The sequence below is a fragment of the Bos taurus genome, chromosome 4 (genome assembly GCF_002263795.3).
Source record: "Bos taurus isolate L1 Dominette 01449 registration number 42190680 breed Hereford chromosome 4, ARS-UCD2.0, whole genome shotgun sequence".
Taxonomy (NCBI): Eukaryota; Metazoa; Chordata; class Mammalia; order Artiodactyla; family Bovidae; genus Bos; species Bos taurus.
In genome coordinates this window covers 100,516,790-100,760,582 of record NC_037331.1, presented here as the reverse complement: position 1 = coordinate 100,760,582, position 243,793 = coordinate 100,516,790, and the positions used below count along the sequence as shown (strand labels likewise).

The 243,793-nt window shown below is 38.6% G+C and overlaps 1 protein-coding gene and 2 non-coding genes across 4 annotated transcripts; all 3 read right to left on the bottom strand.

Moving 5' to 3' along the window:
• Nucleotides 1-2,300: 2,300 nt before the first annotated feature.
• On the bottom strand, nucleotides 2,301-166,032 carry CHRM2 (cholinergic receptor muscarinic 2). Of its 2 annotated transcripts, XM_005205852.5 has the most exons (2): nucleotides 165,869-166,032; nucleotides 2,301-7,686 (listed from the first exon to the last, which is right to left on the bottom strand). In XM_005205852.5, exon 2 carries the CDS (start codon nucleotides 7,638-7,640, stop codon nucleotides 6,243-6,245), a length of 1,398 nt encoding a protein of 465 aa, XP_005205909.1. In that variant the 5' UTR covers nucleotides 7,641-7,686; nucleotides 165,869-166,032; the 3' UTR covers nucleotides 2,301-6,242.
• On the bottom strand, nucleotides 23,785-23,856 carry TRNAC-GCA (transfer RNA cysteine (anticodon GCA)). Its single transcript has one exon. It is a non-coding gene; the product is annotated as a tRNA-Cys (tRNA).
• Nucleotides 123,785-123,911, bottom strand: MIR490 (microRNA mir-490). Its single transcript, NR_031157.1, has one exon. It is a non-coding gene; the product is annotated as a microRNA mir-490 (primary transcript).
• Nucleotides 166,033-243,793: the final 77,761 nt, after the last annotated feature.

Below are 243,793 nucleotides of genomic sequence, written 5' to 3'. Positions count from 1 at the left end.
TTCGCTGTTTTTATCTTTAAAGATTTGATATGTTAGTTTATCTTTATGTGAATATATCAATATTATTATTTTAAAACTCTGATGTTAAGATCATGGCAAAGTTTCTCAAGAGATAGAAAACATGAAGAATCTATTTATAAGTAGGCAATAGACTTTATGTCCAATAAAAACTTTCCTTCCATGTGGATAATGTTTTAAATGTAAATTTTTGCCATAAATAATGGCAAACTTTGCTAGTTATCATAATGCTTTGGTAAAACTTTTAATTAGACTCAAAAGTCAGTTGTTCTAAAAGTGCAGTCGTCATCAGGATCAGCTGGGAATTTATTAGAAACCCAGATTTGCATATCACACCTCAGAGGGCTCAACGATCTGCAGGTGATTCTATTGCAGGCTAAAGTTTGAGAACTGCTGACATGAGGCATAATATAATACAGCCCTAGTAAAGATACTCATACCATCACAAATGTTAAGTACCCGCTCTACATACAAGAGCAGTAAGAAAAGCAAGACTTACTGTGCTGAAGATAATTAAGGATAAAGTGAATCATAACTTTTTAATATATAAATCATCCAACTATTATCCAGATTTAAATCATCCACCTCAGCAATCCATAATAATTCTTTCTGGACACAAACACAATCTATTCACTAACACCAGACTTCCCTGGCAGTTCAGGGATTAAGATTCCATGCTCCCAATGTAGAGGGCATAGGTTTGATCCTTGGTCAGGGAACTAAGATCCTGTATACTAAATAGCATGGCCAAAAAAAGTGGATGAGCTATTCAGTAACACCATCTCTTATATTATAGTACTAACTTGAAAACAATACTCATTAAAAAAAATCCTTCAAGATGACTTTCAAACCTATCCACATTATCAGTAAATGTATAGTTTAAGTATTCAGATGAGCTTCTGGGGAAATGGTGCAAGTATCCTTTTGTCTTCATGGTTTCCCATGACTTACTGTGCGTGTGTGTGTTTAAGAAGTCAAAGAATAGACATTCTAGAATGTCACTACTTAATAAATATCTATCTATATTCTACAACTTACCACATTATGCTTCTTCCATTTTTGGCTGAAAAAGACATATATGCTATAAAGTGGAAGTTTCTTCATTATGATGGCAAGATGTTTTTCTCCTCTCAGTATTTTCAACCACCTAGTCAGGAAGAGCATTTGACAATTCATCAATACAGTATTCAATTCTAATTCTAAAAAGTTAAATGAGAATGTTTCACTGGAACAATAATAAGTTAATGAGAATTGATAGAAAACATCATTTTTCTTTTTTTCTAGAAATTATTTTGGTTTACATAAGAAACAGTAATTCACAAGGGTGGACACTGTGAGACAGAAGGTAAAATTTCAGAGTGGGTAGCCATCCAATAATGCCATGAAATTCAAAGAAAACTAGAGTTCAGTGAAAAATGTATTTCTCATTTTATGCCTTGGTATATAAAGGCTAATACGAATCTTTCAAATATTCAGTGTTTATGCTTTTTATATTAAAATACAAGTGCCTCTTGAGACTTCATGTCCACTAACTATCACTTAATGTCATAAAATTTGCTAAGTATGGACTCGTGCTAATGGACCAAAGAAAACGTTCTGTGGAATGTGGGTAGGTAGTTGAGTGGGCGCCAAGGGAAGGATGAGAATTGCTATGGAGAAGATGTAGGTCACTTAGAGAGAAACCATATGTTTTGTCATTTCTTAGAGACACTTTCAACATCATACTACATCACAACTTTTTGGCATTAATGTATGGAATGCTGTATTGCCCCCAGACTGAAATGAGTGGTTTGTAACAAACAATGCTTGTGCAATTCTTTCTTGTTTTTCAAAGTGTAAAACGTTTTGAAGGTCATCCTTTCCTCCCAGGATGATTATTTTTTATTTCACAAAAATCAGTTAATTTGGAGGAGAGCAAAGCTGTATGTCAATGAACTGGTTGCAATCTCATCAGGCAATCAGACGTGAGATCAACACAGCTGTTGGAACCAAAACAGCCAGGAAGATGATAGTTAGAGGACTCTCAGGAACACAGAGGCAAAAAGCATTGTTGTCATATGGGGTGACACCAGCACAGATTTATTAATATAGTCCTCCAAGAGATATTTAAAATAAGTGCTATGTTTTCAAAAGTTATAAAACAGTACAGTAGTAATATGGGTAGAGTTTGGTTGTTGTTTAATGTCTCCCTTCAAAAGCAAATACTACTTTCTGTTAAAATTAGGTGTATAAACTCTACCTTCGTCACTCTGAAGCCACAAACACCATATTACACGCTCAGATTTTGTGTATAATATATTTATTTGCATACAGAAATATGTATTTCTATTATACATTTTATTACTTTATTTATAGAATATGTATATTAAGCGTACAGCATATTCCAGGAAGATACATTAAATATGCACACAGTTCATGCTATAGCGTGCACCCTTTTAAGAGAAGCATATTTGAGAGGCAAGGTATTGTATATACATGCTGAAAATACACTTCGCACAATTCATCCAGCTTTGGGTGCTTCCCTAATCTATTTGCAACACCAGTGCTGTGGGTGCTGAAAGGGATACTATCAAACTGGGGGAAAGGCAACTACCAGTGAACTAGTAGGAGAAAATAAAAGTAGATTGCATTTCTAAGTATATGTTGCCATCATTTTGAACTCCCATCTCCCCCAATGTCATATCTTTAGGGTCAAAAAGCCATGAATGGACAAAGAGCCAGGAGTATGTGGAAACTCCAGCTTTAACATCCACCAAAAAGCATATCCTACATGACCTATTATATTGATGACTTTTTCCTACCACTTGGGGAGGTGGCGTTAAATTAATGATGAACTGGTAAAAAGGCAATCATTTCTTTTTTCAAGAAATGAACTGGCTTTTTCACATTCTTAAACTCTTCTTTTAAGACCACTCTGGGATATTTACATTATTGCTATGAGGAAAGAAGAAATTCTTGACAGATATTTACCTTTCCAGTGAAGACAAAGGAGATGAATCATGTTGTTTTTGAAAGAGGCTCTTAATGTTTTTGAGAGGAAAAACAGCAGCTCCGATAGAAAGTGACCATATTAATTGCAACCATTTTAATAGCCAGTTACTTCAATTAACTGGACTCCGTGCACTCCTAATTGGACATTAAAATGTTGGAAACAATGTGTTGTGTGCATGGTATGGTGATTTGTCCTGTGTTCCCAGTCTGTAAATTACAAATACACCAGATTCAACGGATAACAGTGTGTCTGGTATGTGGCTGGTGAAATTACTTTTTTCAAACAGATGAACAATTTGCATTGATGTCCTAATAGAGATACAGGATGATTTTTCCCACTTATATAAAGCAAGCTCTAGAATCCCTTAAAACAGGATTTCCCAACTTTGACTCTACTGGCATTTTGTACCAAAAAAATCCTTAGTTGTGGGGTCTATCCTGTGCATTGTAAGCTGTTCAGTAACATCCCCAGAGCCTAGTCACTAGATGCCAAGAGCCCTCCCTTGAGTTGTGACAACCAAAAACGTTTCCACACATTGTTAAATGTCCCCTGGGAGGCAAAATGGTCCCTGGCTGGGAGCCACTGAAATAAACAAATCCAGTAAATAGTTAATGCAAGCCTCTAGATACAGTCTCCACATCTTTCTAATCATCTACTATTTTCAGTATTCTTGTCACTTTTTCTGATTCCAGTTGACAAATCATCCATGATGTATCAGTCTATATTCAATTCCTTTCTTTAATTTTTGGTGATTTCTTTTTCAATAAGGTTGTGGTAGATATGGTGAAGATCAAGAACAGAAGAAAGAAAAGATGCAATGGCAACGGACAGTTAGAGGCAGTTTGATTCATGATGAGTTGGATTGTTAGAGCAGACAAAAAAAACCCCAAATCCAGAATCCTCAATCCTTGAATCCAAAGAGTTCAACCCAACTAAAGCTGAATCTCCATCATAACAGCACAAGTTAATATGTGAAATATTCAGCCAGTCAATTGTTTTGTATACAAGAAACCAAACAGCACATTTGCTTGATGTACTTTCCCCTCAATTGATGCATTTACTTGAAAAAACAAAAATAAATATGGATTTAAAATGTAAAAGTTTATATTAAGGTAGAAAAAAGATACCAGTATGAACTGACGCTGTATGTTTATAAATAGAAGATTTGGTTGGGAAGGATGACTGAAGTTATTGAAACAGAAAGTTATTTTTATAAAGGATAACTTATGTACAAAAATTATTGGCACTTTGCTTCTTACTAATTGTTCTTTTTTGTTGTTATTTGCTTTGTGCTTTTTTTTTTCAGCTCTCAAAATTGTTGAGATGCCATCAGTGAGGCAAGTCACACAAAAAAGTTCTAATTAAGGTGCTAAAGTCTAATAGTGACAAATTCATCATGCAACTCACATGGATACTACTGATCAAGATATCGTAGAGCTCATAAACCTAAAATGAAAAATATGAAATTTGAAATGGGTTTTATAAATTTAATTTCTATTGATTGGACCATCTTAGAAAATCTGATTGGAAGACTATAGGAAATACCGTAAGAAAAAATGTTGAGGGGTAAAAATAACTAAGCTTGAATCAGTATAGCTGTATATTTATTTGGGATCCCAATAAAAATGTCTGTCTTAGATGGACAAGGGTAATTGTTCCTGATATAACTTTTCTATGGTCTAGAATTTTTAAATGGTGAGAAGTGGTATAGGTACAATAAGAAACTCATACACAGGTTAATTGTTCCTGATACGATTTTTTTGTGGTCTAGAATTAAAAAAATGGTGAGAAGCAGCACAGGTGCAGCCACCTACTCTCAGGTTCTGTTGTGCTTGCTTGGCCTGTTTAGTTATCCATGACTTTTCTTCCATAAAGATTACTACTTCTATCAACAGAATTTTGAAGTTAAAAAACTTTAAGGGGAATTGACAATTTGAGGAATACAAAACGTGTGGTTTCAGTAAATGTTCTCTATTTTTTTTCCTTCTACAGGTCATAAGACAGTTACAAATCTCACTTGACTATAAATTTAATATCATCCTTTATCAAGCATTGAAGAGAAAGTCTTATTTTCTTGGGATTGACCCCAAAGTCAGTGGTATCATGTGAATAACTTAATCCTATTTAAGATTCCAGATGAATAAAGCAGCGTTTTATTTCTGCTTGCAAAGGCCAAGAGTTCATGTTTTACAAGTTAGTATGTCATACATAGGTCAGGCAGATCAGGTTGAAACAGGATGCCCTTTCAACCTTCTATTTTCTTATCTCAAAATTCACCTGGCCTCAGTAAACTTTCTCTTAAAAAAAAAAAATGAGCGTTGTTGAATTTGATGAAACCTCATTTTAAAAAATTGACTTTGGTTTCTCAAGCATGTTTATATATTAGGTAGGCTATTCTATTAAAATAAGGGGCTTATTTAGTATAAAACCAGATTGATGAAAATATTTCACATAAAGAATCATAAGTGAACTAAATCTTCACAGTTTTATACCCCCAAAGAATGCAAAAGACACAGTGGGCAGGGGTGAAATACGCTTTCTCCTGACTGTCTCTGCATTTAGTGAAAGTCCTGCAGATTTTGCACTTACACAGTGTAAAACATGGGAGTAAAAAATCCAATGCCATGTGACAAAAATAATGATGTAATCTAGCTAAGTTTTTGTTTGTTTGCTCTCTTTTTATGATGGGAAAGGGGAAAGATAAAAAAGATAAGCATTTATTATGTTGCAATTCTCCACATAAAATCATAACAAAAGAATAATATATGTTTAACACTCTGGAGGCCATTTCTATATCCGGTTTTGATCTTGTTTCTTCACCTCCCCATCGTATAATGGCTTAAGTCTCCAGGTTAGTTTGTAACTGTGGCCTTTCACTTGGGAACACAAAAATGAAAAAACACAGCGAGGTTATTATTCTTTTTGTGCAGAGATAAAATTATAGATTCAGAAGCCCTTCTTCAAGAGAGTACAAGAAAGCATAGGTCACTTCTTAAATCCACAATTTCAACATGTCTCCTTTATGGTCCAATTGTTCCTCATCTGACAGGGTTTCTAAGGTACAAGTTTCTCAAACTGGAGCATAGGCACCAAAGAGTGTCACTGCTGGGCTCCTCAATTGCACATTCCACGATAAGACTATAAAGTGCAATGGCAGAGATTTGAAAACTAGGAGCTCTTTTATTCTTTCACGAGGCTCCCCTTGACTATCTTTCTTCTCTACAAAGATGCTTTACCTCGTAGCGCCTATGTTCTTATAATGACACATGAGAAGGTGTTTAAAGGTCTTCTTGAAGGTGGCATTACAAAGTGCATAGCAGGCAGGGTTGATAGTGCTATTGATGTAACAGAGCCAATAACCAATTGTCCACACTGTGTTGGGGATGCAGGGTGCACAAAAGGTGTTAATGAGCACCATGACATTGTATGGGGCCCAAGTGATGATGAAAGCCAACAGAATAGCCAAGATCGTCCGGGTCACCTTCTTTTCCCGGGAAGGAGGAGGCTTCTTTTTGGCAGGCTGCTTAGTCATTTTCACAATCTTGCGAGCAACGATGTTCTGTTTTTCATCTCCATTCTGACCTGAAGAACCAACTAGCTCCACAGTGGTATTAGTTGGGGTACATTGGTCACCTTTTGGGGTCTTGGTGACAATTTTGATGCATGTTTGCTTTGAGTTCTCATCTTTGGAATGGCCCACAGAAGTGGAAACTGTGTTTTCGTCCTGGGTTATTTCATCATCTCTCATATTAGAGGCAACAGCACTGACTGAGGTGGAATCATTGGAGCTCTCTTTCTCCTCCCCCTGGACACAGTTTTCAGTTACAGCATCTCTAGGAGTTTTGCCATTCTGGATTTTGTTGTGCTCCAAGCCATCATCACTCCCAGGCATGTTGTTGTTGTTTGGCTTCACTATCCTTCCTTGAACCAGACTTGGAGAAACTGGATCTTGGTTGGCCACAGGCTCCTTCTTGTCCTTCTTGATCCTGCTCTTACTGGCCCGGGATATGTGCCAGTATAACACAGTCATGATGATCACAGGCAAATAGAAGGCTGCAATGGCCGTGCCAAAGGTGACAGCCGCATTGGAAAAAAACTGGATGTAGCATTCCCCATCCTCCACAGTTCTCACCCCTACGATGAACTGCCAGAAGAGAATGGCTGGAGCCCAGAGGATAAAGGAGAGGACCCAGGCAGCTGCGATCATCATACCTGCCATTTTTGTGGTCCGCTTGACGGGATAAGTGAGTGGTTTCGTGACGCAGAAGTATCTGTCGAAGCTGATGATGAGCAGATTCATTACTGAGGCATTGCTGACCACGTAGTCCAGGGCAAGCCAAAGGTCACACACCACAGGTCCCAAAGGCCAGTAGCCAATCACAGTGTAAAGGGTATACAAGTTCATGGAGAAAACACCAATGATGAGGTCAGCACAGGCCAAGCTGAACAAAAAGTAATTGTTGACGGTCTGGAGGTGGCGATTGACTTTAATGGAGACCATGACCAGGATGTTCCCAATAATGGTCACCAAACTGAGGGACCCAGCCACAAGGACAATAAAAACCACTTCAAATGTCTTATAAGGACTGGTCAGAGCCACATTGTTAGAGGAGTTTGTTGAGTTATTCATTTTGTGTTCTCTAATCAGTAGCCAAGTAGTCAAAAAACATTTAAACCTGTAGGGAAATAGAATAAAATTAACAAATACATAATATAAACACTGCTTTAAAATACATCAGTTTTCTCCGTTTTGAACCATATTTTTTACTCCAAAATCTTCCTTATTTCTCCTACGTGTTTATTGTGACTACCTACCTCAGTCCCTTGCATAAAAAGCAAAACTTTCAATGAAGGATTCAAAAGATCCTTTCAGGCTGGCAAAGTATTTGAAGTATGATAACATTTTGAATGTACTGTACTGTACTGTAAGTCACTTCAGTCATGTCCGACTCTGTGCGACCCCATAGACGGCAGCCCACTAAGCTCCCCCGTCCCTGGGATTCTCCAGGCAAGAACACTGGAGTGGGTTGCCGTTTCCTTCTCCAATGCATGAAAGTGAAAAGTGAAAGGGAAGTAGCTCAGTTGTGTCCGACTCTTAGCGACCCCATGGACTGCAGCCCACCAGGCGCCTCCGTCCATGGGATTTTCCAGGCAAGAGTACTGGAGTGGGGTACCATTGCCTTCTCCGATTTTGAATGTGTTCATATCTAAAACTGAATATCTGTCATAAGTGAATTTAACTGAGCATAAGATTGATGAATTGAACTAAATAGGCCAAAATTGTACATAAAACTTTCCAAAGCTCCAAGGGCTTTCTGGTATAGACATAAAGAATAATAAACCAATAGGAGGACAAGATTGTGGAGGAAGCATAAAACAGGCATTGAGTGTATGATTTTTATAGTCAATATTGAGTGTGTGGCTTTTTCCACCTGAGTGCTCTTTTTCATAATAATACTGATAATGATAATAATAAAGGAAAGATAATCATGATACTTTATTAGCCAACGCATTACCCCAGTGAGCATTATTTTTTCTGATCTTCATTTTACATTTGCAGTTAGTGTCCCATAGTTAGCATATTCTTTGTAGTTAGCAATATTCCATTTCCTAAAAAAAGAAGTTATTTATTAAATGTATACTGATACGATTATACCAATTTTTTGAATTTTTTTCAAATCAGTGCCAAGTCTATCACCTTATTGTTCTTTCAGGCAAATCCTTGATACAGTCAGGCTAGAATTTAGATTTGTTTGGCAGAACAGGAAACTGAAGCCTGGAAAGACTGAGTAATTTATACAAGGTCACATATTAGATAGAGATAAGACTATGAACCTTAGTTTGTTCAACCATTCACTCATTCACTCTGTCCTCACATTCCTATTAAGCAACTCTGGATTAAGCACTGTGCTATACTCTGGGTATTCCTTGATGATTAAGACAAGGTCCTTGCCTCTGAGAGGCATATGCTTTGGTGGCATGATGGGTTGGTAAAGAAGCAATTATTAAACTGGAGTGCACTTTCTGTTGCCCAACCCTATTGTGTTTAATAAACACACGTTCACCATTTTCAGATAATACTACTGAAGTCTGGGGACAATTGAGCAATCTTTCATAAGGGACACAGGAAAGAAAGTTGTTTATCAAATGAGCTATGACACATTTCTGGAGACACAACATCTGAAGGAAAAAGTAGCTCATGTTGACAAAATCAACAATCAGTTGTGTGGATCAGAAAGTAAGCATTATTGAAAAATTATTTGTTGTCATTTTGAGATTCAGAAATCTCCACTCAGGTCCCACTACTTAAAAATAAATATGGATGGCACAGTGGTGTTCCCTGAAACTCATGTAGAAAATCAAGCTAAGCTAAGCACCTTCATAGTACAAATAGCATCTAAACAATTGGATTATTCTTAGAAAGCAAGTTATCTTCAAGTATTTTTTTTTAAACAGTGACTTAGGAGGAGTTTGGCCTCAATAAATAAGACCCAGAACTCAGAGGCCATAAGAAAAATATATGTAAACATCATATAAATTACTTGAAATTTTTGCATGGAAGAGTAAAAATAAAAATTGGGAAACAATATTTGTAAAAGCACATGATTACAAAGTTACCTAATCTCCTTAATATAAAAAGCTGTGAAATGAAATAAGGAAAGATGAGAAGACTAACAGTCTAAAACATTGACATACAGTTAGATCAATGATAAATTAAATGTTAATATTTAATCATATGAAAAGATATTCAACCTCACAATTTAAAAATGCAAGCATGTTGTCATTAGGAGTTGGTTTAGTCATCCCTTGACCAACCATTCTAATGCTAAGTCATCATTCTAAGTCTCCTCCAAAATCAAAGACACCCAAATCAGTCACCCAAAGACAAATTAATATAGACTAAGAAAAAATGCAAACACAAATATGGGAAACCATTTCTTCATCTGCCTTTCTTAAAATTATTGGATGTTACTGGTTGGACTATTGGGGTAATTTCCTTGGAGGGAAACATATAATATCTCTGAAAATGTAAATACATGTATTAAAATTTTAAATGGAGAAACACTTGTCTCATGAATACTACATATAGGAATTTATATTTCAGCTATAGTTATAAAAATGTGCAAGAGGGCTACTCAAGGATGTCTATTTAGAAATATTATAGCAAAAAAAATACAACTAGAAACACTAAAAGAATTCATTGACAGAGGTCTCATCATAAATTTCTTAAGGAAGACATAAGGAATTTGAATTTAATCTCTAAGTCATGGAGAAACTTTGAAAAGTTTAACAAGGAAAATAGTTTTGATGGGATGGAACTTACCGCATTTTATTCCGAAATTCTCCATATTTTGCTTTACTCGTTTCTAGTGAATCCTATTACCATCAAGTTAAAAATCTGAGCCATCTCCTGGCCTCCTGCCTCCCCCGCACCTCTTGCAGCCATGACCTGTCAATTCTACCTCTTAAGTATCTTTTGCAATTGTACCTTGTTTGCATTTTCAGTCCCATTTCCTTATATTAGGTCCTACTTACTTGAATTCTTAAAATAATTAGGTCTTTGATAAAATTTATAGTCTTTCCCCCTTGCATCTTTCCAGAAGTATCTCAGAACCCCCCTAAATATCCCACATGTGTATGTGTGTGCTAAGTCCCTTCAGTCGTGTCTGACTCTTTGCGACGTTATGGACTGTAGCCCGCTAGGCTCCTCTGTCCATGGGATTCTCCAGGCAAGAATACTGGAGTGGGTTGCCATGCCCTCCTCCAGGTGATCTTCCCAATCCAGGGATCAAACCCACATCTCTTATGTCTCCTGTGTTGGCAGGCAGGTTATTTTTACCACTAGCACTACCTTTGAAGCCCTAAATATCCCACAGTAAAGGCAATTGCATGAGAAATTATCTAAACACAACATTGTATGTAACGTCTTCATGTCATTTTCCATCCTGGTCTCCTATCTTGAAAGCATCTCCCCCGCATCCCCTTATCTTTACGGCCTCACATTTCTCACGTGTCTGCCTCCTATTCAGCCTTCAGGCATCATCAACTCTATGAAACCCTTTTGATGGCTCTTGGACTATTAATAGTTGTGTTTTTCCCCATCTCTGCTTCCATATCATGCTTCATATCATTTTATTCTGTTGTTACTGTTATTCGCCTATTTGTCTAGAGCTATTTGAATGTCAAGTGGAAAGCTCAGTTGATTATATTCTTTAGACTTTACCCAACATCCTCATCAGTCTCTGCAAGGTCCTCATTTTAATTTTATCAATGTTTTCCTTCTTTTCATTTCTATTTCTCACATCCCATTTCTCCTTTTCTCCTTTAGAACTTGTTCAAAATTGTTCACGTTGCTTGTACTATTTCTTTGGCTAGATATGCAACTCTAGAAAATATACATTTCTCCCCTTATTATCTTAGTTTACTAAATGATACTGTGTTCTAGATGTTGTTTTGTTTCTTTTTATTTTTCACTCAATATCATGTTTTAATGTTGCTCCAGATATTTCAAATGGATTGCTCCTAATTCCATAGTAAGTAAATAATAGCATCTTTTCTTTTACATTTCTCTAATGATGGGCGTGCAGGTTGCAACCTCAAACTGCTTGAAATAGTGCTGAAATTAAAATTTTCCTATTGTGTCATGGACTTGAGTTGCAAATTTCACTATCATATAAGCCTAAGTTAGGGACCAAGGCACTGGACAAAGGAATGGGTATAAGCTTTCTTCTGACTAAGTCATATTATTCTCTTGGATAGCTGCAGGGGATCCTACTCTGACCAGGTAAGTTCCATTTCTTAATAAGCTTTAAGCAATTGTTATTATGCAGCGTCCTAATATTTGCCAATCCCAGAAAGCCAACATGTAGTTTGTTTGTTTGTTTTTCTCTTAATTTCTATTTCTCTGATTACTAGAAAGGCTGAGTACTTTGTTTCATACAGTTAGTAGCCTTTTGGGTTTCAATTTTTACAGATCCCTGTATATACCTTCGACCCTTACGGCACCGGCTGATACACCATCTAATTATTTTTCTTTGTCGCTAAGAAAACAGTGAATTCTGACTTCTGAGTCTTTGTAGCTCTACTATCCAACTCACTGCCTCAAACATAACTGGTGCTCAAAGTGTTTGTTGAATTAATATAGGATCAACAACTGTTATTGTTAATTCAACCCCTGTTTACCTAATCAGTGGAATTGTTTCAATAGCACTGCTTTTGGTCATTATTCATACAGTTGTTTATTCATGTAATTTACTTGAACAAAATAATTTAACTAATCCAATCATTATTCTAATGAGTCCTTATTAGATAATATAACAGTAAGATCAGAATTCTGACTTGTTTATAAACTTGCTTTTGTCTATTCATTAGATAAATTCATGGACATTTTTGGAAATGAGTTATATGTACATTTCAAAATGTTCATTTTTTTAATACTCTGATTGAAAAGTAACAAATATTTATTGTCCCAGTATCTTTTTTGACACTTTATTCTTCACATTCATTCTAATAAAACATAGAGCAATATTTGTTTTACTTAGAATATTTTGGGTGGCTTCCTCTGGTGACTTCCTCTGGAGAATTTTATATATATATATATATATATATATATATATATATATATATATATATATATATATATATATATATAAATACTTAAAAATAAACTAGCTTGATCTCTTATTTTATGGAAATAAGAAACTATAAGAATGAATAAGGGATTTCTTTCTTGCCATAACTTGTGCTAATAACAATATCTATTATCATTCTAAAACTTTATAATAATGTAAAGCTGCAAGATTCTCACTCTACCTTTTTCATATTGTTTATTTGGTAATTTGTTCTCTCCTCTGTTGTTTACCATGAGCATGCTTTACATTTTCAACTAAAAAAATATAACATTGATAAAAAAAATAATGCTAGGGTTCTAAACATGTTATCTCACTTAGTATTAACATATAAACATATAAAATTGCAGGACAGGTCTTATCCTCCCCTTTATCCTTAGAAGTAAACTCAGGCTATAAGAAGAGATTAGCAAATTGTCTCATTTTCAAGGCCAGTGAGTAAATGTCTGCAACTCAATTCAATGTCTTTACCCTTTGGTTGGATACTGTTTCTGTCCCATCTTGAGAACTATCCTTTATCCAATAAAGGATACTAAGACAAATTCCACTTGTGTGTCCTGGAATGCTTACCCAGGTAGAACATAGTAAATTTATACAGTGTTAGCATACTTAGTTGCTATCATATCCTCTAAACTTCCAGAGTTATTTGCTTGTTTATGACCCACTCCAGTATTCTTGCCTGGAAAATTCCATGGACAGAGGAGCCTGATGGGCTGTAGTCCATGAGGGTGCAAGAAGTTGGACATGACTAAGTGACTGCTGCTGCTGCGTCCCTTCAGTCCTGTCCAACTCTGTGTGACCTCAGAGACAGCAGCTCACCAGGCTCCCCCGTCCCTGGGATTCTCCAGGCAAGAACACTGGAGTGGGTTGCCATTTCCTTCTCCAATGCATGAAAGTGAAAAGTATCCAACTCTTAGCAACTCTATGGACTGCAGCCCACCAGGCTCCTCCGTCCATGGGATTTTCCAGGCAAGAGTACTGGAGTGGGGTGCCATTGCCTTCTGTGGACTGAGTAACTGAGCATGCACTAATGCTATATGTAAAAATGGAAAACATTTCACTCAGAAGCAAGCACAAGTATTTGAAGAACGGCATTCCTTTCTCCCCACATAATACACAAGCTAGCAAGTACTGCTTCTTTTCCATGAAAGAAAACAGCTTTCTTTTTTTGTAAAGCTCTAGGCATTTCTGTTATTTACATTTCTGTAAAAGTTTTTACCTCTGATGGGGCGTCATAAGATTTTATTAAAGCAACAGTTTTTATATCATTGATGAAGTAACATTATCACAACAGACTAAACAATGAAGAAGACTTTTAAAGGGCTCCATATCTTACTATGGCAAACATATAGTAATCCATTTGCATTTTACTATGTTAGTTTATGACTAAGTTCTGAAAGTACTACAAAACTTAGGAGAAGAAAATTTCTGTCCTTAGCTGCTTCACTACTTGAGTCCTCATACGTAGCAGTGAGGAATGTAGCACGGTTTAATATTATCTTGGCAAAGCTGTGGGTGCTAATCTCTGCTCTTATTAGCTATGTGCTTTTTTTTCCTCAAACAAGAATAATAGCAACCCTATTTTTCTTCTAGACTTGTGGTAAAGGTCAAGTGAGACAATGTCTCTGAATTCTGATCTATAAATGTTAAACATTAAATAAACACTATTAATATTTACAATTGTTAAATGAGTTTAAATTAAACACATTTTTTAATAGTTAACAGAAAATTGTGTGTGTGTGTGTGTGGAATAGATTGAGAGAGAGGAGAAGTAGGTTATAGTGGTACTGGTAATACTAAATTATCATTATCAATGATATTGTTATTAGTCATATTAAATTCAGCATGATTACTCTTCACAGAAACTCCTAAGATAATTATTATTTTTATTATACATCTTTTCATAAATATTGAACTAAAGATCAAATAATTAAGAATTAAACCGACGTTCAAACCCAGAGAACCTGGCTGTAGCCTCAGCTACAAATATTCCTTGTTTGTCTGGGATTTACCTTTGGCCAGTGTGAAGGCGAAAGTGAAAGTAGCTCAGTTGTGTCCCACAGTCCATGGAGTTCTCCAGGCCAGAATACTGGAGTGGGTAGTAGCCTTTCCCTTCTCCAGGGGATCTTCCCAACCCAGGGATCAAATCCAGGTCTCCCGCACTGCAGGTGGATTCTTTACCAGCTGAGCCAAAAAGGAAGCCCAAGAATACTGGAGTGGGTAGCCTATCCCTTCTCCAGCGAATCTTGCTGACCCAGGAATCGAACTGGGGTCTCCTGCATTGCAGGCAGATTCTTTACCAACTGAGCTATGAGGCACCAGTGTGAGCCCCCAGATTTATCACTTTGACCTGCCATAACTGATCCAAGTTTAAGTTGGGTCGTTGGCTTAGACAACAGAGGATTATCATGTCCAGGCCAATACTGTGACTTTGGATAGATGTTCACAATAAGATAAACAGTTATTAAGCGAGATTCTGCACATGAAACTACATGATATTTAAGGTCTAGAGCATTTTTTAAGTGCATCATCATAAAAACATATCACCAGGTAAACTGATATATAACTACTCACAAAAGTTTTCATGCCAATTACGTAGAAGTTCTAACACTGACAATCTTTTGGAACTCTTACAGAGAAAACGCTAATTTAAATGATTTTTTAAAAATTTCTAATGTATATTTGGATATGCAGTGGAAATTTTATTAAATAAATGGGGTTTTTCCCACACTGTGCTTGTCAGGCAAGATGCCTGATATGTAATGATTACTTCCATAGATGTATCCACAATGTGATAAGCTAACAAGAAGCTTATTAATATATGAGCAACCTAAGCACTAAAATTTTCTGCACATTATTTTATTTAATTCTCACAATACTCTGAAAACAATAGTCATCTTTTCCAGCTTTACATCTGACAATGATCAGAGCTGGTAAGTACTAGGGCCAAGGTTCAAATTTTGGTATCTCCTATGGTCACATTCTTTCACTATGTCGTACCAGGAAAGTGAGGCTGATTTATTTAAAAAGCCTCCTAGAAGAATTTTAAAAGTTGGAAAAAATGGAGCCTGTGATTGACAACAAGTGGAATCCAGGTAAAGAAAATACGCAATGCATAAAAATGCATAAAAAATTTCAGAACAAGAATTCACATAAACTTGAATTTACAATTGTTTATACTTATTTAGGGCTTCCCTGGTGGCTCAGAGGTTAAAGCATCTGCCCGCAATGCGAGAGACCTGGGTTCGATCCCTGGGTCAGGAAGATCCCCTGGAGAAGGAAATGGCAACCCACTCCACTATTCTTTCCTGGAGAATCCCATGGACGGAGGAGCCTGGTGGGCTACAGGCAATGGGGTAGCAAAGAGTCAGATGTGACTGAGCGACTTCACTCACATACTTATTTAACTTTTAAAATGTAATCTTAACATATATACTTTTCATAGATTTCTAATTTCTTCTGCTATTTAAACACATTACCAAAAATGGCAAAGCTTTCTGGGTTTTCATTGTCCCTTTCTTTCAGACATTGATCTCTAAGAAGCGGCCTAATTACTGAGCAAACACGGGATAAATACATCAGCTTCAGTAGTTAGTGTGGCCTGAAATTCCCTCAAGTGAGTGTGTAATAAGGCCCATTTTAGCTTTTTAAATTGCAAGTGTGCACGTGTGCTTGCTAAGTTGGTTCAGTTGTGTCTGACTCTTTGCGATCCCATGGACTGTAGCCTACCAGGCTCCTCTGTCCATGGGATTCTTCAGGCAAGAATACTGGAGTGGGTGGCCATGCCCTCCTCCAGGGGACCTTCCCGACCCAGAAATCAAACCCCCATCTCCTGCAGCTCCTACAGTGCAGGTAGATTCTTTACTGCTGAGCCACCAGGGAAGCCCCTTAAATTGTGTACATGAGGGCTGAACACCACAATCCATCCAGAGAGAATTAAAAGTTGACTTTGACAATATTGGGCTTACCTGGTGGCTCAGCTAGTGAAGAATATGCCTGCAATGTGGGAGACCTGGGTTCAGTCTCTGAGTTGAGAAGATCCCCTGGAGAAGGGAATGGCTACCCACTCCAGTATTCTGGCCTGGAGAATTCCATGGACTGTATAGTTCATGGGATCACAAAAAGTTGGACACTATTTGAGCGACTTTCATTTCATTTGACAATATTATGCCTAGATATCTAGCTGTCAATACAAAATAACCACTATTATTAAAAGATATGAACAAATATAAGGATGATAAAATATCAGACTCTCATCAGAAACAAGACTATACCAGGAACAAGGAACTAGTAGATAGTCTAGGAGTTGTTTTTGTTTAGTAAGTCATTTCTGACTCTTATGACCCCATGGACTGTAGCCTGCCAGGCTCCCCTGACCATGGGACTTTCCAGGCTAGAATACAGGAATAAGTTGCAATTTCCTTCTCCAGGGTATCTTCTTGACCCAGGGATCAAACCTGTGTCTCCTGCATTGGCAAGTGGATTCTTTACTCTGAGCCACCCGGGATTCAAGGAGACTATTTAAACTATTTAAACTGATTATCTCTTCACTGCCTTAAGAACGAAATGCTAATATAATACCATGTTATCACCAGTTAGATTTAGAAAAGGATTTAGAAGAGGCAGAGGAACCAGAGATCAAATTGCCAACATCTGTTGGATCACTGAAAAAGCAAGAGAGTTCCAGAAAAACATCTACTTCTGCTTTATTGACTACGCTAAAGCCTTTGACTCTGTGGATCACAACAAACTGGAAAATTCTTCAGGAGATGGGAATACCAGACCACCTTACCTGCCTCCTGAGAAACCCATATGCAGGTCAAGAAGCAACAGTTAGAACTGGACACGGAACAACAGATTGGTTCCAAATCAGGAAAGGAGTACCTTAAGGCTGTATATTGTCACCCGGCTTATTCAACTTCTATTCACAGTATATCTTGTGAAATGCCTGAAGTATATAGTATATACTCTGTTTTAGATCTTCCACACTTTCCATTAGTCCCACTAATGTTTAAAACCTTTGGGATAGCAATTTAATAGGCCTGAAATTATTTATACATCAGTGAACAATCACACTGGCTAAAGATGGTGTTAGAGAGAAAAATAATGAAAAGAGAATTGGGGAGAGACTTTTTAAGGAAGTCTTGGGAAACAAAGTCCCTTTTCTCTAAAGAAAGGTTTCAACATACAGGGTTTTGATACTGATGCAATAGATGATAAAATTTGCGGATACTGTGATGATGCTTATGAATCTTGAAAGTCTTTCAATTTTACTTACAGGAAAAGAAGAGTTTTTTCCAGAGACAGTGCAGCTCTACTAGCTGATAATACTGACATTCCATACTCTGGTACTTTTTTGGCATCAGGGAGAAGTACAGTAAATTTCCACTTCTTTCCCTTTAATCGGGTTTTCTTTCAAGTGACACATCAGCAGTCAATACACATATTGAGAGCTTTTTAGGAGCTCCTGAATCTCACTACATGAGCAGCTATACTGGGAGTCGTGGCCTTAGAGAGTGATGGCAACCCTGCTAGGAAACCAGAGCTTTCTCTGTTTCTTTCTTGATTCTAAAACATCTTACTGAATTTCTGTTATGAACAGATCTTCATTTGCCTTCAAGGGCTGTGGAGGATCGCAGTGAAGGAGTAATGAGTGATGAAACAAAAAAATAGAACACATTCTTATCCACAAAGAGTTCATAATCTAGAGGACACACAAAATGCTGATGAAATATCCAGTTATGTAAAACAACCCTGGATTAAAACAATGACAAGTGTCAGGGCTAAGAATCCATGTAGTAAATTACAGAAGGCTTCCTGGAAACCTTTCCTAATATTTTGATTTCCCTTTTACTTCTCTTTTTTCTTTTCCTTCACCATTTGCTTTGCGTGACTTTTTTTTTTTTTTTACTGTGTTCTCAAGATTGTACATAATATTTCTCAGGAAAGTACAATGTACTTTGGTGGACATCTACCCCAGTGCATTAGGCCTGACCACCTGCAGGTTCAGAAAGAGAAAATAAAACTTAGCCAGTGGCTCACCTACACTGAGCTTTTAATTATATCTGAAAAGATGTGTTGAAAGTATTCTGAAAGCAATGTGTAGAGTTTTTCTCATTTAGAAAATTGCAGCACAGTATTGCCGACTTTACCGGATATGCATTACGTAAAACATTTTTAAAAAGAAAGTCTCACTTAAAACATTGCATTTATCAAGCCTTAAGGTTTATGCACTTCACTGAATGCAAGTTGAACTTTCATTTGAAAAAAGGAAAAAAAAATGTAAAAGCAAATGGTAAATAAGCATGAAAGTAGCTGAAACAGCAATTTGATCCCCACATTAGTACAAATACAAAAGAATTCATGAGTTTTTTCAGTGTGAAAATCTTAAAGAATTTCTAAGTCCTTATTACAATGTAAACATGTTTGCAGTTTTGGCTGCCTGTCAAAAATAATACTATTCTTAGTGATGCTGGAACAAACTTCCATTCCCTGTTTGCCAAGCTATCTCCTGTCTTCTTCAAAACACATTCTAAACAGCACTTACTCTAGAAAAATGTCATGACTAAGAGGGAAAGAGAGCTAACAATGATTTAACTAGTAGTCTTGTCCTTGTTTCTACGTCTATGCCTCCTTTTAGTTATCTTTTTTTTTTTTTTTAACACAACACACCTCCTGCCAAAAGGAAAAAGCAGTCTAGATAATTATAAACAAAGCACAATTTGGAATATATCATCCTGTTGACTTTTTAAAATGAAATTCCATCTGAATAAGTACTCCAGCCCCCATCCTTTTCTGTACCAGGAATTTGACTGAACTTCAACATTGATGATCAACATCATTCGGTAAATACGGCAGACAAAATAGTGTGTTCTAAACCAAACTTTAGCGAAAGTGGAGAAAGCCCTCTCTCTAAAGGTTGTTATGTCTTCACAAGGACAAGAAGTAAAAGGAAAAATGGAAGCAATTCTTGAAGAGCTACTGAAAGTTGTATATGATTAGGCAGCTGTATTTGAATTGATGCCTGTGTCTTTCTTACCATCTTGAGAAGCTGGAAATTTGTGTAGTCGGCTTTCTGTATTTTGTTTTGTCTTTTCCTAGTCGGCAGGCTGCTGGTTTAATAACTCTAAATTAGTTAATTCATTGCTTGAATTAAACATGCGAATCAGATTTTCAGAGGGATTGAGGCTTGTTATGACTCTGATAGAAGATTCTAGATTGAAAGCTGTTGTCCTAGAGAAGCTGAGCAATTTCAAACAATACATCCCTTCAGAGACTCTTTTCAATGGTGCACGTGCCTTCTGTTGAAAGCTGAGACTGAGCACAGCACAGGGCAACGTGGAACTTTGGACAGAACTCAAGGACAGCTTTGAAGAGAGGAATGACAATCAGTTTAGGCTCAGAGAAGTTAAAAAGTAAGTTAATAGTTTCCTCTGAAGAACAAACTGGAATTGTTAAGATAAATGGGATTAGAAAGGATTAGGAGGTACAGGAAGAAGTGAAATTTCTTCTGACTATAAATAAAATGCAAATTTAGATAAGACACGTATAAAAGGTAAGTGGAGAAAAGGACACTTGGTTGTATTTAGGAATCTAGTATTTATTTTAAGCATATCTCTGCTTAAGGTTGCACTGCTTATGGAAAGAAAAAAAAAAGTTAATGCATGCATTGCTCTTTTCATAAAAATGCACATATGAAAAGTAAAGGTAAGTGGATTGTATTTTACAGACAAAATTTTCTTGGCTATAACCTCCGAAGACAAATGCACCCACAGTGTAAGCTTAACTGACACCATCATTCCTCTGGTACTAAAACCTAGAACAGATAGAGTCCAAGAGAACAAAGGACTCCAAAAAGTTGACTTTTGAGTTTTCTAACTTTTCAATGACAGAAATGACACAGGCCTCATATACTGATGATTCACACCAGATTCAATAAAGCTGTAAAAATAAAGTAGTAACGAAGTATACAGAGTAATGGGCAGCAACTATTTTTATTGTTTCCAATCGAAATATAAAATGATTGTTTCCTCAGAGTCTGATTGCAGCCTATTTCTAGAACGGATCAAAATGACCACAGTATTATCCCACTAAAATGTGAAAAATGAGAGCATGAAGCAGATTAAAGTCTTTACTAAATGATCTAATGCCAATTGAGATGAGGAAACATAAAAAGCTACATCAACTCGGCAAGGATTTTTTGTATCCAAAGCACTAATTTAGAGTTAAAATAAAGCAAATTGGCCAGAGAGAATGAAGAACTTTATGTGGTAAATCAGGACAGTCAATTCTCCTACCTGATTAAAATGAAACCACTTTGTTCGTGATAACTACAGGCTAAATCATGACATAATTTACTATATGCGATACATGTGTCACATAGGTCATCACATGCGGTCTTAACTCTCTATTCCCCCAATCCCACCCCCTTTCTTCTCCCAACACCATAAGTTCAAGCCCAACTATATATTTAAATTCCCTAACTCCCAATTCTTCAAGATAGGCTTCAACACTATGTGAACTGAGAACTTTTAAATGTTCAAGCTGGATTTAGAAAAGGCAGAGGAACCAGAAATCAAATTGCCAACATCTGTTGGATCATAGAAAAAGCAAGATAATTTCAGAAAAACATCTACCTCCACTTCATTGATTACGCTAAAGCCTTTGACTTTGTGGATCACAACAAACCGTGGAAAATTCTTAAAGAGATGGGAATACCAGACCACCTTAACTGCCTTCTGAGAAACCTGAATGCAGGTCAAGAGGTAACAGTTAGAACCGGACATGGAACAACCAACTGGTTCCAAACTGGGAAAGGAGTATGCCAAGACTGTATATTGTCACCCTGCTTATTTAGCTTCTATGCAGAGTACATCATGTAAAATTCCAGGCTGGATGAAGCATAAGCTAGAATAAAGATTCCCAGGGAAAATATCAATAACCTCAGATATGCAGATGACACCACCCTTATGGCAGAAAGCAAAGAGCCTGTTGATGAAAGTGAATGAAGAGAGTGAAAAGTTGGCTTAAAACTCAACATTCAAAAAATGAAGATCACAGCATCTGGTTCCAACCCTTCATGGCAAATAGATGGGTTAACAATGGAAAAAGTGAGAGACTTTATTTTCTTGGGCTCAAAATCACTGTAGATGGTGACCTCAGCCTTGAAATTAAGATACTTGCTCCTTGGAAGAAAAGCTATGACAAACCTAGACAGCATATTAAAAAGCACAGACATTACTTTGCCGACAAATGTCCATATAGTCAAAGCTATGGTTTTTGCAGTAGTCATGCATGGCTGTGAGAGTTGGACCATATATAAAGCTGAATGCCAAAGAATTGATGCTTTTAAACTGTGGTGTTGGAGAAGACTCTTGAGAGTCCCTTGGATAGAAAAGAGATCAAACTAGTCAATCCTAAAGGAAATCAATCCTGAATATTCATTGGAAGGACTGATGCTAAAGCTGAAGCTCCAATACTTTGGCCAAAAATGTTGCAAAGAACTGACTCATTGAAAAAGACCCTGATGCTGGGAAAGACAGAAGGCAGGAGAAGGGGATGATGGAGGATGAGATGGTATCACTGACTTGATGGACATGAATTTGATCAAGCTCTGGGAGTTGGTGATGGACAGGGAAGCGTGGCGTGCTGCAGTCCATGAGGTCGCAAAGAGTCAGACTGAGTGACTGAACTGAACTCCTCACCTTCAGACTCCCCAAACACTGAAAAATCAAAAGTCTCGTTCAGAGGGAGCTAGAATTACAGGGCCTAACCATTTCTTTTCCCCAAGAAGCAATTTCCATATTGACCAAACCCAGTATGAAGGCTGTGACAAAAAATAACACCTGTTTTCTCAAACTATACCATCTTGGCTAATCATTACCCTCAACACAATTTATACGCCTTTATCCCTACTATGTTAGTGGAAAAAGTAGTTAACTTTGAGCGGTATATGTTATAGTGGTATTTACATACAATGCCTGGACCTAAATAATGCATGAGAAGGGAAGATTGTCAAATAAACTGCAAATGGATTGAGACTCATGCATAAATCTGCTAGGCAGGATGCTCTGTCCTTCAAGCACAATTGTACCATCAGCAAAGCTGTTTTAGTTTGTGCCATCTGCTAAGGTAGGATTACACATAGTTGGACCTTTAAGAGAACATGTTAGAAGAGGGTTCGGTAGGTAATTAACTCATTTCTGAAACATTGTAAAATCAGTGGAAACAGGAAGCTATGAGAAGCTGCCCTCGATTCCTTCATTTAACCAAGTATGTGCCAGTTGTCAGTGCCTTCACTGAAGAAGAATGGATATTGATCCCTTGAAGAACAAGTGAAAGAATGTCTCTGCTCTGAAAATGCTAATCGTCTGAGGAAATTTTCTCATAAGTGTCACTTCCTCTTGAGGGAGAGAGCAGCAAAGACCCTCCGGGCCTAGATATCCCTCGAGGAGATGTGCTGGCGGAGGGCTGGCCTCCTTGCTCCGTCAGGGTGGGTCTAGCTTTTCTCTTTGTAGCTTTTATACTCAGATAACCATGATGGGCTTCTGGATGCAGCAGATAAACTTGAGGCTGAAAACTGTGTCTGCTAGTTTCTAGCTGTCTGAACTTAAATGTGTAGAGCAACATGGTCATATGCTTTGTGAATATGTATAAAATGAATCTGTGACTTACATTTACCACATTCTCTAAATGCTGTTTGAAAAAAAAACCAAACTATTTTTAAAATTTAACTCAGCAGTTCTGCTAATTGAATGAGAATACTTTCTAACAACAAAACAGAGTATTCATTCTGCCAAATGCTAGTTTTCTTGAGTTTTTCTAGGCCTTTTATTGTTTATCCATGCTATTTCTTGTGAGTTCTTAAGTGTTTATTCACTCTGTCCCTCATCCATCTTTTCTTCAGTGAGTATCCCAAGTAAGAGATAGCACAGGTTGTCTGAGGGATGATCACGAGGGGCCAATTCCTTAATCTCCAGTGTCATGCTATTCGTCTCCCATGACTGGCCAGAAATAAAGTGAAGTTGCTCAGTCGTGTCCAACTCTTTGCGACCCCTTGGACTGTAGCCTACCAGTCTCCTCTGTCCATAGAATTTTCCAGGCAAGAGTACTGGAGTGGGTTGCCATTTCCTTCTCCAGGGGATCTTCCCAACCCAGGAATTGAACCCGGGTCTCCTGCATTGCAGGCAGACGCTTTACCACCTGAGCCACCAGGGACTGGCCAGAAATAAGAATCTTTATTTATGTTATGGTTACTTTATACAAAGCATTTATTTAGAAATACTATTCCACAGACAGCAGACACAGCCTCATCATCTTAAAATCCAGAGGTCATGAATAGGTTAGAGCTGACCTCCAATAGCAAGATGAGGGGTTAGGACCCATTGCACGGACAGTCTTTGGGGAATGAGACGGCTCAACCCAACCTGCCGAGGAGGACCTCTCCAGTGTGCCATGGTGTACTTCCCACCCTTACTCTGGGTATGACGTCTATGCGTCTCTCAGTCCCCCTCCACTCTGGTTCATGCTTGGCTATCGGAATGGAAACATTTTGTCCGAGTGTTCCAAGGAAAGACTCATTTGTAGGCAGCCTCTCAGAGTCTGCTCTGCATAATAAAACATCCTCAGTTCTGTGTCTGCATTTAGGAATGTAACTTGTGAGCAGCCTGCCTCTGGCTCTTCCCTTGTTTGGTTCTTTCAAAGCCCACTATAAAGCTGAAAGGTGATCGCTTGACTCAATTTGCTACGTGTTGTGTTTTCTTTTTCGTATTGTTATTAAAATAACAAATGACGGTGCACAAAGCAGAACGTCACACTGGCATGGGCCTGTCTAAGGGAAAAGGGAGGGAAGATAAAGTGTCTAAACTACAGAAACACTCAAAAGAGGAATGTTGGGGGACAGGAACTGTGAGATGGAATGGGGTAAATTGTCAATATTTTTGGCACAATGCCTAGTACACCCTCAGATTTCCAAACTGTTTTAAAATAAAGATTGGGAGCCACTTGAATAAAGTTTAATTTCTGTTTAAATATAATTCCAAGTTTGATAACCAAGTTTTCAAGAGCTGACTATAGTTAGCTTCATTTTTCTTACTATAAACTACAGACTCTTACTCAACTGAAAACAAACCTTTAAATGGCTACTTGAAAAGACTCAGTGGATTTACAGAACCCAAATAAAATTCTCACATGTTGAGGTTAAATACAAAAAATAAGAATCGTGTTCAAGAAAATGGTAATAAAATGGAAGTTGAATATAAAAGCCAGAAAATGAGAAATCATTAAATGTAGTATTGTACATGGTCAGGGTTTGGATAGATAAGAGCAACAAAATAGACAGACTCCTATTTTGTATCTCAATGGTAAAGCAAAGGGAAAAAAGGAAAGATGATTTCAAAGAAAGATTAGGGAAGTCTTCAAAAATATTTTGTTTAGATGCTTAAAAAAAGGATGACAAGTTGAAAAGAAGAAAATCCTAGTGATTGTGGGTCTAAACAATTAAGAACAATGAATTCCATTGGTGAAGCAAGAGCTTGCTGCTACTGCTGCCGCTAAGTTGCTTCAGTCGTGTCCGACTCTGTGCGACCCCATAGACGGCAGCCCACCAGGCTCCCCTGTCCCTGGGATTCTCCAGGCAAGAACACTGGAGTGGGTTGCCATTTCCTTCTCCAATGCAGGAAAGTGAAAAGTGAAAGGGAAGTCGCTTAGTCGTGTCCGACTCTTCGCGAACCCATGGACTGCAGTCTACCAGGCTCCTCCGTCCATGGGATTTTCCAGGCAAGAGTTCTCCAGCAAGAGCTTAAAAAGCAGAAAAGAATGGTATATGGGCTATATGAGAGAACAACCCCAGACTTAGTATTGCGAAAAGGAGAGAAGAGTTAAGGATCAGAGTAGATTCCATTAGTTTTGTGGATGTCGGGGAACTGGGTGTTTGGGAAACTTTCAAAAAGCTATCTATGGAGTATGGGAAAGGTGGGGTATGGCAGAGGACCCGAGGAGTATGGAGACTGATAAGTGGAGACTCCATAACAGTGAAGACACTTATGTTAGATATTGTAATAAACTATTGATAATGTTGATCAAGCTGGTATCATGAAATGTCATTGACCAGGATGTATAACTGGATTTCAATTTCAAGTTGATTTTTCTCATTGCCTCTGTCTCTGGCTTCAGCCTTGGCTGAGCCTATCCTTCCCATCATAATTTGAATACCTTCCCTTTGACAATCCAAAATTCCAATCTGGGCACATAAGCCCATTCTAAAGTTTTACTAAGCTTCTAAATTCTACAACAGTAAGTTTTCTCAATGCTTATGTAGTGAAAATACCCTCTCAGCAGATCCAAATCAAGAATTAAATAACACAAAGGAATTTAAACCAAGCATACTAGCCAAGGATCCTCAACATTCATCTGCTGCTGCTGCTGCTGCTATGTCGCTTTAGTCGTGTTCGACTCTGTGCGACCCCATAGACGGCAGCCCACCAGGCTTCCCATCCCTGGGATTCTCCAGGCAAGAACACTGGAGTGGGTTGCCATTTCCTTTTCCAATGCATGAAAGTGAAAAGTGAAAGTGAAGTCGCTCAGTCATGTCCGACTCTAGTGACCCCATGGACTGCAGCCTACCAGGCTCCTCCGTCTATGGGATTTTCTAGGCAAGAGTACTGGAGTGGGGTGCCAACAACATTCATCTACAGGCATAAATAAAATCCTCCCTGGTGGCTCAGTGGTAAAGAATCCATTTGCAATGCAGGAGATATGTATTTGTTCCCTGGGTCAGGAAGATTCCCTGGAGAAGGAAATGGCAACCCATTCAAGTATTCTTGCCTGGGAAATCCCATGGACAGAGAAGCCTGGTGGGCTACAGTCCATGGGGTCACAAAAGAGTCAGACATGGTTTAGCTACTAAACAATGAAAATAATAATTAAAAGCTTAAAGTTAGCTTTGATTAGGTTGGGAGCAAAGGTGAAATGAGAATTACTTTCATAGTTTGCAAAATTGCCAACAGTACAATAGGTCTGTTGGAACTGTTGCTTAACTTCTTTCTGTTATTTAGAAAGTATATTCGTGAACTTTCTAAGCTCACATGAATTGCATAGCTTCAGCCTGCAATGTGGGAGACCTAGGTTTGATCCCTGGATTGGGCGGATCCCCTGGAGAAGGGAAAGGCTACCCACTCCAGTATTCTGGCCTGGAGAATTCCATGGACTATAGGGGTCGCAAAGAGTCAGACATGACTGAGTGACTTTCATTTTCACTTTCTTTCCTCTACTTATCCATATGAGGACAATTTTCATGAAATCACAACCTCTCTCAAATAATCACCATTTATTACTGAATTCTACAAATTTGTTATAAGTAAATTTGCTAATAATTGTTTCTTGTTCACTAACATGAACCAGAAAATGATCTTAAGTTGCCAGATAGTATCAGTGTACCTATTAGAAAGGCAGTCTGTGCTATGTGTTCTCTTTACATATCCTGTTGTGTAGAGCAAATGGCATCAGATATGAATATCAGAGCAAAAATGTGCCATGTGTTATGTATGACTGTGTGTGTGCTCACTTGCTTCAGTCGTGTCTGATTCTTTGCAACCCTATGGACTGTAGCCCACCAGGCTCCTCTGTCCATGGGATTCTCTGGGCAAGAATACTGGAGTGGGTTCCCATGTATCCTGTGTCTCCTGCATTGCAGGTGGAGTCTTTACCTCGGAGCCACCTGTAAGCCCACAATTTACTATTAATGTATTTTTGAAGAATAATAAACAGTAAATGACTTTATTAATAATGACTCAAATGTTTTCCATTTTATGCTATATGATGAAAAATATATACATGACAAAGAAAAGAAGGATATAAGTACAAAATAGTGTGAATTGTACAGTTTAATGACCGAATTAAACAAACCTAACATGTGACATAAGCCTTGGTTCAAAATTATCAATTTATCTGAATAAGGGTTCCTCTAATTTTAAGATTTGATACTGTCTGATATTGGCAGCTGAATGACTCAGGAAACTCCCTTGCAGCCCTTACTTTCACCCCCAAACCCCCGTTTTACTTCCTTTTAGCTGGCTCTCTGCTGGTCCTATTGTATTCTCCTGAGTCACGGTGTGTGTTTTCTTATTTTAATTTAGGAACTTGGGGGATACTATCTGGGAGGGGTTTCTATTTTGAATCTGCTTCATCTCAAAATAAAAATTTTCAGTTACGGATGATGACATCTATTTCAGGAATTCAAGCCAATCAACTGTAGACACATAACCACTCCACTCATGCCATTTCACATATTGATCTCTTTGTTTTTAAACAGCAGTGTTGGTCTACACTCATGACAAGAGCAGGGGTCTGGGATGTTAAATTATCTGCAGGCTCCTTCAGGAGATAGTACTTGCCTCCCTGGATTTGATTTTTGTCCTCTGTGCAGTGAGAATGTTCAACTCCAATGTCTCTTTCAGCTTAAATGCATTGTAGGACTCTAACTTTATGTTAATTTTCTTAGGATCCATATGGTGATGACTGGGAGGTCAGAAAGGATCATCAGTGGCTTTGGCCTTAGATCTATATTTTCCTTACTATTGTACTGCATGTAACTACAGGGAGAAAACTGTTCTGTCTTGAGTTGATCATATTTTGGTTTTGCTGTGCTTACTGAAGAGGCCTCTGCTCTGTGTCAGCTGGTTTTGTCACTGTCGCCATGCCTTCCACCCCCAACATCCTGGTGCATCTCAGCTTCCCTCTGTGACTTTTCATCCATGCAAGCCTGCAAATTAGATTCAAATTGCTATCTGTATCTTCATTTCACTCACAATATTGAAAAAGTACAAGCATGAACTAATTCTCTCAATCTAGCTCCATATTTACCTACCAACTCATTAAAAAAAAATAGTGGCTTTAGCACTAGAGCAAGAGATCATGAATTAGGGAAGGAAAGTAATTTACTTGGCAAGTTTATTTGTGTATTCTCTCCAATGTCAGAGCAAAGGTTTGTCCTTGGGATAAGGGTATTTTCTCACAGTCTGGTCTCTCTAGCTGTCTGATTCCTCAATTAACTGACACCTCTGTGCTGGTGATTTCATCCTGGACTTACTTAGTGGACAGACTAGAAATGATCATTCAGTGACTTACATGCTGGTTTGATAGTATCATTATAATTATTGTCTAAATATCCCAGCAACAAAGGAGGGAAGTGAGAGGAAGGCTCTTGGAAAGGGTGTGTTTGAGATATGTAGCACTTTGCAGAGAGTAAGCAAGGGTATATTGGAGAAATCAAAACAAAAGTACAAAATCAGACAAGAATCAATTGGCTCTTGTATTGTGTTTTGTATTATATACAGCAGAATTCAGTGCCAAGGATTTCTGCATCATCTCAACTAATGGTGCCGTTTTCTTTTTTACGTTATAAATACATGAGATTTATTTAATATATATTTTCCTTTGCTTACAGACTTCCTTCTGCCCTTGGATATTAAAAAAGTAAAAGTTATTGTGCATTTTCTTTCTTATTTTAAAATTACCACAGTAGAAATGTAATGCAAAAGAAAAAAAGATTCTGAATTATTCATACATGACAAATAAGAGCTATTATCTTCCTTACTTGACCATTCAACAATAATTTTCTTTTACCTAAATTCGAGAGATAAAATAGTGAATAGTGTTGACTTGTTTCTTGTTACCAAAGACCTTACACAATGGTGCCTGTGAAGTTTTATTTCTATTGAAATTGTGTTGTATATCTTCCTATATGCACACACATGAGCATGCAATGAATATATTCACCTATGCACACATTTAATTTTAAAAGTTCCAGATCACATGGTAGAGATCAGTTCAGTATCTCAGTGGGGCAAGGTAGGGAACTGGAAGAGTGAGAAAAGTATGTTCCTGGCTGGTGGGCCTTGGGGGAAAGAGAGGAGAACTTCCACTGTCCAGTCCCAGTTGAGGTTGAAGTGTGGTCACAATATTGTTAGGTGTTCAGAACTGTAAAGATACACTGGAAATCTGGATTCCTATGTGTGTTCTCCTAATTTACAAATCTTGGCTCAGTGTTATAAAATACTGAGAAGCAAGCAAAACAAGTCTGTTGTGTGGACAGATTTGACCTCTAGGCTCCTACTTTATAACCTTTGACATTGACTCGCTGATAAAATTTTCAAATAAAGATAATAATGGACTTTAGGCAACTTTTAATGCATCATTCTAGTGGGTACATAATATTTAGTTTTGTGATGATATCATGATTTAATTGAATAATCTTTTATTTGTGACATTTAGGTCCTTTTCAATTTTACACTCTAGTATACAATGGTGAAATGAGGTTTCATGTACATTTTTTTTCTTTTATAGATTGCTAATTGCTTTCTTAGGATAAACTCTTAAAACTTGGATCATTGGTCAAAATGATCTACACTTGCTGTTTTTGATAGTAAGATCCCACCAGCAATTGATGATTGTTACTTTCCTACAGCTGTTTATAAAAATAAGAATTATCATTAAAATAACTTTGCAAACCAGGTAATAAAATATCCTATCAGTTTGAAGTTTTAGCTATGGACTATATGGAATATATACATGGCCTATACTTGAGAATAAGGTATGAAGATATGTAATCTTGATATTTTCCCCAAAGAGTTAAACAAATCACTCTAGGAACATTTATTAAATAACTTACACTTTCTCTGCAAATTTGAAAAGTTAGTTCTGCAATCTACTAAATATTTCCAAAATTCAGATTTCTGGGCTTTCCATTCTATCCCATTATTTTATCCAGTTTATCTTTGTATCAATAATGTTAATTTTCCTATTTTAATTTTATATTTAGACACTCTAATTATAAGTAAATTCATTTATTAGTGAACTGTTTTAAATTATTTACTATATTTTCATGCTTTTAAATATAAACCTCAGAGTATTTTGTGAAATTTTCCTTATGGAATTGTTAGTGTGCTATTATAAATTAACTCGGAATAAAATTAATGACTGTCTAGTAGTAAGTCTTTCCATCCAGTAATGTTTTCCTATTCATTTAAGTTTTGCTTTTGTCCTTCTACAATGTCTTGCAGTTTTCTTCATATGTATTTGACACAAGTCATATTTATATATATCTTATTAAGAATGAACTTATTCTTAGTTGCACAATGAATATAATCTTGTCACCATATTTCTAACTGTGATATAATTCATATAGACTATGAGGGATATGTTAATGCAATTATTTTGTACTTGGCCATTTCTATATAATATAGATAGGATATATGCATATGGCAAAGCTATTGTTTTGCATCTGGCCACTTTCCACATACAGATAATTGATATTAAAAATCATGCTTATATATTTATTAAAGCTCATATTATTCCACAGCCTTCTCACCTTTGAATGAGGATTATTGAAATATCTTGTTGGCTAATCTCTTGCCTCCAAGTTTATTCTGCATAGAACTGAAGGTTTTCCAAAATAATGAATACAGTACATAAATCTGCACAGATCCTCTTTCCAATGAAACCAACTATTTCACCCTCTAATTAGCTGAGATTAAAGTTAAATTGCTTCTGTGTTAGGAGCAGAAAGTGACTGTTGTCTAATGACATCAGTTCAGTTCAGTCGCTCAGTCGTGTCCGACTCTTTGTAGACATAAATACATCTATATTAAATAAGGTATTGATATGACTTATTTAGTGTGGCCCACCAGCAAGTTTGTAATAGTATATTTTAAGCTAAAGATATAATAGTGATTAAATTGCAATGCAATAGTACCTTTAAATAACTTTCATATGGAATAACCACCAAATGTCAATAAATGCAGACACAAAATACATTATTGACTCTTCTGAATTACCACTGATGTCTGAGCTCTGACACTTTTGACTATAAAAGTGACAGGATTATTTTTGTTTTAGAATGTCCCCTCATTTTCCCCGAGGTCTGTCAGATCGTGATGGGGAGGTCAGGGAAGGGGCTTGCGCCCAGCGGCAGGTACACTCAGAGAGGCAGAAAGAGCATCTGGAACAGCAAGGTCCTGATTTCACCTTTCATTACTGAGTCCTCTGCATTTACATGACACCACCACAATCACAGAAATAAACAGCCTTTAAACAAAAGAGTGGAAACATGATCACAACAGTTTTTTAGCATTATGTTTATGAGCTAACTGATTGAATTTTTTGCTTTTCAGTGGGTGACTGTGACTTTTATGTGGACTGATTTTGTGAGCTCTTTCTTCTTCTGGGAAAAAAAACACACAACTATAGAAAGTATTTGGGGGTCTGTATTTCTCCTCATCTTACTTATGTCCTCTGCTTTTGGTTTCTATTTTCTTGGTCACAGAACTTTGGAGTAAGAATTTGATGGCTAATGTATGTGAAAGTTTTTCTTTATTAGTGAAATATGGTCTAAATCTCACACTTACCCCATCTCCAAAATCACTGTAGATGGTGATTGCAGCCATGAAATTAAAAGATGCTTACTCCTTGGAAGGAAAGTTATGACCAACCTAGACAGCATATTAAAAAGCAGAGACATTACTTTGTCAACAAAGATCCATCTAGTCAAGGCTATGGTTTTTCCAGTGGTCATGTATGGATGTGAGAGTTGGACTGTGAAGAAAGCTGAGCACCGGAGAATTGATGCTTTTGAACTGTGGTGTTGGAGAAGACTCTTGAGAGTCCCTTGGACTGCAAGGAGATCCAACCAGTCCATCCTAAAGGAGATCAGTCCTGGGTGTTCATTGGAAGGACTGATGCTGAAGCTGAAACTTGAATACTTTGGCCACCTGATGTGAAGAGCTGACTCATTTGAAAAGACCCTGATGCTGGGAAAGATTGAGGGCAGGAGGAGAAGGGACGACGGAGGATGAGATGGGTGGGTGGCATCGCTGACTCAATGGACATGGGTTTGGGTGGACTTCGGGAGTTGGAGATGGACAGGGAGGCTTGGCGTGCTGTGGTTCATGGGGTCGCAAAGAGTCAGACACCACTGAGCGACTGAACTGAACTGATCCCATCTCCATGCTCTTCTTGGGCTTCCCTCATAGCTCAGTTGGTAAAGAATCTTCCTGCAATGCCAGAGACCTGGGTTCAATTCCTGGGTCAGGAAGATCCCCTGGAGAAGGAAATCCACTCCAGTATTCTTGCCTGGAGAATCCCATGGACAGAGGAGCCTGGTGGGCTACAGTCCATGGGGTCGCAAGAGTCGGACACGACTTAGTGATTAAACCACCAACCACCACCACCACCATGCTCTTCTTAGCCTGCGCTTATTTGGGTGATAAGTGGGAAGTCACTGGGCTAGAACTGGTTGCTTTCCCATCAGTTGCCATCCTTAACCCTTCACACACCTGTAAAGGGGCTGTGGCTTAACCTTCGAGGAAGTGTGTACATGTGCACAGCCTTCTGTCTCTCCACATTCCCCAGGGAGCTAGTACTGAGAAAAGCTGACATGTTTTTGGAATATCTAAAACAGGCCCGATGTCAAGGGTAATACTATTATTATCTTTTTAGATTTAAGAAAACTAAAGAACATACTGGAGAAGGAAATGGCAAAGGTAAGTAAATTTTCCAATGCCTGCTAGTAGTAGAGCTGACTTGAAACTAAGGGGCTCTAGTACGAAAAACTTTTTGCTTCTGATCAAGTAAACTTCCCACTTGTCAAAGCAGAAACATGCTTTATTTCTCTTTTTCTCTCTCTTTGTGTGTGTGTGTCTTTGTGAGAAGACGGTTATAACTCATCTTTAAACACCACTCAGTGAACTGGAATCATTATAAGTTCATCAGTATCAAATCTATAATGATTAATTTTATGTGTCAATTTGACTAGGCCATAGTATGTTATTTCACCAAATACAAATTTTTGGAGCTGCTGCTCTAAAACTATTTTGTAGATGTGATTAACATCTACACTCAGTTGAGCTGAAGTAAAGGAGACTGTCCTCTATGATGTGACAGGCTTCATCCAATCAGTTGAAGTCTTAAGAGCAATAACAGGGTTGGAAAAGAAGAAATTCTGCCTCAGAACTGCACCATCAACTCCTGTCTGAGTTTTTAACCCTCTGGCCTGCTCTACAGATTTCAGACCTTCTGGTCCCTATTAACTGTACCTCCAGTTCTTTAAAACCAATCTATATAGGTAGATAGATAGACATAGTACATCTTTGTTATTCTTGGTATCTAAAGTCTATAAAATCCACTTGACTACTAACCCTTGCTCCTAGGGGAAATATAGGGTTAGGTTTCTGCAAACCTCTGGTCACAACATTTTGTCACTTAATACATAATCTTGCTTTGTGTGTGTATGTGTTACTGTTTAAAGACAGCTTGCATTGTATGCCGCATGCATGCTAAGTCGCTTCAGTTGTGTCTGACTCTTTGTCACCCTATGGACTGTAGCCCACCAGGTTCCTCCTTCCTTGGGATTCTCCAGGCAAGAATACTGGAGTGGGTTGCCATGCCCTCCTCCAGGGGATCTTCCCAATCCAGGGATCGAACCAGGGTCTGTTGCATCTCCTGCATTGGCAGGCAGGTTCTTTACCACTAGTGCCACCTGGGAAATATCTAAAGACATCTTAGTCAACAAATATTGCTGATTCATTAACTATAAACTCACAGCCGACAGCACTAGAATTTATGTCTGAACGATGCTTATCTAACATATGTATTTTCCCCATAAGGTACATCACAGCTTTCTGGTGTCTAGGAATATTAGACAGCACTGCAGCACTATGCTTGAGGATCATTTTAAGCAGGAAGATAACCAAAAAACACAAAAATGAGACACTAAATGAACCAAGAAAAGGATACAAGAAGGCACAGTATCAATTTCTTTGACTTCAGCTGAGAACATATGTGTCAAGTGACTCAGATTTTCACTGCTCTGTGTGTGTCTGGAAATCACCATGAAATCACCAAGTGTTGAATTGAGGTTACAAAGAAATTTTAGCAAGTAGGTGCATTCACAAATACAGAATCCATTCATACTGCTACTGCTAAGTCACTTCAGTTGTGTCCGACTCTGTGCGACCCCATAGATGGCAGCCCACCAGGCTCCCCCATCCCTGGGATTCTCCAGGCAAGAACACTGGAGTGGATCGCCATTTCCTTCTCCAATGCATGAAAGCAAAAAGTGAAAGTGAAGTCGCTCAGTCGTGTCCGACCATCAGCGATCCCAAGGACTGCAGCCTACCAGGCTCCTCCATCCATGGGGTTCTCCAGGTAAGAGTACTGGACTGGGGTGACAAGCATAGCCACCTCAATCTGAGTTTTAGAGGTCACAGCTAGGCGTGGAGAACCACTGAAAGAGCCGTGTGGCTTTCACTATCCAAGGCTGCCATGAGGTTGAATTGAGGTCTATTTCAGGTGAACAGGTGAACACTTTCTTGGAGGGTTTCCCAGAACCCTGCCCGGTGGCCCTACACGCCTCAGCTGTGGTCTGGAACGGGTAACCCAGAGCCGTAGCGCTGAGCTGCTACAGTCCTGTCTGACTCTTTGTGACCCCAGGGGCTGAAGTCCACTAGGCTTCTCTCTCCATGGAGTTTTCCAGGCAAGAATACTGGAGTGTTGCCATTTCCTCCTCCAAGGGATCTTCCCCATTCTGGGATCGAACCAGTATCTCTTGCATCTCCCGCTTTGGCAGACATGTTCCCCATCACAGTCCTGGAATCCATTCATAATGAATATCAACTATATGCGCACGTGTGTGTGTGTATTCTCTTGGCTCTGCTTCTTTGGAAAACCTTGACTGACACAATGATGATACCAAAACAACCACAAATAAAGTGAAATATTTAATAATTATGAATAACAACATAGAAAATGAAACTAAAGCCTTGTGAAAAATATTAATATTATGCCCCATTTAACAGCAGACCTTATTAGAACTTATCTGATAATTTGCAAATGTACATCTGAATCAAGGAAACAAAAAAGAAAGATGTGGGAGACCCGGGTTTGATCCCTGAGTCGAGAAGATCCCCTGGAGAAGGAAATGGCAATCCACTCCAGTATTCTTGCCTGGAGAATCCCATGGAGGGAGGAGCCTGGTGGGCTACAGTCCATGGGGTCGCAAAGAGTCAGACACGACTGAGCGACTTCACTTATTATATTTCAACCATTGTATGGGGAAAACATCTCAAATTATTTGTTAGGTGCAAATTCAAAACCTCAGTTGTTAGGCTGCCTTTAATCATTGAGTATACTGAATCCACTTACACTAGCTTGTGCCTACGGACACTATATGTACTGATAAACTGAGCTGCATCACTTCTTTCATTCCTCTTAGTTCTGTTGTTAGATAGTATCATCACATGTGAAATAAGCATTTACTGACTGGAAGGGTTTTTGGGGTTTTTTTTTGGTGCTTTATATGTGTGTTTGCAATATTATTATATATAAATTACAACTTAAACATATGCATATTGTTATATGTTTGTGGTCTACATCTTTTGTAACCAACAATAGAATTTTGAAAATGATATTTCCTCAGCGTCAGTCTCACCCTCTTTATTTCCTCCTCTTTATGAACATGAAAGTCTCTGCTGCATGTTTCTCTGGCTTCCTCTTACCTCACAATTCTCTTTTCTTTGGTACTGAAATGAAGTTTATCTCTTTAGTAGTTAACAGATAAAGGTCAAGAGCCTATGCACTAATCAGAATGGAGGTTTGTTTGTTGATATCAAGACAAATATCCAAATTCAGAAAATTGTGATATATTAAGCAATGTGCTTAAAACAGTGTATGGACTCTCTTTCTGATAAGTAGAATCAGCTTGATTTGGAATAGCAGACACATTTTAATGAATAGGTTGTCTCTGGCGTGTGCTTAGTCACTTTAGGCTGCAGTTAATAAAATATCCTAACATGGCAACCTAGATTAATTGTTATTTTAAAAATCATAATAGTATCTGATGTTCAATTTGACCTGACATATCTATCTTTCCAAGGATTATTGTGACTTAATGCAGCTTAAAGTTGTGTCTATAAAATGTGTTCATTTTAGCAACTGAGGTTTGCTTTCATGATGAAGTGTATTCACCAAGTTCCCCTCACATAGCATCATTCAAAATTGATTATGCATATACTTCTATCAGGCATACATGTAGAAGAGTTTTCATCAGACAAAAAGAAAACCAGGAGAAGGCTATTAATTTGCATAAATATTCCCTCCAGACCTCTAGATGGTAGCTATAGAAAGCTAACCCAAGCCTGGCAATGTTCTGAAATGGAATAATTATGGAACCCAACTCAACAATTTGCTATAAGAACTAAATATGACCATGATAATGTGTTAGGGAGCAGACTGAGAATATTTAGAGTGACAAGAAATTACAGTACATAGGTTCAGCAGTGAGGAAGTGCAAAATTGAGTCTGGGAAGGGTGAAAGGAGGTGGCCAAGAGTCAGAAAGAAATTAAATTATGGAACACTCTGGTGTCCTGCTAAGGAAACTCAGACTTTATATTGTAGACGATGGAGATCTGGCAACAGATTCTAAGCAATGAATAAATTTACATTTTAAGTAGATCTATGAGACCATCCTGAGGGGGTGGATTCGAAGACACAAGATCCCTAGTAGGGAGGACAGTACCTAGGTCACAGCAACAATCCATGATAAAGAATAGAGATAGGGCAGAAATGATGGGAAAGGAAAAGAGATGTTAGGTTTTAAAGTGTGTGACAATGCAGAGGACAAAGGAGAAGGAGTCAAAGATAATACACACATTTCTATCATTAGTGCGAACTTGAATTAGCAGAGGGACTTAATCTCCTTACAAAAGGCTAATGAGACTACTGTGGAGATCACTGATGTGAATCTTTAGCAGTGAGCTTGCAGGACAAGGTAGATTTTATTCTCATTATATAAAATGCTTCTCAATTAAGCATCTGGCTTTGCATAGGTTTACATTTACCACATATCACACTGAGATAGAAAAAGTCCTTAGATCCTAATGACCTAAGTTGGATTTCTACTTCAGTCATTAATCATTGTGTGACCTTGAATAAGTGAAGTAACTACCTTAACCTTCATGTCTTTAAATATTAAATAAAGAAGATCCATTAAATGTGAGGAGATATATGAAGGCAAGATGCAAAAAGAAAAAAACATATAAGTAAATACTGAGTCCTTCACAGATCTTCCAGTAACATGCATAGAATAAATATGCAAAATACGGAGTCAGTGCAGCACTGTGATCAAGAGAAATGATTCCTAAAAGCAGGCTAATGACGACTAGGTCCTGGCTCTATCATTTCTTAATCATGTGACTTTCAAAGCTGCAGAGCATCTCCATGTATTAAAAGTCCTCTTTTATAAAATGGGGGAAATGCTATCCAGCTAATTGGTGTGACAGAAAGACTATGGGAAATGATAAATATAAAGCATTGTGAATATTTGTTAAAATGCACAAAATAAGTGTTATGTATTACTATGAATGTGGAGATTTCTGTCTTTATATAATATACATGTATGTGTATATATATATAAAATATACATTTACATATGTAGACATTTATTTGGCTATCCCATAGGAAATTGCTAATATTAAATCATTTTGAAAGACAAAAATGGCAATGGCTTGTAGTTTAATCACATATATATGATAATATTAAATCATATTTTTGTATATATTTATATATTTAATTACTTTATTTCTTTTCTTGCTCATCTTCTCAGGCAAGCAATGGCTTCAGGACAGAGTTGAATTAACTGACCTCTAAATTATGGTTGCTTACTCTGTTACCACAGTTAGAAAAGCAGTAAAAAGCAGTAAAGAATGCAGGCTGAGGCAGACTGTATCCCTGGATTCTAACTCAGACATATATAACTTGATCAAGTTACCTAACCTCTCTAAGCCTCTGTTACCTCCTCTACAAAATGAATAAATTATAATATTGCCATAAGTATTAACTGAGCTAATTATGTAGAATGTATAGCATAGAAGCCAATAGAGTGAGCAAAGATGTTAGCTATTACTACACAAATTATTAATTCTTCACTGCAATTCCATTTCAACAGATGACTACATTAATTGTTTCTGTCATGCAACTTATTTCTTCCCATGCCCCAGGGGTTCCTTTCATGACCTCACTTCCTCCTCTTCTCTCTTCTTCCCTTTAACTTCCTTTCCTTTTCAATGAGAAACCACTGTGATTACTACATCTGAATTTCTCTGGATATATCTGTCTATAAAACAAACTTTCCTAGACGAAAATGCATTGATTTTTAATATATATTTTAATTTTTAGGGGGATGAGATGTCTGTGAATTTAAGTATGATATCCATACACATATTTCATCTTACACTAGAAGGGAAAAATACTAATACAAAACCAATCTATATGCCTTTGTTCCCTACCTACTGCTAAGTCGCTTCATTCGTGTCCGACTCTGTGTGACCCCATAGACGGCAGCCCACCAGGCTCCCCCGTCCCTGGGATTCTCCAGGCAAGAACACTGGAGTGGGTTGCCATTTCCTTCTCCGTTGCGTGAAAGTGAAAAGTGAAAGTGAAGTCGCTCAGTCGTGTCCGACTCTTCTCGACCCCATGGACTGCAGCCTACCAGGCTCCTCCGTCCATGGGATTTTCCAGGCAAGAGTACTGGAGTGGGGTGCCATTGCCTTCTCCGGTTCCCTACCTAACTGCTTGTAAAAAATGTAATAAAATGAAAATGTTGGAACTCATGGGATCAGTAAAGCAAGTTACACACAGTCCCTGAAAGAAAGAAGGACATAACTGAAGACTGAATGTGTTTAAGAGAATATTTAAGTGTCCCCCTAGAGGACAATTTGGTTATGACTTCAGTTCAGTTGAGCTGCCCAGTTGTGTCCAACTCTTTGTATCCCCATGGACTGCAACACACCAGGCTACCCTGTCCATCACCAACTCCCAGAGCTTGTTCAAACTCATGTCCATCGAGTAGATGATGCCATACAGTTATCTCATCTCATCCTCTGTCATCCATTTCTCCTCCTGCCTTCAATTTTTCCCACCATCGGGGTCTTTCTAATGAGTTAGTTCTTGGCATCAGGTGGCCAAAGTATTGGAGATTCAGCTTTAGCATCAGTCCTTCCAATGAATAATCAGGATTGATTGGTTATGACTGGAGGGATGCAAATTTTGAGGTTGGTCTCCTGGAAATAGTCATTGGCACCCGTAACTGATTCACCCTTACCTGGGTACAGTTTATACACTTGCCCTACCTCAGCCCATTGGCACAGTTGTGGTCTCTGTGCAGAGCAGGGGCAAATGTACATACTTGAGAGGCCTTGAGGTCGTACTGCTAGGACCATGCTAAGTATATTCTGGGTATGCAATAAATGGTGTTCAGTTAATCTAATAACTAAAAGAAAACCTGGGTGTAGCTCTGAGAGAATTTTTCTCCAGACCCATCTTCTGACCTCTAATTCTGCATGGCAAGTCTCTGGTTTCAGAAAGACCAAATGCAGGACACAATGAGTAAGCTATGAGACAGCCTCCATCTGGGGAAGAAAGAAGCAGAATCCTAGAGAGGATGGGGCTGAGGGTGAGTCTGAAGCAAAAGAGGGAACCCTCTGAGTGGTTGTCTGCAGCAAAAGAAAGACCTTCTGAAGGTGGGATGCTGCTGTTCTAACAATCCCCCTGTGCTACTCTGGAGGGGGGCCACTGAGAAAGGGGGGATGTGAGCCTGGACTTCAGGGAGAGGAGGAAAGGAGAAAGGAGACAATTAAAAAGAAAGAATACCTGAAGGCAGCAAGAAACTGTGTCAAGGACATTGGAGATATACTTACTCAAATAGAACAGCAAACCATTTTTGTTTGGTTTGTTCTGGTTTTACCTCCTTTGCTTTGGTTTAACTCAATACAGGGTATGGGATATTTTGCGTAGGTTTACAGATAGAATTTAAGTTAATAAATGAAAGAATAAATACTAATAAAAAATTAAATCCAATATAGGATGTTTGCATCTCATAACAATCAGAGTGATTTTGAACAACATAAAACTGCCACTTTGCTACAATTGGAAAAGGTCCCTTTAGATAAAGGAGGCTCAGATAAGGTGTATATTATGCAGGTGGTGCTGACTGAACCTGATCAAGATCTCTGGAGCTGCCCCAGAGATTGAGGAAAGCATTATTTGGCATTTTATTAGATGTAAGTCTTTGGACAGTCACATAAATTTTTAACAAGATAAACACTGTCAAAAAATTACGATGAGGCAAATCATGGAAGAGAAAATATAGCTGATTTAAACTGGCCCAATACATCTTAACAGATGAACCAGAGACATGAGAAGGAAGGAAGTCCATGTCTGGCAGACAGTTGCATGGTTTACGATGAATCGAACTAACCTATTTTCAGGACCTTGCAGAACCAGTATATATACTCTGCTCTTGTTGCATAAGAGCTTGTAGCTTAGGTTCTATTGATAGATACTAGGATAGAGTCCATATGCACATTGCTTAGATGTTTTTGGAGAATGAATGACACAGTAGGAAAGTATTAATATAAATAAAAAATGGATTACTTGGAGAAATAGAGTAGAATACTTTATACTTACGCCTTAAAAAAAAAACAAAAAACTGCCTAGATAAGGATGTGTTTTGGTTTGGTACTGCCACAGACATTGTTGGTTCCACTTAAGAAATACTTATGGAGTGGGTTCAGAGGCTGCTGAGAAGGATAATTACTCCATTTCCACCACAGCCTAAATTAGTCATAAATCATCTGATTGTATCTGTTTTTAGAATGGTGGAAGGATGGGCCACTTGATGTGGTTATTGAAGATTCTTTATATCAAAGAGATGAAATACGAGGCACAATCCATACTCAAGATCCCTTACCCTCTAATCCTCTGTGCTATGGAAAAGGTATTAGATTTTGTTTGCCTCACTCATTGGTTAAAAAAAAATTACCTCATTGGGAAGCTGGTCTTTGCCAAATGAATAAGGAAAATATTGATGTAATCTTATATGTTCTTCATCCAAAATGGTTAGTAGAGTAATTGCTGCTGCTGCTGCTAAGCTGCTTCAGTTGAGTCCGACTCTGTGCGACCCCATAGACGGCAGCCCACCAGGCTCCCCTGTCCCTGGGATTCTCCAGGCAAGAACACTGGAGTGGGTTGCCATTTCCTTCTCCAATGCATGAAAGTGAAAAGTGAAAGTGAAGTCGCTCAGTCGTGTCCGACCCTTAGTGACCTCATGGACTACAGCCTACCAGGCTCCTCCGTCTATGGGATTTTCCAGGCAAGAGTACTGGAGTGGGTTGCTATTGCCTTCTCTGTAGAGTAATTGAGTCCCATATAAAGCAGCACATTTACTTTGATATAGGGACCTCTAGTGAAATACTACATAAGGAACTTATAGAAATGCTCACATTAAAATATGTCCTAAACACAAGATAAACAAGTTAGGCTACACTGGAACAATCTCTAAGTTGTTGATTTAGTTTCTCTTAGAGACATTCTTGGAGAAGGCAATGGCATCCCACTCCAGTACTCTTGCCTGGAAAACCCCATGGACGGAGGAGCCTGGTAGGCTGCAGTCCATGAGGTCGCTAAAGGTCGGACATGACTGAGCGACTTCACTTTCACTTTTCACTTTCATGTATTGGAGAAGGAAATGGCAACCCACTCCAGTGTTCTTGCCTGGAGAATCCCAGGGACGGGGAAAGCCTGATGGGCTGCCATCTCTGGCGTCGCACAGAGTTGGACACGACTGAAGCGACTTAGCAGCAGCAGCAGCAGAGACATTCTCGGGAGACAGAAATGTAACTTCACTGGTTTCTTAAAGATCATGACTCAGGATATTGAAGATATTAGAGGTGGCTTTCAAACTGAGTTCTAGCAATCTCTAAAATCCTAGTATCTGGTCAAAAATAATGTGGTTGAAATGCACATGTTTACCTTCAGATTTCATCTCAATATTGTGAGTTGAAAATTTGGAATCAGGGTCTCCAATACCTTCCATGATGCTAGACCAGCATTTACAAAGTATGGAGCACTAGTTTCAGGAGCTGTTAACAGATATTCTTTAGAATGACCGTTTATTTCATCATAAAATAAGTTTAGGGAAAGTTGCAGCCTCAATTCTTTTGGTGAGTCACTGTTTACACTGCTTTATTAAAAATGTTGCAGTCAAGAAAACATTAACTTAGCTTATTTCAATATTTCTCAAAATTATTTAACCAGAGAACAAACATTCTTATAAGATATATATAATTTATATAAATATATATACATATACACACAGACACATGAATATATGTTTATGGGCTTTCCCAGTTAACACTAGTGGTAAAGAACGTGCCTGCCAATGAAAGAGACATAAAGAGACAGATAATTCAATCCCTGGGTTGGGAAGATCTCCTGGAGGAGGGCATGGCAACCCACTCCAGTATTCTTGCCTGGAGAACCCCTTGGACAGAGAAGCCTGGTGGGCTACAGTCCATAGCATTGCAAAGAGCTGGACATGACTGAAGCAATGGGGCAAGCAAGCACATATATGTATATACATATACCTACACACATACTGTATATACACATACATATTCCATGGTGGTGGTGGTTTAGTCACTAAGTCGTGTCCGACTCTTGTGATCCCATGGACTGTAGCCCACCAGGCTCCTCTGTCCATGGGATTGTCCAGGCAAGAATGCTGGAGTGGGTTGCCATTTCCTTCTCCAAGGGATCTTCCCAACCCAGGAATTGAACCCATATTCCATAGAACACAGTTTAGGAGTACTATGCCAAATGAATCAATAAACTGATGGGACATCTGAATTGAAATAGCTGAAATTTCCTTGATATTCCAATAAATATTTTATCTCTTTGCATTTCTTTATACTGTTCCTTCTCCTTACAATGACTGTCTATCAACAGTAATCCACCCACTCCCCTGCCCTGTCCATATGTTGCATGAGACCTTTCAAGTTCCAGCTTAAAAATAATTTCTTGTGGAAAGCTTTTCCTAATACCTCAAGGCTACATGGGGTGCCCCTTCTCATATCTTTCCTAATACTGTGAACTAGCTCTGGATTAGTATTTACAACTGTTTTTACTTCTTTTATTTGAAGGAATTGGCTATAGCTTGTTCTTTATCATAAACTTGGTGCCTCTCATAAGACCCTGTATGTGGGAAATGATGAACAAACATTTGATAAATAGATGAGTGGGGGAAAAATCAGGGAGGCATTTCTTCAGACAGGTTTTGCTAATCAGGAAGAGATGTAATAAGATTTTAAGGAGAGAGGTTCAGGGAATCAGAGGAAACCACAGCTTCCCTTTAACATTAGAAACCTGTCCCAGAGGAATGGGTACCACACAACCAGTAAAATGATGGAATCAGTTCTAGGAGATGTTAAACTCTTAGTCGTGTGGACAAGAAAGCCCTTGGGAAGATTTATTCCGAAGTTGCTTACCAATCTGCTTTAGAAGGAAGCCATGTGGAGAGCTTCTTTTGGATTCCAAAGCAAACAGATGTTCTGTCTCCTACAATGATGCTGAGCTACTTATGTTTCTTTCCTTAAGAGCCAATAGTAGCACACATAGTACAATAGGAATTTTATGCATTTTCATGGAAAAGCAACTACACTATTTACATAGTCAATAGACTGAATCAGTTCCAGAAACAAAACTCTGTGAATGGAATTCAGAAAATGACTGTTCTTGAGGGAGATAAACTATTGCTGGTGGACACAGAGAATTAGAGGCATATTCTAGGGACCAAGGTGATTCGGGCCTGGGTGAGAGCAATCTCTGCAACAGGAAACAAGTCTCCTTCTTTCAATAAGCTTAAATTTGAATATTGCGCTCTGAACAAAAGTAAAGCCAATGGCTCGTGGAGGGACCTCCTCTATAGTCACTAATGTTAAGTACCTCAAAATTTCAGACAATAGACTTGTCAGCTTTTCTTTTCCTTTTATTATATTTTACAAATAATAAACTTTATGCAGAGGTTAAGAGGCCAGCTTGTGCCCAATTCACACACCTGCTCTCCCATACATTGTCTGTGTTACTTGTGCAAATCCTCTGGTCACTTTCTCAGTCTACAAATCTGGAAAGTAGGGATGATAACACTATCACCTACATTATTAGGCTTGAGCAAGATTAAATTAGTTATTAGGTGTCTGGCATTTATAATAGTAAGCCCCCACTAAGTGTTATCTATTATAAATTTCACTTGTACTTATAATGCTAATGTTTATCATTTGTAAAGTGTTAATGTCACTCACCCTCTTTCTTATTCAAAATCTTCTAAGATATTTCCAAATCTAAACTCCTAACTTTGAAAATATTCTATCTTATATGCTGCTGCTGCTGCTAAGTCGCTTCAGTCATGTCTGACTCTGTGCGGCCCCATAGATGGCAGCCCATCAGGCTCCCCCGTCCCTGGGATTCTCCAGGCAAGAACAATGGAGTGGGTTGCCATTTCCTTCTCCAATGCATGAAAGTGAAAAGTGAAAGTGAAGTCGCTGTCGTGTCCAACTCTTAGCGACCCCATGGACTGTAGCCCACCAGGCTCCTCCATCCATGGGATTTTCCAGGCCAGAGTACTGGAGTGGGGTGCTATTGCCTTCTCCATCTATCTTATATAGTACTTTATAAATCCCATTATTCCTTGCCATTCAGTCTAAAGCTCGGCCTGGAAGTTTCCTAAATATACTTCAGACATGCTTAGGCTTAGCCTAACCTTCAGGTTTTGTACATATGCCTCTTTTTTAAATAATATAATCCTTTTTTCTCTCTGACTGCTTAATATCTATCCATTCTTCAGGATCTAGTTCCAATGGAACTTCACTGGAAAGATTATTCTCTCATCTCTATAAACATGATACTTTATCTTCCAAACCAAATAAAACAACATTGTGTCACACACAGGTACTAATGTATCTTTCACATAGACATATCTCAATACACTCACCTTGAAAATATCAGTATAAACAAGAGCACCGTTACCATAGAGAGTATTGAAATTTCCTGATCTACCTACAGTGTGAGTGGAGAAGGTATTAAATTGCCCTACTCTATATTTTTGTTTTGTTTCTGTCAGTTGGCTCTTGTATTAAGAGCATTAATCATATTTTTTTCCAAACACTGCAACAACTTGCAAAAATGAGGCCAATAGGAAGAGATTAAATAAAGAAAAACATTATAGCATTTATAATAAAGCAGCAAATATTTGTTCCTTGATATTATAGATTTTGAAGGTAGTAAAAGAGAACATTTCAATATTTGAGAATGCCAATGTGATTACTTTATTGTTGAATTTTATCTTCTTTTATTGGGGACATTATAGGTTAGTTTTTTTCAAGCTAATCCCCAAACTGGGGCTTCCCAGATGGCATAGGAATCTTCCTGCAATGCAGGAGACATGAATATGATCCCTGGGTCAGGAAGATCTCTTGAAGGCGGAAATGACAACCTACTCCAGTATGCTTGCCTGAAAAATCCCATGGACAGAGGAGGCTGGCAGGTTACAGTCTAAAGGACAACAAAGAGTCGCACACTGCTGAGTGACTAAACACAGCTCCTTTCTCTTTCCTTTCCTCCTGTCCTATTCTACTGGGATCTGTGATAGAGAAGGTATCAGTTCAGTTCAGTCACTCAGTCGTATCTGACTCTTTGTGACCCCATGAGCTGCAGCACTCCAGGCCTCCCTGTCCATCACCAACTCCCAGAGTTCACTCAAACTCACATCCATCAAGTTGGTGATGCCATCCAGCCATCTCATCCTCTGTCGTCCCCTTCTCCTCCTGCCCCCAATCCCTCCTGGCATCAGAGTCTTTTCCAATGAGTCAACTCTTTGCATGAGGTGACCAAAGTACTGGAGTTTCAGCTTTAGCATCATTCCTTCCAAACTGTACAAAAAAGATTTTCATGACCAAGACAATTATGATGGTGTGATCACTCACAGCCAGACATCCTGGAATGTGAAGTCAACCAGGCCTTAGAAAGCATCACTATGAACAAAGCTAGTGGAGGTGATGGAATTCCAGTTGAGCTATTTCAAATCCTGGAAGATGATGCTGTGAAAGTGCTGCACTCAAAATGCCAGCAAATTTGGAAAACTCAGCAGTGGTCACAGGACTGGAAAGGTCAATTTTCATTCCAATCCCAAAGAAAGGCAATGCCAAAGAATGCTCAAACTACCGCACAATTGCACTCATCTCACACGCTAGTAAAGTAATGCTCAACATTCTCCAAGCCAGGCTTCAGCAATATGTGAACTGTGAACTTCCAGATGTTCAAGTTGGTTTTGTTAGGGGAAACCGCCCACCCTGGCCAGGTAGCCATTTGCATGAGTTATTTTATGACAGGAGATCCTGATAAGGAATACGGAACTAATAAGCCACCACCAACAGGAAGAGCTCGGGAAAGATCTAAAGGAGACACTACATGTCTGTCCACTTCCCAGAATCCCTCTTGCTAGCATCCACCTTGGCTGAGTGATGTGTGCGCCACCAGGAAAGACTCTGAATTAGAAGGATTGGTCAAAGACCACCCGGAAATTAATCCTATCACCATAAAACCCAACATTGCAAGCCACGCAGCAGAGCAGTTCTCCTGGCGTCCCTTACCCTACTGCTCTCCACCCGGGTGCCCTTTCCCAATAAAGTCTCTTGCTTTGTCAGCACATGTGTCTCCTCAGACAATTCATTTCCAAGTGTTAGACAAGAGCCCAGTTTCAGGCCCTGGAAGGGGTCCTCCTTCCTGCAACAGTTTTAGAAAAGGCAGAGGAACCAGAGATCAAGTTGCTAACATCCACTGTATCATCGAAAAAGAGAAGGTATATATTTCTCTAATTAGAAATATAATTTTGTTTGGGAAAGGGCAGTGCACGATGTCTACACCCATTTACCCTACGTTTTCAGGGTAAGGAGAGTGAGGAGAATTTCTTCTGTGGGAGTCAAGTGACTCTCCGAAACATAAGCAGGAAAAAAGAAAGTGTGTCCTAAGTCACTTAGTCAAATTACTTTTCCAAGAGTGTTATGTGTACCACTTCTCATATCATCTTACATCCTGACACATTCTGCGAGGAGTCTTCTTCAATTATTACTCACTCCTATAAGCTTTAAAGTACTTATTTTTGAAACCGCATAGTTTAGCAACTAATTATACACTGTCTTACATTGTTCAGTCTGTGAACAAGCCAGAAATCTGGAAATCATCCTTAAATTTTCCCACATTTAAGTTTTTCAACTCCTTAACATTCTATCTGCTTTATATTCTGTGCATTCGTCACCACTTTTGTATGGTTACCGTCATTGTATTCATAGTCTCACCAGATCTCACCCTCAAAGGCCACCCAACTGATCTCTTGCTTTCAGGCTTACTCATTCAAATATATCCTCGACTCGGACCTCTCAAAGATCTTCCTAACTTACAAACCTAACTGTGCCAATCTGCTGTTGAAAAGTACTCGACAGAGAATGAAATCCCAACGTAGAATGGCCTACAAGGCTATTCAGGCAACCGTGCAATGGCTTCTGCCTGACTGCCAAGCCTTGTCTCAAGCCAGCACTGTATTCTCCCACACCACACTCTTACCTGAGTAATATACAATGGCGACATTAAGTTAACTACAGTGATTGCTATAAGGCAGATGTACTCAAGCCAGTGTGTTTTCATGCATTCTGTTTCTTCTAGTTGAATGCCTCACTGGTTAAATTTTCCTTCCAAGTCTTAGCTAAAGCATTCTCCCCTCAAATAAAGCCTTTTTTCACCACTCCAATAAAACTTAGATTTTTCTCCCTTATGATTTCCAGTACAATTTATGTATTTTCATTCTAACAAATTTCTTGCTGTGCAATGATGTTTGCAATTCTATGTACTCAGGGCTTGGGGTTAAGCACAGAATCTCCTCTTCTTAGCACAGTGTCTAGGGCCTAGAAGGTATTCAATATATGCATGCGTGCTGCTAAGTTACTTCAGTTGTGTCCGACTCTTTGCAACCCTATGGACTGTCATCCACCAGGCTCCTCTGTACATTGGCTTCTCCAGGCAAAAATACTGGAGTGGGTTGCATGCCTTCCTCCAAGGGATCTTCCCAACCCAGGGATTGGACCCATATTTCCTGCAGCTCCTGCACTGCAGGCGGACTCTTTCCCACTGAGCCACCAGGGAAGCCCATTCAATGTATGTTTATAGAATAAATGAATATCATATCTCTAGACTTAAAATATATTGACCTAAAATAAGGATCAAGATAATCTTCTCAGTGACAAAGTCAGCATTGTGTGTTTAGGAGAAGCTTAGATTGATTTACTCAAATGACATAAACACAAGCCACTCTCCAATTTTATTTCTTACATTTATCATGAAACACCCATAAAAATTAACAAAAACAGGAGACTGAAGCAGATGACATAAAAAATGTTTTCAAGGAAGGTAATTCAACTATTTTACTTTTTTGAGAATCAAATAGCATATTGATTATAAATTATTTGCTGACACGTTAGACTATTAGACTATTGTTATATATTTTTTCCTCTATTATTCTATAATGTGATCAAATCATCCCAAGAATTAATTGGCTCTTTAGAAACAAAGGGCTTCCATGATAGCTCAATTGGTAAAGAATCCGCCTGCAATGCAGGAGATCCTGGTTCAATTCCTGGGTTGGGAAGATCCACTGGAGAAGGGATAGGCTACCCACTCCAGTGTTCCTGAGCTTCCCTGGTAGCTCAGCTGGTAAAGAATCCACCTGCAATGTGGGAGACCTGGGTTCAATCCCTGGGTTGGGAAGATCCCCTGGAGAAGGGATAGGCTGTATTCTGGCCTGGAGAATTTCATGGACTGTATAGTCCGTGGGGTCGCAAAGAGTGGGACACAACTGAGTGACTTTCACTTTAGAAAGCAAGACAGACCAACAAATAGAGCATCATGAGCATCATCATCACAACCATTATTAATACTGCCAACACCACCATCTTACTTAAATCATCACTGTTACCACCATCATTAACACCACTATCACCATCACTGTTACCACCACCACTGTCACCATCATAACCACCACCATCGTTACCCACTACCATGACAACCACTGCTATACCTTCATCAGCAATAACATATATATGACATATAACATATATATATTGTCACAATATATATTAAATTCCAATCTAATTCATTCAAAGCTGAGTTCCATTTCGCAAAACTATCAGCCATAACTTTTTTTTTTCTTTTTTCTTTCTCAAAAAATTAAATCTGAGAAAATGCTAGGGGGAATGGAATCACTGGCCTGGAAAAGCAGAGTTCTTGGCAAGCGGCAGGCCATCATGTCACTGACAGAAGGAGAGAGAATAAATAATGGAAGCGCCACAGGCTATTGTTTCTGGAAACCAGATATATAAAGTATTAGATGCTGTTATCCTCCAGGTTGGACAAAACAAGGCAGAGATTCAAAGAAGGAGGACAGATGAGACAGGCTTAAAATGAACACAGATACCAGAAACATCCCCCAAGGCAGAAGGTAGAAGAGGCATTTAAGAAATAAATAAGGATTTTACTCTCACATAAAAAAATAAATCTTTTGGTTTTCTTTTAACTGTAAGTGGATTTATGTGCGTTTGAAAGGTGGCCTTTATTGAACTTTAGGAGAAGAGCCAGGGTAAAAAAGAGTCATGCAGACATCCCCCAAACAACTGCAGTTCTATCCCTCTAAGGCTTACTATGAGTAGTGTCCAAATATCAGATCAATCAGGTACAAGACAGTCGAAGCGTTTTGCCCTTTTTAGAATCATGTAAACAAAGCCGCAGTTTTCAAATAGTTAAACATGCAGTTCAGAGTTTTTAATTACGCTTTCCTCGCTTTAGAGATAAACACCAAAAATACAGATAGTAGAGGATTCAAAAACAAAAAAAAATAAAAAGGATCTTGTAGCTTGTAAGGAACACAAGATTCATTTAGTTTGTTTTTAATGTAGAACTTCAGCAAACTCATAAAGAAAGCAATCACCAATTTCTTTTTCTTCTTTTCAAAGTACATCTATCCTCTTTCTTGTCATAGGTTTTCTTCCCGGTTCTTTTTATAACTATAGTTTTCTGTCATGTTTTCCCCAAACTTCTTCAGTGTATCTGTAACCTGTCAATCTACACTTATGGAAGTAGTGTGGTCTAAACAATGGGATGTAGTTAACAGAGTGTGGGAAGGGCAGAGTGAATCTGAGTCCCAAGCTATGCTGGCTTCTCTCTGTGTGAAAGTGTTAGTTGCTCAGTTGTGTCTGACTCTTGGTGACCTCATGAACTGTAGTGCGCCAGGCTCCTCTGTCCATGGAATTCTCTGCAGTGGGTTTTCATACCCTCCTCCAGGGGATATTCCAGAACAAGGGATTGAACCCGGGTCTCCTGCGTTGCAAGCAGATTCTTTACCACTGAGCCACCACGGAAGCTTATGGTCAAACATTTTAGCTTCTGTGGACTTCTGGTCCATCATCAAGAAAATGAACAATTTGATGTAAATGATCTCTGAGATTTGGTCTTAATTCTAATTTCTGGTTTTTAGGCTGGGAAATTTCAGCAATTGTCTTGAGAATTCTTTTAGTCAACATTCAATCTATTTTTTCAGTGCTCATAATTGCCAGACACTGAACTAAATGTAATATTAATCTGGAAAATGGAGAAGAAGAATTAATTTATTTTGCCTAATTTTTCCACTATTTTCCTCAGATGTTTTGAAATTTGAGGAAATAAAAAAGAACATTTATTCACCTTCTCTGTTCACAATGAGGAAAAAAAATGGTGATCTTAGGCTTATGTCACCAGCAAAATCTCTGAAAGTCACCAGTGAGGCAGTGAGTGAAACAGTCTGTGTCAACCCATAAAGAAAAAAGTGAAGAGAGAAATACTTTTGTTTTTCCTCCAATATATTGGCAAGGGCATTTTTGGAGGGGTAAAATGTTTTGAGAATCAGATCCCATGGTGGAGAACTATATTTAACCTGCTAGCAAAATGTAGGTTTGTCATTAAATGCTGCTGGATGAATGAGGAATTTGAAGGCAAATCAAGCTGAAAATTACTTTCTGGAACCTAGGTATTCAGTGCAAGGAAGTCTATGACATGGTCTCTGCACTAAGGTAGAACTACAATGTAGTTTGGAAGAATTATGTGTTCCCTGCCCTGTGTAGTCATGTTAAGTAAAGTACAAGTTAAGTAAAGTACAAGTACAAGCAAGTTAAGTAAAATACAGAATTGAAACAGTTTATAAGAATAATAGAAGAAATATACTAAGCTAAAGATGGGTAGGTTTGAAGAAGAGTGGAGGGATATAATTTGTAAGGGAGTCATGAAAGCAGAAAGCGTCATGAAGAAAGCATGAATAAACAGATTTAGTTGAAGAAGATGAAGTATGTAAAGAATTATAAGGAAATAAAGATAGAAATACAGTTTGGAACCAAACCATAAACACACTGTTATGGACTAAAGGTTTGTGTGTCTCCCATGATTTATACATTGAAGTCCTGGCCCCATAGAGGTGGTATTTGGGATGGGACCTTTGGGAGTAATAAGGGTTAGATGAGGTCTTTAGGGAGAGACCTGCATGATGGGATTAGTACTCTTGGAGAAGAGATAGCAGACATTCCTCCACCTCTCTACCATGTGAGGACACAGTGAGAAATCTTCAACCTGAATGGGCCAACACCTTGATTGTGGACTTCCCAGCCTCCAGAATTCTGAGAAAAAACTTACATTGTTTAAGCTACCCAGTCAATGGCTGTCTGAGGAGACCTTACAAATAGCTGTGAAAAGAAGAGAAGCAAAAAGCAAAGGAGAAAAGGAAAGATATACTCATTTGAATGCAGAGTTCCAAAGAATAGCAAGGAGAGATAAGAAAACCTTCCTCAGTGATCAGTGCAAAGAAATAGAGGAAAAATAATAGAATGAGAAAGACTAGAGATCTCTTCAAGAAAATCAGAGATACCAAGGGAACATTTCATGCAAAGATGGGCACAATAAAGGACAGAAATGGTATGGACCTAACAGAAGCAGAAGAGATTAAGAAGAGGTGGCAAGAATACACAGAAGAACTGTACAAAAAGATCTTCACGACACAGATAATCACAATGGTATAATCACTCACCTAAAGCCAGACATCTGGAATGCAAAGTCAAGTGGGCCTTAGGAAGCATCACTATGAACAAAGCTTGTTGGAATGAAGCTTTGTTGGAATTCCAGTTGAGCTATTTCAAACCCTAAAAGATGATGCTGTGAAAGTGCTGCACTCAATAAGCCAACAAATTTGGAAAACTCAGCAGTGGCCGCAGGACTGGAAAAGATCAGTTTTCATTCCAATCCCAAAGAAAGGCAATGCCAAAGAATGTTCAAGCTATCACACAATTGCACTCATCTCACACGCCTGCAAAGTAAGTAATGATCAAACTTCTCCAAGCCAGGCATCACAGTACATGAACCATGAACTTCCAGATGTTCAAGCTGGATTTACAAAAGGCAGAGGAACAAGAGATCAAATTGCCAACTTCCGTTGGATCATCAAAAAAGCAAGAGAGTTCCACCAAAACATCTACTTCTGCTTTATTGACAATGTTAAAGCCTTTGACTGTGTGGATCACAATAAACTGTGGAAAATTCTGAAAGAGATGGGAATACCAGACCACCTGACCTGCCTCTTGAGAAACCTGTATGCAGGTCAGGAAGCAACAGTTAGAACTGGACATGGAACAACAGACTGGTTCCAAATTAGGAAAGGAGTACATTAAAGCTGTATGTTGTCACCCTGCTTATTTAACTTACATGCAGAGTACATCATGCAAAATGCCTGGCTGGATGAAGCACAAGCTGGAATCAAGACTGCCGGGAGAAATACCAATAACCTCATATATACAGATGACAGCACCCTTATGGCAGAAAGTGAAGAAGAAGTAAAGAGTCTCTTGATGAAAGTGAAAGAGGAGAGTGAAAACGTTTGCTTAAAGCTTAATTTTCAGAAAACAAAGATCATGGCATCCAGTCCCGTCACTTCATGGCAAATAGATGGGGAAGCAATGGACACAGTGAGAGACTTTATTATTTGGTGCTCTAAAATCACTGCAGATGGTGACTGCATCCATGAAATTAAAGCATGCTTGTTCTTTGGAATAAAAGAACTTTGACCCACCTAGAGAGCATATTAAAAGCAGAGACATTACTTTGCCAACAAAAGTCTATCTAGTCAAAGCTACCGTTTTTCCAGTTGTTATTTATGGATGTGAGTGTTGGACTATAAAGAAAGCTGAGTGCTGAAGAATTGATGCTTTTGAACTGTGTTGTTGGAGAAGACTCTTGAGAGTCCATTGGACTGCAAGGAGATCCAACCAGACCATCCTAGAGGAAATCAGTGCTGAATATTCATTGGAAGGACTGATGCTAAAGCTGAAACTTCAATACTTTGGCCACCTGATGCGAAGAACTGACTCATTTGAAAAGACCCTGATGCTGGGAAAGATTGAAGGCAGCAGGAGACAAGGAATACAGAGGATGAGATGGTTGGATGGTATCACCATTGATGGACACGAGTTTGAGCAAGCTCCGGGAGTTGGTGATGGACAGGGAAGCCTGGTGTGTGGTAGTCCATGGGGTTGCAAAGAGCTGGACACAACTGTGCGACTGAACTGAACTGTCATCAGTGCATTGACAAAATTCTAATAGGGAAAACCTTGCAACAGTCTCACTGGGTAAGTTAGGCTTTATGGTCTTTTCAAGAAATAATTAGTCTTCTCTGGATAAAACATTTGAATCACTTTTGAGCTGTAGTTTATCCTCTTGCTATATTCTAGCCCAAACACAGATGCTGAAAAATATTGTCAACTGGCTATTTATAATGAAAATGTACAAGATATATGACATTCTTCAGTTTTATCCGTTCAAAAACTTAAGTTTTTATTTACACAGTGTTATGAATTCAAGATTGTTCCCTGTCATCACCAGATCCTAATTTTCAATCTGTGCCTAAGCCATCAACCTAAACATACAGTTTGCTCATAACTGAGGTCAAGTTCACCAGTATGTAGGTTCTTCAATTATTCTTTTTCTGCATTGTGAAATATCAAGTCAACATTTCATCCTTCCTGTGTTGTGACACTTCTTTCATCCTACAGCAATTTTAAGAACTTTTGACACTGATTTCACAAGTACATCAATATATTGTTTTTAATATCTAAATTTAGTTTCTACTCAAAATACAATTAAAAGGGGTTACCATGTCCTGGAATGTTTATGGTCTATGCAAAAAAAGCAAGGCACAGATCAGTTGTGTATACTGTTATTTGTGTAAAAAGGGTAATTTTTACACAAATTCAAGAACCTGCGAAGAATTATGCACAGAATTCATTCCATTCATTGGCTTTCTGGGAGGAAACTTATAGGACTAGAATCTGGAGGCCAAGAGCAGGAAAAATTGTATGTGACTATATGTATCATGTCGATTTCTATCATGTGCATCTATTTTTCAGTCAACAAAACTTTAAAAATTGAAAAAACATCTAGCAACTCCCAGGTTGGATTTTAAGAACCAATACGACTTAAAAATAGGAACTATCATAACATTGCTAATGTTTAACTTCACTGTATAGAAACATTACAACTAACTTTATACGACACGTGAATGTGTATGCATACTTGAGTGCTCAGTCGTGTCCAACTCTGCAACCCAATGGACTGTAGCCCACCAGGCTCATCTGTTCATGGAATTCTCCTGGCAAGAATACTAGAGTGGGTTGCTATTCCTTTCTTCAGGGATAGAACCTGGGTCTCCTGCATTGCAGGCAGATTCTTTACCACCTGAACTACCAGGGAAGCACATTATCAGACACAATCATTACATATACATTGCTTTTTATTTCATTATATAAAGACATTACAACTCACATCTACCACAACCATCATTTCATCAAAATAAAAACAAAAATATGTGAAATCTGCAAAAACAAATAAGGAAAATATCAGAATAAAGAGTGTCTTTTAAATTAGAGCTTTATTAAAAATTCATCTAAATTGTTTTTATTATTAATATTATTATGTTTTACTTTGCAGAAGACAAACACTTAGGAGTCAGTGATTCAAACCACCAAGACTCTTTTATGCTAACTTTTCCTTTTTTGGCATCGATTATTATTCTTCCCTTTCAAGTTTACAGTATATTCTCCTTCAGAGAAAAATGTAGAAGCAGAGCAATACTTTGTGTTCCATTTCCCTTTAGCAGTCTGTTAAAATTATACTGTATTCCACAAAGCAGGGGACCCAGGTTTTTCCTATAGCTCTTTCTCTAAATAAAATTTTGTGGTTATTTTTGCCATGTACTTTAGTCTTTCTCTCTCTCTTTTATTTTTAATAACATGTCTTAGATTTTTATGTATTTTACCTCTAAATACTATTCCCACATTCTGACATGTCATTTCTTTGTATTTATTTTTGTCTATATGCTTCACATCCCAATTTGTATATGTACTCCTTTAATACATGAACTGATCATAATAATGGCTTCTGTAGCTGACCACTGTGAGCCTGGTTTATGGAACTGTGATATAGACTCACACAAAATCTCAGTTTAAATTAATTTTGTGTTTAGAGGAGCTTCTTTTTTTCTTTATCATGATGTTTTAATTATATGTATTCTTCTCATTTTATTTCCTGGGCCCTTCTATTTATTTTTGAGCTATTTTTTTTTTTCTTTCAGACTATATGGTTTCTGCTGCTAAGTCACTTCAGTCATGTCCGACTCTGTGTGACCCTGTAGACGGCAGCCCTCCAGGCTCCACCATCCCTGGAATTCTCTAGGCAAGAATACTGGAGTGGGTTGCCATTTCCTTCTCCAATGCATGAAAGTGAAAAGTGAAAGTGAAGTCGCTCAGTCGTGTCCAACTCTTAGCGACCCCATGGACCGCAGCCCACCAGGCTCCTCCGTCCATGGGATTCTCCAGGCAAGAGTCCTGGAGTGGCGTGCCATTGCCTTCTCTGTCAGACTATATGGTATCTGGACATAAAAATTTTACTAATGCCTCCCCCTCTCTTTTGAAGTCTCCTTTGCAAAATATAATTCCTATTATGTATAATAAAATGGCTGAGTCACCCGGAGAAGAGAATGGCCATCCACTCCAGTATTCTTGCCTGAGATATCCACAGACAGAGGAACCTGGTGGGCTACAGTCCATGGGGTTGCAAATAGTCAGACATGATGGGAGTGACTAACTAACTAATTATAATAAAATAGCATGGCCATTCTTTCTGACAATTTCTTTTTGTTTTATTTCATCCATCAATTTGCTTTTGTCAATGAGAAGTAAATCCATAGTATCAATTCCATTTATTACTTCAATTTTGAGGTATGGAATTGACAGTGAAACATGACATTCCCTTTTAGGTTGTTTCTATTTACAAAAAATTGACTCCTAACTAATATATAGATTTGAATTCCCTCACCCTTAATATATGTTGCTTCTGTATTTGGATACCTAAGATAAGAATGCATTTTGACAAGGCAGTCCGTATAAATCATCCTTAACACCATTGCTTCTGTTTCTCTATTCATTACAATGTTTCTCTGTATTAATTTATATATTTCTATCCTTTAGTGTGGGCTTCCCTGGTAACTCAGTGGTGATGAATCTGCCTGCCAATGAAGGAGATGTGGGTTTGATCTCCTGAATTGGGAAGATCCCCTGGAGAAGGAAATGGAGACCTTCAGTACTCTTGTCTGGGGAATCCCATGGACAGAGGATTCAAACATGACTTAGCGACTGAAAGAACAGCAATAATTTGTTTCTAATTTTCTTTAAAATATAAATTATATATAGATATATTTATCCATTTCTTAGACATTGCAATTAACTGATATTTATAAATTATTTGAAAATTATAGTCTCATGAAAATATGATACTGTCAGAGTTTACTTTTGTTCACTAGATATACCTGGGGAAGAATTACTTGGTTTGCTATGTTAAAATGTGTGGCCCAGCAGCAGACAGCCAAAGTTTCAAAATAAGAATATCTCACAAATGAAATCTATTTCAATGACCAAATGTCATACGGACTCAACCAAACAGTCCAGGATTCAAATGGGAAGTGCAATGAAAGGACATAAGTACCACCGCAAGAAGAGGCTCTTTATGTTTACAACATTTGGAAACAATCAGAAATCTTTGATAAACTTCTGCTATAGCAAGAGTCTATCCAAGTCTAGACAGATAGGTAGATAGGCTGTTCTCAATTCCAGAAGCACATTAGAACGATTTAGAGAAGTTTTAAAATTAATGCTCTTGGCCAGTTTCCACCCAAGTGGTTTTGATTTAATCGTTCGAGCATGGGATCCCAGGCATTAGTACTAGGTAATCCTAGTGTGAAATCAAGGCTAAGATCCCTGGTAAGCAAAACCATGCCTCTAGGTGGGAACAGATGAGATGAACCACAGCTGACATATCTGAACGAGATTATTGGGGAAGTATGTCTTAGACAAAGAAAAATCAACATCATACATTAATTTCAGCATATTTTTCCCTCTATATTCATCCTTAAAAACAAGATTTCTTAGATTCTGGGACATGCAGTAAATTAACTTCCTCTTGAGCTTCCATGAACACCTTTTTCTGGAGAAGCATCTATCACCCCCACTGCAAGGTAACTAATGTTTTCCCAGAATCACAAATTTTTCCAGGATAGGGCCTATGTGTTCTTTAGTTCTATTTCTTCATTGCTCATCACCATGCATGGTGCTTATGAAATGAATGATTGTTTAATAAATGTATTAGTTAATGGAAAATATAAAGAGAAGGGCAAGCATTCTGGCACTGGCGTCGCCGTTATTTTGGCTACCCTCATTTCATCTTTGATTTCTTTTCTTCTGGTCTAAACCTTCTGAACTCTTCCCTTCTGTTTCTTTTTGTTTTGCTCTTCTTGAACTCTTGGACAATATTTTTACTCAAAAGTAATTCTCTTCCCTCTGATACACACTTTTGCTCCCTACTCCCACTCTCCCAGGTAATATCACAAATTCAGTTCTACTAAGTTTGGCTAGCATTCATTCTCTGTAAATACTGAGTTAGTAACAAATACTAACAAAGGTCCGTCTAGTCAAAGCTATGGTTTTTCCAGTAGTCATGTATGGATGTAAGTGTTGGACAATAAAGAAAGCTGAGCGCTGAAGAATTGATGCTTTTGAACTGTGGTGTTGAAGGAGACTCTTGAGAGTCCCTTGGACTGCAAGGAGATCAAAGTGAAAGTGAAAATGAAGTCACTCAGTCGTGTCCGTCTCTTAGCGACCTCATGGACTGCAGCCTACCAGGCTCCTCTGTCCATGGGATTTTCCAGGCAAGAGTACTGGAGTGGGGTGCCATTGCCTTCTCTGAAGGAGATCAAATCAGTCCATCCTAAAGTAGATCAGTGCTGAATATTCATTGGAAGGACTGATGCTGAAGCTGAAACTCCAATATTTTGGTCACCTGATGTGAAGAACTGACTTATTTGAAAAGACCCTGATGCTGGGAAAGAGTGAAGGTGGGAGGAGAAGGGGACAACAGAGGATGAGATGATTGGATGGCATCATCGACTCGATGGACACGAGTTTGAGTAAGCTCCGGGAGTTGGTGATGGACAGGGAAGCCTGGCGTGCTGCAGTCCACAGGGTCGCAGAGTCAGACGTGACTGAGCAACTGAACTGAACTGAACATAAGTTATAAGTTAACTCTGGTGGTTCAGATGGTAAAGAATCCGCCTGCAATGTGGGAGACCTGGGTTCGATCCCTGGGTTGAGAAGATCCCCTGAAGGAGGGCACAGCAACCCATTCCAGTATTCTTGTCTAGAGAATCCTCATGGACAGAGGAGCAAAGAGTTGGACATGACTGAGTGACTAAGCACACACACATATAAGTTAAACATCTAAGTTAATTATAATTTAATCATAACTATATAAGGAACTCTGCATGGGCTTCCCTGGCAGCTCAGGTGGTAAAGAATCTGCCTGCAATGTGGAAGAGCTAAGGAAGATCCCCTGGAGAAGGGAACGGCTATCCACTCCAGTCTTCTGGCCTGGAGAATTCCATGGACTGTATAGTCCATGGGCTCACAAAAAATTGGAAGTGACTGAGCCAATTTCACTTCACAAGGTACTCTGCATAAATGTATATTTTCATTAGCCCTCTACTGACTCTTGAAACAGAGATGCTGTTGTTTAGTCCTAACATAATGCCATTCTCTAGTATGCGAAGCGTATCTTCTAAGTGTGTACTTTTTTTTCCCCCCAAACTGATTCCAAGTAAATGAAATTCCTACTCTTTTCAAAAATTTTATTTGTCCATTAGGTTTGAATTGAAAGGATGTTTTCACATTTAAATATGAGAAGTCTAACAGATGGTCTGTTAACAGCGACCGGGGAAAGGCTTTCTGTTCTTATTTAGAGTTTACCTAATTTTTCCCTCCCCTCCCCTCTCTACCACCACTCTCCCTGCTACCACACATTCAGTTAACAATAACATTATTACTCTAGAGTTTTAAACATTTGTCAATATGCTCCTCAGTGTAGTCCATCCGAGGACCTCCAGCTGTTTCATTACCTTTTACAGATAGTGGGAAAAGTGGCTTAGTAGCTGGAACCTGAACCCTTTCTGGGACTGGCACGGATGCCTGGTGCTCAGTGGTGACCGAGTCTTCGTGCCTGTCTGCTCTTCTCCTGTGAGCTCCTTTCCCCTTCTTTCTCTTCATATTCCTCTGCTTCTTCCTTCCTCTCAGCTTTCCATTTCTGGACCCCTTTCCCTACTTCTTTCCTCTAACAAAATTTATCTAGATACCTCTTTCAGTTAAAAAGAAAAATTTGAGAATTTACTCATCAATAAATTCACATAATTTTTAAATAAATGAGTAAAGGTAAATTCAATCCTGTCTTAATATTTACATTAAAATATACTCCAAAGTATAAATTTTAAAGAATGAGGAAAAACTAAAAGAAGTGATATTTTAAAATCTTACTTTTTAATTTGTTATTTGAATGGGAACTTTCATTAAAAAGGTAGAATTAGAAACAGGCTTATGGACTCTGTGGGAGAGGGAGAGGGTGGGAAGATTTGGGAGATTGGCATTGAAACATGTGAAATGTCATGTATGAAACGAGATGCCAGTCCAGGTTCAATGCATGATGCTGGATGCTTGGGGCTGGTGCACTGGGACGACCCAGAGGGATGGTATGGGGAGGGAGGAGGGAGGAGGGTTCAGGAGGGGGAACACATGTATACCTGTGGTGGATTCATTTTGATATTTGGCAAAACTTTTTTATTTAAAGAAAAAAAAAAAGAATCAAATATGTCAAAAAAAATGAATAAATCCTTGTAAAAAAAAAAAAAGAAATATTTTCAGTGTGAGCAATTTGGTTGAAGATGTATCATCATAAAATTATCTTGGGGTAAATTTTAGAATACAGTAATTTAAAGGTTTAAAGTGTTTTACTTCTATACTTATGAGTCTGGTTTATTGAGTCTAACACAGTGAGCTATAAACATGAAATTGTAAATATTTTATTAAGCATCAGCTCAACCATGCTTGGTGAAAATCACTCTTTAAGGTTATTTGAAGGATATCCCAGCTGTTTTTGGTAACTACAATTTAGTCCATTCTACTTTAAGATATCCTCTGTCAGCAGGGACTAATTCTCTGGTTCCTGAGTGAGTTGGGTTGGCTCCTGATCTATTTGACTCCTCCCCCTACTTGAGCACTTCGGAATGAGTGAGTACGGTGTTTTGGCCCTAGGACATTGTTTCCTCTGTGTCCAGGACCTCGTTCCTCCGGTGGTGTTTGAATCATGAAGAGGGAAGAGAGAAGGAAGAGCTCCTCTCGCAGTTTTTTACACCGACACCAGGTAGAGGCAGCCCTAGGTCCTAGCTCATTCTGGGCTTCTGAAAACTTCTGTCAACATGGCAGTCTCCACAAGGATGACGGAAGCAGTTTTCTAGGTCAGTGAGCAGCCTTATTCCAGCCCTTTCTATCTCCTAACACCCAGTCACAGAGAAGCAGTTTTGTCCATCTTCAGCCACTGGCAATAGCTCACTCCTTCAATCCCCTCTCAGGTTGGAGCACAGTTTCTTGGTCACCTGGTTCTGGGACAGCCAGTGAGTTCCTGCCTTCTTCTGCTATCTGTTCTCCTTCACCTGGAGCCTCAGGAACCAATGGGGGTAGCATCTGTACATATGAGGCTCCCAGAAATTGGGGTGGGATAGTCAGCCACCCTTATTTTATCTTCAGTGTATGCTCGCCCTTTATCACACACTTCAAAAATCTCTAGAACAGAAAGATGTGTGAGAGCTGCTTTCTGTCCAAGCACATCTTCCACATTCTGGGGACACTGTGAAGCTTCTCTAACAGCTCTCTCACCAGCATCCACTCTCCACTCTGATGGAGCTCAGTATGGGCCTGTTGGGTTGGCAATCTCAGAACTGGACATCAGTATCCATATGTCTCAGGCATCCTTATCTTAATAGACAAATTCCTTGTTACTCTCTCACCTGAGTCACTTATCTTGGGCAAAAGAGCACAGCTCCCTTTAAAAGGTATACACTGTGATATATTTTAATGTAAAAATTAGTTCAGTTTTAGATACACTATTTATTTATGTTATGCAAATTTACTGATGGATAAATTCTCAGCTTCTTATTGAAGTGAAAAGATGCTTAAAGTGATTTAGTCACTAAGTCATAACCAACTCTTGCAACCTCATGGACTATAGTCCACCAGGCTCCTCTGTCCATGGGATTTTCCAGGCAAGAGTACTGGAGTGGGTGCCATTTCCTTCTCCAGGGGATCTTCCCAACCCAGGGATCAAATTCAGGTCTCCTAAACTGGCAGGAGGATTCTTTAACGCTGAGCCACCAGGGATTCCCTAAAGATGCCTATAGAGAATGGCATTAGAGTTAAGAAGCAAGGAAAGGAGTGTGGGAAAGGATGGTGAGAGGAAGGTAGAAGGAAGAGATTATGAAGAGAAGGAAAAGGAAAGAAGCAGGGAGGAGAGGAAGAACCAGTCAGCATACATGGGGGAAAAGGAAAGCAGAGGAGAGAGATGAAAGGAAAATGGGTGAGGAGGTTGACTCAGATCACTGTTGTTCACCTGACGTCAGAGGCGATTCAGGGTCTCCAGGGCACAAACGAAAAAAGTCTCTCAGCCTCTTTTTCCAGACATTTTCAAAGGCACGGGAATGAATGGTGAGCCTCAGACAGACCATAGTTAGAGGCATACAGTCAAACTCTTAAAACTCTGGAATAACAATTTACTGTAAAATTAAGAGGTGTTAAGGACAGAGCTGGTGTCCCATTTCTTTCCAATTTCCATTGTAGGGCTGCTTCATGTAAATACTTATGTCTCTTCCAAACCCTTGCACTTCCTTACCCTTCTAATCTCAGCAGATGACCTTGTTCCTCCTTCTTTCAGTAAAATATCAGAAGTGAATTAAAGAAAACATCCACATGTTCTCATTATGCCATTGACACAGTTACTAGCACCAAGGCCACGTACCCTGCCCAGTCTGCTGCCACCAGGCGTGAAGTTTCTGCACTCCAGCTAGGGACATCTGCCTGGTTCAATAGGCTTCATCTTCTCACCTACTCCAAGATGTCTCTCCACTGTCTCTGTGCTTCCCTCTCACTGGGCTATTCTCAAGTCAAGTCAAGTGCTAGTGCTCAGCCGTGTCTGACTCTGTGCCCCCATGGACTGTAGCCTGCCTGGCTCCTCTGTCCATGGGATTTTCCCATTGAGAATACTGGAGTGGATTGCCATTTCCTACTCCAGGGGATCTTTCCAACCCAAGGATCAAACTCACATCTTCTGCACTGCAGACAGATTCTTTACCACTAAGCCACCAGGGAAGCCCTTCCATCCTCATACAAATGTGTCCTTAATTAATGATAACCAAATTTGTGTTAGAAAATTAGTAGAATTATTTAAAATGATACCAGTGTAAACAGGTCCAAAATTGTCTCCAAATTGTACAGACTGCATAACATCAAGCAACCACAGTGAGTGACTGCTACTTTTCCAAATCAAGTGATCAAATTGCAAAGATTTAGTTGTTAAACTAGTTCGGTTCATAAAGTATCAAAAATTAATTTGATTTTCTTAGTGAATTTATAATTTTTTCCCGAATTGATACAATGTTACAAGATGTGGCTTCAATAAAATCCTTGTATTTTATTGTGAAGCAGTAAAGATATGAAAATTTCTTATGCAGTAACCAAAGTTACTGAGAGGTCATAATATTTTAAAATTGGTTTCAGAATTCTACAAAACATCTCATATTCAGTAAAGAAAACTTTTCAACTGACTGAGAAGTGGCTGGATGTTAGAGGTTTAATGCAATATAGAGACACACAGCCCTGGTATATGCCTGGTTTCTCAGATGTACATACCTTCCCATATATATTTGTCACTTGTCATAGGTCATAACTCTCTTCTGGTGTCACTGAACATTAGTCCAAAAGACAATCTGATATTTTTATAATATTAAGGATACTATAATATAATGTTTCTCTGACTTGAGTGTTTATCATTTTGTTTAATAATTTTGGCTCATTTGTAGGAGCAAATGAACTCAACTGGACCAGTAGTAAGTCAACAACCTTGAAATCAGAACCCATTGAATACTTTGTCAGTAATGAAACTACCTGGTTCCTTATTTAACAGAGATATTTTAGAGAAAACAACACGAAGACAGCTTTTGTATTGATAGAAGCGGGCTGCCTCCAAAAGATGTGCTCAACAAGGCACAGAAGAAACGGCCATTCAGAGAACTGGCTTCCTGCCCCAGGTGAGTTCCTCCATTATTTTGCTGCCTACCCAGAACAAATTGAAGTGGAGTTCTGGCACTTGGTCTACAGGGCTAGCCAAGATGGTTGACAACCCAGGCCAAAATACCTACTTTTTCCATCAGGCACTCCGGAGGAGAACTGGAGGTGGAAGAGTCTCCCCAGTTTTCTTGAGCAGTGGGTCCCGGGCTAACCTCACATTACCATTACATCACCTTCAACCAGCACGTGGCCAGTGTTTGCTGAGGGGGTCAGTGGGAAGAGGGGTCATCATCCTACTGCTTGCACGTATCCTGTGGTACAAGGGGTATAATAACAATAAAAATAAAAGCAAAAAACAAACAACTTGCTATGGTCCCATTCCTTGTCTCTGTTCCCTGTCTATATTGATTTGCTACTTTAGTTTACATTAAACAGCCCTCTTAGCAACTGAATATATAGCCACAGGCAAAGGGACTGGAGTTGAGGCTCCTGTGTCAGCAGTCCTCATTAATTTAATAACAAAGGATAATATGATCTAATGACAGAAAAGAAGTATACTAGTAATTTTCAAACCCTGTGGGCAGAGGGGGAGTGGGAATGTGGGTAGAGGCTTCCTGCCATTTTGCAACTAATAAGCTCCACTTATATCTTTTTTATATATATTGGTATTCTGTAATGGAGAATTTTGAAGCCAGATATATTTCCAATCTGGGCTTCCTGTTACTATCTATACCCATTAATCTTAGGTCAGAGTCAAGCAGCTTTTCTAGATGACTAAGAGTTGGCATTTCCCCTTAAACAGTACATTTATATTAAGGATCATCTGAAAACAGTTCAAACTGAAAAGAAATAGTACATAAGAAAGAATACATAAAAACCAAGGAAGAATTAAAACAAAAAGCCACTGACTAACAATCCTTTCTCTTTTTTTCTCTCATAGAGGCCATATGCTACATTCTATGCCATTCCAGAATCTTGAAATAGACTTTATCCTTTCACAAGATCACCCTCCTTGTTCAAAACCCTTAAAATTCTACCCTCTATGATGACAATTATAGTATCTCTTCTTTTCCCACCAAAAATCTACATTAGGGTGACTGAGAATCTAGATATTTTTCCTTTCATTTCTAACACCAAGAATGGTACAGGATGAGAAAAGACATTCAGTAAGTATCAGTTGATGCATTATCCCCACTTACTCAAGTAAAATAAACTATATAACAAAGAAATTAAAATTAAGTCATTATATATGCAGACAAGTATAGTGTTCATATGGTGATTTATAACATGTGGCAAAGATAATGTATGTTGAATATGCCACCTTGAAATTCAAGCATCAAGAGAACAAGTCCTCATTAAGTCCTCATTGTTATAAACTTAGTTTTATGACAGTATTTTTAAAAAAGAACTACCCTGGGGAATTCCCTGAAGTCCAATGGTTAGGGCTTTGCACTTTCACTGCTGAGGGTGTGGGTTCAATTCCCGGTTGCGGAACTGAGATCCCCCAAACTATGCAGTGCGGCCAAAAGTAAGTAAATAAGAACAGGCACCAAAGGGCATAAAGAACTCCTCACACTTTAGTGTGTGAGAGTAGTTAATCCAAAATTATGCAAAACCAACTGCTCAAACCACTACTTTCTAGGACTCCAACAGATTGACAGGACTAAATGTGTCTCTTTAAGAAAAGAATATGAAAAGAAAAAGGCCAAAGCATCCCTCGTGGGAATCAAACGGTGAACTAAGTTATGCTCCATCATGGTTGTGGATATACAGCTCATGGTTGGCATCTGATGAATAATATGCTGATAATGCATAGAGTAGAATGCATCTCATTCTATTTTGATATTGAAATTGAGACTTTGCCATTGTGGAAATAATAAACAGTTAAGCAGGGGAGACTGAGGGGGGAATATTCCAAAGAAGTAAACATGTACCAACTTGAAACACCAAAGGAATAGTTACTACAACTGCCATTTCCACTCACATTATTATTAATATTTGGATCAGCAACATAATTTATAAGAACTGAATTAATGCATTGATATGAATGGAGTATAAAATATCTTAGCTAGTAAAGGACAGTCAGGATACATTTTAGAATTTGGTCATGAGAAATAGACAGGAAAGGTGAAAGCTTTGCTCAAAAAATGAGTTACCTGGTATTAAAGGAAAACACAAATGTTTAAAACTCTTTTATTGCTAAATGAAAATTGGGACTACTGGAGCAATAAGGGAAATTGTGGGAAATGGTTTATCCTGCAGTTCCTTTACCTGTGAAAATAATTAACATCCAGCTAAATGAAAATTATCATACAGATCAAGACCTGCTCCTTTTAAATTAATGTGCCGTAAAGAGGAGAAAACAATTGAAGCAGCCAGTGAGAAATGCTATTAGTGAAAAGGGAATCTAACTAAAGCATTTCTTTCTGTAACACATAAAACATGTCAAGGAATTTATAATAAAGCTTATTATTCAGATCCAAATATGTCATGACTTGTTTATATATCAGAATTAAAAATTTTCGCTTATGTTTTTGCCCATTAAAGTATCACTCTATTTTCATGGCTATATATTTTTGAATGGAGGCAATACTCAATGGATAAAGAGAAAGGAAGAGGATAATATGATAAGAACACCAAGGGAAAACCCCTCTAGGGTATCTATGAGCACTTGCCAAGCTTTTCTTGGCCATTTTCCTTTCTTGTTCTGCAAACCATGCCCAACTTCAGCTAGCAATCTATACTTTTATCCTAGAACTTCTATTCTAAGCCTCAGGCTCATATATTCTACCACCTACACCAAAGAGCCTAAAGAAACCAAGAAAGCAAAGTCCAATAAAAGGAGGGCTCATTAATATCTTTAGGCCTGAAGAGGGAAGAGAGTGGAGATTCCTGAAATTAGGCTGAAACTCCATAGTGAGGGCTGCCTGACAGCTACTTCAGTCTTCAGTAGAGGGATATATTAATAGCAATCTACACTGACCTAGCATAAGGAGAGATAAGGTAATAAATATCATTAATCTAACTATCCTCTTGCTGTATGACCTTCTGGTGCCGTCCATTTGTTGAACTCAATTGGCAGCTAAAGAGCAAGAGGACTCGTGCAATGAAGTCTTATATGGGTCAGCTTCCTGGGACATGAAGCATGATGAAAGAGTGGAGAATGAAATACGCCCAGCATAGCTACCTTTCAAAAAGTTTTTCATGTTTTTCCTATATTCTACTCTTCCTGTGTTGCTTGTAGTTCCATGAACTCATTGTCCCCAGGGGAGAAATAATCAGAAAGGGGACTCAGAGAATCCACTGAATGTGAAGAGGAAAACACAAGAGGGTTAGCCAAAAGAAATCAAATAAACAAAGTAAACATATGTAAACATAGACAATAAGATGTAAGTCCATGGGACGTTGTGGAATGACAAGTAATATGGAGGAAGAAGCTGGCAGAATTGTGGAATGATTTACCTCTTTTTTTTTTTTCCTCTATATTTTTTTTCTTTCTTTTTTTTAAATTTTATTTTATTTTTAAACTTTACAATATTGTATTAGTTTTGCCAAATATCAAAATGGATCCGCCACAGGTTGCCCATCTTTTAGAATCAAAAGAGGGGATTCACCCTCTTTTGATTCTAAAAGATGAGCAACAAGTAAAAGAAAGAATGGTGAAAATTTGAGATTCCACACAAAGCTGAACATGTGTACCTGGTTTACTTGCTCAAGCAGTCACTAACTTTGAATAATGACATTTTGGGGGGAAATATACATATGCGTGTGCAATAAAGTAAAGAACAGGAGAGACAAATTGGTTGACCTTGGATCATGTCTGCTTCGATTTTGATAGCTTATATAGATGTCACTCAGTCTGTTAATACAAAGGAAGAACCCAAAGTTTTGACTGGTGTAAATAGCTGAGCTCTGAAGGCTCTATCATGTTTAAAAATCAATTTCTCCACCAAGATTCATTCTTCATTACATATTTAACTAGTTCAGCTTTGGCCCAAGCTCCCCTCTCATCATCATAGTCAGAGGATGGAGGTAAAGTGGATAGGAAAACAGCAGAATGCAGGTGCCTCTTTGAGGCATTAACCAGCTTCTTGGATAAGTCCACTGCAGGCTGCGGTGTTGATGGACCCACACTGAGGGGGATGGAAGGGTACAACCCTGAGCCCGCAGGCACCACCTTACTGATACTGCCATGCTTTTCCCTGGCTGCGCTGTCTGCATGAAAAAATAATGACTACTTTTTTCAGGGCACACACCTGCTCTAGCATAGAATTAAAAATGATGGTTCCCATGTCTGTTTCCGCCACTGCCTATGAGCTCTCTGAAGGCAGGAATCACATCTATCCTCTATATTTTCACTACCTGTCAGGTGAGTGCACATACCGGGTACTCAATAAACATTTGTCAAATTAATTAACATGCACATGGCATAATTAAATGTCCCATTTTATGTGATTTTTTTATGGGTCCTAAGGATAGGTAAAATAAGTTAAACCACTCTTATAACCAAGATCTTTGTGATCTTGGAGAATCAGAGAAAACAAGTGCACCAGAAAAGCTATTTCTATACTTGATTGAATTTGGTAACTTGAAATAGAGGATGATGACCCCAAAAGGCATTTGAAACATCTATTTGTCAGTACCAGGAAGTCAGTGGTGTTGATACTGACAACTAACCTAGGGGAATGTGGAACACCTAGATATTCAGTCACTGAATATTTATTTAAAAGAAGAAAAGAAGAAAGTCCACAAGGCTGTCGGAAGATGTCTGAGAGGGAGTCTCCTAGAGTATAAATTCTACTCATAATGAGTAGAGGATACTAGTTGAGAAGTCAGAAGATGAGAGTTTAAGGATTTAAGAACTTAAGCAGGCTGAATAATGCCCCTGCTCTTCAATTCCTCTTCTGTAAAACAGCACAGTTGGATTATAAGATCTTCAATAATAGCTTAATTAATTCTATAAATCAATAGAGTGAATATGGTAATAACAGTAGAAAGAAGGTAGAAAGAAAACAAATGAGGTAAGAGAGAAATTAATTTAAAATATTGCTTTGAAAGGAATGTTTTGCATTCTGTAATGATAGAACATAGTGTAATTACCAATATTATATTTTATACCATCCTATTAGAAAAAAGAACTATTTGTCCTGTACCAAATATTGGAAAGAGACACTGGATGTCTTCAAAGGACTTTTCTCTTCTCACATCCCCATAAACTCATCCATCGACTTATGCTCTTATGACAAGCAGCCCACTCGCCACGGCATTCACCTTACAGAACACAGTGGGACTGACTAATGGACCACATTCTGCTCCTACCAACCCTGAAGATCTGTGGTTTCAATGCAATATTGAAGGGTTAGAAAGCTAGATCCTGTGCATCTGATGGGGGACCCATCTGAGTTGCTTCATAAACATTATTTTCTCCTCAATCTGACAGCCACTGAAGAATAAGGAGAGAGAAAAGAGGAAGAAAGCAAGACAGGGTGACCGAATCTAGAAAACTGACAGTAGGTAAAGAGAAAGAATGCATAAGACCACAGGATACCTCTCAGTAGAAACATACGATTTTCCTCTAGTTGAACTCTAGTTCAAGGAAAATGATTCAGTGCTTAAAATGATGAATAACAGTGGTGGGAAGGAGAGAGGGAATGAATGGATCAATGAATGAGTGAATTCACTGTAATATTGCCCTTGTGCAGTATTCTTCCTTTCTCACATTATTATTTGAGGAAATTATTAGGAAATGACAGAAAATCACTTCCCCCGGTCTTCTCACATGCCAATCTCCTACTCCCTCTTTTCTCATATGCAATCAAAGAGGGATGAACGACAAATTATCAAGTGCATTATAAATACCACGAAACAAAGAAGAAGGAAGCTGCAGTGATAAAACCTAACTCTGATCAGCCAGCCAGACTCTCTAGCAAGTCACATTTTATTCTTTTCTGCTCCAATTGTCATTCCTCTAATGCCTATCATATATCTTATACAAGGTTTCAAATCTTATCTACAATGACCCCCATCTTTCCCCAGACTGGGAGTTCTGTGCTAGTGGTTGCTTTGCAACAAACTCCATGTATCATCAACATTGACAGGGTTCTCTTGTAATTGATGTATGTGTCTGGCACATTTTGTTACATTTCTGTTGGAAAAATAAAGCTGAAGTAACAAAAGCCATCCTAGCTGGATATCCCACACAATCCTGTGCAAACAGCCTCACCCAGGTGGCCCCTGTCTGACGAGGAGGAATCTCAGTGGAAAAGAGGCCATGACATAGTACAAAAGTACTGGATTAGTTCAGTCCTAGCTTAGGCTCTTCTACCAATTTGTTGCGTGGTTTTGTATACCTTACATCCTTCTTCTTGATGCAAACTCGGCGTTTCTAGAGTGGGAGTGTCTAAATAGAAAAGGGCAATAACCACAATAGAAAAATGAATAAGAAGTATTGACAGACATTTCACAGAATAGGAAACATTCATGATCAATAGACAAAGCGATGCTCAGTCTCATCAGTAATCAAAGAAATGCAAGTGAAAATCACCATGAGATACCATCTTACTCCCAGTAGGCATGGGCAATAACAAAGAAGTATTACATTACCAAGTACCAGGGCTTCCCTGCTGCCTCAGATGGTAAAGAATCTGCCTGCAATGTGGGGGACCTGGGTTCAATCCCTGGGTTGGGAAGATACCCTGGAAAGAGGGCACGGCAAACCACTCCAGTATTCTTGTCTGAAGAATCCCCATGGACGGAGGAGCCTGGTAGGCTACAGTCCATGGGGTCACAAAGAGTCGGATATGACTGAGTGACTTTCACACTAAGTGGTGAAAAGAACATGAATGAACACAATCCCTTCTACATTGTTGGAGAAAGTTTCTCTTCTAGAAAACAGTTCAGTCTTATCTTAAATATTTCTACTTTCTGCATCTAGCCATTTCTCTTAGGATAGTGTTATAGAAACAAGATTACATTTAAAGTCTGAATGAGTAATCGATTGACCTGTATTTTTACTTGTATATTTACCTGGATTTAAAGGTACAAAAAAGAGACTCATGAATGAAGGGAGTGATATGTGTGTGTGTGTGTATATAAAGTTTTATTTCAGACTGTTTCTACAAACGTCTAAATTGTTTATTTAAAAAGTCAGTGATAGTGAAGTTGACATTATTGCTGTATTTTGAGATAAAGAATCAGACTCAGAAATTAATTGACTCATTAGAGAACGTGTGTATTCAGAGATAGACATCAGCTCTAAATTAGTACAAGAGAATGAAAGTTCAGACAAGCCTGGGTTTGGGTTTTGGATTAAGTCCTTGCTGACAATAGTAATTGTAGAAGAAATATTTCACCTCTTTGAGTTTCTATGTCTTCATCTCTTAAAAAAAGGTGCTAACTATGCCTACATTCTGAAGTTTTTATGAAGAGTAAATGAGATAATTTATCTATAGTGTAATAAATATTCCTTTCTGATCTCTCTACCTTCTGTAACACAGGCTACTTTGCAACAAGTCACAGACAGCAAGTGCCATCTTGCTGCACCCAGAGCCTCTGTGTGACTGAGCACAGACACATCTTTAAATCATTGTTTCAGTGACTACTGCTATCCTGTCACTTGTTCTTGATGTCCTTCATCACTGTCCCAGATCCTAGCCCCTCAAGTTACTGCCTCCTTTCATTCTATCTTGGTTGCCTCCATGGCTGCCCTGCCTTCCCTTCCTGCTCTGAACCTCTGTGGATTGACTGTGGACTGATGTGAATTTACTTCCCGTCCCCAAGGATGCCTCCTCCCTAGATTATCCATTGGAAACTACTCATTTTCCCACTCTCTGGGTACTACAGGGCTTGTGGAAGGAGAACCTTCTCACTTCATTTTATTGTTCAAACCTACTTTGTCTCTACACCAAATAAAAACAAGACATTCTTGACTGTAGAAACAGTCTGAAATAAATATATAAAACTTTACACACACACACACTTTCTCTGCCTTCTCTGCCACTTAGTCAAATCCATGCTCATCCAGTCACTTTTTCAGGAGACGTTGGCTCTTTCATGATGTTATTCTGCACCTCTGATCGCACTAACAGCTTGGGTGACTTAAATGTCTATACTCTTAACCCACGGAATGTCGTAGACTAACATTTCCTTGACATCTTCAACTCTGTCCTCACTTCCACTCCATTTTAGTGATCCATTTCCATTGGCAAAAGTTTGACTTTGTTATAGAATTATCCCATCTCTGAAATCTCAAGTATTTTTACTCTCTGGCTACAACTTAGTATCCTTGCCCACTACTTTTTGTACTTCCCATATAATAATACTATCTTCTTAACTGTAGAAAGACCTCCTATTAGGCCCTATACTTTTCTTCCAGTTAATAATTTTAATCCTAACCTCATCTTATTTCCAACCTAGACAACATTCCATTGTCCATTGTTTCACCGGTTGCTGTGCCTGCATCGACTGCTCCTTGTTTTTCTATAGAATCCTTCTTGTGAACTGTGTTATTCCAGCTGCTCCAGTGGCAGAGTTAACTATTGCCTTCTGCTGCAAAAACTCAACCAGCCCTGAGGACTGGAACCATGCTTAGGACAAGATCTCAATCTCACCAGTGTCCTCTCTAGTCATCTCTCCACCCAAACTCCCTCAACAACTGTTTCAAATCTCCACTCCTCTTCACGAGTTTTCCCAGCTCACTATTGTCTCTTGTCTCCTGCAGTATCTGGAGCTGCAGCTATCAAGAGAGAAAGCACTAATCGTCTACCTTGCCACATGCTGACTTCTCTCTAGTTGTTTCCAATCTTTTCTCTTGTCTCTCTGGAGGGCAATCTCCCTTAGCTGCATTTAACCCCACTGCCAGATCCCATCAACTCCAGCCTCCTTAAGGTCCTTAATCTCTCTGTCTCTTGATCTTTAAATTATAAATGATGATAATATTATTGGGGGAAATCATTTTCATGAAAGAAGAAGAGTTTCTTAGCAGCAATCCCAGACAGGAAGAGTCCTATCAGGCTCAGAGGTACATGACAAGAGTGCAGAAGCCTCCTGGGCAGATGGCCAAACCAGCAAGGATGAAACAGCTGTAATACATTTCCATGGAGAAGACTGTGTTGTTACTTTAGTTGATAAAAGTTCATAATAATCACTTTACTGCATGTCTACACTGACCTTTGTGATTATCAAAGTAGATAAAAAAGCCAAATACCTCAATTACTCTATTGTTTATTCCTCAACTTCACGATCTCTTTGTAATATTATTTCTATCCTTCTAATACTCTCTTCATCCCTAGATATTAAGAAAATGGAAAAAATTAAGGAAAAGAGGTAAATTTCCCCCTAGATTTAATATCTGTCTTTCAATTTATTTCTTCCTTAGCCACCTCTATATCTGAAAAAAAAAATCAATCTAAACTGTTGTTATAGTTGATAATTTCATGGTGCTTCAAGTGCTTGGTGGCCCTTATACATAAGATTGGTCAAACCCTTCCTCGATCTCTGAGACCATGATGGTTTGATCCAGTCTATCACCGAGGATGAGAAACTATGAGGATGAGAAATTGTTTAATTTGGTTGACATAAAATGGAGAATTTCATTGGGGCAGAAATTTCAATAGAATGAATCCAGTGGGTAAACTTCTTGCTATTCTGGGCATATGGTCCACCTAGGAAAGTAACTGTAGTAATTTACTGATCGCCATTCTCTGTGTCTGTACCTGAGAATCTGGAAGCTAACAGGCTGAACCAGAGGTGTCTTACGGAGTCAAGAAGTGGTCTTTAAAGTCTTGTTTCTTAGAGGAAAATGCTTCCTCCAGAAATATTCCCATACTTTTCTGACTTCAATTTGGATAGAGATAATTATGTGAGCACCCAAAAATTGTGATATCTCTCCTGATTCAAGTGCTTTATAACTATATTTACAAATGAGTGGAGGGAGGTGCCTGCTACGCTGCAGTCCATGGGGTCGCTAAGAGTCCGACACAACTGAGCGACTTCACTTTCACTTTTCACTTTCATGCACTGGAGAAGGAAATGGCAACCCACTCCAGTGTTCTTGCCTGGAGAATCCCAGGGATGGGGGAGCCTGGTGGGCTGCAGTCTATGGGGTCGCACAGAGTCGGACATGACTGAAGTGACTTAGCAGCAGCAGCAGCAGCATCATTCTACTTGAGGTAAGTTTGAACATATTATAGCATGGAAAATAGAGGTACCAAGCTAAAATGTACAATTCATACTGGGAATTTATAAATACAAAACAAAACAAAATAAAAATCTCATTTTTTCCCACTGTGCTTTTAGTCACAAAAGAAAATCCAAGAACAGTAATACAGTTTATTGTCACATAAATAAACATATGCTGAAAATAAAATTATTATTTTTTTCTGAAATATAGCAACTAAAACCATTAAAAATATTTTAGTTATAAACCTTTTGCAGGAAGAGCCATTTTACACATCCCTATATCTCCTAATACTCTGCACAATGTTCTGTAGGCACTCCACAAATGCTGTGCAAATTTATACATAAATGACTTAATATAATGTGATTAATTCATATTATGGATTCTGATATTGTTTCCAATATCAAAGTCCCTGAAGATCACCTGATTATATTATCCAAATAGTCTACATTCATATAATACTTCTAATTTTCAGAATGTTTTCACAGGCAGTATGTAATTGATTCACAGAATAACCCTTGAAATAGGTTATTATTTCCAGCTGCTGACCGAGGTAACTGATTCTGAGAGTTGAATGACTTGCATGATGTAGATTTAGCTAAGAGCCAAGCTGGGACAAGAATCTCTCCCTCGAAGTTCCCATGCTGGTTCTCTTTCCATTCTAAAATGCTGCTTTTTTTGTTCCATATAATACAATCTATACAAGATGGGAATCATTGAGATGACTCTTGGAGGTCATTTGGATCAACATGTTATGGAAAAATAACCACATACCATCATGCCATGGTGCTTGAATTCTTTGATATTATATCTATCTGAATTTGAGTCTTGCATTACTAGAAATGTAATCTTGAACAATTATTTAACCCTTTTGATCTTTGCCTTTTTTTCTTCACTAACAAGTGAATAATAATACCTACCTTATCAAGTTGTGAAGAATTAGCTGAGATACTATATGAAATGCTTGGCAATTAGCCATCACATAGTAAGTGCCCAATAAATGATTCCCAAGATGTAATAGTAAATATAAGATCGAGATGAGAAAGTCTTCAGGAAGATTTTCCAAGCTATACATGACACTGATGTCAAATCAAGGTTTGATTTTTCTTTCCTACTATTGTTTCTCTTGTTTCTAGTTGGCCTCTTTCTCACCAAGCCCTCCATAATCACTCATACACCATTTCTGGCACTTTCCACCCTATGCATCTTTATCTTAGAGGTTTTCACTTTGCTTTTCTGCACCTGTGTATCCAGGCCTATAGGTAACTCCCAGGAGCCTGGCAGATGAGGCTGCTTCTCTCCTGGTTTTTTTTTCATTCTGTGCTGTCAGAGGCACTTGTTTCCAGGCACAAAACCAATTTGAAGTCATGTCAATCTATTACTGTGGCTGTGGCTGTGGCTGTGGCTGGCAAGTGTATATTCCCATATATGAGAGTACTTCTACCTGCCTCAGAGCTGTGCAGGATTTTCAGTTTGGTTCTGTCCTTATGTTTGAGTATGTGTGCAGACATCCCCTTTTGTATACATAGGAAAGTGGTGTCTATTAGCCCGTGTGTTTCTTTGTACTTATAGGTATGCACATTATTCTCCTTTTATGATGCTTAGTTTGAATTACTTTGTATTTTTCACAAATGGGCTGATAGACCATCTTAATCTCTGTTCTACTCTCCTGCTGAGCGTCTATAATAACACCTGACACTACATCATATAAAACATGATTCTACCTTCAAAAGCTTTTTGGCTTTTGTTTCTGTTTTGTGTGTGTGTGTGTGTGTTTGCAAGAACCTCTTTTTATCTTCGTCTTCACTTTCACTTTTTACTTTCATGCATTGGAGAAGGAAATGGCAACCCACTCCAAGTGTTCTTGCCTGGAGAATCCCAGGGAAGGGGGAGCCTGGCGGGCTGCCCTCTCTGGATTCACACAGAGTCGGACACGGCTGAAGCGATCTAGCAGCAGCAGCAGCAAAGTACTCTTGCCTGGAAAATCCCATGGACGGAGGAGCCTGGTAGGCTGCAGTCCATGGGGTCGTGAAGAGTCAGATACGACTGAGAGACTTCACTTTCACTTTTTGCTTTCATGCATTGGAGAAGGAAATGGCAACCCACTCCAGTGTTCTTGCCTGGAGAATCCCAGGGACGGCGGAGCCTGGTGGGCTGCCGTCTATGGGGTCGCACAGAGTCGGACAGGACTGAAGTGACTTAGCAGCAGCAGCAGCAAATTGTTCCCAGATTATACCAAGTTAAGGAATCACCAATTCAGGGACAGGTTTTTGGTCAATGCAATATTAGCTTGGCATCTGTTACCAGCCTAATAGGAACAGTACTCATCAGAGATGCATAAATTAGCATAATTAGAGAATTATGCAAAGGCACTATATATATATATATATATATATATATATATATATATATATATATATATATAAGGGACTATTCCAGTGACAGAAAGTTATATTCCTAACATGCTTTTTGCTTCCAGTTTTGAGGAGCAAATAGCAATTGTAAACTAAATTGTTTCCACCAAAAACTAAAGAAACAAATGAGGAAGAAAACAGTTTCAGGAATAGTTAAAGGCATAGATAGAATAAAAGAAGCACAAAAGAAGAGATAACATGTCTAACAAGTGGTAGATTTATTCTGCACAGCATTACAGACAACCTCAGTAAGGGCTGGATGTCGCCGGGAGACAGATGACAGTTCAAAATAAGGAAGATCCCTGATGTCAGGTGTGCTTGTGTAATGGAATGGGCTGCATTGCAAAACAGGGCCACTCCCTCCACTTCAAGTGTCCACAGAAAGGCTAAACGCTGTCTGTTACAGGAACTGAGGACAGAGCTCCTATGTGAGCTGAGACTGGTGACCTCTAAGTTCCCTTCCAAACCTCAGAGGCTGTGATTAAAATGAAAATGTGAATACTCTGCATCTCCTAGTATGGAATGAAGACTCTGACAGTAAGAGGTTAGACAATGATGTGAAGGACAAAGAGTAAAAAAGGAGAAGAAAAGAGTCAAATAAAAAAAATTATCTGGTGCATTGTCTGTGGCCGCCCTGGTGAATGCCTGCGAACCAGCAAAGCATGAGAAAAATCAAAGAGAATAAAAAGATTTGGGAAAATCTAAATTATTTCTCTGCATTCCTCTTCACCATAGAGGATGACAAGCAAAGGCTTGCCCTGGGGTTATTCTACCCCGACAGTGAAGGTGAGCCTCTGTCAAGGAGTGATGTGTTAAATGAAAGGGTAAAGGGACAAGAACTAAAAATGTCAGACATCACAGAGAAAGGAGGCGAGTTCTGAGAGAATGAGAGAGCAGCACTTTGGGCTTCCCAGAAAAAAAAAAATGTGTTTTATCTTTCAAAATAGGAACCTTGAAAACTGAGTCCTGCAGGGGGCCCTGTCTGTCTTTTGGGTGTTAGTAATAGGACTGATGCTGATCCTCCAGGGCAGTGGCCAGGAGAACTTCCTAAGGGATGGAGAAGCATGAGTTTCTGGAAGCTGCCAGGACACGAAAGCCTGCTTTTCCCATTGCACAAAGAAGTGTAGAAACTACTGGCTGTGGTTTGCTCGGATGGGGAAAATTTCCAGCTCCATCAGAAGTTGGGAACCATTAGTGAAATGATACTTGATCCAAATGAGTGAAATACAGCAGACCTTATATATTGTATTTTTAATGTCTTTTTTTTTTTTTAATAGTTGCTCAGTCATGTCTGACTCTTTGCGACCCCATGGACTATACAGTCCATGGAATTCTCCAGGCCAGAATACTGTAGTGGGAAGTCTTTCCCTTCTCCAGGGGATCTTCCCAACTCAGGGATTGAACCCAGGTCTCCTGCATTGCAGGCAGATTCTTTACCAGCTGAGCCACAGGGGAAGCTAAAGAATACTGGAGTGGGTAGCCTCTCCCTTCTCTAGGGGATCTTCCCAACCCAGGAATCAAACCAGGGTCTCCTGCACTGCAGGCGGATTCTTTACCAGCTGAGCTGCCAGGGAAGCCCAGTGTCTTTGTCCCACTAGGTTGATGTGTGAAGAACCACACTGGGTGTTTGAAAGACTGCTACTCAGCATAATCAGCCTCCTTATACCCCCACATCCTCCAGAGGCTTTGCTCAGCCTCTGAAGGCCGAACAAGTATTTTTCAATTCATTTTCTCGATAAAACTACAAGTATCAAAAAGTAAGATAAACTGGTCTCCTAGGAAATGGAGGCTCAGAGAGGTGTACTTATTAGCCCAAAGTCACACAGCTAGAAATGGACTAAGCCAAGTTGTTAAGCCTGGATTATTTGACTCTAGAACCTGCAGGAATGTATTTTGGTAACTACGCAGAAGCACTCACTGCTCCTAGGACCCCTGCTCATCCTTACACTGGGTTCATCCTCACACCAGGCTTGTACACTGTGCCATGTTATCCTCTCACAGACTTTAACATGCCATTTCACTTGACTTTGCCTAGAGTTACATTATAGGTTTTCAGCAAACCAGTCAAACAAAACTAGAGGAAGACACTAATGCCAGGTTGTAAGAAGACAAACATTTTCAAGCCATGAAAAAACACAGATTCTTTACTGACTGAGCCACCAGGGGAGCCTAAAAAAAACAAGTAGGAAACTTAAATGCCCATTATTCAGTGAAAGAAGCTAATCTGAAAAGACTATATGCTATATGATTCCAACCATATGACATTCCAGAAAAGGCAAAACTATGGAGCCAATAAAAGATCAGTGGTTTCCAGGGGTGGGAGTAGAGGGATGGATAGTCAGGAAGGGTCCAGAGGATATTGTGAGCAGTGAAAATGTAAGATACTATAATGATACACTCATGTCATTATTTTCTTGCTCAGGCCTATAAAATACACAAGTGTGAACCCTAGTATTCTAATACAAACTATGGACTTTCAGTGATTATGATGAATCACTGTGGGTACATCAACTGTAATTAATGTAACACTCCTGAAAGCGATGTGGACAATACAAGAAACTACACATGTGAGCAGGTAGGGAACATACTGTGAACCCAAAACTGCTATAAAAAATAAAGTTTTACAATTGGCTGTGGGGAGGGGATGGAGGATGAAGAAAAACCTCTCAGATGTGTGGAAGAAATGTATGTGGAAAACCTCCCATACTGTCCAGGACAAGGTGGTTTGCTTTGAATGTCCTTTTTGAAATCATAGTACAGAGACCTGGATATTCGTATGTATCTGTTTAGAGCTTAACTTTCCTCACTGATGATGAAGGGACAAAATGACATTATGCCTGAGGCCTCTTTTGGTCCTACAAGCTAATGATTCTAGATATTGGTTGCAACCAGGTCATAAAATCTTTTGAATGCTAATTTAAGGTATCTGGACTTTATCCTGCCTACCATGCAGGAAGCACAGAAGGGTTTTCGTTTGGAGGCTGATATAACAGTGGTAGTATTTTTGGAAGATTAATCTCATAACACGATGCAGGATGAATTGTACTAAGAAAAGCTTGGTGGTATGAAGTTCAGATAAGAGGTTAATGCAGTAAACCCAGGCCTGAGCAGATAAGGAGGCATACTAGAGCCCAGCCCTGGAATCCTTATGTAGGACTATATTATTAACTGGGCAGGGTCAAACCCCTGTTCTACTTGACAGCCCTTCAAATGTTAGGGGACGACATGCTTCTACTTAGTCCCTGCTGGTCCAGGTTAAACTTCCTCAGTCGTGTTAGCTGATCCTCAAATGAACATTCCTTCATGGGTAAAGATATTTCAGTCAAGCAAAAATTAATCACATGTCAGTTGTGTTATATAATCTTTCTAACTCAGTTTTTGAATATGCACTACAAAAATAATAGTATTTAATTCCGAGTGTTTTTGAAAAAATTAAATAATAATGTTTTAGCTCAGACTGAAAGTTTAATAAATGTTCAGTAAATACTATCTCCTACTTTCCCCTCTGGAAATATTCCAGATTGTGAGTGTCTCTCTTAGCTCCTGATTCAAAATTAACAGGGATAATCATAATGATTAACTGACTTTGTGCCAAGCTGTACTTTGAGCACGTGGGCTATTAAATCTCATAAAAGCCCTCTAAGCCATGCATTCCTCTAAGCCATTAACTCCATCTTATAATTGGTGAAACTAAGACACAAGACAAGTAACTTTCCCAAAGTCACACAACTAGAAAACAGTCACAATACCGGGGTTTAGCCAGGCTGTCTGGTTCCAGAGTCTATGTCCCTAACCACTATGGAAGGCTCCTTCTCCAGGAGGAGTCTGCCAAAGGGAGTGGTACTGTTAACTGTTCCTATTCAGGCATAACCTCAGATTGTATTCAAAGCTTTACAGCATCTGAATCATGCCATCGATATATTGATTTTGCCATTAAATAAAGTGACTCTTTCATAAAAAAAAAAACAACTGTTCTATCTTCTATTTGGTTTATTTTTCAAATGTGTAATAGTGCACTTATTCTCTTAAATATCATCTAATCAGTTTTGGTTCATTAAACCTACTGCTACTGCTAAGTCACTTCAGTCATGTCCGACTCTGTGTGACCCCATAGATGGCAGCCTACCAGGCTCCCCCATCCCTGGGATTCTCCAGGCAAGAACACTGGAGTGGGTTGCCATTTCCTTCCCCGTTGCGTGAAAGTGAAAAGTGAAAGTGAAGTCGCTCAGTCGTGTCCGACTCTTAGCGACCCCATGGACTGCAGCCCACCAGGCTCCTCCACCCATGGGATTCTCCAGGCAAGAGTACTGGAATGGGGCTCATTAAACCTACTACTGATGCTTAGATTTCTGATTCTAAATCTTAAAACTATTCTGTTCAGCTTCTATTCTCCACATTTTTTCTGGACTTTATCTGAGCTACGAATAAATGCATTTTGGTACAGAACAAACCACAACTAGTGATCCTGCTCTTAAAACTGGAATAATTTAAACATTAAGCTTCTTCACAAGTGTTCTTCTTTAAAAACTTCTGAAGCCATTAGCCAAAGGCCCAATAACACAGTTATCCTGAGGGACAAACAACCTACCCAGCAACAGAATTTTCCAGGATAGTGTGTAGAGATGTTAAAAGTACTCAGATCCTGACAAGAACCAGAAGCAAGGGCCAGGACACCTAACTCCATCCCACCCAGCTGGCCAAAATCTCCCGATTCCAGAAATGCCTTTCACTCTCACAGAGTGAAATCCAGTGATCCACTTACACCTATAGCCTGGCCCATGACAATGTTGATGCTTCTATACTCACCATCACGAAGCCATTGGGCTCGATTCTTCTTTATTTTTGGGACAAACTCTCAACTAGAGAACAACCATAGGAGATTTCCTCCCCCTGAACTAGATACAAGAAATGTCATCATGGACAATGTGTATGGTAATGAAAGAAAATGGGATCTATCCCCCTTCCAAAGCAATACACAACAGTCATGTTTGACGTCAAGTGTGACTTCAGGACCTGAAATGCTGTCTTTTCAACCTCATGTCATGTATTTATGTCAATCAAAAGAAAAATTTTCAAGCTTCTCTATTTGGATAAGTGCATATGGCTCATTTTCTCATCAGCTTACTTGAAAACCTAATTATACTGAACCAGATGTTGTGTTTAACACCAATGGATGTGGCAAGCAGTTGGTTTTTGACAGTGACACAAATGTCAATTCAAACTGCTTAGACTCTACCCAGGGAGCTGGAATTCAACGCAATCACAATCATTGCCTCATCTCTTATTTTTATCTTGTTAAATAAAAGAAGAGTGACCAAGTGGTGAATGTACTGTAATAAAGTGAATCTACTTTATTGAATAGACCATAACAAAATCATTAATATCCAAAAAAAAAACTGAAAAAGGATATAGCTGCAGTACCTTCTGAAATTAATTCTTACATTCAATTTGGCTTCTTGCTCATAAATAGAATTAAAGTGAGGAAAGAAATTTTTTAAAAAGCCAGAATTCTCCCTAACACTAAAGTTATTATCCTGTCTTGAGCTTATATATTTGAGTCAATGAGGATGGAAACTTCATTTATGTAGCCATTTAAAACTGTAAGTATTCTCTGTATAAATCACTGAATAAATCAGAAAGAAATTACAAAAGTCTACCTATTTTCATTCTAGTCAAAACCTCTATCTTTGGGCCAAGAGACAATAAGAAAAGCATAAGTATATTAGTATTCAGAATGTAATGAAGTGCAATGTACTAGTTTAAATCACTGGCTTGTAAGAAACTCTATTCATGTTGACTGGCTTGATAGAAATGGTTTGATCTTGGAACTTGAAGGCATGTATGACCTTGATCTGTTTGAAATAGAGCAGATTATAGGAGAGCATAACACAAAGTCTCCAGCTATATCTAGATACCTCGATTTAGAGCCTTTTCAGCTTAGAAAGCAAGTAGAGACATAAAGAGATAATACGGAAGAAAATGCCAAATGTACTATTAGAACCACTATAAAAATGTTACAGATATTTGACAATTATAACTGATTTGGTCTCTGACTGCAAGGTAATACAAAATAATTATCAAAAAATTAGAAAATGCAGAGAAGCAAATCAAAATGATAATTGTACTTAAGGCCTGTATTACTTCATTCTTCATTTTTATGTGTACACAAAATTCAGACACACATATATACACATACATGAGGTTCTTAAAGCATTTAGCTATGATTGATTTGTCTCTGTGTTGACTGATTTATGAATTTTAAATTATGTTATTCATTTAAAGGCAATTTGTATATTAACATTCAACAAAATGATTAGTAAGTACATATTAATCACTTATTATAATCAATAAAATTACAATGCATTGTGACATTTGTAGTTTCCACCTTTGTTCCTAATTATGGGAAATTTAGAAGCTAAGTGACATTTAAAATATTCCCTTTTCTCTAGTTATCTCCATTTCAGTACGTACATATCTTAATCTAAAATATGTCATAGGCAAAGACACCATTCATATCATCAGCAATAATAAACTACTTACTTGATATTAGGGGAGTACATGGCCTTGGAAAGGGATGCTTTACATATGCTGATGTATTAAGCAGTCACTTGTTTCATGGGCTAGACAGATGATGGAAAATCTTCACCCTATCCAACCCTATCCAAACATGGATTTAAATCTTGAAAACAAGTTGTTTTTCTTTTTTTGTTGAGTTACAAATAAGAGGAGAGTGGAAATGCTGGCTTAAAATTCAATATTAAAAAAAAAGAACAAAAACTAAGATCATGGCATCTGGCCTCATCACTTCATGACAAGTAGAAAGGGAAAAGGTGGATATGGTGACAGATTTCCTCTTCTTGGGCTCTAAAATCACTGCAGATGGTGACTGCATCCATGAAATTAGAAGATGATCGATTCTTGAAAGGAAAGCTATGATAAACCCAAACAGTGTATTGAAAAGAAAACACATCACTTTGCCAACAAAGATTTGTATAGCCAAGGCTACGGTCTTTCCAGTATTCATGTATAGATGTGTGTTGAACCATAAAAGAAGGCAGAGTGCTTAAGAATTGATGCTTTTCAATTGTGGTGCTGGAGAAGACTCTTGAGAGTACCTTGGACTGCAAGGAGATCAAACAAGTCAGTTGTAGAGGAGATAAACCCTGAATATTCATTGGAAGGACTGATGCTAAAGCTGAAACTGCAATACTTGGGCCACCTTATATGAAGAACTGACTCCTTAGAAAAGACCCTGATGCTGGGAAGGATTGAAGGCAGAAAGAGAAGAGGGTGACAGAGGATGAGATGGTTGGACGGCATCACTGATTCAATGGACATGAACTTGGGCAAACTCTGGGAGATGGTGATGGAAAGGGGAGGCCTGACATGCTGCAGTCCATGGCATCGCAGAGTCAGACACAACTTGGCAATTGAACAACAACAACAAATAAGCCAGTATGAAGATGCAACATGCATTACCCCCATCCTCCTAGTAGAAGAGGGATGCTAAAGCAGAGACAGTTGTAGGGTAAATACCTTTAAATGAAATATCACTGAGGGTTAATGAGTGAGGCTCTGAGTTAGATCCACTCTTCTTTCTCCAGAAAGACAAAGCTTTCAGACTGATGCTTAGGTAAAGAGGAAATGAGCTGTTCCCTGACCTAATCCAGCTAAATCCATCATATTCTCTGAGGATATGAACACTTTCATGGATAGCTGAGCCAATCTTAGAACAACAGTGCTTCTTTTTGATAAAAATAACAATAGATATGAGCTTGAAGATGGTTCCCTGCCTTCGATTTGATTTAACCTGATAAAAAGTAAAACATAATTGCAGAGTGTCATCACCTAAGTAAACAGTGCACTCTGGAACAGCACCCAAAGCACTTCAGACTCAATGGGAGCAGCTGCTCTCTGAAAGGACAATTCAGAGTCTAATATGAAGTCAATGTGTAAAGCTCAGCCCCTGTAGTTGAGTTTCTTCTTTATGTTTGTTTAAACCTCAACATTAAGGTTTCAGTTGCATGATACTACCTACTATCTTAATCAAATCCCATTTGATTTCAAGTTATCCAATCTACTGTTTTATATCAGGGCTACTATGCAGTCCATTCAGTTGAGTACCTTGTTTAACCCCTCATTCTGTAATTGACGCTATACATTATATGTAAGAGAACAGTTTTCCATGTATATATACATATATATAGGTCTGATTCTCAGGTCTCTATTTTATTCTTTGGGCCAATTTGCTTATCCTTGCATAGAGGTATAAGGCCTTAATCAATATAGAATCATGTCTTAATATTTGATAGAACAAAAATCTTCAGTTCTCTGATTCTCTATTTCTTTATGGAAATTTTAGAATTTTCTTATAAAGTTCCATAAAAATTCCTATTAGAGATTTTAATTAGAATTTCACTGAATCTAAAACACAATTAAGGGAGAAGTGATATCTTTAATAAAATTCTGTCTCAAACAGTGAATATAAATCTATGTCTATTTATTTAGATCATTAATACTTCTTACAGTTTTAGTGATTTTCCTGTTTAAGCCTTGTAATTATTTTTATATTTATTTCAAGATTACTTATAATTTCTGATACTATAGAAAATAATGTCTTTGTGCAATTATATTTTCTGATTATTTGTGACTAAGGCATAGAAAAGCAATTTCCTTTTTGCATATTAATCTTTTGCTCATCCACCTTACTATAAACTAGTCTATATTTCTAATAATTTACATGGATATTGATGCGAAGAGCTGACTCATTTGAAAAGACCCTGATGCTGGGAAAGATTGAGGACAGGAGGAAAAGGGTATGACAGAGGATGAGATGGTTGGATGGCATCACTGACTCAATGGACATGGGTTTGGGTGGACTCCAGGAGTTGGTGATGGACAGGGAGGCCTGGCATGCTGCAGTTCATGGGGTCACAAAGAGTCAGAAACGACTAAGCGACTGAACTGAACTGAACTGAACATGGATATTGTCTTAGTTTTCTACGTAAGAAAGTCAAATTTTGTGTAATAATGACAATTTTAATTACTCCTTTCCAAACTTTATTCTTCTAATTTCTGTTTTCTTGTTCAATGTGCTGCTTACAACCTCCATACGTTGTCAAAACTACTGTGATATTAGTGGATATATGTTTTCATTCCTGATATTTAAAAATACTTCTATTATTAAGAATATCATTTCTGAAATAGGATGGCACCATTGACTCCTATCTGTTTTACTAGACTGCAGGTTCTTCAAAGAGAAGTGCTACTTCTGTGTGTTCCTATTACACTGCATAGCATGGGGCGGGGGTAAGTTTACAGGATCAGGCATGACCTCTAGGCCAGTAATGTCCAGTGGCAATGAAGATGTCTCCAGCCTGTATCATGTCACCAATGTCCAGTGGTGCCTCCAGTGTGGACAGAACTGTGGCTGTTCAGTTCTTCCTATTGATAGATTTGAGGAAGTAATAGAAGGCCAAAAGATCTGACCTTATTTTTTATCAACATAATTTTTTTCAAAAGTTTAATCATTTTTATTTCCTTGAGAAATAAATGTAGGAATAATATAGGATAAAGAATTGTAATATAAAGAATGCTTGCTTAGCATTAACTAAGCATCTTTTTCATTTTAGGTATTGTACTAAGTGCTGGGGATGTGATGAATCATAAAGCAAGTCTTAGGCATAAGGAATTTACTATTCACTTAGGATCAGTTTCTCAGACTTGATTGCATATGAAAATCACTTGGAGAACTTCTGGGATATGTTGATTCCCAGTGTGTATCCCATACCAATGAAATCAGAAGCTCAAAAGTGTGAGACCAAGGAGTAATTATTTTTAGCTTCTCTGTGATTCCAACATTCAAGCAAGGATGAGAACCAATGAATTAAGGAGTCTGGCATATAAACCTAAGACATCTCCCAACTCTAGACTATACATTTTATCATCATGCCAGCAGGATGATAGAGATAGGAAATAAATACTTGCATCTTGAGGAAATAGTAGGAGTGGATTTCTGTGTCTTATCTAAGACACTCTTGCCTACCCCAAGGTCACAAAAATGTACTCTCTTTTCGTTTTTTTATTGTCTTGGCTACTTTAGTTTTCTAGTACATTTTGAAAATGAAAAGAACAAATTTTTCAAATGTGCTTCATTTTCTAATATTGTTATGGCTATTCAAAACCCTCTTGAAATTCCACAGGAATTTAAAAATTACCTTATCAACTTCTGCCAAAAGAAGTTTTAATAAAAAGACATTTGGAATTTTGAAAGAGATTATTTTGAAGCAGTAGGTCAATTCGGAGAGTTTTGCTATCTTAACGATATCAAGTCTTCTGATCCATGACCATGGGCTATCTTCCCAATTACTAAGGTCTTCATTTATTTCAACTATGTTTTATAGTTTTCACAGTACAAATTTTGCCCTTTGGTTAAATTTCTGAGAGATTTGATAGTTTTGATCTTATTGTGAATGGATTATTTTAATTTTATCTCAGATTTTTCGTCTCTTGTGTACAGAAACACAATATTTGATATGTATTGACTGTGTGTCCTGCAACCTTGCTTAACTCATTTATTAGATATAATAGTTTTTCTTAGGATTTCCTATGTATAGATCATGTCATCTCTAAACAGATAGTTCTACTTCTTCTTTTACATCTGGATATCTTTTTTTGTTTTCCTTGTCAGAACTTCTCATATGATATTGAATAGAAGGGGAAACCTTGTGCCGTTGCTGATCTTAGGGAGAAAACATTCAGTTTTTCACCATTAAGTCTACACATGGTTTTCCATAGATAAAAACGAGGTGTTTTTATCAGGTTGAGGGCATTCCCTTGTATTCTTTCTTTGTTAAGCGTTTATCGTGAAGGGATGTTGGACTTAGTCAAATGCTTTTTCTGTGTTTTCTGGGATGATCATGTGTGTTTTGTGTATTTCATTGGTTTTACAAGGTGTACTATTGATACACATTATCAAGCTGATTTTTTAGATGTTAAACAGGTCTTGCTAATTTGAAACAAATCTCACTCAGTCATGATGTGTGATCATTTTTATATGTTGTTAGATTCAGTTGCTAGTATACTATGGATAATTCTTACATCTATATTCATAATAGATATTAGTCCATAGTTTTCTTGTGATATCCCTGTCTGGTTTTGGTATCAGGATAATACTGATCTCATAGAAAAGGTTGGACAGTATTCTTTCTACTTCTGTTTTTCTCAAAGTTGGCACAGAATTGGTGTTAATTGTCCTTCCTTTTAAACATTGGTAGAATTCACCAGTGAGACCATCTGGGCCTGGTTTTCTCTGTGGGGAGTTTTAAATCTACTAATTCAATCTCTTTACTTCTATTTCTTTTAGAGTCATTTTCATTAGTTTGTATTTCTAGGATTTTGTCCTTTTTACCTATGTTAACTATTACAACTTGTTAACATACAATTGTTCAGTGTATTCTTTTATAGTCTTTTTTACTTCTCTAATATCAAAATGTAAACTTTAAAGTAGCCTATCATTTTTATGGTTATTATTATTACTATTATTTTACTGAATGAAACCTACATAGAACATCAACATATACAATTGATAAGGAGGGAGCTCCCCTAAAATTTCAGCAGCTTGATCCCCTTGTCCTCTGTGGGAGCTTCTGAGGCAACTCTGAAAGAACCTGATGATACCACAGAAAACAATTTGAAAGTTTTGCATGTAGGCTAAGCATTATGTTTTTTGTTCGCTTCTGATCAATTTACTGAATTTTAGGTGTATCCAGGATGCTCTTGTTTAGGGATCTGAATGTCTGGACTTGAAACATATTTTTCAGTCACTTCTCTGGAAGTGAAAATTGAAGCAAGACATTTAAGTAGTTAAGCCAAAAAAAAAAAAAAAAAATCAGTCTTCAAAGGATCAGGTTAAGGAAGTAAGACAGGTCTGCAAAGTAAAAGGGGAAAAAAACAGGAGTATCCAGGAGTGTACAACATTATAGGGAAGTAGGAAGTAATTTCAAAAAGATCTTTGGATTTAGTATCTTAGTAGAACATGGTGCTTTGAATGATCTACAATCAACGGTCACCAATCGTAATTATCTGTCCCTTTAGGATATACCTCACTCAGCCTCCTCTCTGATGGTACCCAAAGGCACCATCATAACTCCAGGAGATTCATGCCATTTCTATTTGCTGCCTTAAGCTGCTCCCGCAGCTTTGATGCTCAGAGCTTGCCACTTCAGGAATCAAAATCTTTATCACTTAACTGCTATACTTAGTGCATTATCTCTCCCTGGGTTTCAGCTGTTCCTGCTGTGCATTTGCTGGAACAAAAATTCCTTTCTGTCTTTGTGCCCAAAGTAGTTCAACTGAATTGAAAGCTAAAGTATTGTCACTTCCCAACATACTTAAATTCTCTTATCAGAAAAGACACATTTTTGAATTTCCTATTTGTTATTTATACCAACTTCCAAAAGGGTTCTGAAGATGTTTATAAACATTAACTGTGTACATATCTAAGCCATTGAAACCAAGAAAAAATTAAAATAACTTATGTAATGAAAATAAAGACATAATTGTACCAGAAAATTTAGGATAAGACAGTTCTTAGGATAAGACAATTCTAAGACTGAATATTCTGTTAAATCTCAAGCCTTCTACAGATAAAATAAAGTCAAAATATTGAATAAAGGCCTTTCTGGACACTATTTTTTTTAACTGTGTAACCAATAATAATTTTAGTTGAAGAACTCATATATTAGCCAAAAAAGAAAAAAACCTCCTAGAAAAGTGTTTCTCAAATTTAGTATGTGAACAAACCAGCCGAGATTAAAATGCAGATTATGATTCAGAAGTTCTGGGGCCTAAGCCTCTGAATTTCTAACTAGATCCTAGCCAAAGGTGAAACTCAGTAAGATCCTTTTGGAAATTTTACTGGAAATTACAGTCCTAAAGTTAAAGGTGATATAAAGAAACCAACTAGCAAGTAATCTAGAATTTTAATTACTGAATTAATAATGCCTCTTCTCACTTAAAATGCATTTCAGACTCTTAACATACATTTAATACATAATTTTCAAGTATGGCTAGTGCAAAAATGAATAGGAAATAGGAATACTACATAAAAATTCAAATCAGCTCAAACAGATTGCAGCTCCACCTATCAGCCAGAGTAGTAGACAAGGAGGAAAGGTGCAGTGACTTGGGAACCAGACTAATCCCAAGAATCTTCCAGATTGATCAAATAAAGTTCTTCGATTAGCCGCAACACTCAGCTCTGTCACTGAATGTTGGGAGTCACTATTTATTTGCTGAATAAAATGACAATTAAATAGTGACTCCTACCAAATAAACTAACGCAAAATATGAAACATATAGTTCAGAAAACCTATAAACCAGAATGTCTACAGTTATATCCCTTTAAATCTATGGTATACAAGCAGAAATAGCTTTTAAGAAATTAAGATTTGGCTAGATTATCACTCCCACAGGTGCCCACTTGCTATCACAAACCTTTGTTTCTCTGTTCTGTTTCTCATATGTAGCATATACTGAGCTTTCTCCTAAAATACAATTTGACAATCTCTGTCATTTAATGGAACATTCAGTCCATTTACATTTAATGCAATGACTAAGAGATTTGCTATTAATTTTCCCACATAATATGATTATTATTTATTCCTCTTTGTGGTTTCTTCTTTATCCTCTTTCTTTTCACTACTTACTTAATGAGTATTTCATTATTCTATATTTGTCTTTGTTAACTTGGAGGTTCATTACCTCTATCTCATCAGTAATCTTTTTTTAAGATGTATTCACCTATTTATTTTTTGCTGTGGTGGGTCTTTGTCGCTGCACATGGGCTTTCTCTAGTTTCTGTTGGAGGAGCTACTCTCTAATTGCAGGGCACAGTCTTCTCATTGTGGTGGCTTCTCTTACTGTGGATACACAGGCTCTAGGCATGCGAGCTTCAGCAGTAGTGGCTCGAGGGCTCTAGAGCATGGGCTCAGTGGTTCTGGCACACTGGCTTAGTTGCTCTGCATCATGTGGGATCTTCCCAGACCAGAGATTGAACTGGTGTCCTCTGCATTGCAAGATGGATTCTTAACCACCAGACCACCAGGGGAGCCCCAGTAATCTTTTTATCTCAATAAACAGACACATATATTTCTACTATTTGAAAGCAAAATACTAAATAGTCCACTCCTCTTCAACTTACTCTGTTCCTCAGTTCCACAATTATTTACCTTCTCCATGGATACCTTTCTTTCATTTATGAGTCAGGGATTCCTTGTTCAATTATCTCCCGTCCACTTGGAAGCTCTGGTGTGAGAGATATTAAGTCTCAAAATGGCAAAAAGGAGAGAGGAAATAAAAGAGTGGTCAAAAGTGGGACTCCCTCCTCTTCCCAGGGCCTGAATTTCCTGAAGGAACCTGGAACCTGATAGAGGTGAGACCCCTCGAGCCTGGCAGAGGTGAGGAGGTGGCTGTTCATATGTCTTTATTTCTTCCAGCTCTTTGTGCTAGCAGTGAAAACATGGGTGGGATAAGGTAGGACAAATAGATTCCTTCTCAGGTAAACAGCTGTGTCAAAAATTAAGAGGCAAAATATACATTCCTCAGGCGCTGTTCAGAAAAACTATTGCGTCTCTGGAAGCACAGAGAGAGTTCCTATGGTTTTAATTTGGTTAAATAAGAAGTTTCGAGCCTTAGTATTCTTGTCCACAGTGCCTGCACCAATTTACATCCCCACCAATAGATGCACAGGTGTTTTCTTTCCTCCACACCCTCACCAATACTTGTTATACGCTCTTGTCTTGCTGATAGTAACCATTTTAAAAGGTATGAGGTGATATCTCAGTGTGATTTATTTTCATCTCAATAAAGCTCAAAAAATTGGCAAGTTGGGCTTAATTCAATTAGCAAATTTGAAGCTGTTTCCACAAAACAAGTTGGTAGTGGAAAAATGGTAAAATTACTAAAGACTTTATATCTCTATTGGAGAAGGAAATGGCAGCCCACTCCAGTATTCTTGCCTGGAGAATTCCATGGACAGAGGAGCCTGGTGGGTAATGGTCCACGGGGTCGCAAAGACTTGGAAGCGACTGAGCAACAGCAGTATACCTCTAGTTGATCCTGGAAAACGCTACATTGCAATATAATAAACATAGTTTTGGTCTTTTTCTGGCCCTCAGAACAAGAATCCTAAAAACCTTGGAATTTTCTAAGTGATATAGGTGATAGAAGCATCTTTTGTCCTTAAGAGGCAAGCCTTGGTGGGTCCCTAGATATCTTCAGGCTGGGGGTTGGTACCAGAAAGATCAGTGAGTAGAAGCCCCACCCCTTAAATTCTAGAGGAAAGAGAGGGATTGAGTTAGTATTTGATCATGCCTATGTGATGAAACCACCGTTAACAACTCTAAAAGGCAGAGTAAAAGAAGCTTCTGGGTTGATGAGTACATGCTAGGAAGGTAGCATACTTCAACTCTATAGGAACAGAAGCTTCTGTGCTTGGGATTCTTCTGTACCTCCTCCTGTGTGCCTCTTCATCTGGCTGTTCATTTGCATTCTTTATTATATACTTTATAATAAGCCAGTAATGGTAGGTAAACCTCTCTCTCAGTTCTGTGTAGCTGTAGCAAATTATTGAACCTGTGGAAAGGGTCATGGGAACTCTGATTTACAGCCAGCTCAGAAGTACAGAAGATCAGGGACTTGAGACTGGCTTCTTAAGGAAAGGAAGTCTTGTGACACTAAGCCTTTAACCTGTGGAGTCTGCACTAACTCTGGGTAGTTAGTATCAGATTTGACTTGACTTGTAGGGCACTCATTTGGTATCTGGAGAGCTGGAGAATTGGTTGGTGTGGCAATTTAACATTTAGTGTTACAAGTGTTAGGAGTAAAATCAGTTCATGAAAAAGAAAAAGATATGCTTCACCTCACCCTGTATAGCAGGTAAACAACAGAATCTAAGAGGAAAAGGAGTTCCTTTCCTTGTGGTCCCGGATCAGACATAGCTAAGAACCAACATAAATGTTTACAGTGCTTTACTCCCTTGAGAAATACATCCGCATACATCTGTATTTCATCCTCATAGCAGCCCTTTGAGATAGGTGCTATTTTTATTTCCATCCTCATCTCAAGTTACATAATCTTATTCTCAGAGGTTAAATGCTTTACCCCTGAAAAAGAAGTCAAAGAGAAGAGTGAAAAAGTTGGCTTAAAGCTCAACATTCAGAAAACTAAGATCATGGCATCCAGTCCCATCACTTCATGGCAGATAGATGGGGAAACAGTGGCTGACTTTATTTTTCTGGGCTCCAAAATCACTGCAGATGGTGACTGCAGCCATGAAATTAAAAGATGCTTACTCCTTGGAACGAAAGTTATGACCAACCTAGACAGCATATTAAAAAGCAGAGACATTACTTTACCAACAAAGGTCTGTCTAGTCAAGGCTATGGTTTTTCCAGTGGTCATGTATGGACGTGAGAGTTGGACTATAAAGAAAGCTGAGCGTTGAAGAATTGGTGCTTTTGAACTGTGGTGTTGGAGAAGATTCTTGAGAGTCCCTTGGACTGCAAGGAGATCCAACCAGTCCATCCTAAAGGAGATCAGTCCTGGGTGTTCATTGGAAGGACTGATGCTAAAGCTGAAACTCCAATACTTCGGCCACCTGATGTGAAGAGCTGACTCATTGGAAAAGACCCTGATGCTGGGAAAGATTGAGGGTAGGAGGAGAAGGGGACGACAGAGGATGAGATGGTGGATGGCATCATTGACTCGATGGACATGGGTTTGTGTGAACTCTGGGAGTTGGTGATGGACAGGGAGGCCTGGTGTGCTGCGGTTCATGGGGTCGCAGAGTCGGACACGACTGAGCGACTGAACTGAAATGAAGTGGTTTAGCTGGCATTCAAACTAAATATCTGATTCAAAGTCATGGGCTCTTTCCAATGTATAACATTGTCAACAATATTATAGCTGTAGCTCCTTTGCTATACAGTCTTGAAATCATGAGTGAATTTTTCTCTGAAGAATATTTACTAAATAATCTCATTTAGAAAGAAATAGCAGCTGGAATAGCTGCACTGCTAACTCAGTCAATCAGTTTCATTATTTGCAATGAATACAAGTAAAGTGGGTGAATATTAGGAACATTGTTTTCTCTGATGTTTTGAAGAATTATGAAGCATGTGACCACGCTCCAGGATCAACATAGTATGGGATGTGCAAGTCGCCCTCAACATTCAGAAAATAATCCCTACCAACTATTGAATATCTACTGCTTTCCAGTCTCTAAGCTAGATACTTTACATATTTTCTTTACTTTAAAATCCAGCAAAGATATTACTCTCCTCAACCTACTCTTTGGAACCATAAAGCTTAGAGTAAATAGACTGCCCAAGATCACACAGCCAGCAAACTGGGATTTGACCCCAGGTTTATTAACAATTATAGCAACTGAGGGGCTTCCCTGGTGGCTCAGATGGTAAAAACGAAGCTGCCTGCAATGCAGGAGACCCTGGTTCAATCCCAGGGTTGGGAAGATGCCCTGGAGAAGACAGTGGCTACCCACTCCAGAAGGCTTTCCTAGAGAATTCCATGCACAGAGGGGCCTGGCAGGCTACATAGTCCACAGGGTTGCAAGAGTTGGACAGGACTGAGCAACTAACACACACACACACACACACACACACACACACAGAGCAACTGAGAGGAACTTTTCTTTCTCCTCCTCCTTTTTCTTCCTTGGCTAAAGTTTTCTTGTCCTTACACATTTGTTTCTCCCTTTCCTGATATGTTCTGTGGTATAAGGTTCTGCCTACCGACATGATAGAACAGGAAAGTTTTGTTTTTGGGAAAAGATCTGCAACACAAAACGTAAACTCTGATTTCTACTTAGATGAATAGAAATTCTTTGTACCACAGACACTGTAGCATATCACAAAAATATCACAACATTTATAATTCTGCTTTTGGAGTCTATATCATGAGCCTGACTTCTAGGATTAACCACCTTAAAGTAAGTTTCTGTGACATTGTGAAATTCTTTGTACAGAATTTAAGAATTTCCACTCTAATTCTTGTATTTAAATGTCCTACCAGTGATGAGAATGACAACGAGGGTGTCCTGAGTCCTCTGAGAAACACAGCTCTACTGCTCCTGTTTCCATGCTGACTTCAAACAGCTTGTCATTTCAGTGAAAACATTATTTTGGAAATGCTGTCTATAGCCAAGGCAGTACAGGGTTACTTATTCTATAATTTGTATATTCTGATATAACTATTTCCTATAGGCCGTAATGCTCCTTTGAGGACTCTTTAAGAGTATAGTTTCCTCAATAATATTTATCTTCATTTTTTAAGCTGTATTATCAACAAATAGTGATGATGATCACTTTTGGTGCTAAAAAACCTTAGCGTTTAAAACACTGTAACATCCCCACCCTCCCCGCCACCCGCCCACAACACGCACCAACACACATGAAGAAACTGAGGTTTGGAGAAGTTCAGCGACTTGTCCAAGGTCCTTCAGTCACATAGCACATCTGAGATCGTAACCCGGCTGTTTTGGCTCCTGGTCCGAAGCACTTTCTGGTACACCACTTATTCCTCTGTCTGAGTTACAGGTAAAATAGAAACAATAAGAATAAAAATAGCAACTAATTATGTGCTTACAGTGTATGTAGTCATTATTTAAGAGCTTTACACGATGCAGTTATTTAATCCTCACTACCAACACCATAAAATGGGTTGTGCAGTATTTGTCCCAATTATTATTCTCATTTTGCTCATGAAGTAGTTGATAAACTTCCTCAAGATTGATTGAAATTATATTCCTGAAAAGAGCCAAAATTTGAACTCACACTTTCTAACATCAGAAACTGCTCTCCTGTTACACTACTAGCATATTCAAAGGTATGAACCAATTAGTGACTTTAAGGCAAACAGAAAATGTGTATTGTTGTCATTTGGATGGTAGAGACTGCAGCGGCAATGGGATCCACTGAATTTGCTAGCTTAGGAGGCATGGCGTGGTTTTCTAAGTTTATCCCTGGGTATAAATAGAATTTCATCAATTATGTCTCCATACATCTGACAGCTGCAGCAGGAACACCATCAGGAGGGATGGCAAAAGCTATAACCGCCTTGTTCCTGGATGCTCTCAGCAGAGTACAGACCAAAGTCTGCAGAGGAATGGAGGCAGATACAACAGATTCCTGGGACTTAATTCTTCTCCACAAATAGCTAAGCTTTTTCATACCATCCATTCCCATCACCTCCTTTGGAAGGTTTCATGCTAAAACTTTCATAAGCAATTTGAACCCCACGGTCTCAGTTAAGAGACATGGGATAATGGGGCTCTTTCTTTAACTTATTTACCTTAACAGCTAGTAAGAAAAACTCAAATGTGCAAAGTCCAATGTTTGACAGCTATAAAGCCAGGTTTATGTGATTGAATAGGGGCTTCCCTGATGGCTCAGATAGTAAAGAATCTGCTTGCAATGCAGGAGACCCAGGTTCAATCCTTGGGTAGGGAACATCCCCTAGAGAGAGGAACAGCTACCCACTCCAGTATTCTGGCCTGGAGAATCTCATGAACAGAGGAGCCTGGTGGGTTACAGTCCATGGGTCACAAAGAGTCTGACACGACTGAGTGACTGATACTTACTTATGTGATGGGATAGAAAGCATGAATTCTCACATTGGGACAGATACTGCACAGCAACCCATGCCAGATACTGGCACCAAAGTATATATGACTTTACCTGTCCATGAACAGAGGTCCATCCTGCCTGACACTTCAGTTCAGTTCAGTTCAGTTCAGTCGCTCAGTCGTGTCCGACTCTTTGTGACCCCATGAATCACAGTGCACCAGGCCTTCTTGTCCATCACCAACTCCCGGAGTTTACCCAAACTCATGTCCGTCGAGTCAGTGATATCATCCAGCCATCTCATCCTCTGTCGTCCCCTTCTCCTCTTGCCCTCAATCCCTCCCAGCATCAGGGTTCTTTTCCAGTGAGTCAACTCTTCACATGAGGTGGCCAAAGTATTGGAGTTTCAGCTTCAGCATCAGTCCTTTCAATGAACATCCAGGACTGATCTCCTTTAGGATGGAATGGTTGGATCTCCTTGCAGTCCAAGGGACTCTCAAGAGTCTTCTCCAACACCACAGTTCAAAAGCCTAACACTTAGTAGTGCTCAAAAATACACATGAATAAATTACACTTGAATTGTAAATAGGGGGTAGAACAACCAGATCAAAGCCCAGAATCAGAATTTTAAAACGGCAGACAATTTCCTCCCAAAAGGCAAATAGAAAGTGTAACCATATCTGGCAGCAAGCAGCAGTATGGAGGAAGTCAGAAAAGGTTTTCAGTCACGATAAGGAAATATTCAATGTTGGGCACGTAATCAAGAGAGGAAAAAGATGCAATGAGCCAAAGACAAGGACACCTGCGAGTGAAGCAAGAGCTGCCTTATCTTTTTTTCTAAAAAGCCTTGTATATTTTTGCAGCTACAGGAAAGGCCAATGACTTGCTTCCTAACATCCAGTCAATGGAGGAATCCTATCATACTGAGAATCATAAAAGGCTACATCTCAAAACACCCCTATTTCCTATCATGGATCTACTAACAATAAACCTTTTTTTGAAGCTGTTTATGCTTTCAGATTATTCCACTTTGGGGGAAAAATAAGAATCATCAATTAATGTACTCACTAGGAAGTTAAATCTTCTTTTACTTATCACTTAATTGTTCTGTGACCTTGAGCATTATTACAAAACTATACCAAATCTTAAATTCCTCTAAGTAACATGGAGCTAATAACAAATGAAGAGTTAGACATAATTTATAAATAGCACATAGTTCAGCTAAGATAAAGACCTGAATTTTTGTTTGAGCAGAAACCCAATATGATGCAGCTATGAAAAGGCCTACATAAACACAGACTTTATGAATAAAAGTATGGAGTTCAGATCACGAGAATAGTAGTCTTACTGCAGTCTTTATTCCTTAGGACACTTCTAGAGAGTTATGTTGCATACAGCCTGTCACATTTTAAGATGAACATTAACAAATACCTGTGTATTGGTTACCTGAAAGAAGGGATCATGTCTTAAGTATCTTTCTATCCTTTATATTTTCACACACAATACTTTATATTTAACAAAAGCTTGATCAATGATAGCCGAAAGGATGAGCGAGCAAGTGATCATGAAACCATGATAGCGTAGGTACAATTACAGAAGCTTGTTTTAGAGAAGAATAATTGAACTTTTAATACTTTTCCTCAAATACTCTGTTACTCCAGAAAGCAGAATCATAAAAGATAGATGGAATCTACGGAAAACAAAATTGGCTTTCTGCAAAATGGAGCTTCATAACAGTTAGAGTTGTTTGGAGCGTGACATGGGCAGAAATGAAACTGCATTGGAAGTGTCACGCACAGTGTGAATGACCAAGCTGGAGCTGGCTGAAGGGATTTCCACATCATGCAGGGAGTCTGCTGATACAACTGATGGGTGAATTCCATCAGTCAGTCTATGATGTTATGATAACTGATCCCAACATGTAAAAGTAATTGCCAACCTAAAGCCTCTTGCTAGAGTACCACCGGGACACAATTCCAAAAGATCTTAGAAATATATGTGTACACACCATACACCAACACAGTTTTCCCTTAGGATCATTGTATTCAGGTTAACAGATGGGAAATTATTTGTAACCTACCTATTTGTAGGAGATAAGAATACAAAAAAAAAATGCAATTCCTTTTATTTTGTTTCTTGAATGATGAAAGCCTTTTTTAATTAAAAAAAATTAAAGAGTTGCTTGCAACACTAGTGAAAATATCACTAGGATACATGGTATATGTACATGCTCATTGAGATACTGGCACATAGGTCATACCATGTAGCTTTGGGGTTCCTTAATGCAATGCAAGTCTCTTTGTGTTGAATCTGTATTCAAGAGTGGCTTTCTAAGAAGTCACTCATCTCTCAGAGCCTAAGTTTGGCTGAAAGAGGGTAAACAACAGATTAGATTGAAACCACTCATCAGTTGCTTGACCGACAAGGTATTTTCACCCCTGACTCATGCAATCAGTTTGTGCAGACACAGCAAGGAACACATACTTGAGACAGGTTGAAGGGCTTACAGTCTATGTCACAACCATAGTGATCACAAAACTCAAACTATGTCTTTGAAATTTCACACCTTTACTGATCGTAGTAGAATGAAAATGGTAACCTTCTTAAGTGTTCTTTTAATCATTTATGACCTCTGTTTTTGTTAGAGCATTAGTTACTTTCCCTGCAGTGGCCATACATGTGGGTATATCTCTGAAAGGAAACATCTTACATAAAATCTGGCATCATCTTTGCAACAATGACCATAAAACCCTCTGCTCTACTAAATTTACAAAATGCTATTGTGATTATAATTTATTTAAAGGTTAATATTTTCCAGGCATTTAATATATGACATTTCATCTAATCACTTAATCATACATACTCATTCTATGCATATCATATTATAATCTCCATTCAACAAATATATAAGTTGAGGCTCAGAGGATTTGGCAAGTGTTTGAGAGTTACTGTTTCTCATCCTTTTTGTAAAGTGTATTTTTTCTAAAATGTCAAACAAACAAACAATCCCCAAATGGCCTTCTGTCAAGCTATATACCACAACATAAAACACAAGCAAAGAAGAAACAGCAATTCAACATAAAGGGTCTGTCTTTGGTAATGAGAATGGGGCGACAGTAAAACTCTAATTGCTGAAGAGGGAGGGAGTCAACTTTGCATCCCAGAGGAATGACGCCAAAACCAACAATTGAAAGATGAATTGCTCTTATCCAAACCTGTCAGAGGGAATAACAGGAAGTAGGCAGGATACAGAGAAAGGCCAGATCATGATGGCTGTAGAGTTCATCAAGGGCAGGAATGTGAAGGAACTGTAGATGGAGAGTGTCAGCAGATGGAGAGAGGGTGGAAAGACCTAAACTGGAATAAATCATCATGGAGAAGATCCCACAGGATGCTGAGTGTTACACAAAGGAGTTTTGACATTTTGCTAAGAGGTATAAGAAGAATATCTTTAAATCAGTGGACAGATTTGCATTGTCAAGTAGTCACACTAGTTAGTATGTGAAGAAGAGCAAGACCAGAGAGGTAGCTTAGTTTTTTTTTTTAATATGTCTATAATAATCTAGAGGAAATACGATGTGGCACTGAACTAAGGTAGTGGCCTTGCCACATGCAGACATACTTGAGACAATTGTTTGTGAGGGAGAAATCAGGATATCTTTCTGATGAGACATGCTGCAGGAAAGAAAGCAGACATCAAAGTTGTTGCCCAAGCAGAAGAGGTTTAGAAGAGTATAGAACAAGTAGCACTGGTCTGGAAACAAGACCCTTGAGGATCTCCAAGGGCCTGGTGGAGGCTGGAGACCATGGCTTCTAGTGGCCCCAAACTTCATGGAGGGGATATTTCCAAAACAGAACGTGGAGGGCGGAATATAGCATTGGAGAAGGCAGACTTGCTTTTACTAGAAAAAGGAATTTTCTGAATGGGTGACGAGGAGGCAGTGGGGAAAGTTATTTGAAGTAATAATAAAGTATTGAAGGGATGGGTTGTGGAATTTAAACCACCTGAAGAGAGAAGGGAGCTGACAATACGGTTAAGTTAGATGGGCAACATTGTTGACGGTCTTTACAATATTGAGGAGTCCTGGTAACTGGAATAAGAGCTCTAGGGATGAGAAGTTGTAGAAAGTGAGTTGAATGCTTGAATTCAGAATTTAAAGAAGTCATGGGCCAGTTTCAGATGATGACAGTCTTCTGGGTAACTGTACGGGTGAAGGCAAAGTTCATTAGAGACGGTGAGGAGCAGGGACGGATAGACTGTTCTGGATGGACATGAAAGTCACCCAGTATGTCAGGAAGATGAGGTGGAGGTAAAGACTGTGAGCCAGGTGTGAAAGCATCCTTAAAGGAGACAGGATGCCCCAGGGTTGGAGTTAAGATGTTAGTTAAGATCAGGAGGTTTTCAGGGAAGGAGCTGTGTGGAAGGAAATTTGTTCATGGCAAAAAAGAGCAGTGTGGAGGAGATGGTGGAAAGTTTTGGCAGAAGTGGGCAGACAAGATGTTTGTGTGTGGGAAGAGGAAGCAGCAAGTGCCATGAGTTTGAAGGCACAAGCAAAGCTGGGTCAGGAAGGGGGTATTCCAGCTTTCCAGCTTGGGCTTTCAGAAGCAATGACAGTGATCTACAGTGTGGTGGATTTAAGGGGACTGTAATTTTTTTTCCCCAAATGATTAATATGCAACTACAATTTGTGCATGCTCAGGGTTTAGGGTATGATGGGAGTGTGATCTAGTCCATTTGAGGGCAGCAGGTTCTGGAGAGCAGTGTGTACCCCAGAAATGTTCTAAGCTGAAGTTCTGAAATGCTATGGAGAGCTTCACAGATGTGGTCAGTATGGATTTACAATATGGAGAGGATGAGCTCCACTTACCATAGTGATTATGAATGCGCTATATCCTCAAGTTCTACAAATGGATGTGAAATCTCATTTAAGTCCAAAGTCTTTGCCACCTGCAAGCACTGGTGGTCAACCATTTAATCACCTTGTTTTCTCCCCCAATTTATTTTCCTAATAACTACAAAAGGAAGAAGGGGCTTTGCAGGTGGTGCCAGTGCTAAAGAAACTGCCTGTCAATGCAGGACATGTTAAGAGATGTAGCTTCAATCCCTGGGTTGGGAAGACACCCTGAAGGAAGGCATGGCAACCGACTCCAGTATTCTTGCCTGGAGAATCCCATGGACAGAGGAGCCTGGTGGGCTATAATCCATAGAGTCGCACAGAGTTGGACTCCACAGCTGAACCGGCTTAGCATGCACTCACATAAAACGAAGAAACTGAGGCACAGATTTCAATATCTTACATAAGGGCACACAATTACTTAGCTTAAAGTATGTATTGATGGCAGCAAGAACTGACAATTCAGTTAAGTTCAGTAATGTTTGACTCTTTGTGACCCCATGGACTGCAGCACACCAGGCTTCCCTGTCCCTCACCAATTCCCAGAGTCTACTCAGACTCATGTCCATTGAGTCAGTGATGCCATCCAACCAACTCATTCCCTTTAATCCCCTTCTCCTCCTGTTCTCAATCCTTCCCACCATCAGGGTCTTTTCAAATGAGTCAGTTCTTCGCATCAGGTGGCCAAAGTATTGGAGTTTCAGCTTCAGCATCAGTCCTTCCAATGAATATTCAGGGCTGATTTCCTTTAGGATGGACTGGTTGGATCTCTTTGCTGTTCAAGGGACTCTCAAGAGTCTTCTCCAACACCAAAGTTCAAAAGCATTATGAATGTACTCATGATGTACTCTGCATATAAGTTAAATAAGCAAGGTGACAATATACAGCCTTATGTACTCCTTTCCCGATTTGGAACCACTCTGTTGTTCCATGTCCAGTTCTAACTGTTGCTTCCTGACCTGAATACATATTTCTCAAGAGGGAGGTCAGGTCTTCTGGTATTCCCATTTCTTGAAGAATTTTCCACAGTTTGTTGTGATCTACACAGTCTAAGGCTTTGGCATAGTCAATAAAGCAGAAATAGATGTTCTTCTGGAACTCTCTTGCTTTTTTAATGATCCAGCAGATGTTGGCAATTTGATCTCTGGTTCCTCTGCCTTTTCTAAATTCAGCTTGAAGATCTAGAAGTCCACAGTTCATGTACTGCTGAAGCCTGGCTTGGAGAATTTTGAGCATTACTTTACTAGTGTGTGAGATGAGTGCAATTGTGCGGTAGTTTGAGCATTCTTTGGCATTGTCTTCCTTTGGGATTGGAATGAAAACTGATCTTTTCCAGTCCTGTGGCCACTGCTGAGTTTTCCAAATTTGCTGGTGTATTGAGTGCAGCACTTTCACTGCCTCATCCTTTAGGATTTGAAATAGCTCAACTGGAATTCCATCACCTCCACTAGCTTTGTTCGTAGTGATGCTTTCTAAGGCCAACTTGACTTCACATTCCAGGATGTCTGGCTCTCGGTGAGTGATAATACCATCGTGATTATTTCAGTCATGAAGATCTTTTTTGTGTAGTTCTTCTGTGTATTCTTGCCACCTCTTCTTAATATCTTCTGCTTCTGTTAGATTCATACCATTTCTGACCTTTATCGAGCCCATCTTTGCATGAAATGTTCCCTTGGTATCTCTAATGTTCTTGACAAGATCTCTAGTCTTTCCCATTCTATTGTTTTCCTCTGTTTCTTTGCACTGATCACTGAGGAAGGCTTTCTTATCTCTCCTGCTATTCTTTGGAACTCTGCATTGAAATGGGTATATCTTTCCTTTTCTTCTTTGCCTTTCACTTCTCTTCTTTTCTCAGCTATTTGTAAGGCCTCCTCAGACAGCCATTTTGCTTTTTTGCATTTCTTTCTCTTGGGGATGGTCTTGATCCCTGTCTCCTGTACAATGTCATGAACCTTGTCCATAGTTCTTCAGGCACTCTGACTATCAGACTAATCCCTTGAATCTATTTGTCACTTCTACTGTATAATCATAAGGGATTTGATTTAGGTCATATCTGAATGGTCTAGTGGTTTTCCCTAGTTTCTTCAATTTATGTCTGAATTTGGCAATAATGAGTTCATGATCTGAGCCACAGTCAGCTCCCGATCTTGTTTTTGCTGACTGTATAGAGCTTCTCCATCTTTGGCTGCAAAGAATATAATCAATCTGATTTCGTCATTGACCATCTGGTGATGTCCATAAGTAGAGTCTTCTCTTGTGTTGTTGGAAGAGGGTGTTTGCTATCACCAAACTGGAGCGGCCACTGCACATCCCTGGAGCGACTGTGAGGAGATACCCCATTTCCAAGGGCAAAGGAGAAGCCCCAGCAAGACAGTAGGAAGGGCAAATTCATGTTTAGAATCAAATCCCATTCCCGCCAGAGATGCTCAGAGGGCTCAAACAAACCTTGTGCACACCAGGACCAAGAGACCCCACAGATACTGAGACAGAACTCTGTTTTAGCATCTCCTCTGGAGGTACGGGTCAGCAGTGGACTGCCACAGGGCCAGGGGCTCTGGGTGCAGCAGACTTGGGTATGGCATAAGCCCTCTTGGACGAGGTCATCATTAACCCCACTATAGAGCTGCCAGAACTTACACAGGACTGGGAAGTAGACTCTTGGAGGGCATAAACAGAACCTTGTGTGCACCAGAACCCAGGAGAAAGGAGCAGGGACCCCACAAGAGACTGACCCAGACTTGCTGGGGGGTGTCCAGGAGTCTCCAGTGGAGGCGTGTGTTGGTGGTGGCCTGCTGCAGGGTTGGGGGCACTGAGTGCAGCAGTGCATTCATGGGACCTTCTGAAGGAGGTCACTGTTATCTTCATTGCATCCACCATAGCTTGGCCTCAGGTAAATAACAGGGAGGGGACACAGCTCCACCCATCAACAGAAAACTGGATTAATGATTTACTGAGCATGGCCATGCCCATCAGAACAAGACCCAGTTGCCCCCTCAGTCAGTTTCTCCATCAGGAAGCTTCCATAAGCCTCTTATCCTTCTCCATCAGAGGGAAGACAGACTGAAAACCACAATCACAGAAAACTAACCAAACTGATCACATGGACCACAGCCTTGCCTAACTCAATGAAACTGTGAGCCATGCTGTGTAGGGCCACCCAAGACGGACAGGCCATGGTGGAGAGTTCTGACAAAATGTGGTCCACTGGAGAAGGGAATGGCAAACCATTTCAGTATTCTTGCCTTGAGAACCCCATCAACAGTATGAAAAGGCAAAAAGATAGGATACTGAAAGATGAACTCCCCAGGTCTCTAGGTGCCCAATATGCTACTGGAGATGATCAGTGGAGAAATAACTCCAGAAAGAATGAAGAGACGGAGCCAAAGCAAAAACAACACCCAGTTGTGGATGTGACTGGTAATGAAAGTAAAGTCCGATACTGTAAAGAGCAACATTGTATAGGAACCTGGAATGTTAGGTCCATGAATCAAGGCAAATTTTAAGTGGTCAAACAGGAGATGGCAAGAGTGAATGTCGACATTTTAGGAATCAGCTAACTAAAATGGACTGGAATGGATGAATTTAACTCAGATGACCATTGTATCTACTACTGTGGGCAAGAATCCCTTATAAGAAATGGAGTAGCCATCGTAGTCAACAAAAGAATCTGAAATGCAGTTCTTGGATACAATGTCAAAAATGACAGAACCATCTCTGTTCATTTCCAAGGCAAACCATTCAGTATCACAGTAATCCAAGTCTATGCCCTGACCAGTAATGCTGAAGAAGCTTAAGTTGAATGGTTCTATGAAGACCTACAAGACCTTTTAGAACTAACACCCCAAAAAGATGTCCTTTTCATTATAGGGGACTGGAATGCAAAAGTAGGAAGTCAAGAAACACTTGGAGTAACAGGTAAATTTGGCCTTAGAGTACAGAATGAAGCAGGGCAAAGACTAATAGTTTTGCCAAGAGAAAACACTGGTCATAGCAAACACCCTCTTCCAAGAACGGACAAAGGCTTGATAAAATGGGAAAAGATGTAAAAAATCAAAAAAATCAGTCACAAAATACACAACTCTCAGAATAGTTGGGGTTATTTACTTAGGGGCAAAGTGCCCCACATCTCTGAATCCCCTGGATGCTTCACTGCATTGATTTTACTGATCCTATAAGCATATATAAGTATTAGGAAACCCAGCTATTGAGGAAGTGAGGAATACAAAAAAGACAAGTAAGTCACCAGGAGTCTAATATCCAGACAAATAAGTAACTCAAAGATTGATGACTTCCATTGAAGTATATATAGGACACCATATGGCTGAAAGGGCTAAAGTAATGAGTGGAAGAAGACAAAGGGTCAGGATAAGTTTAGTACATGAGATGAAACAAAACAGGATCATGAAAGTTGAGTAATCACCAGCTAGAAACAGAGAGGGCTTTCTGGAAAAGTGTCAATGGCAACTCTATGGTTCATTGAGGGAACCGTGTATTGTTGCACAGGGTTACAGAAATTAAGGGTGAGGAGAGAGAGAACAAACCCAAGTGGCAAGAAGAGACAGAGCGTCTTGAATCTATAATAATCCTGTCTCAAAATTTTAAATCTAAAGGCATATACTCCCATTGTTTGGAAATTCAGTTACAGAAACATCTGTCTAGCCCAGTAATGCTGGACAAATGACTGTTGTCATATGGTGCTTTGAACTGAGGACAGGCAAACTTAAGTGTTATGACATTTCCTAGGGGTCTTCAAAGTTGTCCATTCAGCATAATAGAGAGGAAATGGCCAACTGTTTTATGCCACATCGCACTTTAGAAATAGCTGGCGGCACAAAAATTATGAATGTTCATTACGTGGGGAAAGTATTTGGACCATTAGTAATAGCTATTTCTCCAGATGCACCCAGATTTCCAGTTCGTAAGAAGCCATTCAGCATGATTTTCTCATATTCATATATAATTATGCAATGACATCAGGTGACCTCAGTGTGTGGCTCTCCCTAAGAGGAACCACCACCAATGAAACACTATCCATCACAGGAACAGCAGCGGCAATGAAGGGGGCTGTGAGTATTGCTAAGATACCTTTCCCATGGCATCAGCTCTAAGTAGTGAGTTTCCCCCTGACAGGAATGAAGCACGGGGTCATGAAGTTCCCACAGAAAGGTAAATCACTGGACTGCTGGAAATTTATTGCACCAGCCTTGAGAATCAACCCTCTCATTGACAATGCCAAAACTTAGTTCAGGGACTTCCCTGGAGGTCCAGTGGTTAAGAATTGCTGCCTTCCATTGCAGGGGCCACGGGTTCAATCTCGGGTTGCGGATCTTAGTTTCCTTGGATGCTGTGTGGCACAGTCAAAAAATAAATTTAAGCATCTTTAATCAAAACTCACTTCAGGGGAAGATATTCATCACATGATTATAAACCCAACTTTATAAGCATGAAAATTTAAAGACAACGACAGTGAGATTGATGACTGTGGGGGTATAAATTCTAAAAGGTAGTATATACATTTTGGAATTTCAGTAAAATCTTAAAATTTAATAACAACATTTTATTGCTTTTTATTATTAAAAAGAATGAAACAAAACATAGTCGGTAGCTTTTAGGTCAAAATTGTATCAAATATCTATATGTTACACAGAGAGCATAATGCATGAGCTGAAGTAGGAAATTTCAACTTTCTGTCTCTCCTGAGGTGTTAGTAATTATCATTTAATTCATTTGCTCATAAAGCCTTCCAAGACACTGAAGGACATAAAGCTTTAAGGTGAACAGTGCCCAGCTTCAGTGGTTTATAATTAGACTGGAAAGACAAGGCGTTTTATTCCCCAAGCACATGTTGGGTCTTTCTGTTTCCTGTTTCCTTCAATCACTTTCCCCATTTCTCAAAGCTTTTTCTGATACTTTCTCATTATAAATCACAGGTATTCTTAAACAAAGACTTCATATGTTGTATGTCCACTTCTAGTGAATTTTCAAGTTGACTGCCTCTGCTCTGTTCTGTGTTATCCACTAGGTACATATTTAGGACTCCAGGAGAAGAAACCAAAATGTCCATATCCAACATGACTCCACTTGCCTCTTTTCGGTTGGATCTCACCTACTCCCTAAGACTAATAACCCTGATCTTATTGGCTGATTTAGTTATTATGAGCGGAGTGAGTGAGTGAAAGTCACTCAGTCATGTCTCACTCTTTGTGACCCCATGGACTATACAGTCCATGGAATTCTCCAGGCCAGAACACTGGAGTAGGTAGCCTTTCCCTTCTCCAGGGGATCTTCTCAACCCAGGGATCAAACCCAGGTCTCCCACATTGAAGGCTGATTCTTTATCAGCTGAGCCACAAGGGAAGCCCAAGAATACTGGAGTAGGTAACCTATCTCTTCTCCAGTGGATCTTTCCAACCCAGGAATTGAACTGGGGTTTCCTGCATTGCAGGCAGATTCTTTATCAACTGAGCTATCAGGGAAGCCCCATTATGAGAGAAGACAGGTTCTAAATGGGAAAATGAGATGGAAAAAAATGTTTTAACCCCATATTGCAGCTTTTCCTAGGCTCTCCCTGTATTTTCTAGGAAGATAGTAACGCTGATTCACAATTACTATTTATGATTAAGATTTTACATTGGCTCTGGTGAAAGCTATCAGCAATTTACTGCCCAAGCTTCTTTACCTCACTGTCCTTGTGAAGAGCTTCCCAAGTAGCACTAGTGGTAAAGAACCTGCCTGCCAATGCAGAAGATGTAAGAGACATGGGTTCGATCTCTGGGTTGGGAAGATCCCCTGGAGGAGGGCATGGCAATCCACTCCAATGTGCTTGCCTGGAGAATTCCATAGACAGAGGAGCTTGGCAGGTATAGTCCACAGGGTCACACAGAGTCAGACGTGACTGAAGCAACTTAGCATGCACGTACGCTCCTTGTGAAAGGTAGTAAATTGTGCGAAAAAAAGCTCTGAGGATTTGATAATGCAGAGTAGAACCAGAGAGGGCATAATCAACTAATCTCCAAAGATCCTTTATGGCTCTGAGCCTGTGAACAGCCAGAAGCCAGTCTCTCCTTTCAATGGGGCTGCTGCTGCTGCTAAGTCACTTCAGTCATGTCTGACTCTGTGCGACCCCATAGACAGCAGCCCACCAGGCTCCCCCGTCCCTGGGATTCTCAAGGCAAGAACACTGGAGTGAGTTGCCATTTCCTTCTCCAATGCATGAAAGTAAAAAGTGAAAGTGAAATCGCTCAGTTGTGTCCACTCCTAGTGACCCCATGGACTGCAGCCTACCAGGCTCCTCCATCCATGGGATTTTCCAGGCAAGAGTACTGGAGTGGGGTGCCATTAGGTTGGTGCAAAAGTAAGTGCAGTTTTGCACTGTTGAATTTTGCTGTTTGATATTAAAATACATTCTTAAATGTGGTTATGTTAAACATCATTTTAAGGCACATTTCTCATTTTATGTTTTTTTTGCTATTGACTTATTATTTGTTGTTTATTTTATATTTATTTTAAACTAGGGAAACGATGTTAGACAAAAAGCAAATATGAGCAATTTTCTTATTCAAGTTCCAAATGGATCATAAAGCAGTGGAGACAACTGGCCCAGGAACTGCGAATGAAGGTACAGTGCAGTGATAGTTCAAGAAGTTTTGCAAAGGAAATGAGAGCCTTGAAGAAGAGGAGTGCAGTGGCTGGCTGTTAAAAGTTGACAGTGACCAACTGAGAGGATCATCAAAGCTGATCCTCTTACAACTTCATGAGAAGTTGCCCAAGAACTCAACATTGACCATTCTATGGTCATTTGGCATTTAAAGCTAATTGGAAAAGTGAAAGAGCTCAGTAAATGGGTGCCTCATGAGCTGACTAAATAAAAAATCATCATTTTGAAGTGCCATCTCTTATTCTGTGCAACAACAATGAACCATTTCTCGATCAGATTGTGACATGCGACGAAAAGTGGATTTTATACAACAACTAGCAACAAACAGCTCAGTGGTTGGACTGAGAAGAAGCTCCGAAGTATTTCCCAAAGCTAAACTTGCACCAAAAACAGGTGGTCTGCTGCTGGTCTGTTCCACCACAGCTTTCTGAATCCTGGTGAAAACATTATATCTGAGAAGTATGCTCAGCAAATTGTTGAGATGCATCAAAAACTGCAATGCCTACAGCTGGCATTGGTCAACAGAAAGGGCCCAATTCTTCTCCACAACAACACCTGACCACACAACCAAAACTTCAAAAGTTGAATGAATTGGGCTATGCAGATTTGCCTCATCTGCTGTGTTCACCTGACCTCTTGCCAACTGACTACCACTTCTTCAAGCATCTCGACAACTTATTGCAGGGAAAATGCTTCCACAACCATCAGGAGGCAGAAAATGCTTTCCAAGAGTCTGTCAAATCCCGAAGCATGCAATTTTATACTACAGGAATAAACAAACTTGTTTCTCATTGGCACAAATGTGTTGATTGTAATGGTTCCTATTTTGATTAGTAAAGATGTGTGTGAGCCTAGTTATAATGATTCAAAATTCACGGTCTGAAACTTCACTTATGTTTGCACCAACTTAATATGTTCTCACATTATTATGAAGCTATAAGAAGCAAAGAATTGCATAAAGTTTATTATTCACATATTATTTTTCCTTACCAGGTCACAGGATAAGAAAGGAAATTAGTAACATGGTGACTGATGCTGAATAGAGAAAAGATTTGAACACTCAAGGCAGGAAAAGAGGAGAAAAGGGATGCAAGAAAAGAGGTAGACAAGCAGGTGGTAAGTAGACAAACACATAAAATGTACACAAGAAAGCAAAGAGAACTGAGGAAAAGTTAAAAATAGTGAATGTGATAGAGTTGTATGTAGAAGTTATCAAGTATTCTTTTAAAATTCATAATATACTTCTTTCTGAAAAGGCCTTGTGAGGTTTATAATAAATTAAAGGCATATTATAGAACCATCAATACAAGGGTCAAAAGAATAGGAGTCATAAAAACAGAGGTAGAAGTGATACCCAGGAAATCTGTGATAGAGAAAATTTCTAAAATGGAAATCTCTCAAATTGAGCTTTATGAGAGCTAGAGAAACTACGCACATGTATGCACACAGTTACTGCCGTGGAGGGGGACAATACAATGAAATGCCAATTTTCCTTAATCCTCAACTGCAATAGGAATCCAGATTATATGTCTTTATATAAAGATCCTCACAAAATGTAATAAATATAATACAGTAAATGGTATCATCAGTGGTTGTTTACAAAAACACAGATACATTATATGCTGTAATGTTAAAAGTGAGGAAAATCTTTAAAAAGTGAACATCTAAGGAAAAAGCAGATAAATAATAAAGGGGAAAAGTGAGGAAAAGATAAACATTAAAGTGGAATGTATGGAGAGAGGATAAATAGAAAAATAAAAGAAAATACTATGAGAACTCAGAATGTTACAATACTTACTTACAGAAAAGAACAGAAAGGAAATAACGATAAATCAAATCTTTAGATAATACTCTTTAAATATTTGAAAAGAAGCTTTTTCTTCAATGAAGTCCAGGAGAGATCCATTATAGAGTGAATGAATGCTTCTCTATAAAGAACTGTAGAATGTCTAAAATGAGGATTAGAAAACAGATGAAGAAACATAAGCAAAAGTCTAACAAAATGTGTTCTTATTTTTGTTTATTATTCTAAGCTAAAATTTCATTTCAAAGTGATGCAGCTGTTTCTCCAACTGCAGTGCTAAAGAAGGCAAATCAGATTTAATTTATGTGTTTACTCCCAATAATAATAATTCTGATATGAAAACTAAGACAGCAATTATAGAGATGGTCTAAGAGGAAAATCAGAACAACATTCCTCCTAATTAGAGGCACCTATTGCAGATGAAATAGTGAAAATAATATAGCAATGTTTCCTTAAATAAGGCCTATACCTCATTGATTACATCATCCACTACCCTATTTTTTTAAAGGGTAAATCATTACTCAATTAATTCAACAACTATGCAAAAGAACCTACAACAGGCCAGGTTTGGAGGATGGACAGAACTCATACAAAGATGAATATGACATAGTCATTAGACTATAGCTAATTCTTCCTCGCTTCTAAGTAAACAGATGTGGTTTCCCAATACATGCTTCAGATTATCTCATGGGACTGAAAAAGAAAGGGTATTTCTTCTTTCCAAAATAGCTCCTGATTTGGAAATCATAATTGTGCTTGTTGCATTTCCTATTGTTTGGTGTCATGCTGTACTGAATTCACTGAGGCTAGTCATTGGCAGTGTGGACAAGAATTCTGTCACAAAGAATAATAGTAGGCATTTCTCTGTCTGCCTACTTCCCTGAGCTCCTGAGAATTTTGCATAATTTTCTCTCTCAGTTTATCAATTGTGACCAGCATTTGGAACTTGTTGACATATGTGGATCTAAAGAAGAAATTCCAGTTAAAAGTTATGAGATCCCCAATCTCTCTATTAAAAACAAACAAACAAATATATTCCAGTCTTTCAAAAGTCTTTGAGTTTCTTAAAAATATACATATGTGACACCGAATGCAATCAATATGCCCAAATTACTGATCACTTCAATTTAAAACCTATCATTCAATTCAGGGAAGGTAAATTAGTCATGTCAAAGATTCATTATAGTCTCAGTACTTGAAAATTGAACAGACTTTTCTCAGTGAATTATTCAGTAAATTAATCTTATGGTGTGCATGCATAGCCTTAATTAATTAATCCCACTGAACCTAAGATTCATAATGCATGGATGTACTTTGTGACTTTAAGCAAGTAATGTAACTTTACGAAGCCATTTCTCCTTGTATTCTCCTTTCCCTAAACTATAAAAAGGAGCCTTGCAATAGCAAACATCTCTTTTCCCAAATATGACTCTTTTCTCTCCAAGTGTATTTTAGAGGAATGATGTGAGCATAGTAGTAGAAGTCTGTAAGTTAATTAATGATCTTGCTAACACAAAAGATCTGTAAGTCATGCCAGGGATTTTGCATGGATGTTTTGGTGGATGTATCAACCAATCCCTCCCTCTAGTCCACTAAGATATCACATAGGAGCCTAATTCTTTCTGTTCTGAAAAGAAATCGATGGTTCTCTAAAAAGACCTAAAAGTACCCGTGGACTTAATTTTCCATTCAGTCAGCCGAGTCTACTTCATTACAATAACAAACATTTAACTGTAACTTACAGCTTACCCAAAACCTGTTATTTGCATTATCTCTTCTGTTACCTTTCTGTATAGGAGATAAGGTAAGTTTTAGTATTCCTATTTTACAAATAAGGAAACTGAGGCTCAAAAGCCCACTGCTTATTAAAGCCGTCTAACACATTATCAAGGGAATGCTTGAATCAGCAAACCCCGTGTTCCTGCTCCTGTATAATTCTGCCTTTTCTTTCTGTATGTTACTGGGGTTTATTCTGATTCCTTTCATGAGCTGCTCCAGGTGCAGGTCATGATGCTCCTACATGATTCTACTTTCAGACGTGGAAGAAGTGAAGTCATTTCCAGGTGGGGACACAATGTAAAAGCCTTCTAGCACCCTTCAAAGAACCCTGCTCTGCCTTTCTGAAACAAGCAGACTGACAGTGTTTATTCTTTTACTAACCACTATAATATGCAGTAACAAATGAAAGCTGTAATTGTTTTTCTCCCGAATATAACCTTTTCTTCAGTGCTGTTTTATGAATCCTTTGCAATCAGCTGGAAGGTAGATGAGTCTGAGGTTGCCACTTCAGCGATTGCATAATCAGTCGAGAAAAATTGCATGAACCAGGAATGAGGCTAACAATTGGTACAATAATGAAATGAAATAAAAGGAAGCAGAGGTAAGCAATTGAAAGAGTATTTTCGGAATCCCGATGCAAGGTAAGAGATTGAGTTAGGCATAAGAGGAAAGAAGTTCAAGTCATGTTTCACTTGTTTGTGTGATCTTCTGCCACAGTGTCACCACTTTTCATTCAATACATCAAAATGGCACTGAAGGAAAGACCAGGTAATGAATGATCAGTAGGGCCTTGTTCTCGGTTCATTGAGCTACCAATCCAGATAGAAGTAGTTTCTGTATTTTGACATGAGTTTTGGGAAATAAGCCAAAAGTGGGTAGTATACTATATTGGAAAAAGAAAGGCATTTGCAGTCCGACTCCCAGATCTGCTATCCACATGTTTTGTCATTTCTCTTCAGCTTCATTATCTTTAAAAAGTAACACCTACTTCACAGCACTCTTTTGAAAATTAAATGTCACTAAAGTGAAAGCACTTAAATACACACATGGAAATAGTAGTTGGTTATCAAGTCTTCAGCAAAGTTACAGTATTAGGTCTCCAGTCTTGGAAGGTAGAGACAGCTCAGCTGTATTTGCTGTGGGCATAGGCTGAGAAGGAATATCTCTTCAAAAATAGATAAATGTGTTCCAGAGACCTCCTCCAGAAACTGAGAGATGACTTCAGCAAGATTTCCAGATTTATTTACTTATTTTTTTGCTTCGGAAAAGGATTCCTTTAAACAAGTTCTTTTTGCATAAATAGAAAACTGATATTCTGCCACCTTGAATAATAAATGGGCTAATCTATAATTTATTTTTATTCTGAATCTTTCAATCAGAAATATGCCAGCCACACAGAAGGTTCTCAAAAACATTTATCATGTAAATTAATAGAATAGTTTTTTTAATATTATGAAAGTACTGGGATAGATATTGAATACTCATTAAGTTAGATATTTTATAAGTAGTTAAATGTGTTAAAATACATAAATTACACATTTATTTATTATAAATTAATATACAAAATCAATTTTCCACTTTCATTCCATGTTTTTTCTCTTTTATTTCTACCTAATAGTAATGAGCTAAATAAAATCTTTGCTCCCTGTTGGTGAGAAAGAGGAGACCTGCATGTACTTAGCAGTTGTTCCCACCAATGTAGAGCGACAGTACTGCTAAGTGTGATGAAGAGACGGCCCTGAAAGGACAGGAAGAGGGTGTGGGGCTGAGTTCTTTCAGGATAGGGAGCAGGATTTATTTTCTTTATATCTCTCAAAGCAACTTTTTTTCCCTTACTGTGGTATACATGGGTCAGTGAAGGGTCATTTCCTTGAGCACATTTAGAAAATAACAAATGAAAACTATAAATATAATTTCACTTATCTTTTGCGCTCAACTGAGTACTCTACATTGCAAGTGACTAAGATTAAAAACAGATCTACTCTCATTTATTAAAGAAGGAAACCATTCACAGATTTTCATCCTTTAATTATTGCCCATAAAATATTTGTAAAACATGTCAAAAATTCAGTGGTCCCCAACCTTTTTGGCACCAGGGGCCTATTCCATGGAAGACAATTTTCCATGGGCTGGGGTTGGCGGGGATGGTTTCAGGATGATCCACGCACACCACATTCATTGTGCACTTGATATCTGGTCTAACGCTGCCGCTGATCTGACGGGCAGTCCTGGTCCCCATCCTGAGGGCTGGGGCCCCTGAAAAATTGACAGAAGCACAACAGGGAGTCTAAGCTACTTATGGTATGTGCTCCATGAGTACTTGTCGAGCTGAATATATTTAGAAGGAGGGAATAAGTCAAACAATAACTAGTTTATTCTTTGATAGCATCCAATATTAAAGAAGAAAATATTTAAAACATAAAAAAAACACCACTATGTTATTAAGGGAGAATGGGGTCAGAAATATTTAATTATCTTTTCTGATATTAAAAAAGTGTTTTCCTATAAAGAGCCTTTCACACAAAGGAATAAAAATTAAAGTCTATGCTTTAATCACATTTTTATTGCAAAGACAAAGAAATTATTCTAAATAAAAAGGGAAATCACCACTAGCCCATTATTATTATTTTATTTTTTGAAAGCACTGTCTACAGAGATAGATATATACTATTAGAATGAAATAGGAGAATTTTATGGGTAACCATTTGAAAATTCAGGGGGAGCTATCGAAAAAGCAGATGCCTTTGTCCACAGAATATCTATAAAGCTGCCTTAAGACTTTTTCTAATCTATGTTGACTAGGATACCATAATCTGTATAGAGGAGAAAAAGAAAAAACAAGTTAAATTCACCTGAATCATAAGACTGCATATTTTTATGTAGTAAATATTACCTATGCATTTTTGTTGTTGATTTTCCTGCTGTTATATTAATAAACTATCAATCTAAGATATTATATAAGATATATTATTAGGTTTTATATGTTCAAGTATGATGTTAGTTATGTGAAGTGACAAAACATTAATATTTAATTCATACCACTGTGAAAATCCAACATTTCATTTGTTGAGTAAAAACAATTCACTTCCCAAATGAATAATTTAGCATCACTGTGCAGTAAGGTGGTTGATTCTGTTACTTAGTCTTAAACTAAGGCTATTTAGATGGGAGTGATCAAAATAGCTGATGTTTTCTCTGAAAGTGACAGAAATCTTGAAATGTCAGCTTCACTATTCAGGAATAGAATTTGTATACTTCAACAACTAAATTATTAAGAAAATCTAAATTAAAAAACACATCAATCTAATTGACAACTGAGTGACTATAATTTGAATGATTTCATTTGTCATTTTCTGTCTCATTCACACACACACACACACACACACACGCCCCACTTAACTTTAATTAACCACACCAAAACCTAAGTCAGTCAGAAGTTAGAAACAACTCATTACTACAAAACACCAGTAGCACAGAAAAACAGAAACAATAATAAAGAGCCAGGTACAGGTTTTCAAGGATGGCAACACGCTGTTGAATGGTGAGAGGAAAGACTGAAGGCAGACAGGTTTAGCTGTGAATAAGTACCCACACGCCTCCAATCATGTTTCTTTCTATGTCCTCCTTTAGTAAACACAAAAGACTTTATTCTGGGAATCTGTGATGAAAAGGAATTTGCCATCTTCACGTCTTACAGAGTTGACGGGTGTAGTAAACTAAGCCAATAAAGCATTTGATGCTTTCATATAAGGACCTTAAAGTTCTGAAAGATGATTAAAATCCTGTCTTATTTTGATATAATCACTTGGCTTCAATGCAAACTCTCAAGAAATAAGGAAGCAATAGGTCATGTGGACCTAGAATGTTACTGAAAGAAAGAATATGTTATATATATGTTTATTATGCTAGTCAAAATCATAACTGATTAATATTTACTGAGCATTTATTGAGCTATGACACTATATGCAGAACTGGGCAATACTTTAAATATGAAGAACAAATGAATAGAAGGGGAGCTCTTTGCTTGAATTGCCTTGATATTTGGAATGCAAGGTTCCATTTGTTTTTTCCTACTTACTTGCTCCCCTAGCCCAAGTCCCAACTCAACTCCTCAACTTGGCATATGTCATTACTCACCCAGCTATTCTTGGAGTATGTGTGATTTTTATTTTGAAGGTAAAATTTACTCATCCAATAACACTTCTTTCACCTGTTGTTAGTTATACTCTGCAAATGACCTAGAACATAACGATTTCAGTATCTTAAATTTAGCCTTTCCCTAACAAAAATGGTTGTTTATCCATGCATATTTGTATAGATTTGTGTCATTTACATGAGAAATAGGTATAAATGTGCATGTGAATTAAAGAAGAAAGCGTATCTAAAGGTACACACTCAGGTAGGTTTGTGTATAAAACTTTTGGTAGACATGCTTCAAGAATGTGAATTTCAAGAATGTGTTTATTCTGCATGCCTGTGTATATGTTTATATATGTGCTGGGCAGGCATATATACACATGGAGAAGATCTTGAGATGCAATTTAGCATACTTATCAACCTGAACTCTGTAGCTAAATCTTTTGCATTCCAATCTCAGGACCAATACTTATACGCTGTGTAACCCTGAGTTATTGATTTGAATTCTCTTTGCCTTATTTTATCATCTACAAAGTGGGCATAAAATTTTACCTACTTTCTGGAGTTGTAATGAGGATTAAATAAAGTATCTTTTAAAAGTCTAAGCCCTGACACATAGTAATCAGTAAATATTATTGTCTTTTATTCTGTCTTCTTCCAAAAAGGACACATGCTCTGATTAATATAAATGTGCTTCCCATGTATGTCTCAGAGAACAACACTGTCTATGCCTTGTGTGTATTTATTATTTCCTCCTTTTCCTCACCCTTATAAAATGTCAACACCTTCCTCATCATTAGAATAAATAGTAGTAAGAATGGCTGGAAGCAATTATCGAGCCCAGAGTAATCACTGAGTCAATGAAATGAAAGTACAGTGAGGATCACATATGTCCCTGGCTGATAAGCATGTGCTGTCTGCTAAGTTGCTTCAGTCATGTCCCACACTATGCAATCCTATGGACTGTAGCTTGCCAGGCTCCTCCGTCCATGGGATTCTCCAGGAAGAATACTGGAGTGGGTTGCCATGCCCTTCTCCAGGGGATTTCCCTGAACCAGGGATCAAACCCATGTTTCTTACATCTCCTGCATTGGCAGGTGGGTTCTTTACTAGCACCACAGCCAGATTCCAGCTGATAAGCATAGTAAATGTATTAGCACAATCAGCACTTACAAAAATAAAGTGGAAAATCTAGGCAAAGACTTGTCAACTCTTTAAGAAAACAAACCTGCTGCTGCTGCTAAGACACTTCGGTCGTGTCTGACTCTGTGCGACCCCATAGACGGCAGCCCACCAGGCTCCACCATCCCTGGGACTCTCCAGGCAAGAGCACTGGAGTGGGTTGCCATTTTCTTCTCCAATGAATGAAAGTGAAAAGTGAAAGTGAAGTCGCTCAGTCGTGTCTGACTCTTGGCAACTCCATGGACTGCAGTCTACCAGGCTCCTCCATCCATGGGATTTTCCAGGCAAGAGTACTGGAGTGGGGTGCCATTGCCTTCTCCGATACTTTTAAACTTTCTTGCTGTTCAATGCCAGTATAAGTTGTTCTAGCATTTCAAATCTGTGCATATTAAGGCATTCTCACCTATATATTAGAGGTACAGGCTTATCTTTTATCCTCCAAGTCTTCTCTCATATCTATTTCGCCTCTTCCTTTCACTGACATATGCAGATTTTTGGATAGTAAAAATAGATTTCCTGCTTGTGCTTTGCAGGATATACATCAACCAAGCAACTTAGATTTGCAGATAAACATTGATCCTGTCAAAAATTCCACTTTGAAAATCAGGATCAGTTTTGTTCTTTTGGAAAAATAATGATCATTCAAAATTTAATCACTACACATAAGCATATTGTTATGATCAAAGTGATGAAATAAAAATTCTTCAATAACTATTAATTAGTCAGAATGGTCAATTCTACCTAATGTATCAGGGTAAAGGGTTTCACCTCTGTTATCCAACTGCTTCAGTTTTCCAATTTACAGGTCTGTAAAATCTTTACCACCAGTTGTTTAAAAAAAAAAAACCAAAAATTTATAAAGGCTATCATAATGCAATCTGAAATTTATTTATAAATAAACACAATTTCTTATGCCCTATGCTCCTTTGCCTTTAATCCAAAACTGCTAAAGCACTGAAGTATTGTATCATATTTAAGAATAGGCACCATGTAACTGTACATTTCATCTCCTAGATGTTTGATCATGAGCAGATTACTAAAGGCTCAATTATCTTGTCCCCTAAAAAAAGGATGATGATTAAAACTGTAATCTTACACAGTTGTTCTGAGAATTAAATGAGATAATGAACTTAGAGTTTCAGGCATATATTGAGTCCTCAAGCATTTAGTAGCTGTTATTTTTCCTATTTTCTATGTCTAAGCTGCTCTTTTCCTATTTCCCAAGTAGAAACTGATATTCATGTTCAAAGGTAAACACAAGTTATTCCTTTGTAAATTCTCTGTGACATCTCCAAGGAAGTCAAGCAGATTTTTCCTTGTGGAGAAATACAGAAGCATCACTAAGGAAAGGCAGAATGTTACCAGCAGAAGAAATAAGAAAAACTGGATAAGGGAGGGACTCTGTCTTGCCTAGTGAACTCTCTTTGGTCTTTCCTGAATCCCTGATAGCACCTTCATAGTCTGAGGAGATGAAACTTTTAAAATGGAAAGCTAGAGGTTTACAAAACTTTTTAAAAAAAATGTAGGATTGAGATATTTTTGTTGGAAATTTTGGATTGTCTCTTCTCTTATTCTTTTCCTGGTAGTGCCTATTTCATAGGTACTTTTGGATGAAACAGAGTATAGAACACAAGCTTGTGACAAGATTGGCTTGGAGACTCAAGAAAGAGGTCAAACAGGGCACTTTGAATTTCATTTTAAAAATATACTCCTTTGTCATATAATCCAGCAATTCACTGCTTGGCTTATATCCAGAGAAAACTCTAATTCCAAAAGATACATGCTCCCCAATGTTCATAGCAGCACTATTTACAATAGCCAAGACATGGAAGGAACTTAAATGTCCATCAACAGTTGAAAATATAAAGAAGATGTAGTACATATACAATGAAATGCTACTGCTGCTGCTGCTAAGTCACTTCAGTCGTGTCCGACTCTGTGTGACCCCATAGACGGTAGCCCACCGGGCTCCCCTGTCCCTGGGATTCTCCAGGCAAGAACACTGGAGTGGGCTGCCATTTCCTTCTCAAATGCATGAAAGTGAAAAATGAAAGTGAAGTCACTCAGTCATGTCCAACTCTTAGTGACCCCATGGACTGCAGCCTACCAGGCTCCTCCACCCATGGGATTTTCCAGGCAAGAGTACTGGAGTGGGGTGCCATTGCCTTCTCCAAATGAAATGCTACTCAGCCACAAAAAAGAATGAAATAATGCCATTTGCAGCAACATGGGTGAAAATAGAGATTATCATATTAAGTCAAACAGTGAAAGACAAATTTATGATATAATTTATATGTGGAATTTAAAAAAATGATTCAAATGAACTTATTTGCAAAGTAGAAACAGACTCAAGGACATAGAAAACAAACTTATAGTTACTAAAAGAAAAAGTAGGTGGGGAGGGATAAATTAGGAGCTTGGGATTAGCAGAAATATACTACTATATATAAAATAGATACACAACAAGGTCCTATTGTATATCACAGAATGATATTCAACATTCTGTAATAAATCATAATGGAAAACAGTCCAAAAAAGGTACTCTTTTCTGGATACAAAAGAAATAAGAGATCTACAGTGAAAAGTAGGAATATAAATATAACTAGAATATGCTAGAACATCACTGATTTTGTGTTTCTTAATAATTTGAATATCAAACAAATGAAGACCTTAGAAGATTTCGCACAAACACCCTCTAGTCAAGTGATAGTGATAGGTTCCCCAGATCTATGAAGACACAGCATTCTAGTTCTTTCCCAGAGAAGTGAACCAGCTTTTGGTCCTGGCTTCACATTATGGACTGGTTAAGAAGCACTTTCAATCTTGAAGAATAGAAAGCTTTGGATTTCAGATTTCTGTACTCATCTAAGATATCCATGTGTGAAAGCAACAGAAAATATACACATAGAGATGCACAGCCTCAAGAAATAGTAAGTTCATTAATACAAACTAAGTATTTAACATTTTTCAAGATGTTGAACAAAGAATTCAGAAATAGAGAGATCCTGCTATACAAGGACAAATAATCAAAGAAACCAGTGAAACAAGGAGTAGCAAAGTAGTGGTTAAACAGTACAAGGCAAATGATGGAAAATACTAGATAAGAGAAAACACGAATAGATGTATATGCATAAATAATAAAAATACCAAATTTTAATAGCAATAATTCTGTTCTAAATCTTCACATTATATCATGAAAGATATGAAAATAAGAGTGAAATAAATCTGTTAATTCAAAATGTATTACATTTAACTTTTAGCTTTTGTAATTATCATAAATATAATAATAAGATATAGTTTTTCAAAGTAAAACTAAGAACAAATTAAAATTTGAAAACAGATACATATTCTCCAAATCACTATGTTGAGTGAGAGAAAGAGAGAGTTCAGAAAACCAAAGACACAGAAGAAATGAAACACACAGGTAGTATAAAATGAAAGCAGAAAAAAATGAGAGAAGAGAAAATATGAAAGAATTAAACTACCAATTTAAAAGTAAATACTAAAGGATCAAAAAATAAATAAAATCTAATTATATGCCACTTAAAAAACTGACCTGGACAAAATGGTACAGAGAATTCAAATATAAATTATGACAAGTGTGTCTCAGACAAAGTAGAAAAAAAGGGTGGCAATATTAGTTTCATATAAATTAAAATTATAGGCAAAAATGTTTTAAATAGAAGAGAAAATAATAATTATGAATAAAGTTCAAAATATGTAAAAATAAAACAAAATCTATTGGAATATAATCTAAATAAAGTAGGTATTAGAAATGCAAACACAAATGTAGATCAGGTAAAAATTTCTAAGCAAAAACAAAAGAAAATGAAAATATGATGAATGTGGAGAATAGAAAACATGTGAGTATGTGTGTGTGTAACTGGCCCTCGTCTATAAAGAATACAAACTTCTTTTCAATTATTAAAATAATTAAAAACTGAAAAACCAAGAAAAATTTCAGAAAATAGATATTATAAGGTCACATTTCTGACCAAAATTCATTAAAATTAGAAATGTGAAAAAAAAAAGAAATGTGTAAGAAAGTTTTAATTAAGAACAACAAAAGCAAAAATACTCAACACTTTAGATATTAAAAATTAAAGTGATTATTGAGTTAAAACAAAAAATAAAGTACAGTTTTCAACACATACTACTATCTGTGTTGAACATTTGATTTTGCTGTCATTGTACTATACACTTACAAATGTATCATCTTACTTAATCTTGCTAAGCCTTATAATGTATTTTCACTATTCCTTTCACAATATGTGCATAAATAAAACCTAAGCCTGTCTCCTTCCAGGATTATGTTCCTATTAACTAGACTATATTTTAAACTTTTAGAGGAGAACAAAGCAATTATTAGAGACAAATCCATAAATTATAAATGATCTCTATACTAAATTAGAAGGATATTTTAAAAGAAAGAACCTAAGTGTTCAAAGTCAGAAAGTTATAAAAAGAAAGGAAATAAAAATCCTCATGGAATTAGAACTAAATAAATAAATCATAAAATAAAAATCAATAGAATTAAGAAAATTAAAGTTCACAAATCTCTAGAAAACTATAACAAAAAAGCTGAGAAAAATATAACTAAAATTATGAAAAGAAAATGAAAACTCCTAACAGATTTTAGAGCTGCAAAGTTTAACAGAATCATATGTACAATTATTTGATAAAAATTATATGTATTTTCATTAAATATATATTCAATAGTGAATCCATAATTTATCAAAATTAATGAAATAAGATATATAAAATTTAAATAGGCAAATATCTTTGAAAATGTTATAATTAAACTTCAAATTTTTGTAAAAAATAATCTGAATTTTTTACTAAAAGTTTACAAGAGGGCCAGTTGAACATACGAAGAATTCATAATCTTCATGCTCCACTAATTAATTTCAATAATCAGTGTGACTTTAATATAAAATGAGCCAAATATAACTAAAAAAGGGTTTTCAAAACTTTATCAATCTCATTTTTTAAAGTAAATGCATAAATCTTTAGTAAAAGAGTAGCAAGTGTAATTCAACAGTACATTAAAAGAGCAACATATCATGACAAAGCCACTGAATTTAGAAGTGCATTAATATTTGGAAAACTAAAATTTGATACATCATATAGTAGTCCCAATAAGAGTATATTTATATATGTGTAATAATAATACCAATGCATATCATATAAACAAAACATTTGATAAAGCTAATTCCTTAATCTTTAATATATTGTTTAAATCAAACCCCAATATCATGTCACTGGTAAAAGACTAATCGAATTCTTATTAAAATAAGACAAGCATGAATATTTCAATATGGATTTTGTGTTGTAACAATAGCATAGATATACTGGAAGTTTTATAACATTAATATAAAATATCTCCCCAATTCAAAATAAAAAGAAGATATATACTTATTGCAAAGCAAGGAACACTTTTCATTATTTATGAATGACATATTTAAATACCAATTAAGCTCAATAAATGCAAATTTTAGAAAAAATGCATTATATCCCAGTTATTTTTAACTAGCTTTTATAAAAATTGTATCTTTTATGCTTATTTCCATCTTAGTAGAGTACATTCTGACACCATAGCTTTGTAATATCCACAAAAGTAACATTTTTTTTATGCAGAGATGGGAGACTTGTTCCCATTTGTGGAAAGGGGAAGAGTAAGATTTCTTTTCAAAGAAGATATACATGTACATTATGGAAGACACCAATTTAATTCCTGAGAAGATGGGTTTAGAAGTGTCCGCTGCTTGTGAACAGCTCAACAGCATGGAGTCCTCCAGGTTGGTGTATCTCTAAACGTGACCCACCTGGAGATCCATGGTGTCGAACAATGAACTTTCCAAACCAGCAAGTCTCCAAAGAGTGAGGGGAGCTCCTCTTCACCTCCGTTGGTTGCAGAACACAGAACTACACCTACACTAGCCCAGTTTAGTTTCTGTCCTTTGCCTTATATATATCAGAATTTGCTCCATCCATTTCCCATTTCTGGCCCCATTTTAAAGCTCCTGGCCATGATGTATATCTTCCAGACTCCATATTAATCCTGGGCATGGACATTTGCCTTTAATCAATAAAAATAAATAAGGAAATGTATCTACCTTATCAAAAGGTCTGGAGAATACAAAATAGTAGTTTCCATGCAACAAATATATTACAGTGTATTTGGTGGCAAAATATATACATGCATCTTGCCATGTGTTTCTGACTGCAGTTGTCATCTACATTCAGTACATAATATGGTGGAGAAGGGATGTCCAGTTAATAGTCATGTTTAAAGTCTGACATAGGGTTGGACCTGCAACTGGCTTTTAAGAACCTGTTAGTTTATAATGTGTAATTTCACACTCAGTGTTGTCCTACATTCCCCTCAATCTGAGATGTTCCATTATCCTGTAATTTGCTTCTGGTGCACCTGGAGCTGCATTTCACTGGAGCCTTGATGGTTTTCTTTTCTGCCTTGCTTCTGTGCGCCTCAGCTCCTCAAAGATGGGCATACCAGATGCTCCAGAGCCCTTCTCCAAACATAGCTACAAGCCTCTTCTGCAAACACAGCCACTCTCCCTAGGCCGGACTGGGAATCCCTAGGTTGGAAAGATCCCCTGGAGAAGGGAATAGCTACCCACTCCAGTATTCTTACCTGGAAAATTCCATGGACAGAGGAGCCTGGCAGGCTATAGTCCATGGGGTCACTAAGAGTCGGACATGACTGAGCAACTAATACTTTCACTTTTACTTTTCACTAGGCTGGAGTAAGGTGTAGGAAAAGAAAGTGCCTGCATGTGTGACATGAGTTCATTAGACCAGGGAAGGATTGTGTTTAAATACATGTATGCCATCTGCTTCCAATAATTAGAAGTATTTAATTGAGGTTATGTCCTTGATATTTCAATTAGGGAGTTAAAAAGTAAAACACTCATATCCTTTGAAGATACTATAGGTTAACCTCTAACTACTTATGAAGTTGTACATAAATCCAAACTCTTCTGAAATTTATCAGCATTATTAATTCTGAAAATGATTCTAACTACTGGCAATTGACTGCAAAACAGATGGATTGAAAGATAGATAGACAGATAGATAGCTGAGGTTAAAAGACACTGTGTGGATCACAACAAACTGTGGAAAATTCTTCAGGAGATGGGAATACCAGACCACCTGACCTGCCTCCTGAGAAATCTGTATGCAGGTCAAGAAGCAAGAGTTAGAACTGGACATGGAACAACAGACTGGTTCCAAATTAGGAAAGGAGGACATCAAGGCTGTATATTGTCACCCTGCTTATTTAATTTATATGCAGAGTACATCATGCGAAATGCTGGGATGAATGAAGCACAAGCTGGAATCAAGATTGCTGGGAAAAATATCAATAACCTCGGATGTGCAGATGGAACCACCATTATGGCAGAAAGCAAAGAGGAACTAAAGAGCCTCTTCATGAAAGTGAAAAAGTGGAGAGTGGAAAAAGCTGGCTTAAAACTTAACATTCAATAAACGAAGATCATGGCATACAGTCCCATCACTTCATGGCACATAGATGCGGAAACAATGGAAACAGTGACAGACTTCATTTTCTTGGGCTCCAAAGTGACTGCAGATGGTCACTGCAGCCATGAAATTAAAAGATGCTTGCTCCTTGGAAGAAAAGCTATGACCAACCTAGACAGCATATTAAAAAGCAGAGGCATTACTTTACTGACAAAGGTCTGCATAGTCAAAGCTATGTTTTTTTCAGTAGTCACATAGGGATGTTAGAGTTGGACCATAAAGAAAGCTGAGCACTGAAGAATTGATGCTTTTGAACTGTGGTGTTGGAGATTCTTGAGAGTCCCTTGAACTGCAAAGACATCAAACCAGTCATTTCTAAAAGAAATCAATCCTGAAAATTCATTGGAAGGACTGATGCTGAAGCTCCAATATTTTGGCCACCTGAGTTGAAGAACTGACTCATTAGAAAAGACCCTGATGCTGGGAAAGATTGAAGGCAGGAGAAGGGGACGACAGAGGATGAAATAGTTGGATGGCAGCACTGACTCGATCGACATGAGTTTGAGTAAGCCCGGGAGTTGGTGATGGAAAGGGGTACCTCGCATGCTGTAGTCCATGGTGTCACAAAGAGTCAGACATGACTGAGCGAGTGAACTGAATTGTAAAGAAAGATCACAGTATGAATGTCAGTAGTAAATTATTTTCATATTTTGATCTAAGAGTAGGCTTTGATGATATAGAGCTTGTTGAAAGCCATGAAAAGAGTCATCATCTGGTAATGGGAAGCTGCTGTATTATAGACAGTTCTTCATTTATCTAATCAAGTTTAACTAAGAATATCATTTCATTATAGGATGAGAGAATGATCTAACCTATTGACAATTCTTATCTAGGTATGTAATGGATTAATAAAATCAGACATATATACACACTCTTGTGTCATAAAGCCTCCAGTTAAAATAAATTTATATTAAAATAAATAAATAAATAAATACAGGCTGCAGGATAATATTGTGAAGAAAAAAAAACCCTGAATTTCAGTCTCATCTCAGGACTCTAACAATTTGTAACCAGCAACCTCTTAGCAAGCCACTTAATCTTGATTCCATGCTCTCCGTGGAATTTGGAAATTTGAACATGACTTTTTGTGAGATGTGAATAAGATAATATGTGCGCAAGTTCTTTGTAAGTTGTAAAGCTTGCACATTTAAGAAATATTTAATACTGGTATTTACTAACTGCAGCTGATCAGGAAGGTAAATATTACAGGCTCCTGTGAACAGTTGCTGGTCTGTGTGAGTCACTCTACCACCATTTAGCCTGCCGCTGCTGCTAAGTCACTTCAGTCGTGTCTGACTCTGTGCGACCCCAGAGACGGCAGCCCACCAGGCTCCCCCGTCCCTGGGATTCTCCAGGCAAGAACACTGGAGTGGGTTGCCATTTCCTTCTCCAATGCATGAAAGCGAAAAGTGAAAGTAAAGTCGCTCAGTCGTGTCCAACCCTCAGTGACCCCATGGACCGCAGCCTTCCAGGCTCCTCCATCCATGGGACTCTCCAGGCAAGAGTGCTGGAGTGGGGTGCCATTGCCTTCTCCACCATTTAGCGTAGTGCCTAAGAAATACTACATAAATATCTGTTGGATGAAGAAATACATGTGGTTTTCTTCCCTTTTGATCGTATTTAGTATGTCTGTTTCAAATCTATCTAGATGGCAAAACCACAGTAACACAAAACTTGCCTCTCAAGTGCCCGTGTGTCTGAATTGCCTAAATCTATTTCCATCTTAACTACAGGTGCAAACCCACTGTACCTTTCTACTTTTCCAAATACCAGGGGTTACCACTCTGTGTCCTTAATTTTGTGTGACTCACAGGTGTTTGGATCCTGAAAGGATGTTTTCCTCTCCCAGTGCAGTGGTCTCCATATAGGGGTGCCTACACTTCAGGAGTTGTACAAGGTAATCCACTGGCTTGCAGGAAGAAGCCAGTGAGATAATTTTTATCTCAGCCTTTTAAAAACCTGTGCATGTATACAATAATACACAGGGGCTTCCCTGGTGGCTCAGGTGGTAAAGAATCTGCCTGCAATGCAGGAGACCCAGGTTTGATCCCTTGGTTGGGAAGATACCCTGGAGAAGGGAATGACAACCCACTCCAGTATTCTTGCCTGGAGAACCCCATGGACAGAGGAGCCTGGCCGGCTACAGTCCGTGGAGTCACAAAGAGTTGGACATGACGAAGCAACTAACACACACATGCAGACATACATAAGCAAATGATAGCCCATCTTTATCTATAATTCATAAATAAAAAGTCATCACGTCTTTCAGTTTCCTCCTGCTGACTTCCATATACCTGTATCTGCTTCTCTGTGTCCAACAGCTCTTTCAGGTGCCTAGGATGTCTGTTTTACTCAACCCTTGTGCTAAGCTGAAAATGCCCCAGGAATTCATCCCTTCTAGGTACAAGTAATGGAGAAGGCAGTGGCACCCCACTCCAGTACTCTTGCCTGGAAAATCCCATGGATGGAGGAGCCTGGTAGGCTACAGTCCATGGGGTCGCTGAGGGTCGGACACGACTGAGCAACTTCACTTTCACTTTTCACTTTCATGCATTGGAGAAGGAAATGGCAACCCATTCCAGTGTTCTTGCCTGGAGAATCCCAGGCACAGGGGAGCCTGGTGGGCTGCCGTCTATGGGGTTGCACAGAGTTGGACACGACTGAAGCAACTTAGCAGCAGCAGCAGCAGGTACAAGTAAGTAAGTAAGCAAAGTTGCTCAGTTGTGTCCAACTCTTTGTGACCCCATGGACTGTAGCCTACCAGGCTTCTCCATCCTTGGGATTCTCCAGGCAAGAATACTGGAGTGGGTTACCATTTCCTTCTCCAGTGGATCTTCCTGACCCAGGGATTGAACCCGGGTCTCCCACATTGGAGGCAGACACTTTAACTTCTGAGCCACCAGATTATTTCAGCCATTGGTTTATAAATATATCAGTTCCCTCAATCCTCAGGCAAGATAAGTATAAGGCTAGTGTAGGCACCATTTCATATAATTTTCCATGTGTTCAAGCTCCAGTCACCCTCTGGGGTGCCCAATACAATGGAAAACTTTTTGTTGGTTGCCTCTCCTTCTGACTGGTGATAGAAGCAAGGTCCGATGCTGTAAAGAGCAATATTGCATAAGAACCTGGAATGTCAGGTCCATGAATCAAGGCAAACTGGAAGTGGTCAAACAAGAGATGGCAAGAGTGAATGTCGACATTTTAGGAATCAGCGAACTGAAATGGACTGGAATGGGTGAATTTAACTCAGATGACCATTATATCTACTACTGTGGGCAGGAATCCCTCAGAAGAAATGGAGTGGCCATCATGGTCAACAAAAGAGTCCGAAATGCAGTACTTGGATGCAATCTCAAAAACGACAGAATGATCTCTGTTCGTTTCCAAGGCAAACCATTCAATATTAGAGTAATCCAAGTCTATGCCCCAACCAGTAACGCTGAAGAAGCTGAAGTTGAACGGTTCTATGAAGACCTACAAGACCTTTTAGAACTAACACCCAAAAAAGATGTCCTTTTCATTATAGGGGACTGGAATGCAAAAGTAGGAAGTCAAGAAACACCTGGAGTAACAGGCAAATTAGGCCTTGGAATATGGAATGAAGCAGGGCAAAGACTGATAGAGTTTTGCCAAGAAAATGCACTGGTCATAACAAACACCCTCTTCCAACAACACAAGAGAAGACTCTATACATGGACATCACCAGATGGTCAACACCAAAATCAGGTTGATTATATTCTTTGCAGCCAAAGATGGAGAAGCTCTATACAGTCAGCAAAAACAAGACCAGGAGCTGACTGTGGCTCAGACCATGAACTCCTTATTGCCAAATTCAGACTGAAATTGAAGAAAGTAGGGAAAACCACTAGACCATTCAGGTATGACCTAAATCAAATCCCTTATGATTATACAGTGGAAGTGAGAAATAGATTTAAGGGCCTAGATCTGATAGATAGAGTGCCTGATGAACTATGGAATGAGGTTCATGACATTGTACAGGAGACAGGGATCAAGACCATTCCCATAGAAAAGAAATGCAAAAAAGCAAAATGGCTGTCTGGGGAGGCCTTACAAATAGCTGTGAAAAGAAGAGAAGCAAAAAGCAAAGGAGAAAAGGAAAGATATAAACATCTGAATGCAGAGTTCCAAAGAATAGCAAGAAGAGATAAGAAAGCCTTCTTCAGCGATCAATGCAAAGAAATAGAGGAAAACAACAGAATGGGAAAGACTAGGGATCTCTTCAAGAAAATCAGAGATACCAAAGGAACATTTCATGCAAAGATGAGCTCGATAAAGGACAGAAATGGTATGGACCTAACAGAAGCAGAAGATATTAAGAAGAGATGGCAAGAATACACAGAAGAACTGGACAAAAAAGATCTTCACAACCCAGATAATCATGATGGTGTGATCACTGACTTATAGCCAGACATCGTAGAATGTGAAGTCAAGTGGACCTTAGAAAGCATCACTACGAACAAAGCTAGTGGAGGTGATGGAATTCCAGTTGAGCTATTCCAAATCCTGAAAGATGATACTGTGAAAGTGCTGCATTCAATATGCCAGCAAATTTGGAAAACTCAGCAGTGGCCACAGGACTGGAAAAGGTCAGTTTTCATTCCAATCCCAAAGAAAGGCAATGCCAAAGAATGCTCAAACTATCACACAATTGTACTCATCTCACATGCAAGTAAAGTAATGCTCAACATTCTCCAAGCCAGGCTTCAGCAATATGTGAACCGTGAACTTCCTGATGTTCAAGCTGGTTTTATTTTTAAAATTTTATTTTTAAACTTTACAAATTGTATTAGTTTTGCCAAATATCACAATGAATCCGCCACAGGTATACATGTGTTCCCCATCCTGAACCCTCCTCCCTCCTCCCTCCCCATACCATCCCTCTGGGTTGTCCCAGTGCACTAGCCCCAAGCATCCAGTTAAAGAAAAGGCAAAGGAACCAGAGAACAAATTGCCAACATCTGCTGGATCATCGAAAAAGCAAGAGAGTTTCAGAAAAGCATCTATTTCTGCTTTATTGACTATGCCAAAGCCTTTGACTGTGTGGATCACAATGAACTGTGGAAAATTCTGAAAGAGATGGGAATACCAGACCACCTGACCTGCCTCTTGAGAAATCTGTATGCAGGTCAGGAAGCAACAGTTAGAACTGGACATGGAACAACAGACTGGTTCCAAATAGGAAAAGGAGTTCATCAAGGCTGTATGTTGTCACCCTGTTTATTTAACTTATATGCAGAGTACATCATGAGAAACGCTGGACTGGAAGAAACACAAGCTGGAATCCAGATTGCCGGGAGAAGTATCAATAACCTCAGATATGCAGATGACACCACCCTTATGGCAGAAAGTGAAGAGGAACTCAAAAGCCTCTTGATGAAAGTGAAAGTGGAGAGTGAAAAAGTTGGCTTTAAGCTCAACATTCAGAAAATGAAGATCATGGCATCCGGTCCCACCACTTCATGGGAAATAGATGGGGAAACAGTGGAAACAGTGTCAGACTTTATTTTTCTGGACTCCAAAATCACTGCAGATGGTGACTTCAGCCATGAAATTAAAAGACGCTTACTCCTTGGAAGGAAAGTTATGACCAACCTGGATAGCATATTCAAAAGCAGAGACATTACTTTGCCAACAAAGGTCCATCTAGTCAAGGCTATGGTTTTTCCAGTGGTCATGTATGGATGTGAGAGTTGGACTGTGAAGAAGGCTGAGCGCCAAAGAATTGATGCTTTTGAACTGTGGTGTTAGAGAAGACTCTTGAGAGTCCTTGGACTGCAAGGAGATCCAACCAGTCCATTCTGAAGGAGATCAGCCCTGGGATTTCTTTGGAAAGAATGATGCTGAAGCTGAAACTCCAGTACTTTGTCCACCTCATGCAAAGAGCTGACTCATTGGAAAAGACTCTGATGCTGGGAGGGATTGGGGGCAGGAGGAGAAGGGGACGATAGAGGATGAGATGGCTGGATGGCATCACTGACTCAATGGACGTGAGTCTGGGTGAACTCCGGGAGTTGGTGATGGACAGGGAGGCCTGGCGTGCTGCAATTCATGGGGTCACAAAGAGTTGGACATGACTGAGTGACTGATCTGATCTGATCTGATCTCATCTCCTTCCCTGTTTCACGTTCCCTCTTCCCTCCATAGCTCCTTGCACTTACTTCACAATCAAAAGTAGGGTTTTGTTTCTGGGAGAACTCAAATGAAATCATGGATCATTAGGTTTCTGTATTTGTTTTTATTTATTTAAACAGCTTTTAAACCTCCTGGAAAACAAAAGGAAAAATAATGACAATAATGAAAACTAACCACTCCTGTTTAAAGGTTATTCTTCTTGATCAAATATTTTTAAGTACTTATCTTCCCTCAGGAGTTTGCTAGATATTTGCATGAAAATATTCTTTAGTAAGCTATGAATTGCACCCATATCTACTGTTTCTCACCTAATCCATAATACTCTCTTTGCATCTTTCCTTCCAAATTTTAACTCTGGAGATTTTGAAGTTCTCAAAAACAGCTCTTTGAGTTCAAGGAATTGTAAAACAAGAGTGGATTACTACATTTTATATTTTACAATGCACATAAGCACATTGGAGAGGAGTTTGCAGAATTTAATATTCTGCAAATACTGTGGTGTTGGAGAAGACTCTTGAGAGTCCCTTGGAATCCAAGGAGATCCAACCAGTCAATCCTAAAGGAAATCAGTCCTGAATATTCATTGGAAGGACTGATGCTGAAACTAAAATTCTAATACTTTGGCCACCTGATGCGAAGAACTGACTTATTGGAAAAGACCCTGGATGCTAGGAAAAGATCGAAGGTGGGAGAAGGGGATGACAGAGGATGAGATTGTTGGATGGCATCATCGACTCAATGGACATGAGTCTGAGTAAGCTCTGGGAGTTGGTGATGGACAGGGAAGCCTGGCATGCTTCAGTCCATGGGGTTGTAAAGTGTTGGACACGAATGAGCGACTGAACTGAACTGAACTGACATACATTCGCTGCTTTGTTTCTAAAGGGAGTAGTGGAATATTTCACAAGCTTCTTATATTAATGCTGCCTTAATTTCTTAATTTGATTGAGGGACATGTATTCTGGCTTTCAGTGACATGAATTAGACGCTTAAATGTCACATTTCTTAACCAACAGATACTCAAGATGTGACATATCTTAGAAAAAGTGCTGATATTGTTTATCTTATTGGGTACTAGATGGAGGTCAGGCAGGTTAATAACTAATTAACTCACTACCAAAACCCACTGTGTTTAAAATCAGTAGCTTAGGTTCTTCTTGGGGTTAAGCCAATTGTTGGCATAAAAATGTTAATGAGTAGTCATTTGTGGTCTATGCTGTAACAAAATGTTCTCTCAGATGCCCAGTTGTGGGGTCATTTCAGTTTGCCAAATGATGAAATTTCAATACAGAAGCAGCTTTTCTTTTTAAATAATGAATAAGAGCAACATGTGCATAAGAACTCCCTAAAATAAAATTGTTCATTTTTGAGAGCAATAGTCTATGCTTACTAGCCTAATGTTAAAATTACACAGATTATAAAATTTGAGAAATTACTAGAAATATATTCAAGATATTGAAATTCAGAATTGCATACTATTCCCTGGTGGTAAGCTTCCTGAGAATAAAAACTGTGGTATTTTGAAATAGCGCAACAAACTCACCATGAACCGTAAATCAGCCAACTCCACTTTAGCACATAAGGCATGCTCAACATATAAATTATCACTTCATTATTAATTTCTTAGATTTTTCTATTCTTCTGTAAATATTTTATTTCTGTTTTCATATTAGCAAATAGATTTGAAGTTCTTTGAAATATTTCACTACTTTGTCCTTCTTTATAATTATGGACACTCAGTCGTGTCCAACTCTTTGCGACCTCATGGACTATACAGTCCGTGGAATTCTCTAGGCCAGAGTACTGGAGTGGGTAGCTGTTCCCTTCCCCAGGGGACCTTCCCAACCCAAGGATCAAACCCAGGTCTCTGGCATTGCAGGCAGGTTCTTTACCAGCTGAGCCACCAGAGAAGCCCTTATAATTAATAGTATTAGCCTTCTTTAACAAATAAAAACAATGCTCATTTTAGCCTTTTAATTTACCACTCTGTATAGACATGTCACAGCATCAATTTCTCTACCTTTGGGTCTACTTCACTCAATAAATATTGAATAAATCCTTAACCTTCTTTTGATTTATATCAAATCATATATATTATGTCAAAATATGTTTCTTTCTCTAACCTTGAGAGTGAATTAGTCACTGGAACAGTCTCATCCTTTCTCTAACTGGATCACAGGAAAGCCTCTATACAATCTATTAATCTCTAATAATTAACACACAACTGAATACTGAATAATAGTCTTATAGATTTAACAATGTGAAAGAATTAGCTGCATGAATGATAAAATCAATGTACCAGAGACTTGGTTATTGATGTGATCTAACAGGGCTTCCCTGGTAGCTCAGCTGGTAAAGAATCGGCCTGCAGTTTGATTCCTGGGTTGGGAAGATCTGCTGGAGAAGGGAACAGCTACCCACTCCAGTAGTCTGGCCTGGAGAATTCCATGGATTGTATGGTCCGTGGGGTTGCAAAGAGTTGGATACAAGTGAGCGACTTTCACTTCACTTATGACCTAACAATCTCTTCTACTAGTTGTGTTTAATGTTTGTCATTGGAGATAGCTTGTCATCAAGTTAAGATTATTTTCTAGATTTAACACTGAACTGAAAACATTTAACTGATAAATTTTTGTTTTTATTTCAACAAGCATATGATGCTAACATGAGCTTACCAGACAAGTATTCCAAAAAGCATTAGTTTGGACTATGAGAAATACATTATCTTTGAAAAAATATTTCATAATCTTCTATATTAATTCAATGTTAATTCATTCTGTTCTTCTATTAAATTCATTTTCAAGTCTTCAGGTGAAGTATCTAATGACCAGAAATAAGATCATATAGAATTTTCAAATAGCCTTTGCAATGTGGCCATTGCTGACATCAGTAGCATCCAGAAGTATTTAAGAGAGGAATGTATATCCTAGCATAAGCCACATTTTGTGATACCATTACAGAAATGGGCACAAAAATTAGGATGTTGATTTTAGAGATGACATTTAGAATTTTATTTTCTTTTGGTCAGCATTCTTATTAGAAAAGAAAACAGAAAAAAACACATTGAGGGGAGATAAAAATGAAGGATAAAAGTGGGGAGATAGTGATTACGTTTACACAAAAGTAAAAATGAAGACAGGCAGATATACAAATATGAGCTCTTTCCTGTGAAATGCCACAAAAGCCATGTCTGTTTCACTTTTTATGACAAATGTTAATGTTCGCTATAAATTGCTGTAACAGTTGTGTGGCCTCGATCCTTTATACTCTGAGTTACACCTAGATATCAAAGTCAAACAAAGAAAACAAAAAGACAGAAACGAATAAAAGATAAACTTCTTTCAATTAAGAAAAATGACCTAAAAATAGCTTTCCAGTTCAGGAGCTCATTTATTATAAATCTGCTTCTGTTCATCACTACTTGGCAAGTTTACTTCCTAAAGAGATATAGGGTGAGAATTTTTGATTGGGAACAAATGTAAGCTAAAAATAAACTGTATATATGAGTACATATACATAATAGCAGTTTGCTATGAATATGCCAGTAAATCCTAAGCATGTACCTTTGGTTTTCAGATCTCTCTACTACGGCTTGTATATCCAATAGCTTATCCTAACACTCCTGTATGTATTGCTTTCCATAAACTAAAAAATCATTCTTCTTACTAAAACTGGCCCCATTTCTATCAGTCTCATTGCCTACCTTACATAACTGCTCTTCAGGCTTTATTATTATTATTATTTTTGTCCAATCTACCACTACCACCACCACCACTTACCCAATCACCCAGGCCAACCTACCCTTTCTCTTTAGCATTTTTCCAATCCATCACCTCTTTGTATTGATTTAATTTGGTTATCATCACCCTTTTTAACTTTGGTTACTTATCTGTCCTCCAAATTTTCAATCTTTCTTCTGTTTAAATCACTTTGCATACTTCAACCACAGTCATTTTTCTTAAATATCAAGCATTTCTCTTCCTTGATTAACCATCTAATAATGCCTCGCTTCCCTGAACTCAGCCTTGTTAAGGGAATAGTAAAGGCTCTTGGCGGTGGGTCATTGCCAATCTTTGTAGCCACATTTTCACCTCTCACTCTCCATCCCTCTTTAGTCTAGTTGTTCTGGACTACTTTACTAAATACATCAGCTTCTATCCTCTGGTAATTCTTCAGCTTCATTTGAGGTTCCACAACCCTAAAGATGTTCTTGTGTACTTTTCCTTTTTAGCTAGAACCACTATGGATACACAGATACGAGTGTACACATGAACACACACACACACAAGGCAGAATTACAAACTCTAAAAGCACTGGAGCCTTATCTTTCTGGGTTAGGTGCGCTTACACCTGAGTGAATAATATTCCAGCCTGGAGAGTCATTCTCCCACTCTATTGACTAGAAAAATAATCCCTCCTAGCGAGAAAATTAATGTTGCTTTAGATACATTGGAAGATTTCATTATGATGCTAGACAAGATTAGGGAATTCAGAGAAGTCATGAGACTTGAGAAAAGCAACACTTGCTTTAGCCTCTCATAACCACTGAGAAATCATGTCCCGTGTCTCAGAGAATTGTGGGACAGGGCTTTTCTTTATAACAGAAAACTGAAACTGATTTTCTAATGAATATTATCTCAGATCTTCCAAGGTCACCTAGTTCAGCCCTCTTGCTTTCAAATGAAAAGACTGAAGCCCAGATGAATGTGACCCTCTCTCTCAACAGTTACACTATTACTGTTGATTTTTTTTCTTTTAGAAGGATTTAGAGGTAATTTTCCCACTGCTCATACATTTTCATTTCCCTCCTGCATTCTCTGTGAAGAAACAGAAAGATGAGTCTTTATTATACTGTTGAAGCCCTAGACTATATGAAAAATGGAACAAGTAACAGAAATTTTGTATTCAAGACAGTCTACCCAAGAAGTCCCTCCAGGACAGGTGTATCAAATTAACTGATCTCACTGATGGTCTAAGGCCTCATGATTTGCATGGTCAGAAGCAGAGTTTTATATTCCTAAGACAACTAGAACCCAATCCATGTTTTATATGACAGAAACTATGTTTTTCTTCCCATTAAATTCTTTATTTGAACATCAAATATACTGAATAAATTGTTTATAGGTGCTTGAATATCTCAATGGATTCTTTCCTTTTTAAAGGTGTGAATGAGGTTTACAAGTGTTTGCATTAAACACAGCAAAGATGTGACAGATAGGATCACTGCAGTAATCATATACATTAATGAAAGGGAATATTAATCCATCAAACACAATTTGGCATTTGAGTCCTTTGTCACAAAAAAGGAAAAAATGGTTTACCGAAGGAATGCCATTTTGGGGGCCGGGGCAGACTGTGGAGGGTATTGTAGTAGGGAAGTTTAGACTGGGTGACTCCTGCTATTGCAACGGAGAGAGATAGAGGGGAATCAGCAAATTAAGACAAAAACTCCAATTGTTTACTAAGAGAGTTATTAATTTTAATTTCAGAGAATACATACTAAGAAATGCAAACTGAATCATAGAAACAGTATAGCTAGAAGAGCAGAAACATCAGAAAATGTTCATAGAACTTACCTATCAATGCTGCATTTTACATATAACTCTTGACTAATGGAGAGATGGGAATGGAATGAGGGACAAGAGGCTATAGTTCCAAGTGTATACCAGGAAGAAAAACTGGGGGACTGGATTGCTAAAAAATGAAAGCTGTCAGATTGTATTTTATTTTAAGAGGGTTCTGCAAAGTTGTTAGGGCTTAGATTCTTGTTATACATATTCGTAAGTATGTATTACAGGACACATACAAACTATATCAAACTGGAAAAATGAGATCTATCCTAAGCACACAGCTTTATATTTCTACTCACAGGCACATTGTGAAGATCAAATGAGAGCAACATTGTGAAAATATTTGGTATAATTTTATAACGTTGTGAAAATATTGTTCCCAGGAATATTTGAATCCATAATAGTAAAATATTCTTCCCTAATTTTCTTGGCTTAGCCTAGAAAAAATATACCAATCTAGGATGAGAAGAGATACTTAGATATTCCAAAGCACTGTGAGTTATGGAACACTGACTCAGGAGAAAAAGCATTTAAAATAAGCTAAAGTGTAAATGTAAAGCCCATTCAACAGCCTTCAGTTTGTTAGCTTCGTTCTGTCCCAGCAACAATGACCATCGAGCCCTAGTGAAAAAATACTTGTCCTTTATGAAGAATTCTTGGGGGTTGGTTGAAGGTCACAGCTAAGTGTTGCACGACTATGGAATATATAATAGTTTACGCATGGTTTATAATCTAAAGACACTAAGAACATTTTTCCAGTTGAAAAATAAAGGCATACACACTGTACAAATTAAAATAGAATTCCAAAAATACATAAAGTGAAAGTCCACTATGTTTTTTTCTGAGAGATAACAACATTATATTTTCTGTATACCCTTTGGGGTTGTTATAAATCTATTAAGATGATCATGATGCTATCATTAAATCCTATATAAAGAGTAAACAGGGTATTCTGAGATCAGATACTTTTGTTTTTATCATTAAAAAATAATTTGTAATCTCCTATGGTTTTGTATTCCAATTTTTTGTATTCCAGTTTTCATTCCAATCCCAAAGAAAGGCAATGCCAAAGAATGCTCAAACTACTACACAGTTGCACTCATCTCACACGCTAGTAAAGTAACGCTCAAAATTCTCCAAGCCAGGCTTCAGCAATACGTGAACCGTGAACTTCCAGATGTTCAAGCTGGTTTTAGAAAAGGCAGAGGAACCAGAGATCAAATTGCCAACATCCGCTGGATCATGGAAAAAGCAAGAGAGTTCCAGAAAAACATCTATTTCTGCTTTATTGACTATGCCAAAGCCTTTGACTGTGTGGATCACAATCAACTGTGGAAAATTCTTCAAGAGATGGGAATACCAGACCACCTGACCTGCCTCTTGAGAAATCTGTATGCAGGTCAGGAAGCAACAGTTAGAACTGGACATGGAACAACAGACTGGTTCCAAATAGGAAAAGGAGTACGTCAAGGCTGTATATTATCACCCTGCTTATTTAACTTCTATGCAGAATACATTATGAGAAACACTGGGCTGGAAGAAGCACAAGCTGGAATCAAGATTGTGGGGAGAAATATCAATAACCTCAAATATGCAGATGACACCACCCTTATGGCAGAAAGTGAAGAGGAACTCAAAAGCCTCTTGATGAAAGTGAAAGAGGAGAGTGAAAAAGTTGGCTTAAAGCTCAACATTCAGAAAACGAAGATCATGGCATCTGGTCCCATCACTTCATGGCAAATAGATGGGGAAACAGTGGAAACAGTGTCAGACTTTAATTTTGGGGGCTCAAAAATCACTGTAGATGGTGATTGCAGCCATGAAATAAAAAGATGCTTACTGCTTGGAAGGAAAGTTATGACCAACCTAGACAGCATGTTGAAAAGCAGAGACATTACTTTGCCAACAAAGGTCCATCTAGTCAAGGCTATGGTTTTTCCAGTGGTCATGTGTGGATGTGAAAGTTGGATTGTGAAGACAGCTGAGCGCTGAAGAATTGATGCTTTTGAACTGTGGTGTTGGAGAAGACTCTTGAGAGTCCGTTGGACTGCAGGGAGATCCAACCAGTCCATCCTAAAGGAGATCAGTCCTGGATGTTCATTGGAAGGAGTGATACTAAAGCTGAAACTCCAGTACTTTGGCCACCTCATGCGAAGAGTTGACTCATTGGAAAAGACCCTGATGCTGGGAGGGATTGGGGGCAGGAAGAAAAGGGGACAACAGAGGATGAGATGGCTGGATGGCATCACTGACTTGATGGACATGAGTTTGAGTAAACTGCGGGAGTTGGTGATGGACAAGGAGGCCTGGTGTGCTGCGATTCATGGGGTTGCAAAGAGTCGGACACGACTGAGTGACTGAACTGAACTGAACTGAATGGTTTTGTATAAAGATTTACAAGAAGGAATGTCACCCCCAAGCTGAGCATAGTTCAATGATGATCGAGCCAAGAGGGCTTTTTCATGGGGAAAACTATAGCTTTAGGCTAAGAAAAAAGATAGAATAAATTAATTAAGACTCAAGAACAGGGAGCATACAGCCAGAAAAAAAGAATAACATTTGACTAGAAATAGAATAGAAGTGAAGACTAAAATAGGACTATCTATGGAGAAGAGTGCTCCAGATCAGTCATCAATTACAATCACTTCATTGTACTACCAAGAGTTCTTTCCTCCCTATCTACCATCTTCCTTCATTTTAGGAAGGAGGGAGCTTCCAGGTCAACACAACTCCTCAGCCCATTCCCTATTTCCCTTAGGGAAAAATGTAGTCTATCTGCATGAGCAGAGTTTGGAAATTAAGCTGAGGTGGTCCTATTGGCAAGTAAAAGGCTTCTTTGAAATGCCCATGCTTCCGTCTATGAAAAACTGCAGGACAGGAGAGATGCACCCACCTGGCTTCAAGGTTGGATGTATAAACTACAACCTTCAGTGGTTTCAAGGAGGAACAATGTCTAGAAGCTAAAACCATATCAGGGAGCAACCCAGGAAGAAGGAAGTTAGCCCTGGTAACCTTGTCCTAACTGGTAAGTCCATGGCCCTAAGTGGTGCCCCAATGGCAGAAAGAAAGAGAGAACTGCACCATTATTTTGACTCAATGCCATTATTATAATCAATCAACAGTATTGTTTTAATTAAGATAATTGATTGTTTCAGAAGCCCTGGGGCATAATGGAATTTTGCTTCCTCCCTTCTCAGAAAAGTCTTTGGGGCAATTCTTTGCAACACCTCTCCTCAGTCTAAAAGGATCAGCGCTAGAAAGATGACAGGGTTAAGGAAAATGTGGGTGCGACTGTCAGTAAAGTGGAGGAGGATAGAGGGCAGACTATAAGATGGTGGTGAGCAGACCTTTCCCAGAAGTCTGATGATAATTTTCAAGGAGGTTAATGGAATGGCATCTTTAAGAAGAGAGAAGAGCAAACGATGGACTTTTATTTGTTTCATAGGATGGAAGATAGAAGAGATAGAAATCCTTAATCTAATTTCAATATTTAAAAAAAAAAAACTTCAGTAAAAATTCCTTATCATTTTTCCTTCCTTGGCATCACTCTTAGATATCTTCAAATACATACAACTTTCCTCCATCTTGGTCCTTAAGCCTTAGCAGATTTATATGCAGATGGACTCATTGATACTGATTTGTCTGTTTTCTTATTTGTTTTTAAGTGTAGGCCTTAATTCTCCATTCTGCCCATGCCATGAATCTTCCCCCTGCCCTTGATCTTTCCCTACTGGTTTGCACATTCTTAATATTCAGGGACCATTAAGCATAAGAATGCAGCTAGAGTCTTACAACACCAATATCATATCACTGAAGAGCTAGATGATAATTTTCCTTTATTTGGCACAGAAAGTAAATCTTGTTCTTCCAATCTTCTTAAAGTATATTCTCAATTTATGTATCAAAGCAAGAAATATAACTGACATTAGATAAATTTAATGAAGCACAATGTACCAACTGTCAGTAATTTAAGAAAACAGTAATTTAAAATTCTTTAAATATAAATTATCATCAGAATTACCCAATGCAATTGATATCTGGCAAAAAACATCACAATATTGTAAAGTAATTATCCTCCAATTAAAATAAATTAATTAAAAAAATATGTGGCACATTAAAGGCAGTGTTTTGTCATTAGAATATTATTACATTGTATTAATTGGCATCTTCCATTAATTATAAGTGTCACAGCCCAATCTGAGTTTGGTGAGTCTGAATCTGAACCTTTATTTTTGATATCAGGGTGTAACTGATTAACAATATCGTGATAGATTCAGGTGCATACAGAAGAGACTCAGCCATACACATACATGTATCCATTCTCCCCCAAAACTCACCTCCCATCTAGGTTAACATTGAGCAGCGTTCCATACACTAGGTCCTTCTTGGTTATCCATTTTAAATACAGCAGTGTGTACATGCTCATCCCAAACTCCTTACTATCCCTTCTCCCTGGCAACCATAAGTTCCTTCCCTAAGTCTGTCTCTTTTTTAACTTACATCATGTGTCTTAAAGAAACACACATCAGAGTAAGAACTGCTGTTACTCACCCAACTGTAGGCTCCCACCTAAGCCTCGGGCTGAGGTTCTAAGGACCTTTCCAACAACTCTCAGCAACTGTGTGTTGTTGAGCCCAGCAAGCTTTTCTCCATGAAGAATTCCTTCCTCAGAAAAACATGGATGAACAAGTTTCCCCCTGAACCTATACGATTCTGGGATGTCCAAAGATACAGGAATGAAAAGATGACATAACTAGCAATCATAAAAAAAAACAACAGAAATTACAATAAATTCTCCCAAAGGAGTAAGCAATAAAAAAGAATTATCCAATATATGTGCCTTTCGCCTCATCTTTCAAAGTCAAGCTTGGCATTTATCTAACAAACATTAATATCTACTATATAGCAGATAATGTTTTAGGCCCTGATGATTCAGTGGCAAACTAGAGAGTTCTTGCTCCTGCCTTCTAGTAAGATATTAAAGACATAAAAGTTACATAAACAACTGCATCAAATTCTAGGAAGAAAATAGACCGAGTACTAAGACTGCTTATAAATCAAGCCATTACTTTAGACTGACTCACAGGCAAAGGCTTTCTAAGGAGTAGCAATCAGACTGAACATGAGAAGATGCTTCCCATGCTTAAGTGAGAGTCCTACATGAAGAAAACAGTAAATGGTGTATACTCTACACAGCAACTTTCAAGCTGAAATGGGCATATCATGTTCAAGAAACTGAAAGACAAACCAGTGTGGCCAATATCTCATGGCGAAGTTCTAGATCATCCACTGAAAATTGTAATAGGAAGTATAAAGAGGGGAGGGAGGGCAGAAAAAAAATGAGGCATCACAGACATTCCCTCATGCGGATGATAAGTCTTAATATTATCAATAATAAGTCATGTTGATAGCAGATACCCTTGGTCTTTTGTGATCTTGTTACTCAGTTTAGTGCGTAGGCTACCAGCCTTGGCATTACCTGGGAGCTTGCTTGACAGATGGAATTTGAAACTTACTTACTGAAGCATAACCTGCATTGTAACAAGTTCCCTCAGGTGATTTATAATTATACCAAAGTTTGAGAAATACTGCTCTATAACATAGGTGACCAACATAGATGACTCAGACATAACTGGTGGGATTAGAGGTGGCCTTAGAGCTAGGATGGGCTTCCCAGATGGTCTAGTGGTAAAGAATCCACTTTTACACGACTTAGTGACTGAACAACAATGTAAAATCTTAACAACAGGGAAAACTGGGTGGAGGGGGGTATATGAGAACTCTGTGTACAATTTTTTGTAACTTTTCTATTAGCTCTGAAACTATACTAAATTTTTAGAAGTTTATTTTAAAAACAACGAGTACTGAGTCTCTAGATTTATCTAGTTTGTTGATGGTAGTGCCATTTCCTGAAGTAAAAAAGACAAGGAGACAAGTGGATAAATGCAGGAGGAAGGTTGCTAAAATACCTCCTAAAATACATTATAGGAGGTAGCAACATTTTATTTTGGAGATGTTAGTGAAACATCCAAAGAGAGATGCTGGCAGGTGAGAATGGATATATAGATGATACCTAAAAAGGAAACGAGAAAGGAGAATAGTGGTTGCCAGGAGCTTGTTGAAGGTATACAAAAATGGGTACAGAGTTTCAGTCCAGGATGGCAAAAAATCTCTAGAGATGGATAATGGTAATGATTGTATAACAATGAGAATATACTTTATGCCACTGAACTGTACACTTTAAAATGATTAAAATGGTAAGTCTTATAATGTATACTTTGTCACAATTAAAAAAATAAAATTACTCTGGGTGGCAGGAATATAAGGACTTATTTCATTATCCCTTTCTACATTACAAATTTAATAAAGAACACCAAACTACACACTAAAAGTGCTTTAAAAAAGGATGAATTTTGAGAGGAAAATCTATTCTAGGTAGAAGGTCATCTTTTTCTATCTGTCCTTTCAAGAACCTCCTTTCTTTAAACATTATTGCCCCTTTAGGACAATTGCCCCTTTAAACATTATTGCCCCTTCTAAGGATGATAGTGTTACCTAGAGACAAAGATACTGGTTTGCATTTGAATCCTAGCTTCAGCTCCTACTGGCACGATGGCCTTGTTTATGTTATTCAACCTTTCTAAACCTCTATTTCCTTATCTGTAAAATGGAGATAAAATTTACCTGAAGTTTGGTGGAGACCGAGTGTGTGTGTGTATATATATGTATATACATATATATACAGGGTTAAATTCCTGGGCCAGGAAAGATGCCCTGGAGGAGGCAGTGTCAACCCTCTCCAGTATTCTTGCCTGGGAAATTTCATGGACAGAGGAACCTGGGAGACTACAGTCCAGCGGGGGTCTCAAAAGAGTCCAAAACAACTTAGCAACTAAACAACTACAGCAATGATATACACACACACAGCAATTGGATCTTAAGATGTACTCAACAAAAGACAGCTTTAACGCAGACAGCATATTTGAAGAGAGACATCTGTTGTAGTCTACTTCGAGTGGACACAGCCAGAGTGGCAAACCCCGCACTCTCTTCAGGCTGGAAAGATTACTCACTAGAGGAGAACCCATGGTTTCTGGCTATCAGAATGAAGGCAAGTCCTCTGAGGCTTCTCCCTAGAACAACCCTGATAAACAGACTGTTTCTATTCATGATCTTTCTGCCTCTGAGTCACAAGTTCTCACTACCGCAGAACATGGCAATTTTCTACTGAGTACTGACATCCTTTTGGGATTCTGCAAAAAAAAAAAAAAAAAAAAAAATTATTGAATTTGAAAGGAAGCCAATGATCATAAAAAATACTCAGTTCAGAACCTATATTTTTTCTCAGAATATATGATCAATATCATTGGTTATTCTTAGCTATGCTGTCACAGCAGTACACCGCCTTGTACTAGAGGCAGTGACATAAAAGGCCATTGAGCTGATATCATGGTTCTGATTACATGTGACCACACCTTTCCTTAGATTACAATTCATTTACTTCCTTCCCAATCTATCTTAGCAGGATACAAGGCAGCACTTCCAGAAATTTTACTTAAGTGCAAACCAGACACTTCATAACTCTCCTCAAGGTTAGAAATATATTATTTTAGTTTGGAGGGAATTTCTTTAAAAATTTGGCAACTTTAACCTATGACTTGCAGTTTAAAAAAAAAAAAAAAGACCTACAGAACAATTAATTGTGAGGTCCATGCTGAACTTTGGTGGAAAACAATGTGGAACAGCTGAGTATGCATAAGGTATGCTAGGGCAGAGAGAATTCTTTATATTCTTTCCATATTCTTCACTGGCTAATCCTAGTCAATTGAGAAGATATCCAAGGTCTCACGTCTGCCTTATGTTTGTGAGATATCTCTGGGTCCAAAAGGAGTGAGTCAGTCTAAAAACACAAGACACATAATTTAAAAATATGTTCAACATAAAAAAAAAAAGCATCCTGGAAACAGTACTATACAGATAAACTAAATAAATACAGTTGGAGATAACAATAATAATTTTAGTATACTTCAGTTGTATAGCATTTTAAGTGGTCATAAAAGGCTTCCAAATGTATTTATTTTGATTCTTGAATAACATTATGAAGTCAGAAGTATAGGTATTAGTAATATCCATTACAGAAATGAAGAAGCTGCAGAATTGGATGATGTCCTGAGAGTCACATTTTGGAAAAAAAGATAAATTGTACTTGAGTTGGAAAAACTGCTTTATTTCCTGATTCCGCCATTACTTAAAGTTGAGATTGAGAAAACTCTTAAATACTCATATTCCTCACCTGGAAATCAATGATAACACTACCTCACAGAATCAGGTGGCTCAGTGGTAATCTGTCTACCAATCCAGGAGATTCAGATTTGAAAGATCCCCTGGAGGAGGAAATGGCAACCCACTCCAGTATTCTTGCTGGGAAAATCCCATGGACGGAGGAGCCCAGAGGGCTACAATACATGGGGTCACAAAGATAGGACATGACTGATTGACTGAGCACATAGCATACACACAGGATTATAAATGTAACAATAGAAGCAAAAATAAAAATGTGAAGTCAATACATGTTAAACAGGCATGTAATGCTTATTCTCTTCCTTAGCTCTAGAAGAGCTAGACATGCTCCAAAGTCATCATCTCTGCATGAAAAGAAAGGGTCCCCCTGTGCACTCAAAGTTACCTGCAAAGGGCTAGCACTCAACGATGGCTGGGCGTTCAATCTCACACCATCAGCTAGTCTCCTCGGAATACATCCAGCCACTAGCACTGAATATTGTAACAGTATTCAAGATCAATACTTCTGAAGGAAATGAGGACAGACAAATTGGGCCATGAGACAAAAAAGTTCTTTTTTGAATAGGTCATCACTTTAAATTGGAATAATCACACTAACATTTCTTTGAAGCTCCCAAGTCACTTTATTAACAGGAATAACTATTCTTATGATTTTCCCATTGGAGGAAATAAAACAGATCCTAGCCCCAAGTTAAACTAAGGAAAACTGTGAGGCAAGCGGCTCATCAACAAACAGTCTGACCAGGAAATGCTAATCCCTCATTTCTCAAAATTCATTCCCTAGTAGAGAAGGCTTTTGCCCTGAGGATTGAGGGCTGATGACTGGTGTGATTTGAAAAATGTTATTCTTACTCATCTATGTAATTTCTTTCTGAAAACCTGCTAAAATATTTCTCACTAAATTCCCATAGCTTCCAACACCAGAGGTCTACTGTTAGCTTTAGGCTGAAGCAAGGATTAAACCAGGAAGGTTCTCAGAGATTCTCACATCTCTCCTTTCCCCAGTATATGAATGTATACATTTATCAGACATCATGGGAAGGGGGTTTAAATACAGCAAGGCAAAGCAACACACCCAGCAGAGCCAGGGTAAGGAAGAAGAATAAGTGCTCAGTCTTCTCTGATTCTTTTGTGATCCCACGGACTGTAGCCCTGCCAGGCTCCTTTGTCCACAGGATTTTCCAGGCAAGAATGCTGGAGTGGGTTGTCATTCCCCACTCCAGGGATCTTCCTGACCCAGGATTTGAACCCAAGTCTACTGCATCTCCTTGCACTGGCAGGGGGATTTCTTACCACTAGCACCACCTGGGAAACCCAAGGAAGAAAGGGAGCTACAACTGTTCATCTTCTTAATCTGTCCCTGAGGTAACTGTAGTATATCCGGAGAGTGCTCCTTAGGACTCCCAGGGGAAACCTTATGTTCCCCACAGAGGATTCAAAAATCCTATAGGCATCTTTACCTCAAATTCCCTTTCCATAGACTCTCCAGCTAAGGTTGTCTCTATGAATCAAAAAAGGCCATCCAAGTGCCTCTCAGGACACAGAACTTTTCTCTACATCTATTTCTTCTAATGTATCATAGAGACAGTCATAATGAGATGTTTCCGGGTAAAATTTAAAAGCTATATTCCAAAGTATCTCACAAAGAGGAGCTTCACAGAGATCAAGCATCAGAGACTTCCTCATCTTCCCTGAGTGGACACTTGGTTTCCTCAGGAAGGAGACAGAATTCTTCCTGTGAGGCAGGGTTAGAGGGGTTCTGAATTCTGTAACAAATTCTCTGTTTTTTGAAGGTGAGGTAATTCAAGAGAAAAGGACGGACCCATCATTCTTAATTTATGTTTCTATAGGATTTATCACATAATCCATCTAGAGGATTTACCACAACCAAGTTCCCAATTGACTTTTGTACACTCAAGGGCATTTCTGGCAATGGTGTAGTGGGTTTTCTGTGAGGAAGGATGGAAAACACACCCCGAAGACAGCTGGGCTTTCTGAACTCTCATCCAAGCTGTATCACCCTAGACAAATCATCTGAGATTGCTAATTTTGAAGTTTCTCAATTTGTAATTATCCCCCTTTTAGGGTTTTAAGGAAATGAATGAGGTGATGGATTTAATTCATTGTAAATTGAAAAGTGTTTTTTAAACAGTATTATTTTAGATTATCATTAAATAACCCACAAATATGACTTCAAGAGAGTAGGAGTCAAGCACAAAGATGAAGAGATGGAATGAGTTCTGAAAGACAAGCTCAGAGATCTGATCCACTGGGTGTATATACATGGGATAATGGAATACAGAATTTATCAGTTAGAACCACCACAACAAATCGAGTTCCCTTAACGCAAACTACATGATGTTAGGTTCTTAGGCTTCAGCCATTTTGCCTTTTCCAACTAAGTGGAAGTGTAGTAGTTACACTTTGAGAAGCAATATAAGTGTCTGTGAAGCTTCTTCTAAAAGAAGGGACTTTTTTGTAAAGTGCCAGACACTAAGTATTAGAGACATGGGAAGTCACATTTGGTTTCTGTTGCTCATGTTTCTGCTTTTTTAAACAACTCTTTAACAATTCAAAAATCATTCTTGGCTAGAGGCCATACAGAAACAGATAGAGGCTGTACTTGGCACCAAACCTAGGCTCTAAAACAATGCAATGACGAGCTTTGGGAACTCTAAAGCAACACACAAATAAAAGGGATCATTTGCTCAAATCCACACTATTTTTTTTCTGACCTCCCAATGCGTACTTCACTTATTTTGATACTTTTTTTTATTCTGTTGTGATAGTCATTGCTTGATAAGCTAGAGTATAGTTATTCTCTTCATACCTTACATACACATATTTAGAATCATTTTATATAAATGTATATATTCAAAATACTTTATATACAATCAGTGCTCAATTACAATGTTTGTTGTTGAAGCCATCTAGTCTATGACATATATTTGTTCCAGGAGTCCGAGCTGACAAAGACATGCCCCATCAATCCAGAAAAAACCTCTTACTTTTTAAACGCCCTGTTAACCCAAACTTTAGTTGAGTTAGTCCCACCCTTCTCCTCTATTGTTGCAGGAGTCTTAACACCTCTATCATAGCACCTATATATCATGTGTTCTTCACCACATCTCCAAGGAAAATTTGTCAGGGCTAGGATTATGGTTATTCATCTTTGCATCCTAGATGGCCAACAGAGTACCTGGTTGTACCTAATTTTACAGTAATGTTGAAGAACAAATGAATAAGCAAGTATTACCACTGTATCAGGGGCTTCCCAGGTGGCGCAGTGGTAAAAGAATCTGCCTGCCAATATAGGGGATGCAAGAGACATGAGTTCGATCACTGCGTTGGGAAGATCCCCTGGAGGAGGAAATGGCAACCCACTCCAGTATTCTTGAGAGGAGCCTGGTGAGCTACAGTCCACTGGTTGCCAAACATTGGACATGACTAAGTACACAGTGCTCACCACTGTGTCAGTATCTGTCCCTTACACAGCACTTACACGCACTTTCCATATAATAACTGATAATATGGGAGGAAGATAGAAAAGTAAGCTCTAAATACAGAATGAAAGTGATACTGACATGAGTAACAGATTTTTTCCTCAGTTTGAAATATGAATAATGTTCCCTTTATATGAATACATATATATGTACATATACATACACACACACACACACATGGGCTTCCCTGGTGGCTCAGACCATAAAGAATCCACCTGCAGTGTGGAAGACCTGGGTTCAATCCCTGGTTTGGGAAGGTCCTCTGGTGGAGGGCATGACAACCCACTGCAGTATTCTTGCCTGGAGAATCCCCATGGACAGAGGAACCTGGTGGGCTACAATTCCTGGGGTCACAAAGAGTCGGACACAACTGAGTGACTAAGCATATATATCTCCTTGGATTTGGGATTTTTTTTCCTGAGAAGGATGGAGTCAAAGGGAATTCCTAGTCATGTTCATCTGTTTCAGCAAGCTGTATTCCAGCCCTCTCTGAAATCCACAGGGGTTCCACAGACAAAGGTAGAAAGCAGTGGAGTCCAATCTGATTCTCCCTTTCCTCCATCATTAAAGAGGTGCAATCTGCCAAAGAAGGATTGCCATCCCTATCTAAATCTTTTTCTTTGAATCTATACGAAGACGAATGAAACATTTTCTAAAATTGGAGGCAAATTAGCTTTCAGTCTCCTCAAATACAATTTCTCTGAGAACAAAGTCTCATCCGTCTTCTGATGTGATTAATCTTACTAGTACCAACTACTTGGGAGTTCACACTGGAGAAACATATTGATAAAACACAAAACGACTTCCTGAGGTTTTTGTTAAGATGTTCCATTTAATTTAAGGTCATCATTTATGTGGAATTCTCTGCTAGTGAGGCAAGATAAACAGCTTTATTTCTTGGCAAAAACACTCTTTTGATTTTTGCCACTCAGTAACCCATAAAGAGAACACAGTATTTACAAACAAGGCTCTGACATGTTCTCCTGTAACTTTCTTGTGCTTTCACAGTTTCAAACGCCTCTTAAAATAGCTCTGCAAGTGCCCTCCCAACATTCCCCAGGAGCACATCACGTTCCGGTGTAAGTGACAGTGGTCTGAGAGAGCATTCTGTCACCTCATTGTGAATTTCTCTGGACCATGAAATACCCAGTGTCCCAGACAACACCAATTTTCAACTTATCGCCAACTGCTTCTCCTCTCCATTTTACTCTGATATAAAACGAAGCAAAAAGACAACCAAAAAAATGGGCATTTCATTTTGAAAATATTTGTGGCCAAGTTGATTACATTTATGGTTATCAAGACTTCAGGATGAAGTAATCTGCTATTTGGAAGAAAAGTACATGGACAGAATTAGGAGAGATGACATCAAACTACAGCTTTCCAATTTGTCTCTTTTTTTATGCTAAAGATGGACAATTTTTGCCAATTTGGAAGTAGATATAACAACAAAGTTTCCTAATGACCTCATGAAGTGGAGAAACAGAATAAAGAGGTAGATTTTGGTGTCATTTTGGAGAAGGAAATGGCAACCCACTCCAGTATTCTTGCCTGGAGAATCCCACGGACAGAGGAGGCTGGCAGGCTTCAGCCCATGGGGTCACAAGAGTTGGACACAACTTGGTGACTAAACCACCACCATTGGTGACGTTTATAAAAGGCTTCATCCATCATATTTCTCTCTGCTTTTAGCATTTGTCATATATCTCCACGGAAAAAAACATTGCAGAACTTGTTTTCAATTATCTTTTATTATGTCAAGTTAAAAGGTTGAGTTGATATCTTTTGATGAGCATCAACATTATTAAAAAAAAATACTGGTCCAAATAGATAACTGAAAGGATTAATGAAAACTCTATTTATATTCTGTTTCAGTAGCAAAAATGAATAGATGAAATTTCCAAAGCTTCTGGAAAGCAGAATAGTTGATTCTTGCAAGATTGTAGTATCTCACTGAATCAGGGTTGATTCGCAGCAAGAACTCAGAAGAATGACATAATGATCAATCTGTATTATGAAAGGTTGACCCCCGTGTCATACCTGTTGTTAAAGTTTTGATTTTCACTCTTACTTAAACCTCAGCATTTCCAACAAAATGTTACCACTAAATCATGAGAAAGTGTTAGTCACGAAGTCGTGTCCAACTCTTTGTGACCCCATGGACTGTAGCCTGCCAGGATCCTCAGTCCGTGGAATTCTCTAGGCAAGAATACTGGAGTGGGTAGCCCTTCCCTTCTCCAGGAGATCTTCCCTACCCAAAACACCCATGTCTCCTGCATTGCAGGCAGACTCTTTACATCTGAGCCACCAGGGAAGCTCCACTTTGAAAACATCAGGGAAACAGAAGAGGGGAGATGGAAAAAAGATTCAGAAGTCCCACAGAACTAAAAAAGACTAGCAAGGGGGTTGTATAGCTCAAGATTTTTTTTTTAGAAAGAAACTCAAGAATTAATAATCATATAGAGCATTTCATAGGGGTAGACATGATGGGGTAATGCAACTGAAAATGCACGGGTATCAAGACGTTCAGGCCCCAGTCCTGGCTCTGTCACCTTAAATCATCGTCACCGACAGAGCAACTCACTTCCATTTCTTGCTCACTTTCCTTAACTGTAAAATAAGTGCATAAGACTATATAATTTTGAACACTTCACTAAAGAGTTGACTCTGTGAAGTCAAAGGAATTAAAGACAAACTGGCAACAATACAATGGTATCCAAAATGCAAATTCTTAACCACTATTTTATACTGCCTGACAGTGGAGTATATCTTTTGTGAGATACTGGAACCTCAAGTTAGAGAAAAAGGTTAAAACCTCTTCTTTCTAAGCTCTCTAGTCAATAGTGAAGGCCAGTGGAAGTTTCTGGCTGCCGAAGAGCACAGCTCCACTATAACTAACAAGGCTGCAGAGTGCTATTATGACAGAATGCTAAGCCTGAGTAAAGAAGGGGGTGAAATTGGGCATGTGAGTATAGTATCTCCACTTCCCCAGGAATATTTCTGCAGGATGATAGACAGGGGTCAGGTAGGAGGGATAGCTAGGGATAGCAAAGCAATGTGATTTGCATAAAGTAAGTGCTAAGTAAATATTTGTTGAATTAATGAATAAAAGAACAAATAAATTCTTATTCCAATTCTATGCATAAGACTAAGACTACTAATAATAATTTTATAAGTTGTATTGACCTATTGACTTTTATTGTGAATTAATCATTGTCTCTGAGAATCAATTAAATTATTTTCCAATTTCTTGTGCTGAAAAATCTAACATAAATAAATACTGTGAAAAAAAAAAAGACTAAGACTACATAGTATGGCAAGGTATACAGAATGTTACTCCATTTCATGATGTAAATCATTCTCCATCTTTTTAGATAATTCTCCATATTATCTTGTAGATGGAATGAAATAGAGTCCATTGTTTTTGATGTATTGAAAGTCCATCCTAGTATGAAAAAAAAAGTGGTATATTTAAATCCTATGTGATCTGTGCTAACTAAAATTTGTTTCAACATACCCTACATATAATAACAATCAAAATGAGTTACTTTAAAAGTTCATGTGATGGTTATTAATTACATTCAGCTTAAACAAAGTAATAATAATACCATATACCTACAAAGGTACCCCACAGAAAATTTTGCTCAAGCTTAGACGAAGTGTTGGTTTCAAAAGTGGGAAAACTTATCAGAAGAAAAGGGTTATTTTGAAAGGAAAATTTTACCTAGAAAGAGAATTTCTTTGAGCTATTTCAGAAAATGGTGACTTCTTGTTATGAAACCAATAGAAGAAGATTAGGGTAGTAAGAAATTTTGGATGTTCAGCAGAGGCAACAGAGGAAAAGATGGTTGGATAGCATCACTGACTCAATGATGTTTGAGCAAACTCCAGGAGATAGTGAAGGACAGGGAAGCCTAGTGTGCTACAGTCCATGGGGTTGCAAAGAGTTGGACACGACTTAGTGACTGAACAATAGAAAGCAGACTAAGGGCATAAAATCATCATTAAAAATATTTATTGACTTCTGCTATGTGTCAAGCATAGAACTAGGCATAAGATGCTGAGCAAAACTTTAAAAACCACAGAATGCAAATCTTCCCTTTATGGAGTGTGTCTCTTCTTATGAAACCAGAGAATATCAACGACAACTTCATTCACTGTGTAAAGGACTTGAATAGAAGGTACATGTTTAAGCCAAAGAGTGAGCCCAAGCAGAGATACTAAAAGTCAAATTTTAAAAGCCTCTTAGGATTTGTCTTACTTTTCAAATAAATTAAGAATACTCTGTCTGCTACTGATAAAACAAGTTAAGTTTATGCTCCATTTAAAGGTCAGTAAAAGTATCTTAGGTAAGTTCTCAGGTTTTATTCTTAGCTTCATTATAAGTGATCTGCTGAGACTTGGAAGATCTTGGAAAAGAGAAACAGAAAAAAAAAAAAAAAAAGATTTGCAATGTCCATTCTTCATCTTCTCATAATTACAGACTCCAAGGAGCTGAAGAGTTGCCCACACTGGATAAACACACTATCTAAGTCTTTCAGCAAAGAGGCAAAATATTTTTGTTGTCTGATTTACTATATACATATATATAGATAGATATAGATATATAACTATCTATATAAATAGTGAGATTCCAATATATACAGTGAAAAATATAATAATGAGAAATAAAAATAGTTAAATAAAAACCACAAGATGGCAAGTATTGAATGAGCCATCAAGCTAAGAAAAAACATGAAGGAAACATAAATGCATATTACTAAGTTTAAGAAGCCAATCTGAAGAGTCTACATACTATATGATTCCAGCTGTATAACATTCTGGAAAATGCAAAACTCTGGAGACAGTAAAAGGATCAGTGGCTGTGCCCGGTTAGGAGGGAAAGAGGTGTACATAAGGGGGAGCACAGAGGATTTTGTGGGGCAATGAAATTACCCTTTATGATACTATATTGATGGATACATGTTATTACCTTTACATTTGTCAAAACTCTTGGAAAATACAACACCAAGAGTGAACCCTACTGTAAACTAGGAACTGTGAGTTCATCCATTGTAACCAGGGCCCCTCTCTAGTGGCTGATGTCGACTGTGGAAGAAGCCATCCCTGTATGCGGGCAGGAAGCATACGAGAATTCATTGTACTTTCTAGTCAGTTCTGCTGTGAACCTAAAACTTCTTTGAAACACACACACACACACACACACACACACACAAAGACGAGCAGCAAGGAAGTTATCTTTCAGTAATTATACAGAGTAATGAAAAATCATTTTGAATTTTAGATAACTGATCTATTGATATCATTTCATATTCAATTTATTGGGAAATTAAAATAAGAGCACATGGAGTTTGGGAGAAAAAAATTTTTAAAGTAGTCAAATATTTCCAGCAACTGGGATGAATAACCAACTCTAATTTAATTAAAAGAAGCAAATGCAGAAAATGACCTTTAGAAACTCTGGCCAGTATATGGCACAGTGATTTCAATGATCTGCTGTTCCTAAGTATTAGGGAAATCAGCTAACAGTCACCATCAAATATTTCTAAAAGTGCATCTCACACCATAAGGTGCCAAAATATAAGAACTGGAGCAATACCTAATAAAGGAGAAGACAGCAGGGCTGCCAGTTAGAGCCTACACTCTAGATTCAATATTTTCTAAAATCACGGGACTGAATCAGAGGGGGAAATGTCACAAACTTTTGTGTACTGAAAAAGCTGCCGAGAGGCAGGAGCAATTAAGCAGCTGAGGGTTGAGAAACCAAAGAATGATCCAAGAGAAGTGGATCAGGGGAATTCGCATTGCGATACAGAAGCTAAAATAAGCCGGTGAACATCAAAGGGGAGACATTTGACAACATCCTTCTCCCTTGAAAATGACTCCTGAGATTCGATCTGAACACTTAAATGATAGAAACGATGTCATTTTATTTTGTTTGAATATGGAAACGCTGGAAAATAAATATGACCTCCTTTCTATATCACTTCTCGAAAATAAAAGTAATGTGAATTTTTAGTAAATTCCTACAGAGATAGAAGCCAAGGAATCTTCTTTTAAATGAGAGAGGTTTAAAGAGGAATGCTAAGGATGTGAATTTCTTGAAGAATGTGTTATGTAACTAACTGCAAGGGAGAATAATTATCACTTTAATTAATGAGGGCCTTGCTGTTGCTCCCTTGTGAAAGATACTCCTTGATTAAAAGTGTCAGTATGTAAAAATATTGACTGATATTGAAATGTAAGAGTGTGAAATTTCAATTAATTGTAAAAAAAATTAGCTGGTATTATCATTTACCAATAGACACTAATGATTCCTGGAGACCTAGGACACACAAACAAATAGTTAAGAGTTGACAGTGGGCATGTAAACAGGAATAGAATTAATCCACTGATGCTTTATCCCTCAGAATAATTAGCTGCTTTGGCCTTTTACATATGCAACGTGGAGGTTAATGTTACATCATAGCAATTGTCTTGCAAAGAAAAGGAATAGGTAGCACAATAGGAAACAGAAGATCAAATAATATTTTAACAACACATAGTGTTTTCATAGTCAACAAAAGTGTTCCTATATATATTTGTATATGTTTCATAAATACTCACAGAGTCATGTTTTATGCCTTGGCAATTCCATACCTAGAAGCTATATTAAGACTCTTGTCCCCTCTGTACCTAGAGAGAGCTCCCAGGGGGCTAAGAAGGATAAAGCATCTTCAAACATGAAGCCTACTATCAGACTAAACCAGGAGGTGAGTGGCCAAGGTAGATTCTAAATATATCTAAGACTGATTCCTCAAGTATAAACTGTGTTTTCATGTTTCCATATTCTTAAGTCAGTGTGATGTGCCCCTTTTTCTTCCCTCTTTTTCCTTGACTTTGTCAGAATTAGATGGCAAATAATACAATTGGATATTCTTTTAAAGAAACTCCTTATGGTAGTAAAACAAAATAAACAAACAAACAAAAATTTAATACTCATCTTTGATTTTAGATGTGAGACTGATGCCCAAAGCAATGAACTTACTCTTAGGTCTTAACAAGTTATTTTGTGTCCACTGGCAAGAATTTCTGCACTTACTTAGAAAGAAAAAACAACCCTCTATCACATCGGATTGGTGCAAGCTATAGGAATAGTATGCATAAAGAAAATGGCACAGGGTCTAAACTGTGGTAGACACTCAAGAAAGAGTGGCTATGATTTCACTGTTTTTATTGTCTTTATTCAGAAAACGAAGATCATGGCATCTGGTCCCATCACTTCATGGGAAATAGATGGGGAAGCAGTGGAAACAGTGTCAGACTTTATTTTTCTGGGCTCCAAAATCACTGCAGATGGTGACTGCAGCCATGAAATTAAAAGATGCTTACTCCTTGGAAGGAAAGTTATGACCAATCTAGATAGCATATTCAAAAGCAGAGACATTTCTTTGCCAACAAAGGTTCGTCTAGTCAAGGCTATGGTTTTTCCAGTGGTCATGTATGGATGTGAGAGTTGGACTGTGAAGAAGGCTGAGCGCCAAAGAATTGATGCTTTTGAACTGTGGTGTTGGAGAAGACTCTTGAGAGTCCCTTGGACTGCAAGGAGATCCAACCAGTCCATTCTAAAGGAGATCAGCCCTGGGATTTCTTTGGAAGGAATGATGCTAAAGCTGAAACTCCAGTACTTTGGCTACCTCATGCAAAGAGTTGACACATTGGAAAAGACTCATGCTGGGAGGGATTGGGGGCAAGAGGAGAAGGGGACGACAGAGGATGAGATGGCTGGATGGCATCACTGACTCGATGGACATGAGTCTGAGTGAACTCCGGGAGTTGGTGATGGACGGGGAGGCCTGGCGTGCTTCGATTCATGGGGTTGCAAAGAGTCGGACACGACTGAGCGACTGATCTGATCTGATTTGATCTGATTGTCTTTATTTTTGTCACAGAAGAGTATCTCATTCAAAATTCTGAAATTTTCCCTAACACGGAAACATTCAGTCATGAAAAATATCCAGTCATGCTCACTTTAAATTAAATGCAAAAGTGTGACCCCTTGCTTGGCACCCATCAGCCAGAGACAACAGAAGCTAAACCTACATCGTCCACTGTTCTCCCTGCCTTCAGTACTCCCATGACACAATACAAAAGGAGAGAAAAGTCTGTAATATTTAAGCTTACATGTGAAGACAAAACGGCCCACACCACTGATAAAATCTGGTAGCAAAGTAATTTTGAGGATGAAGCAAGAAAACAGCAGGCAGATTTGGGAAGCACTTTGCCTTTGGGGCTGCTCTTTATTTTCTTCCTAAAATGAAACCAAATGTCCTGATGCTCTCCAAAGAATACAATTAAATAGAGTTTCCCTATCATTTCCTATTTTTATTCTGGCTATATGGTAGCAGAGCAGAGTATTAGAAAATCTTCATCATGTTCAACAATATGAAATTGTATGAAATTTATGTTCTTCCTTTGACAATCAAATTATTCCATGCTTAGCTTTTATAGAGAGTAGGAAAAATTAGCCTTTAGGTAATTCTTTAGCTTCCCATCGCATTCCTTCTAAAGAGTTCCTTAGTAGTTAATTAAATAATCAAGAAATTATAGGCTTTTCTTCCTATATTATTTCATCTTGTTTACTGACTTGGCATAGTTGATGAAGTAGGGGAAGGCGATTCTTTGCTTTATTAAAGTGGAAGACAGCTTCAGGACCGAGGGTGAGCAATAACATCAAGAAAAACACTCCATAACATTCCTTTCCTGGAGGAGGTTTTATATCAGTCTGCTACTGGGGTTCAATACAGTGCACCAACATTTTGTAACAGTAACAGTGAAATGTATCCCCATTAACATTTGTGACAATTTCTCCACTCTCCTCCACTAGAACTCCTCCATTAGAGCTCCAAGAGAGGAAGGGGAAGAGGGCCAGGTGCTTGGTCTGCTAGATTAGTAACAGAAATCTAGACAGAACCCCAGACAGGAGAGTGCACAGAGCAGCTCTGGAACCATGAAGACATCTTCCCAAGGAAGTATCAGAGAGAATGAGTAATTTTGGACAGAGAAAATGGAAAGACATCAAGTGCTTATTTCTTCAATAACCAGGACTGATTTAACTCTGTGGACATAAGGTATACATAAGGACTATACTCCATCTGATAAATAAGTGTCAGAGTCATATGACATAGAAGAGAATCATCTTTATCTTTGGATATTCTCCTGAGTTGTTACTCATCACATGTAACTGAAAGATCGAATAGTCTCTGACCACAAACAAGCTCTCAGTCTCAGTGGCTCATACAAGGAAGACTCTTGATGATATTGGTAGCAGCATTTGGGTTGGTTATCCAATCTTTGTACTTCTCCATTGCCCTTTAGATGCCAGTTCTTCCATCTGATCTTATTTTAAAATGTAGTCCTGTGTTTACCCTCTTCAGTATCACATGAGGTGCTAAACACACAGATTCTTGGGTCTGGCCCCAAATCTGCTGACCCAGAATCTCTTCAAGAAGAATAGGGTATTTCAAGGACTCAACCAGTGAATGAAACTCTTTGAAAAACTTCTTAGAAGACAGAGGTGATTTGATTCAAATAATTCAGAATCTGGTTGATGATGAATGTGGACTGCTGAAAAAGATCCATTTCTTCCATGAGATAAACATTCAAGGGGATCTAGGAGCCTCAACTTCAGAAACAAGAAGTCCTGCTCTACTGAACCCTGTAAATCCAGATGACTTCAAAATAATGCTCTGCTACCACACAGTTTGCTATTTATTTTCACTGATCTTAAAAACATAGATCTTCAGTTTTGTTTTTGCTGCACATTAGCCATGGGTTGGAAATTTGACTCTAAACTAGTTATTTGACCTATGGAGATGCCTATAATTTCCTTGATACAATAAAATGGAATGGGGGACTATGCATATTAATAGAGTTACCTATTATCTACTCAAAACATTGGGGAAGAATAAAGCTCTGTAAAGCTCTGATTCTAACACAGTTGAAATGTATATCACTGTCATGTATGCAAATATGGCCTCTGTTGTTAATACAGACATTATCAGCATCTCTAACAAATTCTGGTTAGTGCCCCATTACCAGTACCAGGTAAAAATCATTCAACTTGCCTAGAACTCTTGCAGACTAACCATTCTGTAAACAGTTCATTTGCATATCCAAGAAAACAATTCTGCCAACCCCATACAGCAATGTACCTGATTGTGAGAAATTAAATGAAATTATAGGATGCTAAATATTCGGCAAAATATCTGCCACACCATAGCTTTTCTTACCTATTATTATTAGTTCGGGAAATGACTAGTTTAAGTATTATATTTATTACTGCTTATTAGTTTTATACTAATATTAAATTAAATGAAAAGAAGGAGGAAAAAGAGAAGAATGAAGAGAAAACAGATTTGACCAATATTTACTTTGCATTTACTCTATGTCAGTCATTACACTAAGCTATTTATATATATGTATTATTTCCTTGTGTAGAAGGGGAATGGAGAAGTGGCTAACAGAGCTTGGAATAAAGGCTTTGGTCATCTATGGAAGATCTCATGTGGATTTGATTTTTAGTTTATCCTAGACAGTTGAGACAGTGAAGAATTTTTAACAAGAGAATAACATGTTCAGATTTGCATTTTAGAAAGGTTATTCCAGCAATGCGAGGCATAGATTGTACTAGAGAAAGACTGAAGGTGGGAGACCATAGAAACACAAGGCTCTGGTGACAGTTCAAGTAAGAGACGCTGAGGATCTAAAAAAGATGTGTGGATGGAGAAGAGAGGATGAAGTCCAGACAAATCTAAGAGATGTTTGATTTGATGACTCAGATGGTGACAGTGGAACTGGAGTGAGGAAGAAAGAAGATACTTCTAGCATGTCAACCTTACTTCTAATGTGTCATGTGATTTGTAAATAATAATAATATGCATATTATATATTCACACAATAATAAAGAGCAAAACTTTCAAGTTTCTCCAATAACAAAACAACAAATTACACATGCAAATATTATTTTATCATCATCATCATCATCAACACTATTATATATCCTATCCAGCAAAAACAATGTTCCCATTCTAAAGACAGAACACTTCCATTTTGAAATTTTAAAGACTTAAACATACGAAACAATCCATTAGCTTAGATATCTCATCCAGAGATATCTCAATATCTCCCATAACAAAACTCTCTTTGTAAATCCCACAGAAAAATTTTCACAATAATGTTAAACACATAAGGATCATAAATATCCATTTCCCATAACTTTCTAGAACTCTACACAGCAAACAGTACTTAATATGTTCAGGCAATGAATGTTTTCTACTAATATTTTTATTTAGAAACATACTAATTAATAAGTCTTTCTTGCTTTTGTCCACCTCAAATTATTGAAACAAAAATTCTCTCAATTTTAAAAAATGTTTCTTGCCCAATCCACAGTAATGTGCTTCCTGTTACCGGACACCAGAGGGCGTCATTCAGTGAAAGCTTGGATTGGGGAGAGGGGGGCGAAAAACAAAGAAGGAAATCCATTGCTAATGAAAGAGACTGATTTTTTAGTGTGTACCCTTATCTACCATGAAACATTACCATGGTAACAGCACCAGTTAAGATGACTGTATATTTAGGTCACAGTATAAAAGAAGGAGCTTGAACATGTGTGCAGAAAAAGGGAAATGAAATAAAGACAAGAATATATCAAGTGTAGAAGGAGGCAAACCAGTCAGAACAAGCCTCACACACTTTGCTAATCGTATGTTCACAAAGTCACACTATGCTTTTCAAAGCAAAGGTGGATGATCAGTTTTAACTAAAATCAAAACCTGCCATTCAAACTCAGAACTTCAAGCACAAACCATCTTAATATAAAGAAAGAGGAACTCATGTGGAGAGACAACTAGAGGAAAGTGGGAATGTGTATACTCTGAGGCAGTTCTTGGTTAACTGCATCACAATGGAAAACCTCTTTACTCACTTCAACACTTAAGGTGAGTTGAATTGGGTACTATCAAAAACTCTTTCATCCTCCTGCACCAGACAAAAGGAAATCTTGGTGTTGCTACAGGTGAAAATAGCATCTGCCAAAATACCAGGTAATTTCTGTGCCCTTACTTTCCTCTGCCAGAGGCAATCACTGGGTCAAGCAGGTTATGCCAACAGAAGAATCTAGTTGGCAATGAATCTTTCTTGCTTAGGCTTTAGGGAATACAACCAGAATACACAGTTTAACTGAAGGAGTGGGGAGAACACTGTTGGACTCTAAACACCAGAGTTGTGATTTCCTCAAACATAGGGGAACACGTACGCTGTATCTCCACAGAGTAAGACAAAGCCTGGATTCCAACACGAGTCCAAAGACTAGAGTCCAACAGCCCTTGTTTGAATCCAGGGACTGCGACTTACTAGCTGTGTGATCTTGGGTCATTACCTGACCCCTCTGAAAGCCAGTTTCCTCATTTGTAAAATGGGGACACTAACATCTAATTCATAGGATTGTGGCTGTGATACAATAAGAAACTGGCTCATCAATTCACTCATTCAACAAATAGTTAATAAACTCCTAGAAGACAGACAATCTTTTAAACGCTGGGGATAAAGCCCTGACAGAAAGATGATATCATACATGTGAAGTGCTTGGGACAGTTTCAGAGACTTAGAACACACTATATGAAAATGCATTTCCAAGGGAAAATGACCTGCTTCCTTTGTTCCACACAAAACACACACTACCGTCCCCATGATCGCCATGTGGCCCTGCTGAGCTTTGGGGTGTGCGGTCAGTACCCTTGCTCTGATACCTTTTAAGGAAAGCAGTCCCCACATCTGCTGAGTGAACCGAAGGTAGACAAAATGGGAACAGGAGACAGGGAATAAACCAGGGGGTCACCAGGGGAATACAGATGGTTTTGATATAGAGAAGTCCACTGAGGAACACAACACAGGCTCACATTGTAAAATGCCAACTCAACTCCAATACAAAGTTAAAAGAAGAAAACCAGGCCCCTCAAGGAGACTGTGTGACAAAGTGTTTCTGTCAGTCTCTTGATCCTACTGAGTAAACTAAGGAAAGATTAAGATAAGAGTAAGAGTGGGTTTGAGTGGTCATATTTAGGCAGTGCTCATGAGCATTCTCTCACAGGCATGCCCCAAGGACTGACATCAGTGATGGAGATTATTATGGGGCTCGTAATGGCATGCTCACAGATTCTTGTCCTCATTTTTTCCTTCCCATTCTCTCTTCAATTCCTTTATTAGAATAAGTGGCCTCCTCTTCTTCCTCTTTTACACTGGCTTCACCTTTGTTCACTGCTGTGGGTTAGAGTGACGTGTCTCCTCTTGGTCCTTCTCCAGGAAAGCGGGTTCCCTGCCCTCCCTCCCTTCTCTGTGGTCTGCTGTTTTCCCCAAAACTCTGAGACTTCGCTTCCCTCCTCCTGTGCTCAGAGGGTTGGCTACTCTGAAATTAGAAATGTAAAACTGCCACTGAAGTACATAGAAGTTCAGATAACCCCAGATGTTAGGGGTTATCTGGGCAAAGAAGGGGATAGGATCGTGTTTGAAGCAATGTGGGTTTTTAAATGTGAAGATGTCCCCCCATATTGACAGGCTGTGGGGGCTCATTCCAAAGAGACTTTTACCTACATTTGACTGCTGGCTTTCCTACATTTGGCTTCCCAGGTGGCTCAGTGGTAAAGAATCCACCTGCCAATGCAGGAGACTCAGGAGACATGGGTTCGATCCCTGGGTTGGAAAAATTCCCTGGAGTAGGAAATGGCAATCCATCCAGTATTCTTGCCAGGAAATCCCATGAACAGAGGAGCCTGGCAGGCAACAGTATGTGTGGTCACAAAGAGTCGGACACGACTGAGTGACTGAGCACACAGCACAGTCTCCTACACTTATCTCTGAAGTCAGCTGAGTTACAAACACATTCTGTGGGTTCTTTTAAACTTAAACTAGGATAGGGATATTCAAATTGACCTATTTTCTCCCTACAATCCCCCCAGACAACCTCAAACACACTTATATAAACAAACACACTTTTCTTTTACAGGAAGACCAAGCATTTTCAGGAAGCCCACCCTGAATTTTGGGATCCAAGGACTTTACCCCACTCCTGCCCCATCTCATTCACAGAGTTTTAAAATAGTCAGCTGAGTTGGTTGGTACTTCCATGCCTTTTTAGGGTCAAGTTTTACTTTTCAGCTTTAATTGGCATAATTGTTTAGCCTAATAAAGCATGTAGAGTCAATAGAAGTTGCTTATAGTACTGCCACAGCTAGACATTTACTAATAATAGTCATAATAAAAATTCATCTGATAATAGCATTACTTCTTGAATCCTTAGCCGTCAAATCCTGCAAAGCTGCTACATTGTTGGCACAAAATTCTTCCATCCATTTGCCAAGAGTCTCAAAAAGTCCACTTTCTGAATTGTAGCCTAATATAGTTCTTAGTGTGATCTACGGATTTAATTCTATGATTATCCCCTTGTGGTTACCACCCCAAAGACCCCACATACACACACCTAATTGCAGTTTCTTAACTGTGTCATCATCCTTATTATTTGCTTATCAATGAAAGTGTACTCTCTCTATATATCCTTCTATATATTTTCAGTATAATGCATATATTATATTTGATTGCCAACAAAATACAGTAGGAGGATCCTGTGGCCCAAGGTTGGGTGAATAGCTGCAGTGTACGAGGTGCCACATTTCAGAGCCCTCTCAAGGCAGGTAAACCGGAAAGGTCTGGAGCAAAGTGAGCTGCTGGTCCACCCCAGGACCTGGCTCTCTGAACTTCCCCAGAGACAGGTTGCTTTCCTAAGGGTGGGCTCTCCTCTACGCAGGCGCTGAGGGGGCCAGAGCCTCAGGGTCCCCTCAGAGCAGCTGCAGCCGAGCTACAGTGCTGGGGGCCTCTGCCCTCAGAGTCTCCCCCTACACCACCCTCAACCCAAATTCAAGTTTTCCCCAGGCCTTTCCCATTGCCCCACTGTTTCTCTCTGGAATCTGGGCCGGCTCAGCCCTCCTCGGAGCCAAGGCCACCGCCGCCGTGACTGTGATCCTGGTCAAGGAGGTGGTCCTTGCCGCAGGCGCTTGGGGTTGTGGAATTGGGGGGCGGGGGCTGCGTGCGGGAGCGCGGGCGGGTGTGCGGTACAGCAGGGAGATGCGTGTTGTGTCGCTTGCTGCGTGTACTAGGGGATGGGCAAACTACACGAACCCACTGCCACCCAGCGCTAAGAAGAGCAAGAAAGGCAACACAAACCAGAAAAAGGCAAGATGAAAGGGAAATAGAAAGTCAGTGCGGGGGATTCCGGAGCTTGAGGACTTGAAGGCTCCGTGCTCTTGCTGCGCTCCCCGCGATTGGGCGGGCCGACTTGGAGCCCTAGGTGGCCTCCGTCACAGGCGGGCCGTGGCCGTGAACCGACTAAGGACACAGGAGGGCGGCTCGGGTGAGATGTCGGTCGACAGCTCTGCTTGACTTAGGCATTTACCTCCGTTTCTCCTCTCTCCTCCCTCCCCTCCATCCCGAGGGACTCCCCAGAGATATTTCCTTACAGGCAACCCTGGTCTCAAGGCGTGGGTCTGGCGAGCCCAGTGGACCCTCTTTTTCACGATTTTGTGGCTTAGAGCAGCCTGGAGGAACGCGACAAGCAGGGGGCTAGAGAAGGTTGGGGACGCTGTCGGGAGGTTGAGGCAGTGGGTGTGCGCTGCTTTCTGAGTCAGTGATTCCGGGGAATCTCGAGTCTTGACCTCTTCAGAGCTCTCCCAGGCAAGCAGCGTCCGGCCCCGCCGGGGACGCCCCAGGGGCGCGGGGCAGAGCGCACAGGTGGAATTGCTGCGCTATCTCCCCTGCGCGGGCTTGGACCGTCCGTACCTCGCAGGTTCCGAGAGCTACAAGTTATCTGTGATCGCCCGAGTCCGCAGGTGCGGACGGCAAAGGGATATTGTGGGTGCAGTCGTTCCCAATCTACAACCCCGAAGCCCGCCGGGGTGGCTCAGAGATCATTGTGAGGTGGCTGTCGGCGCAGCCCTGGCACGGTCCGGGACCCCGCGGGCTTGGGGCTGAGACCCTGTCCTCTAGCCGAGGCGGACGGCCGACCTCATGTTCGGGCCGAAATGGGACGAGGTTGCAGAAGGCTTCCGCCTGCTCCGTCCTGGGACCCTCTCCCCATTCGTGTCCCCCCCCGCCCTTGGCCACGCTCCTAGGACCACAGCGCGAAGCCTCCCTCCGGCCACCTGGCGCTGGCGCTCACAGAGCGGAACCCGCGGATCGTGCGGAGCCGGGGAGCCAGGCCTCCACCCTAAACGCCTGGGAGACGTGGCCAGACCCCAGGCTGGAAGAAACGTGAGGGGCAGGAGAGGGCGAAGCTCCCCGGTCTTGCGGACACCGCAAGGAAGGGGGAGTTGGTGACAGTGGAGGGGGTGGCGGGCTGGAAGAGGGCGCGACGCGCCGGCCGGCTCGGGCCCCCAGGCTGCCATAGCCACATTCCTCCGGACTCGGTGACCCGCGGAATGGCATCCCTTCCCGCGCTCTGCCTCTTCTGCTCCCGCTTTCCAGACCCGCCATCGCTGCCCTCAGTTCTCCAAGCCCCAGAAATCAAAGTTTCCGTTTGAGGATCTGGACTTGTGGAAGAATTTGCCAATTTCCTCACCCCAGTCCCCTCCGCGCCCGTTCCGGAGAATCGGGAGGTGCCAGGGTCCCTGGCGCTGGCCAGCGGAGGGCTGAGCAGCTGGCTGTCCTTACCTGCCGCCGGATTAGCTCCAGTTGCCTCCCCGGGCTGCAGTATCCCTGGCGTGGGCTGGCTGGCAGGAGCGTGGAGCCCTTCACAGGTTCGGGGCTGACCCGCCGCGGAGCTAGCCGCGCGCGGCTCAGAGTCCAAGGCCGGGCGCCGGCTTGCTCTCTCCCTTGATCTTGCAAACGAAAAGGAGAAGATTAGTTGGTGCCGCGACACTCTGAGGGGTGGGGCGGGGGGAGGCGGGGAGAGAGCGGACCCAAAGGCTCGGGCAAGAGCCGCGGGGCTCGGGCGCGCGCTAGCAGAGTCGCGCACCCCACACGCGTCCCAGGCACTTTACGAGTCTGGAGGCCCTTGGCGGTGTAGACTGGAGTTAAAGTGACACTGCCCCCGCCCGCCACACCAAAACACCAAAGGTGAAGAAGCAAAAAGGACTTTCAAACCTGGCTTTCACGAAGAAGAGGAGTCTGGAGAGCAAGACAGAACGGAGACCTGGCTGGACTGACGAGCTGGGCGGAATTCATTTCTTCACCAAAGTGATTGGGGAAGTAGTTATTAGTGTAGGGGCAACTAATTACTAATTAGTTCGGTGCCTCTGGCGATCTCCGAGTGGAATCTGCAGTTTCAAGGCTCTGGCCAACCCGCAGGCTGGCGTGTGTGCGTTCGTGTGTGTATGCGTGTCCGTGTGTGTCACGCGCACTCGCTGGAGCGGGTCTCTGCGTCCGGGCACCTTTGGTATAAAAAGAGAGTGTGTGTGTATTCGTCAGTGTGTGTTCGATTAGCTGCGATGGGCAGACAATTTCTGGAGAAAACATTTACAATTTTCTTTCAATATGACGGGATTAGTTGCTGTTGAAGGCGCTCCTCCAATGAAATCTTCTCTGCTCTCTGATTTGGCGGTTCTTCTGAGCAAATATGACAGCCTTTTCTCCAGGCTCCTTTCTGCTCCTTTCCGCGTCCATCCCCAGAGCCAAGCTCTCCATCTGCAATTTCTACATCAGAACGTTCACAGTTACCACCATTGCCCAGTCCCATTCCTGCAAGTATGATTGCTATAAAAGTGACATGACATATTGGGAAGAACTCGGTGTTGCTTTCTGATTGCCGAAGACGCTTAAGCCCAGTTTTTCCAGGTGGGAAAATATTAGAATAAATCCTCTATGCTTTGTAAACATATAATCGTGCTGAACTATTCACAGATTGTTTATTTCTTTGGGACACTGGCAAATGTATAAGAGGAAGAGGTAACTGTTTTCTTTCTTCTTTTACACTGGGGTGAATGCCCATGTTTTCTTTGACTAATAGGCATTAGATTACAAAGTATTTATGATCCTTTATGAAATTTGGGATCTCCATGAAAAAAAATCAGTATATAATTTTTTTTCTGTTAAAACAATCTTAGCTTTTTATTTTTTAATTTTAATGAGAAATCCATTCCAAGAAGAATATTATTTTTAGGCTGTAGTCCCAATTGATAAAGATAAAATGATACAAAACAATATGATTCTAAAGTATAGTTGAGGACAAGACTTGCTTTTGTGAAAGTATGTGTATATAAGCATAGCATCAGTGTATGATATGCTATAAGGCTGCATTTTCTTTCATCTACCTTTGGCAATCAAATGAAAACAGCTTGAAACCTTAATTGATGTATCCAATTAAGTTCAGTTCAAATCTTGATGCCTAGGCCTTTGCTAGTTGTCAAAGGGAATACAGAATAGCAATAGTCACTGCCCCTGTCTTTTATAAGCTCCCCATTTTATTAGCTTCCCTGGTGGCTCAGTGGTAAAGAATTTGCTTGCAATACAGGAGCCACAGGAGATGTGGGTTCGATTCCTGTGTTGGGAAGATCCCCTGAGGAGGAAATGGCAACCCCCTCCAGGATTCTTGCCTGGAGAATCCCTTGGACAGAAGAGCCTGGTAGGTTACAGTCCATGGTGTCGCAAAGAGTTGGACAGGACTAAAGCGACTTAGTACACATTCGAGCATCTTATTGGCAGGGAAAGACATTCAGATGACACTCAAGATGAATAAATATGCAGCAATATAAATTCACCAATAAATAAAAATTGTGTGTATAAAAAGGTCTACCCTTTCTGTTAACTCATAGCCATCACCAGATAGGATATGGCACAAACTATTGTGGTTGATATAAGTCATCCTGAAATAATGCACTACATACTGCATGTGGCTTTACCTTCAGCCTCCGTACCCTCACCTCCCATCATCACTGGGAGAGTATAAGATACTTGTTAGAAAATCAAGACAGTTCTGTCCAGTCTTGACCTCAGCCTCCCCTAGCATTTGACCCATTACATCAAACATCTGATTTTGTCATTTCTTCAGGGTATCTTTTGAAAATGAATTCAGATTTTCCTTTCTCTCTTCATTATTTCTGACTATTAAGCTTCCATAAGCTCAGGGAGTTGGCTTGGATGTTTAAAACAAAACAAAACCACATACACATCCCAAAGCAGAGAAGTAAAGGGGAAAGAATCCCTAGCCAGCAAAAGAGAAGAAAACCCAGTGATCTGTTGTTAATTCTGTTCTTTCAAATCATTAATGCCTTCTAACAAATGGGGTTTTGTTGTTATTTAGTCACTAAGTCGTGACTCTTGTGGCCCTATGGACTACAGCCCACCAGGCTCCTCTGTCCATGGGATTTCACAGGCAAAGAGTACTGGAATAGGTTGCTATTTTCTTCTCCAGGGGATCTTCCCAACAAAGGATTGAACCCGCGTCTTCTGCAATGGCAGGCAGATTCTTTACTGCTGAGCCACCAGGGAAGCCCACAATTAGGGCTACACATTCCAAACAGAGCAATAAAGCAAAAAGCCAATGAAATCTAATGACTATTTTCTTAGACTTGAATAAAATAGAGTCCATGAATCACTGAACAGTCATGTTTAATAGAAGTCCTGATAGTTATGGCCTTTCAGAGAACAGCTGCAAATGGAAACAGCATTTTTATCAAACAATCAACAAAAATGTCCATTTTTTTTCTTTTAGGTCATAACTGAAAACACTTTTTAAAAAACATATACTTGTATCTATGCCAGTTATTGTGTGTTTCTGAAGAATTATTTAACCCTTATGTGCCTCATTTTCTCAATCTGTAAAAGGGATATAGTAATAGTAACATTCCCATTTTTAGAAGGAATAATGAGTTTTTATATAGAATAATGAGTGCATTCAGGTAATATTTTCAGAAGAAGGTCTCACATACAGCAAATTAGCTATAAGACTGTCAGTAAGGATTTAAAAACAGATTCTTGGGTCATTCCTCTGACCTACTAAATCAAAATATCTAGGAGTGAGTCTTGTGATTGGAAACTGTACTGCTCTTCAATTTCATGCAACAAGCATGTTAAACATAATCCATCAAAACACGGACCAGAAGAAATACCATTTTCCCCTTTCTAGTTTCTCTTTCTATACAAGAAAATATTAAGTATACTCAGAGCATTTTATTTTTATTTCATAAGCCAGTTCACTTTCTGAGATAAAAGAGTACGGCCCCCTCCCAGGAATACAGCTTTTACATTTATTAGTAACCCACAGTGTGGGACACTTTCAAAAGTGCTTTCTACAGACTTTATGGAACACATATCTATGGGTTTCCCTTATCTACATGCCTATTTTCCACCTCAAAGAACACTAAGAAATTAGCAATTTCCACTTGTGAGGCCAACCTTATTACCTGTGACCTCAAAAACTTACTTTCAGGCATGTGCTCAAAAGAGATGACTTAGAATATTTGACAAAGCTCCTTTTTGAATATGACTGTAAATAAGATTACCACCAACATGAGGAAAAGGGGGATGAAGAATCTCATGCCTGGGAATGTGGTGCATATTTTTTTTGTGCTGTGCTGATCTCAGTGTGGCAATAATTAGGCTTCTGTAATTAGATGCACAAATCAGCACTCTGTCATCATAAGTACATTAAGAGGGTGACGAGTTCAGCTCAAGTGGTTTCCCACCAGGTATAGTGGCCATAACATTTTCTTGATTCTCTGCTTTCAAAGAACCAAGAAAAGGAAGGTGAGATCTTTGACTATATGGGGAAAATGAGCGGAGAGCAAGGAGACCTTGCCATGTCTTCATCTCCCACTCACACAAACTGTTCAGGATTCGAACTAGGAAAGTACAGCATTTATCAGCAGGAGGTTTGGGAAAGGCAGGCTGATTTTTCTGATGTTTGCCAAAGAAACCTATCTTTTCCTCGACCTCAGTTTGAAATATAACAATTCTGGGTTAAAAGTGAACCTCCACTAGTGACAGTCATCGCTAAAATGGGTGCTACAATTGCCCTCACTGTTTTGAAATCTTAATAACAGTCCGATAATAGACACACTATTCTTCTTAGAGTTACTTGTTATTTGTAGTTATTGTCCTTACAAATCTTAAGAGAGTAATTTTAAATGCTCCTATTCTTTATCTAGAAAAAGATGATCTCTTTCCTAGAAAATCCTAAGCTTTTCTTTTTCGGTCCCTGCAGTAGGAGTTTCCATATACAAACGAGACTGATTCTGAGTGATGATGCTTGGTGACAGTTTAACAAACAATGCTTTGCTCTTTTTCCCTTCTTCTTTTTCTTGAAGTTTGGTGTCACAGCTGTTTTAAACTCTTCCTTTCCTAGCAGTGTTGGTGTTATCCAAAGCCTGAAAACGTTTACTGCTGCTAATTCTAAAATATTTAAAACACAGAGCTCATTTCAAACAGGGTATATGAACAAGGGGGACAAAATGAAACACCACCTTGCAAGATGTTAAGCGGTTGCAATGGCAATAAATCAGTATTAAGAATGCAGGAGGAAAAGGCCACATGGGACATGTGTTTCCTAGAGAAGCATTAGTGTCTGGGCATTCCTCCTTCCAAGATGTAGTGCCCACTTCCTCTTTGGAGGTAAACCTCTAAGATAGAGAACTGAAACATTTCAACTACATCAACCTCATGGGAGACTGTGACAAATAGCTTAAATTTCCCCTTTTCACAGCCTGAGTGAGATGCCATAATCTCAGATGGAGATAAGATTCTAGCAAGTTCAAAGTGAAAGTCTTATCAGATTCTTCTCTGTGTGGGGAGTCCTGAGTTATTTGAATCAATGACTGCATGGTAGAGAGTAGGTTGTGTGTATGTGAAAGTCACTCAGTCATGTCCAACTCTTTACAACCCCATGGTCCATACAGTCCATGGAATTCTCTAGGGCAGAATACTGGAGTGGGTAGCCTTTCCCTTCTCCAGGGGATCTTCCCAATCCAGGGATTGAACCCAGGTCTCCCACATTAGAGGCAGATTCTTGACCAGCTGAGCCACAAGGGAATTCCAAAGAGTAGGCTAGGAATTCTCAAAATCTTTCTAGTCTGTAGGGAAACTTAATTTCTTAAAATTTAGAATCAACCAATCACATCACTGTGGACAGTGACTGCAGCCACAAAATTAAAAGATAATTACTACTTGGAAGAAAAGCTATGGCAAACCTAGACAGTATATTAAATAGCAGAGACAAAGGTCCGTATTGTCAAAGCTATGATTTTTCCAATAGTAATGTACCAATGTAGGAGTTGGATCATAAAGAAGGCTGAGCGCCAAAGAACTAATACTTTCGAATTGTGGGGCTGGAGAAGACTCTTGAGAATACCTTGAAGAACAAGGAGATCAAACCATTCAATCCTAAAGGAAATCAGCCCTGAATATTCATTGGAAGGACTGATGCTGAAACTCCAATACTTTGGCCACCTGATCTGAAGAGCCAACTCACTGGAAAAAACCCTGGAGCTGGGAAAGATTCAGGGCAAGAAGAGAAGGAGGTGACAGAGGAGAAGGGGGTGACAGAGGATGAGATGGTTGGATGGCATCATGGACTCAACGGACATGAGTCTGAGCAAACTCTGGGAGATGGTGAAGGATGGGAAGCCTGGTGTGCTGAGGTCCATAGGGTCACAAGGAGTCAGACACAACTCTGTGACTGAACAACAACAAAAATCACATACTCATGGGAATTCACATAATTCCTCAGGTTACATAGTCACTTGGTTCTTAAGCTAAATAAAATGGTCCTTCGAGGGACAGGTGGAATTGAAAACCTTTCAAAGATATCCTGGGAGGCAGCATCACAGAGGACAGCATCTTCACTAAATCTGACTTACTCTCTATTTCTTGAGAGTGACTGAGATAGTTGTGATGCATAAAGTTGCCTTCTACCAAGCAAGACTCAGCTGAATGTATCTGATATCCCCCGATACAGACTTTTCACTTTAAAAACAAGCCTTCTCCTACTAGTGCTCCCAAAGAAGAGTTCCCTAAAGCATTCCCTGATTTACTGTGCCTAATAAGACAGACCCTGAACACCTCCTTTCTTCTTCATTTACTCAGCAAGGTGACTGGTTTCCAGTTTAAGGGCCTCATTTAGAAAATCTCATGAGCTGTATTCTATACATCCCTGCAAAAAGGAATGAGGCAAGCCTTCAGATGAAGTCAATGTATATGCTACATTCCTACAAAGCTTTTATTGACAAACATTTTCTTAGAAAGCAAGCTCATTTTAAAAGGATGCCCAATAAGCATGCACTGGTAATCACTGAACATTTGCAATAACAACCACTCAAAACCTACCCATAAATCTCCACAGCTGACACCGTGTGCTCTCCTGTTATTGATGCCAGGATATGGAGCAGACAGATTCCCTTGCATGACTGTAATCCCATGGAAATGTTTCTTGAGCAAGTCTCCTGTAAACAAGCTGCCATTGCTTTCCTTCCTTCTACAGCATTGTGAATCGCAGGAGACACTTCTGAGAGTCGAGTGTTTCTCAGAAGCCTATCATAAACTGAACATGAAGTATTGAAACTGGCTCAACAGAATTAGTATATCATGCAATATTCTCTTAAATATTAGGGCAACAGAAATAAATAAGATTCCTGCCCTTCTGAAAGCTAACGCATTTGGAAAGAACAACAGAAACAGAAATACTGCTCTTAGACACTTGTGATAAAACTTTTGATGCCATAATCCATGGGGGATTTGGGAAAGGGCCTGACACTTTCCTTTCAGAGAGCTGATTCCAGAGGTGGACTTTACATAAGGTATACTCTATCTGGGATTGGGGAGCTATGACAAGATAGATCTTGGGAGAGATGATGGATGATAGAACAATATTTAATATACTTAAAGCTATTGTTAAAACCGAAGATGTATATTAATGACCATTATTAATAAACAGAATTTTTGTTCAGTCGCTCAGTGGTGTCTGATTCTTTGTGACCCCGTGGACTCTAGCCCACCAGGCTCCTCTGTCCATGGGATTTTCCAGGCAAGAATACTGGAGTGGGGTGCCATTTATATTCCACCCCAAAATATGCCTCTTTGATTATTTTGAGCTGGTTATTTTTGAGAAAAGGCAGACATGGGAGAAGTTCTGAAAACGGAGTAGAAGTCACTCTTTTGTAAGAGACCTTTTTACATTTGTAAGGGAAATCTCCATTTGGAAGGGTATCTCCCTCTCCAAGAGAAGGATGACTAAAGCTCTAGAAATGTCTCATCTAAGGTGAAAGACAGGAGAAAAACGTACTCCATCATGTCTAGCTCTTTGCAACCCATAAACTGTAGCCTACTAGGCTCCTTAGTCCACGGGATTTCCTAGGCAAGAATACTGGAGTGGGTTCCCGTTTCCTTCTAAAGGGGATCTTCCTGACCCAGGAATCAAACCCAGGTCTCCTGTATTGCAGGCAGTCTCCTGCCCTGCAAGCAGATTCTTTACCAACTGATCCACCAGGGAAGCCCATCAAAGGTGAAATGAAAGCTTAAATTGGAATAACAACTTTATCATTATTTACTGTGCTTTTTTTTTGGTAACCTCCCACAACTGGCCTCTTCTCTCACCACACACAACACCTGCTTTTGCCTTTACCTGGAGATGTTATTTAAGATGATAGCTTAGGCCAGTTCAGAGAGTTTCCCAGTTTTCCTGGGTCTCTCTTCTGTGTACTGAATGTACCAGTGGCTCAGCGGTAAAGAATTCGCCTGCAGTGCAAGGAGACACAGGAGACCTGGGTTCGATCCCTGGATCAGGAAGATGTCTTGGAGAAGTAAATGGCAGCCCACTCCAGTATTCATGCCTGAAAAATCCCATGGACAGAGGAGCTTGGTGGGCCACAGTCCACAGGGTCACAAAGAATCAGACATGACTGAGTGACTGAACACACACACAACACATACACGGTATTAAAATTTTGTTATTCTCATATTAATCTTTTATTTTAAGGGGATCTCAGCTGAGAACCTAGAAGGACAGAGGGGAAATTATTTTTCCTTCCAATACCACATACCAAAACTTGGGCTTGTGCTTTTGTAGTATCCAGGGTAGACAAAGGTAGTGAAAATGAAAGTGAAGTCGCTCAGTCGTGTCCGACTCTTTGCAACCCGTGGACTGTAGCCCACCAAGCTCCTCTGTCCATGGGATTCTCCAGGCAAGAATACTGGAGTGGGTTGCTAATATCTAATTTGCACAGAGAAAGACAGGGGCACCCCTACATACTCTTTGTTCAGGGCACTATGCTCTAGGGTGGAAGTTCATTGAATCTTTCATGGCCCTAATTCTGTCTTGTTCTGTGTTTTGGAAGTCATAAGGTGACTGTGAAGTTACTTAGCAGTGAGTGTCTCTGGCACACGGACATTTGTATAATTTCTTGAGAAGAAAACTCTTGGGCACAGCTGTTAAGCTTATTCTAATTATATAATGGCATTGGGGATGAGGGTAATGTTACTAAGAGCTGGAATGCAGTCCTTGTTTATGGAATAAACTTAAAGCAATGGAAATCTTTTTGAGTCATAGTTTATACTTTCAGTTTGCAGAATAATACTAGGCTTAGCCCTGGGAATGTTCTCTTCAGTTTCTGTATGTCTTGCCCTAGCGTTGGTGCAGAGTAATGAGGGAGAGAATTAAAATGAGGCACAAAGATAAATTTTCAAGGTGAAAGTTGGGAGTATGCCACCCAGTATCTAAGAAGAGTGGGGCTTCCCTGGTGGCTCAGTGGTAAAGCATCCACCTGACAATGCAGGAGACACAGGTTTGATCTCTGGGTTGGGAAGATCCCCTGGAGAAGAAAATGGCAACCCGCTCCAGTATTCTTGCCTGGAAATCCCATGGACTGAGGAACCTGGCGGTGTACAGTCCATGTGGTCACAAAAGAGTTGGACACAACTTAGCGACTAAACAACAATCTAAGAAGAGCAATGGTGTGTAGAAAATTTTTTTCATCATCTCAGAAGTAGGGGTTACCTGAACAATACTAGGAAAATGAAGAAGATGAAAAATTGCTAAATTATAAACAGTAGACTTGCTTTTAAGGCCAAAACATGGGAAAGATGGGATCCAAAACTCTCCACAGAACAAAGCAGGGATCAGGTTTAAACTTCACTACTTATTAGATGTGACCTGGGACAAAATGCTTAAATCCTTTACACTTATGAAAGAAAGTCAAAGTGGAGCTGATAACATGAAGAGAACTCTCTAAAAAGGAGCCAGAAGCCCACTGCAGAAGTGTGACTCGTGCATGTCTCAACCCGGATAGAACCTGACCTTTTGACTGCTTACTGTCTTAGCAGGCATCTAGAACGTCTGCCAGAAACTCAAGATATTTATCAGACCCTTCCCCTAAAATAACTCATGATGGTCGATCTACTTATCAGACCCTTCCCCTAAAATAACTCATGATGGTCTATCTACTTATCAGACCCTTCCCCTAAAATAACTCATGATGGTCTATCTACTTATCAGACCCTTCCCCTAAAATAACTCATGATGGTCTATCTACTTATCAGACCCTTCCCCTAAAATAACTCATGATGGTCTATCCACTTATCAGACCCTTCCCCTAAAATAACTCATGATGGTCTATCCACTTATCAGACCCTTCCCCTAAAATAACTCATGATGGTCTATCCACTTATCAGACCCTTCCCCTAAAATAACTCATGATGGTCTATCCACTTATCAGACCCTTCCCCTAAAATAACTCATGATGGTCTATCCACTTATCAGACCCTTCCCCTAAAATAACTCATGATGGTCTATCCACTTATCAGACCCTTCCCCTAAAATAACTCATGATGGTCTATCTACTTATCAGACCCTTCCCCTAAAATAACTCATGATGGTCTATCTACTTATCAGACCCTTCCCCTAAAATAACTCATGATGGTCTATCTACTTATCAAACCCTTCCCCTAATAGAACTCAGGACAGCCTATTCGTCAAAGACAAGTATTTGCTATCCTGCATCATAGTCAATCCCAGCTCCCACCAGACAACTTATGAACCTAATGGTGTTTGTCTTAATAAGCCCCTGACACATTTCTTCTCTGGTTTTACCCAAATCTGTGTTTCCTGAATTGCAGTTTTTAAGACTCAAATAAAGCTCTTTGTCCCTTGTAATCTCAATAGTGATTATTATTCGACATACCTCAGTTCTCTCACATGTAAGTAACGTGCAGAATCTGTCCCAGAGTCGTCATGTTGATTAAATGAAATTGTATTTGTGGAAAGTATTTTGTAAAATGTGAACTATTATTGACTATGGTGGTGCTTGTGGTAAAGAATCTGCCTGTCAATGCAGGAGATGTAAGAGGTGTGGGTTCAATTCCTAGGTTGGGATGAGACTCTCACGGACAGAGGAGCCTGGCGGGCTACAGTCCATAGGGTCACAAGGAGCGGGAAATGACTGAAGGGACTGAGCACATACATGTAATTAAACTGTGATGTGAATGACTGCTTTCTTTTATCCTTGCCCATTCTAAGTTATCCCAGGCAGGTGTTTCCTTCTTAATTAAAAATAATGTCTACTTAGGAGAATATTACCTATTATGTGGCTGGGGGACAGGGAAGGTTTGGGGCAGGGTGTTATTCACTCATGTTATATGAGGAAAGAATCCATGTGTAATCTTACTAGAAAGGTGAAACCATCACTGGTTTCTCCTTTCCTTAACTTATTGATATTACTGATATCACTTATCAACTCCTGGTATGGAATGTCAAATCAAGGAACCCCTGTCCTTATATATATCCTAATGAAGAAATGAAATTTCTGCTCCAAAACAAAGCTGCCTGTCCACCCTCTGTCAAACACAGAACCTCCCACAGTTGCTTTGCTCTAGCTTCTAAAACCATGAGTAGTCATATCTGTTGGCTATAGGAACTAGTTTCCAATTCTTTGGACCATAAGTACCTTCTGACAGCCATAAGAGTGTAAACTAACTCTTTATGGGGCTTCCCTGGTGGCTCAGCAGTAGAGAATCTGCCAGACATTGCAGGAGACGTGCGTTTGATTTCTGGGTTGGGAAGATCCCCTGGAGAAGGAAATGGAAACTCTCTCCAGTAATCTTGCCTGGAAAATCCCATGGGTAGAGGAGTCTGGTGGGCTACAGTCCATAGTGTCGCAAAACATTCAGCCACAATCTAGCGACTAAACAACAACTCCTTTTAAATCTAAGGTTTCATTCAAGGGCTTTTTTTCTGACCACCTAAATTCACAAATGTTCTCTTATATCTCTTATATCTTTTTGCCTTGAACATTTTCTCAGTTGCTACCCTGTTTTTATGCATCCTACTGATTGGCTTGGGATTCACTAGATAATTTTAACCCCTACTTTCTACTTCCCAGAGATTCTGTATAAGTTTAGATTTGAACTCTTTGTTCTTAAAAAAAAAAAAAAAAAAAAAACTAGTGTGAACCATGTTTCTGCTGTCTCTTTTAAACCTAACAACATCTATTACAAGTCAGGATGTATTCCCTGCAGCTGGGCTGTAGGCATGGTAAATCTTCCCCCAATCACCAAGTCAGTTTTCTTTAAGTATATTCAATCTCAAATTTATTTTGAAGTGGTTAATTGTTTAGAACTTGAACACCTAAAAGGAACATTTCTCAGTATACTATTATATGATTTTATATGAGTATGATGATAATTCTCATGGAAAAATTTTAAAACTTGTATTAAAATATGAGTTATCTTTGGCACTGGCTTATTACCTTTAGCCAGAACATTAATAGGCTGATAACATAAATACATTATTTCTATATCATTAAAAACAATCCCAATACATTAGACATTTTTTTACTATGACTGCTTAGTCACAACGACTTATTCTGCAATGTTAGAATTGGCAGAGTTTCTTATTTTATTTTCTCTCCTTTCCAGAACTTCTAATTGTTTTAACTGTTTCTAATCTGGAGACATTCCTGGTCAAGTTAAGTTGTAAACTAAGAAAAAATCATTGAATTAACAAAGTAATTAAGACAGAAAAATAGGAATAAATTATAAAAATGATGGCAGTAGATGGGAAGAGATTAGGGTGGGAGAGGGAATGTGGGAAAACATTGTGAGAAAGGCACTTATCAAGTGAAATTGAAACCCAGCTCCTATAAATCTGAGTTCCTTGCCAAATTAACGGTTAAGTCTTTACCTGAAACTTTACTGCCTTTCTTGTCCTGCTCCTGTTACCCATGGGATTGAGGCATATCAGACAAAAGGGGGAATTGAAACTAAGCAGGACCCTGCATGGCCATCACAAGTACAAACGCTTTCCTGTCCCTCATTTCTTGTTTGTAGAAAAAAAGGCTTTAGTCTCCTAGGCCTTCACTAAATCCCAAAGAGCAGACTCAAGCAGTTACCAGTTAGGGAAGTGAGAGAACACAGAAACAAAGGAAAAAGAGAAGAGCAAGAAAGGTAATGAGAGTCTAAACAACAGTTCCAGAATAAAACAGTCCTCGTCCCTCCTCCAGGGACACACACAATCTCAAATACATCTAACACATGTATCTTAAGTTGTTCTGCAGAAAATGAGACCCTCACCCAAGTGGCGATGTATACATGCTGACCCGCACAGTAGATCCCACACTGGGTGGAACCAGAAGGTTGATGATTCAGTTCAGTTCAGTTCACTAGCTCAGTCCTTTCCGACTCTTCGAGAACCTATGAATCGCAGCACGCCAGGCCTCCCTGTCCATCATCAACTCCCGGAGTTCACTCAGACTCACATCCATCGAGTCAGTGATGCCATCCAGCCATCTCATCCTCTGTCGTCCCCTTCTCCTCCTGCCCCCAATCCCTCCCAGCATCAGAGTCTTTTCCAATGAGTCAACTCTTCACATGAGGTGGCCAAAGTACTGGAGTTTCAGCTTCAGCATCAGTCCTTCCAAGGAACACCCAGGGCTGATCTCCTTTAGAATGGACTGGTTGGATCTCCTGTAGTCCAAGGGACTCTCAAGAGTCTTCTCCAACACCACAGTTCAAATGCATCAATTCTTCGGCACTCAGCTTTCTTCACAGTCCAACTCTCACATCCATACATGACCACTGGAAAAACCATAGCCTTGACTGCTGCTGCTACTGCTAAGTCGCTTCATTAGTGTACGACTCTGTGCGACCCCATAGATGTCAGCCCACCAGGCTCCTCTGTCCATGGGATTTTCCAGGCAAGAGTACTGGAGTGGGGTGCCATTGCCTTCTAAGAGCCTTGACTAGATGGACCTTTGTTGGCAAAGTAATGTCTCTGCTTTTGAATATGCTATCTAGGTTGGTCATAACTTTCCTTTCAAGGAGTAAGCGTCTTTTAATTTAATGGCTGCAGTCACCATCTGCAGTGATTTTGGAGCCCAGAAAAATAAAGTCTGACACTATTTCTACTGTTTCCCCATCTATTTCCCATGAAGTGGTGGGACCAGATGCCGTGATCTTCATTTTCTGAATGTTGAGCTTTAAGCCAACTTTTTCACTCTCCACTTCCACTTTCATCAAGAGGTTTTGAGTTCCTCTTCACTTTCTGCCATAAGGGTGGTGTCATTTGCATATCTGAGGTTACTGATATTTCTCCTGGCAATCTTGATTCCAGTTTGTGCTTCTTCCAGCCCAGCATTTCTCATGATGTACTCTGCATATAAGTTAAATAAGCAGGGTGTCAATATACAGCCTTGACGTACTCCTTTTCCTATTTGGAACCAGTCTGTTGTTCCATGTCCAGTACTAACTGTTGCTTCCTGACCTGCATATAGGTTTCTCAAGAGGCAGGTCAGGTGGTCTGGTATTCCCATCTCTTTCAGAATTTTCCACAGTTTATTGTGATCCACACAGTCAAAGGCTTTGGCATAGTCAATAAAGCAGAAATAGAAGTTTTTCTGGAACTCTCTTGCTTTTTCCATGGTTCAGTGGATGTTGGAAATTTGATCTCTTGTTCCTCTGCCTTTTCTAAAACCAGCTTGCACATCTGGAAGTTCACAGTTCATGTATTGCTAGAGCCTGGCTTGGAGAATTTTGAGCATTACTTTACTAGCATGTGAGATGAGTGCAATTGTGCGGTAGTTTGAGCATTCTTTGGCATTGCCTTCCTTTGGGAGTGGAATGAAAAATGACCTTTTCCAGTCCTGTGGCCACTGCTGAGTTTTCCAAATTTGCTGGCATATTGAGTGCAGCACTTTTACAGCATGATCTTTTAGGATTTGGAATAGCTCAACTGGAATTCCATCACCTCCAGTAGCTTTGTTCATATTATGCTTTCTAAGGCCCACTTGACTTCACATTCCAGGATGTCTGGCTCTAGGTGAGTGATCATACCATTGTGAGTATCTTGGCCATGAAGATCTTTTTTGTACAGTTCTTCTGTGTATTCTTGCCACCTCTTCTTAATATCTTCTGCTTCTGTTAGGTCCATACCATTTCTATCCTTTATCAAGTCCATCTCTGCATGGTATGTTCCCTTGGTATCTCTAATTTTTTTGAAGAGATCTCCAGTCTTTCCCATCATGTTATTTTGCTCTATTTCTTTGCATTTATCGCTGAGGAAGGCTTTCTTATCTCTTCTTGCTATTCTTTGGAACTCTGCATTTAGGTGCTTATATCTCCTTTTCTCCTTTGCTTTTCGCTTCTCTTCTTTTCACAGCTATTTGTAAGTCCTCCACAGACAGCCATTTTGCTTTTTTGCATTTCTTTTCCATGGGGACGGTCTTGATCCCTGTCTCCTGTACAATGTCACTAATCTCAGTCCATAGTTCATCAGGCACTCTATGAGATCTAGTCCCTTAAATGTATTTCTCACTTCCACTGTATAATCATAAGGGATTTGATTTAGGTCATACCTGAATGGTCTAGTGGTTTTCCCTACTTTCTTCAATTTAAATCTGAATTTGGCAATAAGGAGCTCATGATCTGAGCCACAGTCAGCTCCTGGTCTTGTTTTTGCTGACTGTATAGAGCTTCTCCATCTTTGGCTGCAAAGAATATAATCAATCTGATTTTGGTGTTGATCATCTGGTGATGTCCATATGCAGAGTCTTCTCTTGTGTTGTTGGAAGAGGGTGTTTGCTATGACCAGTGCATTCTCCTTGCAAAATTCTATTAGCCTTTGCCCTGCTTCATTCCGTATTCCAAGGCCTAATTTGCCTGTTACTCCAGGTGTTTCTTGACTTCCTACTTTTGCATTCCAGTCCCCTATAATGAAAAGGACATCTTTTTGGCGTGTTGGTTCTAAAAGATTAAGATTAAGATTCCTAAAACATCACCCTGTCACCTCACCATCAGCCAATCAGAAGAAAGTTCATGAGCTGCAACCCTCACCCTGAATGTCGTCTTTGAAAATCCTTCCCTGAAAGCCACTGGGGAGCTTCACCCTGAATGTCGTCTTTGAAAATCCTTCCCTGAAAGGTCTTTTGAGCATGAGCAGCCCATTCTCCTTGCTTGGCAACCTGAAATTAACACTGTAATTTCCTTTACCACAACCCAGTGTCAGTACACTGGCTTTGCTGTTGGCAAGTGAGCAGAACCGAATGCAGTTTGGTAACAAAATTAGATGTCCTACTGGAGTCATTATTCATGATCTAAAAAAGACAACTAGAAAGAACTCCTGGTGTCTAACACCAAGTGCATCCGTGGGAAGATGGAAAACTAAAACAAGCACCAAAAAGGCAATGCACCATTGTTTGTTTTGTGCTCCTTTGTTAAACTGCTAGAAACTACAGCATGGCTCTTATACTAAGGTGAAAGTTCTCAGCTCCTCCAGTTCAGTTCAGTCACTCAGTTGTGTCCAACTCTTTGCCACCCCATTGACTGCAGCATGCCAGGCTTCCCTATCCATCACCAGCTCCCAGAACTCCCAGACTCATTTCCATCGAGTCAGTGATGCCATCCAGCCATCTCATCCTCTGTCGTCCCCTTCTCCTGCCTTCAATCTTTCCCAGCATCAGGGTCTTTTCCAGTGAGTCAGTTCTTTGCATCAGGTGGCCAAAGTATTCAAGTTTCAGCTTCAGCATCAGTCCTTCCAATGAATATCAGGACTGATTTCCTTTAAAATGAACTGGTGGGATTTCCTGGCAGTCCAAGGGACTCTCAAGAGTCTTCTCCAACACCACAGTTCAAAAGCATCAATTCTTCAGTGCTCAGCTTTCTTTATAGTCCAACTCTCACATCCATACATGACTACTGGAAAAACCATAGCTTTGACCAGATGGACCTCCAATGTATCTTAAAATCCATTCCATTGAACTCTAATGGTAAACAAGTAGCAGAAATAAAAATAGTCTTGCAAAAGCTTCTATTTCTTTTTGCTTGCTTCCTCCCTTCTGTGGTGACAGTTTTCTCTGTAAACTGCTTTAAAAACTTGGTGGCACAGACAAAGAGAACTTACTCCAAAGAGCCTAGAGGTGTGTTGACAGGGTGGAGGAGAAACTTGGAATATATAGCAATCAAATTGCTAAAGGGTCACAGTATAGTACCCCAAACCAGCTTGCCATTCTGTTTCTCAAAATAGATCCGTTGTGAACCAGAAAAATTAATCTAAATGTTTTATTAAAGATATAAATAGCATCTTCTCTGCCAGTTTTACAAAGCACAGCAGTACTAGGAAGACAGCATTTTAAGCATTTCCATGTGTGTATAAACACGCAGAGCATTTATTTGGCTTTCATTTAGCCCTGAAGAATAAAAGTGACTGTATAGTATAGATAATACTTCATAACACAATTCCAAAGAACATGAATTTGTAGATGTATGGGTGGCTATTTTGGAGTAAGTCTAGAGTCTCCATTCACCCTCTCCTAAGTCTGCTCCCATGATTGGAAATGCTTACATTTTTCTTTAATAGTGACCATCTTGATTCACTTAAAAATAACTTGTTAAGCACTTATTTATGTGCACACTTTTGTGTCATAAGATCAACAAATGGCAAGCTTCAGATTCTCATATAAAGAATGTTCCTTGTACACAATAGTGCCTTATTACAATGGGATGAATTTGGTGAAAATGCACAGGGCCACATCTGGGAGCACCAATCAGCTTCTCATAACTAGGTCCTTTGGGCACTGGAAAGCCTCATGCATCATGCACATAAAGGAATGATCATGTGGCCAACATCAAAGGATTAACACATCCTACATTGCTGAATTGTAAATTTTTAATTTTAGGCTTCATAAATTTAAAAACAAATGTTAACTACGTGATAGATTTGTTCTGGAAAGTATTTCAATATAACCCGGCTTCCAACTGTAATGCAAAAGTGATGGCTTAGTAAAAAGTGCCCTGAATCCTAATCCCAACTCTTTCAAATTATATGGCCTTGGATAAGTAATTTATATCATTCATTTTTTACTGTCTTCTTCTGCAAAATGGCAGCATGTTCATCCTAAGTAATTCCAGATTATTTTTTAAATAGTTTAGCACCTCAAGATTTATTATATTTTGAGAAACCAGTTATTTATAATACTCCTTTGGCTAATTTTAAGATGATTTTTATAATCTTCAGTGTTTTAATATGTACTAAGTTTATTAGGCAGAATAATGCCTCCCCTTCCAAAGATGTCCACATCCTAATCTCTGAAACGTCTGACTATGTTACCATAAATGGCAAAACAAAGAGAGAATTCAGATGGTGAAAGGAATTAAAGCTGCTAATAAAGTTGACCTTAAGGGGAGAATATCCTGAATTGTTCTGTTTGGTCCAGCGCTGTACAAGCCTTCTTAAAAGTAGGTAACCAAGACAGAAGATGCAGTATCTGAATAATGTGATATGAAAAGAGTTTCACTGGCCATTACTAACTTTGAAGATGGAAAGAACCATGAGCCAAGGGATGCAGACAGACTGTAGAAGCTGGAAAATTAAAACAAACAAACAACAAGTACAGCAAAAAAAGAAAAGAAAAAGGATTGTCTCCTAGAGTCTCCAACAGGAATGAAGCCCTGCTGACATGTTGATTTTAGCCCAGTGAGAGCTGTATTGAACTTCTGAACCACTGAATTATGAGATAGTAAACTTACATTGTTTGTTTTAAGCCACAAATTTTATGATATTTTTATACAGCATCCATAGGGGAACTATGTACCAAGTTTCCACTTGTGTGGAAAGTGATAAAAGTATTGTATGCTTAACATCAATTTCAGGTGTCCAAAATTTCAGGTGAATTCTTATGTTAGTGGTAATTTATCTGTGCCAACTATTGTGCCCCAAAGTCTCAGCCAAATATACTGGCTACAATAACTCTCCCATAGTAGGAGTGAGGTGGGGGCTGCAAAAGCTTTGAAGAAGCATTTTATTGCTGCTTAATGTTCAGCACTTAGGACAGTTCAGCCATATTTACCAGTTTTGAATCAGTACCTTGGAGAGAGAACAGGATGCATTCTTTCATAATAGATTATTGAGATAGACCCAAATGATTATTCTGTGGTGCCAGCCTCTCATCATCAAATGCCCACACCTGAGTTTTAGCAAAGCCAACTGGAGCCAAAATATCAGATTTTCTCTGATCCAATGCAGCATACCACATGAAGCTTCTGTGAACTTTCTCAGTCTGAATTTCCTTCCTATGTCTCCCCATGGGCTAATGTCAATATCTGATTTGAACAGCATAGTCCTTGTTGATAATCCATCTTCACAGTCCAGAAATCCTCTTGCCTTAGAATAAAGGTAAACTGAGCTCACTGCTAGATGGCTTGGATAGAAGATGATATGGGTTAAAAAAATCCAGTGTGTATCATTCATTCACTCATTCACTTATTTAATAAACAGCATTTATTTATTGTCTATCATAAGCTACATATGGTTTTATGTGCTAGAGATAAATTAGGATGACTAAGACAAAATTTTGCTTTCATGGGTAACTTGTAGTAAGAATAAGCAATAAACAGATAACTAGATAAAATATCATTATAAAATGCAGAAGCAAGTAAAGAGACTAGTCTAGATTAGATAGTATGCTGTTTGTCAAATATTTATTGTTCTTCCTCCACATAGGAACAAGTCCAGACTTCAGTGGTTGGGGAATGGGGACTTATGATTCAGTTCAGTTCAGTTCATGTCCAACTCTTTGTGACCCTATGGACTGCAGCACACCAGGCTTCCCTGTCCATCACCAACTCCCGGAGCCTACTCAAACTCACGTCCATCGAGTCAGTGATGCCATCCAACCATCTCATCCTCTGTCATCCCCTTCTCCTATCGTCTTCAATCTTTCCCGGCATCAGGGTCTTTTCCAGTGAGTCAGTTCTTTGCATCAGGTGGCCAAAGTATTGGAGCTTCAGCTTCAGCATCAGTCCTTCCAATGAATATTCAGGACTGATTTCCTTTAGGATTGACTGGTTGGATCTCCTTGCAGTCCAAGGGACTCTCAAGAGTTTTCTCCAACACTGTAGTTCAAAAGCATCAATTTTTCAGCACTCAGTTTTCTTTATAGTCCAACTCTCACATCCATACAGGGCTATTGGAAAAACCATAGCTTTGATTAGATGGAACTTGGCTGTCTAGTTATAAGATCTGAGTGGAACTGATGCAATGGAACTGAGCATTTAATTATCAACATGAGAACCACCAGGGCTCTCCTTCTCTCTAGTATAGCAACTGCAATTTTCAAGATGGCAGAAGCTTCATAGTCTGGGTCCTTGAATGATTTCCACTAACTACTGTGGATATATATAGTGGGCTGTAAAATAAAACTTTGTTTTTTTATGCCACAAATATTTGTCTTTCCCTTCACAATATAATCTGACATTCAGACAGAGGAAATAGCCAGTGTAAAAGGCTTTGAGATAGGCACAAGCCAGGCTAAAGAAAGTGCTGCACAACTCTGAACCAAGTTTGGACATGGGTCATAAATTTGGACAGTGCCACCTTTTTTTCCCCTCATGCATAATAAGTTTTATTTCTTCATATGCTAGTATTTATTTTCAAAAAGTGGTAGATATTTAAACCAATATCTTTAAGTCTTAGAAATCCAACATAGAAATATATCTTAGAACCTAACGTCTCTCTTATCTATACAATTATGTTAATCAGGTACAGTGACTACTTTTGCCACTGTCTTTATATCCTAGCCTAATTTCTTCTCATTATTTTCTTCGTAACCTTGGGGCAATGCTTAGGAACTCATGTAAGCTCTGAGTCACTGCAATACTATAATTTTTAATTTTTAATGTTTATTTATATATAAATATTTATTAAAAAACTACAATATGCCAGATATTGGGCAAACCACTTGGATAAAATAGTATAAAAAATAGAAAATTCAGTGTAGTGAAGAGACAAATATTAAGCACATAATCACACAAATACATGAAAAATAACAACTATGATAAATGCAATGGATAAAGATCTTATTGTTCTGAGAGTACATAATAAGGGGATCTGAATCTGCCAGGAAGGTCAGAGATTTGCCTGAGAAAGTGAAGACTGGGCTTACTTACATCTCATAGATAAGGAAAAATTAGTCAGTTGAAGAGTGGATGAAAATATTTGCTAAGAAAAGGGAACTTCAGCCCAAACCTTTTGTGGTGAGAGAGCTTGCAGGTAGAAAAAAAACTAAAAAAAAAGATTCAGAATGGGTAAAATAAAGAGATTTGTGGAATGCCTTTCCTGAGAGCAGACAGGTAGGGCAAGCATGGAGGAAGAAAACCTTGCATGTAGTGTTAGGGAACATGGCTTTTACAATAAAAGTAGTGGGAAGCCACTGGAGGATTAAAGTGAGTAAGAAGAAAATTGATCAAAATTTGACATTATTTAAAAAATAATTCAGGTCACAGTGATAAAAATGGATGAGAAGAAAGAATGAGCAAATGTGGATGGGTAAATATGGCAGTGGCCTAAGACCAATGAACAGATGGTGATAACGTTGCTTGGGGCACTGTGATGGGAATAGAGAAAAGTGATGAGTTTCAAAGTGTCTTGATGAGGTAAATTTTATGAGATTTGGTAAAGAGTGAATATGACGGAGGAAGAGGGAGTTTTGAGGATGATACTTTGCAATCTAAATGATGATGTCCTTGACTAAAACTGGAAGCACAGGAAGAGAACAAAGCTCTGAGGAGGTTTCATGTTGACATATGGAATTTCACAAACTTTACAGACAAACAGGATGATAAAGAGACAGTTGAAAATACAGATTCAGAACTCAAATAAAAGTCTAAGCTAGATATATAACTTTGTGAGTCATTTGCTCCTAGGTGGTAATTGAAGCCAAAGCAAGCTGAGATGCCTAGGGAAAGATCTTAGAAAGAGGAGGAGAAAGGGTGGGAAGCAAGGGCCATTAATGGAACATTACCAGAGCAAGTAGAGAAGAAGCAGAAGGGGCAGGATTGAAACCAGAGCTGGATCAGGACAAATACCAGGAAATCTGGATTCTATCCACCATGGTCTAGGATGAAGGTTTTAGAAGGTTCGTGTTGCAGCACGTAAGTTCTTAGTAAGATAATTTACTTAACAAATTCATGATTTAGATGATCTGAATTCAAGAATGAAGGACAGTTCCCTTTTCCAAAGTTTGCTATTGTTTTTTTCCCACATGTTGTCCCAAAGTTGAGCTTTTATATACCACAGACTAACTTATATGCAGAGTACCTCATGAGAAATGCTGGGCTGGAAGAAGCACAAGCTGGAATCAAGATTGCCGGGAGAAATATCAATAACCTCAGATATGCAGATAACACCACCCTTACGGCAGAAAGTGACGAGGAACTAAAAAGCCTCTTGATGAAAGTGAAAGAGGAGAGTGAAAAAGTTGGCTTAAAGCTCAACATTCAGAAAACGAAGATCATGGCATCTGGTGTCATCACTTCATAGGAAATAGATGGGGAAACAGTGGAAACAGTGTCAGACTTTATTTTGGGGGGCTCCAAAATCAGTGCAGATGGTGATTGCAGCCATGAAATTAAAAGAGGCTTACTCCTTGGAAGGAAAGTTATGACCAACCTAGACAGCATATTAAAAAACAGAGACATTACTTTGCCAACAAAGGTCCATCTAGTCAAGGTTATGGTTTTTCCAGTGGTCATGTATGGATGTAAGAGTTGGACTATAAAGAAAGCTGAGTTCTGAAGAATTAATGCTTTTGAACTGTGGTGTTGGAGAAGACTCTTGAGAGTCCCTTGGACTGCGAGGAGATCCAACCAGTCCCTCCTAAAGGAGAAGAGTCCTGGGTGTTCATTGGAAGGACTGATACTGAAGCTGAAACTCCAATATTTTGGCCACATCATGTAAAGGGTTGACTCATTGGAAAAGTCAGTCCCTCCCCTGGGGATTGGGGGCAGGAGGAGAAGGGGAAGACAGAGGATGAGATGGTTGGATGGCATCACCGACTCGATGGACATGTGTTTGGGTAAACTCCGGGAGTTGGTGATGGACAGGGAGGCCTGGTGTGCTGCGATTCATGGGGTTGCAAAGAGTCGGACACGACTGAGCGACTGAACTGAACTGAACTGAACCCATTCTAAGAACATGACCACTGTCATACAGTGCACTCAGGGACATGCAGGTGATTAACATACCTATGGGAAGAGAAGACCATGTAGCCTTATGTTTTAGGACTGAAATAAAGCAATAACTCACTTAGACAGAAGACAGACTCCCATCAGATGTAGTACTTAGAACATATCTACATGTTCCAAGCAAACAAACAGATATCTCCTTTGCTTTAAAGATAGACATTTAAAAAAAGACCACAATACATATTTGTAGGGGAATTTCTCAGACACTTACAGAGCTTTAATAGACTCTGCTATCTGATATCTTAACTAATAGAAGGTTAATTGCATCCAGTTATAAAAATTAAAGAATGGGCATATAGACACTAAAAAGAACGAATGACTAGAAACCAGGCAAAAGTGAAAAAAAAAAAAAAAGGAAAATCAAGAGAACTTTCCAAGATCTCAAGAAATAGAGCTCTTTGGGGCTATAGTAAGAACACACAACCTTTCTTACCACAATTGCCTGTACAACCTTTGCTGTATTATATATTGGCTAAATACTTTTACATCATCCTGGTGATCTTGAGGTTGAATTATGTCAAATCTATTCCTTAGAAGGACAGAAAAATTCGTACACATTGAAGATTAATTTCTATAAAGAAAAACAAATAATGACACTTGGAGTAAGCTTTAGTCATTTTGAAAATAAATCTATTTTGATGTGTCATTTTGAAAGTAATGGAGTAAATTTTAGTCATTTTTAAAATAAATCTTTTCAAAATAAGAAATAAATAAGTCATTTTGAAAATCTATTTTGACGTAAGCTATAAATACATATGCATGTTCTAATCAATGCATTAGCTAATAGCATATTAGTACTTTCTGCTTTTAGACTGCTAGTGAGTTTGCTAGGACCACCATAACAAAATAATACAAATCGTGGCTTAAGAAATGAAGTAATATTGTGTCAAAATTCTGGTGGACAGAAATCTGAAGTCAAGGTGTTGGCAGGGTTATTTTGTTCTGAGAGTTTCAAGAAAAGGATCTGTTCCAGGATTCTTTCTTTGGCTTGTAAAACATTGTCTTCATGTTCAATGGCATTCTCCAAATTTGGTAATTCTGTCTTCAAATTTAGGGCCCAAAAGCCTTTAACTTGTAAAAACTCTGTTTCCAAAAAAGGTAACATTCTGAGGTACTGGGGTAAGGATTTCAACATATGAATTTTGGAAGGACACAATATAATCTATTGCGCTGATAACAAAGCAAAATGAATAAATTATGAGACCAGTGCTCTAACCCCTGAGCAACAGAGCCCCAGTTGAATAAATAAATTAAAACAATATATTTTCCATCACTGTTAATGTTGTTAAAAGGCATGCTTTTCAATGTTTATTTTAGTAGTGCTGATGGGTTACTTTAAATTCACTTGTTTTACCAGTTTCATGATCAAAAGAAGTATTTAATAATTAATGATTAACCACTGTGCTTCCATAATACTTATCACAGTCACCCTAGTGCTCTATTCTTCCATAAACATCTTTTTCTAATCCTATAGGGTCACAAAGAGTCAGGGACAACTGAAGCAACTTAGCACGCATGCATGCACGATTTTCTGGTAATCTTCTTGGGGATGTGGGCCCTGTATTATCTATGTATACCTCCTGGATGTGGCATTGTGCTTGATACATGATATCATTGTACATGATAAGTTATTAGTAAAGCATTTTTTGAGGTGAACTGAATTGAAATGTTAGTTGAGATAAGTTTTCTAAGTGCCTATGGAACTGTTTGAGGCTAATTGATGCACACGAAAGACTGCCTTAGTCTCACTTACCAGGGTCTAATTTAACAAGGTAATAAAAAATTAACATATAGTGGTTTATTTAGACCAATTCTATTTTGTTTCTTGGACATTCATTGGCTCTGCACTTCAGGAGTGATTTTAATGATCTAGGATGATCTGGTCTCATGTCTAAAACAATGAACCCAAAGATTTGGTGGCCCAACTGTCCTCAAGAGTCAATCCAGTAGCATCTAGTACCTGGCAAATGAGTTTGGCACATTTAAAATTAATCATACTTGACATAATTTTCTCAAAAGCTAATGAAATGAGAGGAAAAAGTGTGAATGCATATGAATTGTATATAGTTTCTACATTATTCAGTAATTTACATATCGATCCTGATGTCATTTTAAGGTGATACAGGTCTCAGCTCTAACATCACCTTTTTCAAAGACTTTCCTGATCACACAATTTAAAGATACCTCTCCATCTCATTCATTTTCTACCACTTTATCCTTTAGAAATTTTCTTTTTCGTGCTGACCACTGTTGAATATAATCTTTTGCGTTTTTGTTTACCGCCTTCTGATCCATGCTCCCCAACTCTCTACTTGAATATAAACTCCACAATAGCAGATACCTAGCCATTCTTACTCACTGATATCTTGTTCATTAACCCTGGCTATAGTAGAAACTCAATTAATATTTGGTGACTAAGAATACACAGAACTGTACAAAAAGATCTTCATGACCCAGACAATCATGATGGTGTGATCACTCACCTAGAGCCAGACATCCTGGAATGCGAAGTCAAGTGGGCCTTAGAAAGCATCACTATGAACAAAGCTAGTGGAGGTGATGGAATTCCAGCTGAGCTATTTCAAATCCTGAAAGATGATGCTATGAAAGTGCTGCACTCAATATGCCAACAAATTCGGAAAACTCAGCAGTGGCCACAGGACTGGAAAAAGTCCGTTTTCATTCCAATCCCAAAGAAAGACAATGCCAAAGAATGCTCAAACTACCGCACAATTGCACTCATCTCACATGCTAGTAAAGTGATGCTTAAAATTCTCCAAGCTAGGCTTCAGCAATATGTGAACCGTGAACTTTCAGATGTTCAAGCTGGTTTTAGAAAAGGCAGAGGAACCTGAGATCAAATTGCTAACATCCGCTGGATCATGGAAAAAGCAAGAGAGTTCCAGAAAAACTTCTATTTCTGCTTTATTGACTATGCCAAAGCCTTTGACTGTGTGCATCACAATAAACTGCGGAAAGTTCTGAAAGAGATGGGAATACCAGACCACCTGACCTGCCTCTTGAGAAACCTGTACGCAGGTCAGGAAACAACAGTTAGAACTGGACATGGAACAACAGACTGGTTCCAAATAGGAAAAGGAGTACATCAAGGCTGTATACTGTCACCCTGCTTATTTAACTTATATGCAGAGTACATCATGAGAAACGCTGGGCTGGAAGAAGCACAAGCTGGAATCAAGATTGCTAGGAGAAATATCAATAACCTCAGATATGCAGATGACACCACCCTTATGGCAGAAAGTGAAGAGGAACTAAAAAGCCTCTTGATGAAAGTGAAAGAGGAGAGTGAAAAAGTTGGCTTAAAGCTCAACATTCAGAAAACGAAGATCATGGCATCTGGTCCCATCATTTCATGGCAAATAGATGGGGAAACAGTGGCTTACTTTATTTTTCTGGGCTCCAAAATCACTGCAGATGGTGACTGCAGCCATGAAATTAAAAGACGCTTGCTCCTTGGAAGGAAAGTTATGGACCAACCTAGAGAGCATATTAAAAAACAGAGACATTACTTTGCCAACAAAGGTCCGTCTAGTCAAGGCTATAGTTTTTCCAGTGGTCATATATGGATGTGAGAGTTGGACTATAAAGAAAGCTGAGCATTGAAGAATTGATGCTTTTGAACTGCGGTGTTGGAGAAGGCTCTTGAGAGTCCCTTGGACTGCAAGGAGATCCAACCAGTCCATTCTAAAGGAGATCAGTCCTGGGTGTTCATTGGAAGGACTGATGTTGAAGCTGAAACTCTAATACTTTGGCCACCTGATGCGAAGAGCTGACTCATTGGAAAAGACCCTGATTCTGGGAAAGATTGAGGGCAGGAGGAGAAGGGGACAACAGAGAATAAGATGGTTGGATGGCATCACCGACTCAATGGACATGGGTTTGGGTGGACTCCAGGAGTTGGTGACCAATAGGAAAGCCTGGTGTGCTTCGGTTCATGGGGTCGCAAAGAGTCGGACACAACTGAGTGACTGAACTGAACTGATGACTCTATATGATTCCCCATGCCCCTAAACCAACTCTCTGACCTCACGTCTTACGAATCTCCCCACTATTCATGCCACTTAAAGCCCTAATAGTTTCCTTGCTCTTCTTCAAATATATCAACTACCATGTCCTACCTCAGAGCTTCAAGCTTCTTAGGATTCTGAGGTCCAACAAACCTCAGAGGGCTGTTGTTGTTCAGTCAGTATGTTGTGTCTGACTCTTTGCAACCCCATGGACTTTAGCATGCCAGGTTCCCCTGTCCTTCATTATTTCCCAGAGTTTGCTCAAATTCATGTCCATAGAGTCGGTGAGGCTATCTAACCATCTCATCCTCTGTCACCCCTTCTCTTGCTTTCAGTCTTTCCCAGCATCAGGGTCTTTTTCAATGAGTTGACTCTTCCCAACAGGTAGCCAAAGTATTTCAGCTTCAGTTTCAGCATTAGTCCTTCCAATGAATATTCAGGATTGATTTCCTTTAGAATTGAGAGGTTTGAACTCCAGAAACACCATTTAAAAGCATCCATTCTTTGGACTCAGTCTTCTTTATGGTCCAACTCTTCATCTATACATGACTACTGGAAAAACTATAGCTTTGACTAAGAAAGAACATTTGTCTGCAAAATGATGTCTCTGCTTTTTAATACCCTGTCTAGGTTTATCATAAGTTTCCTTCCAAGGAGCAAGCATCTTTTAATTTCATGGCTGCAGTCACTATCCATAGTGATTTTGGAGCCCAAGAAAATCCAATCTGTCACTTCTTCCACATTTTCCTCTTCTATTTGTCATGAAGTGATGGGACCGGATGTGATCTTAGTTTTTTAATGCTGAATTTTAAGCCAGCTTTTCATTTTACTCTTTTATTCTCAAAAATAGGCTCTTTACTTCCTTTTCACTTTCTGCCATTAGTGTGGTATCATCTGCATATCTGAGGATATAGGTCATGCATATCCTCAGGTATGCATCAGCCGACTCATTAGAAAAGATTCTGACACTGGGAAAGATTGAAGGCAGAAGGAGAAGAGGGTGACAGAGAATGAGATGGGTGGATGGCATTACCAATTCAATGGAAATGAACTTGGGAAAACTCCAGAAGATGGTGAGGGACAGGGAGGCCTGGTGTGCTGCAATCCATGGGATCACAGAGTTGGACATGACTTGGTGACTTAACAATAAACAGCAAGTACATGGTCAGTGCCAACACCATCCTGACTCTAGAAACGCCTCTGGGTTTTTCTGAGTCCCTTGTTGCAACTAAGTCTCAGTTTAGTCTTTCTCTCCACCCAAACTTGCTAAACTAACTTCCACATGTGTTGATCCCTAATATACTTCCTGTACCCAATCTCCATTTTAGAGTCTGTGCTCCTTGGATTTACATGAAGTGCAAGTTCCATGAGAACAGGAACTTTGTCTGTCACTCACTCTTATTTCCTGCTGCATCCCTCAGTGTCTAGAGCATGGCCTGAAAGGAGCTTGATTAATATCTATTGAACAAATAAATGAATGGGAAGACAGTCATCTCTTCTCCCAGAGAAGAATTTATGAACATGGATGAATTCTGTTTTTTTTCACTGTAAGGAGTTACAGAGGAACTATCAGGAAGGTTATTCAATGCCTTTGAAGTAAGAATGCTGCCAAACTATGAACAACCCCTACAGATAATCTATCTCGCATGCCACAATTCCAGTTTTTAGTGTTTTCACAGAAACAACCAGAGTTACTCAAGTGTGATTTCAGCTCATTTTGACCTTCCTACAAATTACATGAAGAAGGCATATGAGCAATTATCTTTATTTTCTAAATGATAAAACTGAAGATAAAAAAGATTAAATTCACTCATCTTAAGACCACTTGCTAGCACATACCAGAACACCCAAACTCAGGTCTTCTGAATATTTTTGACATGTTCTTTTTCATTCTTGTGCTAACAATAAGCCCACCTATTAATGACTGTGTTAATTTCATGTAACTACAAGCACATACAGATTTCTGACTTGCCCAACTTTTACCTAAAACTTAATGTCCTTTTTTAAGTGACCAGGCATCCTTCTTTAAGACTCACAAATTACACTGTAGAGTTGAAACAAGTAGAAAATTAAATAAAAATATGCTATTGCTTTTAAGATTCATTTGTGAAGTTCTTAACACACACTGTAGGAAATAGAAATCATTATGCCATTGATCTTCAGAAGTCTTCTAAGAGCCAACAATTAGTCCTGTTACTATAGAAATGTCAATATGGCTTGTCAATATAACTTTATTTGTGTAAGTCTAAATTTAAACAGAAGATATACACGACATATTCATTATGCTACAAACATATTTTATATTCATATAGAGATCTATCTTTATGCAGCCATGTATAAATATACAAAACATAAATTTAACCAAGACATATATAATAATTCTGGATAAACAGTCTTTAAGTTACATTCAGTATTTTTGACTTCATTAAGGGTCACTTGAATCTTATGGCAGATCAAACTGAGAACATCTAATGATATTAAAACACCAAAGCTGTTTTAGAGAAACATCTTTCAGAGGAATGAATAATACAATGGTGGGCAGCCATGAAAATGCACTGCTCAGACCTTCTGCGCTGCTTGTGAGCACAGGTGACTGGTGACCCGAGCTGCTGTCCTGGGTCCACAGAAGTCATGCTTCCCATGCACTGCTCTGATGAATGGCTGAGTCTGGCAGAGGTGCCAGGGCGAGCCAAAGCTAGTGACATGTAGGACTACTGCTTTGACTCAAGGACTCCATACTGACCTGGATGAACCATTCTTGGAATCGTGCAACTGTCCAAGATTCTTTCACCCTAACCCTCCTTCCTTGCTTCTTAACGTCCCAAAATATTAGAGGTGTGAAAGGGAACGTGTTAGTCACTCAGTCATGTCCAACTCTTCGTGATCCCATGGACTATAGCCTGACAGGTTCCTCTGTCCATCGAACTTTCCAGGCAAGAATACTGGAGTGGGTAGCCATTCCCTTCGCCAGTGGATCTTCCCGAACCAGGGATCAAATCTGGGTCTCCTGCATTGCGGGCTGATTCATTACCACCTGAGCCACCAGGGAAGCCCATTAGATGTATATTGCTGCCTAAAGGATCTCCGTGCCTTGCCGGCTTCTTCCTCCAATAAATAAATCTCCTGGATGCAATCTAAACCCATGTAGGCATCTGTTTCTCAGCAGATCCACAGTAATGCAAATTATAACTGTATATCAGCAGAATGCTCCACTTCTACCTCTCCATTTCCTATACTCAAACACAAGACTCAACATACCTTTCAAAATAACCAGCATTTTGACTATCCCTCATTAAGTATCAAGAAACATTCAGAAATCACTCCAGTATTATATTTCAACCATCATACAGACCACATCCATCCTTATGATGTGCAAAAAGATTTTTCCTAATGTGACAATTTTTCATGGTTAATTTTTGTTATGGTTATAATAGGAAAAATAACTGTGGTTGATATTTCTAGAAATTGTTGCATGATATAGGTCCACCTGGGAAAAAGCAATATAATAATTTCTTTTTAGCCTTGGAGGAAAAAAAATTATATTCAGTTCTAAATAAAGGAAGAAAGACTTGGGAAAATGTTGAGACCACGCTCATCATGATAGTCCGTAAGAATGCCATGGCCAGCAGGCAGCTTGTCCCTGCTGGGCATGCTGGATGGAGAAACATGTCTTCTGAGTGACAAGCTTCACCTTCAGTGATGGACACATGCAACAGCTTTATTCCCTGATATATAGGTAGTAACATCATAAACCTTATAATGTGATTATAAATGATTTTTTCTTCTGAAAACTATTTACATTTACTCAGATGTTCTATGTAAGAGTGTATGAGAGAGTACTTTTTAGTAATAATTGAAGCTTGGAACATATTTTTATCAGAGTAAATACACTGAGAGCGATATGGGCATTTACTCTAATGCCAGCAGCCTTTGGATAAATTACCATAGGACCTCTGAGTTAAAGTTCCTTCATGCAAAACAATGTTGTAATTCCTAGCGTCTTTCCTTCAAAGAGTTGTGTATATTCAGCTGAGCTAAAGTATTTACAAGGGCTGTATTAATTTTTAAAATGTCCAAACATAAAAAATATTTTTCTCTTTACAAAAGAAATCTATGTCACAAATTTGACAAAATTTCAGTAAAGAATCTGCCTGAAGTGCAGGAGACCTGGGTTCAGTCCCTGGGTCGGGAAGATCCCCTGGAGAAGGAAATGGCAACACAATCCAGTACTTTTGCCTGGGAAATGCCATGGACAAGAGGCTGGTGGGCTATAGTCCACGGGGGTCACAAAAGTCGGTCATGAGTTGGTGACTAAACCACCACCAACCCTTCCAGTACTTCACTTGTTAAAAGAAAAACTGAGTTTAAATATAGGGGAAGGGAGAAGCTCCTCATCACCTTTCTTGCGTGTTGTTCATGTATGTTGTAGTTTTCTAATCTTAATGCAAGAATTCTTAATGCAATTAAGAATTCTTAATTCTTTGCATTAGATCATCCCATTTTCATTTTCAGGCCAGAAAAAAGTTTTTTTTAGATATACCCTTTTAGTTTATAAATAAATGACAAGGCTCTAATAGATATCACCTAGAGCTTAAATGTGAATGCTCCCCCTTTTTCCCAGAACAGGATCCCATAGTGACATTAACATTTCCATTTCAATATATTTTATTCCACAAACTGAAATATCAGCAACAAAATTATATCTTCCAACCCCCTAGCCTCTGTTATCTACCCCACCTTTGATGGCTGACAAGACCTCCAAATAATCTTTCCCCTACTTCTAGCCCCTATTCCTTCATATCACTGCCAAATTACAGTTCCTAAAGCATCTGTTTGGCAGGGGAAGTCTCCTACTCAGAAATCATCAGTGATTTCCCATCAGATAAAGCTCATCTTCTTTAGCCTGACATTCAAAGCTATCTACCTTCTGAGTCATACTTGCCATTTCAGCAATATTTGCCATTATACACCTCTATGAATCTTTTTCTGTGGGGGGGAAAAGGATTTACTCACCAGTTTCCGAGCTAAGGTTGTACCATTCCACCTTCGTATTCCTTCACCAGAAATGTCATTCCTCCTCAAATATTACTTAATTATTATACTGAAAGGGTCTTGGGAAATACTGACTGAAGTCCTTTATTTTAAACTGAGATACAGAAAGATTGCTGCTGCTGCTGCTGAGTCGCTTCAGTCGTGTCCGACTCTGTGCGACCCATAGACGGAAACCCACCAGGTGCCCCCGTCCCTGGGATTCTCCAGGCAAGATCACTGGAGTGGGTTGCCATTTCCTTCTCCAATGCATGAAAGTGAAAAGTGAAAGTGAAGTCGCTCAGTCGTGTTCGACTCTTCGCGATCCCATGGACTGCAGCCTTTCAGGCTCCTCCGTCCATGGGATTTTCCAGGCAAGAGTACTGGCGTGGGTTGCCATTGCCTTCTCCGACACAAAGATTAAGCAGACATAATTCCTTTAATGGGTGAAAGTCGCACATTCTAGACCCACTGCTTAGAAATGTGATGTATATGTTATTTTCACTGTGCTGGACAACTTGCAGTGAGTTGGCAACTAAAATGAGGCTAATACCCAGATCCTAAGGACTGCAGTATCCCATGCAGTATTCTCTGAGACCTAACTTAAATGTGACCCCTGTCATAAATCCTTCATGACTAAGCCAGTTGGGAATTCACTCCAGCTTTTCTGAATCCCTATATCACTTTTATTGTCTCTATAATTCACTTGAATAATAACTATGTAGATTGTGATGTCTCCTAAATTTTCCTATTGATTTTTAAATTACAAGAGCACTACCTACTTGCTGTAATAAGTTGAAATTGCAAGGAGATGTATAAATTTAAAAAAAAATGGAAAGATCATTAGCTTCTCAATAAGCTCCCCACCAAAGTAACAACTGCCAGAATTTATTTTTGTTTAGACTTATTTTTCTATCTATCTACTAACGTATGTGATTAGTGTACCCAGAAAAAGAACGAGTCTATGCTTCACAGAGCTCATATTCAAGCTTTCCTGTGCACACTCTCTCTCTTTTGTTATCTCCCTCAGTGCACACACGTGCATGTGTGTTCACACACACAGGCTCATGTACACATATTTTAATATGATCATAATATATATAATTTTTTGATTGTTTCCAATGTTTTGCTATAATAAGCAATTTGATGATGACTATTTCTGCTCTTTTGTAGAACACTTATATAACACTGTAGGAGAGATTTATCAGAAAGTGGTCGTGTCAAATGTATAGACACTTAAAATGTAGATAACACTCTACAAGTTCCCCTCCAAAACTCATCAACAATTCATATAAGGATTTATTTTTCCTCATACTCAACTAGATGGCTCTAGTTTTTGACAAAAAAATTCTAACACGTTATTATAATATATATTGTGTACATATATTGCATTTGTTTATCTTTTTAGCTGTTTTTAACTCATGCTTCTTTGTCTGTACATTTTCCTACCTTTTTATCATTTTCAACATTTTTTCCATCCTTTGAGCATTCTTTTGCATATTTCCCTATGAATTAGCTTTGTTAGTTGTTTCTTCCCTTATTTAAAGCTGAAGTGAAAACTTACAGTGGAAATTTTCTTTTCACTTTTGTTTGTTCAGGAATTTTTAACAAAGAACTTGCACAGAGTAGGTGTTCATTACGTACGTATAGCCCGGCTTTTTATGGCATATTGTCTAGCTGTTAATTTTGAGAGCTAAATTGAACAGAAATGAGATAACTGAGGACAGGTACATTTGATTTATGGGGTTTAGAGGATTGGCTGCAACCGTGACAAATTATTTAATTTAGCATGGTGTCCATAGAGCCAGGGTGCAGAGCCAGTTGACTGGATACTAAATTTGTATACACAATGGGCTGTAGAAGGAGGTCAGCTTTAAAAAGTTCACGGTATTATGGATATTCCTTTTTTTCACTGACCTATGGAGGCACTGCCACTTAGGAAACAATAACCTTCTTCATTACTTATTCCGCTGCCTACATCCCTCTTTACATGCACACTTCAAGGCTCCTTCCTATTTTGTTTTCTCACATTTGAAATTGATATGTTTTTAGTAGAAAACATGAACTACACTTCACATCAATTTGGGAGAGCTAAAGGCATATGCCCAATCCACTTCCTCTCTCTTAATCATCCAGGTGAATGAAAAATAATAATAAAATGAATATGCATTGTGGGTGGGACAAGAAGGAAAAACATAACTTGTATCCTTCTTCTGTGAAGCTTGCATCTATCTCAAGAAGGGACTTAGTCTCCAGGTGCCAGCTGCCTCTGCAGCACAGGGCAAACCTACTTTATATAGTTTAAGAAAGTAGCTAACCATTAGCTACCCAAGGGAAAAAAATCCATGAAATCGAACTCAAGTGTCTGTCAAACTGCATATTCTATCTGTTCTGTCACTGAACTCTTTTCCTTTCAATGAAAAGTATAGGAAGAACTTGGAGACATTTCCATCATTTCTTAACATCCAGAGCTTTCTCTAACACTGTCAAGAAGAGTTCCTGAGTCGGTTGCTGTTTCTCAATGTCCCCAGATAGTACAGATGCACATCACTGCTCTTCTTCCCCATCATTTCCTTTGTGTCCCTACTCCCACGTGACTAATTCCTCCCATTTTATAATACGAGCCACTACCCAATTACTACACTCCACTCATTACTTTGCCCTGCTGTCCCTTTCCTGTCAAAGAGTCCAACAACCCAAGGATAGAAATCAGTAGTTGTGTGCGTGATTCTACACGCTTTATTTATTTCTCAAGAATATTGGGGGAAAGCTCACAGCCTTTCAGCTCACTGGAAGAGGGAACACAGTTCTACTTCTGCAGTTTAAACTTGCTCCTTCCTTTGTGTTACAATCTCTCACTCTTTTCTTTTGTGATGTTTTTACCACCCACTTGAAATAATAGCATCTCATTTTAACCCTGCACTACTATTATACTTTCTTCTGTGTTTCACTACAGCGCACCCTTTGGTTCAATTATCTGAATATTTCCCTCTGCTATACTTCCCCTTTTCTCCTTTTCTCAGTGTTTTTTTTTTTTTTTTTTTTAAGAATTATACATTCTTACCTCTCTTCCCAAAGTCCCTTTAGGCAACAGCCCTTGATATTTCTTATGCTGGTTTGTTACATAAAGGTTTCTAAAAGAGTTGTTAGAGAGCCAGTGAGCTCTGTGATTTATGACTATTGCTCAAGCAGTGGCATAACTGGAAGAACTGAACAAAACACAAAAATCTCAAGGGAAACAAAAGCTAATGTAAAATGCCATAAACCTCTAGTTTCAAAGGCTCTTTACAATAATTTAGTCAAGCCTCAGTATTTTATATAAGGATACTGCAGCTCAAAGATGATAAGAAATTTACCTAAGGTCACACAACTAACGGGTAGCGAATTGAGAAAAAGGTAACTACACCCAAGTCTCCTGCTTACCACTCAGGATTCTTTCTCTATTTCTTTCATTACAATCACTTCACCCTTTTTCAAGGTCCAGAATCAAACACAAGCAATGTGAACCCTCTCTCATTAATCTGGGGGTGCACAGATCTCTGGCACACATCAAGGGAGCTATTTTCCACAGAAGGGATGTCGGTCTGACAGCAGCTCAGGAGCTCGCAGTTGCATTGTTTTAAGAGCAAACTGCCTCTCTGTTCTGCCTTCTAAATTATAGGGGAGGAAGAATCCAAGCTCCTAATAGTTTTAAATAGACTGCATAGAATGGCATGCTAACGTTGAATAACTGTGCCATCCAGGAGAGCCTCATCATCATTCTGGCAGACAAGAACTTGAGGCCAGAGCCAGAAGGGAGCTGATGGCTCTCAGGGTCCTTACCCAACTCTAAGCCAGAGAAGGTAACAGAGTTTCAAATCACCTTCCTTTAATATCATTAGTGTTTTATACCTGGAAAAAGGAGAAGACACTCCCTACTCTGGGCAGTTCATGAGAGTTGCGTGCAAGCATTTTCATTGGATTTGCAAAGCTGCTGTCTCCAGATTTGTTTAAAGATTGCAAGACAATGGGAAGGGAAGTAGGTGAAGAGGGTGCCTCCTCAACTATGAATAACATCCATTTCAGGAATGTTGGCCCATACTCATGGATGCTTACTTCCATGAGGGCACCCTTCCTTGGATGTAAAGTGGACCCTACTTATTTTAAGCTACCTGATATCATTCTATGATTGGTGCCATGCTTTTTGTTTTCCCTCTGTGTGTTTGTGGGCTTAGTAAGGAAGACTTCTGAGGGAGGGAAGTTGTTGTTTAGTCACTAAGTCATGTTCGACAGGATGGGAGCATTTTTAACTGTAGACTCTAGACATTCTTTTTATATAAACAAACCAAGTAAGGAACATTTGTAAAAGTGGCATATGTTTTTATTTGCTTGACACACAGGATTCTCTCTCATCAGGGGGAAAAAAAATCTCAAAAATTATATTGCTTTAGTTTAGACTTGCCAGATGAAATACAGAACGTCTAGTTAAATTTGGATTTAAGATGAACAATAAATAAATTTTTAGTATCAATTGTCCCCAAAGTTTCATGGGGTCCTAAGTCCATTTTTAACCATTTTAAAAAACTGAAGTACAGTTAGTCTATAATACTGTGTTAGTTTCTAGTGTACAGCAAAGTGATTCCTATATCTTTTTTTGGATTCTTTTCCATTATACATTGTGACAAGTTGTTAAATATAGTTTCCTGTGCTATACAGTAGGATCTGATTGTATATCTGTTTTATATATGGTACTTTGTATTTGCTGATCCAAACACAATTTGTCCCTCCCTTACCCTTTCTCATTTGGTAACCATAAGTTTGAATTCTATGACTGTGAATCTCTGTCTTGTAAAAAGTTCATTTGTATCATTTTTTAAATTATTTTTTATTGAAGGATAATTGCTTTACAGAATTTTGCTGTTTTCTGCCAAACCTCAACATGAATTAGCCATAGGTATACGTATATCCCCTTCCTTTTGAAGCTCCGTCCCATCTCTCTCCCCATCCCACCCCTCTAGGTTGATACAGAGCCCATTTGTATCATTTTTTTTAGATTCCACATATAACTAACATCATACGATATTTGTCTTTGTCAAGTTTAGTTCACTTAATATGATCATTTCTAGGTCCATCCATGTTGGTATAAATGGCATTATTTCATTCTTTTTATGGCCGAGTAATATTTTATTATGTATATATGTACATACCATATCTTTTTATCCATTCATCTATGGATAGACATTTAGGCTGCTTCTATGTCTTGACTGTTGTAAATAGTATGCTATGAATACTAGAGTGCAAGTATCTTTTGGAATTAGAGTTTTCTCTGGATAAATGTCCAGGAGTGGGATTGCAGAATCATATGTAACTCTATATTTAGTTTCTAAGGAACTTTCAGACTGCACCAATTTACCTTTCCACAAACATTGTGGGAGGGTTCCTTTTTCTCCACACACTCAGCATTTATTATTTGTAGACTTCTTGATGATGGGCATTCTGTTTGGTGAGCGGTAACTCACTGTAGTTATGACCAACCTAGACAGCATATTAAAAAGCAGAGACATCACTTTGCCAACAAAGGTCTGTCTAGTCAAGGCTATGGTTTTTCCAGTGGTCATGTATGGATGTGAGAGTTGGACTATAAAGAAAGCTGAGCACCAAAGAATTGATGCTTTTGAACTGCGGTGCTGGAGAAGACTCTTGAGAGTTCCTTGGACTGCAAGAAGATCCAACCAGTTCATTTTAAAGGAGACGAGTCCTGGGTATTCATTAGAAGGACTGATGCTGAGGCTGAAACTCCAATACTTTGGCCACCTCATGTGAAGAGTAGAAAAGATCTTGGAAAAGACCTTGATGCTGGGAGGGATCGGGGCAGGAGGATGACAGAGGATGAGATGGCTGGATGGCATCACTGACTCGATGCACATGAGTTTGGGTGAACTCCGGGAGTTGGTGATGGACAGGGAGGCCTGGTATGCTGCGATTCATGGGGTCGCAAAGAGTCGGACACGACTGAGAGACTGAACTGAACTGAATAATTATTGATGTTGAGCATCTTTTCATGTGCCTATTGGCCATCTGTATGTCTTCTTTGGAGAAATGTCTATTTAGATACTCTGTCTTTTTTTTTCTTTTCTTTTTTCTTGCTTGGGTTGTTTCTTTGATATTAAGCTGTATGAGCTGCTTGTGTATTCTGGAAATTACTCTATTGTTGGTTCCATCATTTGCAAATGTTTTCTCCCATTCTGTAAGTTGTCTTTTCATTTTGTTTATGGTTTTCTTTTCTGTGCAAAAGCTTTTAAGTTCAATTAGGTCCCATTTGTTTATTTTTGTTTTTATTTCCATTACTCCAGGAGACAAATTTAAAAAGATGTTCCTGTAATTTATGTCAAAGAGAGTGTTCTGCCTATGTTATTCTCTAGGAATTTTATGATATCTGGTCTTACATTTTATAGTATCTGGTCTTATATTTACATTTGAGTTTACTTTTGTGTATAGTGTTAGAGAATGTTCTAATTTCATTCTTTCACATGTAGTTCTCAGTTTTCTCCATTGTATAGTCTTCCCGCCCTTGTTGCAGTTGAATTGACCATAAGTATGTGGGTTTATTTCTGCGATTTCTATCCTATTCTTTTGATCCATATGTCCAGTTTTGCGCCAGTACCATACTGTTTTGATTTCTGCAGCACTGTAGTATAATCTGAAGTCAGGGAGCCTGATTCCTCCAGCTCTGTTTCTCTTTCTCACGATTGCTTTGGCTATTTAGAGTCTTTTGTGTTTTCATACAAATTTTAAAAATTGCTTTTTTAGTTATGTGAAAAGTGACATTGACAATTTCATAGGGATTGCTTTGAATCTGTAGATTGCTTTGGGTACAATGGTTATTTTAACAATATTGATTCTTCTAATTCAACAACTTGGTATATCTTTCCATCTGTTTGTGTCTTTCAATTTTTTGCACCAGTATATTATAGTTTTCACAGTACAGGCCTTTTGCCTTCATAGGTAGGTTTATTCCAGGCTATCTTATTTTATTTATTTATTTTTTTGATGTGAGGGTAAATGGGATTGTTTCCTTAATTTCTCTTTATGACATATTATTCTCAGTTTATGATCTGTAATGCAACAGATTTATATATGTTAATTTTGTATTTAGCAACTTTATCAAATTCATTGATGAGCTCTAGTAGTCTTTAGGATTTTCTATGTATAACATCTTGTCATCTGCAAACAAACAGTGGCAATTTTGCTTCTTTTTCCAATTTGGATTCCTTGTATTTCTTTTTTTGCTCTGATTTCTGTGGCTGGGATTTCAAGAACTATGTTGAATAAAAGTGGTGAGAATGGGCATCCTTGTCTTATTTCTGATCTCAGAGGAAAGGCTTTCAGGTTTTACCACTAAGTATGATGCTAGCTGTGCATTTGTCATATACTGCCTTTATTATGTTGTAGTATATTTCCTCTCATAAGTACATTTTAAAAGTCTTCACTGTTTATCTGAAATTCTAATTTAACTGAATATTCTTGTATTTTTATTATAATTCTGATAACCCTCATTTAGATATCAGAATTGAACTAATTGGGATTATTCTGCCTCTGGAATTTTGAGAAGTTGTAAGAAGCATGGAGCTGTTGATTCAAACTGACATGATCGATTCCATGGGAGGATTAAGTTGGTGTAATTCATGTAAGTTGCAAGTACAGTTTTTGGCAAATAAATGCTCAGTAAGTAGCAATGGCTTTTCCTCCACCTTCTCTTCATTCTTCAAAAATATTTATCAAAATATTAATTGCAATATAAAGAATTATGGAATATCCAACAATGGAATCCTCCTCAGCATTATGAAGAAATAAACTCTGATATACATTACAGCATTATTGAATCTCCCAAATATAATTTTGAGCAAAAATAGCTAGATAAATGAGAAAACATTATATATTTATGGCATTATGATATCTAAGTGGATCATTTTGGATGTATCACTGCTATACAACAAAAATATTTTCAGTAATAATCAAAAAAATTAAATGAAAGATAACAATTGAGGAAAAAACAAGGCAAACAGCAAAAATAAATGAACTATAAACTATTAGTAAAATAATTATTAAAAATAAATAAATAAAAGAATACCATATATATATCTGATTTTAGTTTTATAGAATATTCCTTATATGTTTTCATAATTGTATGTGAAAATGTCTGAAAAATTATACCAAAATAGTGACTGTGATTATGCTTTTTTGGTGACATGGTTGGGTGTTTTCTCTTTGTTTAATATACTTAATTTCAAGAAAGTATAATAATTAAAATAAATAATTCTCAGAAAGAAATTTGGTTTAGTTCTGCATACGCTTTTTTTTTTTTAACTTGAGTATATATTTTTATTTTCAGTAATGTGTGTTAAAACTACTTTTCAAAAAAGAGAACACTATCTTCCCTATTCACCTGTTTGAAATCAGAATTCACTTATAACTGGTAAACTCCAATACTTTTATAATGGCCTCATGGTGGTGCATGTGACCATACTCCTATTGATGATGCCTGGTGTGTTTTACTGAGTGAGAGACAGGAGTCTGGAGTATAGGATAAAGGAGATAAAATATAGAGAGAAAGAAGAAAAAATTCCATTTGGTTAAGATTTTGAATATCTCTTCAATAAACAGCACAAACATTATGGTGAAATAATCACATAAAATGAGATTAATATGCATGTCAAGCTAAAATACATTATCCTTTTCCAAATATTTAAATATTAGTGATTAATTTCCATCCAGAATTGAGTAGCTTGTATCTCTTTACTTAGAGTTAAAAATTTTCTATACTGTCTTGAAGGCTCCAGTAGGAATGGCTATTTTCAGACAAATAACACAGGTCATGTTGACTTTTGGTCCTTGATCTTTCAAGGACAATGACCATCAACCATTGATGGGACATGGTAATACTCCAATAGAGTACTTTAAAAATGTAACTATTTAGGCAGAATGCCAGTCCTATTGATTCAAAAACTCTGTGAGTGAATCTCTCAAATTTTATTTTTTAAAATTCTACAGTTTATGTTGATGAATAGCCAGGGTTAAGCATTACTACTCTAAGCATAGAGATCTACATTGTAAAAGAAGGAAAACCAAAAGATGGCATTATGTTTTCTTCTCATAATTCTACAATGTAGCACTGGGTTCCTGGTAATTTTCTTTTATTGGAATAAGCTAGAAGAAGGTTAATTATCCTCATGATGTCTTTGTATCAGCAAAATAACATGCTGTTCTATAAGCTTTAGGGATCATACACTTTATTTTTCTCTTCATAGATATGGTGATTTGAAAGGAAAAATTTTTTTCAAATACTGAATCAACATTGAATTCTCATAGAAAAATGCTATTTGCTCCATTTGTTTCTTGTTCTTTTATTCTTCTTATTTTCTGGCAGTTATTGAGCTACTTATATATTCATAAGAATCAATTTAATTCATTATTGGGTTATTATTTATACCACTCTATAAATTTCACAGTTGCTTTAAAGTTTACAATATGCATATTTAATTAATCACAACCTACCTTCAAATATTATTATATGGTTTTACATGTAACATACAAATCTTAGAAATGACAGTAGATTGTTACTTCCTGTTTTTGCATGATAATTTTCACCAGTGTTATTTCTTCATACTTATCAATTCAAATACATTGCTATTACTTACACAGGTGACCATACATTACCTTTTAGAGCAACTAAAACTGTAAAATATTACATTTTTTACTTTTATATTTATGCTAGCCATTTCTAGGAATTTTTATATCTTTGTGCAAACCTAAGATATTAATCTTGTATCATATTTGGTCTTCCTGAAAACCATTTAAAAAAATCATCTTGTAGTATAGGTGTGCAATAATGAATTCTCTATTTTTAACTAAAAATGTTCATTTCTATTTTATTTATTAAAGATATTTCACTATTAATATGTGTGTGGAGTTGATAGCATTTTACTTTTAGCACATTAAATATGGTGATAACTTTTCTTTGGTTTTGCAAAATTTCTGATAATATGTCTGCTGCAAATCTGCCAGTTTTTCCTGTATACATCGTATGTACTTCTGTCCTCTGTCCTCAAGGTATTTTCTTTATCTTTGATTTTGAGCTGTAGATGATAGATAACACACATATGACATATGTGTCTTTCAATTCCCTTGATGTTCATCACATTGGAATTCTCAAAATTTCTTGTATCTGTAGTTTGATGTATTTTGCTATTTTTAGAAATTCTCAACCATTATCTCTTAAAATATGCATTGCTTCATTTTTATTAGGGTATGTATTACATTTATGTTAAGCCATTTGACATTGTTTCAGAATTTGGGATGTTCTGTTTTTATTTTTTCCCTCATTTGTTTTTCTTTGTGTTTTAGTTTGGGCAATTAATGTTGAAAAAATCTTCAACTTCACTGACGCTTCCCTTAAGTGTTTTGACTCTACTGTTGGGTATGTAAAAGTGATTTTTCATCTCTGTTACTGTGGTTTTTCATTTCTACATTTTCTTTTTATTTTCTTATGGTTTTCATCTCCCTGTTGAAATGTCACATTTCAATTTCGTCCTCTTGAGACTTGACTGTATTAGTCATGCTGCTAAGTGGCTTCAGTCATGTCCAACTCTGTGTGACCCCATAGACGGCAGCCCGCCAGGCTCCCTCGTCCCTGGGATTCTCCAGGCAAGAACACTGGAGTGGGGTGCCATTTCCTTCTCCAATGCATGAAAGTGAAAGTGAAAGTGAAGTTGCTCAGTTGTGTCCGACTCTCAGCGACCCCATGGACCGCAGCCTACCAGGCTCCTCCATCCATGGGACCTTCCAGGAGAGAGCACTGGAGTCGGGTGCCCATGCCTTCTCCAATATTAGTCATAGTTGTTTTCAAATGCTTGTCTGAAATTTCAAAATCTTGATCATTTCTGAGTCTGATTGTGTTGACTGCTTTGTCTCTTGGTGGTGGAGATGGTTTGGTCGCTAAGTTGTGTGCAACTCTTGTGACCTAATGGACTGTAGCCTGCCAGGCTTCTCTATCCATGGGATTCTCCTGGCAAGAACCCTGAAATGGGTTGCCATTTCATTCTCCAGCTTTGTCTCTTGATTATATGTTTTCAATCTGCAATTTTTTGATGTCTCACAACCTTTGATTAATCAGTTTGTAGGATAGTAGAATTGAGATAAATAGTGTCTATGCCTGAAGTGCACATACTTCGTCTACTGCTAGACCTTCAGACTGGAGAGTTGAGTTAGTCTTAAAATATGCAGAACTGTTTGGGGGTTTTGTGGTTGTTATATTTTCAGACAATCATTGGCTTCAAATTTCTTTGGTGTCATCTAGTGCTTAATGTGGAAATTGATGTGAAATTGGATTTTTCTCAGGTTTCATTGGATAGAAGACTACTCTAGTTACATCCAACATATTCTGAGATGTGGGCTTTCCTGATAGCTCAGTTGGTAAAGAATCCACCTGCAATGCAGGACACCCTGGTTCAACTCCTGGGTTGGGAAGATTCCCTGGAGAAGGGCTAGGCTACCCACACCACTATTCTTGGACTTCCCTTGTGACTCAGCTGGTAAAGAATCTGCCTGCAATATGGGAGACCTGGGTTCGATCCCTGGGTTGGGAAGATCCTGTGGAGAAGGGAAAGGCTATCCAATCTACTATTCTGGCCTGGAGAATTCCATGGACTGTATAGTCCATGGGGTAAAAAAGAGTTGGATACTACTGAGTGACTTTCACTTTCATCCTAAGATGTTAGGTTGTTGCTTTTATTGCATTGATAATCTTTTTAATTTATGAAACTTTTAATTTTTTCTTTTACTTACTCAGTTCAGTTCAGTCGCTCAGTCGTGTCCGACTCTTTGCGACCCCATGAATCGCAGCACGCCAGGCCTCCCTGTCCATCACCAACTCCCAGAGTTCACCCAGACTCACGTCCATCGAGTCAGTGATGCCATCCAGCCATCTCATCCTCTGTCATCCCCTTCTCCTTCTGCCCCCAATCCCTCCCAGCATCAGAGTCTTTTCCAATGAGTCAACTCTTCGCATGAGGTGGCCAAAGTACTGGAGTTTCAGCTTTAGCATCATGCCTTCCAAAGAAATCCCAGGGCTGATCTCCTTCAGAATGGACTGGTTGGATCTCCTTGCAGTCCAAGGTACTCTCAAGAGTCTTCTCCAACACCACAGTTCAAAAGCATCAATTCTTCAGTGCTCAGCCTTCTTCACAGTCCAACTCTCACATCCATACATGACCACAGGAAAAACCATAGCCTTGACTAGATGGACCTCTATTGGCAAAGTAATGTCGCTGCTTTTGATATGCTATCTAGGTTGGTCATAACTTTCCTTCCAAGGAGTAAGCGTCTTTTAATTTCATGGCTGAAGTCACCATCTGCAGTGATTTTGGAGCCCCCCAAAAATAAAGTCTGACACTGTTTCCACTGTTTCCCCATCTATTTCCCATGAAGTGATGGGACCAGATGCCATGATCTTCATTTTCTGAATGTTGAGCTTTAAGCCAACTTTTTCACTCTCCACTTTCACTTTCATCAAGAGGCTTTTTAGTTCCTCTTCACTTTTGTTGTTTAGCTTCTAAATATTTGTGATATTCCAGATAGCTATCTGTTATTAACTTGTAATTTAATCATATTGTGGTTAGACAACACACCTGGTATGATTTCAGTCAATTCATATTTATTTAGCTTTGTCTGTGGCCAAGATCAATTTAGTAAGTTTTCCCTGTGTACTTGTAAATAAAATGATGTAATGTTGTACAGCATATTAAAAAGCAGAGACATTACTTTGCCAACAAAGGTCCATTTAGTCAAAGCTATGGTTTTTCCAGTAGTCATGTATGGACATGAGAGTTGGACTATAAAGAAAACTGAGTGCTGAAGAATTGGTACTTTTGAACTGTGGTGTTGGAGAAGACTCTTGAGAGTCCCTTGGACTGCAAGGAGATCCAACCAGTCCATCCTAAAGGAAATCAGTCCTGGGTGTTCATTGGAAGGACTGATGCTAAAGCTGAAACTCCAATACTTTGGCAAACTGATGTGAAGAAATGACTCACTGGAAAAGACCTTGATGCTGGAAAAGATTGAATGCAGAAGAAGGAGGAAACAGAGGATGAGATGGTTGAATGGCATCACTGACTGGATGGACATGAATTTGAGTTGGTGATGGACAGGGAAGCCTGGCGTGCTGCAATCCATGGGGTTGCAAAGAGTCAGACACGACTAAGCAACTAAATTGACTGAATGTTGTACAAGTCTCCATCAGGTCGATTTTCTTGAACATTTGTAATTGTCTTGTCTTTATCTCTACTAATTGTTTCCTTTTTTTAAATTTTATTTTATTTTTAAACTTTACATAATTGTATTAGTTTTGCCAAATATCAAAATGAATCCGCCACAGGTATACATGTGTTCCCCATCCTGAACCCTCCTCCCTCCTCCCTCCCCATACCATCCCTCTAGGTCGTCCCAGTGCACTAGCCCCAAGCATCCAGTATCGTGCATCGAACCTGGACTGGCATCTCGTTTCATACATGATATTTTACATGTTTCAATGCCATTCTCCCAAATCTTCCCACTCTCTCCCTCTCCCACAGAGTCCATAAGACTGTTCTATACATCAGTGTCTCTTTTGCTGTCTCATACACAGGGTTATTGTTATCCTTTATTCATCAACTTTTTAGAACTGTTGAAATCTCCAAATATAATTATAGATATATCTATTTCTCCTTTCAGATCTATACATTTTGCTTCATATGTTTCAAAGGTTTGTATTAGGTGCATAAACATTTGATTGTTATATCCTACTCATAAATAGATGGTTCTGTTATTACAAAATTATATCCTTTATAACTGGTAATGTTCCCTGTTCTGAACTGGACTTTGGAATTAACAAAACTGGATCATTTTATTTTTAATAATATTTTAAAGTATTTTAAACTTCTATTTTATTCACAAAAGTGAAAAGTTAATCAATTAGTCATGTCTGACTTTTTGTGATCCCATGGACTGGGGCCTGCCAGGCCCCTCTGTCCATGGGATTCTCCAGGCAAGAATACTGGAGTGGGTCAGGACTTCCTTCTCCAGTCCCAACCAAGGGACTGACCCCTAACCTCCTGCATTACAGACAGATGCTTTATCATCTGAGCCACCATATACTTACAAATTTAAAATACTATTTACACTTATATCTAAATGGACTTTTTGTAGATTATGGTGAAATCTAGCTTGTTTATTCAGTCTAAAACTCTTTGCCTTTTGATTACTGAGTATATACAATGTTAATGATTTATTTTCAAGGTTAAATTCTAGCAACATGACAACTGCTTTTTATTTTTCTAGCTGTTTCTCATTTCCTCTTCCTCACTTTCTTTTTAATTGATTGTACTTTATTAATTAATTCATTTCATGTCTTTATTGGAGATGCGTGTGTGTGTGTGTATATGCATGTATGCATGCTAAGACTCTTCAGCCGTGTCTGACTCTGTGCAACCCCATGGACAGCAGCCCACCAGACTCCTCTGTCCATGGAATTCTCTAGGCAAGAGTACTGGAGTGGGTTGCCATTTCCTTCTCTTTTATATATATATATATATATATATATATATATATATATATATATATATATTCTCCAGTATTCTTGCCTGGAGAATCCCATGGACAGAGGAGCCTGGTGGGCTACAGTCCATAGACTTGCAAAGAGTAAGACACGACTGAAGTGACTGAACATGCATATGTACACTTGTTATATTTTCTCAGTGGATTTTTTTAAGGTATACAGTATACTTTTCTAATGTGTATCAGTTCAGATATAGTGCAAGGATTCTACAATATGGTATATTTCTATTGTTCTTCCATCTATCATTGTACAATTGTCATATTTTTTAATAAAAATTTTCATTTTGAGATAACTGTAGATTTATATGCCATTTAAGAAATATTACAGATAGGTCCTGTGCAACACTACTTGGCTTCCCCAAAAGGAAGTATCTAACAAAACTGTGATACAATATCCCAACCAGGACATTGGTTTTGATACAGTTAAGACACAGAACTGGTCATCAACTCAAGGATACCTCATTACCATTTACAGCTACACCCACTTCTTTCCACTTTAAAATATTAGAAAGTAAAATCTAGAAATATATAAAAAAGCTAATATGCCACAAACAAGTGGAGTTCATCTCAGCAATATAATGTTGGTTCAACATTTCTGGTTTTAAACAGCAAGGAATTACTCAAAAATCAACACCAGTGCATGTCAAAAGTCGTAGGAACCACACTGAAAGAACTCCCCAAATCTACAAGCTAGAATAGTTTAAACAACAAAATAAGCAATTATAGTATTGGCTTATAATCCTCTCAAACAATGTAAATATCCATGAGTCCACACTGATATAAGCAAATGAACGGATAAGTAAATGAATGGAGAATGGTCAATCTTTATTATAGGAGAATTCCAAATGTTAAACAGAAGGAATGAGAGAAGTAAAACTTCTCTTCAGTAATAATTGCTCCAGGCATGTTCCACCAAGTCATGTTAAAATGTATAAATGAAACTTCAAGAAGCAACAGGATATTTGCACAAATTCAGAGTATTTCTCCCCAAAACACATTATTGCTATGATGGTTCTAACAGATTTCCCCAAGTTATTTGATATCCCTGCCTCCAAGAGGTAGAGATTCATACACCTCCCTTTGGTTGGACATAAGGACTCACTTTTAATAAATAGAGTATCAGTTCAGTTCAGTTCAGTCACTCAGTTGTGTCTGACTCTTTGTGACCCCATGGACTGCAGCATGCCAGGCTTCCCTGTCCATCACCAACTCCTAGAGCTTGCTCAAACTCATGTCCATAGAGTTGGTGATGCCATTCAACCATCTCATCCTCTGTCGTCCCCTTTTCCTGCCTTCAGTCTTTCCCAGCATCAGGGACTTCTCCAATGAGTCAGTTTTTTTGCATCAGGTGGCCAAAGTATTGGAGTTTCAGTTTCAGCATCAGTCCTTCAAATGAACACTCAGGACTGATCTCCTTTCAGATGGACTGGTTGGATCTCCTTGCAGTCCAAGGGACTATCAAGAGTCTTTTTCAACACCACAGTTCAAAAGCATCAATTCTTTGGCACTCAGTTTTCTGTATAGTCCAACTCTCACATCCATACATGACTACTGGAAAAACCATACAGTATAAAAAAGGGAAAAAAAATAAAACCCAGTAACTTTAAAAAGAAGAAATCTCATAGATCTATATGAGATCTATGAGATTATCATTACTAAGTTCTGATACTTAGTATCAAACTATCAGTACTAAGGTCTAATGCTAACATGTACCTCTTGATATGTGATAATGATCAGGACATTATCCTTCTGTAGTGGGTTTCTCCCAAATCCATAATCTCATTCCAATTATAAGGAAACAACAGAAAAAACTAACAGAGGGAACACTCCACAAGATACTTACAGAATACTTTCTTAAAGTGTCAAGATCATGAAAGAAAAGGAAAAGCTAAGCAACTCACAGATTGGAGGATATTGAGAATACATGATGAGTAAAAGCAACATGGTGGAGGAATCAACCTACCTGATTTCAGACTATACTACAAAGCTACAGTCATCAAGACATTATGGTACTGGCAAAAAAACCAAAAGTATAGACCAATAGGGCTGGACAGAAAGCCTGGAGATAAACCCATGCACAAATGGGCACCTTATCTTTGACAAAGAAGGAAAGAATATATGATGGGAAAAAAGATAGTCTCTTTAATAAGTAGTGCTAGGAACAACTGGACACTTACATGTAAAAGAATGAAATTAAAACACTTCCTAACATCATATACAAAGATAAACTCAAAATGGAGTGGGTAGACGTTCCATTCTCCAGGGGATCTTCCCAGCCCCACATTGCATCCGGATTCTTTACCAGCTGAGCTACAAGGGAAGGATAAAAGCTACAAAAACAAAATTCCTTATCATTTGTTTACATGGCAAAAATATGTACAGACATATTTGACATAAATCACAGCAATATATTTTTGAATCCATCTCTGGGAGTAATGGAAATAAAAACAAAATTAACAAATAAGACCTAATTAAATTTAAAAGCTTTTGCCACAACAAAGAAAGCCATAAACAAAATGAAAAGACAACTTACAGAACTGGAGAAAATATTTGCAAATAATGTGACTGACAAGAGATTAATTTCTGGAATATAAAAATGACACATACCACTTAATATCAAACAATCAAGCAAATTAAAGAGGCAGAATATCTAAATCAGTTCAGTTCAGTTGCTCAGTCGTGTCTGACTATTTGCGACCCCATGAATCGCAGCATGCCAGGCCTCCCTGTCCATCACCAACTCACAGAGTTCAATCAAACTCATGTCCATCGAGTCGGTGATGCCATCCAGTCATCTCATCCTCTGTCATCCCCTTCTCCTCCTGCCTCCAATCCCTCCCAGCATCAGAGTCTTTTCCAATGAGTCAACTCTTTGCATGAGGTGGCCAAAGTATTGGAGTTTCAGCTTCATCATCAGTCCTTCCAATGAACACCCAGGACTGATTTCCTTTAGAATGGACTGGTACAATCTCCTTGCAGTCCAAGGGACTCTGAAGAGTCTTCTCCAACACCACAGTTCAAAGGCATCAATTCTTCAGTGCTCAGCTTTCTTCACAGTCCAACTCTCACATCCATACACGCCCACTGGAAGAACCATAGCCTTGACTAGACGGACCTTTGTTGGCAAAGTAATGTCTCTGCTTTTCAATATGCTATCTAGGTTGGTCATAACTTTCCTTCCAAGGAGTAAGCGTCTTTTAATTTCATGGCTGCAATCACCATCTGCACTGATTTTGGAGCCCCCCAAAATAGTCTGACACTGTTTCCACTGTTTTCCCATCTATTTGCCATGAAGTGATGGGACCAGATGCCATGATCTTTGTTTTCTGAATGCTGAGCTTTAAGCCAACTTTTTCACTCTCCTCTTTCACTTTCATCCAGAGGCTTTTTAGTTCCTCTTCACTTTCTGCCATAAGGGTGGTGTCATCTGCATATTTGAGGTTATTGCTATTTCTCCCAGCAATCTTGATTCCAGCTTGTGCTTCTTCCAACCCAGCATTTCTTATGATGTACAGATAGAGTGCCTGATGAACTATGGACAGAGGTTCGTGACATTGTACAGGGGACAGGGATCAAGACCTTCCCATAGAAAAAAAAATGCAAAAAAGAAAAATGGCTGTCTGGGGAGGCTTTACAAAGAGTTGTGAAAAGAAGAGAAGTGAAAAGTAAAGGAGAAAAGGAAAGATATAAACATCTGAATGCAGAGTTCCAAAGAATAGCAAGGAGAGATAAGAAAGCCTTCCTCAATGATCAATGCAAAGAAATAGAGGAAAACAGCAAAATGGGAAAGACTAGAGATCTCTTCAAGAAAATTAGAGATACCAAGTAACATTTTATGCAAAGATGGGCTCGATAAAGGACAGAAATGGTATGGACCTTACAGAAGCAGAAGATATTAAGAAGAGGTGGCAAGAATACACAGAACTGTACAAAAAAGATCTTCACGATCACGATAATCACTATGGTGTGATCACTCACCTAGAGCCAGACATCCTGGAATATGAAGTCAAGTGGGCCTTAGAAAGCATCACTACGAACAAAGCTAGTGGAGGTGATGGAATTCCAGTTGAGCTATTTCAAATCCTGAAAGATAATGCTGTGAAAGTGCTGCACTCAATATGCCAGCAAATTTGGAAAACTCAGCAGTGGTCACAGGACTGGAAAGGGTCCATTTTCATTCCAATCCCAAAGAAAGGCAATGCCAAAGAATGCTCAAACTACTGCACAATTGCACTTATCTCATATGCTAGTAAAGTAATGCTCAAAATTCTCCAAGCCAGGCTTCAGCAATACGTGAACCATGAACTTCCAGATGTTCAAGCTGGTTTTAGAAAAGGCAGAGGAACCAGAGATCAAATTGCCAACATCCGCTGGATCATGGAAAAAAGCAAGAGAGTTCCAGAAAAACATCTATTTCTGCTTTATTGACTATGCCAAAGCCTTTGACTGTGTGGATCACAATCAACTGTGGAAAATTCTTCAAGAGATGGGAACACCAGACCACCTGACCTGCCTCTTGAGAAACCTATATGCACGTCAGGAAGCAACAGTTAGAACTGGACATGGAACAACAGACTGGTTCCAAATAGGAAAAGGAGTATGTCAAGGCTGTGTATTGTCACCCTGCTTATTTACCTTATATGCAGACTCTAAACAGACATTTCTATTTAGACATACAGATGGCCAACAGGCACATGAAAAGATTGTTAATATCACTAATTATTAGAGAAATGTAAGTCAAAACTACAATGAGGTATCACCCCACACCAGTCAGAATGCCCATCATCAAAAAGAAGTTTACAAATAATAAATGCTGAAAATGGTGTAGAGAAAAGAAACCCTCATACACTGTTGGTAGGAATGTAAATTAGTATAGCCACTATGGAGAACAGTATGGAGGTTCCTTAAAAAGCTAAGAATAGAATTACCATATGATCCTGGAATCCTACTCCTGTGAAAAAATCTGGAGAAAACTCTAATTTCAAAAGATATTTGCACCCAACTGTTCATAGCAGCATTATTTACAATAGCTAAGACATGAAAGCAACCTGGATGTTCACTGATAGATGAATGGATAAAGAAGATGTGGTATACTCGTACATATATAGGCACACACACACACACACCCATACCCCTACACACACACACACACACACACACACACACACACACACACTGGAATATTACTCAGTCACAGAAAAGAATGAATAGTGCCTTCTGCAGCAACCTTGATGCACCTAGAGATTATCATATTAGGTGAAGTAAGCCAGACAGAAAAAGAGAAATATATGTAGAATCTTAAAAATTAAGAAACACATTAATATATTTACAAAACAGAAACAGACTCAAAGACATAGATAACTCATCCAGTGCTTAGCAGAGGCTCTGGCACATGGTAGGCATTCAATAAATAGTTGAATAAATGATTTAGTCTTTCTATACCTGAAGTATTCAAAGTTGTTTTACTACTTTCCCACAAAAAAGGGAGGGAGTACCTTCCTTTCTATCAAGCAAGTTGGCAGGCAAAACATCTAGTTATAAATACTGTAAAAAGAAAAAATTTAAATGGGGGAGCTTTCAGGTACTCTGAGATTCTTCATTATAGGAAGCAGAAATGTGTCAGCTCCCTTATGTTTCTTTCTGCCCAACCCCCCAGCCCAGCAAAATTTCAAGCAACTCCACTATCGGTGTTAAGTATTGTGGCTGCTTCAAGGGCTCCCTTCCACTCAATGGATAGAGAATAAGGGGATTCAGACATGCCTGCAATGCAATCTAAGCAAGCCATTGTGTCCTCCTTTTCTTCCTTCTTCTTCCTCGATGTTTTGGTTGTTGATGTTGTTGCCCTTGTTAATTGAAGCAAGTTAAAATCCATTTTGCAATTTGCTGTTTATCAGGCAAATGATTCTTTTAGGCAATTCCCAGTGGGATTGAGTCTACATTTACATTTTGAGACAGTCCAGTTCAGTAACAGCAGATGGAACATCATAGTTAAAATTTTAAAAAGAGAGACAATGAAATCATTCTGGAAAGATAACAAGGCATCCATTGCACAAGCAAGAAAAAAAGTACTAGAAATATTGCTGTTTAAAACTAAAAGCTGTACCCAGGGAATTGGGAGAGGCAGGGATGTGAAGAGAGGGAATGTTAAATCTCTCTTGGTCTGGATTTGTAAGTCTGCTTGTCACGGAGCCAGCTTATTGAGAATGGGACTCCTCTATGTGGATTTAATTTCTCGTAGTATCTAAAGTTCTTTTCTAGGGGTTGAGAAAGGAGTAAGTGGGACACAATTCCTTCTGGCTCTAAGAACACATTGTTTATACCTCATTATACATATATTAAGAGTATTTACTATTTGACTATTTGTGGGATTATTACTGGACATCAGTTGCTCTAAACAGAGAACTTAATAACTGGCTCTTTATTAAAAATATGTCAGGTATTAAGGAGTTGATAGGAAAAATTTCAGATGACAAATGTTTCTCTGATTTGTAAGGCTCAGGCCATTTCTTGTATGACTAATTTTGACTTATTTTATAAGTCTTTTTATAGATTATGAAGAGCCTATGATCAGGGATTTTATAATCTTTTCATAATTGCATGAAGATATTTTTCAACAATAAAGACATATTTATACATGCATACTGTATCAGTGTTTAGAAACAACACTCACCTATAATCACACCATTCAGAGATGATTCCTGTTCCTCCAGCATGTTTTTAAGTTATGATCACAGACAACAATTTCAACACTGTTTTTATTAATTCATTTACTATATACTAAGTATTTTCTCATATCATGAATGAGTCTTTCTAAATCAAATATGATTGGATGTACAGTATTATATCAGCTGAATGTACAATTTTCAAAGAAGACTTCTAAGAGGTTTTTAAGCACAGGCTAATTGCCAAAGAAGGGCAATGTCAAAGAATGTTCAAACTACTACACAATTGTGCTCTTTCATAAGGTAGCAAGGTAAGGCTCAAAATCCTTTAAGTTAGGCTTCAATAGTAATGTGAACCAACAACTTCCAGATGTACAAGCCGGATTTAGAAAAGGCAGATGAACCAGAGATCAAATTGTCAACATTTGCTAGGTCATAGAAAAAGTAAGAGGATTCCAGAAAAACATTTACTTCTGCTTCATTGGCTATACTAAAACCTTTGACTGTGTGGATCACAACAAACTGTGGGAAATTCTTAAAGAGATGGGAATGACAGGCCCCCTTACCTGCCTGCGGGGAAACCTGTATGCAAGTCAAGAAGCAGTATGTTAGAGCAAGACATGGGACAACAAACTGGTTCAAAATTGGGAAAGGGGTATGTCAAAGCTATACATTGTCACCCTGCTTATTTAACTTATATGCAGTGTACATCGTGAGTAATGCCAGGCTGGATGAAGCACAAGCTGGAATCCAAGACTGCCAGGAGAAATATCAATAACCTCAGATATACAGATGACACCACCCTTTTGGCAGAAAGCGAAGAGGAACTAAAGAGACTCTTGATGAAGGTGAAAGAGGAGAGTGAAAAAGCTGATTACAGCTCACCAAAAAAAAAAAAAAACTAAGATCATGGCATCTGGTCCCATAACTTCGTGGCAAATAGATTGGGAAACAATGGAAACAGTGACAGACTTTATCTTCCTGGGCTCCAAAATTACTGTGCATGGTGACTGCAGCCATGAAATTAAAAGACACCTGCTCCTTGGAAGAAAAGCTATGATGAACCCAGACAGAGTGTTAAAAGCAGAGATACCACTTCACTGACAAAGGTCCATATAGTCAAAGCTATCGTTTTTCCAGTAGTCATGTATGGATGTGAGAATTGGAACATAAAGAAGGCTGAGCACCAAAGAATTGATGCTTCGAACTGTGGTTCTGGAGTAGACTCTTGCGAGTCCCTTGGGCAGCAAGGAGATCAAACCAGTGAATCCAAAAGGAAATCCACCCTGAATATTCATTGGAAGGATTGATGCTGAAGCTCTAATACTTTGGCCACCTGATGCAAAGAGCTGACTCACTGGAAAAGACCCTGATGCTGGGAAAGATTGAGAGCAGGAGGAGAAGTGGGCAACAGAGAATGAGATGGTTGGATGTCTCAATGGACATGAGTTTGAGCAAACTCCAGGAGATTGTGAAGGACAAGGAAGCCTGGTGTGCTGCTGTTCATGGAGTTGCAAAGACTCAGACATGACTCAGCGACTGAACAACAACAATACCTGTGCTGAGTGGGAACTGAGTGAGGTCACCTAACAAAATTCCAGTTTCTCTCTCCTATTACCTGCCAAACTCAAGACTTGAATATATTGTTACTGATGCAGTTAGATAAACTGGCAAAAATATTTACAGGCAAGAGTTAATCTTAATAAAGATCCTGTCATTTCAGTTGGAGCTTACCAATAATTTCCCTTAGAGATAGGTGAAGAGGGCTTTTTCCACTTTGGATATGATTTTATGAGTACTGTCAAATGACTATTCACCTTCAAATTGCTCCAACATTCTCCTACAATTTTGTTTGAAGTTCCCAGTGTTCAGATGGGTGTTTTGGATGAGACACTGACGTTCCATGAAGTCCTCAGTTAGAAAAGTAAGGAGCACAGAGTAAGTCCTTGAAGGAATAGGGAGTCTCAGGAATGATGCACTTTAGTGGGGGTGGAAAGTGGAATAGAGGATATAGAGGTACAGTTCATAATGGAGTCCTGGATCACAGAGCACTAGTCAACAAGAGCGGGTCAGGAAAGTGGGGATCACTGAGTAGCCTTGAAAACTTAACATAGGAGACATGTAGAAATGGAAGGAGTAGGTTTGCAATACAGAGAGGAAGATGTAGGTGGGAGGACATGAGCAGAGCAGCTGCCTGAAGTTTGTTGGATGTGGGAAACCATAGGAGTTATGAGGCATTCAAGTTTAATAAAGTCAAGGTCAGGATATTTATTTATTTATTTATGGCTCTTTGGTTTTGTTGCGTGTTTGTGTAAATTAACACAAGTTTATGTTTTAAGTTTATTTGATGGAAGAGAAAATACTGAATAAGAGTAGATTTTAAAAACCCAGCTATCTCAGGACGCTTCCAGCATAATCATTCATTGTGCTTCACCTTCTGTGTGTGACAGTGACATGTTCTTGCAAAGCAATAGGATCTTGCATAAATTATTTTCCCCTTATAAAGAATTTTTACTCTACAGAGAAGAGATGCTATTTATAAAAATATAATTTGCCAAAACTACCTAACACATCTCCACATCAAAATCTAGACGAATTAACATGGTATTTAGGAAAAAAAAAAAAAGAACAACACTGCTTCCTTGAGCATAGGTTTAAAAAACATATAAGTTGGATATTAATTAGTAAGGCTGAACTGTTGCAAGAGCACCAATTAACTTTAATAAGTTGAGAAACATCTACAGTGTATTTCTATCTTTAATGATAAATACACTTTGTTAGATCTACATAAGGAAACACATAGTTTATTAGAATCAATTTCAGTTCATGCACTCCTACAAAATCTTATCAAGATGGTAATTTCTATCTAATTTGATGAGGCAAAGAACCATAAAGCTGCTATGCCTCCTACCCCTTTGCCCTGAACTTCAAATTAAGGACAGGGTTTGAGAAGCACTTTTTCAGTACTCATGTCCATGCTTTGATGGAAAGATATTTGACAGTTAATTCTCTGTAGGGAGGAAAAGAGGGAACCCTGATTTGTAGCGTTTGCTGATGTCTACAGTGTAAATGTTCCCATCCTGGCCAAATTCAAGCTACCAATGGGACAAAACTGGCTCCTCAAGTTCCCGAGAATCTAACAATTGTCTCTTGAGTTGTGAAGACCTGGCTCCAGCATACATCTGTTTTGTTTGTTTGTTTGTTTGTTTTTTGTTGTTGTTCTTAACACAGCTCAGATAGAAATACATTCATATCCCATTAGCAAATAGTCAGAAAAATTAATCTAGTTTCCCTCCTTCCTCTTCTCTTGCAGGGGTCAGAAACAAACCTCCAGGTGAAAAGGGAGAAGCACCAGGAGCCAAGTAGCTGGGCTCCTTTGCTCTCTGTTCATTTACACTTATGTATTTTATGAACCATGGACCATGGATCATGGATCACCCTGGTTGAGGAGGTCAAGAGAAAAGCCAGAAGCATTTAAGAAAGAAGTAGCTGACCCTTCCTCTAAGGATATAGAAAGATTGAATGAAGATTAGCTCTGAGTGGCATCCCAGTTTTGAGAGCTTACATCAGCAGTTCTCAACTCTAAATGCAAATTAGAATCAGCTAGGAAGCTTTTATAAAGGCCTAAGACTAATTTCAATCACCAGAGATTCTCCTTTAATTGGTCTAGGGTGGATGCCTGGGTACTAGCATATTTTAAAGGCTCCGCAGTTTTGAGAACCACTGGTTTTTACATTGCTTGTAGTTATATTTCTAGGTAGATGATAATGAGCAGAAACAGATCTAAGGACAGGCAATGGGTAATGTGTGAAGAGGTAGAGATGTATATTTATGTTTTTAAAAGATAGTTGCATTATTATACTGAAACACCTATAATATTGAATAGAGTCATTTGTCAAATTGATGTAAACAGAACCAGGCTAACATATTTCACTTTTGTTGAGAGGTGTCTTTGAGTTTACTGCTTTCCCTAGAATACTTCCTAAAATCTCTGACTTGGAACTCCATAGGTGCTACATTGTTAAGTCTTCAGTTGAACTTCTAAATAGCAGGAAAAAATACAGGTTTTTTCTGTCTAGATTCTATAATGGCCCCAAAGTCATAAAGAAAACAATAAAGGCCAGTTAATTATACAACTCAAAAACCAATTCATTAGACCACATATGCAGGACTGTAAAAATGATGCACAATAGTTTTGTTATACTCATTACTTCTAGGCTAGGAGACGAGAGGAGTCATGTTCTTAGAGAGGGCTTTTTAGGGGTCAAATTTTGAGCAGGTTGAGGTATTTCCTTCATATCTTCTGGAGAGAGGGGAAGGGGTATTTTGTTTTCACTTCGAATCAGTCAAGTAGTATTTAAATAGGGTCACTCAGAGAACTAAAATCACTGTAGATGGTGACTGCAGCCATGAAATTAAAAGACTTACTCCTTGGAAGGAAAGTTATGACCAACCTAGACAGCATATTAAAAAGCTGAGACATTACTTTGTCAACAAAGGTCCATCTAGTCAAGGCTACGGTTTTTCCAGTAGTCATGTATGGATGTGAGAGTTGGACTATAAAGAAAGCTGAGTGCCGAAGAATTGATGCTCTTGAGCTGTGGTATTAGAGAAGACCCTTGAGAGTCCCTTGGACTGCAAGGCGATCCAACCAGTCCATCCTAAAGGAAATCAGTCCTGGGTGTTCATTGGAAGGACTGATGTTGAAGCTGAAACTCCAATATTTTGGGCACCTGATGCAAAGAGCTGACTCATTTGAAAAGACCCTGATGTTGGGAAAGATTGAGGGCAGGAGGAGAAGGGGACAACAGAGGATGAGATGGTTGGATGGTATCACCGACTCAATGGACATGAGTTTGGGTGGACTCCGGGAGCTGGTGATGGACAGGGAGGCCTGGCGTGCTGCAGTTCATGGGGCTGCAAAGAGTCAGACACGACTGAGCAACTGAACTGAACTGAACTCAGAGAACTTGAGATGTCCCTTGCAGTTTGAGGGAACACCAGGGATAGTTGTTTGTCTCGTAGCTCAGAAATTTAAAGGCAAAAGTTGTGGCTGGAGCTGATGGGAGAGAGAAAGAGAAGTTTCCATGGAAATCAGCTCAGCTTCCACTAGAAGCTAGGCAAGACCCAACTTTGGTTTGGATAATGAGGGCCACGAAGGAGGAAGTAGTCTGTGGGCCATTTGAAAGGGACCAAGAGAGCTTCCTTGCAGAGAGAGGCTGCCTCATTAAAAAGAAGCTGAAGAGGTACTCTTGGATATAGAAGTAGAGAGCACTACCTTCAGTGGCTCATCATTGTCTGGCTAGAGCCATTGGCCGTTTGGAGAGAGGCACAACCAGATATTTGCAAGGGAAATTCTCTGGGGTGTTATAAAGTCCCATGCATGAAAGTCAGCTTTAAACCCTTCTAAACCCAGAGAACACCAACACCAGACTGTAGTTCAACATGCTAAGTTAAATCTTTTCTGCCCACATTTTATTCAACACTCCCTCACATATACCTCCAGTCAGGGATCAGCAAGAACACTCTTTGAACGGGGAAGCAAGGAGGGTAGCATAAAAGCAAATGACAAGCAATAGGAAAACTCTATTTCTTCACTGAATGCTGCCTAACTTGAAGTAACATCACATGTGACAGTGGGTGTGGGTGGGGACAAATACTTAATGTGTAGAGCAGTATTGAACTGAGCATTTTAATTATGAAAATGGAGACCTTCCTAGTAATTAATGGGACTAGAAGCCTTTTTTTAATATCCAAGAAAGTGAAAGTTATTAGATATGCCCAAGAACAGTGAAAACAAAAAACTGAGTCCAAATATAGGATTTACCTGTGGCGGATTCATTTTGATATTTGGCAAAACTAATACAATTATGTAAAGTTTTAAAAATAAAATAAAATTAAAAAAAAAAAATAAAAGAACAAATGACAGGAAATAGTAAAGTTATATTTTGCAACACCCTATGGAAGCTTAGTCTTTCAATATACTAACTGTTCTATTCCACCGAAACACAGTGATTCCAGGAGACTGAAGTCTAAAAGCTCGTTAGAATATAATCCTTAACATAGTAACTATAATTTCCCCCAAAGTAATATAATCAAGATGAACATTAACAAAGGCCACTTGCACTTCAAGGTGTAGTGGAAAGAGAATTATAGGAAGAAAACCAAGGTTCTAGTCTGCACTGTGCCATTTTTAAAGTATGCATGTAGGGGAAAGTGATGTAACTTCTCTTAACCCACACCGGCTCTGAAACTGGAAATAATGATAGCTGATCTTCCTGCCTCCCGGAGTTGTGGGGAGAATGATGGAAGGAAATGTTTCAAAACCCAGCAAATTTCTATAAATGTATAATGTTTCTGTGACTATAGCAAGACTCACAATGTAATAAACAATTTAGAAGCCATGTACTTTTTTAGACGACTCCCATTGCCTTTTCATATCACAGGAATAAAATCTTTTCTTCACAGGATAATATTTTCTTTGTTGGTTCTACTCAAACATTAGTTCTCTGTCTTTTGATATAGTTGATATACTTGATATAGTTCCCTTGAGAGGTAGAAATCAGAAATAAATCTTGGAGAATATACACGTCTACATTTTAAACTAAAATTAAAGCACAAAAAAGGACGGAAATGGTATGGACCTAACAGAAGCAGAAGATATTAAATAAAGGTGGTGAGAATATACAGATGGTGGTGGTTTAGTTGCTAAATCATCTCCAACTCTTGCGACCCCATATTCAGTGGAGCCTGACAGGCTACAGTTCATGGGATTCTCCAGAGGAACTATACAAAAAAGGTTTTCATGATTTGGATAACCATGATCATGCGATCACTCACCTAGAGCCAGACATCCAGGAGTGTGAAGTCAAGTGGGCCTCAGAAAACATTATTACAAACAAAGTTAGTGGAGGTGATGGAATTCCAGCTAAACTATTTCAAATCCTATAAGATGGTGCTGTTAAAGTGCTGCACTCAATATGCCAGCAAATATAGAAATCTCACCAGTGGCCACAGGACTGGAAAAGGTCAGTTTTTGTTCCAATCCCAAAGAAAGGCAATGCCAAAAATGTTCAAATTACCACACAATTGCACTCATTTCCCATGCTAGCAAAGTAATGCTCAAAATTCTCCAAACTAGGCTTCAACAGTAAGTGAACTGAGAACTTCCAGATGTTCAAGATGATTTAGAAAAAGCAGAGGAACCAGAGATCAAATTGGGAACATACGCTAGATCACAGAAAAAGCATGAGAATTCCAGAAAAACATCTACTTCTGCTTCATTGACTATACCAAAGCCTTTGTGTGGATCACAACAAACTGTGGAAAATTCTTAAAGAGATGGTAATATCAGACCACCTGACTTGCTTCTTGCGAAGTCTGTATGCATGCCAAGAAGCAACAGTTAGAACTGGACATGGAACAATGAACTGCTTCCAAGTTGGGAAAGGAGTATGTCAAGGCTGTTTATTGTCACCCTGCTTATTTAACTTGTATGCAGAGTATATCATGAGAAAAGCCGGGCTTGATAAAGTACAAGCTGGAATTTAAGATTGCCAAGAGAAATATCAATAACCTCAGATATGCAGATGACACCACCATTTTGGCAGAAAGTGAAGAGGAACTAAAGAGCCTCTTGATAAAGGTAAAAGAGGAGAGTGAAAAAACTGGCTTAACATTCAAAAAACGAATATCATGGGATCTGGTCCCATCACTTCATGGCAAATAGATGGGGAAACAATGGAAATAGTGACAGACTTTACTTTCTTGGGCTCCAAAATCTCTGCAGATGGGGACTCCAGCCATAACGTTAAAAGATGCTTGTTCTGGAAGAAAAGCTATGACCAACCTAGACAGCGTATTAAAAAGCAGAGACAAATATTACTTAGCCAACAAAGGTCCATGTAGTCAAAGCTATGGTTTTTCCAGTAGTCATGTATGGATGTGAGAGTTGGACCATAAAGATGGATGAGCACTAAATAATTGATGCTTTTGAGCTGTGGTGTTGGAGAAGACTCTTGAGAGTCCCTTGGACTACAAAGAGATCAAACCAGTCAATCCTAAAGGAAATCAATCCTGAATATTCTTTGGAAGGACTGATGCTGAAGCTGAAACTCCAATACTTTGGCCACCCGATGTGAAGAGCCAAGTGATTGTAAGAGACCCTGATGCTGGGAAAGATTGAGGGCAGGAGTAGAAGGGGATGACAGAGGATGAGATGGTTGGATGGAATCACCAACTCGATGGACATGAGTTTGAGCAAGCTCCAGGAGTTGGTGATGGACATGGAAGCCTGGCTTGCTGCAGTCACAAAGAGAGATCCTGGGGTCACAAAGAGTCGGACATGACTGAGAGACTGAACAACAACAATTTAAAACTAACATAGATTTTTGATTAAAAATGTGATTGTAGGAAACTTAGAAATATGTAAAAGAGTATAAAACAAATAAAAAAATCTCCCGAAATCTCAACATTCAGAGAACAGTTACTGTCAGAATCCCACCATGATGCCAGCTCTAGGAAGGCAAGTGTTTGATTCTCACTGCCGTCTTCCTGTGCTTGGGGGTGTGTCAGGCCCTCTGTAAGCACTCAATATGTATTTGAATAAATATGTGTTAATATTCTGCTATATTTCATTTTAGTTAATCTTCAATGTCTGCATAGATACACCAGCCAAAAGTGACAATTACAAGATTGGGATAGTGCAGTACTGCACCAGTTAGGCTCTTTGGTTTCAAAGAGAACAGAGTAACTTCAGGTAATGTAACATTGCACACATACTTGGGAACAGTAATATAATTTGTCCTTATAGAGACAGGCATACAAATTAAGAAAGTCATCTAGATGCCAGATGAGGTCTGCCTATCAGGTTGCAGTAGCAAAGTTTTGGCTTCATGATCTAGTGCTCTATCACTGCTGTGATGTGGGTGATTTCCATATCAAGTCTGTCTTCCAGATGTTTTGTCTGGTTTACTTTTTGAGTAACATACCTACTAAAAACTGCTCAACTCTCTGTTTAAATTCTGTTTAAATTCCCTAACAGAGAAAAATCCAACTGTTCTGAATGGTCCCTATTATCCTTGAGTGACCGTAAAGTGTACTCAAGTACTTCCTGAGCCACTGGCTAGCACAGAACTTGGCAAGGTTAAAAGGTCAATATGGTTTTAACTGGAGAAGGCAATGGCATCCCACTCCAGTACTCTTGCCTGGAAAATCCCATGGACAGAGGAGCCTGGTAGGCTGCTGTCTATGGGGTCGCATAGAGTCGGACACGACTGAGCGACTTCACTTTCACTCTTCACTTTTCATGCATTGGAGAAGGATATGGCATTCCATATCCAGTGTTCTTGGCATTCCCATTCCAGTGTTCTTGCCTGGAGAATCCCAGGGAAGGCGGAGCCTGGTGGGCTGCCGTCTATGGGGGTCGCACAGAGTCGGACACGAATGAAGCGTCTTAGCAGCAGCAGCAGCATGGTCTTAACTATTGTATCCAGGTCATCATGGGGACTTAGGTGGGGAAAAAAAAAAAAAAAAAAACCCTCTAAATAGACATGTCAGACATTCTGAGACCAGTCCAGATACAGACATTTTGCTGTATGTTGTTTCATAACCTACTTTCTTCTTTGGTATATTCTTATCTCATTTAATTCATAATGTCATAAGCTTGACTAAATAGCTGAATAGTGCCTCATAATAGGCACATATCAGATTTTTTAAAACTATCTTCTTATCACTCAATATTTAGATTGTTTCATATTCCCAATTATTATGAATAATGTTGAAATGCAGAATTATGTTTGATAATCTTTTTCACATCTTTGATTATCACTCAGGATTAAGGCTCTTTGTGGCCATGACAGTTTTTCAGATGTTCCTTACTTTTGATTACCCTGACAGTTTTGAGGAATATCTTATTTTTAGGGCACAGATGACATTCCTGGGATGGTTATAGCCAAATCTAAACATTTTCTTATTATTGGTCACTTGAATTGCTTCCATTTTTCACTATTACAATTTTAATTCTGTTTAAAAATTGTTTCATTGTCTTCCTGAATTTATTTTTGTAGAGGATAAACCTAAAGTCACCCTTCTCATTCTTTCTATTAGTAATCTGCTACATTTCTTATTCATTTTCCTACCTTGAAGTGTCTGGATAGACATATAACCCTTTCTCCCTCATTTATTAAAAAATGAATAAAAGTTGTATCATCCAGAATTGAATTCTTCTTTCTTTGTAAGTAACCTGCTATTTTTAATTTTTGTTTTATTTTATTTTTTAGTCTTTAAGTTTCTGTAATTGCTTACTGGAGCATACGTTAATAGAAAACATTACTATATTTTATTTTCAATGATTTTAATTGACTTGAGTTTTTTTCAGATCTGAATTTTTTTGGGGGGGTTACTGCTCCATTTCCATTTGTTATTTTCTCATCTTTAGAAAGTCAAACTATCAGTAATTTATATCCAAAATGAAAGAGATATGTCAACTGTTCTTTTATATGTATATATTTTAAATATTTTAATATAATGGCTGACATGCAGGAAAAAAAAAAAAAAAAAGCTATAGATAACATACATGGAGGGCTTCCCTGGTGGCTCAGTGGCAAATAAACCACCTGCCAATGCAAGAGATGCGGGTTCAACCCCTGGGTTGTGAAGATGCCCTGGAGAAAAAAATGGCAACCCATTCCAGTATTCTTGCCTTGGAAATCCCATGGCAGAGGAGCCTGGAGGGCTATAGTCCACGGAGTCACAAAAGAGTTGGGCATGATTTAGTGACTAAACAAAAACATAAATATAAGTTATAAAGCATAATATGAAATGCTAACAATCCTATCAGACTCCACAATCAAAGCATCATGAACATGGCAACACCAGTGTCTGACACTGCACCCTCCTCCTTATTCCATTCCACACTTTTCTCCAAAGAGGTGAAAGAGGAAGTTCAGCTCAGCTCAGTCACTCAGTCATGTCCAACTCTTTGCAACTCCATGGACTGTAGCACACCAGGCTTCCATGTCCATCACCAACTCCCAGAGCTTGCTCAAACTCATGTCCATCAAGTCGGTGATGCCTTCCAACCACCTTATCCTCTGTATTCCTTGTCTCTTCCTGCCTTCAATCTTTCCCAGCATCAGGGTCTTTTCCAATGAGTCCCTTCTTCGCATCAGGTGGCCAAAGTATTGGAGTTTCAGCTTCAGCATCAGTCCTTCCAATGAATATTTAGCACTCATTTCCTTCAGAATTGACTGGTTTGATCTCTTTGTAGTCCAAGGGACTCTCAGGAGTCTTCTTCAACACCACAGTTCAAAAGCATCCAGTCTTTGGTGCTCAGCTTTCTTTATGGTTCAACTCTCACATCCATACATGATTACTGGAAAAGCCATAGCTTTGACTAGACAGACTTTTGTTGGCAACGTAATGTCTCTGCTTTTTAATACACTGTCTAGGTTGGTCATATCTTTTCTTCCAAAGAGCAAGTGTCTTTTAATTTCATGGCTGCAGTTACCATCTGCAATCATTTTGGAGCCCAGGAAAATAAAGTCTCTCACTGTTTCCATTGTTTCCCCATTTATTTGCCATGAAGTGATGGGACCAGATGCCATGATTTTAGTTTTTTGAATGTTGAGTTTTAAGCCAGCTTTTCACTCTCCTCTTTCACTTTCATCAAGTGCCTCCTTCATCACTTTCATCAAGAGCTGTGGCATAGGTATTGTGAATATTCATGTTGATAAAGCAATATCAAATTGTTTTTAATCTGCTTAACACATTTATACTCCCACTCTCAGTTTATAAAAATCCAAGCTGATCCATGACTATTTTGACATTTTTAGAAGTTGTCATTTTTGTCAATTTAATTGGTTTAAGACTCATGGTTCTCTTAATTTACATATCTCTGATACTAATTTTGCTCGTTTCCATATCATTTATGTATCCTCATCAGTAAAAAGTCTATTCATGTTTTAACCCATTTTTCTGTTGGAGTGATTTCTTATTGATATGTAGAAGTTTCTTAAGAGAACTTGATGACTTGGCAAACTCATTTTTGTTTCACTTAAAATGTTCTTATTTTCCCATTGTTTTGAAAGGTTGTTTTTCTAGGTATGCATTTGTACTTGACAGTCTCTTTATTAAAATACTGTGAGTCTATTAATTCACTGTCATCTGGCTTCACTGTTGCTTTTGAGTCCACTATCTGCGTAACTGGCATTCTTTCATTTCTCTTTGCCTGCTTTTAATACCTTCTTTTTGCTTTTATTTTTCTTTGTTTTATCATGATATATAGAAGGTTTTCTTTTAATCCTCTTAGGGGTCTGTGTGTGTGTGATGTTCCAAATATCACTGGGGTTCTAGATTTCACAATTATATTTCATTTTGTGAAGTTTTTTTTTTTAAAGAGTGCTGTTTGTTTCTTTTATTTCTTTAAATATTTTATATATCACTAGTCTATAATTTATAACTGACAATTACAGCATCTGTTTTTTATTGTTTTTGCTGATTCTTACTTAATATGTTCTATCTCTTTGAGTGGTTTATGTCTTTGATAAGATATTTTTGTTTGATTCTTATCTGTGGGACCCTTGTGGGTCTAAATTCAGGATGCCTCTTCTCCAGGGAAAATTTGCTTCTGCTTCTGTCAGGAGACAGTGTCTACTACGTGGGAAGTCTGGGGTCAGTACAGGCCATCGGTTCAAACTTACGCCTTTCAGCTGCCTCAAAGCTTGGTATCCCCACGGTAATACTGCTACAGACAATGTCCTTGGACTTTCTGTTGCTTACCAAAACTATCCTATTACTCTTTGGAGGGCTGAGTAGAATTGTGAACCTAGAAATAAGTGTTTCAAATGTGTCCTATTCAAAATCTAATTCCATTTTTAGGGGGAGTAGGAAGAGGTTCTCAGAGCATCTACTGTCTATCAGTCATAATACCAAAACTTATTAATACTATGTTTCATCTCCTCCATTTCCTCTGCATTTCCTTAAGGAATATCTCAAGTTCATTTTGCTCATCACTAATTTTATGTAGTGCCTCTCTGACTTTATTTGTACTCATACATATTTTATTTCTGCCCTTTATTTAAAAAATTTTATGACAAGCTACTGTGACATTTTCATCAACTTTTTATTTATATCTGCCCCTCATAACTTTTTCTCATTTAAAACTGTAGTCTTATCAATTTTTTGTTCATTTCTCATATCTTAGAGGTCATATTCTCTTAAATTTTATTGAGAACACAAGAACTGGTTCAGTCTAAATTAGATATCTGTATTTGGAAATACTGCCTCAGAAGTATGTTAAACCTACGTACTATTTCCCGCTAATGCTGCAGATATTATTAGTTATCCCTCTATCATTTATCCCTGAAATAAAAGCTACCTTTTAGCAAAGCATAATACTCATGAAGAGCGAGATAAAGATGAAGATAAAGCTTTTTCTTCTCAACTGTTATCACTGTACCTTAATTGTTGTTAGAATCCTCTTGCCAGATATTAAACTAGAGAACTAGTATATAAATATACTGACTAGTCAAATTTTACTGGAGTACAAAGTGTTCTGAAACAGAGAAATCTTGGACCTGGCATGTATTAGTCAGAATTCTCCAGAGGAATAGAACCAATAGGATATATATAGATACATAAGAGAAGAATTATTATGGGAATTGGCACACACAATTATAGAGACTATGAAGATCCACTATTGGCTGATATGCCATCTGCAGGCTGGAGAGACAGGAAAGCTAATGGTATATTTTGGTATGAATCTAAAGACCTGAGAACCAGGTGAGCCTATGGTGTAACATGAAATCCAAGGCCTGAAGCCTGAGAATGAGGAGACGGATGGCACTGGTGTAAGTTCTAGAGTCCGGAGGCCTGGAAGCCAGGAGTTTCAGTATCTATGAGCAGTAGAGGATGGATGTCGCAGCTCTAGAAAAGACTGTAAGACAGAAGTAATTCACCCTTCCTTTGCCATTTGTCCTATGTGAATGATGCCCACTCACACTGGTGAAGGCATGGCTCCTTTACTCAGGCTACTGATTCAAATGCCAGTTTCTTCTGGAAAATATTCTAACAGACACATCCAGAAATAAAGTTTTAGCAGCTATCTGGGCATCTCTTAGTTGACACATACAATTAACCATCACAAAGTGTATTTGTTTTTAATATAAAGGAAAGAATTTTTCTTGTGAATGATCTAAAGTTTTTTGTTTGTTTGTTTTTCTTCTTTCTAGAAATTGTTGTTTTAGACAATGCCCCCTTCCAAAGGGGCATTTCTTACTCAGTTTCTCCAGTCCTAATCCTTTTGTGTCCTATTTGCTGCTAATTCAATATCTTAATGCTCTGCAACACTTGCCCACTTCAACACTTCTTTGTGTTCTGATACTGGAAATTCTCTATTGGAATGGGTACGGGAAGAGAGAATGATGTAAAGATAGAAGGTGAGGAATAAAATTAACTCAGTAAGTAAATAAGTCCATGGAGTCACAGAGAGTCAGATATGACTGAGCAGCTAACACACATACAAGGATACAAGGCAGAAGAAGGACCACTGCCTGGATTTCTGGCTGGTATCCATTCTGGGGCTTCTAATCTAGATGGAAGAGTACACTGTGGGAAACAGCATCCCCCTGCAGTACTTCAAACCAGTCAGGAGATTTTCCTTTGAGCAGCATTACTATCAATATAAACTGCAGATTACTGGTTTCTTATTGCACTTTATGGATCTTAAATTACTATTAATTCTTTTCAGATTCTCCTGGTAACTTGCACCGCTTTACATACCCACCAGTAATGCACATGGATTACATTTTTCCATATAATTGCCAATATTGTTATCTTTTTAAAAATTATAACCATCCTGGTAGATGTGAAATGATACACTGTTATGAAGCAAAGCATATTTGATTTGAATTTCTTTAATGACTAATCATGTCGAGCAGATTTTCACATAGGTGTGCGCCATTATTATATCTTCTCCATAGGGATGCATATTTAAGTTCCTGATCCTGCCCCACTCTTTTTGGCTGCGCTGCACAACTTTTTGCACTACAGATCAGACCTGGGCTCTCTGCAGTAAACGCACAGGGTCCTAACCACTGGACTGCCAGGGAATTCCTTTGACCCATTTCTACCTTGAGGTGTTTGTCTTTTGCTGTTGAATTGTGAGAGTTCTTGAATATTAAACCCTCGTCAAATATGTTGCTTGCAAATACTGTCTCATTCTGTAGGCTGTCTTTTCACTTTGTTAATAATATTCTTTGATGCATAAAAGTTTGTAGTATTGGTGAAGCCCAATTTACCTACATTGTTGTTGCTGTTGTTTGTGCTTTCGCTGTCAAATCTAAGAATCTATTGCCAAATTCAAGGTCATGAGAATATCCTCATGCTTTCTTCTAAGAGGTTTATGATTTTAGCTCTTATATTTACATTTCTGAACCATTTTGAGTTACTTTTTGTATATTTTGTGAGGCTGAAGTACACCAATTCTTTGCATGTGGAAATTTATCCTGGTACCATTTGTTGAAGAAACTATTCTTTTCCCTCATTAAAAGGACTTGGCACCCTTGTCTGAAATCGATTAGCCATAAATGTATGGGTGTATGTCTGGACTCTCAATTTTACTCCACAGTTCTATTTCTATCTTTATGCCATTACCACATTCTTTTGATTATTGTAGTTCTGCGGTAACTTTTGAAAGTGGAAAGTATTACTATTCCAACTGTGTTCTTTTTTCAAGATTGTTTTGGCCATTCAGAGTACCATGCAACTCCATATGAATCTGAGGATCAGTTTTTCTATTTCTGTGGAAGAGGCTGCTGGGAATTTGACCAGAATTAAATTGACTCTGTAGATCACTTTGGGCAATATTCAGTTCAGTTCAGTTCAGTTCAGTCGCTCAGTCGTGCCCGACTCTCTGCGACCCCATGAATCGCAGCACGCCAGGCCTCCCTGTCCATCACCAACTCCCAGAGTTCACCCAGACTCATGTCCATTGAGTCGGTGATGCCATCCAGCCATCTCATCCTCTGTCATCCCCTTCTCCTCTTGCCCCCAATCCCTCCCAGCATCAGAGTCTTTTCCAATGAGTCAACTCTTCGCATCAGGTAGCCAAACTACTGGAGTTTCAGCTTTAGCATCATTCCTTCCTAAGAAATATTGGGCAATATTGCCACCTTAATAATATTAAGACTTTCAGTCCATACAAGTGGAATGTCTTTCCTATGTTTGTCTTCTTTAATTTTTTATAGACATGTTTTGTAGCTGTCAGTGTTCAAATATTTCACTAATTTGAATAAATAGGTTTCTAGGTATTTTATTCTTCATATACTATTGTAAATAGAATTGCTTTAATTTTTTTTCAGGTTGTAATTTCTTGGTAATATAATAGGCTTGTTTGTGTTAATACTGTACCCTGAAATTTTGGTAAATGTGTTTATTATCTTGAGTAGCTTTCCTATGGATTCCTTAGAGTTTTCTATGTACAGGCATACCTCAGAAATATTGCAGATTCAGTTCCAGATAGCCACAATAAAGTGATTATTACAATAAAGCAAGTCACATGTACTTTTTTTGAATTCTCAGTAAGTAAAAACTTATGTATTATACTATCCTGTAGTCTATTAAGTGTGCGATAGCATTATGTCTAAAACACCAATGTGCATTACTTAATTTAAAAATACTTTATTGCTAAAAAATACTAATCATCATCTGAGCCTTCAGTGAGACATGATCTTATCTAGTGATGATCTTGCCTCAATGCTGATGGTTGCTGACTAATCAGAGTGGTGGTTCCTGAAAGCTGGAGTGACTATGTCTAATCCTTAAAATAAGACGTAGATTGACTCTACATTTCGCAAGTGATTTCTCTGTAGCATCAATGCTGTTTAGTAGCATTTTACTCACAGTAGATCTTTCAAAGTTAAAGTCAATCTTAAACCCTGCAGCTGCTTTTTGACTAAGTTTATATAATATTCTAAATCATTTGTTGTTATTTTAGCAATCTTAACAGTATCTTCACCAGGAATAGATTCCATGTCAAGAAACCACTTTTTTTTTTTTTTGGCTCATCCATAAAAAGCAACTCCTCTACTGAAGTCCTGAACTCTTCTAAGTCATCGATAAAAGTTGGAATCTTGTTTACGTTGATATTGTCATGAATCACAAGTGTCCTTAATGGCATCTAGAATGGTGATTCCTTTCCAGGTTTACAGTTTCCCCAGATCCATTAGAGGGATGGCAGGTAGGTGGCGCAGTGGTAAAGAATCTACCTGCCAATGCAGGGGACGCAAGTCCCACCTCTGGGTGAGGAAGATCCCCTGAAGTAGGAAATGGCAACCCACTCCAGGATTCTTGCCTGGAAAAATTCATAGACAGAGGAGCCTGGCGGGCTACAGTCCATGGGGTTGCACAGAATCAGACACAATTGAGCACACACGTGACAGAAATAATTAGAGGAATAAATATCTATGGCAATTAAAGCTTGACAAAATGCATTTCTTACACAATACGACTTGAAAATCAAAAGTGCTCCTCAATCCATGGCCTAGAGAGTGAATTTTGTGTCTGTAAACATGTACATCTCCATCAGAGCTCTTGGGTGACAAGGTACATTGTCAATGAGCAATAATATATTAAAGGAATTTTTTTTCTGAACAACAGTTCTCAACAGTAGGTTTAAAATATTCAATAAACCATGTTGTAAACATGTTTAAGAGTATTTTGTTTAATTTCTACAGATGGTGGCTGGGACTGAGGTCACCTGAGGCATTATTCCCTCTTATATTTTACACTTGAGCTGGGAAGTGCAAAAGCTAGAACAGCAATTGAGAATTTCTGTCTCTTTGTAACCTCTCCAAGTGTTCTCTCTAGTATAGCAACTTCAGGAAAGTCAGACTTCTTTGGGGCTTCTGAGATCTAAGGATGTATATAACAAGAAAGAATGAGGAAGAAACTATATCCCTTTGATGTCATAGATTCAGAAATCATATAGCATCACTCTTTCCCTCTAAGTGTCAGAGCAGTCACAAGCTCTGATCAAATTCAAGGGTAAGAACATAGTCTTTATCAGTGTCCCACATAAGAAGAGCTAGTAATATGAGAGATATTTTTGTGGTCATCTACTTAGTTAAATGCAATATGAGACTGTGATAATAGTAACATCATTCTGAACTCCAAATTCTTTTAGTGTATGTAATAAAGAGTTTTTGATATGTAAAATAATAAACTTTTGGCATAGAACAATACAACCAATCATTTCTGGAGCATTATTAATCTTTTTTGTGTCTATCTCAAATCATGTGGAGAAGGCAATGGCACCCCACTCCAGTACTCTTGCCTGGAAAATCCCATGGATGGAGGAGCCTAGTAGGCTGCAGTCCATGGGGTCTCGAAGAGTCGGATACAACTGAGCGACTTCACTTTCACTTTTCCCTTTCATGCATTGGAGAAGGAAATGGCAACCCACTCCAGTGTTCTTGCCTGGAGAATCCCAGGGATGGGGGAGCCTGGTGGGCTGCTGTCTATGGGGTCGCACAGAGTCAGACACGACTGAAGTGACTTAGCAGCAGCACACAAAGATAAACAGAATTAAGAATGGAGATACAGAAATTCAAATGTATAGTTAGGTTTACTTATGTATGAATTTATAATTTACCTGGTCCTAACTAATTCAGGCCTTCCTTTTTTCAGACAAAGTTTACTGGTTGTAGCTATAACTATTGAGGAATAAACATATGAAAGGAGAACATGGAAACACAAAAATGTCAAATAAAACAAATGGTCATGTAACTCATATATGGATGCATACTTTGCCTCATTCCATGTTATGGACCTGAGTTTTCAAAAAGATATATAAATGAAAAGATATCAATATTGAGCATTCACAGATTTACATCCTCATTTATTCTGTTTGAAAACAATAACAAAAAACAAAGCACAAAATGCTTTTATCATTATTTGTTGGTTTCTGAACTTGTGCAAAGTGGTATAAGAGGTAGTACCAGCTGGATGGATTTACACTGGGAATGGCATGGTAACTCTCTGTAGAAGTAAGGACCATAAGGCAAGAGAGAAGTGATGAGAAATACAAAAATCCTTGTGTGCTGGATTTTAAAGTGGAGGATGGTTAACTGATGGATGAAACAATTCACAACTGAGTTCTACTGAGGGGAACTTTGGTGAGACAGATGGGTGAAAAGAAGAGTTAAGAAATGTTACACTGTGAGGGAATGGAACTCTAAGGAGGACTTTCGTTTGAACTCCAATTAGAATTTAAATAACTGTTCAATCTTTGTCTATTAGATTGTCTTTCCTTTTGAATAGGATACCATGTTAAAACAGATCAGTAGATTAAAGAAACAATTTCTTTATTGTCTGATCAGTTTGGATTTTCAAGAAAGAGAAGCAATAACTCATGCTGCTGCTAAGTCGCTTCAGTCGTGTCCGACTCTGTGCGACCCCATAGACAGCAGCCCAACAGGCTCCCCGGTCCCTGGGAATCTCCAGGCAAGGATACTGGAGTGGGCTGCCATTTCCTTCTCCAATGCATGAAAGTGAAAACTGAAAGTGAAGTCGCTCAGTCGTGTCCGACTCCTAGCGACCCCATGGACTACAGAGTACCAGGCTCCTCCATCCATAGGATTTTCCAGGCAAGAGTACTAGAGTGGGGTGCCATTGCCTACTCATAGAAGACACTGAAAAGAGCACTTAGCTGGGAATGATGAGACAGGAGTTCTCATCTGGGTTCAGGCAGAACAAAGGTTCTTTCTGCCTTTAAATTGTTAAGATTCTGTCTTATTTTAATTATAAAACAAAACCACCACAATATTGTAAAGAAATTAGCCTCCAATAAAAATAGATAAATTAATTAAAAAAAGAAAGATATATAAAACTTATCTATTTTGCCTTATGCACTTATCACTTCCAAACACAAATTGCTTATAAATAAATATGCAAGATTAATTATAAATACATTTCTCCAGTTGGCAATCAATCATGATAAAATCTTCATTTTTCAAAGGAGTTCAGAATATACAGATATATATTATATACATGTATTATATATATAATAAGACATATATAATGCCTATAAATATTGGTCTTTGAATACAGGAAGTTTCAGGGAACTCAAGTTGACTTACAAAAGACTGTCTTTTCACCATGTCCATGTCCATAAGTGAATCCATTTCTCAGGCAAATTATCTGGCTCTCTTCAGCAATTCATCTTCACTTAACTGATCAGGAAAACTGAACATGGGTAGTTATTGTAGTTATCTGAGGGACCAATTCAACTGAATTTTAATTTGGTGTGTTTTAGGTCAATAGACACAGTTTAAGATGTCTGGGAGATTCACAGGGCAATTGTCCAAAGAGTTTGTAAGTTATTATAGTCTTATTTGTTATGAATTATTTCTCATGAAAGAAAATCTATTTGGAGCTAATTTTTTTTTCAGTAATTGATTTACTGTGCCTTTTAAACAGCTTTAAAATAATACTTGGGTCTACAGTTGTTGCTAGCCTTTAGAAGCACAATGTGGCAAAACTCTCAATGAGGTAAGAATCAAATAACTGGGTTGTAGTCCTGCCTAAACTAACTTCAGAAAAATTTCACTATTACTCACAGTCTGGTTTCCTCATCAGGAAAATGAGAAGATTAAACAAGAGGCCTGCTACATTTCTTTACACCTACAGTATTCGATTACCATGCCCTCTTTTAATATGCTTGTTTTAAAAGATATAAATTGGCTCTGGAGGTAAAATTGATGCTAAAGTTGTGCTTACTGTCTACCTGCTCCATTCTTATTCTCCCTGAACTTCCCAAATGAATCAGAAAACAACACCATAGTTGTCATATCAGGGCCCAGCCCACAGATCCAGCCTGTTTTTCACTATGTAATATGCACAAGTAGCTCTTTGGAAACTAAGTGCAATATTTATTGCTGATCTTAAAAGAGAGGTAATGCCAAAGAATGCTCAAACTACCTCATAATTTCACTCACTTCACACGCTAGAAAAGTAATGCTCAAAATTCTCCAAGCCAGGTTTCAGCAGTGTGTGAACCACGAACTTTCAGATGTTCAAGCTGGATTTAGAAAAGGCAGAGGAGCCAGAGATCAAAGTGACAACATCCATGGATCATTGAAAAAGCAAGACAGTTCCAAAAACACGTCTATTGCTGCTTTATTGAATATGCCAAGCCTTTGACTGTCTGGATCACAATAAACTGTGGAAAATTCTGAAGGAGATGGGAATACCAGACCACCTGACATGCCTCTAGAGAAATCTATATGCAGGTCAGGAAGCAACAGTTAAAACTGGACATGGAACAACAGACTGGTTCCAAATAGGAAAAGGAGTATGTCAAGGCTGTAGATTGTCACCCTGCTTATTTAACTTATATGCAGAGTACATCATGAGAAACGCTGGACTGGAGGAAGCACAAGCTGGAATCAAGACTGCTGGGAGAAATATCAATGACCTCAGATAGGCAGATGACACCACCCTTATGGCAGAAAGCAAAGAAGAACTAAAGAGCCTCTTGATGAAAGTGAAAGAGGAGAGTGAAAAAGTTGCCTTAAAGTTCAACATTCAGAAAACTAAGATCATGGCATCCAGTCCCATCCCTTCATGGCGAATAGATGGAGAAACAGTGGAAACAGTGGCTGAGTTTATTTTTTTGGGCCCCAAAATCACTGCAGATGGTGATTGTAGCCATGACATTAAAAGACACTCGCTCCTTAGAAGAAAAGTTATGACCAACCTAGACAGCATATTAAAAAGCCGAGACATTACTTTGCCAACAAAGTTCTGCTTAGTCAAAGGTATGGTTTTTCCCATAGTCATGTATGGATGTGAGAGTTGGACTACAAAGAAAGCTGAGCACCAAAGAATTGATGCTTTTGAACTGTGATGTTGGAGAAGACTCTTGAGAGTCCCTTGGACTGCAAGGAGATATAACCAGTCCATCCTAAAGGAAATCAGTCCGAATATTCATTGGAAGGACTGGTGTTGAAGCTGAAATCCCAATACTTTGGCCACCTGATGTGAAGAACTGACCCATTGGAAAAGACTCTGATGCTGGGAAAGATTGAAGGCAGGAAGAGAAGGGGATGACAGAGGATGAGATGGTTGATTGGTATCCCCAACTCAATGGACATGAGTTTGAGTCAACTCCGGGAGTTGGTGATGGACAAGGAGGCCTGGTGTGCTGCAGTCCATGGAGGTGCAGAGTTAGACATGACTGAGCGACCAAACTGAACTGATTAAAAAGAGTAGGAAACTGATTCAAAAAGAATACATTTGAATCAGCTCTAATGAGGTGGATGAAACTGGAGCCTATTATACAGAGTGAAGTAAGCCAGAAAGAAAAACACCAATACAGTATACTAATGCATATATATGGAATTTAGAAAGATGGTAACGACAACCCTGTATGCGAGACAGCAAAAGAGACACAGATGTCTACAACAGTCTTTTGGACTTTGTGGGAGAGGGAGGGGGGATGATTTGGGAGAATGGCGTTAAAACATGTATAATACCATATAAGAAACGAATCGCCAGTCCAGGTTCGATGCAAGATACAGGAAGCTTGGGGCGGGTGCACTGGGATGACCCAGAGGTATGGGGAGGGAGGAGGGAGGGGGGTTCAGGATGGGGAACACATGTACACCCGTGGCAGATGCATGTTGATGTATGGCAAAACCAATACAATATTGTAAAGTAAAATAATAATAATTAAAAAAAAGAGAGGAAAAATATCTAGATCAAAGTATAGAAGATCTGCACAGACAATAAGAGAAAAAATCATAGAATATGGAATCTATTTTTCAAAATACAAGTCTACAAAAAAGCCTTCATTTTTACATTTAAAAGAATCATATGTGCATTCTGGCCATTTTTTTTCCTTTCTTTTACTTAAACTATAGATATATTTTCTCTTATATTGGGTATAAGTTTACTTTGGTTCTCCCTGGAAACCTGTGTACCTAGTAAGAACAATAAAAATGAATTAAAATGTATACATTTAAGTATATGGTAAGTACTACAGGCTTCCCTGGTGGTTCAGTACTAAAGAATCTGCTTGCCAATGCAGGGGCCGTGGGGTTTGATCCCAGGTCAGAAAGATTCCCCTGGAGAAGGAAATGGAAACCACTCCAGTATTCTTGCCTGGGAAATTCCATGGACAGAGGAGCCTGGCAGGCTATAGTCCATGGGGTTGCAAAAGGGTTGGGCATGACTTCATGCCTAAACAACAGCAACAAAAATAAGTAATATACTATTATGAAAAAAAACATCAATGTTGCATGTGGAGCATGAACTGATATATTAGACATATGCAATTAACATCAGTGTGTTCTCAAATAACTATTCTGTTTGTTGTTGGAAAAAGTGGATGAATGATTTTGAATGTTAATACCAAGATCTACACATCTCTTATTACTAATAATATCTACCCCTTATTACTGCCCTTACACTACCCTTACCGTAGTACCCTTACTACCCTTACCCCTTATTACTACCCCTTATTACTACCTTGTCCCAACAGTTTATTCCCACCTGACCTGACCCATTAGCAGTGCTATTTAATTGAGTTTAGGTAGAGGACATGTTTTTCCTCCAAAAAATATTCAATAGCAGATAAAGCCAAGGAGTATGAACTCTTAACTTACATTAAACAAAGAAGCGTCTCAACCAGCATTTCTACATTGGTCCATTACATAGGAACTTCATTTCTTTAGTTTTTAAGAAAATAGTTTTACTCCACCTTTATGTTTCCTCCATCGTTTTTTCAAACACACACAGAATCAGAAGTAATTTCACAAAGAAGGAGGAGAAACCCATTGATGGCTGATGTGGTCAGAAATGTATTTACATCAAACAGACATTCAGAAGTTACACAACCAGAACATTTATGTTGCTAAGATTCCATGGTTTAGTTAAGCAATATCAGCCTCCTGTTACTATGGTCTATTAACTCTAAGGAATTACATAAAGGACCAACTACGCTACTAGCTCTTAAGTCCAGAAATCAGTATGCAAATAACAAGTGCACATTATCATTGGTGACCAATCACATCACTGCTTTTAAAATATGTTGGTGATTGGTCACTGTGCATCTGTTTTCGGCTCACACACAGACAACAAAGCACTTAGTGGTGCTGTGTCCTTGTCTCTCAGTTGTGTTGGGAGACACATCTCCTCTGAGTTGTTGAGAGACACACTCCTCCAAGTTGTTGTCTCCCTGTCTCCCAGATATTATACAAAAATGGCCAAAGACAAAAGTGCAGCAAAGTGAAAGGGGATGATGTTAGACACAGACCTTCAATTTAGCATAAATGGAGTCATAGAAGAAACAGCAGATCATAAGAACATTGACACTGCAGCCCTCTGAGAGCCTCTAGACATGCAGCCAAAGGAACTTAGTGAAGGTCAACTTTTAATCATAAAAGAGGAATATGGTTGTGCCAAAAAGTACGCAGATGTCTCAGAGAAAGCGGCACCTGCAAAAAACCTCCCGTTAAAGATTCTGTCACAAATTTCATAATATTGAAAGGATAAAATGTTAGAAGTTGATCCAAAATTAAAATGGAATATGACAATTTACTTAGGCATTGAAAGGTACTTGCTCTATAACGTAAGTTACATGATGAGAAGAAAAAGGCAAGCACTGCTCGAATTAAGGGCATTCAAATTAATCTTTGTAAGAATTAATTCTCAAGATTTCTAATATCTTAAATCATAGTGTACTAAATAAATACATATCTAGTGTAATATTTAGATATATAATTAATGAATATTTT

What these genes read in the sequence shown, in the direction of transcription:
- CHRM2 (XM_005205852.5), bottom strand. Translation starts at nt 7,640, where the DNA reads ATGAATAACTCAACAAACTCCTCTAACAATGTGGCTCTGACCAGTCCT.